The following is a 288358-nucleotide window of genomic DNA, read 5'->3' on the forward strand; positions in this document are numbered from 1 at the left end:
TAGAGGGAGAGTGGCATGGATATTAGCTCAGGTCCAGTCTTCCTGCCAATCTTCCTCAAGCAAAAAAAGAGGAAGATTGGCAACAGATGTTAGCTCAGGGCCAATCTTTCTCAGGAAAAAAAACAAAAATGTGTGAGATGAGATCCTAGGGGCCCTGCATACATGGAAAATAGAATACCATTAAGATGAGAAAAAGTGATGAAATGGGGACCAAGAACTTAAAGATGAACTCCAAATTTTGCCCAGAGTTAGGTTTGTTAGAATCTTGTTCTTGATGCTAGTGTGAACAAAACACACAGTCAAGCTATGAAAAACTAAAAATTAAGATGTCATTTATATGAGTCATAAAAAAATTCCCTTACCACCAGAAGTATGCTAGCACCACATATAAAACTGAGCCATCAGGAATGCCATTCAACTTCTTGTTTAAAACTGGCTTTGAATGGCCCAGCTCTAGAGAATTGGAACCACTTCTTATTATCTGGGGTCCTCTGGAGGGATATCAACTTGTCAGAGTCCTACACAGAGAAAAATATCTGGAGTTAATTAAAATGTGCCAATACTGTCATTTTCCACGTGGGATGGAAAGAACTAATGTGTAGTTAGGATATCAGCAAAAGGCTAGTAAAAATAGAAATCACTGGTAAATTGAATGCACAACTCTTGGGAGGTGATCAAACTACAACCTTTTTTTACATCCTGTTACATGTATATTTGATATTTCTATTTACATGCCCACTTTGTGCAAAAAATGAGGACCTGTTTTCATGTAAAAGGAACTTCCACAGTTAACAACGCTCTAGCTGAGGATAGTGGGATAAACCAAGCCAGTCCTATTCTAAACTGATTTCAGACACAAAAAGAGTCTATTGGACAGGGGAGAAAATAATGAAGCCAAGAGACTTTACCCCTAGCGTTTTGACCATATATCCTCTGTAAAGACCGAAAGAACTGGAAATGAATATTGAATACTGGTTAGTAGTTTTGATTTCACAGTAGCGTGAGTTAGCACTTTGAAACTACTTTCTGTGTATTCCTGGATTAAGTAAATGAAGAAATCTATTAAGAATGATGGAAGCCTGTTTCTCATTGTTGGAGAAGGGAATTACAAATATGGAAAGAGGGAACTTGAAAACAAATCACGTAGTGTTTGCTTAGAATTGAAGGTCAATATGAGCTTGTGTGTCAAAGTATCATTTTTTATATGTCAAAATTGTATTTCATGTATTCACTTTTGTAAATATAAAGTGAGCGTAAGTTTGTTTACCAAATTTTTTAATGACTTATTTACTTAATTAAGAGAGAACCAGCTGGTTGGTAAAGTTGGTTCAAAGAGAATTTGAGAGATGAAACATTACGGGCACAGAATAAAGAATGGTAAAGTAGGATTTCTGGGTTATATAACTGGTTAATGTCATACAGGGCAAGAAAACTGTAACCTTTGGGATTTGGGGCTTTTGTTTTTGATTTGTTGGGTTTTTGTTTTTTAGTTTTTGTTGTTTTATTTTTTTCCCAAAAGAAATTAGTTGCATCTGTACCAGACAAAAATCTACATGTTAATATGTAACCTTATAGAGTCTGGGCCCTATGCAATAATGAATAACAAATCAAACAAAGGTATGTTCCCCTGAAAAAGAAGAAAATTCTTGGGTAAGCCTGTTAGCTGGAGAGTGGACAGAGTGTCCTCTATAGAAAGACGATAGGGGCCGTCCCCTTGGCGTAGCGGTTAAGTGCATGCGCTCCGCTGCTGGCGGCCTAGGTTCAGATCCCAGGTGCACACCGATGCACCACTTGTGAGGCCATGCTGTGGCGGCGTCCCACATAAAGTGGAGGAAGATGGGCACGGATGTTAGCTCAGGGCCAGTCTTCCTCAGCAAAAAGAGGAGGATTGGCATGGGTGTTAGCTCAGGGCTGATCTTCGTCACAAAAAAAAAAAAGAAAGAGGACAGCGATCTGTCCACCATGAGGGCCTAGAAGCATTACTACTTCAGTAGCAATAAGCACCCAGATCTTGGTTTCTAAATACCATTCTCCACTAAAAGGAACGAAGGCTCCCTGAAGAAATGGTTAATTCCAGAGCTGGGGCAGAAAATGTATAACAGGAATCTGGAATATATATTTATGTGCCAGAAAGTAAGAGAGTGCTTAAAGAATGGTGGGGACATGTCAAAAGGACACAAGAGCTCGACTGAAGGGACTCCCACTGGTCACATCTGGGGCAATTTGAGCATTAAGATAAATAATGGTAGTAATAGATTATAATCTATTAAGTAAAATATAAGTGACTGGAGAAGGGAAAGCTCTTCCTAACAGTGGAATGCCAGCCAATAAGGGTAAAAGAAATAATAAAACAAAATTGACAAACCTTTAGCTAGATTCACCAAGAAAAAAAGAGAGAAGGCTCAAATAAGTAAAATCGGAAATGAAAGAGGAGAAATTACAACAGACACCTCAGAAATACAAAAGATTATAAGAGAACACTATGAAAAGCTATATGCCAACCAATTTGACAATCTGGAAGAAATGGATAAATTCTTAGAATCATACAACCTTCCAAAACTGGATCAAGAAGAAATAGAGAATTTGAATAGACCAATCATCAATAAGGAAATCGAAACAGTAATCAAAAACCTCCCCAAAAATAAAAGTCCAGGACCAGATGGCTTCCCTGGTGAATTCTACCAAACATTCAAAGACTTAATACCTATCCTTCTCAAACTCTTCCAAAAAATTGAGGAGGGGGGGAAGCTCCCTAACTCATTCTATGAAGCCGACATTACCCTGATACCAAAACCAGACAAGGACAACACAAAAAAGGAAAATTACAGGCCAATATCACTGATGAACATCAATGCAAATATCCTCAACAAAATACTAGCAAATCGCATACAACAATATCTTAAAAAGATTATACACCATGATCAGGTGGGATTTATTCCAGGGATGTAGGGATGGTTCAACATTTGCAAATGGATCAACATGATACACTACATTAATAAAATGAAGAATAAAAATCACATGATCATCTCAATAGATGCAGAGAAAGCATTTGACAAGATACAGCATCCATTTATGATCAAAACTCTGAATAAAATGGGTATAGAAGGAAAGTACTTCAACATAATAAAGGCCATATATGAGAAACCCACAGCTAATATCATCCTCAATGGTGAAAAACTGAAAGCTATCCCTCTAAGAACAGGAACCAGACAAGGATGCCCACTCTCACCACTCCTATTTAACATAGTATTGGAAGTCCTAGCCAGAGCAATCAGACAAGAAAAAGAAATAAAAGGGATCCATATTGGAAAGGAAGAAGTGAAACTGTCACTATTTGCAGATGACATGATTTTATATATAGAAAACCCTAAAGAATCCACCAAAAAACTTTTAGAAGTAATAAACAAATACGGTAAAGTTGCAGGATACAAAATCAACATACAAAAATCAGTTGCATTTCTATACACTAAAAACGAAGTAGCAGAAAGAGAAATTAAGAATACCATCCCATTTACAATTGCAACAAAAAGAATAAAGTACGTAGGAATAAACTTAACCAAAGAGGTGAAAGATCTGTACACTGAAAACTATAAAAAATTGCTGAAAGAAATTGAAGAAGACACAAAGAAGTGGAAAGATATTCCGTGCTCTTGGATTGGAAGAATTAACATAATTATGATGTCCATACTTCCTACAGCAATCTATAGATTCAATGCAATCCCTGTCAAAGTTCCAACAACACTTTTCACAGAAATAGAACAAAGAATCCTAAAATTTATATGGAACAACAAAAGACCCCGAATAGCTAAAGGAATCCTGAGAAAAAAGAACAAAGCTGGAGGTATCACACTCCCTGATTTCAAAATATACTACAAAGCTGTAATAACCAAAACAGCATGGTACTGGCACAAAAACAGACACACAGATCAGTAGAATAGAATCAAAAGCCCAGAAATAAACCCACACATCTATGGACAACTAATCTTCAAAAGGAGCCAAGAACATACAATGGAGAAAGGAAAGTCTCTTCAACAAATGGTGTTGGGAAAACTGGACAGCCACATGCAAAAAAATGAAAGTAGACCCTTACCTTACACCATACACAAAAATTAACTCACAATGGATTAAAGACTTGAATATAAGACCTGAAACAATGAAACTTCTAGAAGAAAACATAGGCAGTACGCTCTTTGACATCGGTCTTAGCAACATTTTCAAGCACCATATCTGACTGGGCAAGAGAAACGATAGAAAAAATAAACAAATGGGACTACATCAAACTAAAAAGCTTCTGCACAGCAAAGGAAACCATCAACAAAACGAAAAGACAACCTAACAATTGGGAGAGGATATTTGCAAACCGTACATCTGATAAGGGCTTAATCTCCAAAATATATAAAGAACTGATGCATCTCAACAAGAAAAAAACTAACAACCCAATTGAAAAGTGGGCAAAACCCGAACAGACATTTCTCCAAAGAAGATATACAGATGGCCAACAGGCACATGAAAAGATGTTCAGCATCATTGATTATCAGGGAAATGCAAATCAAAACTACAATGAGATATCACCTCACGCCCGTCAGAATGGCTATAATTAACAAGACAGGAAACAACAAGCGTTGGAGAGGATGTGGAGAGAAGGGAACTCTCATACACTGCTGGTGGGAGTGCAAACTGGTGCAGCCACTATGAAAACCAGTATGGAGATTCCTCAAAAAAATAAGGATAGAACTACCATACGACCCAGCTATTCCACTGCTGGGTATTCATCCAAAGAATGTGAAAACACCAATGCATAAAGATACATGCACCCCTCTGTTCATTGCAGCGTTATTCACAATAGCCAAGACGTGGAAGCAACCTAAGTGCCCATAAGGGAAGAATGGATAAAGAAGATATGGTATTTATACGCAATGGAATACTACTCAGCCATAAGAAATGATGAAATCAAGCCATTTGTGACAACATGGATGGACATTGAGGGTATTATGCAAAGTGAAATAAGTCAGAGGGAGAAGTTCAAATACCGTATGATCTCACTCATTAAGTACTAGATAATAACAGCAAAAAAACATATAGAGACAGAGATTGGATTGGCGGTTACCAGAGGGGAAGGGGAAGGGAGGAGGGTGAAAGGGATAATTAGGCACATGTGTGTGGTGATGGATTGTAATTAGTATTTGGGTGGTGAACATGAGAACATGATGTAATCCATGCAGAAAGAGAAGTATAATGATGTACCCCTGAAATTTATACAATGTTATAAACCAATGTTACCACAATAAACAAAAAAAATAACAATAATAAAACGAGAAAAACACTATTTTGTGATACTCATAGTAATGGTTGATTCAGGCAAGAAATATCAATGAATGCTAAAACCAGTGGATGAAAGTTTGATGAGGAACAGGATATTTATACAGTTTCAAAGTATTTCCCAATAAATCACTGATTAATTACAAAAGGGAAAATAGTAACTTTACAAAAGAGAAACTGGTAGATACCACCTCCACTAAGTGATCAAAATTAACATCAGCAGTAATGGGGTAAGTCAATATCAGGTGCCTCCTGATGTAATGTCCTGAGAAGGACACAGCATCATTTCTATATTATTGCCAAAAATGCATAACCTGAATCTGGTCATGAAGAAACATCAGACAAACCCAAATTGAAGGACTTTGTACAAACTTAGTTAGCCTGTATTCTTCAAAAATGTCAAGGTCATGGAAGACAAAATAAGACTGAGGAACTGTTCTAGATTAAAGAAGACTAAAAAGACACAACAACTAAACGCACTTCATGCTCCTGGATTGGATCATTTACCTGGGAAAAATAGTTATAAGAGACATTATTGCAATAATTGATAAAATTTGAATATAAACTATGGATTAGATAATAACAATACATTGATGTTAAATATTCTGACTTTGATACACCCTGAAGGGTAAATGGGCACAATGTCTGCAACTGATTCTCAAATGGTTCAGAAAAAAAATATTATATACACACCATATATGCATATAGAATAATATATGTATATATCATATGCGTGTAAGAGAAATGGAGGAGTTTGGTGCCTGCAAGATGATGAGGTTTGGAAACCACTGCTCAAGACACAAGACAGTGTGGTTTGCTGAGAGAACAGAAAGAATTTGAACTTTCTGGACTCCAATCCCACCACTGCAATGAAATGTCAATGACCAAGTCCAGAGACCACTCCCCAATTATCTTACTTGATCTCTGATCTGTTACTGACTTCTCCTCCTTCAAAACATCTCTTCCGGGGCCGGCCCCGTGGCGTAGCAGTTAAGTGCACACGCTCTGCTGCTGGCGGTTTGGATCCCGGTCGCGCACTGACACACCGCTTGTCAGGCCATGGCATGGCGGCGTCCCGTATAAAGTAGAGGAAGATGGGCACAGATGTTAGCCCAGGGCCAGTCTTCCTCAGCAAAAAGAGGAAGATTAGCATGGATGTTAGCTCAGAGCTGATCTTCCTCACCAAAAAAAAAAAAAATCTCTTCCCTCTGCTCCCATTGCCGTGGCTTCTCTGGTTTTCCTTCTGCCTTTCTCGTTGCTTGCTCTCCCTCTCTTTACCAGCTCCTCTTTCTCTGCCTAGTCCATTAGTGTAAGTGATATTCAAGGTTCTGGTCTTGTCATCCTTCACAATCTCCCACATCAAGTTCATCTACACTCATGGCTTCCATGACCACCTTCATGCTAATGGTTCTCAAATCCTCATCTCCTGCTCGGGTCTCTCCTCTAAGTTCCATATCTGCATTTCCAAGTGTCCACTGGAAATCTGCACCTGGATATCCCAGAAGCCTCTCAAACTCAACACGTCCCAACCTGAACTTACCGTCTTCCTGCTTCCCTCGGCCATACTCCCACCGCAGTCTTCCCTAGCTCAGAAAATAGCCCATTTCTCAAGACAGAGCCCTGAGCATCATGCTGCACTGAGCACATCCAGTCAATCACTGAGTCCTGTCTTTTCTGCCTCCTAAGTCTCTCTCACATCTGTCCATTTTGTCACTAGAGTCACCCTCTTGCCAGTCCACTCACCCCCATCTCTCCTCCTAACCGTCCTCCCTGTCCCTCCAACCCATATACCACACTGAAGTTAAAAGCCTTGGCTGAAGCCCTTTTACTTAGTCCAAGCTCCTTCAGAAAGCTCACGAAGCCCTGGCTCCTGCTCTCCTCTCCGGCCTCCTCTCCCACCGCCTCTCCAATCTTGCATGCTACATACCAGCCACTCTAAACTTCTTTCAGTTTCTCCAACCCAATAGTACTCCCTCAGTTTGGAACTCTCTCCCCTTCCCATCCTTTCTCAATCCACTTGCCTCTCCTACCCATCCTTACATGAGCTGAATTCAGCTCTCAGGCCACAGCTTGGTTATGACTGTCTCAGTGAAACCTTCCAGGACTCCCCAAGTCTGGGTGAGGATTCCCCAGTAACACATTTCCCACCATGGCACTTATCACAGTGAACTGTAATTGCCTGCTTACTTGTCTACATCCTCCATGAGGACAGTACTGGGCCTTGTTAATGGTTGAAGCCTCAGTGCCCAGCATTACACCTGGCACATTACACCTGGCCACAAATAATGGTAGACAGATACATGGATGGACAGATGAATGGATGGATGGATCAATTAATTTATGATAGATAGAAAGATGATAGGTGATAGCTGATTGATAGATGATAAAAGATATAGATAGATGGATGGATGGATAGATAGCTGATAAATAGATGATAGAAGACAAATGATAGAAGATAGATAGATACATGGAAGGATGGATAGATAGATGGTAGACAATAGAAGATAGATAGGTAGGTAGATAGATTAGATAGATAGATAGATGGATAGATAGATAGATAGAAGATATATGGATGATAGAAGAGAGAGGAAGATGACAGAAAATAGATGATAGATGATATAAGAGATAGAGATAGATGAAAGAAGATAGATGGATAGATAGATAGACAGATAGATAGACAGACAGACAGGGATGATGGATAGATAGATTCAGATAGATGATAACTAGGTAAGAACAAGAGAGAGAGTAGATAAATGAACGACTCAGTATCAGACTCCAGAGGACTTTGGAATCCGGAGTCGTGACTGCCTGAGACCCATAGTAATACACTTTGCCAATTTTAGTTGTTTATGCTTAAAAATATCAAAGGCCTTTTGAGGTACAGATTTCCTTTTCCACAGCTAAATTGGGGTTTTTCTTGCTGGGAAATAACAATCCTGCATTTTGCCACGTGGTGGAGCCAACACAACACCAAAGAGGCCTTCAGAGGCGCCATTTCACCCGCACTCTCTGGCTGGGTGTGATGTCAGCCACCATTGTTCACAATGCAGGGCGTTATTTTGGTGTAAAGACTTTATTGCAGGCTTACAGTTATTGTTGGAAATCTTGGTGATCTTTAAAACTCTCGAGATTCAAAGAAAGCATCCAGCTCCAGAAAAGGATAGAGAGAGTTATTTTCTCTCCAGTGAGAGCCTGTCGGCCTGTTGGTACAGACTGTTTCATCGTGGGGCGGGGCGGAGAGAGGCTGCATTCCTGGCCAGAGTTCTGTTCCCAGGAAGGAGCCTTCAGTGTGGCATAACTGCGATGGGGCTCAGGCGCCCTCTCCACCCAGATCCTTACCCCTTCCCTGCCCAGCCGGCCCATAACACTCACATCCTTAATCCTTCAATGACTCTCTCAGTGCCCTTCCAAGGCCCTACAGGATCCAGCCCCTCCCCACCTCAGAGCCTCACCTCTGGCCCCCCTCACCATGTTACCACGACCACCACCCCAGCCCCATCCCCATGCACAAATCCTCAAGAGGCCAAGGGAGTTCCCTGGGTGTCCAGTACTTTGTAGTTGGCTTCGAAATGCCCCCAGGGGTGGAAATGGGGTGCAGAGCCTGGGCTGTGTGTTGATGGCCAGTCTGATCCCAAGCAGACCCCCCTGAAGATTTCTTGGGCTCCCCACTCCCCTCACCTGCACCAGCACCCACACCTGAGGGATGGACCAGCCCAGCCACAGAGAGTGAGGGGAGGAGGGAGACAGCAGGAAATGCTTACAGGGCCTTTGTTCTAGAACATTCACAAGCACCCCACCCTGGGGGAGGGGTCTCCCGGTTCTCCTTGTAAAGAGGGACCGTGTACCCCACCCCACTCTAAACACAGACATCTGAAACAATCCTTGTAGATTTAAATCTGGGCTCCTCAAAACTCTCAATTCAGAGACCCTTCAGCAAGACCTAGGGCACCAAGCAGCATTTCCCCCACGCTATGTCAGTGACACGAACACGGACAATATCAACAGCCTTATCTTGGGTAAGCTTTGTGTCTATGATCCTTCACTGAATAAACCTTTACCAAGGACCCACCAGGGGTCAGGACCTATGCCAGGATCACAAGGTGAATAAGGAAGACAGAGTCCATTTCAGGAACCTACAGGCTAGCAGGGAATCGGACACACAATATTGTAGCATCTGGTGATAAATGCTGTAACAGAAGTCATATAAAAAATGCCAAGGTCATAGCTCTAATTATTCATTATCATGCTTTTCAATTTATATTCAAATCCACATCACAGAATTTACACTAGAGAGCACTTATGTCTTGACATGACTTGCTTTTTTCTTTTTTTTTTTTTTTTGCTGAGGAAGATTAGCCCTGAGCTAACATCTGTGCCAATCCTCCTCTATTTTGCATGTGTGTCACCACCACAGCATGGCTGCCAACGAGTGGTGTAGGTCCACACCTGGGAACTGAACCCCAGCCACCGGAGCACCTCAAACTTAACCACTAGGCCACGGGGCTGGCCCATGACTTGCATTTTTGATCAGTTCCTAGACTGGAAAGAAATTCCTCCAAGACACTCCCTTCTAAGTATGAGCCAGGAAGCCAAAGCCTCCCCAGCATAAGTGTCCCAGGGCTCAGTTGGAGGCAGAGTGACTGAGCCCCAGGACGCTGTCGGCGTCCGAGCAGAGGTTGGGCATAGCCTGAGAAGTAGGCAGCAGGATGAGACCCCCGCTCTGTGAGTCTGAGGCCCCAGCATGGGCTCCAGCCCTCCCTGTGGCTGCTGGATCTCCAGCTGCCCCAACCCTTCTCTGGCCTCAGCTTCTCATCTGCAGCAATGACAGGAGAGGAGATGGTCCAGCCCTCCCTTTCCACCTCCAAGCCTGTTGCTTTTGTGATTCTCATTCTTGCCGTTAAGAGCTGAGGAATCTCCGTGCACTGAGTCAGACGCTGTGTGGCCACATTGTTAAGACGTGACTCAGACTCCTATTCAGCTCTGAGGCCCCGTTTGTAATTTTCCCTTATTTGGCCCTGGGCAGGTCTCTGTGCTCTCTCTCAGGAGCTGCTGCGCAGAGCCTCTCTCTGAGCTAAGGAAGAGCCCCAGCGCCCGACACTCAGACAGTGACAGCTTGGGATGGGCTCTGTAGCTGACTGGCTCCTCCTCAGAAGAGACTGATGCAAAGGAGTGACTTGTCAGGCTTTAAGTCTTACGGAGATTTTTTTTTTTTTTTTTTTTTTGCTGGGACAGATTCACCCTGAGCTAACATCTGTTACCAACCTTCCTCTTTCTTTTTTTTTCCTCCCCAAAGGCCCAGTACATAGTTGTACATTCTAGTTCTTCTATGTGAGCCACCGCCGCAGCATGGCTACAGACAGACAAGTGGTGTGGTTCCTCTCCCAGGAACTGAATCCGGGCCGCTGAAGCAGAGCGCACAGAACTTGACCCACTAGGCCATCAAGGCTGGCTCAAAATCCTATGGAGATTTAAGTCATATGGAGAATGACTTGGGCACAATTAAGCTTCCACTAGCTGTGCACTGGAAGCCCAAACTAATATTCTAAAAAATAAATATTTCCTAGAAAAATCCTATATTATATCTCCTATAAATATCTCATAGAAAAGTTTCCTCTGTATATATATATAAAGAAGAGAAAAAACAAACAAACAAACCACCTCCCAGAGGAGGAAGAAGCCTCAGCCAGTAGAAATTCCTGGTTATTGTACCCCAAGCACTGGCTGAATTTACAAGGAGCCCCATGATTGGAAGTTGGAAGTAAAGGAGATCTTGAACCAGGCACGATTTGAGGCGGAAAAAGCCCGATAAACCTACACAACGGTACAGGCAGAGAAAGAGGAGCTAGTAAAGGAGACTGAGAAAGAACAGCCAGAGAGCTGGGAGGAAAACCAGAAGAGGGAGGTGTCCGCAGAAGCAGAAGGAAGAAAGGTTTTTCCAGAAGGAGGGAAAGGGCATCAGTGCCAGAGGCAGCCGCAGGATACAGAGGTGAGACCTGAGAAGCCCTCCCTGGATTTAGGATTTGGGAAGCCGTCAGTGACTGTGGCCATTGTGGTCTGCAGTGTGCAGATGAATTCGGTCAGAGTGTTCATTTTCTCCTTCATTTGCTCTGCAAACCACATTGCCCCATGTCTAGGGCAGAGGTTACCAAATGCAGCCTTGCATTAGGATTCCAACTCCACTACTCACTAACTGGATGACCCTGGGCAAGTCACTGAAATTCTTGGTACCTCAGTTCCCTAATATGTAAATGTGGAAAAAAGATCTCATCAGGTCATTGTGAAGATTTATCCAAAGAAAACGAAAACACTGACTCGAAAAGATATCTGAACCCGCATGTTCATTGCAGCATTATTTATGATAGCCAAGACACGGAAACAACCTAAGTGTCCATCAATGGATGAATGGATAAAGAAAATGTGGTATGTATATACAATGGACTATTATTCAGCCATAAAAAAGAAAGAAATCCTGCCATTTGCAACAACACGGATCCACCTTGAGGGCATTATGCTAAGTGAAATAAGTCAGACTGAGAAAGATAAATACCGTATGATCTCACTTGTATGTGGAATCTAAAAACAAAAAAGAAAGAAACAAACAAAAAACCAAAGGTCATGGATACAGAGAAAAGAGCCAGAGGTTGGGTGAAATGGGTGAAGGGGGTCAAAAGGTACAAACTTCCAGTTAGGAAATAAATAAGTCATGGAGATATAATGTACAGCATGGTGACTATAGTTAATAACACTATATTGCATATTTGAAAGTTGCTAAGAGAGTAGATCTTAAAAGTTCTTATTACAGGAAAAAAAATTCTATAACTATGGTGACAGATGTTAACTAGATTTATAGTGGTGATCATTTCACAATATAAACAAATATTAAATCATTATATTGTAAAACTGAAAGTAATATAATGTTGTATGTCAATTATACCTCAATAAAAAAAATGAATAAATATGTGCAGAAAATTCAAGATGAGGACATGCTCTCCCCAGGCTGCTCCAGCCAATGACAACACAGGAGAGATACTGGACTGGCCATTTCTGCCCAGTGCAGACCTCCAATGGGTCAGCTTTGCTCAGGAGGCTCCGTTGGGTTGGCTGAGACTTTCTCAGGACAGCATTGCAGGCTAAGGATCCCCATCGTCTTTCCTTCTCTCTCTCTTTTCACAGGTGTCAGGCCTGCACAGTGGTCTGAGGGCTCGCCTACCTCCCGTGCTTCTCCTCTTCATCTTTCACAGGCATTACCCTTAATAAATCCCCTGTACTTCTAACATCGTGTTGGCATTTGCTTCCTGGAGGACCCAAATTGACAGACTGGGTGAAACAGAATTCTTTGCTACAGGACTTGTCAGAACCTTTAACATAATAGTATACATTATGATTCATTAAGAGGGGAACATACTATGAAGTACTTCCCAAATTTATTTGACCACTAAACGCAAACGTCCACCCTCTTACACCCACATACACACCACAGAACATCCATTAACATCTCATGGAACTTATGATCTACTGAACAAAGTTTGGTAAACAGTGAGCTAGAAGACCTCTAAAGTTCCATCCAACCCCGGGATTCTGTCCTGTGGATCTCCAAACGTGAAACACTTCAGCAATTACAGTGCATCCAGGGCCTCGTTGTACAGAAGGAAAGCCCCACGGCCTCCCTTGATTTTTATCAACAACCCACGCTATATTTATAAGGCTCCTCCCATCAGAATTACAGAGCACTTTGCTAACACCCTGATGCCATTATCTCTGTTTTACAGACGGAAAAGCTGAGGCACAGAGAGGTTAAGACACTTGCCTCAGATCCACACTCAAGTTCTTGGTGTTGCCACTGTGTCACAGTCAGCTTGACCTGTTGCATTGATGGAAGACTAAAGGGGGCCAGAGCTGGGGGAAGGGAGACTGGAAGAGTTCCCAGAATCTAGGTCCCCGGGATAAATTGGATCACAGCAAGAACAAGCTGGCACTGGGCTGAGCCTTGTGCCTGTAAGGAGCTGATGAATAAATGAAAAGCAACAGGATATATTGAAATATACGAGGAAGCCATTTGGTTTAAAACTAATTCAGCCTGACCTTGTTTTTCCAGAAAGGCCTGAGTGGCCTGTTGAGCCTGCATTGTATATCTGCTTTAAACATTTACTACGTCCCAAAGCCGAGAATGATGCCCTTAAAGATAGGGATGTTTCCTCCCCTATATCAGCATTTCTTTACGGATAAGCCTCTCTTCCCAGAAACTAAGGATTAATTACTGACCTGGTTTAACTCATCTCGTGACCACTGACCCGCTGACCACCCACTGGCTGTGCTCACCTTATGACCACCGACCTGCTGTGCCAGCTAAGCATCTCATGACTGCAGTAAAAGAGACATTCCTGTCATATGTGATGTATGCTCTTTGTTCCAAGACGGTATGTAATCACTCTACACCCCACTTCTTTGGTGCCCTTCCTTCCTTGGTGGAAAAGTTTTCCCAGGCTATAGTCTTCAAATTGGCTCATAATAAACTCACCCCAATTTTGATTTATAGATTGATTATGGATTATTTGCATTGACAGAGAGAGGAGGTGAAACATAACAAAATAAGAAAATCATGCCTGACCCCAGGTAGAATACAACATTGCGTAGAGGAGAAAAAATATTGAAATGTCCAGATTGCCATAAAATAAATGTAACAGAGTGCAGGGGAAATGTGGAGACCAAAAGTGATCAGGTGACAGACTTGGGTGGCTGTCATATGGAACAGCAGGATGGGCAGTTGGCTGCCCCCAGCCCCCTCCATGCCCCCTCACTGATCTAGCACCCTGACCCCAGCCCCTTCTCTGCAACCCCCAGATCCCCCTGGTCCATGCACTAAAGGATTATGGCCTAACCCAGCAAAGGCTTCTGCCCCAGTGCCAACACCAACTTCCCTTCCAATGGCTGGGTGTCTGGGACCACAGTGGCTATTAAATATTTTCCTTTCCATTCCATTCCCTGGTAACAAGCCTGTTCATTGATTGGCTGAGAAAAAGAATAGAATTGAGTGAAGGAATGAAACAAAGAGCTCAGACAGAGCCATGTTTCTCAAGACACAGTTACCTAAATGGCCATGGAAATGGGCACTGGCAATTCTTAGCGTTTTCAAACCACTGCCAAAGAGCACAGGGGAAACTGGTTTCTGCCTGCCAGCATGTTGGGAAAGTCCCACAGTGACCACCAGGACTGCAGACTCGGGAGGGCGGAGCGGGCAGAGAGCACTTCAGCCTTCTTACCCTGTGAGCTTGAGCATATGTGGGGCAGATCTAGAATGTCTACGTGGGAAGGACTTAGGGATGAAAACGTGGACGGTAGATGGAGTGGGGTGTGCTGGGGCTTGTCTTGATGCCGTTTTTGTTTCCTAAGACCCTGTTCTGGCTCAGACACATATTTGGGGGGCGTGGGGGGACCGCTGATGGAAATCATGGGTGGGTCCACTGCCTTTCCCAGCACCAGGGGGCGCAGGTACTTGAGCTTTCCACTTCCTGTCGAGTGGAGAGGAGCATGCTTCCCTTCATTCATTCCCTCCGGCAGGCAGTGAAAATGGAGGGTTCCTAAAGCACCTTTAGAAAAGGATTCCTAAAGCACCTTTAGAAAAGGGGCCGTCACCGCTGATAATGACAACAGCACCTAAGGAGGTACATTCCCCAGGCAATTTCTCATGCCACATGATGCCATGCTTATTCATGAACAACTCTGTGGACTCTGGAAAATAGATATGATTTCCCCATTTTAAGAGATGAGAGAACTCATGGTTAGTATCTTGAAAATTGCAAAGGACTGCACAAAGACAAGATATAATTCATTACAAACAACATTATTATTGGGGGACTCCCGCTGTGAAAACCCACCCCCGAGGGACAGAATTTAGTGGGGGAGGGGAGCAGCAACTCTGTCTCTGGCCTCTCCTCGAGGGCGGGATGGACCCTGAGCTCCAACTCACTGGAAGAATCGTCAAAGGGCCCAGCAAACCGCACGGGCTTTCTGAAGCTTCTTTCTCGACTTTTCCTCTCTCCTCCTACTCTGCACCTCCCAGCTTTCGCAATACCAGGGAGAGGCCCTGCCCGTCTCCTCTTGAGCCCTGGGAATCCCACAGGGAGCAGCCTCCCCTTGGTGGTATCCAACAGGCCTGTCCAACCCCCCTAAGGAAAGAATAAGCCATGTAACTGCTTCCAAAAGAGAGAAGTCTCCTTTCAAACAAAGCCATCGTTTGTAACACTGTGGAATTCTTGTTCTCTCCTCGCTCCTTTGGATTCAGATCACAGTCCTGACAGGGGGGGGGGAAGGAAGAGCTGGCTTTTCCTCAGCGTCCACCATAGTGAAGACACAGGCCCCTGTCATCCCCTTTGCCCCCTAAGTCGGGAAGAGAGACTGGACAGGCTGTGGTCCAGGCTCGCTCCACCACGTTAGCCATAGCTTTGCCGGGCCTCCGTTTTCTTGTTTATAGAATGAGGAAGTGAGATCTCCCTTGATCGATTGTGAAGATTAAATGTGCAAGTGTGTGTAAAGCATGGAGCTCGGTACCTGGCACACGGACGCGCTCAATTAAAAAGGTGGCTTCGAATGGTGCGGCCGGAACCCGCAGACTGTGCCTCTGACACCGCTTGAACATTCAGGGCCATCGAGTTGGTGTGGCCTTGATGTTTTATTTTCTCTACTTTTCACTTGGAGAAAATCTTAAGAAAAATGCTACAAAAAGAGATTGCCTTGCTGTGGCCCTTGGAGACACACATATTTTCTCTCTCTCACACACACACACACACACACACACACAACTGCTGGCACACAAGGGCTGTGGCCCACACCCAGGCAGTTTTGGGTAATCCCAGCTGCTTTGGACTCACCCACTGCCCTCAGGGCTGGTGACTCACTCCAGGAAGTTCCTCCACGGCTAGGCCAATGGAGAGTGTGTATCTGTCTGCATCTGCGTGTTCCTGTGGAAGGATTGTGTGGTGAGAGAAAGACGAGATTTTGCCGGATCCAGTGAGATAACATTGTGTAAGAGGCTTTGAAACACATAAAGAGCAGTGTTTATTCAGGTTTAAAAACTGGACCTTGTCCAGTGGCGGGGGCAGTAATCATCATGTGTATCTGCAAATTAATTTAAGTAGCTCAGGACAGCTACAGGCCTTTGTGAGCGGAGTCCTGTGTGCACAGAGGCCCCAGAAGGCTGGTGAATCAGCTGCCAGGGCTGCCTGGGAGAGGGTGTTGCCCAGGCAGGGGAGAGGCCTTCCAGGATGAGCCAGGAGGCTCTTCTGCCGCAGGGCTGCATGATGTTTCTTTTTTTTTTTTTTTTTATAATTTTTATTTATTTATTTTCCCCCCAAAGCCCCAGTAGATAGCTGCATGTCATAGCTGCACATCCCTCTAGTTGCTGTATGTGGGACGCGGCCTCAGCATGGCCGGAGAAGCGGCGCGTCAGTCTGCACCCAGGATCCGAACCCAGGCCGCCAGCAGCGGAGCGCGCACCCAACCGCCAAGCCACGGGGCCGGCCCTGCATGAAGTTTCTGATTTGACTGCCATGATAGGTGTGGTCCGCCCAGTCCTTTGTTGCTTAGAGGACTTGGGATCAGCCATCTGCCTGGGAAGAGGCCCTTCCCCCAGGGATGAGCAGTCCTCGATGAGACTCGCAGGAGGAGAAGTCAGCACACCCCGGCTGCTCTGCCACACTGGGCAGATGGACGAGCTTTCTCTCAAGAGCTCAGAGTCCAGAAGAAATTGGAATGGGCCCAAAGGAAATCAGACAGTGAAACAAATTAACAGTTTCCAGGAAGGGCTGTCTCTTTCCTCTGTTCTCAATAGTGATGGTTTCATAAAACCCTTGCACCAGAAACCCTGCAAGCTAGAAATGAACGCCTGTGTTCCCCCATTTCATCTAAGGGTAGAGAAAGCAGAGCCCAGTGGCGGGCAGTGGTACCTCTCCATCAGGCAGCGTGCCCAGACTTGCAAACTGGAGATGGAGGATATCAAATAAAAACACCTCAAGACTTACATAGGGAAGACTTAATTAGAAAAAAAGATTATTGCAATAGAGAGAACAGTCTAATCTCAGAAACTGGTAAGTGTCTCCAAATCAAACAGAAAAGGAGTTTTCTCTTACTGGGTTAAGGGAGGGGCAGGCTGTGATAAGCAGAATTTTGGGAGGGGAAGCTAGACAAACACGGGGAAATGACGAGGGCTCTGACAGGAAAAGGGTCTGGCTGTACTCGGCCGCTTCCCAGGAGAAGCTGGTGGAGGGGGGCACATTCCACTTTTTTTGTGTTTGCTCAGGCTTGGAGGCAAGCCGAGTTCAGAATCCTGTAGGAAAGAGAGAAACCCAACTAAAGTTTGGTCGAGCAAAGCAGAGTGTAATAAATGGGCACTGAACACTTGGTCTAGGGCAAGAATAGATGGGGGAGGGGAGGATAAAACCAAAAAGTCTAGGCTGATTCCATAGACATGGGGCGGCTGGTGACTGTACTCATTGATATGTCAGCCTGTAAAACCATAAACCAGTTTAATTATAACTGATATGAGGGTGCCTGTAAAGGCATTAACTTAACAGACTTTTGTATAGTCTTTTCTTTTAGGTACCTCTCATACCTTAATTTTTCACTAGCTTTTTGCAATGAAACTTTCAATAAGGCTATTTTGGAATTTTGAAGACTTTGTTTTTAAGTACACTTCTTAAATGCTCTTATCTAGTTGGACCATCCCCTCTAATGGCCAATGTAATTCCCCTGAGGTTGGTGGCAGTTTGGTAGGACCCTAGCCACAAATGGGGTATAACCCACATTTCTGTCCTGCCATATTTTGGGGCCCCCAACCTGATGGTTACCAAGTCAGGATCTCAGGACTCAAAACAAGTTTAGTAAGATTTTGCTGTTCTTTGTAAATATTTACACCTTCCAAGACCATAGTTTTTAAGCAGGTGTGCCAGAAGGTGACATGCTTGATTCTTTAGAAATTAAAGATTGCATTCAGTTTGTCTGATCCAAGGTTCTCAAATCTAGTGCAGAAAAAGACAAGTTTTGGAAGCTCAAAGGAGCCCCAAAGTGGCCACTATAATTTTGTGTGTGTGTGTGTGAGGAAAATTAGCCCTGAGCTAACATCTCCTGCCAATCCTCCTCTTTTTGCTCAGGAAGATTGGCCCTGGGCTAACATCTTCCTCTACTTTATATGTAGGACGCCTGCCACAGCATGGCTTGATAAGCAGTGCATAGGTCCGTGCCCGGGATCCAAACCTGCAAATCCCAGGCCGTGGAAGCAGAGCACGAGAACTTACCACTATGCCACTGGGCCGGACCTGGCCACTATAATTTTAAATCACCTTTTCTATTATCAATCTATTGGGACAAAAATTTACAAAAGGAAGGATGTAGTTCTTTTTTTTTTTTTTTTTATAATTTTATTTATTTTTCCCCCAAAGCCCCAGTAGATAGTTGCATGTCATAGTTGCACATCCTTCTAGTTGCTGTATGTGGGACGCAGCCTCAGCATGGCTGGAGAAGTGGTGCATCGGTGCACGCCCAGGATCCGAACCCAGGCCGCCAGTAGTGGAGCACACACACTTAACCACTAAGCCACAGGGCCGGCCCAAGGATGTAGTTCTTAAATATAAACCCAGCTGGAGTTCCTGAGGGAGGAACTTCTCCGGAACTTTTAGAAGATGAAATTCCCACGTTAAAGCATGCTGGACAGAGAGACAAACGGACACCAGTTATAAGTCTCAGGTTGTTACCTGTGCTTCTGACCCACTGGTTAGAGTTGTTTGGACAAAAGACACAAAAGACAGAATCTGAGTACTCACCAGATGGGGAATAAATCCTCGGACAGCAGCGGCCACTGCCGACTCAAACAAAGAAACCCTTCCAGACAGCATTCGCTGTGAGTTGGCTTGGAGACAATTGTCTCCTGGTCAATCTACCCCGGACTGGGCTATTGCCCCAGAATCCCAAAGAAATGCAAAGACTTCAACCAAAAGGGAGGGAGGTCAGATCCTAGGAGGGCTCACAATTGGAGGAGCTGGCGGTCTGTGGAAGCGGTGAGCACACAGGGGGACTCATGTGGATACCAAACCCATTTCCAGGGGACACCAGTCAGGAAAGGTGAGATTTCTTCAGGCCCTGCTTTCTTCTCTTTCTTTCTTTTTTTTCCTCGCCAAGACCCCAGTGCATGGTTGTTTATCCTAGTCGTAGGTCATTCCCGTTCTTCTATGTGAGCCACTGCCACAGCATGGCAACTGACAGACAGGTGGTGTGGGTCTGCGACCTGGAAATGAACCCGGGCAGTAGATGCAGTAAGCACTGAACTTGAACCACTAGGCCCTCAGGGCTGGCTCCAGGTCCTGCTTTCTGACACCATAAGTCAACCTACAATAACAGAAACCAGTTTAAGAGGCAAAGCATTTATTGGGGATCAAAGAATTGCAATTTGGGGAACACAGATGCAGACAGAGACCCAAATAGTGTCCTCATTATGGAGAGGAGCTCAGGGTTTTTATAGAAAAAAGTGAGTAAGATGAGGTGAGTTGTATTAGAAGAGTTCATCGATGCCAGGTGAGGTAAGGTGAAGTTTGTACTTCACAGAGTGGCTTGAGATTCAAACATCGGGCAAAAGGCTAGACTTGTACGTCATTGATTGGTTAGCGATTCGGTCATCAGTAAAGTCCAGTGTCATCAGTCCTTACAAACAGGATATTCTTGTCCTTACTGACTTCTTGGAATGTGGGTGGTTTGGTCCAGTTTGGAAGATGAAGAAAACAAGACATGCAAGGCAATTCCTCTGAAACAGCTGCTCTGGCTCTATTCTAACATGGCTCCACTCATGTCATCTTTCACAGGAACAGGGGGCTCAATTCTTAAACCTGAATAAACACTCATGGCGGCCGAATGCAACTCACATATCCTAAGACTCTTTCCTCCTTTCCAGGAAGTTTAGAAAATGGGGAGCAACAGGCAGTCCCCAAAACATTTTGAAGGGCAGAGAAATAGATCCTTCAGAATGCAGTCTTATAAAACGGGTGTGTGGCCCCTCAAGAATGAAGCCAATGCTGACTTTAAAGCTAAGAAGAACCTGGCCCCTTATGATGCTGGGAAAGTACCTACCGGGCTGGCTTGTATCACCTGTCAGCACACTCTCAGCACTCTTTGGCTAAGAAAGGACCTCAGAGGTCACCAGCCCCCAGCTCTGCAGGCCCCTCCAACTGTAGGGCCCCAATCTGGCTGGCTCTCAAGCCTTAAAGACCAAAGACTTCCTGACCTACTAAATTAGCATCTTGGTTGCAAGGCCTGGAATCTGTATTTTTAACATGCTCTGCAAGTGATTCTGATGCCCAGTCAAGTTGGGGAACCTCTGACCACTTGAAAGCCACCAGTAGTGCTGTACTCTCTGTCTCACAAGGCGGCCCCCTCCTTGTGGCACAGCTCGAGCCATGAGACAATTATTTTTTATGGGTTAATCTCCATAATATATAAAGAACTCACACAACTGAACAACAAAAAAACAAACAATCCAATCAAAAAATGGGCAGAGGATATGAACAGATACTTTCCCAAGGAAGATATACAGAAGACCAATAGGCAAATGAAAAGATGTTCAACATCACTAATCATCAGGGAAATGCAAATCAAAACAACACTAAGATATCACCTAACGCCTGTTAGAATGGATATAATCACCAAGACAAAAAAACAACAAATGTTGGAGAGGATGTGGAGAAAAAGGAACCCTCATACACAGCTGGTGGGAATGCAAACTGGTGCAGCCTCTATGGAAAACGGCATGGAGATTCCTCAAAAAATTAAAAATGGAAATACCATACGATCCCACTATCCCTTCACTGGGTATCTATCCAACGAACCTGAAATCAACAATCCAAAGAGGCTTATGCACCCCTATGTTCATAGCAGCATTATTCACTATAGCCAAGAAGTGGAAGCAACCCAAGTGTCCCTCGAGTGATGATTGGATAAAGAAGATGTGGTATATATATATATATATATATATATGTATATATATATATATATATATATATATACACACACACAATGGGATACTAGTCAGCCGTAAAAAAAGACAAAATCGTCCCATTTGCAACAACATGGATGGACCTAGAAGGTATTATGTTAAGCAAAATAAGCCAGAGAGAGGACAAACAGTGCATGATTTCACTCATATGTGGAATATAAACTAATACACAGACAGAGAGAACTGTTCGGTGGTTACCAGGGGCAAGGGGGCTGGGGGGTGGGCACAAGGGGTGAAGGGACTCATTTATATGGTGACTGACAAACAATAATCTACAACTAAAATTTCACAATGTTATAAACTATTAAGACATCAATAAAAAAAATCTACGCCCCTTTAAATCCATCACTAGTCCCAGCTCTCCCTCTGGAGCAACACAGAATGAATACACTCCCTATTCTCCATGACAATCCTGTAAACACTTGAAGCTAGCACCAAGTGCCCCTCTTATCCTCCTCTTGTACAAGAAAAATGCCTCCATTTTCATCAAATACGTCTCACCCATTTTATTTATTTCTCCATCATCCATTAAGAGTCTATGATGCCCACATGCCATAACAAAGGCTAAGGCACAGGACCTGACCACAAAGTGTGTGTTAAAAGATACTGTCTTCAAAGGGTAAAATAATGACTCTCATACAAATATAAAATGAATATATGTTATGGCCGGCCCCGTGGCCTAGTGGTTAAGTGCACGCGCTCTGCTGCTGCCGGCCCGGGTTCGGATCCCGGGCGCGCACCGACGCACTGCTTCTCCGGCCATGCTGAGGCCGTGTCCCACGTACAGCAACTAGAAGGATGTGCAGCTATGACATACAACTATCTACTGGGGCTTTGGGGGGAAAATAAATAAAGAAATAATTTTTAAAAAATGAATATATGTTAAAGTTTTCAATTAACGGATTAATGAGTAAGAGAACTGGTAGGTGTTTTTTAAAAAAAAAATAATGTCAAAGGAGAATACAAAAGAGCAGCCAATTAGGAATGCAGAATTGAAATTTGTTAATAGATGCAAAACTGTGTGATCGCACTTCCACCACAGAAAATTCAGTTGCATACATGTGGACCAGAATTATTTGCATTATTATCAATTTTCTACAACTTACTCGAGTTGTCGAATAGCTTGAAGACTGTGACAGATAACTACTGATCTGATCCCTTGGAAGGGTACATTAGGTTCCTTCCACCTAGCATTCCACAGGACACCCCCTAATCCTTTTTTGTTTTTTTAATTCCAAAGACTTTTAAGTTTTTCCTGACAGGTCATTGTTTTGCAGAAAAGTCCCGAATATTCAAATCTCAAACTCTCCTTCAAGATCAACTTAAATGCCACTTTCTCCACAGAGTGTTAACCGGTCTTCCTTCCTCTGGCTAAAATATAATTCTCAAATAAAGGTAAAACCATGACTCTCATATAGATATAAAACGAACACATTTTAAAGGCTTCGTTTAACTCGTTAATTAAATGAGGCAACTAAGCAGATGTTGTAGCTGGTTCAAAGGAAAGTCAAAGAAGCACAAATTTCTATGAAGTGAAGAATATTGAAATGAATGTGCAAATTGACTCAGCTGGCTTTTCCACAGTGGGGAGAAAGATCCCTCCACCGGACAGAATTAATTTGCATATCTACACCGCATTGCTACAGTTATCTACAACTCCGAGTTGTAAAATAATTCAAAAGCAATGAAAGGCTAAGAATCAGATAACCTGGAAGGAGGTGCTCTAAACCAGGGTTTCTCAGCCTCAGCATTATTGACATTTTGGACCAGATAAGTCTTTGTGTGGGGAGCTGTCCTGGGCATTGTAAGATGTTTAGCAGCATTCCTGGCGTCTACCCAGTGGAGGCCGGTAGCATCCCATCCCCCAGTCATGACAATAAAAAATGTCTCCAGACATGGCCAAATGTCCCCCAAGGTGGGGTGGGGTAGAGACAGCAAATTCACCCCAGTTAAGAATCACTGCTCTAAACAATGCATAGTTTTCCATTGAAACTCAAATTCTTCCGTATTAGTGAAGGGAACAAGAGGGGAAAAGACCACATTCCTGGGCACACACCCATTTCTCTGTTTATGAGCTAGAATCTCAAGCTCTCTCCCCAACAGAGTGGTCACAGTGGCCCCTAACACAGGCACCATCCTAAATCCTCTACCAATATTCACTCCATCCTCCCAGCTACACGTGAGTTTCACATAAACAACGAATAACTTTTTAGTATAACTATGCCCTCATGCAATATTTGGAACATACTTACACAAAAAATTATTGGTGTTTACCTGAAATTCAAATTTAACTGGGAGGATGTATTTTTATTGGCCAAATCTGGCAACCCTATCTGGGATCAAATAGCTGACCAGTAGCAGTGTAGCATTGTGATTATAACAGGCCTTGGTGACTTAGAATCCCTGTTCTGCCAATGACTAGTTGTGCAACATTGGGTAGTGTTGTTTAACTCTCTGATGCTCAGTTTTCACATCTGCAAAATGGGGACAATAGTGTTACCAAACCAGGTTCCTTTTAGCCACCACACAATTATGCCCATCACGGAGAGGAGGAGTTTGCAGCAGAGAAAGGGGTTAATTCACAGGGCAGTCAAGCCAGAAGAGGAGAGAACAAATCTCAAATCCGCCTCCGGAAAATACGGATTAGGGATATTTATGGGATGAAGGGGCAGGGTAGTCTGAAGGGTGGGGATAGACAACTGGACGTAAGGAGAAGGGAGGTAATTGCTGATCTGGGCAAGGATAGTCAAGCTTCACGGCTCTTCATTGAGAGGCATGTTCACAAAATGGTGGCCTGAGGGTGGAGTTTTCCGCCCCTTGACGTCAAAAGGTTACCTATCCGACGTAGGTGCAGGCCCAGCTGATGAGTCAGTAGTCTTAACCAGCCTGAACTGGACAAGGAGTCAGTTCCTGAAAAACCCAAGCACCCTTCTACCATGGTGACCCAGGCATCAGAGATGTTATCTACAGGGTGGATTTTAGTAATGCATTATCTACTTTTGCAAACAGACAAGTGAGTATAGTTAAAGCAAGTTGGCCCCCTGTTTCAATAGCAGAAGGACAACCTTCTTAGGGAGTTGCTGGGAGGATTAAACGAGAGAACGTACGCAGAGCCGTTAGGATAGCGTTTGGCGCAAAGAAGGGCCCAGTGGATGGCCTGGCAGCTAATTTATTCCCCTCAGCCTCCCTCCCCGATGTCCTGACTCACAGGGTGTTTCCTGGACGGTCACGACCGCCCCAGCCTCGGGTTTCGCCCAGCCCTCCTGCCCAGGAGGAGGGAAGTCGGCTGTCGGGTTTTGGTTCGAGGCCGGCGGCCGGGCCATCCCGGGGCCGTCCGCAGGGGGCAGCAGCGGCCCCGCGGGCCCCGCGTGCGGCCGGCGCTCTGCAGGCCGCGGGCTGCGCGCGTCCCGGGCCGGGCGCCGAGAGGCCGGGAGCGGCGAGGCCACACCCCGGCGGGCGGGCGGGCGGAGGGCGCTTCCCGGGCGGTGAATCATCGCCCGCAGTCCGCTTGCAGCGCGGGGCCCTGGCCGCGCCCTTGGAGACCCGAGCCGCGCTCTCTGGACCGCCGGGCGCCGGGACGCGCACGATGGCGGGCATCGCGGCCAAGCTGGCGAAGGACCGGGAGGCGGCCGAGGGGCTGGGCTCGCACGAGAGGGCCATCAAGTACCTCAACCAGGACTACGAGGCGCTGCGGAACGAGTGCCTGGAGGCCGGGGCGCTCTTCCAGGACCCCTCCTTCCCGGCCGGCCCTTCCTCCCTGGGCTTCAAGGAGTTGGGACCCTACTCCAGCAAGACGCAGGGCATCCAGTGGAAGCGGCCCACGGTAGGAAGCACGCGTGGCAGGGCGGGGTGCGGGCGGCGGCGCCCCAGCCCAGGCCTCCGGGCCAGCGAGGGCCGGGCCGGGCGCGCGGAGAGCCCGATCGCTGCAGCCGGGGAGCCGCGGCCCGCAGCCCAGCGCTCGTGCCCGCCGCCCGGCCTCCAGAGCCCCCTTACCCGGTGCAGGCGCGGGGGGCGGGGGGCTCCCCGGGTAGCCCGCGTCCCCAGAGCAGGCCTGTCCCCTTTCCCACCCACGGCGTCTCCCGGGACGCGTCGGGGCGCACGCTGCCCTCAAATGCCATTAGCAGGCCCACCAGGGGAGCCCCCTACGGACTTGAGAAAAACTCGAATGGCCTAAGAGGGCCTAAGAGGGCCTGGGGGAAACTTTATTGGACTCCAGTGGGGAGACGGTGGGGGGTGGGGAGGAGGATCTGCGGAGAAAGGGTGGGAGGCACTATCGGACTAGGAAAAGTCAATCTTTACCTCGGGTTCCTTCTGCTTCAGGGAGGGGGACCATCCGCAGCCTGGTCGTTGTGACTAAGGCTTGTCGCATGCAGTCGTAGTTAGATTTATGCAGTCAGAGTTTCTTGTTTATTTTTCCAAAATGTTGCTGGAGAGACCTCCCCATAACATTTACAGTGAGAAAGAACAGGGAGATGCAGCAGGGAGCCAGTTCCTACTCGTCATTCGACTGGCCCAGAATTCTCCCTGGAGTACCTCAGGGGCCCCTCCAAGCTCTCTTGTGCCACCCCCCCAGGCTCTCTGTACCCCTTGCCCTGGCAGGCCTTGGGACACCTTGCTGCCTAATCTAATTGTCGGTTTCCCGTGGAGCCCCTGCCGGCCCACCCTCTATGGGCCACTTCGTGGACCGCCCCCCACCCCCCACAACCTAAAGGAGGCTCCTGGGAAATGCAAACGCTAGATTCCTGTTGTGAGAAGATGCATTCCTGCTTTGCTTCCACTCCTCTGAGCCTCCCAGGTCACCTTCTGTCACCCCGGATCCAGCCCCTGGGCAGCAGTGCAGTAGGAAGTGCCCTAGGCCAGGACTCAGCACTTGAGCTCCTTGCCTGCTAACCTGCCGGGTGACCCCACCTGAGCAATTGAACCTCTCTGCCTCCATTTCTTCATCTAAAAGAAGAGGGAATACCTCAATATTTTCCTCTCTTCTGGCTTTCCTTTCTCGAAAGCACCGGGTTCCGTCCTGTCTCAGGCCTTCTCACCTGCCCGGATGCTCTTTCCTGGTTTTCTGGAGTCTGGCTCACTCTCATTCTTTGGGTCTTAGCCAAATGTCCCCTCCTCAAAGAGGTCATTCATGACCATTCTTAGCAGCGTCCCCCCCATCTTTATCACCACCCTGCTAATGTCCTTCAAAGCATTTTCACAATTTATAGATATAATTACATGTATTTGTCCATCCTTCCTACTGGACTGTAGGGACCACGTGTGCATTATTCACCAGTACATCCCCAATGCCCAGCAGGGTTAGTGCCCTTTCACACTATGCATGCATTCATTTAACGCTATTTATTGAATGCCTCTTATATGCCAGGCGCTGTCTTCAATGCTTGGGATACCTCTGGGGACAAAAGACAGTGACTCTTTGTGGAATGAGTGAATGAATGAATGCGGGATTGTAGTGAGCCTCAAATGAAATTATGGTTGCGAAAATGATGAACACGTGAATGTATTGACCTTACATTTGTATAGCACTTTACAGTTTACCACGTGAATTCGCACACTCCTTCACTTATTCTTTCATTCGTTCAATAAGCATTTATTGAACACCTACTGTATGCCAGGCACAGTGCTTATAGTTTCTGCCTCTGAAGACTTTAGGGGCTAGTGAGGGGAGACAGACAGGTCACCCAACAGTTGGAAATGCCTGTAGGAAATAGAAATTTGAAGCCGTTTCAGGGCCCCTGCTTAGGGTGGGGCAGGCTGTGCACTGCACTGCCAAGGAGGATGTGGCTATTATAGTCCCATCCAACAGTTGAGGAAATTGAGACTTTAAAAGGTTAAATATTTGCTCAAACAGGTGTCCGGGGTGGAGCCGGGACTGTGTCCAGCCTGTGGGTGGTTACAGCCCACAGCTCACAGCTGCCCTCTCTGCCTCTGTCCTGCCTTCTCAAACACTGCTGTGGTTGGGGTCAGGCAAAGGAATCAGAAATGTGTCCGCTGGATTTGGACATTAGCGAGTCATGGGTGATGTTAACAGAGCAGTTGCAATGGGATGGAATTTCAGTGGGTGGAAGCCAGGTTGCTGTAGCCTCCAAAGTAAGGAACCGAAAGGAAGAATGTGATCAACTAATTTCAGAAGGGTGCTGTCAAAAGAGAGAGAGGACAGAGGGAAGGGAGAGTGGGACCTGGGGATTGAGAGGCTGTTTCAGATGAAAGCAACTGGAATGTGTTATATGTCGACTCACCAGAGAAGGGACTAAAGATAAAGACGGGGGGAGATAGTGAGACAGGGTCCGAAACCCCAGTTTCCTTAGAGTTCACTGAGGCTTAAAGAGAAGTAACTTGCCAGGGTCCTAGAATCCGTATGAGAAGTGGCAGAGCCAGGATTCAAACCCAGGTGGTCTGAATCCAAAACCCTCAAGCCCCTTCCTCTGTGACATTCTGTATTTAATTCAATGTCCGACATTCTGTATTTAATTCAATGTCCGACATGCTGTGCACGATTCATAATTTTCTGAAGCATCTCTAAGCACCACTCTGAACTTTGCTTTCTTTGGAGAGGCTGCCAAAGGTATGAGAAGTTTCTGAAATATATTGGAAAAATCTTTCTGGGGTAAGTGTCTGGTGCACTGAGGATTATCAATACAATTCTTGGGCTCCCAGCACTGAGCCCCATCTATTCCATCAGCTGGATAAGTGCTTGGCTGGCAGACCTCGGGCAAAGCTGGCTTCGTTTGCCTCAGTAGAAAAGCGTTCTCACTGTCCGTCATCCTCAGAACAGGCCCACTTGAGTAGGGGAGGGACAGTGCAGAGGCATGGAAGGAATGTGCTCTGCTCTGCTGCAGCTTGTGGTTCTGGAAGAGTTTATAGTCTAAGCCAGGATGGAGGGAAGCTAGATCCAGGTGTCACCCAGGAAAAGCTTCTGCTCAACCGAGAGGGGCACACCGAGGGGTGTGGGGTGGAACTCCTGCAAACCAGGGTTGCCCAAGCCAAGAGAAGCCCAGATTTACGCTCTGACTTCCTTTGTGGCTTTGGGGTGGAGTTCTTCAGAATCAGGAAACGCACCCCGAGAGGGCTGTGCAGGGGCCAGACTTATTCAAAGTTGGCTTCCATCAGGCTGCTTGTGGGCCAGTCCTGCGGTTTAACACCCTTCCAGGCTTGTTACTGATCAATTAGAGGCAGCGCAGGAGCGGAAAGAGAAACACTTTAGAGCAGTCGGTTCAAATCCCAGAGCTGTCCGTAACTTATGAGCAGCGTAACTTTGGACACGTTGCTTTATCTCCTTAGCCTGTTTCCTCACCAGTAAACTGGGGACAATACCCATCTTGCGTTCCTGAGAGGGCTCCATGAGATAGAGCCCCAAGCCCGGTATTGATATACAGCAGGTTCACGATATATGGATGCTCCAAGGATCATGGCCCTGTGGACAAATTCAGAAGGCCAGCTACATCCCCCTGCCCTCAAGAAGCGTGTGAGTGTTAGGAAGATGGAGTGATACCCATCAGCTCCACCAGACAGTGCACAACCAAATACTAAATTGCAGAGTACAAATACTCTGGGACTCAGAATTGAAGGGATGAGTGAGGGCTGAACTGTGAAGGAGGGCTTCATGGGGGAGGTGACAATGAGTGTTGAGATATGGGAAGATGTGGAAAAGGAGAGAACAGGGTGGGAAAGGGAGGAATTCCATGCAGGCAAAGCATCTTACATGCAGGCACCGAGGAGAGGGGCTAGCGTGTTGGGTAGGGTGGTTCCAGAGTGTGAATGATCTCAATGTCCTGCAGAGGTGGCTGGACTCCATGCTGCCAGGCCCTAGGCAGGGACATGATGAAGTAGGGTCTAGGCAGTTTGGAGCATTGGGGTCCAATGACTGCCCTTCTTAGCAGGGAGGTCCCCCACCACCTATCGGGACCCCCAGAGCAGGGGTCAGAGAAGAACCCCATGGCAGTCTAACTGTAACTGCAAAACCTTCCCCGGAGGGAAGGAGAAGGGGGAGAAGGGGTCTGATGTCCCCACTGGGAACTGAGGCATCCTAAATGCAAAAGCACGTGCCTGGTGGGTTGACAGCACTCTGTGGGTCTCATTCCCAGGAGATCTGCGATGACCCCCAATTTATTGTTGGAGGAGCCACCCGCACAGATATCTGCCAAGGAGCCCTGGGTAAGTGATGGCACCTAAAGCAGGTGCGGGGTCTTGTCTGCAAGGTTGTGGGTGGAAGGGACGAGGGATGATCTGTGGCTTCTCTCCCTCCCCAAGCAGCTTGGCGATTTCCCTTTCCAGAAGCTTCCTGGAATTTCTTGTCCCCTGAGCGCCCCGTGCTAATGCACGCAAATGCACAAATGTGCACCGAGGCCTCCTGTGTCCCCAGCATTGGGAAAGTTGTTGAGGTTACAAAGATGCTCCCGCTGGAGGATGGAGGAGCTCCCAGATGTCAGCCACCCCTTGGTCTCTGTACCTCCTGGGGCCAGTATTACCAGTGGCCCATGAAACAGTCAGGCTCTGGGCTGAGGGCCAGGTGGGAGGACTTCCCCAGCTCAATTATAGCACTGAGACATCGGTTCTCTGGGGCTTCGGGACAGGGGATGGTGACTCAGTGTGAAGGAAGAGGAAACCCTAATTCTGGTTGCTGAGAGGAAGTTCAAGTACCAGGGCGTTCTCGGTGTTTGCAAGACCGACTCACCATGGTATCACAACAGTGGGAGGCAGTCGTAATGTTCCTCTAAGGAAGATTAACTGGAGTCGCTGAATTGTGAGAGTCTGGAACTTTGCTCTCTGAAGCTGAGCTCTGATTTCTTTCTGGATAGAGTACCTGCTGAGATTGGAACCTGCAGAGTCTCCAGCTTTGGTCTGAAAGCTCCTAAGTTTTCTATGAACACGTCTTAACACTGGGACCTGGGGCCATGACTTAGATTCTCATAGAATCCACCCTCAATTTTTTTTACTCACGATAAATACAGGCCTATGATCACTGGAGCAGATCATTTGCTCTGATAAACCAAAAACTTGTTTCCTCCCATCGGCTTCAGCTTGGTCCCCAAACTAGTCCATGGTAACAAAATTGGTCAACCTGAATTGTGCCTCCTTTCTTGGCCCACCTAGCAGAGGTCTGATACTCAGAATATAACAGGTAATATTTATTGAGTGTATACTCTGTGCCAGACACGAAGCTATGCTTGCAAAATCTCTAAGGTATGGTGATGATTGCCATTTTAGAGATGAGGACACTGAGGTCCTGGGAGTGATTTGTGTAAGGTCAGCTCGCAGCTGAAGTGGGGGCCTGGGATACAAATGCAGACCGTCTGAATCCAGGGCCTGTGTGTTTAACCCTGAGCTAGACTCCCTGGAAGGGGGCCTGGAAAACTTCCCACCCCTGACAGGTGTCAGGGCAGCTGTGTGAGCCATTAGGACGGGCACACTGGGAGGCCACAGGAAGTGCCTCTCAGGGATGACGTGAGCCAGGGCTGGGCGGGCAGAACCCAGCTGGTCTGAGCTCAGCCTCTGTGCACAGATTCCCGAGATGCTGGAGCACATTCTTACCTGCAGAAAACACCCCACCCCCATTTCTTGCATATTCCCCACAAAAGATAGAAGCCCTGGGGTCCTTGGGCACCTAAGGTGGGTGCACTGGGAAAAATCCATTGGTTGGAGAAAATGGACATTAATAGGGCTGGAAGTTGATGGAGACTTTGAACCAACCCTGCGGGCTTTGGAGAATCTGGAGATGAACACAGCGGCTGCCACACCTGAGCTAAATTCCACCTGGGCTACACTCCACACCTGGGCTCAATTCCACGCCTGGATTATACTCCACACCTGCACTCAATTCCACACCTGTACTGCACCCCACATCTGACTACATTCCACACTTGGACTAAATTCCACACCTGGATTAAACATCTATTTCAAAGTTTAATGACATAGTAAGGGACAAATTTCAAGTAACAAATACAAGATGTAAGTCCTGTTTAAATATTAGCAGACCATTTGGGGAGGAGACAGGCATAGCTTACATTCCTGGGGTAAAATTCCCCATGAGATGCACCAAATCAAATAGAAACAAGATGAAGTGGAAGTCCTTTTAACATTTCTCAGTAACCGGTCTATAATTTCTAAGGGTTTTTTTACACCATCTCGGTCATTTTGTTCTCTTGGCCTTTTATTTTGGAGGATCCTCATTCGATTACCATCTGTGAAATGTGGTTGACTGAACTCTCACCCTGATTCTGGCATCTGGGCAAAGAGTGGTGATGGGGTGGGGATGGTCACCAAGTCCCAGCAGACTCAGCAGCATCTGGAACAGGGGCCATGGCAGCGACACCTGGCCACATGACCAGAGATAAGAGCTGAGGCTCAACTCTCAGGATACAGTGGGCAAGTCTTCACTCGGAACCTCAGTCCCTTCTACAAATGGGAGGGAAATAGCGTGAATGAGATGACCTCAAAGATCCCCTAAGATGTGGCATTCAGCTATTCTACAGCCGTTCCTCGGGCCTGACACTGAGTGTAGACCTTGGGCTAGAGGATTTTTTGATGCTGTATCTTTTGTAATCATCCCAAGTCTGAAGTAAATATTTTCACCCCCACTATGCAGAAAAGAAAACTGAGTCAGGGGGGTACATGAACGGCCACTCAGCTAAAAATGGCCAAAGGAAGGAACCCTGATCTGCTTTTAAATCTTTCTGTGCTCTTTTTCATAACCCCATGCTCCCTCTGAGTTGCTGCGATGCTGCGTTGAGGGAATGTGAAATTCTCAAAGCAGATTTCCTTTTCTTCCCTGTGCTTTCTGCCCTGAGACTCCCTCAGTTACCCCGTGAACCTGGGCAGGAGTGTCCTTGGACACTTGTACATCTCCCTGCACCCTGCCGGCCTTCACAGCGCTGCCCAGCAACGGTTAACCCACCATCTCCCACGCTCTCTCCCAGAAGGCTCGACTCGAAGCCTCACCAGCGTCGTTCAAACTGTGTTGGCAGAACTGGTTTGCAATGAGCCACCTGTACAGCGGACCCTGATTGTGCTAAGAATCGAGTCAGCAAAGAAAAATCTGCCCATCTGGAGGGAGGGCCGGAGACCCGGGCTGCTGCAGCTAGTTATGGCTCTGGGATTGCTGGAAGCAACCTGTTCTTACAGGTGATTGCCACTGGGAATGGTCCCTAGGGGCCCAGGAAATTCAAATGCTGAGCTCCTCATATCTTAGGTTTTCACTGTGCCTCTGCGGAGCTTTCTTCACTGTCCCCATAGCCCCCCACAGCCCGCACAGCTCACAGGGAAAGGCAACTCCCCGGCCTGGTGCCCCCACAGGCCCTTGGCTTCCTTGGGGAGGGTTCAAGGCTGCCAACGCTGTCAAAGCTCTTAAAACGGCACAGCCCCATCTCCTTGTAACCTGTTCTCAGGGCCCCAAAGAGGTGGCTCACCCTGCCTCTACCCCCAAGAGTCACATGGGCCCCCGAGCACCTATGGGAGGTGTTTGGCTGCAGGGTGCCCCTCCCCACAGCCCAGCTCAGCAGAGAGTGGATAGCGAAGACCCATGGGAAAAGCACCCTGGAAGAATTTTCCAGTTCCTGCTTCCTCTACCGTTTACGAGCCGGGGTGGCCATGGGCAGGTTACCCAAGCTCTCTGAGCCTCAATTTCCTCTTCTGTAAAATGGGAATAATGATCATGCGCCCTTCCCAGGGCTGTGGTGACAAGTGAGATTAATATAGGCAGACAGCTTTGGCAAACTGTAGGATCCTGAACAAATTCAGGGGGCCGTGATTATTACCGAGTCCAGCTACATGAAAGGTCTCTTCAAATTGTAGAAAAGGAGATAATCTGGGTTGGAAACCGGATCCTTGTCTCTAAAAAGTCAAAATCTAAGAGTGGAAGTACCAAAGAGAGGGAAGGGCAGACATGGTGTCTGCATTTAGGTAACACACAGATTGTAGCGCTCAGAGGAAGGGGAGATGTAAGAGGAGATCATAAACATAAAGGGGGCAGACACACCCCCTTCAATTTTAAAAATTGAATTTTTTTTACATATTTATCTTTTTTTTTCTTAGAACATTTAAGTTCTGCTCTCTTAACAAATTTCAGTTATGCAATACAGTGCTATCATCTACAGTCACCATGTTGTACATTACATCCTCAGACCTTACTCATGTTATAGCTGAAAGTTTGTACCGTTTACCAACCTCTCCCTATTTCCCCCATGTTTAAATGTCATAAATAATTTTTAAAATGATTTTTAAATTATAATTTTTAAAAGTCCATTGTATTTGTGCTTTTTTAAAATTTTAATTTTGAAACTTATTTTTTAGAACAATTTTAGATTTACAGAAAAATTGAGATGATAGTACAGAGGCTTCCATACACCCCACCCACAGTTTCCCCTGTTATTAACATCTGACGTTACTGTGTATCTCACATTAGTGTGATACGTTTGTTACAATTAATGAGCCAATATCGATACACTATTATTAACTCAAGTCCAGACTCTGTTTGGATTTCCTTAGTCTTTACCTAAAGTCCTTTCTCTGTTCCAAGATGCCATCCAGGAGACCACATTACATGCAGTTGTCACGTCTCCTGTTCCTCTGGGCTGTGACGGTTTCTCAGACTCTCCTTGGTTTTGATGACCTTGACAGCTTTGAGGAGTACTGGTCAGGGATTCTATAGGATGCCCCTCTATTGGAATTTACAGGTGCCTTTTTTAAAAATAGTGCATGTAGTTTAAAAATGCAAAAGGACTAGAAAATAGTTGTTGGCTGGTTTGACGGAGAAAGTAAATACATTCTTTTCACTTAAAAACCATTGCTTCACCAGCAACTCCAGCAGCACCCTCGCCGCCCCAGCGGAGGCCTCTCCTAACCCCCTGGAGCAGATGTGCGGTGTCCATGAGTCATCGTTTCCTCTCAGCCTCTCTCTGGGTAGAAATGCTCTTTCACAGCTTTTCTCCCCCGTCGCTGCTGCCCGTGCTCCCCACTCCCTTTCCTGCTGCATCTCAGACAGCCTTGTAAACAGGGCCAGGATGGATCGCTCACCCTACTGTTTTGCCCGGAGGCCCCTGTCCTGTCCTGGCTGCCCCAGCCTTGGCCGTCACACAGCAGGGTCCCTGCCTCATCTGAAGCCTGAAGGGCAAATCTCTCCTTGGCTGTCCCTGACTTCCCCTCTCCAGGCAGTAGATTCAGTGGGAATCTTCCCCAAGAGAATCCCCCCGTTGTCGCCTACACTTTCCTCTGAAGCCGCAGGGTGCCCAAAAGGAATTCACAGGGTCCCGCCTGCTCCCCATGGGCATAAGGATCAGAGTGTGACTTTTCGCTTGTCGGGTGCTCCCTGAGCCGGGAGCCAGGCCACACCCCCCCGTATGGCCTCAGTTGTCTGTCTCTGAGATGAGAGGGTTGGGTCAGATTTTCCTAAGGTCCCACTACTTCTGATATTCTTTGACTCCAAAATATGCTACCTTCTGCCAGCAGTCCCCACGCCCCCCCAAATCCCCTCACACTCATGTTTGTGAGCAGTAACGTCTCCGCTCCAAGGTCTAAGGATCATTGCTCAGATCATCCCCCAACAGTATCAGCCACAGAGAGGCCCCCATCCTGGAGATCTCAGAAATGAGGGACCATGTGTTCTGTGAGGTCTGATGGGGTCCTGGCCAGGAACAGTAGTGGTGATGGAGCCCCAGGATGAGGGAGGGCCACTCTGGCTGGCCCACCATCGAGTGACCTGGCCAGCAGGTGTGCAATGGAGCAGACTCTGGACCAGCACTGCCCAACAGAATTTTAGCGATGATGGAAATGTTCTGTGTCTGCACTGTCCCATTTGGTAGCCACTAGGCAGATGTGGAACACTTGAAGTGTGACTAATGCAACTGAGGAACTGAATTTCTAATTTTAATAAATTTAAATTTAAAGAACACACATGCATTGTGGCTACTGCAGTGGACGGCACAGCCGACCATGGAGCATTGGGATCCAGTCTCCCATCCTTGACTCTCCAGGCTGGGATGGTCCTCACAGGCCTGTGTGTCTCCACATGGAGCCACGCAAGGCACGTACATCAGTAAACAGCTATAAACAGCAGATTCAAGAGTGAGGACTTGGGTGTCCATCAGTTAGAGGTTGGCCTCTTGGTTCTGCCACGTCCTGGCTCTGTCACTTTGGGTGAATCACTATCCCCTTCAAGCCTCAGTTTCCTCATCCATGAAATGGGGATGATAATAGGGCTGTGAGGATGAAATGAAATAATGCATGGAAAGCTCGAGCGCCAGAGGCTGACACATGGTAAGGGTGTAGTAACTACAAATGGCAGGTTATCTTTGGGGAGGGTGTGGCTCGAGGGGAGTATGTCAGATGAGGTTGGGGGTGAGGTGGAGCGCACTGTGCCATGTCTTGAGTACCTGACTGTGTCCCAGCTCTAGAGCCTGGCATTGGCGACCACTGAAGTTGTAGAGAGGGGTGACAGAGGAGATGGTGTTCAGAGAAAAGTTCAAGAAACTCAGGGAAGTCCCCTCTGCCCCACTTCCAGGGTGCGTGCAATGGCCGTTGCTTCCTGATGTTCCCCCCAAGGCCCAGGGACCCTGGAGTGCCGCAGCTCTCAAGGCTCTGTCCTCTCCCTGCACATGGACTTGGCCACCAGCACCCCTGTAACTTTCAGCTGTGAGCTTCCACTTACCCATCTTTGAAATGGGAACAATAGTGACATTTGCATCTTTCCTTTTCCCATGAGGTGGAGAGCTTTAGAACTGTATGACTGGAAGGTGCCATTGGGACCCAGGGCCCCTTGTGGTCTCTGTCTCTCTGGGATCAGGATCGGAGTGAGAGAAGAGCTCCAGCGTTCATTCTTGTTGGGCTGGTCCATCACGTGATCTTTCTCCTGCATCTTGCTGCCCCAGCCTCCATGAGACTTTTTCCCTTTAGTTCAACACTGAATGCCCCCAGGAAGTCAGGAAAGTAGACTGTCCCGCCGGTTCCTCAGAAGGGGAGGGAGGAGAGGTCCCCAGGAGCTGGAATTTAGCACAGGAGTTGGCAGCCAGGGCAAGGCTCCCCTTCTCCTGTGGGGGTCTGTGAGGGCCACAGGGGTTAGGGGAGGAAGGGTGTGGATTTGACTGGGCCTGGCAGAAAGACACCATGTCCACTGGAGTACTGGCAGATAAAAACTCTGATTTAAGGTAGTGACCAGTGGGGCCATGGCCGCAGGGAACTGGGGCAGGACAGGGACTCAGGTGACGGGCGGGGACGCCCTTCTGAGAGTCCAGTAGTCCATGCAGGTTCGGAGTGGGAGAGTGTGAACCTCGGGCCTCAGCATCTCGTCTCCCTCCGTTTTAGGGCCTTCTCCAGCAGGAGCAGCATGGGGGAAAGGAAGGGAGAGGGGACACGTGGTTTGTTTTTTTTTATAATTTTATTTATTTATTTTTTTTTTCCCCCAAAGCCCCAGTAGATAGCTGTATGTCATAGTTGCACATCCTTCTAGTTGCTGTATGTGGGACGCGGCCTCAGCATGGCCAGAGAAGCGGTGCGTCGGTGCGCACCCGGGATCCGAACCCGGGCGGCCAGTAGCCGAGCGCGCGCACTTAACCGCTAAGCCACGGGGCCAGCCCAAGGGACATGTGGTTTGAATCATTTGTTCTTGCTCACAGTTCCCTGTGCGGTTCCCGGAAGGAGGCTGAAGGCTTTCGTGCTAACCAGGGTTGAGATGTGACTAGAGTGAAGCATCTTCCCCCCGCCCCCTCCCAGCCCCTAATATAATGAGACATGACTGTGTTTGCATGGAGAGGGATTCTGGTTTGGGGTTACCCTTTTCTGGGCTGCTGGCGGGCCAAAAAACGAGTCACAGAAGGGACAGCCCCGTGTGACTCATCACTCACCATCTCGCAGGCCTGGGCTGCTGGCAGGGTGTGCACTTCCTCTAGAGAATCCCCCTGCCCGCCAGCTCCTGGAGTGGCCCTAAATTGGCTCCTCAGGGCTTCCGTCCTCCCCTTTCCAAAGCTGAAACTCCAGCAGCCTGACAGCAGGACTCCCCTCCCTCCCTGGGCTGCCTAGGCCATGAGAGATTCATCCTGTCTGGCAGGGTATCGGGTCTGCTGGAGACTGTTAAATACCAGCGTCCCAGGAAAGGTCACTGGCTGCCAGAAGCAGCCTCAATATCTTGGTCCGTTTATCATTTCCTAGCAAAAAAAAAAAAAAAAAAAAAGGCACCAAGGAAATGGGACACAGGATAAGCGAGACCTGAGACAGCAGGGTTTCCTGACTGTTTGGGGCCAGGCGGTTCTCGGTCACGGGGAATATCCTGTGTGCTGTGGGGTGCGCGGCAGCATTCCTGGCCTCTGCCCACTGTGCACACAAGCACCACCCTCCCCAAGTGCAACAATCGAAAATATCTCCAGACGTTGCCAAAAATCCCCAGAGCGGGTGGCAGAAATGCCCCTGCTGGAAAACCGCTGATAGCCAGGGAGAGTGAAGGGGGCACACAGGAACATCAAGTACTATGGGAACCGTGGGGGTGGTCCTGGGCATCGGGGCGCAGAATGGCCCTGCAGGGAGCCTGGTGAAGGCAGCGGCCAGTGAGAAGGATCCTAAATAGGTGGTGAGGGGGCAGCGGTGATTGGTCACTGAGCTGCTGGAGACCAAGGTCGCACACTTCCCGTGTGGCGTCACCTAACCCAGCCACAGTTGGGAGTCAACATTGTCGTAGGAAAGGAGAAAACAGCATCGAGAGTGCAAAGGCAGGGCCGCATGGCTGGGATATTTGACCTTGTGGGAGAGGGGCTCCAACCCTCCCAGCGTCCAGGGGAGATGATTCGGCAAAGCAGGAGATGGAGACCTCCCTGCTTCTCAGAGGATGCTCCCCTCATCAGGACCGTCTGTCTTATCAGCTTCCTGGACCAGGTGAAGGGTGCGTCTCAGGTCCTGGGGTGCCCTGGGGACCGAAGAGTGACTGAGCATCTGGACGTCTTGGCACGGCATCCTGCCACTGGCATATCTCAGGGCTGGCTCCATTCTCTTGCTGGTACCCCCCAGAGAGGCAGACTCTGTGAGTTAGCAGATGCATCTTACTGTCCCTGGCCAGGCACAGGTTTCAGTAGGGTCCCTGTCTCGTTATACCTGTATCTAGTGTGTGACAGCTCACCCGCAAAATCAGTGGCTTACAATAACAGTCATTTCCTTGTTCTCGCTCATGGTTCTGACGGATGACTGGGCTCAGCCAAGTGACTCTCAGGATCTCTCACCATGGTTGCAGTCAGATGGGGACAGGGCCAGGGTTACCTGAAGGCCCCTCACGCACATGTCTGGTGCCCGGGGTGGAGGCTGGACCACCTGGAGGCCCAGGATCTCTGCCTCTTATGTGGTCTCCTCCAAGGAGACTTTAAGGTAGCTGAATTTCTTACACAGTGGCACATGTCCCAAGAAAGATAATGGGGAGCCGTCTCGCTTTTTATGATCTAGCCTTGGAAGTCACGTAGCATCACTTCTGCCGTACCCTCTTCATTAAGACAGACAGAGGGGCCGGCCCGGCAGCGCAGGCGGTTAAGTGCGCGCGCTCTGTTTCGGTGGCCCGGGGTTCGCAGGTTCGGATCCCGAGCGCGCACCAACGCACCACTTGTCAAGCCAGGCTGCGGCAGCGTCCCATGTAAAGTAGAGGAAGATGGGCACAGATGTTAGCCCAGGGCCAATCTTCCTCAGCAAAAAGGGGAGGATCAGCATCGGATGTTAGCTCAGGGCTAATCTCCCTCAAAAAAAAAAAAAAAAAAAAGACAAAAGCCCGCGCAGGTTCAAGAGGAGGGACACAGATTCCACCTCCTGGTGGAGAATGGCAGGGTTCTAGAAGAGCATGTGAAACCGGAAATATTGTGGCCACCATTTTGGGAAGATGCCATGGTTCCTCCCCTTTGAATAATGGCCTTGTCCTTCACCAATGGTGACCCAAGGCTGCTCAGACCCTAGCTCATCATGGTTGGGTGGGTGTGTTCTCTGGGACCTCCCAAAATGCAGGGCAGAGGAGCACTCATCTGGCTGGGCTGACCCTGCCAGTTTCAGGACCCCCTTTACCTGCCAAGCTTTGCTGAGGCACCCTACTGGGCCCAGACTCCTGGACCACCCAGGCTAGCCAATTGCCTCTCTGCTGCCATTCAGCCAGCTTTCTTGGTGCCTGTGATGGAAGCAAGTGGGCTGGGACTTCAGGCAGAAGAAAACCAAAAAAATGCAGTCCTTTCTCTACACAAGACTTTTGTCTCTGCCTGCTCTCCCCACATCCAACCAGCCCTCTCCCTTCTGGGTCCTTAATCCCTCTCCAGGCCTCCTTCTCTCCTATCCCCCCATTACTGCAAGATGGGCCTTAATTCTCACCTGGATTTCTGCTCTGGGTGCCTGCCTGTCTCCAATCCATTCTGGATGTTACTCCCAGAACCCTGTCCCCAGTGGTGGAAACAGTTAAGTGGACAAATTAAATATAAGTTTTGATTATGCTATAATGGGGTCAACTAGGATGCAGTGTCAGGACACAGGAGGGGAACAGCAAGGGGTTAAGAGGGGCCCCCCAAAGGCTGGGACTGAGTCCCCAAGGATGACTAAGGAGCAAGAGGAAGCGGGGAGCAGGGTATGCACGTCCCATACTTATTATTCTGGAAAGTGCAATATTATCGTGCCTGGAGGGTCTGGTGCAGAAAGGGAGAGGGTGAGAAGGAATTAGCTTCAATTCCCCCGGGGGTCAGTTCAGACTCGTAAACTAATCTCTCCAGCCTCAGCCCTCCACGCACCCTGCACCCCATGCCCGACCTCTGCCCTGCTCCCTGCCCCTCCTGGACTGAGCGCTCCCCTACTCCTTTTGAGAGTCTGCACTTGACCTTCCCTCTCTCTGCCGGTGCTCCCCATCGCCCCCACCACCCTGTTATTCAGGACAGACCCAGCTCCCCTCCTCTGAGCCTTGCCACCCCCCCCCCCCACAGCCCCTGTTCAGACTTGAAGCCTCGTGCTCGCCACCATCTTCTGTGACCATCTGTTCCATGTCAGTCCCTGGGTCCTGAGCCTCCGAGAGCGAGGGCGATTCTTTAGCCCTAGCACAGGCCAGGTGTGGAGGGACGAATGAGGAGACAAGGAGCCGGAGACCAGGAGGGAGGAAGAAGAGATGCCCATACAGCAGAGTCAGCTCGAGGACAGGTGCTCAGAGGCTTTCAAGGGTGACACGGGCAGGTCGGGCCACAGGACATGAGAGAAGCGACAGAGAGGGGTGCTGAGGCCAGGGAGGGTTCTGAAATGCCATGGGGCTAGCCTCGGGCTTGTGTTCTGTCTGCTCGTTCTCCAAGACAAAGAACTGCCTCAGTCTGTGTTTTTGAAGTATGTGCACGTGAGTGTATGTGCATGCGTACACGTGTGTTTACACATACACGTGTGTGTGTATTTTGCTTCACAGAGCACATGCTCCACTGTGACGTGGTCCCTGCACTCACAGAACTTGGAGTGTCAACAGGCACCTGTGCTCTAGTGGACAGAGCTAGAGCAGGACAGGTGGGAGGGAAGCCCAGCCTATCCTGGATTGTCTGCTTCTCTTTCCTGTTTGTGGAGGAAAGACGGTGACAGTGGAAAGGAAAGAAGGAGAAAGCAGACAACAAATATTATGTTCCCCTCTTGGGAAAACTAACGGCAGCCGCAAATATTAGTAACCCAACCACATCCTGCTCCCCGCAATGGGCCCCAGGTGACCGCGGCCCGTGTGCGAGGCTGACCTTCGGGACACAGGCACAGAGGCCTGGGGAGCATGGCTCTGGAAATTTACTGACATGGCTCTGCATGAATTTACCTTTTCAGAAAAGGAGCTTAAAGAAGCCATTCATAGGGTCTGCTTGGGAGTGTCGTGTCCTCAGAGGGCGGTCTGGGCGGGCCCCTGAGTGCGTGCCTGGGGAGGGAAGCCTGTGTGTACCTGGTGTGCTCACAGAGGAGCCAGGAGGGGGGTGAGCCCAGCTGGAGACAGTTAAACCTTTTTTTAAAAATTATTTTATTGAAGTCCTAATGGCTTATAACGTTGTATAAATTTCAGGGGTACATTATTATATTTCAGCTTCTGCATAGACTCCATCGTCTTCACCACCAGTTTTCTAGTTTTTATCTGTCATCATACATATGTGCCCCTTTACCCCTTTTGCCCTCCCTCCATCCCCTTCCCCTCTGGTAACCAACAATCTGTTGGAGACAGTTGAACCTTTTATTAAGGCAGGCCTAGGTTGTCTGGGTCCAGAAGGGTGAGGCAGCCGTGCTTGATGATCCAGAAATCCAACTCAAACCTTCTTTTCTCAAGCAAATCAGAAGAGGAGGGGGAGGTTTGGACTTGGAGGGAATTCCTTGGGGGCCCATGAACAAAAGTGGCTTGAGACATCTCAGCAGGTGCCTGAGGCTCGGCCAGAGAGAATGTCACTGAACAGTTGTTGAACAAATGAATAAATTAATAGATGAATACTCTCTGCCATAGGCGCAAAAGTGGTAAAAATTCTGTTTGAAAACCCATAGCCAAGGCATGCAGAGAGAGAAACTGATTCTCAAACTGCTGACACAGGAGGAGGCAGGAGGCCGTTTGGCTGTTAAAGGATCCTCTTGCCTTGTGTTATGTGAGGGAACTCTAGGGGCGGAATAAATATTCCTCTGCTCTTGTAGGTTCTTCTGGCTGGTCTAAGAATTAAATTGACATGAGATAGAATAACAGGAGAAAATCAAACCAAGTTTAATAACATGTATACGTGGGAGAGACCCAGGAAAACTGAGTAACTTGCCAAAACAACCAAAGCCACCACCTTAAATACCAACTTCAGCTAAAGAGAAAGGAGGATGTTGGGGATAGTGGTTTGGGACTTCAAAGGGGAGGAAGGCAATTTGCATGGAGTTAGAAAAGCAAATATTTCATAAACAAATGTTTGCCATGCCTTGCACAGACAATGGGACATGGGGAGGACTTGGATCAAATGGGCCTTACTAGGTTCCCCCTGTCTACCACACCTAGTTCATATGATACTATAGTCATCTATGGTGAGAGCTCCTTCCTGGGGCAGGCCTTCTAAAATTATTCTAGGCAGTCAGGGGGAGGTCAAAGTTTCTTCCTGAGTCTTTTGTTCTTAAAAATAATCAAGCCAGAGAGACACATTTTGGGATAGCAATTCTACTCCCCTATAAGACAAAGCAGAGAAGAGACTACGAAGCCAGCCTCATCCCAGGGAGCTGAGCGTGGCTCTCAGGCCCCCTGATCCGGCACCAAGGGGCATGAAGGGGGACTGTCAATAGTCCCAGCTGAGATTCCACCAGGCCTGGGAGTGGGGGAGCTGCACACGGCGGTGGTCACTCTTGGGTTTGGGTAAATGCGTTTGTATCTATAACCTCATCCGTGCTCATTTATTACCTTTGTTTACTCATTATTTGAATCCCGCCCACTACTTTCAAAGAGTTTGAGGAGACCCAAGACGATGAAACAGGCTCCATATGCACTCAGGGGTCACAGTCCTTCCCCCCCACCACATCCTCCCCATCTGCAGCTCTCCCCTCCTCATTCCCACCCCCACACCACCCCCATCATCAGCCGTCACCCCTTCTGGGACAGGACAGCCAAATATGGCCAATGTGGCACATAACTCAGCCTCAGTCAAAACTTCACCTCTTTTCGGTCTTAGTTTTCTCCTTTATAAAATTAGAAGATAAAAACAGCAAGCACGTGCTAGCTTCCGCAGCACATATGCTAAAATTGGAATGATACAGAGAAGATTAGCATGCGCCTGTGCAAGGATGACACGCAAATTCGTGAAGCGTTCCATAGTTTTGAACACGATGCAGTCTATACAGAAACTGAAATATAATAGTGTACACCTGAAGTTTACAATGTTATAAGCCAATATGACCTCAATAAAATAATTTTTTAAAAAAACAGCAAGTACTTAGAGACAGTGTTCTAAATGCTTTACATGTTTTCTCCCATTTAATTCTCCACTCTATGAGGCAGTTTACTATTATTAAACCCATTTTATATGTGAGGAAACTGAGGCACAGAGAGAGTACTTTGACCCGGGTCAGAGCCAGGATTTGAACTCAGTGTTCTGGCTCCAGTGTTTCTTAACTTTTGGGAGTGGAGGTGGGAGAGAAACCTGACTCCTTCCCCCTAGAAAACCACATATATTCACATACATGCAAAACTGGAACAAAATGTTTGGGTTTCCAGATCTCTGAAGCCCATTCATGGACTCCTAGTTTCCCTTTTCATCTGATACTGACAACCTTCTGAGGATATGTGAGTATTATTCATTCCCCTTCCACAGCTGAGAAAACCTGAGGTCAGAGAAATTAAGAAATGTATCCAGGGGCTGGCCTGGTGGCATAGTGGTTACGTTCACGTGCTCTGCTTGGGTGGCCTGGAGTTCACAGGTTCAGATCCTGGGCATAGATCTATACACTGCTCATTGAGCCAAGCTGTGGCGGCTTCCTATATACAAAATAGAGGAAGATGGGCACAGATGTTAGCTCAGGGACAATGTTCCTCAAGCACAAAGAGGAAGATTGGCAACAGATGTTAGCTCAGGGCCAATCTTCCTCACCAAAAAAAAAAAAAGTTATCCAAGTTCACATAATCATAAGTGGTGGGATCTGGATTCAAATCCAGGTCTTCTAACCACAAATCTAGTGGTCATTCTTACCCCATCTGGTCAGGCCTCATAGGTCTATCCAGAAGGTCTTTCCACTCTGCTCCCTTCTGGTGTCCCAGTGTGGCTGTGCAGTGCCCGTGGAGCCATTTGCTCTGTGCCTAGCAGCTGGGGAACAGCCAGCAAAGGCCCTCCACCCCTGTGAGCCTGCCTCCAGCCTTACTTGGGACCCCTCAGCCCTTAGGCTGACTGGCACCCTGCCTGGAGTGCCCACCTGTTCTGTGCCACTCACCCACTGCCCAAAGGTCTCAGTCCACCAGGCCAGTGCTCCCAGTGGGCAGGGACCCTGCCTGCAGGTTTGGTCACCTCTCACTGGCTCAGTGCCAGGAGAGAGGGTGCTTGGGACAGTGTGGAATGGATGGGCACATGGCACCAGGGAGGAGGCTGTGCAGAATGGGATCCCCAGGGGCTGGGCTGGAGGAATAAATCCAGCCAGAGGAGATGGAGAGGGCAGCCAAGACCCCGGAATCTGGTTGAGGGTGCGGCAGGTGCCTCTTGGTGCCGGGAGGCAAAAAGGTGTGTGGGAAAGTGAGAGAATGGAGTGCAAGCAAGATGTGGAACCAGTGAGGGCAGTTCTTTGAGGGAGTGGGCATGAACGCAGCCTCCAGGGAGACACACCTTTTATGGGAATCCAGAGCCACTGGGGAAGGTAGGGTATCTCAGTGCTGCCCTCAGTAAAAGATAAAGGGGCAAATCTGGCATGAGGCCCTGGGCCACCAACTGCCCCTGGGTGACTGATTTCTTTCCTGTCATGCTGGCTTTCTACCCAACCCCCATCCCAGCTCCGGACTCCCAGAAACCTACCTCTCCCATTTCCACACAAACCTGCTTTCTGTCATTTTCACATGAGAGCATTTAAATTCAACATTCCCTTTCCCACAGGTATTTGCATTCTAGGTCTGATCTCAATGTGGGGTGAGGATTCATCTGTTATGGGAATTGTTGGGGAAGAAAAATTTCTCCTCTACCCTTCTAAGTTCTTCTGGCTGGTCTAAGAATTAAATTGACATGAGATAGATTAACAGGAGGAAAACTAAGAGAAGTTTAGTAACATATATACCTCCTGTGTACATGGGAGAGGCCCAGGAAAACTGAGTAACTCGCCAAAATGGCCGAAGCCATCACCTTAAGTACCATCTTCAGCTAAAGACAAAGGAGGATGTTGGAGATGGGGAGACAATTATGGGAGGTTACCAGGAAAAGCACAGTAAACAAGAATAAGATTGTTATGCAGATTTAAATTGTTGCCTTCTCCATTGGTAACAGTTTCTAGAGATTGAGTCATCCCCCTCTTCCTGGTACAGCTAGGGAGACACCCTTACAAATGGAAATTTCTCTTACACTGTCTTTTACAAAGCATAACTTCTACTTGTTTTCAAAGCTTCTCCCATGTCTGCTGTTTTTCTGAAAAAATAACCAGCCTAGGGGCCAGCCCGGTGGTGTAGTGGTTAAGTTCACGCACTCCGCTTCAGCGGCCTGGGGTTCGCAGGTTCGGATCCCGGGCGCGAACATACTCACCGCTCATCAAGCCATGCTGTGGCAGGCGTCCCACATATAAAGTAGAGGAAGATGGGCACAGATGTTAGCCCAGGGCCAGACTTCCTCAGCAAAAAGAGGAGGATTGGCAACAGATGTTAGCTCAGGGCTGATCTTCCTCACCAAAAAATAATAATAACCAGCCTAAAATCATCCTTATGCCAAAAAGACATGTTTTGGGGTGGCAAATTCTGCTCCCCTGCAGTACCTTTTTTTTTTTTTTTTGTGAGGAAGATCAGCCCTGAGCTAACATCCATGCTAATCCTCCTCTTTTTGCTGAGGAAGACTGGCTCTGAGCTAACATCTATTAGCAATCCTCTTCCTTTTTTTTTTCCCCCAAAGCCCCAGTAGATAGTTGTATGTCATAGTTGCACATCCTTCTAGTTGCTGTATGTGGGACGTGGCCTCAGCATGGCCAGAGAAGCAGTGCATCAATGCGCGCCAGGGATCCCAACCCAGGCCACCAGTAGCGGAGGGCGCGCACTTAATGCTAAGCCACGGGGCCAGGCCCCTCCCCTGCAGTATTAAGCCTGGATGTAGTGTGGGTTTTTGGAGGAAGGGAGCAACGGGCTGCTGTAGGCAGCTCCTGCTGGACTAAGCTTGAGGCTGTTGGGGCATCTAGGTGGGCTTTTAGGACAGGAAGCAGAAAATCCCTCCACCCTGGGAGGGTCCCCAGCTTCTCAGTCCTGTACTGGTTGAGTGTCTTCCAGGACAGAAAGGAGGGACAGAAATTAGCTGGGTGTGAGGGGAGCCCGGACATGGCAATGGCTAGTCTGTCGAGCCTGTGGTCAGGGCCTTCAGCAGGTGGTTCTGGGCAGAGACCTGTCTGTTGCCTTTAATGATAGATGTGGCCAGCAGCCGCCTGCTGAAGGAGATGTCACAGACAGCCACCTGTAGTGACCCAGCTCTGACATTTGTCCCCACTTGTGTCCAGGGCACTGGAGAGACAGAGGCAGGCATCAGGCTCCCAGGATGAGAAAGGCAGAGGAGAGGTTGTGAGTCAGATCTTTAGGGCAACTTAGGCAGAATGTGCTAGTATTTATATGTGCCTCACCTCATTCCTCAGAGAATTAAGGCCTAAGCAAAAAAAAAAAAAAAAAAAAAAAAAAAAAAAAAAAGCATACAATAAAACCATGGGTTGTAAAGAAAAAAATCAGTTCTAAAGAAAAGACAATCCAGAAAGAAGAGGAGAGAGAAAAATAGACATAGATGCCATTAAAAGGACCTCAGCTGCTGGGAGTGGGCCCTACATTTAGTGCTGATGCCCAACAGCCGTAAAAGAATCTCACTGAGCCCCCAGGGAAGGTCTGGTTCTGAGCAGCCCAGCTCCTCTAGAACCTGCCAGGGAACCAGCTGCAAGCATGCCCCTCACTAAGTAAGCTGGCATTTCCAATGGGCACTGCGGGTCACTGGCCATGTGAGATGTCAAGGAAGGGTTCCAGGGTCAAGTCAGTTTGGGAAATATGCGTATTATGTCCCCTCACCCTTGGGACGGTCACCATGTGTAATTATTGAAAAGCTCTGACAAATCTCCACACTGGACCTGGTTAATAGAACCCATTTCTCAGGGAACATCTGTTAACTTCTTGAGGACCTGGTTTCTGCAGAACACACTTTGGGAGACACAGGAATAAGTGAATTGATTGACTGTTGTTATTGAATATAGACCAATTATTATGGAAGACCTCTACCAAAAATAATATTCACTTATGTCGACACAAATAATCCATAATCAATCTATAAATCAAAATTGGGGTGAGTTTATTATGAGCCAAATTTTGAGGACCATATAGCCCGGGGCCTTCCTTCCCCAAGGAAGGAAGGGCAACAAAGAAGTAGGGTGTACAGAGCAGTTATATACCCTCAAAGAGCATGTATCTCATATGATTGCAATGTCCCTTTTACAATAGTCACAAGATCACCCTGCCAGATTGCCCTGTCAGCATAGTGATTGATGGACACAGTGGGTAGCAGGTCTGCTGTCTCCATGGGCGTGGCTGGTGGTGGGTGTGTTGTCTCGAGTTGGGTGGTCACAGGTTGAGCGCAGCAATCAAGTCCTAGCCTGGGGAGAAATGCTTATTCTTAAAGAAATGCCAATGTGGGGGAAGTTGCGTCCATATCTTAAGGGCATTTGTTCTTGTCTTTGGGACATGTTAATTGCTTAAAGCAGATATACAATGAATGTTCAGAGGCCATAGGCCCCTTTTGGAAAAACAAGGTCAGGCTGAATTAGTTTTACACCAATGGCTTCCTCATATGCTCCAATATATCCTATTGCTTGCCATTTATTTATCACTTAGAATAACTATGTTAAGCTAATTTTTTTTTACTGTAAGTACTAACATAACCAATTATCTATTGAGGACAATAAACTAGAGTTTGTGGTAATAAAACCACAATCTAAGCACATAGAAGGACACATATTGATTGTCCTTCTATATAACAGATCATCCGAAAATAACTTCAGATTATGAAGATATAAATTACAAATGGCGGCCATTGTAATGTTTCCCCATTTTTTATTTTTTTCTATTTTTTATTTTTCCCCATTTTTTTCTTTTTGGCATATTATACATACTGTCTGTATGTATAATTGCTTTGTTTTACTTAACACATCTTGTAGATCATTCCATATCGACAGAGAGAGCATCTTCGTTCCTTTTATGGCTGCATATAATTTCATTGTAGAGGGGGACCATAATTGTTTCACCAGCCCTCTATGGAAGGACATTTAGCTTGTTTCCAATCTTTCTGTTACAACCAATGCTGCAGTAAAATAACCTTATACATAACATCATTTTTTCATGGCAGTATGTCTGAGGGCAGATGACTAGATAGGGAATTGCTGGGGCTCATTGATACCGTCACATTGCCTTTGTAGAGACTGCACCAATCTCTGTGCTCACTGACAAGGTATCAGAGTGTTTACAGTGGTCCCCCTGTATCCGTGGGGGACATATTCCAAGACCCCAGTGGATGCCTGAAACTGCAGACAGTACCGAACCCTGTGTATACTATGTTTTTTCCTATACATACATACATATGATAAAGTTTAATTTATGAATTAGGCACAGTAAGAGATTAACAACAATAATAATAAAAGAGAACAATTATAACAATATACTGTAATAAAAGTTACTGTAGATCTTAGCAACCTCAGCATACAATTTTTTTTCTTTCCTCGTTAAGTGGAAAACTTTCACCTTTTCACTTAAAGGAAGCACTTGATGGCTTCTCTTTGGCATATCCGAATTGCCAGCATCCTTCCTCTTGCGGTTTGGGGCCGTTATTAAGGAAAATAAAGGTGACTTGAACACAAGTCACCTTGTGATACCGTGACAGTCGATCTGATAATGACTACTAAGTCGGATGATCACTACTACTATTACTACTAACCCAGATGGCTCGTAAGTAACTAACGGACGAGTGGCATGTTCAACTTGGATACGCTTAACAAAGGGATGAGTCACGTCCTGGATGGGGCAGAGCAGGTTGGCGCAAGATTTTCATCACGCTACGCACAATTTACAACTTATGAATTGTTTATTTCTGGAATTTTCCATTTAATATTTTTGGACCAAAGTTGACTGTAGGTAACTGAAACCGTAGAAAACGAAAGCACAAATAAGGGGGGGACTCCTTTATTCCCCCACAGCCTCTCCAGATGATCATACATTTTGATCTTTGCAATCTGAAAGATGAAAAATGATACCCATTTTTAGGGTTTTTTTGTAGTTTTACTTTATATTTCTTTTATGCTGAGTGAGGGTGAGTACCTTTTAATATGTTTGAGACATTAATTTTTCCTTCTTCCATTAAGTCTGTTTATATATTTGCCCATTTTTCAGTCGAGCTCATTTTTTTCTCTATATACTAGAAAGGTTTATATATAACCTTTGGTCTGGGATCTGAATAACATATTTTTCCCTGTTATTTTTTTAGTTTGACTTTGCATATTGTGATTTTTTTTTTTTAGCATGTAGATTTTTTTTTACTTTAATGTAGTTAAATTTATCATTTTAAAATTTTATGGCTTCCAGGTTATGATTCGATAGCCTATCTCCACTCTGAGAGTATAGCAGAATTCCCCCGTTGTCTCTTCTAGAATGTTTATGGATTTATAGAAATATTATATTAATAAAGTTATCATAGTGTAAATATATTAAAATAGAAATAAATATACATAAATACATAAACAATAAAAATGTAACTAATACAAATGGTTAGATTAATCATATTTATGTATGAGTGTATAAATAATATATTCAAATATACATTTAAGATATAAAATGTTATGTTTATATAAAAATATTATTCCATTTAGAATTTATCCCTGTGACAAGATGAGCTATCACTTGATTTTTTTCTAAATGGCTACTCAGCTTTTCCAATTCCATTGGTCAATAATTTATCTTTTCTAAATTCCTATGTTTGGAACTATTTCTAGACTTTCTGTTCTGTACCATTTATCTGTCTGTATACTCACGCACCAGTTCTGCACTATGTTAATTATTGTAGCTTTGTACGTGTTTTAATATCTGATAGAGCTAGACTCCCTTGCTTCTTACATTTTTTTTCTGTCTAGTCTTCATGTTTAATTTTTCCTTATAAACTTTAGAATCAGCTAAGTTCTAAATTTAAAAAAAAATCCTTATGCTATTTTTATTGGGATTGCATTAAATTTATAGACTAACTTAAAGGGAAGTGACATTTTTATGATGATGAATCTTTCTAGCCAAGAATATGGGCCACTTTTTTTTTTTTCTTCACTGAGGAAGATTTGCCCTGAGCTAACATCCGTTGCCAATCCTCCTCTTTTTTCTTTGCTGGAGGAAGATTAGCCTTGAGCTAACATCTGTGCCAATCTTCCTCTATTTTGTATGTGGGTCGCCGCCACAGCATTGCTGGTGAGTGGATTATGTCCACACCTGGGATCCGAACCTGCGAACCCAGGCCACCAAAGTGGAGCACATGGAACTCCAACCACTTGGCCATGAGGCCGGGCCAGCTGGGTCACTTTTTAAATGGGGTAAATGATTTCCTAAGCCTCTCCAGGCAGGATGGTGCCCTTGGAGTTAGTTTATAGGGATGAACAGCTGATGAAGGACAGACCACACTTGTCAGGGAAGTCTTAAACACCGCTGGAGATTAACGGCTTGTGTCAGAAGCTTTCTGTAATCCAATAAGGAAGCATAACCAAATCCCTCCCAGAAGAGGACCCTGATCTGTGAGTTGGAGGCAGTTGTCAGGATTCTAGAACTGGGAGTGGGTCGTGTACAGATGCCACCTTCAAGGAGCAGTGCCCTGCGGTCAAGGGAGATAGCTCAAGCCGAGCTCACAAAGGAGCCAGGGAAGAAGAAACACCCTTACCTTACTCTCCTTTCTTCCTCTGGTCTCCAGGGCTCCCCACTGGCCAAACCCCACCAGCAGTCAGAAGTCCTGGGAACCCATGTTTTCATCATTGAGGTCAGCTCTGGGGCAGAGAGCAGGGTTAGACTGGACATGGAGAGGCAACCAGAAGGTATCAGGTACTCACCTCCAGCTCACCAAACCCAAGCACTCAGGTTCCCAAGACAGTTTCTGAGATAAATGGAGTAAACAAGGATCAGAAGGTTATCAACAGGTAACCAAGTCTAGACAGACTTGGTACCTGGGCAGGAGAGCTAAAAGCACAGAAAAACTGGAAAACCCACCAGGAGAGGAAGGCAGGAGTTACGTGGTGCACTGTTCAGTGACAGTCCCCTGCGGGTCTGGCGGCCATCCCACCCTCACCTCTGCCAAAATTTCTTCTTGTGTGACTGGAGAGCAGAGCCCCCCAAAAAATGAGCATGAGGAAAAACATATTTGCTAAAATCTAGAATCTCTTATAGACACAGAATTTAAAAATCTATGACTACACACCCAGATCTTTCTTTTTCAAGCCCCATCCATGTGGCAACACTCCAGGAGAGCTCTTGGTCACTGGAAGGCACCCTGTAGGGCTTTCCTGCAGCTAAAAGCAGTTAGAACCATAAGCAGTTTGTAGCATTGGAATTAAACCGGTCATCCGGGCTGTCTTGAATTAGCCAGCCTGGTTTTGTCCAGATCAGGATGAGACTGACCCAAACTGGCTCTGTGGGCGGAGACTCTAGTGGCTTCTCCGACCAGGTCACCTCTGTGGGAGCAAATCACTGCAGGATTATGCAGAGGAGAATGTATGAAAACATAAGTCATTGTAGGGAAGGTGGATTCTGACCTCGATAGGGAGAACCGAGGATCTGAACCCTCAGCAGGGAGGGTGGGAACGAGTGAGGCTACATAACTGATGAGGCTGTATAACAGGTTTCCTTGTGGGGAGAAAACCCTTGTGAGGATCCGGGCCACCCAGGCAGAGCGAGCAGGAAGTTAGTAAAAGAACACTGTGCAGCCCAGACGCTGAAACATAATTGAGTCACCTCCCAAGGACAAAAGTCCCCAAGACAATATCCTGTGAATTAGGTGAATTTGAAATCAACACTTATTTGCAATGAGACCATTTTGGTTATACATTAAAAGCATGTGCTTTGCGCAGGCAGACCTGGCAGCCACTCAGGAGCTGGGACTTTTGGGTGAGCCACCCCACCTTCCTAAACCTCAGTTTCCCCAACTATGACAAGGAATTGAATTGTGACAGTGACAGTGTCACTACTTACCTTGAATTGTTTTGTGACAGTGAAATACAATAACTCGATGAGACGTATAAAGCATTTAGCACAGAGCTTAGCATATATACTAAGTCTCCATGGATGTAAACTATTATAATCATTGTTCAGATCTGGTCACTGAGAAAGTTTACATGAACAGATATTAAACAAATAAAAGAAATGGGCTGTTTCAGGGAACTTCCTGACTTAGTTAAAAATATTTTGCTGCTTGGGGTAAGGGAGAGAGTTAAGGAGTCAGAATTATAAAATAAGATTTCAAATGCTTCCACCGTATTAGAAATCAGGATGTTCTTCTAGTGGTCTCTAAGTCTCCTGCAACTCCAGAATTTGGAGAGCTGATGAGGAACTTTTCACATCTTTGACTGTAAAATGCAACTAACTCTAGTTTCATCTTGATTTTGCTGTGATGTTAGTGCTTTGGTCTTGGCTGTGGGATGGCAGGCCATCCTCCTGTCACTGAGTTACATTGCGTTGAATAGGTGACATGTTTTAATATTTCATGAGCCAATGGGTATTAGGGTATGAAAATGCAATATAGGATTTAAGGAAGCTGACATCTTGTTACCCCTTAGTTTTAAATTTGGCCGGCCTGGTGGCATAGTGGTTAAGTTTGCACGCTCTGCTTCGGCGGCCTGAGGTTTGCGGTTCGGATCCCGGGTGCGGACCTACAGAACTCTTCAAGCCAGGCTGTGGTGGCGTCCCACATACAAAATGGAGGAAGATTGGCACAGATGTTAGCTCAGGGACAGTCTTCCTCACCAAAAAAGAAAAAAAAATTTTAATCGCAATTGGATATTCCTAGTTGGGTCTCTCCTTTGTTAAAGGAATCAGATACTCTTAACCAGAAGAAATCTCTAGCAGGGTATGGTTTTTAAACAAAACCCAGGATTTGGATTCAGAGGATTTGCATGTGAGACCTGCCAATGATCTAGTAGATAGACCTCCTGAGCTTTAATTTCTTCATCCCCAAAAGGTGATGATGACAAGGATAATCACCTCATAAAATTTCTGCGAGGATCAAATAAAATGTGTAACATGTTCTTTCTAAACTGCAAAATATTATACAAAATGCTAGATACTTGTTAGGTTTTTTTAATTCTTGCTGGTGGAAAGAGCATAGACCAGAAGTCGAGTGTCTAGGTTCTGGTCCCTGCTCTGCCCCTTCCAGGACATGTGACCTCAAGCAAGTCACTTAATCTCTTAAAGCCACAGTTTCGTCATCTAGGAAACATTCTAGGATTATGAATCCTTTGAGAGGAAACAAGTTAGATTGGAATAAAGCAATTTTCTCCAAAGGGCAGGGGGAGGTGAGGCGTTGCTCCCCCCATGAGGTGACCAGGAGAAATGCTTCTGAGACATGAAGGAAGAAAACTGGAATCCACGAAGCACAGCCACTGATTTCTGGGATGTGGCAAGAGCACGCAAGCCTGGTGCTGAGCGGTAATCTGAGACAGGTGTGCAGTCAGCACTGCCCTAGATGTCTGACCCACAAAAATATAGTTGGTGCCACTACCTGAAGCCAGTCCTTCCTGCATTCGGTCATTGTCCCATGAATAGCAGCACAGTCAGCCGTGACCTCTGAGACTACAAAAGCAATTGACTGGTCCTGCAGACACACACTTGTGTGAGGCCTACACACATGCATTATGGAAAAGCATCGACTCTTGGTACCAAGGGAAACAGAACACGGAGGACGTTAAGATGGCCACTCCCGAGTCAGACAGACCCGGGCAGCTCTTCTGAGGATGCTCAGGGATTTGATTTCACGACTTCCATCGCTGGAATCCCTACATTTGGGCCCACTTTGTCCATCTGCCTTTCTGCCTCCATGTGTTGGTGGACCCAAATCCAAGCGCTTTGCAAGATTCCTAGAAAATCTCAAATAAGCTCAAGAAAAATAAGAATCACTGGCATCTCCAGGTTGCCAAAGAAGGACTAAAGTCATGAGAAGACCCGAGGTTAGAGGAAGAGGAATGGATTGAAAAGGAGGACTTGTGACCCCAGGAACAGCTGAATTTGTCCTCCAGGATGGACAGGATGATAAGTTCCAGTGGGAGAGTGGCAGATGCTCAGAAAAGGCCTGAAGGTCATTAGTTTAACTGATCGCCTGGTCCACCAGGAGGCATGTGAGATCAGGTGGGGAAAGCCCCTCTAGGTAGATTTCTGTCCCCACCAATCAATGGGTCCTTGGCTCCTTCCCAATAGCCAGAGCTAAAAACTCTCACTGCCAAATTTCTCTGCAAGCTCCTTATTCTCAACATGTCAAAGAGTCTCTAGTTTGGTTTATATAAAGGCCTAGTTGACCCAAAAGGTTGTCTCTGAGATCTGACAGAAACTCCGTACCTTTTAAACTCTTATTTGTACTGTTGGTGGTGCACTTAATCTCCTAAGCCTTGTTATCGTCAGCTCTAACATAGAGATGGTAATAGTACTATCCTCATAGAGCTGTTGTGAGAAATAAACAAGATAATGAAACTGAAGCTCTTAGAACAGTGGCTGGCACAGAGGAAGGGCTCAATAAATAATGGCTGTTGCCCAAGTTCTCCTACTAGTCAAGTAGCAGGACCTTGTAGTCCAGCATAATGGGTAAGGAAACAGGCAAGTTATCAGTTCATGTAACTGAGAAGTCCAAGGCAGGTCTGGCTTCAGGTACAGCTTGATCCAGGGACTCAAGTGATGACACCAAGAGCTGGTTTCTCTCTCTCCATCTCGCAGCCCCTCTTCCTCTGAGTTGGGTCCATTCTCAGACAGGCTGGTCCTCCCACAGAGGCCAGATGGCTTCAGCAGCAGCAGACCATCCATCATTATAGAGTCAATGCAGTAGAAAAGGACACCTGTCCGCTCTCACCAAAGCCCCAGTAAAGGTCTCATGGCACCTCCTCGGCTCTAGCTGGGCCACAGCACGTTCCCCGAGCCAACCACTGAAGCCAGGGGAGTGCTCTGCCTAGATTGCCCAAGGCCCACCTCTGGAACTGGGGGCAGGTCAGCACTACTGAAACCACAGGTTGAGAACGCAGGAAGGCTGGTTTCTCAGAGGGACGTCGGTCTTACCAGGAAGAGAGCAAACGGCTGCTCAGTGGAAAACTACAGGTGAATACACAGCACCACAGCACCCACCCAGTTGAAGGAGCCAAAGGATTTGTTTAACTTCCTTTGGTTACTGCCTAATTAGGGAGGGACATATCTCCACCTCCTACAGAGTTGTCACTAGCATATATAAAGAGCTATACACATCATTTCTAAATGTTACAGGGCAATCTAATTCAAAGACTATCGACCAGAATGCAAAGAACTTCAGTAACATTGTTAATAGACCTGCCAATTGGTAAAAATGAATCCAGCAATTAAACTCATCTGAGGCTATTTCCTATTATTGTCATGGGAAATTGTAGGAAAGTGCACATTCCATAGGAATGCAGTAAACTTCCTCCTCCTCTCCCCAGAGCCCCCTCAGTCGGGACTCTGCATTTGGTGGTAAACGTGACTCCTCCCCGCAGACCATCATGTGCTGTTGCTGGCACAGCTCGCTTCTAACCACGTGGAATGGTCCTGGTGCTTGCCAGGCCGAGCACCTACCACGGGCGCCAAGTGGGTGTGCGTGCTTTACACACGTGCTCACACAGTTATCCACGTGTCACGGAGGAGGAGGCTCGGGGAGGAGCCAGGCTGCCTGACCAGCTGCCCATCTGATGTCCCCATCCTTGTCCCCCTTCCCATGGTGCCCACACACATCCCAGAAGCGACCTGTGTTCATATGTCCCCGCCCATCCTCAGAGGAGACAGCCCAGCCCTATGCACCTCCTCCCCTGACTCCTGCCTCTTGATCTGCACCGCTGGGTCCTTCTGCCGTCGGACTGCCTGCCGGTCTCTTGCCTTGCCTCTGCACCCGTCTCTCCAGGAGAAGATGCACAACATTCCATCACTTCCATCTATCGCTGCATTTTCCTCCTCGCACTCAAACTCGCCTTTAAACTCTCTGTTCTCAGAAGCTTCTGCTGCCGAGGTGGATTCTCCCTCCGCAGATGCTCCCTGCTGCGCCCCCGGGGTACCAGGCATGGGACCAGGCTGTGAGGATGCAGTCCAGCTCTCGCAGAGTTCTGGGTCTTTCAGAGAATGAATTGTCCCATCTCCACACAACCATTCTCACGACAAAAACATTTCTCACTCAGCGTTCCCTGCAAAGCATCACCCCGACCCTCCTCCTGCCCCTCACGTGAGGCCCGTCTGAAGCATCGCTCTGTCTGTGCGCAGCTCCTCGTAGGCGTCAAGCTCCCAGAGGCGGGGACAGATGTTTACTCTCCTCCCGGCTTGAGACCGCTCTGATGGGAGCTCTGGGCCCTGTGTTCACAGGTGACTGCTGGCTGCTGGCAGCCATCGCCTCCCTCACCTTGAATGAGGAGATCCTGGCTCGAGTCGTCCCCCTGGACCAGAGCTTCCAGGAGAACTATGCAGGGATCTTCCGCTTCCAGGTAACTTAGTGGTTGGCTCAAGCTTCTCCTCAGCAGGTCCTGGGGGCTAGGAGTGGGTCCTGGGGGCTAGGAACAGCTCCTGGGGGCTAGGAGCGTGTCCTGGGGGCTAGGAGCGGGTCCTGGGGGCTAGGAACAGCTCCTGGGGGCTGGGAGCGGGTCCTGGGGGCTAGGAACAGCTCCTGGGAGCTAGGAACATGTCCTGGGGACTAGGAGCGGGTCCTGGGAGCTAGAAACAGATCCTGGGGGCTCGGAGCAGGTCCTGGGGACTAGGAGCGGGTACTGGGGGCTAGAAGCAGGTCCTCGAAGCTAGGAACAGGTCCTGGAAGCTAGGAACAGGGCCTGGGGCCTAGGAACGGGCCCCGGGGGCTAGGAGTGGGTCCCGGGGGCTGGGAGTGGGTCCCAGGGGCTGGGAGCGGGTCCTGGGGGCTAGAAATAGGTTATGGGGGCTAGGAGCATGTCCCCAAGTTTGGCCAAGTCATCAGTCCCCCCTGTTTACAGACTCCTATGACCAATGCTGTTCTCCACAGGACACTGAGAGACAGCAGGAAGCTCCCTGGCCTGCCTCTGACAGGGGACCCTTTGAGGACAGCAGAGGGGGCCCTCTTGGGACATGCAAGGAGGGAGGTAGATCACAGTGCTTAGGAAATAATTTCCAAGTTTAAACTTATTTGAGATCTGTGACAAAATGTTAAGGTACTCTTCACCCTCCTCCTTTTATGCTGGTAACTGAGAAATAATATTTTAAAAAGCATAAAGTGCAGAGCAGAATGCTCGAGAAATGGGTGTAGATTTGGAGGGAAGGACAAGCAGTTCTGTCCTCGGTTTCTGAGTGAAAACTTGCCTGCAGGAGGAGAGTTAGAAGGAACATCTCCTCCCAGGATGGGCTCATGAAACCTACACCAAACACTTCGACCCTGGGTGACCCCCCCACCACCACCACCTAATAAATGGTTTTGTAGGGGAAGAAAGGCAGGAGGGAGCCAGATGCGGCTGAGGCTCAGGGATCCCCATGCTGCCGCCGGCTCCTCCTCCAGCCCACCCCACCTCACCCCTTCCCTCCCCTGTCCCCCAGTTCTGGCAGTACGGCGAGTGGGTGGAGGTGGTCGTGGACGACAGGCTGCCCACCAAGGACGGGGAGCTGCTCTTCGTGCATTCGGCAGAGGGGAGCGAGTTCTGGAGCGCGCTGCTGGAGAAGGCATACGCCAAGTAAGTGACCGTGCCCTTCCCTCCGACAGCCTGCCCCCACTGCCCTGGATGCTGGAAAGAAACAGGAACTACTCAAGGACGACGTTGAGCAGAAGTCTTATTCTATGGAAGGACTACTTTGGCCAAAATTGGGCTCTCAATTCAAAGAGATAATGCATGCATCATGTGGTGCCTGGCCACATTATGCGCTGATCAATGACAGCTATTGCCATTTTCAGCCAAAAGCCCAGGAACAAGTTATGGTACTGAGTGTGCTGGCCTCGAGAAGGACCTCTACTTCCTTGGCAGGTCCTTGGCGGGTCATGTTACATTTTTGTCAGCTAAATACAGCAACGAGTTTTTGCCAGTGGGCAAAACTATCCATTGCAGAGGGATGAAAATTATGGAAATTTGCCCAGAGTATATGGTGTCTCTGATTAGAGACGGTTTCCCATACTCCTCCCAGCTGTGTCCCACCCAAGTGGTCCAGAGTGGACCTTGTCCAGCGCCCAGCACTGCCCATTTTCAGAGGGAAGGCCCACGTCAGCCCCCCTCCAGAATGGCCTCATCCTGGCCATGCTGCCTGGGCTCCCTGTGTGAAAGTGACCGGCTCTAAGGCCTCAGAGGATTTCTGTTCCTTACAGCTCCTGCCAGGGAGGTGGCTGAGATTCACATACCCAGCCCTGGGAATCTGGGGCCTGAGAGCCACTTCTAAGTCACATGCTCAAATAGTAGAGAAGCCACAGGATGCCCACATTGGCAGTAATAAGCGCCCCCAACACAGTGCGCACTGTGCAGGGAACTGCTTTCATTATTGAATTGTTGTCTTTTTCAAAGTTGTAAATGCCCAACAGCTAACTAGCAGACCTCCCCTTTCCTGTTAGGATGTAGGGAGAAGCAGTACAAGAGGTTGGATGAGATAATCACCTAGGTCCTTCCAACCTTAAGGTTCTGTGAGATTTTCAACAAACTTCACAAAGTACTCAGGAAATGGTAACCATGGAGGTGGTTCCATGGGCACCGTGAGTTGGAGACAAAGCCAAGGAGAATCTGAGCAGAGGGTCCCTGAAGTGTCCAACAAAGAAAGCATTAAGAGGGGACACTTGGAGAGGCAGCAGCATCAGCACCAGGTGGCTGCAGCATCGGTCTATTCCCTCCTGCAGGATCAATGGGTGTTATGAAGCACTCTCGGGGGGCGCCACCACCGAGGGCTTCGAGGACTTCACCGGAGGCATCGCTGAGTGGTACGAGTTGAGGAAGGCCCCTTCCAACCTGTTCAAGATCATCCAGAAGGCACTGCAGAAAGGCTCTCTCCTTGGCTGCTCCATCGATGTAAGTCCAGGCCTCCCTCCCTAATCCCCCCCAACCCCCGGGTCTGCTGTAGCTGAGATGAGCCTCCAATGGTGCCCAAGGCAGCCCCTTAGCCCATCCCTTGTCCACATATTGTGCATCACCTGGGACCCAGGGGTTGCTAGGCAACAGACAGACTATCTGGGGTACAAGTGATGGGGTTGATGGTGCCTCCAGCCCTTCCCTGTCCAGGCCACTTCCCACCCTCAGCATCTTGTGAATCACAACCCCAGACCACAGGTGCCCTGAGAGCCCCCTGCCCTCTGCTGGTCCAGAGGGAAGGACCACTCCGGACACTTCCCCCAAGGGCAGGGCCTCTGCCTGGAGCCCAACAGCCCTCCCCTTCACTGTTGCAGGGTTAATGGGCCTGTGGGAAGACTTCAGAAGGCGTGGGAAGGAACCATTTCCTCATACTACCCTTCCTGGCAAACCTCACCAGGGGGAGGGAGGTGGGCACGATGTTCTGTCCCCAAGGAGCCTCCAGGCAAAGGCTGTGCCCACTCCTGAGCCCTGTCCTATCCACGACCTTGTACCTGTGGGACGGAGATAAGAAGCCCTGGTCTTGGGGCCAAAATCTCCATCCAACTCCAGGCAGGGATTCTCAGACTTTCTACTCACAGCCCTTCTTCCCATTTGCCAAGATGAAAATAACAGCTTTCATCAGAATAGAGGGGAGAAAGAGTGACTTTGAGGAAGTTCTAATAGAATAGGAGCAAATTCTGAGCTCATGCCGGAAACACAGAACTGTCATAGTGTAAACAGCAGCTGGGCTCGGCCGGGCCAGACCTTGGAGCATGCGGGGACTCGGCGCATCTGGGCCACCCGATGCTGTCCAGGAGGGTCTGTCCTGAGCCCGGCGCCCACCAGCCTTCTCTCCATGGCATGCCCTTTCCTGCCCTCCTCAGCCTGCAGAAATAAGTGTGTACCGTGCACACTTAATGCTGGTGCTCACTCTCCCAGAGCGCTGCATTTCGACTTCTCTCTGGTTGTAAATGGCGGTTCAGCCTCTGAAAGCCACAGTTGGAGGTCCTCGAGGTGCAGAAGCAAAGCTGTGCACCCTCCCCGCCCGGGACAAGGCCCCTGCAGTTGTGTGCCCTGGTCCCGGGTCATGGCTGGGCTCTGGCATCTGTGGCATTTGTTGTAGGACTGGAGTGAGTGAGGGAGGGAGGGAAACAAGATGTAGCAGCTTGGCCTGATTCTTCCCGTATTTCCAGATCACCAGCGCTGCAGACTCGGAGGCCATCACATTCCAGAAGCTGGTGAAGGGGCATGCGTACTCCGTCACCGGAGCCGAGGAGGTAACGCCCAGCAGGGATTTCTCTCAGGCACATTATTGCTTGTGACGGCCCAGGGCGGGGCCCCGTGCTCCCACAGTTGCTTCCAAACAGTCCTGCGTTCCTGAAGTTCAGACGGGATTCATCTGGCTGTCCCTTCCCAAGCGCGCGCTGCCCTCTGGTGGCCGCAGGGGCCCGCGCCAGGCGCTCTGATTTCACTTAGTTCTGCAATTACCTTAGTCTTCTGGACCAGCTAAAAGCAATAAAACAATACTTTGCATCTGTAGAGTGTTTTATGCTCTTTAAAGTGCTTTCACATTTGATCTCACAAAAGCATTAGTGCCCAAATTACTGTTCAAATCTGACTCTGCCTCTGCCAGCTGTGTGGCCTGGGCAAGTTACTTAACCTCTCTGCCCCCTAGTTTCTTCATCTTTAAAGTAGAAATAATAATAATATCCATTGTAAGGTTGTTGTGGTGATTCAAGCAGGTTAATATAGGTAAAGTACTCAGACCATGCCTGACACATTGTATCTAAGTGTGTAGCTATGCTTGCTGTTGTTACTGTTATTATTATTATAAATATTATTAAGCAGCCCAAGTTCACTGTTAATCTCAAAACTCAGACTGGACCCCAGGTCTTCTGATATGTCCAGTGGTTCATCGGGTTGTTTTTTTTTTTTTTACCTTGAATTTTTGTTTTATTCTCCCATACATACATACACATCTTTTTATTTTGAAAAATGTCGTCTACAGAAAAGTTGAAAGAATAGTGTAATAAACACAAATGCTATTGCTCTAGCATTTGTAGATTCAATGATTGTTAACATTTTGCCACATCTATTTTGTTTCTCTGGGTGTGCATACTTTTTTTCTGAGCCATTTGAAAGTCATTTGTAGATGTCATGACATGTCAATTCTTACTACTGTCCAGTACTAGTGTCATGCCCAAGAAAATACACATTAATTCAATAACATCATCTAATATAGAGTCCATATTTACATTTTCTCAATTGCCCCAAAATATCCTTTATAGCGCCCACCCCCCCATCCCAGATTCAATCATGATCATGCTCTGCATTTGCTGGTTATCACCAGTGTTCATTCAACAGGTGGGGAAGCTGCCTGGGACAAAAGTGCCCCCTATTATAGTCAGACTGAGGTTCAGAGTTAATGTGCCAGTGCAGAGTCTAGAATAAGTGCATTTGTGCCTTGGGGTTGAAGAGCCCGGGTCCTCCAAGGGCCGGATCCTGGGAGCTGTCAAGCTGGGCAGCAGCAAGGGGTCTAGGGGTCAAGCCCTCTCCCCTTTGTGACCCCCTTATAACATGGACTCAATCCCCCACGCTCATGGATAAGGGGGCTTTGGGCCCGAGAACCTCCGGGCCTGGCTTGTGCTCAACATCTCCCTCCTCTTCTTCACACAATCCTCCCTCAGGTTGAAAGCAACGGAAGCCTGCAGAAGCTGATCCGCATCCGAAATCCCTGGGGAGAGGTGGAGTGGACCGGGAGGTGGAATGACAAGTGAGGAGGGCACAGGCTGGGGGTCCTGGCGGGGGTGTGCATTCTGCCTGGGAGGCTCTGGGGAAATGAGGAGAGAGGAAGGCTCGGTGGCTGTGCTGAGGAATAAAGCCCCAAGAGCACAGGACACACAGAGTGGGACCCCTGGGGCAGGTGGCCCTCTGAGACTTAACCAGCACAGTCTAGCAGTCTGGGTGCCTGTTCACAAGGCCCAGGGCTCCGGGGATGCTCATTCCTTTCATCACCATGTGGTTCATCCCTTCCCTAGCTCAGAGTCACCTGCTATTGGACCGTCAGGGGGAAAAATACACCCTCCTGCCCCCAAGCAGTGTTCTAGTCCAAGGATGTAAACTGTGCCTAAGACCAGAGAGGCGTCCTTCTGTTGATTTCCGGAGCTTCCTGGTAGGCTAGTCATACCTTTGACTATTTAGGGTAAAATGTCCCGTGAGCCCCTCTGGTGGTCTTCCTCCTGCTCCCCCACAGCCCAGCACCTACAGCTCTTCTGCCTTTTTCCCTGGCCTGCTCCCGGGCAACCTCAGTCCTGACAGAGAGACACCAGCCAGGGCCTCCAGGTCAGCTACTGAGCCCAAGATGAGTGCTCCTCATCAGATTTTCAGTTGCCCCTTAAAATTGCTGCCAGGCCCATCTCATTTGGGCCACTGAGGCTATGTCATCCCCCTCTGATGGGCTGTGTTCATTTTCTGGACCCTTCCTTGCCACCATCTTCCAGGTTAATGCATCCTCTTACTTTGCTCCCCTGCAGCTCTTAGCCACATGTGCATTACTTACTGGGGTCCGGGCCCTTAGGGGTGAGAGAGTCTGTCCCTGGTCCTCAACTTTGGGGAGCCTTGGGGAGAAGTCATCGCCCTACACTCCTTTCTAATGCCTCTCCCATTCCTTGCTTTCCCAGCTGCCCAAACTGGAATACTGTCGACCCAGAGGTGAGGGAAAGGCTGACCAGACGGCATGAAGATGGAGAGTTCTGGTAAGATTACTAGAGGCTTCAGGGAAAGAGGGTCTGCCCCAGTGATCTTTCCTAGGAAACTAGTGAGATTATCACGTGGAGGGCACAGGGGCATGGGATCCTGGCTTTGTCATTGTTTTAAATTCCCTGTAAGACCCTGAACAAAAAAATTCCTAAACCTCTTCAATTTGTCCATCTCAACAATGGGGTTTAAAAGCTGAGTGGCTTCACAGAGAAGGCCAGGAGGAATTCCTGCAATGATGTTCAGATCCCAAGAGAAAACGGGGAAGCTGGAGCCTTTCTCCCACCCAGTTCCTGGAGATTCATCCCGTCGCCTTAAGAAAGGGTCCGTTAGAGAGCAGCGATGGACCCACGCTGTGTGTGTCTGTGCCACTCTGAGACCACCCACATTGGACACTACTTGTAGTTTACCAAATGAGTGCGCGTAGGGTGTCTCATTTGATACTCATGGCTTCCGTTTTTACAGATGAGAGTTCTGAGCTTCAGACAAGTTTAAGTAACTTGTTCAAAGCCACCCAGCTAGAAAGTGGCAGCACCAGGACTCTGACTGTGGGCCTGGTGGCCATTTGGCCCCGAGGTGCTGTCTCCTGGCCGCTCTGCCTGTCCTGACTGGCTGCTAGTCTGGCCAGGGCGGAAGGTCAAGGCTTCTCAGTGGGTCTCTTGTAACCTGGCTGCCTGCGTCCCTGCTTCCTCCAGGATGTCTTTCAGCGACTTCCTGAGGCACTATTCTCGCCTGGAGATCTGCAACCTGACCCCCGACACCCTCACCTGCGATTCCTACAAGAAGTGGAAACTCACCAAGATGGATGGGAACTGGAGGCGGGGCTCCACGGCCGGAGGCTGCAGGAACTACCCGAGTAAGGCTGCTGCCACGCGGGGCCACGAGGGGCCACGGCACCCCCACCCTACCCTGCTGTGCTACACCCAGCCCGGCAGCCCCTGCCCCCCGGGACCCTCTCCTTCCTTCTCCCTGAGTCTCCATCTCAGTACTCATCTCTGTCCTCTCAGCCCCATCACCTTCTGCATCACTTGCCTCCCTACCCAGGCAGAACCCGAGACTGGCCATTTCTGTGATGTCTCCTCCAGGCCTTAGATTCCCAGAACCGTGGCCTTCCACCATATGCGCTGAGGCAGCGCTCCATCCCACTTCAGGCCTGTGGGCTGCTTTACCCACCCTCAGCTGGGGGAGACTCGCCCTGCAGGGGAAGCTCCCCGACTGGGCCTCTGCATACACAGGCCTTGGTTGTTGCCAGGCAACCATCTCCTGCCCCCATTTCACTCAGCAAATGGTGACTGGGCCCTGGTCAGATGAGATAGGGTTTCTCCTCTGGTCCATCCTTCATTGATTCCCCCTAGCTCTTCTGCCTTGATGGCCCAGTCCTCCCCTCCCCTCGCCCCCCCAGAAATTGTCTAATCATAATGACATCCACCAATTATGGAACACACATTGGGCAGAGAGAGAGGGCAAATGGTATATTTTATATATATATATGTATATATATATATATGAAATTCTTTTTCATCTTTGCAACAAATTTCTAAGGCAGTTACTTTATTATCGTCTCCATCTCTAAGATGAGGGGACTGAGGCCTGGAGAGGTTAAGTGACTTGCCCAAAGCTGCACAGCTTTCCAGGATTTGAATCCAGGCAATCTGACTATGGAGTCAGTGTTTAAGTGCTATGGAGGCAGGTCCCCATCATATATCAAGTCTTTGTTACAGATGAGGAGACTGTGGCTCCAAGGGGCATACCTGGGCCACAGAGCAAGTAGTCAGACTGGGACTAGCTGACTGGTCCTCTAGCTCTGGTGCTTTTAATCCTTCACCTCAAGTATGCCACCACCAAGTGGCGGTTCCAGAGGTGCTGGGAAGGCCCTCTGCCCCAGACAAAAATATCTTTCTTACCCACTAGATGAGGGATCAGCAAACTTCAAAAGGGCCAGATAGTAAATACTTTTGGCTTTGTGGGCCATTCCATCTCCATGGCAACTACTCAACTCCACTGCTGTAGCCCAAAGGCAGCCATACTTAAATGAATGGATGTGGCTGTGTCCCAATAAAACTTTATTTACAAAAACAGGCAGCCAGCAGCCCACAGAGCTGTAGTTTGCCAACCCCCGCACTAGATGATGCCTTTATTTCCACAGTTAGAATTTTATCCCATTAGGTAAAGGGAGGCAATCGACCTAATTATCCTTAAACACGAATGAACCTCAGATCTTTCCTGTAAATGGGTTTTAGAAGTGGGGAGGGCAGAGATACCACAGGAGTGGGCAAGGGGACAGGCCCAGGAGGATGAGGGACACAGAACAAGAGGCTGAAATTATGCACAGGCTGTTCCTGGCTTTGGGTTCACTGAGGGGGTGCGGAAGCCAGTCCCACGTCTCCTCAGCCAGGCGCATGTCTGACCTCCTCATTAGAGCCTGGTGAGGGGAAGACTCCACAAGGGGGTGCCACAACTCTAAACACCTGTTCCAGGGTGACAAAAACAATCCCCAGGCAAGCCAGCCTGTGGGCAAGTGAGAGAACTGCAAGGGGAAGCTTCTAATTTAGGTCCCATGAGGTTCAGACAAGTGCAGGCCGTCCTCTCCCCACGGCTCACCATCACCCGTTCCCACCCCACGGGCTGCTAACCCTGGTTCCTCTGCCCCACCATCTCCCTCATCTTCCTCCCTCTCGCAGCAACCTCCCTCCCCCGAGACCAGGGCTCGCCTCTGAGCTCCTCCTCCCCCAGGCACACCTGCTCAGGGCCGGGCTCCTGTGTCCCGGGTGACTGACCCCGGCTCCTCTCTGGCCACAGATACCTTCTGGATGAACCCTCAGTACCTGATCAAGCTGGAGGAGGAGGATGAGGACCAGGAGGACGGGGAGAGCGGCTGCACCTTCCTGGTGGGCCTCATCCAGAAGCACCGGCGGCGCCAGAGGAAGATGGGCGAGGACATGCACACCATTGGCTTTGGCATCTATGAGGTGTGGGGGGGACAGGCGTGGAGGCCCCCGTCCCCTCCTCCTCTGCTCGTCCCAGCCCCTGCGAGGAAGGCCAAGCCCAGAAGCAGAACTGGAGATGGGACCCCAGACAGGGAGCTTGGCCGAGGAAAAGCAAAGCCGCAGGCCCTGCCAGTCGTAGAAGACTCACTGGGAGGTCCCTGTAGCTGGTCTGTGTCACTGGGAAGTTCCCCCCGCATCCAGCTTCCTGGAAGTCCCACTCTTTCAAATGGCCTCCCTGTCCCTCCGCACACCCCCCAGGCCTGGCACTCGGGTTGGCCCGCCAACTCCAAAGATCAGAGGAGACTTAAGCTGAGAACAGAGTGCACTGGCCCCCACCAGAAAATATTGTCAGGGCAGGAAGTGAGCCAGCGGTCCAGCTGGTCAGAGCCCAGCAGAGGTTGGCCTGGAAGGTGGAGAGCTCGGGACAGGGGCACAACTGTCATTATGCTCCCACCAGGGCTGGCTGGAGCCGTGTCCCCACACAGGCCCTCTCACTGCCCACATGTCCTTTCTCTCCATACGAAATGAAAGAAAAGCCCAGCTCAGCCACAGTCAGAGGGCTGCCGCATTATTGCCGCCTCTCCCCTCTCGGGCTGGGGCAGGGGGAACTGAGCCGGCATGCTGGGCCCCTGTACCCTCCCCACTCCTTTCTGTAGCACAGAAAAGAGCTGCTCACGGCCCTGGGTTAGCAGGGGGGAAAAGGGGAGCAAGGAAGACTTCAGGGCAGGTGAAGTGGGGTGTACTTTGGTTTGATGGGTGGAACCCAGTGACGTGCTAGAGCCAGCCCCAAAAGCTGAATGGGCCGTCGCTTCCCGGCCCCACTTTCAGTGAGGTCACATTGGCAGCCTCCCATGCTGGGGAGGATGGAGTATTTGCACCTTAGAAATTAGCAGATACCATAAATCAGGGCTCCCACCCTCCCCTGAGAGCTGGTTTCCCAGCACACCACTGGTAGGGGTCAGAAAGGGTGTCGGGAGAGGGCTCTCTCTGCTCGCTCGTCACTGGCAATGTGGCCATCACCAATGGGACACTGATCTACCTGTTCACTCACCAAGAAATGGAGTTGTGCCAACACCAGCAGTTCTAAAAACGCAGACAACTCCAAGCCCCTCAGTCTTTGAAATAGGAGGTGAGAACTTCAGATCTCAAAATAGCTTCAAGGAAAATGCAGGCTGAATTGTGACACAGCCCACCCCCACCCCACTGCCTCATGGGCTTTCAGAGCTGGCAAGGGCCCCGGTGATCATTTGGGCCCATTTTAGAGATTAGGAAACTGAGGCCTAAGAGGGGAAGTGACTTGCCCAAGGAAATACAGGCTGGATGTGGCCGACAGAAGCCTGGAATTGACGCCTGCTGTCTCCTTGCCCAGGGTGCACCCGCCCTGCTCTCCCTGAGTGGAAGGCCGGGTGTGGGCATTGCCACAGCTGGCTGGGTGACCTTAGACAAGTCACTTCACAGCTCTGAGCCTGGGTTTTATGCTCTATAAATTAGGAACAGTGCTAAGGGCTCATCCACGTTATTGGGTCATAAGAAGATTTTAACCATGGGAATGCTTTGAGTTCCTTGGAAAACAATTGCAATATTGACTTAGTTAGAAAGCTACAGAGAAAGCGGGTAGCAAAGGAGACGGCCACAGTGATGGCATTTCCAGATGCAGCTTTCCCGGAGTCTGAGTTAAGCGTGCTCTCCTTTGTCTTGCAGGTTCCGGAGGAGGTACGTCTGGCCTGCGTCAGCCCCGTCCCCAGGGGCTCAGGTTCACCACCAAGAAAAAGGCATAGACTGCGGGCCCCGAGGTCTTCTGAAGCCTGGCTGGGGGCTGGGGCTGTGAAGGATGAGTCCCCGCTTCCTCTGGGGCCCTGGTGAGGTTGCTCAGGTCCTAGACCCTGCTGGTCTGAGCTCGGAGTGAGGTGTCACAGGCAGTCCCCATGGGGCTGGCTGGCTCCCCATGACCCGGTAGAGCCTGTGCGTGGGTTAGTTCTGGGTGGGCGATCTGAGGTCCTGGGACCGCAGGAGGCTCTTCACGGAGTCCTGCAGCGCTCTTGAAACAGGCCTGAAGGGAGAAGAGGAACCCTGCAGATTGTATTATAAGATGATGTGAAAGCACCCAAAGAGGCCTGGCCCCAATTCCCAGCTCTGTCATTTGCAGGCTGTGTGACCTTAGACAAGTTACACATCCTCTCTGGACTTCAGTTTCTTTTTCAGTAAAACTGGCAACCATCCGCCTTGCCGGACCGTGGTAGGGATGAATTGAATTACTCGAGAGCGCTTAGTAGGCCCACAGTTAGCATTAACTGATATGAGATGCACAGTAGCGGTGCGGGTCTGTAAAGGCCACAGTTATTCCAGGGGACACACGGGGCGCTCTGACTCCCCAGCAACACACCTCTGTCAGGCTGACCACACCTGGGTTTAGAAGCGGGGCCCCCTTCTCGGCCCCGACCCTGTCTTTGCTTTCGTTAGTGTGTCGTCCACCACGTAGAACTAGCCGATTCCTGCCGCGTGCTCTGCAGACATCCCCGAGGGTCGCTTAGAGGAAGGCCGAGCACCTCCACGTGGAGAGAGGGGGTGTCTCTGCAGGCAGAGTCGGGTGATTGTGGCGCCCCCTGCCCCAATCTGCCTGTGCCTCTGACATCCTCAGCGGGCGTTTGTTGCTCTCGGTAGAAAGTTTCCTTTTTCTCTAAAACGATCCAGACTTTGTTGCTGCGATCCTTTTATCTGGATGAGTGGAAGTGACGTGGATTTGGAGCCCCCCTGCCCTCTACTCCCACTTGTCTCTGTTTACTCCTCAGTTAAATGGACAGACCAACGTCCACCTCAGCAAAAACTTCTTCCTGACGCACAGAGCCAGGGAGCGGTCGGACACCTTCATCAACCTGCGAGAGGTGCTCAACCGCTTCAAGCTGCCCCCGGGCGAGTACATCCTCGTGCCATCCACCTTTGAGCCCCACAAGGATGGGGACTTCTGCATCCGGGTCTTTTCTGAAAAGAAAGCTGACTACCAGTAGGTCGCTTTGCCCCTTCTTTCCCCGCCTCCCCTTCTTCCTATCACTGGCCTGTTCCCGGCCCAGGCAGAGCTCTTTACTCCTCTGAACGTCAGTTTCTTCTTCTGTAACACCTGCCTGCTTTGGAGGGTTAGTGTGGGGATTTGACGTATTGAAGGACTTTTAGTCTGATTCTCAGGTAAGCAAAGAAAATAGCCACTCAGGATATTTTTGGTTAGAAAGGGGTGGTATAGAGTGAATTGCAGAATCTGATTTCACAGTGGGGTCTCTGAATGATCGAGTCGTTATTTTCATTATTGACCCAGATTAGACTCTCTGTGAAAACAGTCCCATCAGCTGGAGAAAGCTGGGCAGTGCTGGTCTAACCGTTGCTTTCCCAGGTCGCCAGCCTGGGAGAGCCCAGCGTAAGTGACAGTCTCAATGGTCTGTCTCCACAACCTCTCCCCATTACAGTCATAGGTCTCCAGGTCCCTCCCCTCTTCCTTATTGGATCCCAGCTGTTGGAGAACCCTTTTTGGCTGATGCCACTGTCAGCACAGCCTCAATTCACCATGGCTCCTGTTGCTTTAGCTGCTGCCTCAGCCACGTCTGTTCCATTGGACACTTGATTGCAGGAGACATAATCAGCCTTGGGCAGCTTAAGCGAAAGGAGATTTACTGCAAGGCCACAGAGACTCTAGAACTGATGGGAGGCTGGGGGACCAGATGGGGAAGAGCAGGGACCAAGGATGTGTGGGAGGGCCAGGGTGTGGGGAGCAGGGGACATGGCAACTGCTGTGTCCCCTCTGAACTTGTGCCACGTGCTGAGATCCAGTGACCCAGTAGAGCATCTGGTGGCCTCTGTAAGCCCGCCTATAGCGGGAAGAGGGCAGTGGGAGAAAGAAGCGGGGAATAACCCGTGCTCGAAGACAATACATGGCAGAGAAATAATTTCCCCTGAGATTAGGGTGCTGGTAAGGTGAGGGAACAGTGCCGGGCAGCTGCAAACCGCTAAATGTCACTACAGTGTGGCTGCAGCTTTCTGGCCACTATAGGTTCTCTTTTTTGCTAAAGCTTCCACAGGAAGGGGACTTTGCTCCCAGCTCTTAGGATCCTTGGAGGAATCTGGTGTGTTCAGCTTACAGTCCCCACTGACAAGGAGATGGGGACAGGACCCAGTGGCATTGGAATGACACTGTCCTGTGTCAACCTCAGGACCCGCCCTGCCAATCACAAGCCACTGTCCCAGGGAAGCCTCCACTCCCTCAATTTTCCTGCTTTCCAGGGAAGCTCCCCACCGTGACGGGACACCCCCAGCCCTCAAAGGTGTCTGACTCCCTTGTCCCAGGATATTAATCCTTCTGTTCCAGATTCTAACCATCAGCAACAAGAGTCCCATATCCTTTCCTCTGCAAGGTGTCGGCACTGCAGAAAGGACTCTCGGGGGCCTGGTGTAGGATGCAGGGGGCCCAGGGAAGACCCTCCTAAGCTTAACTACCCTCACATGGAGCAGAAGGACCCAGCCCTGCACGCAGGACTGTGCATGGGATAAATAACCACTGCCTGAGCTTCAGTTGAAATCACACAGAGGCCTCCACACTGCCCGCCTGCTCCAGCCCTATCAGAACACGGAGACAGCGGTGTCCGTTGCCTGATTCTCAGGGTGAAACATTTACAATGGCAAAGAGTTTCCAATGGAACTGAAAAGCGGTTCCTCGAGGCCAGGAACTGAGTGAGTGGTGCAGACTTCCAGCACCCTGCTACCCAGAAAGGCCGTGCTCTCTGATGAAGACCCACACCTAGTAAACAAAAAAATCTCCAACTCTCCAAGTTGTTTTGGCCATGACTCTCCCTTGGATTATTTCTGCCTAAATTTCTACTATGTAGGGGACAGATTTTCACGGAAACCTGGGATGCAGAGAAATCCCCTCTGCCCACCCTATGCTGGATTTAATGTCAACTTCCATTTTAGCAGGATTTCTGCAACATTTCTTTCCGCCCTCGCCTCCCTTCCTACTGTAACACATCATTTCCTTCTGTTTCCAGAGTTGTCGATGATGAAATCGAGGCCAACCTTGAAGAGGTACTTTTAACTCCTTGAATTAGACCCACTCTGTCCTGGGCAACCCAGAGCAGAGGGACAAAAATAATCTCAAGGGTTTAGGAGGCCCCCAGGGCTTCATGAACACAGCTTGAAAGAACACAGCCATGCCCCGGGAGTCCACGAGTGCCTCCTGCACCGGCTCTGGCCACCGCCTTGGGCCTGGGCAGTCCCCTGCCCATTAGGGTGGAGTTAGCCCGTGTGCGCGTGGGGTGTTGTGGAGAGGGACGGGACACCAGTGCTGCACTGATCATGCAAGGTTCTCGTCACACTCCTTTCTGGGCCTCGGTTTTCTCATCTATACAATGAAACTGCTGGATGACAGTATTTCTCAGGTTCCCCAGAGTTCCAAGCATTGTGATTCAGTGGTAAATCCTGAAGGGCTTTGAGGGATACAACTCAAGAATTTCAAACTAGGTCCAACCATAACAAATCCAAAGTCAAGGAAGGACGGCACCACAGAGGAAGAGGAAGGAACTCTTCCCACTGTCCCAGGACCTGAGTGGCTTGGTAATCGTTGGCTCCTCAGTTGCAGAAGCTCTGTGCTTGTCCTGTGTCCTCAGTAAGAGACCCAACAATTTCAAAGAGCCTCATGAGCTGTGCTCATTAGCCACTGTCAAAATCCTTCTAGAACATTCCACCTAGTCTTTTTGCTTCTGAATCCCCATTAGAGTAGATCATAAAAGACCATTTTGGTTGAATGGTAGAGAAGATACCTATGTGAGAAATTTAAGCATAACTCCTTCTCACGTAGTTTCTATTCCCTCTCATGTGTTTTAACTAGAAAAAACATTTCTTGTATTAATTCTTCACACCATCTTTTATCTCAATCCCAGTAACCCTAGAATTCAGGCCCAAGAAGTGGAGAAGGGGAACCGTGATGGGGGAGGGGCAGCTGCCCGGGGAAGGAGGGAGGGAGGGCAGCCAGGCCCCCTGGTGTCATTCTTTGCTCCGTCCATTGTTTCTTACCTCTGTGCCTCACCTTCCAGACTGACGTCAGCGAGGAAGACATTGATGATGGATTCAGGAGGCTGTTTGCCCAGCTGGCGGGGGAGGTAGGTGTTCCCCACATCTCTATGTTATGTACTCTGGTTGATGAAAAGGAATAGACAGTCTCTGTCCTCAAGGAGCCTTGAATTTAAAGGGGGAGAGGAAACAAACAACAAAAGCAAAGAGGAACTGCAAATTAACTCAAACTTCTGCTCAGATTCCTTGCCCACATCCTCCCCAGGACATTGGCACATTGCCAAGGCTTCCATTCTCATCGTCCCTCTGGCTCTGTGTTCCTCCTGCCTTAGGATCCTTGGCCTCACCTTGTGGCTGTTTTCTTTCCTCGGTTCCACTCAACTGAGACATGGAACTCGGCCCCTTATCCTTGACTTCCACAAAAATATTTGGGGAGACAGAAGGGTTTTAAATCTCAAGAATGCAAGCAACTTACAACAGGGTATTAGACTTCCCTGTTCTTAAAAAAAAAATCCCTCAACCATTTAGGCTTTATTCTGCTACAAATTATTCAGCTTTCTTCCTTTCCAACAACTCCAAGAAAAGTCATCCTCCATATAACGGAGGATCTAGCTCTCTCCAGTGTCCACCATGGAGCTCATCTGGGCCTGCTCATCAAAGTGCTCCAGCAGGTGCTGTCTGTACCACCTGCCTGCCTCCAGCCCTTCCTCCTGGTTTCTAAGGGAAGGGGACACCATGGAGACTTATTTCCCCACTGATGGAATCATACACACACACCTTCCCCAAGGAGGCAAGAATGACTGCAGTCAATCTTGGTCTTAAACGAGGGGGCTTGTCCCCAGCTACACAACATTGTGTGAGTGAACAGAGGCACGTGAGCCACCTCTGAGGAACCCTGGCATAATGGACCGTAGAGAAAGCGCTGGGCCAGGTCTTGGAGACAGCCGGTTCTAACCAGCTTTACGGGAAGCCAGATCTGAATTTCAAAGTGTGGGGAAGGCGTGCTGGATGGGAGGGATGGTCTGAGCGAACTAAGTCAAGTAAGACCACAGACATGGGCAGATTGGAGAATTTAGTCTGCGTATTCTCTACGGCAAAGAACTGGTGAATGAACGCTACCCAGAGCACGTGGTACATTACAAGGCTCTATCTAAAACACGGGCTATTGGCAGTGCTACTCGAAGTGCGTTGTGGGGACAGCAGCAGCATCTCCTGGGGGCTTGTTGGAAATGCACATTCATAGACCCCAGCCCAGATCTGCCTAATGCCCCTCACACAGGCTTGGCCGGGGCAGGCATCCATTACACGGGTGCCGCTCCGTGCTTCATGCAGCTCCAAGGGAGCCAGTAACGATGCTCTGGTTCCGTGTCCACAGGATGCAGAGATTTCTGCCTTCGAGTTGCAGACCATCTTGAGACGAGTTCTAGCAAAGCGTAAGTATCCCCTCCTTGCAAATCCCTCATCCTGCTCCTTCTGCTGCGGACTCAAGCGAACATGGGAATCCTTCCCCTTCCATGTCTTGGCTGCTGTGGCTTCACCATCACTCCCTACTCCCATGTAAATACCACTGCCACCGCCACCACCAAAGTAGATGAAGGAGGTTCTATTTGATGTGATAAAAAGAACAAAGGTTTCCGGGGTGTAGAGATCAAAGATTCATCCAGGTTTCCAATACTGACTAGCTCTGTGATCTAAACCAAGGTATATAACCTCTCTGACTCTTGTTTCCTTATCTGCGTAATAGGCCTATTACTACTTACCTCTTAGGAGTGGTTGAAGTCTTAAATGAGATAACATGTAGAAATTGCCAAGCACAAAGCCTGCACTCCATAAATAGTGGCTATTATGATGATTCATTGGTAAGAAAAGGCTGAGTCAGCTCAGATAATCAGAGCCAGAAGGCATTCTCAAGCCTCTGAATTCCCTGGCTGTATATAGCAGGGAACCATTAATAGTGATGACATCTCACTGATTAGCCAGAATGGAAAAATAAATGGACCATCGTATACTCAAACTAAGTGAATGGTGTTCAACTCTCAAATGTGTGTTTAAATGAGCCCAATCTGACCATTCTTTACTGGGAGAAATGTCACTTCATTTGAGGCAGTGGGCTAGGCAGGTGACTTCAAGGCTCCAGAAATGGCTGCTCTCAGCCCAGGCTGTAGGGTTTCCACAAAGAATAAATACAACTGGATAGAGACTTGAGAAGGAGCTAGGGAGCCATGCTTCTCACAAACCTTTTCAGCTTGTAACTATTTCTTAACCAAAAAATATCAAAGCAGGGGCCAGCCCCACAGTGTAGTGGTTAAGTTCAGCATGCTCCACTTTGGCGGCCGAGGTTTGTGGGTTCGATCCTGGGTGCAGAACTACACCACTCATCAGCCATGCTGAGGCAGTTACCCACATACAAAGTAGAGGAAGACTGGCACAGATGTTAGCTCAGGGCTAATCTTCCTCAAGCAAAAAGAGGAAGATTGGCAACAGATGTTAGCTCAGGGCCGATCTCGCTCACCGAAAAAAATATATATATATATCAAAGCAAATATCACTTGCCCACTATTGATCTCCAGGAGGGAGAAACACACACACACACACGTATATTTTTTCCTCCTCAAATGATCACAAGAAAACGTGCTGCCTTTGATAAGATAGCAGTCCACTGAGCAGGGGTTTGTACAATATCAAAAGTTATAAGCCTGTATCAGAAACAAACGCGTATGTTGTCGTGTCCTGAATATCAGCACTGTGGATCATCTCTAGAATCTCATGGCCTTCAAAGATGGCTTCTGGCCTAACCCTATGAGATAAAAGTAAATCCTCCTTTTAGAGCCAAAGAAGAGTCCAGAGCCAGCTGGGTCTTCCATCCGGATGAACATGAACCACGCGCATTTCACAGGGACCAAATATAGCTGGTTCTTGCCCTGTGGCCACCGAACAAATGGCTGTATTAGAGCTTCTGTGATTCCCAGAGCTCCCGACCAGGGGGTGGGAACGGCCAGGCACGGCCAGTCCAGTGCCGGACTTCTCTGAGGCAGGCCTGGCCCTTGCTCTCCCTCCTCCAGTCTGGGGAGAGGACAAGATGATGGTGTTTACCCTTGAGGCCACCAGGCACAAGTGAGGTCATTCAGATGTGTGGCCATCACGAGCCCAAGGAGACGAAAGCCTCATTGTTTCTCCCCAGATGGAGGGTGGGGGTGGGAGTAGGGAGGAATCAGGCCAGGCTCGATTCAGCCGCTCCTTGTTGGGAGAGCAGCATTTGTTTCACTGGTGCCTCTGAGCTCGGTCCCCTCCCCCGGCTGCCTGGTAACTGCTGCCTTCTGCCCAAGTGTCCCACACGCAGCCTCATGCCCACACCCAAGGAGGGGTCGGTGCCCAGGTGGCAGCTTTGAGACAGGTTAGGTTATAACCTTTCACAAGGACATGACAAAACAGGGGGCTCCTTATGAAGTCTGTGGGGAACCAGATTCATGTTTATGACAAGGGTCTTATACCACCTGCCGATCCCCAGTGAGACAGGACTCACCCAGTAGAGCACAGTGGGTCCGGATGGCTTCCGGGACCTCAGGCTTCTCAATGCGCTGGGGACACGGATGCTCCGTCAATGCCTGCAGACAGAGGGTTCAGGTAAACCTCTTCCTGTCACAGGTCCCAGCCTAGCATGAACTCATGTGCCCTGTGCTTTTCATTTCCCTGCCTCACGACCACAGGCAACTTTGCACCCTGTGAGCACTTAGAGACCCAGTCATTTATCATTCTTTTATTTATTTACTTAAAAAGCACTTATTAGAACCCTGTTCGCCCATGGCATCTATAAAGAAGTCAGGCAAATTTTACACATCCTCTGTACTGTCCCAATAGGGTAGCCAGTAGCCAGATATGGCGATTTAAAATAATTTAAGTGACTACTGTTTTGGAGGGTGCAGATATAGAACATTTCCATCATCATGGAAAGTTCTATGAGACAGTGCTGCTCTAGGGGATTTTCCAGTCACACTTAACTTTGTCTTCCAGGCCAAGAAATCAAGTCAGATGGCTTCAGCATCGAGACCTGCAAAATCATGGTTGACATGCTAGATGTATCCTTTCGTGTGCTCTGGAGAACAGAGGCTAGAGAAGTGGGAAACCTCGCTCCAGAAAGATTCAAACACACTGCCCTCCAGAATGGCTGGCTGTACCCGGCTTGCTGACGTGCTATAAGGCTGTTGTCAGTGCTGACCTCCCTTACTCAGGAAATAGGCTCAGAGTGCAGGTCAGCCAGCTTCCCTGGGCAAGTGCTGGAAATTTCGGACAGCACACCTGCCATCCTCTGCCCAAAGCAGCTTGGATGTTTTTCCTGAGTGACAGTGTGTCCACTGCTTCCTCTAGGAAAATAGTCCCTAAACCATGATATTTCTGATGTGAATCTGTTTTCTCTGGTCATGATTTTCTTGATTTGTAGACCTGGGGTCTGCCTTCCATGAGCATTCTCCTTCCCTGTGCTCTGGCTCCTTCCTATGCCACCCGCCTGGCCCTGAGGCAGACTAAACTGGGACTAACATCCATGTCCACCTTGTTCCTGATGCTTACTGAGAAGGGCTGGCCAGAGATGGACTAAGCTTCTAGCAAGTTTTGTCTATTGGCTTATGGCACCCACTGTGTAGGTTCCCCCACAAAAGGCCTCTTAGAAATACTCCAAATAGTACTCCCCAAATCACCAAGGGGCCAGCCATTAGGAGCCCTCTGAAGCCCTCTCTGCATGTCATCCGATAGCTCATTTTTAGCAGGATCTGGCGCCCCCACAGCACCCCCGGGCCAAACAGCAAGCCGAGTCAGGGGGAACCAGCAGGTCTCTATCTGGCCCATCCTCCTGCCCATAGATGCAGGTTTGGCCAACTTGAGAAGCAGGACAAGGGTCTTTCTGCAAGAGCTCCTTGTGAATATGCTGTGGGTACCACAATTAAGAGGACAGACCAGATGACACAAGGCCCACCTGAACCCAGACTCTGGAAGCTTCCCTTAACTGAGGGCAGTCGGATGGGACTGGTAAGCTGGGGCTGAAGGAGTTCTACATTCTTTGGACGAAGATTCAGAAATACCAAGTAAGAGCCCAGGGGGCCGGAGGGCAGGGCGGGGTGGGTCTGTATTGGGAACATGCTGCGCATAGACCTCTGGAGGCAGCAACTCTTTAGGAGGGTGGAGGGACCTTTCCAAGGGGATGGGGATTTTCCCATAATGGAGCTCAGGGTGAGGGAAGACAGGGCCGGGTCAACGCAAATAGAAAGAACAAGGACTTTGCAAGTTAAGTGTCTGCTCCCTGCCTTTGCCTCATTATTGACGGGCTATGGGGTCATCTAAAAGCCACCATCAAGTGTCCTGAAGAGGCTGTGTAGCCTCTTGTTGCCTGGATTTTTGACAGTCCAAGTACAAAAATTACACAGACAGTAACGTGGGCCGTGGTAGTTGGCTAGATGATTTGATGGGCATCTTTACAAACCAGCTCACAGGGAGGCAAAATGCTATTAGCTATTTAAGGCAGAAATATTGATGATTCTTCTAAGGCCAAACTAGAGGCAGGGAGCTGGAAAAACTTCATCCCCACTCGGCACACAGCACAGAGGTGACTTGCCACCTGCTATGCTCCAGGCCATGGTTTTATAACTATTTTGCATGTTCCAGAAAATTTACCGGGAAATCGACGTGGACAGGTCTGGTACCATGAACTCCTATGAGATGCGGAGAGCATTGGAAGAAGCAGGTAACCCTCGTGACTGTATTTTCTTCTTTTGTTTTATCCGTGGAGTGTATGAACACTTATTCTGTACCATACGCTACAAAGTGGTAAGCTATGAAATAAAGCAGGGGCTGGTTCAATACAGACACATTCTTTTCATTCCCCTTTTAAAGACTTACTGGTAAAATAAAATGCAGTCCAGAACGTTCTGGCCATTAAGCCTTCTTGAATCGAAGTTTCCTTCTGAGTGGCCTGGCAGGTCAAGCCCACAAAGCTAGTTCTTAAGCAGACTCCCCCCAGCGCCTCCTTTCTGGTGCAGGGCTGGGCACCAGATTGGTTGGGCAGAAGTGGGAGGGCTCATCTCCACGGTGGGGTAAGTCCCTAGCAGAATGTGATCTCAGTAAAAAGGACAACAGCTGTGGGAGACCAGCAGAGCGGGAGACTGGTATGCTTTGGGGACAGATATGATAACGTGAGGTTGTTCATTGTATTAGTTGGGATATAATACCACAGCAGAGACCCCAAATAACTGGTCTAAACAAGATACATCCTCCTCTCACATGGCAGTCCAAGCTCAGGCCGTCCAAGGCTGGGGCGGTGCCTCCTGCTGTCAGGGACCCAGGCTGCTTCTCATGTTGCGTCACCAGCCTTAGAGTGTTGCCCTTATCCGTGGGATAAGGGTGGCCTGCCACCATAACCACGTTCTGGCAACAGGTTGATGGAAGGAGGGAAAGGTGGACTCCTTGCCTTTGAGAGCACATGTCACTTTACACACACATCCCACAGCCAGAAGTTAGTCACAAAGCCTCAGATGGCTGCACTGGAGGCTGGGAAATGCAGTCTTGATTCTAGGCAGCCACAGCCCATTAAAAATTCTCTTGCTATGGGAAAAGGGAGAATTAGTATTAGTTTACCATGAACAGTTTCTGCCACATACATCCAGGAAGAACCTAGTCTCCCAGATGATTCAGAGCTAAACAAACAAACAGAGAAGGAAGTCTGGTTAACAGCATGAAGCTAGCAGCGTGACCATGAAAGTAGGAACATCAAGAAAATCTTCCATGTCAGTCAGTAAGGAGACAGGCAGGGTGAAGGTGAACAGTTTAGAAACAGAAGCAATGGCAGAAGGCACTGGCTTTGCAAAATAAAATCAGCCTTATAGAAGAGCAGCCAAGGGACGAAAGCAATTATAATTGTGTATAATTGCCTGTCAGTCCCATAACCGTGAAGAGAGACCCGGGGTGCAATCTGATACTCAGCAACCAGTTTGCCTGTTTGTTTAACTTCAGGTTTCAAGCTGCCCTGTCAACTCCACCAAGTCATCGTGGCTCGGTTCGCAGATGACGAGCTCATCATCGATTTTGATAATTTCGTTCGGTGTTTGGTTCGACTGGAGACGCTATTCAGTAAGTGGGTATTTGGGGAAAGACCCATTTCGGTTCCTCGGTATTCAAATGGCTTACCTTTCACCACCGGTGCAATCATCTGAGCCAGAGATGTGTCTGTCCAGTTGAGAATGAAAATCCTTCTTTAATTTGGTGAAGGAGGGAAGAAATAATAGCTTGTGACATTCACTGAAATCAGCTGCCAAATCGGGGAGGCGGATAAGGTGGTCTCTGTTTAGCTCACTCACGTATGACATCCTCTTTCTTCCTCTGCAGAGATATTTAAGCAGCTGGACCCCGAGAATACTGGCACGATAGAGCTCGACCTTATCTCTGTGAGTCAGCTGCTTACACCAACCCCCTCGCTCCTAAGGGGATGGGGGATGGGGTGGGGGGCACCTATGGCTTATTGACTTCCTCTGTAGAACTTTCTTTAAGACTCTTTTGGTCTGTCGGGGCTAGACCTGTAAATGGTTATAAGATCCCACAATGCACTTTTATTTGCTCGTTTCCCAACTACCTATTGGTTCTTGAGTCTAAGAAAACACACCTGGTCCCTCCTCCCATGAGCTTTGCCTTGAGTGTAGCACAAGGTTAAAATAAGAAGAGGGTGGCTGCAGAATCCTTCTTAGGAAATCAACTGCTAATTAGCTTGCATGGGAGAAGGTGCTTATAGAGAAACTCTTTGGATGAAATTCCAGTGGGTTTTGGGAAGATCTGTCATTCTTGAAACAGACCTACTTAAAATACTTTCTGAGCAAATTTCTTTTCTCTCCCTCCTCCCCCTTTAAAATAAAACGAACAGTAATAAATAAGCTTGCCATATATAATTATTGTGCCCACGTGTCTGGAACCCCAGCAATGCCCGCCTCTGAAATGATGTCAATCCAAGTGAAGTTGGTTGACCAGTTCCACAAAGTGCAAAATGTTCTCTTGTCATCCCGATGACAGCAAGTGCTCTCACTTCAAAGAAAGAAGCCAGCGGGGGTCTACTTGCTTCAGCACCTGGCTGCGGTCTGCATTTCCTCCTTCCTCGGGGGAACTGAGCTTGTAGTGGCACAGGCTACAGAGGGCTGGGTCAGGTGGCCGGCGCTGGGTGGGAAGGACAAAGTCCCCATGTACCAGAAAGGAGCCAAGTCATAAGAAGGACAAGTATAAGGGACTTGCGACTCCTTTCCTTGAATTTTGAACTCGGGAGGAAGCCAGCAGCTAAATAGCTCTTACGCTCTGCTACTATGTGTTATAAAGTATCTTTAGTCCACTGAAAATGTATTTTGGCTGGTTACAAATAACACTAACTTGCTTAAAACACTGTGTAGCCTAGGAAATATCCCTACCCTGAGATTACAATCTAAAGTAGAGGCGATACAATAGTGACATAAAATTTGCCATATGGTAAGTTCTGGAAACTCTAGCCTCTTTATCATTCTTGCTGGATATCCTTTTCCTGCCCAGCTCCCACCAGTCTATGCTGGCTGGCCAACTCCATCCACTCCTCCCCACCTCCTCTGAGACGGATCTCACCCATTGGCTTTCCCTGCTATTCTAGGCCTAACTTTCATGGGTCCCTGGAGACCTGCGTCTTTGCTACTAGTCTTTGCTAAGGACGAGCAACGTCAAGAAAATCTCCCCTTTGGTGTGCAGTGATCTCAGCCCTGGCTGCAGGTTACATCACCTGGGGAGCTTTGCCAAGTTCCTGCTGTCCACGCCCATCCCTGACCTGTTCAATCGGAATCTGATTTACAGTTCCCAGATCACTCCAATATAGAACCAAGGTTGAAAACCACTAGTTTAGGCATAGCCACACCCCAAACTAACAGCTGCTGTGACACTCTGGGGCCGAGACGCGAAAATGCGAATCTATATGTTGTCTGAGTTTCACGTGTCATGTTATGTCAGTCAATCCTGTAATCTGATTCATGACCACCTGATTCAAATAACACGCAGACCACTGACCTGTAAAAAGCTAGATTCAGGGAGAAAAAATGTGAGTTAGTGCGCTGATCTCTCTTAACCCTTGATCAGCTTTTCTGGTACAACCATCAGTCTTTCAGAATAACCTACGTACTTAAATAGCCCTTATTTTTAAAAATGGTCACTCAACTGATTTTTTTTCTTCCCCACAGTGGCTCTGTTTCTCGGTCCTTTGAAGTCATAACTAATCTGCCTGAAGACTTCTCATGGAAGAAAATCAGCCAAGGACTCGGCTTCTACAGAGAAACCTTTTATCTGGACTTTGAAATTATGGGAACATTTACTTAGACTGCTGATTATAGCTGAACATCGTGATATTATTTGAGATAGAACTTTCAGATATCAGAGTAAAAGATTTGCTTATCATTATAATAAATGCAAGTGATCGCTTAGCATTTGATAAGCTCAAAGAAAGCTTTAAATCTGTAAATAGAATACACTTTTTACTCTTACACACTTCCCTGTTTATAGCAATATTAAATCAGGAAAAAATGCAGGGAGGTATTTCAGAGCTGAGCAAACATTAGGCCCATCTCAAAGGACACAAGGTCCTTGCCGGGAGTATTTAAAGCAACTTCACGTCTAAAGCCGCAGCTGTGGCTGGCACCAAACAGCCGTTTGGTGTTACCAGACACCAAGGGAATGGGTTACCATTTCCTGTAAGCAATATGGAAAATATGATGCATCTCAAAGTCATCTTGTCGAGGCATCAAAGGGTCCAGGAGAGAAAGCACACCTCTGTCATTTGGGTTAAACAAGAGACAGATTTTATAAAATTCATTGGTTAACAGTAAGTCGTTCTTCTTAGACTCAAGTCCTTGAGCACGTCTGGTCTTACACGCTGTGTTCTCCATCCTGAAGGGGTTCTCCTCTTGGTCAGGTGAAGCAGGACCCCGAAACCGGGAGTCCAGTTTGCAAGCCAATCGTGATGCGAGACAAAACAAGCCGTTTGCTGCCTGCCTCAAAGCTTCTCGAACGCCACCACCTCTGCTGTCTGTGCATGGAGTCGGGGGCCATTGTATGGGAGTACCTGTGGAAACGACCCAGGCTTGTTTTCTGGCTTCACCTTGGGAGAATGCTAGCGACATTATAAAAATATTGCCTTGTTGCCTTATCTCCTTCCAAACGTACTGTTTAAATAAAGAGTCGCCCGGGCAATGGCGCGCCGTGCTGTCCTTCCTGGAGGGGCCCGGCATGCGGTTTCTGAGCACACCTAGGTACAGCCTGTCTCCACTTCCACAAGGGGTGCTACCTCTGTAAAGCCTCGGATTGGGAGGAAAAGGCAGCTTACCTATCATTTCAGTGTGGAACTATAAACTTTTTAAATCCAATTCAGAAGCTCTGATAATTGACCATAAAGTAGGCACGGCTGTAATTTCCACAGCTTCTTGGTCTCTCTTAAGGAGGCACAGGCAAAGTCCCTGCTCGCCTGCCACCTAAATGTCACTTTGGCGGGCTCCTGCTGGTGCAGGGGACAAGAAAGGGAGTTGAGACGACAGGCAGAGGAATCACTGGTCTGCTCTTGGTGATCCTTGAGGAATCATGAAAAAACAGGAACAATGTAGGATGACTTGAGATAGGTAAATGCCAGCCTAAGATTGCACGAAAAGGGAGGAAGATAGATTTCCCAAATTCGACTTGAATGAGTTTCACTTCTTCCTGCTTGTGGAGTACTGTCTGAGGGCCCAGAGGAGGGCGGGAGACAGTGACCTGCGGTAATCCCCTGGGGGATGTCCTTTTTCTCGCTTCAGTGGCGCAGGGTTACGGCTAGAGTGAGGTGTTTGGAGTGACTCGGGATTGACGTGGGCAAGGGTAGTGTGGCCAGGGCCCAGGGAGTGGAGGGTGGTGCCTAGAGCATTTGGAATTGGGAGGAGAGAGGCAGGCCCCTCCCAACCCACGGGCTGCTCCAAAGCTTTACTCCAGTGCTGGGTGCCCGGCCCCTGCTGTTGCACGTTAATCTGTAGAGCTGACCTAGTTCACTGCTTCTTAAAAGTCTATTTTAGTCACAGTATAAGAAACAACGTGGGGCAGCCCCCGTGGTCTAGTGGTTAAGTTCAGCATGCTCTGCTTCAGTGGCCCGGGTTCAGTTCCCAGGCGCAGACCTACACCACTCATCTGTCAGTGGCCATGCTGTGGTGGCAGCTCACGTACAAAAAGAGGAAGATTGCCAATAGATTTTAGTTCAGGGTGAATCTTCCTCAGGAAAAAAAAATTTTTTTTAATGTGAAAAAAAAGGTATATGCTTATCTTAGCAAATTTAGAAAAGACTGAAAAGGGGGAGAGAATTTTCAAGTGCTCTGAGTTTCCCCATATAACGTAAGCTTTGCCAATGCCTATTTTACAGAGAAAAAAAATCGATGATCAACAAAGCACATGCCCTCAACTTTCTGACCCTGTAGGTCACCCAAACCTGACCCCCCCACTGCTTCCTTTCCCCCAGGCTGTGAAGAAAGCCCTCCCCAATCTCTGCTCTGAATTCAAGTCTCAGGCTGATCACCTAGCCCCTCTCCGCCTTCAATTCTTCTTCCCACGGGATTTAAGCACGCCAAAGTGCTCACCACCTTCTGAAGTGCACTTACACCTCCCCCACCCCACCACGAGCACGCCTCCTGAGCAGCTGTCCCTGGTGGATCCTGATTCTGCCTTTCACAGGGACTCCTTCACCTTCTGCAATCTGGCTAACGGCCCTCCCACTCCCCTACAACTGCTGCTTTTTATGATCACCACTTACCTCCTAGTGCCAGACACTATGAGTACGGACCAGTCGTCATCTGCCACCTTGCACAGCATTCCCTCTCTGCTCTTCCCCCAGGTGTCCTGTTATCTCGCTTACTCTCACTCTCCCTGCGTGTGCAGCCTCTGCTCCTCCCCTAGTTAAAATCCCTCAGTGGCTCCACTGCCTTCAGACTCTGAGCACAGCTGAAGTTTACACACGACCCTCTTGCGCAGAGTCCATTCCTCAGCTCTATTTCCCCTTACTTTTCTTTTTTTTTTTTTTAAAGATTTTATTTATTCATTTTTTCCCCCCAAAGCCCCAGTAGATAGTTGTACGTCATAGGTCCGCATCCTTCTAGTTGCTGTACGTGGGACTCGGCCCCGGGTTGGACGGAGAAGTGGTGCCTCGGGGCGCGCCCGGGATCCGAACCCGGGCCGCCAGCATCAGAGCGCGCGCACTTAACCGCTAAGCCACGGAGCCGGCCCTCCCCTTACTTTTCAAAAATCTAAAAATGCTGCTGCCATGAAGATGTGAGTACAGCACAAATTATACTACACAAGAACTGGAAAACAGCCATAAGTTCAACATTAGAGAGACTGGATAATGTTGCATGATGGAATATTGTGCAGCCATTAAAAATCATGTTCATGATGCAGTGTCAGGCATAAAACAGAATACAGAATTGCTTAAACAGTATGCTCCCAACTATGTAAAGAGAAAAAATTAGACAAGACTAGAAGGAAATATGCCCTAACGTTAATAGTGGTTGTCTTTTGTTGTTGTTGTTAGTGCCATGGAGTCCATTCTGACTCTTGGCAACCCCGTGTACAGCAGAGCAGAACCCTGCCCGGTCTCTTTTGCCATCCTCGCCCCTTCCGGCGCTATATCAGACAATGCTCTGCTGCTGTTCATAGGGTTTTCATGGCCAATTTTTTCGGAAGTGGGTGGCCAGATCCTTCTTCCTAGTCTGTCTAGTCTGGAAGCCCCACTGAAACCTGTCCACCACGGGTGACCCTGCTCGTAGAGATACTGGTGGCATAGCTTTCAGCATCCCAGCAACATGCAGCCTGCACAGTAAGACAAGACAGACGGGTGGTGTGGGTCCCTGACTGGGACACGAATCTGGGCCACGGCGGTAAGAGCCCCGAATCTTAGCCACTAGACCACCAGGGCTGGCTGTGGTGGCCTCTAGAATGGTCTTTCTCTCCTGCTTCATAATGCCCTTTCCTGTACTTTTAAATATTTCTATAAGGAGCTTTGATATAAGGATCCTTTGATAATAAAACGAGTAAAAAACCAAAAAGAGAGAATAAAAACAAACGATGTTCTAGGTTTCGGATAAGAAAATAAACCTGAGATGATCACGTTTTCCTGATTTTCACATCTTCTCTTTTCATACATTTGTGCAATTCTTTGTAGTTTACCAAGCACCTTTTTTTTTTTTTTTAAAGATTTTATTTATTTTATTTTTCCCCCCAAAGCCCCAGTGGATAGTTGTATGTCATAGCTGCACATCCTTCCAGTTGCTGTATGCGGGACTCGGCCTCAGGATGAACGGAGAAGTGGTGCCTCGATGCGCACCCGGGATCCGAACCCGGGCCACCAGCATCGCAGCGCGCGCACTTAACCACCAAGCCACAGGGCCGGCCCTAACAAGCACCTTTATGGACGGTACTTAGTACAGTTCCCCTCAGCTACCTGGGGTATGTAGAGGTGATGGCATTAAACTCCATTTCAGATTAGGAACTCGAGGCGCAGCAAGTCCAGTGTCCTGGGTGAGGTCACTTGATACGAGTAATAAGAGCTCCAGCCCAGGACTGGAATCCATGTGGTATTTGCTTCCTATTGCTGCTGTAACACATTAGCGCAAACTTAGCAGCTTAAAACATCTCCCAGGGGCCGGCCCGGTGGCGCAAGCAGTTAAGTGCGCACGCTCCGCGGTGGTGGCCCGGGGTTCGCAGGTTCGGATCCCGGGCACACACCGACGCACCGCTTGTCAAGCCATGCTGTGGTGGCGTCCCATATAAAGTAGAGGAAGATGGGCACGGATGTTAGCCCAGGGCCAATCTTCCTCATCAAAAAAAGAGGATTGGCAGATGTTAGCTCAGGGCCGATCTTCCTCACACACACAAAAAAAACAAAAAACAAAAAAAACCCAACATCTCCCAGTGCTGTAGGTTAGAAGTCCGACACCTATCTCATCGGTCTAGTTCATCCCTTACTGGAGACTTGAGGAGGATCTGTGTCCAGGCCCACTCAGGTTGGCAGAATTCAGTTCCATGTGGCTACAGGACTGAGGTCCCCACTTCCTTGCTGGCTGTCAGCCAGGGGTTCTTCTCAGCTTCCCCATTCCCTGGTTCATGCCCCCCTTCATCTTCAAAGCCAGCAATGGCAGGCTGAGTCCTTCTCTCACTCCCAATCTCGCTGACCTCCCTCTCTGCCTCATCTCTCCTGTTCTGAAGAGCTCACGTGATTGCACTGGGCCCACCTGGATATCCAGGAGAATCTCCCTATTTTAAGGTCAGCTGATTAGTAAATTTAATTAAACCTGAAAAGTCTCTCACAGCAGTACCTACATTAGTGTTTGATTGAATAACCAGCTATCCTACTCTGTTCAGGCTGCTGTAACAAAATACCACAGCCTGGGTGGTTTAAACAACAGACATTTATTTCTCACAGTACTGGAGGCTGGGCAGTGCTAGATCAAGGTGCCAGCAGATGCAGTGTCTGGTAAGAGCCCTCTTCCTGGCCTGCAGGGCAGTCTTCTTGCTGTATCCTCACATGGCACAGAGAAAGGGGGAGCTCTGGTCTCTTTCTCTTATAAGGATACCAATCCCATCATGGGGGCTCTACCCTTATGACGTCATGTAACCCTAATTACCTCCCAAAGGCCCCACCTCCTAATACCATCACATTGAGGGTTAGGGCTTCAACACACAAATTTTAGGGGGACACCAACATTCAGTCCATAGTGCCAGGGGACAAGAATATGGGGGCAAAGGGGTCTTTTAGAATTCTGCCTACCACACATCTTCTGACCTTTCGTTCACGTTGTCACTATGTCCCCATTGCTCTGAAAGGCATGGTATGTTCTGTCTTTCATCCACTTTTCTTGCTAGAATATAGCTACTTACAAAAAAGTATAAGGGAAAGTGACCATTGGTTTTCATTTGTGTCTTCTATTAAATAAAATAGTTCCGGGCCGGCCCCGTGGCTTAGCGGTTAAGTGCTCACTCCACTACTGGCGGCCCCAGGTTCAGATCCTGGGCGCGCACCCACGCACCGCTTCTCCGGCCATGCTGAGGCCGCGTCCCACTTACAGCAACTAGAAGGATGTGCAACTATGACATACAACTATCTACTGGGGCATTGGGGAAAAAAAATGAGGAGGATTGGCAATAGATGTTAGCACAGAGCCCGTCTTCCTCAGCAAAAAGAGGAGGATTAGCATAGATGTTAGCTCAGGGCTGATCTTCCTCAAAAAAAAAAAAAAAAAAAAAAGTTCCACTAAGCAAAACGGGTTCTTAAAGAATTCACAAACTTGGTAACAAATTAATAAAACAATGTGGAGACTGCGTCTATATTAAAGTTTTCATCCCATAAACCAATGTATATAACTCTATGAAGAATTTGAAATAAAATGAGGACACTGGAACAGTCTATTAGAGACTTTAGATAAAAGTACAAGTTTCTGTCACCATGGTCTCTGTCACCATGATCTCTAAGATCTTTTTTAAAAAAACTAATTCTATATCAAAGACCACCACAAAACTCATGAATTGCAAAACACACTTTTCTGTAAGCAAAGAAATACTTCTTAACATTTAATCACATGGCTGGTAAAGAAACATTCTTTTCATCTGGGTAAGACACCACAGTGGCTTGTGAACTTTAAACAAGGCTGTTAAATGACATCAAAAACTAAAACCAGTAAAAAGCTTCAAGTCAAAAAGCTTAATTTTATTACAACTGTTTTTAAAGTCAGCTATGATCTTGACAAATATTATGGGTGAGTCTATGGCAAGTCTAATTTCCAAGATACAAAAGACAATAAATATAGATTCAAATTCAGCCTAAAAACAAGATTCTAAATCTAATTACTTGTAGTGTAGCTTAGTTTCAATATTTCAAATGTATGTATAATTCTTAAGATGCTACAAGAATTCATATAATGAAGTTATTGCTCACTGACAACCAACAGTTCTTCACTGACAATACACAAGTGTGTGGCAGCTTCGAGCCTTCACGTGAGTCCCGAGGGCCTGCTGGTGCTGGGGGACAATCAGAGACGGCGCCACGATGACAATGGTCCTTTCTCGTGGGAGGACAGGCACAGGGGCAGGTGCTGAAAACGCCAACTAAGCTGGACACGAAGCTGATTTCCCAGTAGCCCAATAAATGGTCCTATTTCTTGCGGAAAACAAGATTGTCACTACATCTTTCTGAGCGCTACATGGAACAACACCTTTACCCCAATGTACGGTCGGCTTACTCCTAAGCTCCATTTCATTGGCTGAATGTCCTCCAAGAATAGTGAATTCTTCGATCCTTCATTTTCTTCCAGAGTACATTCTTCATTGCTTTCAAGGTGCATTGTCATTAAAATAAGTCTTGTGAATTTTTTGCCAAAAACAATCATATGTACTTCTTCTGAGTGGTAACAGAGATTAATTCTTCATTAACTCAAATTCTGTAAAGTTTCAGGCCAAGCTCCTTTGTCTTGGTTTAATTCTTGGGTATAGCTGTAAGAGAGTTTAAAAAATATTTACAGTCTGTTACAGACATGTGGGAGTACAACAAAATTTCAAGAAATACTGGGGGGTGGGGGAGTTGATGTCACAGTAAAGAAATTAAACTTGGGAAACGACTTTCTGCTACATGAAGCGCCCAGAGCCGCCTGACTACACAAAGACTCACATTTAACAACTCTTCTAATCAGCTATTCTGCAAAGGACAGTCAAGAGTCACAGGGGTCCCTCAGTGGTGACAATACCATGGTGCAGTGATATAAAAATCCATGACGGCTCTAAGCATTATCACAATTTGCACAGCTTGCTGAACTATAAATCAAGTCTAAAGAGAAAGACAACTTCTAAAGGTGACTTGCAATGTGCTGTATGCTCCAGCGTCTGGGGCTTCCATTCCAAGAGCAAAACTGAGAGATTCAAGTCTGTTTCAACTTTATTCACAACAGACAAAACACGGTGTCACAGGACTTGAGACTGTCAGGGAACGAAATGCCACAGATTAAATAAAAGTCTCCAGATTTAAGGAAACAGTAAGTGGAGGTTTTTGTTTTAGGATTTTGTGGCTTTGTGTTTTCCAAACGAGCTGGAGAGAAGCGTGTTCGTGAAGGTCAAAAGATCGCCAGTCTCGAAGCCAAGAGCGAGTCAAACTAGTAATTCAACTGGCAAACTAAACAAAACCCCTCCTCTGCCTCCTCCTTCCGTAGACAAAGGGAAAGAAAGGTTTACTGAAAGGAAGTAGGCACACTTCAGCCAAAACTGAAAAACTAACTGGTGGATTGATGCTATACAAAGGATTATTCTTCTCTCTGAGAAAAGATATTGAGCCAATACAATTTTCTAGACTCATTATCTGAGCCTCTGACTAAAAATTCAATATTTATACAATTTCCTTTGTTTTAAACCTCAAAAGAAAGCAAAAAAAGTGGTTTAGAAGCCATTTCTACCTAGAAAAGATTTCCAAAGAACTAAATATTTAAGTGTCGGATTAAAATGGAAATCTGCAGTCCAGTCTCCTGATTTCGGAACCTTCTGAGAGCCAAACACACAGGGCAGAACTCAGTCTGTGACCAACTGCTTCCATACTTGGGAAGGAACAAGTCTCTCCATGATTCATTCACCACAGGAGCTCTTTGTCAGAAAGTTAAAAAGAAAGACTCAAATAAGCAACCAGCTCTAAGCGGTAGAGCTTTTCCCAGACAAGGAACCATAAAAAGTGAAAGGGCCTGTTTGCCATTTATGTTTATCAGAGAAGGCAAGTGGCTGATACGGGAGGTGACACTCCTCTGGTGCCAGAGACTTCGTAGAAGCAAACACGGGTGCTGGAGAGAGAACAACCTTCACATTTCTACTGGCATCTGGTCACGTGAAAGCTTTTTTAAAGCCTCCACGGCCTAATGTTTTTTCACTTTCATTATTCTTTATAATTTACGTTATGACCATGTGAATACTGTCTACACCCCAAACGCTTATTTAATAATAAATGTTGCTATGAGGAAGGCAGCAGTCAGGATGCGATGACGTCCTTTATACTGCACATCAGACAAACAACAATGGAGAAGGAGGAGGCAGGAGGAGGAGATGCTGGGCAGGATCCGGACAGCCAGGTCGCAACACTGGTGCCATTTTAACGACCCCCACAGAAAGCAGAGCCCGGCAGTGGAACATTCCCAGCAGAACCCTGGTTCATGGCCTCAGCACCCGAGTAGAATCTCTGTGTGGGCGCAGCTATGTCTGTCCGACTGTTGATGACAATACCAATAAAAATATCTCCCATCTGCGATATATTAGACTCCTGCTTTATCCTCACACCCATCCTAGGAGGCAGCCTTCTCCAGCCCTCCCGACCTTCCTCCCGCGGCCCTGGTCACTCAGGTACCACGTATGCAGGGGGATCTGAAGTGATGTGGAAGCCAGCGCTCCTGACCTGTAGCATATGTTGTATGTTACATTGGCCCTTCCCTCCCTCACTCTCCTTACTTCCCCCCCAACGGCAGATTTTACAAGCACTTGTACCTTTAAACTTTTATCTCAGTCTCTCAATTATCTGCATCACTTCTCTCCCTCTCTTTCACACATCCAGCAGGCCCTCTAGGTACATACAACCATATAAGGGAATAACGGAACCTATACAAGAGCCTAATGCAAAGTCTTGAAAGATGTTATTTCACTTTCTTTCCTCTAGACCATAAGCAGCCTTTTCCCTGAAAATACTCCTGAGAATCTACCTGATGAGAGCAGTCCCCTTGTACTAATATAGATGTGTTATTGGCTTACACATACTTATATGATTTTATTATTTTCAGGGCTTTTATGAAACTTAAAATCAAATAGTAGAGAAAAAACAAAGAATTTTGTGTTTAGTGTCCTATTCAAGCTCTCTACCAGATCTCCAAATCCTGATTTAAACAAATTTAAAATTTATTTCAAATGTCATTAGTTCAATTCCCATCACATTATCCAGTTATCTTTACTCTATAAACGTAGACAGGACCCCAGTCCTCTATTGATCATGACAGGAATCACTGAAAATGTGGCCTTAAGTCTACATCTCAGACTATCAAAAATGTAAAATTCCATGTCTCATTAACAAGGGGCAGTAGGCTGCACTGTATCCGTAACACACAGCAGTTTTCACGAAGCCTCTCTCTGACACACATAAGAACATCCTAATGTTAGAATAACTTACTCCCAGCAAATTGCGCGGCACGTATCCCTCCTTCTCGTTCAGGCGTGCCCACCACCATTCAATTTCATCCTCGTCTTCCCTGCGGATGATTGTCATGCAGTCGCCTTCCTTCATGGGCAGCTCGTCATCGTTCTGAGGTTCATAATCCCAAAGTGCATAAATGACTCCTTTATTCATTATGCCCATTTTCTCCTGAACTCCTAAAATCATGACGGTAAGATACAGCACAGAATATATCACTCAGAGTATATCCCTGTTAAGAACTTTTAGCAGTATATATAAAACCAAATGAGAAGAAATTCATAGTGCTGGAATGTTAAAACTACTACATTAAACATTCAATACATAAATTTCCCAGGGTCGGGGGAGGAGTGGAAGGCCCACAGCATAGAGGCAACATATAAAAGACAAGTTAACATGTGCTATCATCTCTAAACAGCTCTACAAACTAACAAATCCCTCATAAGCAGCTCTCGAAACTAGTCTCACTCAGAATACAAAAACTTTTGCAAGCCCAGGAATTAAAAAAGAACTGTTTGAGTCTAGGATACTAAAAAAGTGAATGAGAAGCCGGCCGAATTTTAGCCGACTCCTAAGTACAATGTCCAAGGAACTCTGGAAACATTTTCATTCTTTACCTAAAACTTAGAGCAGACAGGAAAAAAAGTCACAAGTATTGTGTCTATTAAGTGGTCTCTATTGATTTCCAAATGGGGAAAGATAAAAGAAAAAAATTGTTAGAATGCAGAAATATGGCTAAATATTTTAGACACAACATAAAATCTACATGAAGTCAAATATAAAATAATGAGAATTAGAATTCTAAAAGATATTGAAATCCACAAACTGGGGCAGGAAAAATCCTCGAATGTCCATCTTTCGCCAGAGTTTATTTGGTAAAATATTTGCATATTAACTACTACTTTAAGTGTCACGGTGCTCCATTATGCCTTCCCATCCTAGAGGGCACTGCTAACAAGGAATAGCTGTCATCAATGGGCAGGCAACAGGAGGAAAGTGGAAGAAAATGAAAGGAATTCAGCAATAAGGTCCTGAGCAATTCAGAGTTCGTTATTATGTTCACCTTTACGTTTTTAGAAAAGCCACGGAAATATCTGCCTGCTTTTGAACAGTCAGGTTTTTCAACTTACATGAACACGGAATTATTAATTATGAACTTATTATTCCTACCTCAATTAATGTGACGTAGCATGCAGTACCTCTCTCTCTTTCACTCTGGGCAGAAATGAAAATTATTTTTTTCCAAAAGAAGCCTCTGCCAATCTAAAGGGTCAGATTTTTACTAATGGGGACAAGTAAATTGCCAACTTTCCTGTTTAAATAAGACATGCAAAGCATGACAGCTAGATCACAAGGACAAAAAGACTGGATATAAGCATAATTCCACAAAGCTTTACAGCCAGCCAGTCTCATCTGCTTGGGATGGGAATGGGACAGGGGTAGCTGAGAAATTCTGGATACTTGGGTATACTCAAAATAACAACTCGAGTCGCATTTCCAAGAAATCATTTGGAACGGAAGAAAATTTATTACTTTGCTATTTTCCAAACTAAGAGTTACAAGTTACTGTTACAAAATTTTTTTGAGGACCTAAAAACACGCTCAATGTCACTGGTAATTTGGGTAAAGCCATAAATCGAAACAGGACAGCACAGTGGAGAGAGACTGTAGCTACACGCAACAAAGCAGATGAACCTCAGAAACAATGGTGAATGAAAAAAGCAAGCCACAAAGTCACCAGCATTATTTTTTTATACGAAGGTCTAAAACAGGCAAAACTAAACAATATTAGTTATAGGATTCACACACAGGTGATATAACTATTTTCAAAAAGCAAGGAATGATAAACATGAGAAATACAAAACTCAAGGTGGCAGACACAACAGATGTGAGGGGAATCATCAGGCAGGGCACCCAGGCCATATCAGAGAGACTGTAATGTTCTGTTTCCTAAGCTGGATACACGGATGCTCTTTGTGGTCAATCTATTATCGTTATTATTTAAACTCCACATCTACGCCAGAAACACTCTTGGTATCCATATTTCATAAATTTAAAAAATCTCTGATCAGATGTCCCTAAATGTTTTTAAAAATCATACTCTATACTTAAATATAGCTCAAGATAGCCAATACATTTAACATAACAAAATATATATTAATATATCATATTAATTTTAAAATAATATGTTAATATATCCAAGTTATTCTTTGATCCAGAGTTCAGAACAAAAAAGTAACCATAAATATCAACAATAAAAACTAACAGTAAGAGAGATGAAGAAGAGAACTCGTTTGTGCTTCTCCCTCTGACCCTCTCCCTTCTTGCCTGGAGCCGGAAACAAGCCAAGTGAACAGGGGAATGGTTGAATGGGGAAGACAGAGGCGGATGTCTTTAACCCCAGGGGTCTTTTAATCAACTGGCAAAGGAGCTTCTGAGAGTCGAGTGGTATGGAGTCCTGGGACCTCCTCATTTGTCTCTGTCTTTCCCATTCCCAATTCCTCTCAAGCCAAACTAAAAAGAAAAATGAACCTCAACTTCTAAGTCTTGTAAAGTAAAAAAACTTTTCCTGTAAATAAAAACGTCAACCAACATTATTTCCATCGAAAACTTCAAGTCCATTTTTCTATGGACAGAGCTGACATTATCAGTCAGAACCACAAACTCAAAATCAAGAAAACAAGAGAGTCAAAAATTAGCTCTAAAATACGTGTTGCCTTCATTTTACTTTGTGACCAGTTTGATTTAGCAGGAAAACTTGGATCAATTGGCTTCTTATACCGACACTGCCTTTCTCTTGGATCATCTTGGAAGGAGGGAGTTCTGTTTACTTATTTGCAAACATACACCATCACTTGCTAAGTACAAGTCTCAGTAGAGGATCCTTTGATGTTGAAAAGCCATTGTGACCACGAGGTCAGACACTGCATCACTGTCTTTCGTAGCTGATGTGCCTGACAATAGCTGTTTCTAGGCATACACACAAAAGCTACATTAACGTTTGTGACGGAGGCTGCCCTATTTTCAATGCCTAGAACTATGTCCAACACAAAAATGTTTTTCTAAATAATAAAAATACCTCTGGAATTATTCCCTAGAGATATAGGATAAATTAAGGCAGGAATCAATCCCTTAATTCTGATTGCTACATACCATAAAGAAACTGGGAGCACTGGGTGTAGCCTTCCTCCATCTCCTCACACTTATCCGCAGCTGTCTGCATGTCACTGTAGGTCATGGCGAACACAGCGGCTCCCGACTCCACCAGGAACTTACACACCTGGACGTTGTTACAGGAGGCCGCACAATGCAGCGGGGTCCTGTGGAGGAAGACACAGCAAGGGCTGAAACGTTTTTCCAAATTGAATGACACCTGCTGTGATAAGATATCTGTAAAGAAAGTTCTTGAGCCTATCATCTACCAAGCCCTTTCTTCTGAAAACCTCTTACACAGTTTTGGGGGTTTTTCCCCAATTATTTTATTGAGGTCGTACTGGTTTATAACATTGTGTGATTTCAGGTGTACATTATTATGTATCAGTTTCTGTGTAGACTGCATCGTGCTCACTGCCAATAGTCTAGTTTCGATCCATCACCATACACATGTGCCTCTTTACCCCCTTCCCCTCTGGTAACCACCAATCTGTTCTCTTCATCCACGTTACACAGTTTTTTTAAAATCAGTTAAACAGAGATACTTGAGCCCATTAGAGAATTATAGCCACAGAGGAAAACGCCAGAGTACTGGGCTAGTCGGGGCAAGGGTGGCAGGGAGGGTGAGAGGAACCAAGGAAATGACAGAAAGGACATGAAATTTGTATAAATAACTAAAACAGGATAAAATGTGTTTAGCTGTATGTTCTGGAGCACCCAGCCTCATTATTTCTGCCTGAGTAGAGGACATAACAGTCTCTAAATTATAGACCTTCAGTCAAAACATGTGCCTTTAAATATCGATCACCAATTTTAAACGAATTAAAGTTACACATATGCAACTACCTTTTTCAACACTTTTTAAAAATCCAAATTACATTGAAAAAGAAAATTTGTCAATTCAATTCAGACCAGAAAAGTGAGTATAAAATAATACACATTTTAATCTATTTTAGGCAACTAGTTAGCGGGAACTTATAAATACATTACAGAGAATCTTCTCCAGCGTCTCAAATGTTTTATAATGTATTATAAATGACCCCAGGTTAATAGTAAAGGTGTAGGCCTGCCCCGTGGCTTAGCGGTTAAGTGCACGCGCTCCACTGCTGGTGGCCTGGGTTCGGATCCTGGGCGTGCACCGACACACTGCTTCTCCAGCCATGCTGAGGCTGCGTCCCACATACAGCAACTAGAAGGATGTGCAACTATGACATACAACTATCTACTGGGGCTTTGGGGAAATAAATAAATAAAATAAAATAAAAAAAAATAGTAAAGGTGTAAGTACCACTGCCCACACTCAGAAGATGGCCTTGAGAATGTTAATCAGGCCCTGAGGTCTGTGAGATTTCATTTCTTTACTCTTCTCTTCCCTCCCCTCTTCATTTTATTCCCCTTATAACAAATTAAATTTAAATTAAAAAATTTTACTCCCTATCCCAGAACACTATCATTAATAGTTTGGTGAATATTACTACAAATTTTCTAACTGCATGGTTTTTAACAGTGAAAAATAATATATAATCTAAACTACCGATATTAGGGAAACAAAGATATTATGACATTAAGAATTCGTTTTGCTTATGCTATAAAGTTAAACCAAAAAATCAGGCTGAAAAACACATATATATATAAATAGATAAATATATATATGCTTGAAGGAAATATATTAAAATATTTATTAATGGTGTTTACCTCTAGATTGTGGGGTAATGGGGGACAGATGGCTTGTTTCCTCTTCTTATTCTCTGTTTTGTACATTTTCCACAGTGGGCACACATTACTTTTATAAATATAATTTTTAAAAATCACAACCAAAATGCTTCTCCAAGCATTATTTTATAACAAACGAAATCTGGAAAACCATCTAAATGTCTAACAAGAGGGAGACGGTCACAATAAACGAGTGCACAGACACGTGGCAGACTATGAGGCTACTTTATATGTGTGTACGCAACTTGCATGTGCATACATGTAAATTTGATATTATAGCATAACTGTTTTCCATAGTAAGAGAAAAACAGGCTATAAAATTAAAATACTTCAGTAAATATAGTGTGATTACACCTTTTTGAAAGAAATCCTACATAGAGAAAAGTAAAATTTTTTGTATTCTTCTAAAAAAGGGCATATTATAATTTTAATTATAAGCTTTCTTTTTTCCAAAAAAAAAAAATAACCTACAAAACTCACTACTCATTCTTTTACAGTTATCAGGGGTAACAGTAACTTATTAGGTCCTTTATTATTATTATTTAATAATAATCCATTATCCTCTGAACAATATTATTCATCATTTATAATAATATCTCCTGTGTTCTATGCACACAACAGTTCCACAAAACACTCCATGAAAAATGGATTCCATGGTCAAATACACTAGGGAAAGGTTACAAACTATAACTCCCTCTTGCAGACACACCATGGACATTAGTATATTCAAGACTCTGAGAAGTTTCGAGGGTTGGGGGGACTTTGTTTAAATCAGCAATTCTTTTTTTTGTGTGAGGAAGATCAGCCCTGAGCTAACATCCATGCCAATCCTCCTCTTTTTGCTGAGGAAGACTGGCCCTGGGCTAACATCCGTGCCCATCTCCTCCACTTTATGTGGAACCCTACCACAGCATGGCCTGACAAGTGGTGTGTCAGCGCACGCCCAGGATCCGAACCCAGGCCACCAGCAGCAGAGCGCGGGCACTTAACCGCTAAGCCATGGGGTGGGCCCAGCAATTCTCAAATTTGCTGAAGCATGCTGATTAACTGTGCACACTTTGGAACATTTCTTATTTTTATTATTTATTTATTTATTTATTTATTTTTTTTTTTTTTTTAAAGATTTTATTTATTTATTTTTCCCCCCAAAGCCCCAGCAGGTAGTTGTATGTCATAGCTGCACATCCCTCTAGTTGCTGTATGTGGGACGCGGCCCCAGCATGGCCGGAGAAGCGGTGCGTCGGTGCGCGCCCGGGATCCGAACCCGGGCCGCCAGCAGCGGAGCGCACGCACTTAACCACTAAGCCACGGGGTCGGCCCTATTTTTATTATTTAACTACTAAACTTTTAAAACTCCATCTGCTTCCAGAAGGGGAGAGAGATGACCGTGCCCTGAGGTCATGCTAATCCCTCAAACACGTCCACCATGCTTCTCCTTCTGGATTACCGCAGTGTGAGGACATATATACACTGACACACTTCTTTGCCTTCCGACAGCACCACACTGCTCATTCACTGCCCACACAGCAGAGACAACTGAAGCCTGGGTAGCATTTGAGAGAAGATCTTACCATCCATCACTATCAGCCGCGTTCACGTTGACACCAAACTGCACCAGGAATTTAACGATTTCCGTGTGACCTGCGCACACCGCATTGTGGAGGGCCGTGATGCCTTCATCATTCGGCAGGCTCGGGTCATCGACCTGCAACATCAGCGAGAGGGTGACCGTCACTCTCATTTCTCGTCACCCAAACTGTCACTATTAACTGGCTCTTTAGGATCAAGGGAACAGAAATACTCTTGCAGTATTTTTTTAAAATCATAATTAAAACCTACAGGAGCCAAGAAAACTATACCAAGAACAATTCCAGAAAGAAGACAGATGGAATAACCACATTAAGTAGGCACTCGCTATAAAAAGGTTTTTTAAAAATTGAAGGAGAGAAGGTCCAGCAACTATATCCTTATAGACACTTCTGTTTGTTTATCCTTCAACTTCCCACCACAAATTAGTGTCTAAGTAGAAGTTACATTTGCCACAGAAAGGAAAAAAGGTCAACTAAAAATATTTTAAATAGTAGACTTCTGAAAAGTAGGGACCACGTCTGTAACTGAACACTATCTAGTACAAATCCATACATGAGCAATTTTTTAAAAAGGGTAAAGATCTCCCCAAGAAGGAAAAGTACTCTACAGGACCCTAGTGAAAACTGAACTTCCACATTACCGAAAATTTTAGTCACACCTTGAAAACAGCAAAGCCTGTTTTGGAGGATGCTCGCGAGTTCCTCTCCACAACCCACCTCCCAAAAAAGAAAACAATTTAAAACTATGATTTCTCTACAGTAGCTTTCTGATTAGAGATTTAAAACACAATACAAGGTCATATTTAAGAAACTTACTAATTAGATCATACCTCATAAATAATTCTCTGTACAAGGTCGAATTCTCCCTCCAAAGATGAATCTAGAAGTAAAGCAAGGGGGTTGAATTTCACCCTCATTCCATGTGCAATCCGCTCTGACCCGGTTTTACGCAAGTTTGTCCTCTTGCCCTGCAAAAGAAATGCATGGAAAATTAAGGAGCCTGGTCTAAATCAAAGAGACCACACCAACAAAGGGGAGGATTACCATCTCAGCTGAATTAGTAAGGAACTTTAAATATATATAGTTAGCACATTTTACTGAAGTATAACATTATTGAGAAAAGTATATTAATTACAATATACAGCTCAATGAATACACCCAGGTAACACAGTGGGAAGAACTGAACTTTATAAAACCTGGTGGAATTACATCTGGTAATACATTATAGCATGAACTAAGCTAAGAGTATATATAACCTGCAATGGCCAGTCGGCTGGCTTTCTGTCAAGTACCAAAATTAGCCAAGACTGGCCTTCAGACTGCCTAGCTAACCGTATGACAAACTCCACTCAATTAAACCAGGCGAGAGCACAGCTCAGAATTACCACAGTTAACGTTTACTGCATGATCACTCATTTACCCCTCACAAAAACCCTATGATGCCACTTTACAGATAAGGAAATTAAGGCACACAGCCAGTAAACATCAGAGCTGAATTCAAATCCAAGTAATCTGGCTTCTTCATAGCCCCTCCTTCCTCTTAACCACTTCACAACAATAATGCTCCTCGGGGAGAAAGCGTATAATTACGGTCAATAATAAAGGTTATTAGTCTGTCTAGGATATACCAAGAAGGAATCCTACCAGTCTTAAAATGCTATCATTATTTTATACTAAAAATTTAACTATACTCCAAGATCCACGAATAGATAATCAAGTCTTTCTACATTTTAATAAGTCAGGCTTTAAAAAATAAGGCAAAATTTTAAAGATTAGCTCTAACATCCTATAAAAGAGTTTTCTTAAACACATTCAACAGTATAAAAATATTGAGTCGCTATGTTGTACACCTGAAACTAACATAGTACTGTATGTCGATTATAATTCAATAAAAAAAAAAAACCACACACACATCCAACAAAGTGGAAACGTTTCCTAAGGTGAGATATGCTATACATGCTTCTCTTTATCTCAGATGTGGAAAACTACTGAATTTTTAAAAACATTAAGTGGCAATCAATATATTTCACAAATATGCAACAGTTAAAATGTTGTCCCTTGAGGGCCGGCCCCGTGGCTTGGCGGTTAAGTGCGTGCGCTCTGATGCTGGCGGCCCGGGTTCGGATCCCGGGCACGCCCCAAGGCACCACTTCTCCGTCCAACGCGAGGCCGAGTCCCACGTACAGCAACTAGAAGGATGTGAACCTACGACATACAACTATCTACTGGGGCTTTGGGGGGAAAAACATGAATAAATAAAATCTTAAAAAAAAAATGTTGTCCCTTGAAAAAAGAGAGGGCGTGTAAACACGGCATGACTGTGACAATACAACTCACAGGAGCACAGTGTAAGGAGACCTGCCACACTCACTTTGACACACACCGTAAGACAGTGGCTTCTATTTACTGGAACTAAGAAGGAAAAACTAAATCATTTTCCTAGGAAGAGAATAACAGAACCTTACAAGGAAAGTATGATACTTTTATGAATTCTGGTCTCCTTCTTCCTCTTTGCGAGTATGAATTTTTTTTGAGACAACGACAAAAAGGGAGGGGAAATAAAAGGAGAGGTTAAAGCTGCTTTCCTTTTCGCGTGTTTAAGACTCAAATGAAGAGAACGGAGACTCAGGACGTAGATAGAAGGCAGAGTTCTTTAAATAAAGCGAGTTCTTTAAATAAAGACAGAGTTCTTTAAATGAACCTCTATTTTAAAACTTTTTCTTCCTAGAATCCAGTGTTTACTATGTAAAACTTTTAAGCAACCGTTTACTGCAACCAGTAGTTAAAACAATTCTGGATAATCGTTATCTTTGAATATTATCACATGCAGGGGCCGGCCCCGTGGCGTAGCGGTTAAGTGCGCGCGCTCCGCTGCTGGTGGCCCGGGTTTGTATCCCGGGCGTGCACCGACGCACCGCTTGTCAGGCCATGCTGTGGCGGTGTCCCACATAAAGTGGAGGAACATGGGCACAGATGTTAGCTCAGGGCCAGTCTCCCTCAGCAAAAAGACGGGGAGGACTGGCATGGATGTTAGCTCAGGGCTGATCTTCCTCACACACAAAAAAAATAATAATAAAACAAAAATAAATAAATAAAATAAATTTCACTGCTAGAAAAAGAGAAGTTTGAAAGCGTGGTATCACCAATGACAGAAGTGGACCCATCCCCCTGATTTCACAGAGCTAAGCTAGTGACCAAGTTTCAAATCTGGGTCTCCCCATTCCCAGTCAAGTGTGGCTTCCCTGCTGGATGACATCAGCTAGAGAAGAAACAGCAAAGGTGCTATTTATAGGTATAAGAAAAACACTCTTTTTCCTTCACAAAGAAAAGGGTTCTTTCAAAAGAACAAAAATGTTCTTTACACTGAATATAGTGGAATTTTGATTTATGAGATCCACTCTGTGCCAAGGGAATTGCAAAATAAAAGGCAAACTGTAGAACACATTTGCTGGGACAGGCAATTGAAACACAACCATCTTTTGCAAATGGCCGTTAAGTACCTGCCGGTGTTTCACTAAGACTGTGACAAGGTAGAAGGCTCCTGAAATGATCACGAGAGCACATTACTCACAGGAGGCAGAGACACCTGCCCAGTGATCTCAGGCGGACGCATGCTCACAGAGTCTTCTCCTGGCCCCTCGGGTTCCCCAGACGGGTATGGCGGGGGTGGGTAGGGGGGGTACTCCTCCAGGTACACTTCAAGCAGATGGGGAGCCTCTGCATTCGGTTCTTCCACGCTGTTCTGGAAACTCGGGCTGCTGTCTGGGACTCCTTCGGGCACATAATCAAGGCCCGGAGAAGGAGCTGGCATGTCACTGTCCTCTGTACTGCCACTCCCTACGTCCTCTGGGGACACTGGTTCAGGAACCAGAGCGACCACCTCCTTCTCTGGCTCCTCGTGTAAATAGGGATTCTGGATTTCTACCGGGCTTTCTGAGCCGGAGGTCACTGAAGTTGACTTGGGTGGGTATGACGGGACAGAGATGGTCTCCATGGCAGCTATGGTGGTCCTCTGATACAAGAGTTTCTGAATATTCGGCCCATTAGGACCCTCTGGCTCTGTAATGGAGCTGCGTTTTTTTAGCGGCCGTGGTGCATTAGACAGTTTCTTTCGGAGGGCTTCTAAGTCGGCATCACTCTGGTTGCGGTAAGGATTGGATAAGAAGGGCAGTAACTTGGTGGGGCTGAGCGGCCGAGGAATTCTTTCGTTTTCATGGTTCTCCTGACCTGAAGAAATGGCCTCTGTTTCCGGCTCCGGACTGCCGGGTTTGCCCTGGTTATTGGAATAAACGTTCTCTGGGTGCTGCTGCTGGTTCTGGGCCGTAGCAATCACAGGCTTGCCATATACTAATTGGAAATGGAAAAAAGGCCCTGATTAGTGTTAAACAAAATGGCAAGTAACAGACAGAGCTAACAATAATCAAAGCTTCTTTTAATTTCACAGTTACTACAGAATACCCTTCCAGTACAACTAACTTTTAAAAATAACAAATGACAAAGCATGGCCTCCATCTTGGCGTGATAAACTTCTTACAGAATCAAAATCCTCACTGATGGTAACACGCACCATTATTTTATGCATCAATAAGAAAGAAAACACTGCCAATCATAATTGTAAGAAATCACTGACTATAGCATCCAAATTTAAAATGTCAAAATGTGAGAAGAATTTTAGAATCAATGAACATTGGTAATCTTTTCATGCATCCAGATTAAAACTAAACACACACTATCCTATCTTTTATAATTTTCGAAAGTAAATCAGTGTGAGCAATCATATTTGGCTTACAAAACTATTAAGAACCACTTATATTACCAAAACTATTCCCCTTAACATTCTGATTATATCAAAATTACCTAATTCCCAAATTATCACATTAGCAGTTTTCACCCAAGATCCATGAAGAGAGTAAGATGTGGCATATGTATTAATTCTTTGCTGTCTAATTACGTTCATGACATTTTAGGCCACAATTACATGCTTATTTCATGACGAGAAAGCCAGTTTCTTTCAATTAAAACATGGTGAATTTTATTCTAGTCCTATAAACTAACTAATGACTCTTAGAAAAAATTGACAAATGACCAGATTATGTACATTTAACACAAAGTAATCTTTTTGTTTTTATATTTAACTAGTGGCTGTGTCCTCATTAGATCTTAAAATTTATTAGAAAGTGTTATTTTTTTAAAAACACATTCACAGAAGCAGTTGTCCAATCCTCTAAGCACCAAGAATATCTGGTCAAACCTACAGTGAAGACACTGCATCTGGCACTGTAATTACACCTGTGTGCATTTTTCCCCACTCACGGACGAGCTCCTGAGTTCCCAGTTCTGAAGGAGCTCATCAGACAGTAAGAAACAAATGCACTCGAGTAATTACAATGCAGAGGCTATGTGTTGACTACAGGTTTTACTCATCTACTTTATTCAGCTTATTCAACTATTATTTTCATATTATTTCATTTTATTCATCTACTATCTTCAGTGCCTACTGCAGTAGCTGACATTTTGCAGAAACTCTTTTGAACCCTCAGTTAAGAACAGAAGCCACAATTAAGCAAAACTCTTAGACAAAAGCAGCAGTCAACACAGGCACAGGCCACTCTGCTGTTTACTGCCAGGCGGTAGCTCTGGTGGAGGACTTCAACACACCACATACGCGGGTGTAAAGAAGACCGAGAATCTCACCGCTGGAGAAGGGTGGCCCTCTGGAATGTGTCTTGGTCAACGCACTCTGCACGGCCTGCTGGAAGTTTTTCCCGGGAGCCTGATGCTGTGTGTACATGGAATATATTGAGCTGGCTGCCACGGTCTGGGGTTTTCTGAAGGGTGGAAGCAGGGTGTCTTTGGAAGGCTGGGGAGTAAAGGGCCGGACAGCGGCAGCGGGCGGACTCTCTTGCTTAGAACCTGGAGAAAGGGGCTGGTCTTGGCCAACCGCGGGGACCCCGGGGGACAGCAGGACCCTCGGCTGTGGCCCTGCTGGTTTTGGCTTATTTCCCATGGATGCAACAGCCGTTGACAACTGTTGAGGATTTCCATCTGGCTTAACGTCTGACGGTGACTGACTAGTTTGTCCAAAATAAGGCAAATTAATCTGTTTTGGTTTTGATGGAACAGGAGGTGGTACTTTAGCCACATTTTTATTTGCAGCCTGTAACATACAGAAAGCCAGTTAAAATACTGTGTAACTGGGTACACAGGATGTTCTAGATAACCTAATGTCACAAATGTAAGTATACACTAAAAATACTAGCTCCACATTTTTAAATCATTAAAAAGTTTTAAATCTCTAAATTTAACCACATTTAATAAGGGACTTCAGTAATGCAATACGATTCCTGCCCTGAACCACTCCCTCCTTGTCGCCAATCCCTATGTGGGCAACTTCAAGTGCCCACTTGAAAACTTTTAACTGCAATTTTACATAGTCACAGATGGCAGCAAGCACTAAAAACCACCCTTGTTCATCGCAACGTCATGCAACCTAGGCCACTGTGGTAACACACGCCTAGATTTGGAGCACGCAACCATAACCGGGTTGTCAAAGGCTGGGATTCTAATAGTTACAGAAGATTTGCCATCAAATTGTTTGACTCCAAATTTTGGCTCAGCTCCACATTTTGAAGAAACAAAGTGAGTGAGCAGCACAAACATGATTTCTTCAATGCACTCATGTTTTTTAGAAAATCTTATGAAATATGACCCAAAAGCAAGTATGTCAATCATTCTCCAATATGGTGTGAGACCCCGAATATAGTCAAGCAACAGAATTTAAGATAACAGAATGCTGCTGTATTTTCTAATCTTCCAGATATATTTTGGTTTTTCCTGCTCTCCTTCACATAACACTTTCTCTCTTCTAAAAATTGCATACAGAATTACCATTACATTTTAAATTGGGATACCCTTAAGTACCTGAGCATCCCGCAGGATGTCTTCGCTGCTCTGGTTCTTCCTCAGAGGACCAAAGGAGGGCGGGGCAGCAGACTGGTCCACCGTGTCAAACATGGAAAAGGGACGCACTTTCTTCTCCTTCTCCCTCAGTGGCACCTCCCCATCATCAGCTGATAATGAAGGGAAAAAAAATCACACTGATATTCAAACTGTCTGTAGTAAAATTTCTTATTCACGCTTAGGTTTACCTCTCCTCAGTTTCTCTGAAACTCTGTACCCATTAAATGCTTTCCCATTTTTAAATTAAGTTGATTAAAGGATAAGCCAAACACTACAAGGCTAGTACCTTAACTCCCCGGCTAAATGAAAGCATGCTGGCAATAAATACTGCCTCCAGTTTTAACACACTAGAAAATAAACTACCTAAAAAAGAATACACAGCACCGTTTAGATGGCCAAAACAGAATATTGAGGAGCAGCACAAATAAACCTCACCTTGGTCTGAAGCATTCCCAGAGCTTTTGGGCAGAGAAGCAGAGGCCTGGGGTGGGAAAAGGTCTGCATTCAGAGGACTCCACTCAGGACCCAGCTGATGGATTTTAGAGCCTAGAATGCAGAAAAGCCACTGCAAATAACCCGGCATTCTAAAGAGATTTTTAATGGTTCATTTTGCTAAGAAGTTTAATCTCTTTTTTAAAAAAAACAGCTTTAAATTTCAGACTCACAACAATCCCAGGAAACTTATTTAGAAAACATTAGATTTTATATTTCTAATTTCAGATTTTTCCCCCTTACTCAAACAATTTAAAATAAATCACAGTAAACAGAAAGTCGGCTCGAACCAGCAAGGACATTGCTCCTCACTGGGTAAAAAAAGGTCACCATCACACCCAGAAGATGTCCAGTTCAGCAGACCCAGGGCTCTAAGGTGTATCTTAAAGACACCCCGGGTGATGTACGCACAACAGAAAGGCAAAACTGTGGACTTTTAACCCACGACTTCGACCACCATCTTTCACAAATCAGTGATTTCAGCTTTTTTTCTACATTGATATTTAAGTTTCAAAACTGCAGCTTTTATTATTCCTTATAGAAACCAAAGTAACTCTTCCTACAACAAAACCCAGACTACGTGGCACTACTGCCTCACGGTGATAAATACAGCAAAATACTGAATCATTTTAAAGTTAGCTCATGACGGTGGTCAGAGAACAGAGACAACACTGGCTATTTTTTTTTTCTTCCAGGGGGTCTGAATGATAAGGTCTTTAAAGCATGTTTTCACCCTGCTTTTCCTAAAACTCTCCTTTCATTTCCTCCTCCTATCACAAAACTCTGACTTGCACCTCCCCACGGATCTGAGGACTACACAGGGTGCAAGGATCACGGGAGCTTGTGTTATTTTCACTTCTATCTCCCAATATGCTGGTCTTTATTTTAAAAATTACCAGCAGGAAAATTCTCATGCATAAGTTCACATGAAACACCATTCATCAACAGAATGAGTTCACCACCTCAACTGTAGACGCCGCCACTAAGACTCACATACATGGTGGTTTTACACAAAAGGAAAAGTTCTGAAGTTATTAACATGAGATCAAAAGTTCCTTATTAACAAGAAGGAATTCAAAACAATTTTCAGGTTTACAAAAATACTACATTTTATTTCAGTTCCCGAACAGAACCGTTATTATTTAGGGTTAAAAAACTTATTGCTCTAGCAAAAAATACGCAGAAAGTCTTAGAATTTAATCATGAACAAGGGATAGGAAGACAAATTTTTTTTAAAACTCAAACTTGGGAAAAATAATTGTGAGGATGGGGAAGAAGTGAGCTGTGGAAGGACCTGGAAATGTTTTTACCTTTAGTTTGTGAAGCGGCCCCAGATCTCATATTGGGCAGCGTCTGTACCTTCATGGGCCCCTCTGAAGCCTGCATGGACAAGGGACCATCCGGCAGCGCTGGCTTCACCACAAGCTCAGGCCTCGAGGGAAGCCGTGGCATCGTAGACGACTGGATATAGGGACCGACCGCAGCCACGCGACTCGGTGCAGACACCCCCTGCTGGGGCAGACTTCCATCGGCTGAAACCTTAAGAAAAAGCACAGTCCTTCAGTATTACAAGTCACATGGGATCAAACTAGAAAAGGCCGTGAAATTTTCATAATTTTTAAACATCAGCACTTTCAGGATCTAGCCATAGAACCGGCAAGAAATGTCCCCAAACAAAAACTCTCCACAATGAATTCTCACCCATACTTTATTACAAGTATTAGAGAGAAAAGTAAAGCTACATAAGTAATAACATTAAAAAGTACAAGAACATTATCTTTGGAGGAGCCAGAAGCACTGTCTCTCTTGTCTGAGTGACACTGAGTAATGGCTCTGAGAAGCGGCTGTGATGAATGACCTCACCGGGCCGGTCATCTCTTCCCTCCTCCCCGGCCTGTGACAAAACGGCCCACTTACTGGAAGATTTTCCTTTTGCTGTAGCGCTGCCTTCTTCTTCCACAGCCGGTCCCTCAGCTCATTAACACGCTTATCCATGACCGCTACTTCTGAATTGCGCTTATTCAAACACTCCCTCTGTTGCTGCAGCTTGGCATTCTGCTCTTGATTCAATTTGTTTCTTAACTGAATAAAATGGGGGGGAAGAAAAAGGTAGCCAAGTAGGAAGAAGAATTTCACAAACAGATAATCACACGGCTGACGACTACGTAATTCCTAAAAACGTAGGGTCCCTCCACCCCTCCACACTTCTCAGCTCACGGTTTAAAAGCAAGTGTTAGACCACCGGCTGTGGTCACAAGCGCTGCCTCTGAGCTCCTGTTTGAAGTACTATAAAGTTTATTCTGGACTCTTTGGGGTTTAGGTCTCATCCCCACCCCTTCTCCTTTAGGGAAAAGAAACTGAAATCCAACAGCACTTCCTCCGCTTCTCTGGACAACTCTGTTTCTAGAGAGGAGGTCCCACTGTCTCTCACAGCAGAGGGTTCACCTGCAGCTCCTTGTAGAGCCGATCCAGCTCGGCCACCGCGGACTGGCTGTCATGGTGACCGTCGATCCGGCCATTCTTGAGCATCTCGAGCTGTCTGGTAAGTTCCTCTACCTTTGACACAGCCAGAACCAGCTCCCTCTGCTTTTGCTGGAACAAACTATTCATCTGCTCAATTTCCTCCACTAGAACGAGAAGGAAAAAAGCAACAAGAGTGGAAAGGAAAAATAAGAATGGAACACTGCCCAGGCAACCGGGCTTTACAATAAACTTTCTGACAGAGAAGAGAGCAATTTTTCAGAAATGTCCTGGAACCAACCTATTTCTTTTCTAGGCAACTGAAATCAACACAGATATCTTTAAATGTGCCTCTTTCCGAACATATCTTTAGCAAAGTTCTTTTTGTGACTATAATTAAACCTTAAACTCCAAATTTTAGAAACAATGAGATTTCCTTAAAAATTTTAATCTCAATTTTATAGTGGTAGATGGAGCTGTTCAATCAGTAAAACTTTAATTTAAAGGGTATTGTAGGGCCGGCCCCGTGGCTTTGCGGTTAAGTGCGCGCGCTCCGCTGCTGGCGGCCCGGGTTCAGATCCCGGGCGCGTACCAAGGCACCGCTTCTCCAGCCATGCTGAGGCCGCGTCCCACATACAGCAACTAGAGGGATATGCAGCTATGACATACAACTATCTACTGGGGCTTTGGGGGAAAAAATAAATAAGTAAATAAAATTATAAAGCAATGTAATTTGAAAAAATAAAGGGTACTGTAATAGATGGAACTATTATTATTTTTTTAATTAATTAATTAATTATTTTTCCCCCAAAGCCTCAGTAGATAGCTGTATGTCATAGCTGCACATCCCTGTAGTTGCTGTATGTGGGACGTGGCCTCAGCGTGGCCGGAGAAGCGGTGCATCAGTGCACACCCGGGATCCGAACCCAGGCCGCCAGTAGCAGAGCGCACGCACCCAACGGCTAAGTCACAGGGCCGGCCCTAACTGGAACTATTATATGAACAAAAATCCTTGCCTTCACCTAATTTTCAGTCAAAAAATATTTAGAGAGAAAAAAACAAACTACTAGTACATTTTCCAAAGGTAACTTAGAAACCTTGCCTAAAACATTCAACAGCAGAGTTCAATTCAGGGGAACCAGAAGCATCAAAACCACAGTGAACTATACTCTTCGAAAAAAAATTCTTTTAAAGTTATGTACATAGAGAGTCTCACCCTCTTCTTCTCACTTACTATAAATTTATATCAACTTCCTACACTGATGTGGGGTTTTTTTGGTTTTTTTGGTGAGGAAGATTGGCCCTGAGCTAACGTCTGTGCCAGTCTTCCTCTATTTTGTATGTGGGTCGCCACCACAGCATGGCTGAGAAGTGGTGTAGGTCCGAGCCCAGGATCTGAACTCTTGAACCCAGGCTGCCGAAGTGGAGTGCATGAACTTGACCACCATGCCACAGGGCCAGCCCCCAATGTGTGTTCTTACACCCAAACAGTCTGACACATAGCCTAACGTGTAGATTCACTGAGGTAAACCCACTAGGAGCAACTCACCAAGTTTCCCGTTGCTGAGCCTCTTCTGTTCCACATGGCCTTTAAGTGCTCTCACTTTTTTTAGCTTGGCTTCCTGACTCTCAGCTATTTCTTTTAGCCTCTTAAGTTTCTCCTGCTCAGCAGCTTGCTGCTGTTGACGCTGGTCTTGCTGTTTCAAAAACTTTAAGCGCTGTTCCTGAAGAGAAAAGCCACCACCAGCCATATCATTTTAAGCAGGCAAACCACTAACCCAGAAAGAATCCAACCACAACCCCAAGATGCCGAGACTGAGATGCAGCACCGGTAGCACCGTTCTGGTCTCACCACCTGTCCTGTACAAGGCCGTCGGAACCACTCTGAAGTTTGTTAAAAACAGACGCTCCTGGGCCCAACCCCAGAATCTCTTGGGGGTAAGATCCAGGAATCAGTATTTTGTGTGTGTGTGTGTGAGTGTGTGTGTGTGAGGAAGATCAGCCCTGAGCTAACATCTGTTACCAATCCTCCTCTTTTTGCTGAGGAAGACTGGCCCTGGGCTAACATCCATGCCCATCTTCCTCCACTTTATATGGGACGCCACCACAGCATGGCTTGATGGGTGGTGCGTAGGTCCATGCCCAGGATTCGAACCTGCGAACCCCGGACCACCAAAGCAGAGCGCACGAACTTAACCACTACGCCAGCAGGTGGCCCCCAGGAATCAGTATTTTTTTATCCAAGTGGTTCTTACGCAGCAAGCAGTGATCCTTAAACTAGTTTTTATGAACTGCAGCTATAATTTTAAGAAGGAGCTCATTTAGAGATGGGAAACAGTGTAAGAAAGTTGTTAAACGATAAGCTTTGGAGTCAAACATGGATTCAAACCCAAACTTTGCCACTTACGAAACTTTGGGCAAATTACATAACCTCAACAAGTACACAAGTCTGTTTCCTCATCTATAAAGTTGGGATGATCAATAATAACTACCTCACAGGGCTATAGTGAGGAGTAATGAGATGTGAAATGTAAATCTCTGTGAACCGGCCCTTCCATAGTATACATTCAATAAACACACAATTACACACTAAATAAACTACTTAATGCCTTTAGAAAACTGCAATTATGCAACTTAAAATTTTATTTATATTACACTAAAAATTTTAACTGAGTAATAGAGCCACAATTTATAGACAAAGATAAACTTCTTGGATAAATATGCCTAAAACATATAAATAACTTAGAAATAGTTTCAAAATAAGACCCTGAGGTTAGAGATTTACTCTGTGAACAACCACCTTTCTTATTTGAATTTCTGACCTTGCTACTCAAGGAATAGTACATGGGAGCTTGTTGGAAATGCAGAATCTCAGAGCCCAACCCATACCTACTTGGGCCACAATATGCATTTTTAACCAGATGTCTAGGTGATTCGTATGCGTATTAAAGTCTGAGAAGCAATGATAACACACGATTTTGAAAAAGCTGGTGTCTGGCATTACAAACAGAAACAGAGGCACAGGCACCCTAGGAAGTATCACATGGAAGGAGACAGGACCCAGTGCCTGTTGAGAACTGCCCTAGAGAAGCCCTGGCCACGGCTTCAAAGCCCTGCTGGGTGACTCGCTATGTCAAAGCATCAATTGTCCACACCAGCTTCAGTGAACCTATAATCACTACAAGACCAGTCAGGTGCCGACACTGAGTGTTTAGACCGGGGGTTGGCAAACTACAGCCTGCAGGTGAAATCCAGCCTGCTATCTGTTTTTCTAAGTGCAGTCTTACTAAACACAGCCACACCCCTTCGTTCAGCTACTGTCCACGGCTGCTTTTGTTGCTGCAGCTGCAGAGCTGAGAGAGCACAGCCTGCAAACCTTAAAATACTTACTATATATACACACACAGAGAAATTCTGAGGACACCTGGTTTGGACCAGAGGCCCATGGCTGGCAGGAGAAGCAGCAGGGAGACAGGTTTGATAGTAACAAAGAAACTTCTTATACTTTCCTCATTCAAGGCCAGAACTAGGATTACTTTGTGGGTGGAGAATGTCCCCAAACCAAGGCAAGCAGCCTGTTATGGGTGCCAAGCAGCAGAAGGGGACAGCGTTAGCATGGGTAGACTGTTAGGTTCCTCTTGCTGCAGTAGCGACTCAGGACAAGGAGAGCCCAGAGTTGTGCCCACCAGCAAAGCTGAGGGGTTCTTTATGCCTCTCCTGTTACTGGTCCCAACACAGCAGGGTTAACTTCAGTCAGAGTCAGGAGTCAGGAGGATCTTGAACAACTGGGATGATTTTAGGATTTCTACAAAATGCTGTAGAAAAGAGGAGAAAGCCCCACACGGCAAGCAACTTTTGGGTTGATACTATCAACTCACACCTGTGAGGTAACTGGCTTATAATGAGGGTAGAATGTGAACAGCTTTACACATACGTTAACATTAGTGGCCTGTTAGGTTTTTAAAACAGGACATTACCTTAGTGGCTAGCATTTGTTGCTGGGCCTCAATCTGTTGCTGCTGACGAGACGCCATTTCCTGAAGTTCAGCAAGAGTCAGATCCATCCTAGGACTATTAACCTACAAATAAAAACACAAAGAATCCACTTACTATAAAATGATCACAGAGACTCCTCTCTCAAAGGTCTATTTACAAGCTTCATCCGAACCAATCATGACAAAATTATTTAGCCATTTTTCTTCCACAATATTAAAGAGACCATTAATTTTTATATTAATACCCCCACACTGACTTATTAAGTTATGATGTAAAACATACTAATATACAGATCGACATTTCTATTTTAAAATTAAGTAGTTTCAATAGTCAGTGATATAAATGGAACTATTTAGAATTACTTTGTTCTACAGTTAATTTCTATAAGGAAACAGAGTTTGATCATGTTAAACATGATACTAGGGCACTGGCAACCAATCTAGAATACAGTTATCAGAATACCCTTTAAAAATATGACACCAGCCTTAAAAAAATTCAAGATACACTGGGTCATCAAGAACAAAGCAAGATGTCCATCCACTCTCAAAACATCTATTCAATATGGTCCTGAGGTTCCAGCCAGTGCAACAGAACAAGGAAAAGAAAGAAACTATATCCAGGTTAGAAAGGAAGAAGTTACACTGTCTTTACTCATAGATGACATAATCATCTATGAAGAAAATCCTACGGAATCTACAAAAAAGCTACCAGAATTGATAAGTTATTTAGCAAGATTGCAGGATAAAAGATCAATATGCAAAAATCAGTTGTATTTCTATATATTAGCAACAACCAGAAACTGAAAAAAATTTCTTAAATACCATATACAATAGCATAAAAAACATGAAGAATTTAGGAATAAATTTAACAGAAGATGTGCAAGACCTGTATACTGAACACTTCAAAACACTGCTAAGAGAAAGAAGACCTAAACAAACAGAGATACACCACGGTGTTCATGAATTGAAAAAGCTCACTGTTGTCAAGACGGCAATTCTTCCCAAACCGATCTATAGAATCAACAGAATCCCAACCAAAATCCGGCAGGCTTTTTTGTATAAATTGACAAGCAAATTCTAAAATTCCGTATGGAAGTGCAAAGGATCTAGAATAGCCAAAACAACTCTGAAAAGAATAAAGTCGGAAACCAATATAGCATGGTATGGACGTCAAGACAGATAAATAGATCAATAGAACAGAATAGAGAGCACAAAACCAGACCCACACACATATGGGGCAATTGACTTTAGACAAAGGTGCAAGGGCAACTGAGTAGAGAAAGACAGTCTTCTCAACAAATACCGACTATAACCGGATATCCATATACAAGAACCAAAATAAACTTTAATTCTCACACCAAATGCAAATGTTAACTCAAAATGGATTAGAAACTTAAATGTAAAATCTAAAATTACAAAGCTTCTGAATTGATCGATTATACTTTATTAAAATTAAGAACAAGTCACAAATTGGGAATAATATTTATAAATTATATATCTAATAAAAGACTCGGATCCAAAATATAAGAACTCTCAAACTCAATAATCAGAAAGCAAACAACTCAATAAAGGAAAAAATGGGCAAAAGAGTAGAACAAATAAATACATCACAAAACAAGACATACAAATGGTAAATAAGCTCATGAAAAGATGCCCAACATCATTAGCCATTAGAGAAATACAAATTATAACCACAGTGGAATACCACTAGACACCTGTTAGATAGGCAAAAGTAAAAGGACTGACCATATCAAATATTGGCAAGGATGTGGAAAAACTGGAACTCTCTGATGGTGATATAAAATAAAACAATCACTTTGGAAAACAGTTTGGCAGCTTCTTAGAAAGTTAACATATACCTACCACATGACCAACCATTCCACTCCTAAGTATTTACTCAAGAGAAATAAAAGCATATGTCCATACAAAGACTTGTACCCAAATACTCCTTGCAACTTGATATGGAACAACCAAAAATTGGAAACAACCCAAAGGTCCATCAACAGGTGAATGGATAAATAAACTGTGGTATATCCAGACAATGAAATACCTCCCAGCGATAAAAAGGAAATCAACTATTGATATACATACAACATGGGTGAATCTCAAAATTATGATGAGTAAATTCAGGCAAAAAGAGTACATACTGGATGACTCCATTTATATAAGATTCTAGAAAATACAACTAACTTGTAGAGACAGAAAGTGGACCCGCTAGTGGTTCCTTGAGGATGGGGAGGGAGGCAAGTAGGGAAGGATTACAGAGGGATGTGAGGAAACTTTTGGGGGTGACGGATATTTTCGTTATCGTGACTGCGGTGATGGTTTCCTACGTATATACATATGTCAAAACTTCTCAAATGTGCACTTGAAATATGTGCAGTTTATTATATGTCATTTATACTTCAATAAAGCTTAAAAAAAAACAGCGAGGGGGAACGACACATCGTGTCAAGACGCACTGGAGTCCTATTAATGGCTAAGACCATTTTTGTCGCTGTTATCTCAGCCTTTCACCATGCTAAGATAACTCTAGGAGCAAAGAAGAGACACAGGAAGAATTGAGGGAAAGGTCGAGTAGGAGCAAAGGGTACTTTAGATAACCTGGGTTCTAACATAAATTCACTGTAGATTGGAGAAAGGTAACTTAGCTAATCCCTAACAGTATTAAAAATTCTGAGCTCTGAAAAGAAAATGTCTACAAGGTACCCCAAAGATACTTGCTAAAATTCATATGCAATAGCAAGAGTATTAATATATAATTTTCCACTTTTCTAAAAGCAGTTACAGCAACAAATGAAATCACCAAAAAACAAATACTTCCTCGAACTTGCTCAACATTTGTTTTGTTCCGAAATTTGTGGTATATTCACCACCTAACTTCTTTCAATAGTCAGCCAGCCACACAGAGATCATTACGATTAATCATTTCTACAAAATAAGTTTAAAATAACCTCTTAAAAAAGGGCCATCCTTAACAACCCATGGAACAGTAAAGTAACTATGAACGAGATTTATAGGTTAAAAGAGCAATATCACTATCATATACAGATACAGGTGAAAACTATCACTTACGCCATTCTCCTTTCTTCGATGTTCACCAGGAACTTTTACGCCATTTCTTTTTAAACTTGGATCCTGAGACCTTGGTCCACTCACTAAGCACAAAATTGAAAAACCATGCATTAACTCTAGAGTTGACAGATACTCTAAGTACCAATTCATATCTGAGTTCCGTTATTATTATTTTTGTGTGTGTGTGTGAAGAAGATTAGCCCTGAGCTAACATCTGCCAATGCTCCTCTTTTTGCTGAGGAAGACTGGCCCTGGGCTAACATCCGTGCCCATCTTCCTCCACTTTATATGGGACGCCGCCACAGCATGGCTTGACAAGCGGTGCATGGGTGCACGCCCAGGATCCGAACCAGCGAAACCCGGGCCGCCGTAGCGGAGCGCGCGCACTTAACCACTTGCTCCACCAGGCCAGACCCTGAGTTCTGTTATTATTGCTCTTTGATATTTTAAGTTGAAAGTATCCTTAAAACAAAATATTTTCTAATAGCAATGCAGTTAAGGTCTCATAATTTAGTCTGCTTTGAAGAACCTTACTTGGAACAGTGAATAATTAGCACTTGGAAATATCACATGCTAACCATTCCCTAGGAAGCTGGATGATTCAGATACCAAAGGAAGAAAAATTAACAAAATAAAATATACTTCTGACTCTGGGTAATTCACACCACTTGCTTATAGCTGCTCCCCCAAGTTCTCTATTTAGTACTCACTAATGAAATCAGGAATAGTTTCATTGAGAGAAATAAGTGAAAATTAAATTAACCCATCCTTGCACTCATTAACAGTGTAATTTATATGGGAAGGAAGCAATTGAAAATACAACAAGTGGTATTTTGAATATTTGATTTATTGAGAACGTTTGTGGTAATTCCTAAGTACTATGAAGTACTTCCCCATTTAAGTAAAAAACCTCCATTTTATTAGTTTGGGAAAGTACTAACTAGAAAACCCTGTGTACTCTGCTTTTCTGGCTAAAAAGAATTTTTCAAGTCAAAATATATCAACCTCTCATTATCACTTAATGCATCATAAAGGGAAAATACTTTTAATTTAAATTGATACATTAGGGGCCAGCCCTATGGCTTAGCTTTAAGCACGCGCGCTCCGCTACTGGCTGCCCGGGTTCGGATCCCGGGCGTGCACCGACGCATTGCTTGTCCGGCCATGCTGAGGTGGCCTCCCACACACAGCAACTAGAAGGATGTGCAACTATGTCATACAACTATCTACTGGGGCTTTGGGGAGAAAAAGGGAAAAAAAAGGAGGAGGATTGGCAATAGATGTCAGCTCAGGGCTGGTCTTCCTCAGCAAAAAGAGGAAGATTGGCATGGATGTTAGCTCAGGACTGATCTTCTTCACAAAAAATAAATAAATAAATAAATAAATTGATACATTATACGAAACAAATAGTATCAACAAAGAGAATTTTTTAAATAAATGAAATTAGGCCGGCCCCGTGGCTTGGCGGTTAAGTGCACGTGCTCCGCTACTGGCGGCCCGAGTTCGGATCCCCGGCGCGCACCGACGCACCACTTCTCCGGCCATGCTGAGGCCACGTCCCACACACAGCAACTAGAAGGATGTGCACCTGTGACGTACAGCTATTTACTGGGGCTTTGGGGAAAAAAAAAGGAGGAGGATTGGCAATAGATGTTAGCTCAGAGCCAGTCTTCCTCAGCAAAAAGAAGAGGATTAGCACGGATGTTAGCTCAGGGCTGATCTTCCCCACAAAGAAAAAAAATATATATATATTAACCTCTATACATACATACATACATAAATAAATAAATGAAATTAAGTTTATACCTATACTTCCCAGAAATTAGAAAAACTATTATAATCCAAGAAATTTTAGATTAAAATTTCTTTTGAATCAAATGTCATTTATACCTGCTTTGAAGCTGAGCACAAATTCCCATGCCAATAAATATGTCTATCCCCTGAGCCAGGTGTCACACTACACCTACCTCTAAAGTATTAGCCTTATTTTTAAAATACTGTTCAATTCTCTGACACAATAGCTCAAGTAATCTGTCACAACATTTCTGCAAGAAAAAGAAAAGTCTATCATTTAAGAATAATTGCTTTCTTGCTGCCTCAAAAAGAGAGCACTCCCCTAGTTTCTCCTTAGCGTGTTCAGTTACACAATTAGAGCAAAAAGCAAGAGCTTCAACAATAATTTCATACACATTCGGGGGCACAGGTCCTAGTTAAACTCAAACAGGAATAGGGTGACAGTCTCCTAGTCCATAATCTAGAAGTCCACCCTAAAAAGGTTATAACAGACAGAAAGCAATCCTGTTTTATCCCAATTTAAACACTACGTGGCACTGGTGTTCTGCAACCATGTGAAAACGGCTCCTTCCTCTTCAGATTGTATTTCTCACATGACAGACACACTGAAACTGCATATTGCACTACTGAGGGACTAGTTAATAATTCACCCAGGACTATACAGGACGATATCTGAACTGGCAGATGAACAGGTAAGATTCAACTCATTTATTAAAAAAGAATGTACATAGTAATGTAAATAAAGAACAAAATAAAAACAAGACGCCAATTTAAAACTACAAAAAAGAAAGTTTAGGGGAAAAAAATACGTGCTTCTTTAAAATAAAGTTACAGACAGCAACGATACTGAAAGTCACGTGAGCCAGCCTGGTGGAGGTGATTCAAGTCCCACTCCCGGCTCTGCCCTGGGTGTGTAGCCTCTGACAAGTCACTTAACCCCTAAGGATCAGCATTTCTCATCTGCAGAGCAGAAGACACCAGACTAAGTCAATTCTGGGTCCCCTCCACTCTAACTTTAAAATTTCTCATTGCTGGGTACGATATGGACACTTGCATTAAAGCAATAAAACTGAGATTTTATAACACCCAACAGTTAACATCTGTTGCCTACATTCTCACTCCCAAGAATTATATACTGAAGTCACAAACCCTCAACTTTCCATTTTAAAAGTTTCAAGATTTTTAGAAATACCTAATAATCCTGCTTCAACCAGGGCTTCCCACCGAGAAGAGAGCCTCCCCACAGATCCCAGATTTTAAACTGCGTATTCCCCCACATCCTATGAGGCCTCTGGGGTCACAGGGATAGCTGCGTCCTCAGTGTCTACTGCTGCTTTCAGGCCACTATTTCTCCACTTTCACACATTCCCTTCTACCCTCTCCTCTGTCCTTATCAAGTCTGGTCACATCTACACCCTCGGTCACCACAGCTGTGACCCCCTTTTTCTCTCCAAGTCCTGCCTTCATTCTGGATGATTTTACCATCTCAGCTCTGTGGCGTCCTCGTGTCCGCTCTCATTCAGGCTCATTTCATGGCCCAACCCAGAACCACATCACCTATAAGCACTCTCCCTCTGAAATCTTATATTCAAACATTCTACTTTTTCTTTTTTTTGCCATGAGGAAGATCAGCTCTGAGCTAACATCTGCCAGTCCTCCTTTTTTTGCTGAGGAAGACTGGCCCTGAGCTAACATCCGTGCCCATCTTCCTCTACTTTATATGGGACACCGCCACAGCATGGCCTGACAAGTGGTGCGTCAGTCGCGCCCGGGATCCGAACCCGGGCCGCCAGCAGCAGAGTGCACACACTTAACCGCTAACGCCATGGGGCCCGCCCCTCAAACATTCTACTTTTTGACCACAGTCTCCTCTCACTCCACTGTTCGTTAATCTGAGACTTGTGGTCTCTCCACCCTGGACTCTTTCCCTGCAGCCCCTCCTATCTTCACTTCTTCCCCACCCAGCTTGGATGCTATCTTGCCAATCTCCTCTTCTCCCCTGTCCCACTGGCCTCCCATTGAATTAGTCCAGCAAAACGCCCACCTTGGGTCAATCCAACTATCTTCTCCTCTTACAACCGTCTGGGGTGCAGGGCACTCACTGCTGGAGAAAATCCCCTGTGGTCTCCAGTGTCCAACCCCCGTTGGCCTCCACAGTCCCCAGCCATCTGGCTTCCCTACCAGGCGCTCTCCTATTCTCCACAACAGCTCAAACTGCTGATCACCCCCCCATCACCACTTTCAGGTGCCTCTGCCTCCCACCTCAGAGAAAACCAACGTTCTCAGATGGGAAGTCCCTCAACTTGCTCCCACAAAGCACACACACTCACCTGCAGCCCTAACAGTTTTCCTTCCATCCTGTTGCAACGTAAGAGGGCTCCCTCCGCGCCTCCGAGTCTCTCCACCAGGGCTGAGGGAGCACCTTCTCAGGCACCTGCCATCAAGCGCTCCCCTCTTCTTGTATTTCAACCTCCTCTACTGATTCCTTCCCACTCGCACTGAAAACTACCATCAAACTTCTCCCATCTTCAAACAAAACAAACCCACACCCTTTTTGCCCCCCAACAGCCAGGTCTTGGAAGAGTGTCTCACTGCTTCCACTTCCTCACGTCTCCTCCGCCCCTCAAACGACCCGGCTCCTGATCACATGCCACCTCTCCTCCAGCTACTCCAATACGTGAAATAAAAACTCAGATCTTTGTTATGATTCATAGAGTGCTACCTACCAATGTCCCTGCCAGGGGGGCGTTCATGTCGGAGGAAGAAACGAACTTCGCTCCTCTGACTTCCAAATCGCTGCAGAACATCAAACATTCGCTCGTTATCAGCAACTGGACGTTCTAAAAGAAACGGATAGAAATCACATTATCTGCAGGTAAAAGAAAGACGTATCATTTATTATCTATCCTTCCTGCTAATTATGCATTATGAATGCAGGACATACTCAGCATCCTAGATAATTTTTTTTCATTAAAAGAACCCTTAGAACATGAAGTATCACATATTTTCCACACATATAATCAGTGTGAAGCCTGGACGGAGGACTGGAAAGTGCAATGGATCTGGGCCAGTTGTCAGGAGCTCAAGAGTCTAATTCAGTGGGCTCCTTGCTAGCCACAGGCAGGTCATTTAACCACCATGGGCTTCCAAAGTTTCTGTCACCTACTACATAGGATGGTCTCTGAGGTCCCCTCTAACTCTAATGGTTCTAGGATTTGCTAAATATACAAACAAAAAATTAAAAAACAACTTTCTAAATAGCCTAGTCTTACTATCTATTAGACTATATTTAAGTTATAATTTTACAGACTGTGTTAAAAAAAATCAGACATATCCATTTCCAAACCCAAGACTATTTGGTGCACTGAAAATATATCTACTTGGCCCCTCTTCCAATGAGACTGCCAGGTGTCAAAACTTTTCTGGAGACAAAAAGAAGGCCCAGCTAAAGACCCTAATAACTGGGAACTTCAGGAGAAACAATATCTTAAGCTCAAAAAATCTTCCAACCTCAACGGATCTGGATATAAAAACCAAACATACTGTTTAAGGATGCAACTGCTTAAAATCAAATAAACTCCAGTAATGTCAAAATAATTTTTAATACAAAAATGTGGAAATAGCCTAAGAAAACTCAATGCTGTTGTCAGTAATCAAAGACACTATCTAAGCACCTTAAATAAACAATAAGAGCAGAGAACGGAGCGGCCAAGCATTCAGTAGCCAAATCTAGGGAGTGACCCTGAACTTAATCTGCCTGGTCGCAACAAAGTGCAGTTCTGGCTGTTTATAGTAACACAACGTACTGAGCTGACAGAGATACCCCTCCTTCTATAAACCACAGAAATTCTAAGTTGTAGTTCATTTTCTAAGGGTTCTTTTAATGAAAACAAGAAGCTCATTTATTCAATATTCAGTAAACATTTACTGAGCACCTACTGCATACCAGGCACTCTCCCTAAGCTGGGGCACAGCAATGAACAAGACAAGCAAGGTCTTGCTGCCCCCAGAAAAACACTCCTGAGTAGACACCACCCCAAAAAGAAATTCTGAGTAGACCCTCCACCTCCTCACCAAAAAAAATACATACACACACACACACACACACACACACACACACTTTACTTCCAAAGAAATGAAGTGAAATCCCCAGGATCCAGAGCAAAGAGAGAACTCAAAAGAAGTGAAGTAACTTCCAGTCCATGCTGGGTTGGACCTTCCAAAAAGGGCATGGACCTTCTTATAAGGTCTAATTCTAAGGTCCTGATGGCCTATGATGACAAAAGATCAGTCTTAGGCCTGCACTAGCTGAGATACACTTCAAGCATCTCTACGCTTAGGGAGTTTGCATTCTAGGGCTGTGTTTGGGGCTACAGGGATTAAAGAGGCAAAAAACTAACAGAGACACACAAACCCAGAGCGACATGTCTTATGCAGAGGATTCAATCAGCATGACAGAAGAGAGAACTTCATGGCTGCTCTAGCAGGATGCTCAGGGAAAGCCTCTCCCATGAGGTAACATGACAGCTGAAATCAAGCGACCGGAAGGAACCAGCAATGACAAATCTGGAGGGAGAGCCATGGAGGCTTGGGAACAGCGAGTGCCAATGGCTCTAAGGTGGGAAGAGCTTAGTTCAGTTTATTCAGAGATATGAAAAAACTGCAAGAAGGTGGAAAGGAGGAAAACGGTACCAAGACCAAGAGTTTGGATCCTCTTCTAAGTAGAAGAGAAAGCCACCGAAGAGTTTAAACAGGAAAGTCAAACTCTCAAATCTTCATTTAAAAAGGATCACTTGGGTTTCTTTATGCGAATGGTCCCATCTAGCTCCTATTTGAAGGGAAAAAGTAGTAAGCCATTCAGGGAGAGTACAGAAGACCTTCTAGAACACTCAACTCAAGATGAGTAACAGGTCTTCCTGGTAAAAAGTGAGCACTCAGCTGAAGTCAGATGTCATGAATGGTGTGAACCCAATTAACACGGCGTGCGACTTGCACTGGGACATGGCACGCCCAGAGGAGAAAAAGAAAACCGTGCAAGTTCACCCAGGCTGTGTAGGAACAAGGCAGAAATTATGAAAAATTACCCCCACACCTACAAAGTCCTGTGGGGCACTGCCTTCTGCCACCACAGTAACTCAACACCCAACAGCTTTCCCTAAAAACCTACAAAAACATCGAGAGGGCAAAACAATCCGGATGCCCCAACTTTCTAATTAAGTAAAGCCTAAGTATACAAAAAATACTTCTGAGCACCAGGCATTTGACATCACATCCCAGAAGCTTCCACCTGGTGTAGCAGCTGCCTGTCTTTTGATGTTTGACACCGTGGTGTCTTCACTGTACAGCAGAAAATGAAAACAGCAAAAACACTTGACATGTCACGACGAAGCTGGGTCGAGAACATTATCTCCTGATGGACACACTAGTCACACTTTCTCGTGGATAAACACGAGTGTCACACAGCGCCACGTCTATAAACCAATAATAACACAAGACGGCCCCACTGAGCACAGGGCTGCCCGGGTCTCGTACCGGAGCCACACCACACTTCAGCCAAATGGCAGTCGCTCTCGCCAGGCTCTTTGCACAGATCCACCACATCTCTGCATATTGTTTCTGGAGTAACTGGAACTTCTGTGAAGTGCTGCTCGCTGTTACTGAGGTACACTGTAAGAAACATCTGAAAACAAAGGAGAAACACAACAGTTACCAGGGCTGTCCACACTGCTGGTTTGCACCTCCTAGTCACCTTCAATTCCTTTCCCCAAACGGTCTCAGGCGAAGTGCAAATGTACAACCGAACAGTATGGCTGTCCCCTGGCTGAGGTGCAGGGACGGACCCAGAGCTCTGCCCTGGACTCCCTGCCCCGCTCCTGTGGGGCCTGCAGAGCCCCTGGGGACCCTTGGAGGACAGTCAAACCAGCTCACACAAAAGGGCCAATTAAATCTTTCTCTGACATTTTATTCATCTTACTTGTTTACCAAATACTTACACAGTTCTTAGTAAGTGCCAGACCCATACTACAAACAGACCTTCCTACCAGTCCTGTAAGGGGGAGCAGTGGAGACCATACATGTATACTTATTTATGCACAGCCTCTTTTTGAAAGGATATATAGGAACATAACGTGTTGCTTCTGAAGGCGGGGGATGGGAAATAGGAGAAAGAACTTTGAAGGAAATTTAATATTTATACCATGTACACATATTACCTATTCAAAAACTTATATTTTTAAATCTAAAATGTTTAATCAAATTAAATACTTACATTAATGCATAAGTCTTTATCAACAAAGTGTAAGCAGAAATGATTGGCTGTTATGCTAGAACTTATCTGACTCTGTCTATAAACTTCAGGCCAGCCAAAGATTTAAATCTAAAACTCATTAACAATCGTTCTCTCAGTAAAAATAGATACTATATCTTAAAAATATTGCTACTAAAGAATTCAAATTTTCATATCTATTAAACTACAAAAACAGTTAATTCCCAGTGCTGAAGGAACAGAGTGAAGCAGCAAACAAAGTGTGGATGGCGATGCAAGTCAGTAAACCCCTATGTCTATTCAACTCAATGAGCACCCACCCCGAGGACATCACTATGTATCAGGATAAAAAGAATAATCCCACTGTGAGAATTTATCCCATGAAAATAATTCTAATCAAAGAGGGAATGCCAGGGCTATGGCACATAAACTTCATGGACCAGTATGCAGTCTGCAAAAATAATTAATGAGACACGCTAAACATTGGCAAAAGTTTGGGTTTTACGGCTGTAAAAAAGCAGAATGCAGGACCGGCCCAGTGGCACAGTGGTTAAGTCCACATGCTCCGCTTCAGGGGTCCGGGGTTGATGGGTTCAGATCCCAGGCGCAGACCTACACACTGCTTATCAAGCCACACTGTGGCCGCGACCCACATACAAAACAGAGGAAGATTGGCACAGATGTTAGCTAAGCGTCAATCTTTCTCACAAAAAAAAAAAAAAGCAGAATGCGTAGGATTTGCACCGAGGTCACAATGACACAAGAACATCACACAACAGTCACAGTACCTGCTGAAGGTCACACAATCTCCGCTTCTGGCTTCCATGTCTCTGCCCCTGACCCCAGAACTGAGAAGGCTGCTCTAGGCTCCTCTTTGTAACAAAGGCGGTGCCTGATGAGGGACGATGATGGAAACTGGCTGAGACGTCAGACCTGTGCCTCGAGGATTTGGTCTCGAGGAGAAGATGTGCACAATGGATGGGGTCAGCGGTCCCAGCCCCTGGGGCTGTCTAGCTCCTCCTCCAACTAAAACCATGTTTTCTTAAGGTAATCCAAGTCTCCACTTCTTGCAACCAAACTCTTCACTCACATAAACAGGTATAACATAAAAGGTAACCCATTACACCCGGAAGGTAACTGAGACAAATTGAAACAGTGGATGCTGTTGAAACAATAAATACAACATATGAAAAAAAGCTGTAGGTTCCCAGTATTAGCTCAGAAGCTTTCAAGCTAATTAAATCAGGTTTTCCATATTCTGATAAACTGAACTACATCAAGACACATAGTTCTGGGCGTCAACTTAGCCAACAAGGCAGCACTTGAAAACCGTGATACAAAAATCATAACACCTGGAAAAAACACCAAAGATTAACTAAGCTCACAGAATTCCACCCTGCTGCTGCTCTGGCAAAATATACAGCATATTTAATGACAGAGACAAAGAATTGATACTTGAGTGTTAAATAGCACTTCTCCTCTATACTCCCCACCCACACCAAAAAACTTTCTTTGAAGTTTAACACTTCAAAAAACAGTAGTTGTGTTCATTGTAAATATGAGACCTCGGGTACTTATTAAATTACAGAAATATTTAACATACAGTATATACACTAAACACACACTGTATCAACAAATAAAAGGGTTTTACATAAGATAAGAGAACCCTACTTTGTACACTTCACTCTTCAGAGTGCTCTCACACACAGTATCTCAGGAACGACATCAACTCGCAGATCAGCAGAGCAGGCATTACTTTCTCTTTATAAATGAAGAAAAAGACTCAGAGAAGTGAGGGTCAGGGTACAATTCTGTTCTTCTGATCCCTCCTCTACTCTTTAAGCTGCTCCTTACAGCAGAAAAAGATTAAGAAATGCTCTGTTTAGCCACAGTAACCCAAAGTTTAATTTACTTTCTGGAAAACAAGAGCTTCGTTTATTTAAAAGTATAATTACAAACAAGAATGATGAAAGATGTGTTCTGTTTAAGATTACTTTTCCCCAAAAAAACCACAGGATTAACACTAGCACAAATGCCAAGCGCATGAGTTGACCCCGTTTCCGCCTTCCACGTACGAAGATGAGCCCTGTGGTGATTTTAGTGAGTGTACAGAAGTCCCCGACGCTGGGCCAGCAACGTGACACTGCTGCTGATGCCTGGGCAGGAGATCTGGGAATATCTGTTAATAAATAGTCTAGCTTAGGGAAGTAACATCACCTCTCGGAATCTCAGCCTCCTCCTCGTCAAATAAGAGTCTTTAAGTTTCCCAAGAGCTACCATTTATTTTAGGGGTTGACTGGGTGCCAGAGTAAAAGCCAACATCTTGACGACAGCCTACAAGTTGGGAGTTAGCAATTCGGGCACGAAGTGAGGACCGGAATGAGGGCAGTGGTGAGGACGACAGAGAAAAAAGGATAGACTCACTGGGAGAGACAGGGTCTGGTGACTAAATGAGGGCGGGGGCGCAGGGGCACGTGTGAACTGAGCAAGTCAGTGGATGGCGAGAGGAGATCCAGGAGGAAAAGCAGGGCTGCTCTGTGCTGTGACTGTGGTAGACTCACGTGGGGAGACGGAGTCTTGTTTGGACTGGCTGACTCTGATCTGCCCACACCAACATCTGTCCCCCATGACCTCTCCACCCCTCAACTCCTTCTAACCCCCTCCACTCTCTCTGCGCCACCAGGGTCCTCCCTGCTGTTCCCCACATGCACTGGGCACGATCCCCCGGAGCCTGTGCATCTGTCCCTCTGTTTGCAATGTCCTTCCCTGGGTGCCTGCATGGCTTCCTCCCTCCCTCCCTTCAAGTCTTTACTCAAATGCTGCCTCCTCAGTGAGGCCCTCCCTGGCCATCCTTCCTAAAATTCCACCACCACCCTGACACACACGCACGCACACACACTCTACCCGGCTTTATTCCTCTCCTTGGCACCGTCACTAACGTACCGTAAATTACATTTATTTAACTTGTTTTTATTCTCTGTCTTCCCTACTAGAACGTAAGCACCACACAGTCCAGGGTTTTGTCTGTTCAATACGGTACCCTCAGCACCTTGACCTGTACCTGGCCTGTAACAAGCACGCAAGTAGTACTTGTTTATGAATGAATAAATCCTGCAGCTGTTATTGCATGTTACAGATTTACATCCGACTTATTTTCACAGTAAGTTTTCTCTCAGGTATTGGGAAGTGGTACAGCATATCGCATGTGGCATAGCTACATGCTCTGAGAGAAATCAGAGTGTGTCTCCTCACTTCCTCAGCCTCTGTCACGCCACAGTCACCCTACTTCTGTTTCAACGTCCTTCTCATTCGTCCAGTATTTACAGGCCATCTGCTTTACGGTATAGGTTCTACCGTAGAAACAATCTTCACTAAATAGCTAATACAGCCACAGTACAAAATTGAGAGAGAGAGAGTGCCGTGCAGAGAGGGACACAGCCAGCCCTCAGAGAGGGAGCCCCGGGAATCAACACCCCGACCCGGCTCCTCCCTCCCCTGTCGTCCCCTCACTCCCCACTGGACAAACTGGAAGTCAGCCGGCAAGGGAAGCCACTGATGCAGTTGAGAGAAGTCAACCTCCTGGGCTACAAGGCAGGGTGGAGAAAGGTGGAGAGTGAATCTGGAGGGACAAGCAAACGATGCTCAGGACATCAGGCCTCCTCTCCACACCCAAACTCAACGACTTCAGCATCTCCGTGGTTAGAGAGGGCTCTTAAGCAAGAATCTACACAGAATGAGAGCACTAGGCCAGCAGGGTCTAGGAGAAGCATATGCCAAGCAGAGGGAACAGCAAATGTGAAGGCCTTGAGCAGGGATCAAGTGTGGCACCTTCATGGAAGAGGAAGGTCACTGTAGAGGGAGCAAGGGGAAAGGATTACAGGAGATTAATTCGAAGAGGCCAGATCATGCCTCAGGACTTTAGAGCCACTGGTCCTCCAACTCTGGCGTGGACAAAGGGTTGTTAATCAGACTGTTAGGCCCCACCCTCAGAATTTCTGACTCGGTAGATCTGGGATGGGGACTGAGATTCTGCATTTCTAACATGCTGCCACATGATGCTGATACTCCTGGTCCGGAAACCACAAGCCAAGAACCACTGTTCTCAGGCCAGAGCAAGGAATTTGGATTTTAATCTAAGAGGCCACTGGAGGCAAATCATTAGAGACAGAAAGTAGATCAGTGGTTGCCAGGGGCTGGGGAAGTAACTGCTAATGGAATGGGTACATGGCTTCTTTCTGGGGTGACGAAAATCTGCTAGAATTAGTGGTGATGTTTGCACAACCTGATGGATCTACTAAAAACCACTGAATTGCATATTTCAAAATGGTGGTATGTGAATCATATCTCAATTTTTTTTTTAAAGAAAATAGGTCATTGGAGGATTCTAAACAGGGTAGCAAAGTGATTTATGTCACTTTAAAAAAATCACTCTCGGAGCCATCCCAGTGGCGCAGTGGTTAAGTGCGCTCGCTCCACTTCGCAGTGCAGGGTTCGCAGGATCCCGGGTGTGCGCTGACGCACCGCTTGTCAAGCCATGCTGCAGCGGCATCCCATATAAAGTAGAGGAAGATGGGCACGGATGTTAGCTCAAGGCCAATCTTCCTCAGCAAAAAAAGAGGAGGATTGGCATCGGATGTAGCTCAGGGCTGATCTTCCTCACAAAAAATAAAAATAAAAAAAATTAAAAAATCACTCTGGCTACTACGTGACAGGAACAGTCATGAAAGATCAATTAAGAGGACACGCAGCATATAAAATGAGACATGATGGCAACACAGACTGCAGGTAACAGCAAAAGTGGTGAAAAACGGCTGGATCTGGGTTATATTTTGAAGGTAGAGCCAACAAAACTTGCGCGGGATATGAAAGTAGAAAAAAAATAAGAGTGAAGCTGGATTTGTTGTCTAAGTAACTGGGCAAACAGTGGTGCAACTCACTGAGATGGGGAAGGAGGAACAGATTGGAGAAGGGGCCACAGGACAGAGGCCTCCATGTTAAACTGGAGATGTGAAGAAGCCACTTAATACACAAGTCTGACGGGGAGGATAAACGTAAGAGATGAGCAAATGCAGGCACTAAAAGCCATAAGACTGGATGCCCTAGATCAGCCAGGGACAGCCAGAGACAGAAAAGAAGCCGAGGACCGCGCCTCAAGCGAGTCAAACCACATCAAGAGGTCCCAGAGAGTACAAGGATCCAGCAAAGGACTGAGGAAGATCCATCAATAAAAAAATAGAAAGAAACCCAGATGAGCGTGGTGTCCCAGAAACCAAGTAAAGCAAGTGTTTCTACTAAGTCAAATGAAGCTTAGAGGTCTCGGAAGTGAGGGCTGAGAAGTGATCCCCAGATCTGGCACGACGGGGGTTGTTGGTGACCTCGACAAGCTCTGAGTAACGAGGATGAAGGCCTGGTTGGAACAGACTAGAGAACCTGAGGGATGGACAGAGACAGTACAGAAAACTCTTCCAAGGTGTTTCGCTTTAACACAACGCAGAGGAAATGGAGCCACCGATGGAAGAAGACATAGAGCGAAAGGGGTGTTTTGTTTTTATTTCAACATGGCAGTATTTCACAAGGTTTTAATGGATGAGAATGATCCAGTAGACAGAAAATGGTGTTGATAATACTGACTCTTTCTCTCTCACCACCACCTGTTCCCTAGACCAGTGTTCACTGCCCAGTGGGGATCGCCATCTGGAGAACCCACTAATGCTTCACACTCCGCATGGCCAAACTGTCACAGTCCCACCTTCACTCATTTCTTTGTTGTTGTGATTATTTTACTTCTGAAATTACAAAGATAACTGACTGAGTCTGATGATTTCTTAACTGGACACCACAGCACAGTGGCAACAACATGGCCAGAAGAGGTGGCTTTAGGCTATGACTGTATGACCCTTCACGTCTGACTGAGGGAGGGAGTGTCTGACCTGCCCAAACCACAGAAGGGGGTGGGTGGAGAAGGGCCACCCATCGGTCCCAACTGCTACCATGGGCTACAATATGTGTCACTGTGACTTTTCCCTTCTAGAAAATTATGATTAGAACAAAATAAAGGCATCACACATTTTGAAATAAGCTTTTTAAATTCACTTCATCCACTCTTTAAATTTATAGACATTAAATGTCCCCAAGTTATAAAGGTTAAGTATCACACTTATATATCACTAATAATTTAAAACCTTTTAAATTATAATCTGGCCACAATAATGGGCTTTAGTGTGATAATTTATAACAATCTAAAATTTTACAGAGGAAGTGAAACAGGCATTTTCTCAATAAATATCCCTTCTTACTTTACTTGGAAGAGGAACAAAAAAACCAGGGAAGAGGGTCACAGGAGAGGACTAGCTAAACTAGTTATCACGTTAACCTGAGAAAAAGGAGGCACACCCGTGTTTCATAAATCTACTGTGCTCCAAAATCATCAAAGAATTCTTCAAAAATGTAACCTAATTCGCTGAAAAATAAAACAAAAACAAGATGAAGCTGTTTTTGCTTTATTTCGTTTAGATGAAGCGGTTTGATCAGCGTGTTGAAAAATTTACCTCCGAAAGATATTTTAGCCTGCCTGACCAACTAAGTCCCTGAGAAAACAACAATTCTGGCCTAGAATTCACGAGCTTTAATGATAAAAAATGAAACTGTTACCCCTTAGAAGTTTCTAGCATCTGATACCAAAACATTTTAGGAAGAAAAAGCACACACAAAACTTTCAGAACGCGTCCCTCGTGTATTGTTTTGTTACAAAACAGTATTCACCACAGCCTATTATACAAATGGAAAATATGTCTATACGCACATGTAATACATGCATAGATAAAAGCCTAGAACTATAGTCACCAAATTAACAGTGGCTATGCCTTGGTGGTAAGACTACGAAGTGAATTTCTGGGAGATTATCTATGCTTAAATTTTCTAGAATGATTATGTACCACTTGTATAACAAAATTGATTTTTTAAGGAATCAATGATGAAATTAATAAGATAAAAATAAGGTACCATTTTTATTCACACACATTACCACTTCCCTGGATCCTTGCTGTGAGATATGTAAGGCAAATATCTGTCTGATAGTTTTTTTTTTTTTAATAATTTTATTTATTTATTTTTTCCCCCAAGGCCCCAGTAGATAGTTGTATGTCATAGCTGCACATCCTTCTAGTTGCTGTATGTGGGACACGGCCTCAGCATGGCCGGAGAAGCAGTACGTTGGTGCGCACCCGGGATCTGAACCCGGGCCCCGCCAGCAGCGGAGCGCTAGCACTTAACCGCTAAGCCACGGGGCCAGCCCTGTCTGATAGTGTTTTTCTGGGGTTGCTATGCTGCCTCAACTTTAGTCAGGGGCCATTAAAAACAAGCAATTGAGAAACATATCTTAAAAGTCCACTATATTAGAATGGAATATTATTCAGCCACAAAAAGGAATGAAGTACTGATGCATGCTACAACATGGATGAACCTTGAAAACATTATGCTAAGTGACAGATGACGGACACAAAAGGAACTGTCCAGAATATTCAAATCCACAGAGACAAGAAGTCGATTTAAGAGTTGCTATGGGCTGGGGGAGCACCAGAACTGGGAGTAACTAAAGAGTATGGGGTTTCTTTCTGGGGTGATGAAAATGTTCTGGAACTAGTGGTAATAGTTATATAACCTTGTGAATATACTAAAAGCCATTTAATGTACACTGTACAGGGTGAATTTTATGGTATGTGAATTATATCACAATTTAAAAAGCCTACTACACGCTTACTATGTGAGAGATATAAAAACTTCTTAAGGGAGATAAAATTTACTCATGGAAAAACTAGAGAACAATTTAGTACTAAATTACATAAATGAGACTGTAGGTAAAACAGAAATTCAGAAATAAAAAAACGAATGTGATCCGAGACAGACCGAGATTTCCGCAAAGAGGCATAAATTAATGGAAAGCATGAGAAAAATAATAAAAAAATAATCTATAGTAACCTTACTCCCAAAATGCCATCATTTCCTGACACTCTGTATTTTTTAGAACACCATATTCTCAAGAAAATAGAGATGACTTCATTAGCTCCTTTCCCATATACGGAAGCAAAATGGGCTTCCCTGGACTTAAGTCCCCTGGGAGGCCACTGTGAGAAACTTGATTATTCTCACTGACTCATGTGTTCCTGGGAATTTCTGAGGTAATTATTTTCATCACAGAGAGTGCAGCAATAATCAGATCAAAACAACACAACAGCCTTTATACATGCACCTGTATACCATGAGGACAAGGAACCGTGGGGGCATCTGAAAACGCTCACCAGGTCTAGCAACAGAGCAGATGGCTTTTCCTCCTCTGGTAGAAGATGTCAAAACCTGATCAGCCCTTCTCAGCGGCATAAAGACATTAAAATGTTAACTTCTTTCCAATTTGTAAACCAGGAACTTCAGTTTCTTACAGTATGAGCCACCAAGAGAAGAGATTAGAGTTTTCAACAAATGATAGCATAAACTCTAAAGTGCATTAAAGAGCAGAGGATATAACAGAGAGATCACATACGACAATACAAATGGTAAAACCTGGGGGAAATAAACGTAAACTAAAACACTGAGGTACCACTTACAACTATTACATTCATCTTCAACTGAAAGATAAGATCCAACAGAGATGAGACGGTAGGGGAGTGATTCACTCAAAGACATGAAGGGGGTACTATAACTTGTTAAAAATCCCATCTGGAAAGTGAAATGAGTCATGTTTCAAAAGCAGTAAGATTAAGTATACCTCGTGACCCTACTTCTGGGAATTTATCTCAAAGTAATAACTGAAATGAAGAAAAACTCTAAATGCCTGAAGATTTTCACTACAGTGTTATATCTATAAACAGAAAGATGGAAAACTAAATGTCCACCAACGTGGAAAAGAAAGTTAAAATACATTTGCTGGAAGGACTATGACCCAGCCACCAACTACTATGAGTATAGTATTAGAAAAATGGTAAGATAAAGTTACAACACAGGGACCAGCCCAGTGGCATAGTGGTTAAGTTCTAGCGCTCCGCTTCGGCAGCTTAGGGTTCGAGGGTTCAGATCCCGGGTGCGGACCTACACACTGCTCATCAAGCCATGCTGTGGCGGCATCCCACATACAAAATAGAGGAAGACTGGCACAAATGTTAGCTCAGAGACAATCTTCCTCAAGCAAAAAGAGGAATATTGGCAACAGACGTTAGCTCGGGCCAATCTTCCCCCCCCCCCAAAAAAAAAAGGTACAAAACAGAATATTAAGTTGTAGATTATAACCACTTAAAATATATGTATGTATGAAGTGACTTGTATGGAATACACAAATGAAATTAGTGGTATGAGGAGAGCAGGTATAGACGGCACTTTTAAGTGTTTTCAATCTCAATGTTAAGATTTTTACAATAAGTTACCATTTAAAAGTACACCATATAATATAAACGGTGATAAAAGAATGTGAAAATACTTCCTTAAAAGCGGTAAATGTGATTATTATTTCTTTCTGCTTCTTAAAGTGATCAATGCAACGAGAAAGAAGATTCAGCGAAAGATAAAACTATTTATATTAAGTTGTGCCAGGCAACCTTCCCACACTCTGCACAGTAATTCACGCCCAAGGCATGTCCAAATGAAGACTTGCCCTTCCAAAAACCCAAAGTCACAGACCATTTTCATCTAAAAAGAATGGGTCATAGATTTATTTTTAAGAGTTCCATTTTTACAGGACAGGTATTCACTGTAACCATAATGTTATGCTATTAACATAAGAAAGATTCATTTTCAGGGGAATTATTTCAGATTAAAATTTGGAAGACTTTTCCAAGAGGAAATACAAAAAAACTGGCTAGGGCATTCACAAGAAATTTACTTTGCGTCAGAGGCTCACGTTTATTTCTTTGATAAAAAACCATGTGAAGTTCCACAGAAAGGAAAAAGGAACCAACAAGAGTATAAGATGTTCCTTGTCACAGAAAGGAAATTAAGCTTTGCAATAACACCTTTGGAGTTCTGATTTATAAAAACTCTAATCCCTTAGGTTTACCCAAGAGAAAAAAGGATATGAGGGAAAAAACAAATCTTTTAGAGAAAAACGAACAACCTGTAAATACAAAGAGTGACACATATCCTCCCCAAATCTTACAACTCCCAGGAAACTCACCATGGGGACAGCCAGGTAATAATGCTCGTAGCGAGATCAGAGACAAGTCTGGATGGTTTTGTGTTGCACAATTCCTCTGTGGAGAGAGACGTAAACTACGACCTTACTTTTATATTGTGCTGTACCCCTCATGAAAGAAGGCCCCAGATTACCTTCTGGAAGATGATGCTGCTACCAGGCTTCCTATAACCTAGTCAAGAAAAACACCTCTCTCAATACTATGATATAGAAAGGGAATTTAATTAAGAAATAGTAACATCAACCAAAGCTTCATTCAACCTCTCAAACACACACAGCCATTCAGCCCCCGTAAGCCCATGGCTCCTAACACTGGAAGGGGTTTAGAAATGAGATGCACACCATTCCAGTCTCCTGGAATTTTCCACCTCCTGCTCCTCACAGACCTGGTTGTCCACGCCAGTGGTCACTAAGCTGGCAGGGACTGCAAACCAAGAACACAGGTCAGCATAGCTCCCTGACTCGGACGTGCCCCACCCTAGCTGTGGGCTGGCCCGCCGTCCTTCTGCAGTAACCGTGCTGCTCAGGCCCCCAGCCTGGACCACCCTTGCACATCTCCAGTATCTCAGCGGGCAACCCGCAAGGTTTCACTTTGAGTCCTGTCCCTCAGAAAGACACTCTCCAGCCTCCCCGACGATTGGTCCAACCTTACTACAATTATCGGAGGATCTCTGCCTACAGAGCCCTATTATGACTTTTGAGCTGTTTCTCCTGCCTAGAGTTTACTCTTGAGGCCATTAAAGTGCTTTGTAAAATCCTCATCAATTACCGTGAGTTACGTCTACCAGTGTTCTATTAAGGGTCAACGATACTTAAACCTACTTCTAAACTAAGTGCGCTGCTTTTTGCCATGGCATATTTTAAAATCAGTCCCTTAGTTTCTAGCAGCCAAATCTGAGTTATCTAAAACAAAATCATAAAATCATATGCAATGGATTTTTTTTTTTACATCATAAATTACTCCTTTGGTTACTATAGCAAGTGAGGAGAATTTAGAAATCAACACCACGTGAAGTCTCAATACCAATTTGAACAGTACTGTTAAAAAAGTTCATCCTGCATGGAATATCCTAGCCTTTCATTCAGCATCATCGACAGTACACAATCATTTTCTGAGATAATTGCTATTCTGGAAAAAAATGATATAGCAAACATGAAGTGGTTACTTTAATTAAGGGAAAAATTCATTACATACCGAAAAATAGTGTTTTCTCAGAAAATTGCATGCTGTTCTTAAATGTCTGATTACACAGTCACTTCATATATGTAACCAGGTAACAGTCACCTCCCCTGAGACTCAGAGGAGGGACACCCTACCAACGTCAGTCAGTCTAAAGAAGCTCCTGGTTCTCTCTTCCTCTCAACCCCAACCCCTTATTGACTTCAACATCTTTCATTCATTCATCCATCAGGATTTACTGAGCACCCACAGGGCAAGCACAGTCTAGGCACAGGGAATACAGTGATGGAAAGCTTGCATTCCTTTGGGCAGGGAGAAGAGACTGATAAACAAATGAGCATGATCTATAAAGTGATGTGACAGAGAATGACGGAGGTGATGAGGCGAGGAGGCTAATAATCGCGGTTAGAGAAAGCGTCTCTGGGGAGGGGCACCTGAACTGTGGCTGAAGGAGCCAGCCACCTGAAACACCTGGGGGAAGACATTCCATGCAGAGGCCCTGAGATGGGAATGAGATTGGTCTGCTCCATGACCAGAAAGAAGGCCAGTGTATCAAGAATATACACCTGTGTGAATGAGGGCAGAGAGGCAGACAGGGGCTCACTCAGGCAAGGCCTTGGGGGTCAAGCATAAGGAATGCAGGCTCCAGAAGAAGGGAAAAGTCACCGGAGTGGTTCTCAAAGTGTGGTCCCCAGACCAGCTGCATCGGCATTCTCCGGGAACTTACCAGAGACAGAAAGTCTCACCCCCTCGCACAAACTCCTGAATCACTCCCCTGGGGTGGGGCCCAGAAATCCCACCAGAGTTTGCGAACCACTGCATTAGAGGGTCATAAGCAGGGATATAACGTTAAGCTAGGTTTCCAAGCAATTTGTTGTAAATGGTGCACAGCATTAGCTGTTTCACCAATGGTTAATAGCAGTGCATATTAACCTGTCCATTATATATTAACTATTATAATGCCAATAGTTAACCCAGTAACAATATCAAAACATCAAAGATTCAGATACACTGGTACTTATCTTTACATATGTTGAATTTCAGGGAATTTCCATTCAATTATAAGAAACATTAAGACCCAGGGCCGGCCCCGTGGCTTAGCGGTTAAGTGCGCGCGCTCTGCTGCTGGTGGCCCGGGTTCGGATCCCGGGCGCGCACGGACGCATGGCTTCTCTGGCCATGCTGAGGCCGCGTCCCACATACAGCAACTAGAAGGATGTGCAACTACGACATACAACTATCTACTGGGGCTTTGGGGGAAAAAAATAAATAAATAAAATTATTAAAAAAAAAAAAAAGAAATATTAAGACCCAAAACTTACTTTATCTGCTCCACAGTTAACAGCCTCTAATCACGAAATGAGCAACCTAAAACCCACACTTTTCCTCACTCCCCTCCGTAGAGTAGCTCGCCTATTCCCTACACCCTGTCTCTTAGCGTCAAAGTCATCCCTATCCTTCTAGAATAATTCAAAGACCATAAACCGGCCTCCAATCGCCACACACACACACACACCCCTCTCCGGCCAGAAGCAACGCTTCTCTTTGCTTATCTAACAATCGCTCACACTGCAGTTGTTTGTATCTCTGTCTTATCTTACTGGTCTATAAATTCCTTTATGACAGAGATTTTTGGTCCTTAAATGCTTCCTCCCAGTTTTTCTCCTCCCTAAAAACTGCTATCTCAGCATCTTATATATAGCCACCTGCAACACACATTTATTCAACTAACCTGATCCCGGGTTCAGAGGTTCAAAATTCCACAGAAAGTTAACAGGAGACTAGAACATGACACAGAATGTTCACATCATCAGGCTTCAAGAAAGGTTTATACATGAACACGTGGTGTAACTTCAAAGTGAGCCTTCACAAAGCCAGACAAGGTCTCAGATGGAGACGACAAAGCATTCCGCTTATTTTAGGAGAACGTAGGAAATCTCTTCTCTCCTCTTCCACTATGCCTGCAGCTTGATTTAGATAAGATTTCAAATTTTGAATACATCCTCCAAAGCAACCCACTTGAGGCTACTCTGCTTTCAATATCTGTCATGAACAAGTAAGAGAAGTAAAAAAATATATTTATATAGTTAATCCCCCACCCCCACTCCAGCCATTCTGGACGTTCAACGTGGGTCTGCTTTCCTCTAAACTGAGTACGGCTGCTTTGTCGGCATGTGTCTTATTTTATATAAAGGGGGTGTTACATATTTTGTTCTTTTACTTTTATCCACTAAGCACTCTATCTTTAAGATCCATCCATGATGCCATGAGTACAACCAATCCTTGCTTCCAGGTCTTCCCTTTCTACCTCACACTTCGCTATGGAAGTGGCTCTCCATTTTCAAAGATTTCACCTCTGCGGAAATCTTTAAGGAAGCTCAAAAGCCAACAAGGGACGTAAATTTAAATGAGTGAGAACCACCCTCACCAAAGAAAATCAAAAATAAGAACATTCATTCACCCAAACAACATTAAATCCCTACAGTGTGTTAAACACCATGTTAAGTGCTAGAAACACAAAGATAAAAGGCATGGTCCATCATGCCCTCCGAGAGCACACAGAAAATGCAGGGCACTGGAAACAGCTCCCACACAATGTGAGAACTTCCTCGTGGAGGGACAGAGACTGTCCAGTGAGAACAGGAAAAAACCACTTCCGTTCAAGGAGTACTACTGACCTGAAAACTGAGGGGTAAGACAAGCAGGAAGAGGACCATCCAGGCAGAAAAACATGACACGTAAAGGCACAGGGCGTGAGAAAATCCGGCGTGCTGTCTCACTACAATCCCGGAGCTGCTGACACGTAGGGGTGGGGTAAGGCTGGACAAGAGGAGGGGACAGGGCAGGTCTCGACCCAGGAGCCACAGATGCGCTGCAGAAACTCTCGAGGTATAAAACGTGTTTCACACACACACACACACACACACAGTTATGGAAAGTGAGATGGTGCAGAGCGGGTCGCGGACAGCAATCCACACCAGGGTACAACCTGCTGTGAGCTGCAGGAAAACGTAACCTCAAGGCCCACAGACAGTCCTAATGCAGATTTCCTTGAGCGCTGGTAGGAGGCAGTAAGCAGATCTTCCCAAATTGCAGCACAAGCCCAAAGGAAGGCCAAGCGAGCAGTGGGGCGCATGGATGCTCTTCCGCCCCCGTACAAAGCACTTACCCTTCTTTCCCAGTCAGTGCTGGGTTTTAAATCTGCCTTGCTCAGTTTTGAGTCTTCAGATCACTTCCACTGTGAGGCTAAACACTCTGGAACAGAAGTGTACTGTTGACACAAAAAGGCTGAAATCTACTGGGTAAGGTAATAAAGACACTTCATATCTGGCTAAGGAGTTTATATTGTATGCTGTAAGCAATAGAAGGCAGTCTTGAAGCGTTGTGGAGAGGGAAGAGGCAGATTTCTGTTTCAGAAAAACCACCAAGGAAGCAGTGTGTTGAACGGATCAAAGAGACAGACAACAGTACAGTCATGCGTCGCTTAACAACGGGGACACGTTCTGAGAAATGCATCGTTGGCAATTTCTTCGTTGTGCGAACATCATAGAGTGTACTTACACAAACCGAGATGGTGCAGCTTACTACAAACCTAGGCTATATGGTCCTAACCTTACGGGACCACTGTCATATATGTGGTCCATTGTTGACTGAAACATCATGCAGGGCATGACTGTGAAGGTAAGAAGACAAATAAGGAGAGGATTCCAATAGTCCAGGCAAGAGAAAGGTATACAGAAGGGGAGCTCAAGGACTAGAGAGGAGGGACCACCACACAGTGATGAAACCATTATGGGACAAAATGGAAGAACAGAGGAATGTGGGTAACGCCCAGTTCTCCTGGTACTGAAAGCAACAAGCAAAACCTACCCAAGGAAGATCCTATCTACCTTTAAAATCAAAGTATTATCCAAAATAGCCCCCTTTTCAGGAAATCAACAGATTATTAAAAGATTACCTACATATCACAAACTTGCAGTTATCATCTCGATCTTGTGGTGGTGCAAAAAAACATCGACACAAGGAGACTCTTTCTAGAATTAAAGTCAGCTCTGACTTGAATTTCCTAGATTGCCAGCTACTTTCTATCTCTTGTCAATAAAATGAAGATACCACCAATAAAAAAAAAAAAACTGGTCATGGAACTTTTCAGTGAAAACGTCAGAAGCTTCCAAGGTGGAATGGTCACGCAGTCAAAAGCATGGCTGTCGTAAAGCATTTTATGGTTATGGCTTCCTTAAGAAACCTGTTTGCCCGACTCAGTTTTAAAGAACCACAGCGACAAGAAGGCTTTCTTACAAGCTCTTCAGAGCTCTCTCGGGGTATAAAAAGTCTGGTTTCTCTTGTAGTCCCACAGGAAGGAGCTTGTGGATATGGCAGCAATCTTCCCCCATCCCTGTCTTGGTCTTATTCCCGACCCTGGGTAGGCATTATTGTTTCTTCTCTCATCCCTGGGGCTTCTGAATGTCTAGAGTGAGTGACAGTGTGTGTTGACTGAGTTCACAACCAGTTCGTACAATCAGCTGGGCCCTGGGTGTGATAGGGTAACGCTTTTCTTCATTGTAGGTGGCTTCCTGTGGACCTTCCTAAAGTGGGTGTTCTAAGTCTTTCCTCTTCCCACCCTTCCCAGCTCTTTCACTCCACAATCCATTCTCCACACAGCAAGAGTGATCTGTCCCAATCAGTCAGATGATGTCACTTTTACTGCTTAAAACCCTTCCAACGGCGACCACATCCCTCCCCAGGCCACCTACACACTTGGCCCGACCACGAAAGCCTACAGGCTGCAACTCTCTTGACCTCAGCTCCTGCCACTCCGGCCCCTGGCCCCGAAGCTCCAGCCTCACTGCCTCCACTGCTTCCTGCAGGCCTGGGCACCAGTCCCTAGGATTCTGCCTACTTGAATGCTCCACTAGCAAAGCTGCACAGGACCTGCTCCTCCTGGTCATTCAGGTCTCTGCTGAACTGTCGCTTCCCTGACCATCCAATCTAAAGCAGCGACAGAAGTCACATTACGCTATTTAAATCCTACTTACAGGGCCAGCCCCGTGGCGTAGCGGTTAAGTGCACACGCTCCGCTGCTGGCGGCCCGGGTTCAGATCCTGGGCTCGCACCCACGCACCGCTTGTCAGGCCATGCTGTGGCGGCGTCCCACATAAAGTAGAGGAAGATGGTCATGGATGTTAGCTCAGGGCCAGTCTTCCTCGGCAAAAAGAGGAGGATTGGCATGGATGTTAGCTCAGAGCTGATCTTCTTCACACACAAAAAAAATCCTACTTAACTCTCATGTTTTTCTTTTATATTTTCCATCTCCCCCACCCAAACCCCCTACTAAACTCCATGAAAGGGAAGCTCCCTGAGAACTGTCTTATTCCTTCCCATATCCATGTCACTTAGAACAGTGCCTGGAATATTGTGAGGTTCACCAAATATTTGTTGAACAGACGTCCCCAAAAGGCCATCAAAAAACAATCAACAGGTTAACGAGGAAGAATGAAGAGCAATGATTTAACGTGATTTCATTCAAAATCAGTCCCTAGTTTATTTCCGATAAATTCATCTGATTAAACTGAATCACTATTCCTTACTACACAGCCAACCCTGAAGAAGCAAGAAGAGACGCTGTCACTCTGCCCGCATCTCGACATCCCACCAGCAGCAGGCGTTCCTTCAAGTCACGGCTGCGCCATTCCAGCCACCGGAAACGGCTGAAGGAGGACGATGGCAATCTCACAGCGAACGCTATATGATTCCCTGTCCTCCACGTCTCCCCACAAGCCTATTCCACTTCTGGTCCTTTCCTTCCTACATCCTCGCCGTCAAGCCCTATTTAAAGATACCATCTAAAGAAAGATTATTCAACATCCCTCATATACAAGGTAATCACCACCACTCCTTTCTCTTTCCCTGCAGATGCGGAAGAGCTGAGATCCCGATGGGAAGTATTAGAGGCAGAAGAAAAATAACAGTCACTGAGATGCTTCCTTTGCACAGGGTCAGGTCACCTCCATATCATTCAAAACTTGGTAAGAGAACTATTTACCAATCTTCTCATCCGGTCCGGATTTAAGTATGAGATGTCGTCTCTGTTTTCTTTCTTCTCCCTCACAAATAATTATAGCTACACTCTGAAAAGCAATATTTGAAGTTAGCATTAGCCAAAAGAACATCATGACCACTGTTTGTCCCGTCAGGTATACAAAAATATTCTAATCTAGGCATTGCTGTCTCAAACACAGCACGTTTACAGGCGGACCTGGCTCATTTCTCATTTCTCCTGAGTGACCAGGAGTAAATTACTGAAACCCTTGGAGTTTCAAATCCTGATCTGTGAATGAGAAGGGGAAAACCCACTTCCCAGGGTCATAACAGGACTAGATGGGATGACCAACTTAAATCACTGGCACAGTGTTAGGCACAGAAAGGGTTCTCACCAGAAGCTCCTTTACCTTCTGGCGTGGGAAATCAGAGCACAGGGCTTTCAATTTCACTGGTTTCCAGAAAAATTGTTCATTCCACCGTGGAAGATGAGTAAACTGACTTAACCATTTTTTATTATTATCAGTAGCAGTTTAAACTCGTATTCTATAATAGTTACTCATTACAGATTTCTACTACTCTCTTTAACTTGTGCCTTAGGGACTTTTAGTTGAAATGTTTGAAATTTACATAAAGTAGTACTAAGTTATAAATTTGTTTCTGGAAAAACAACTGAAGTGCGCATTTCAAAAGCAGAAATTGAGTACACTGGCCAAAAGAACATTTTCAATGAAAATCTGGTTCTATTATCATCCAAATAAATCATTGGTTTTCAGATAAATTTTATGTAGAAAAAAGCTAAAAATGACCACTGTTGGTTGCTGAGTCTGTGAAGCTAGTTTTCCAGCACATGATCTAATTATGTTTAGAATTTGCATTTCTTTGATGGATGGTTTTCTTTTGATAAGACAGTATGCAAAGTGTTTTAAGAATCCCTGCCCACTGAATACTCAGTGCTCCTAAAGGGTCTTGTGATGACTAAACTACTCCTTGGCTCTCCCCAATAAGATGCAAAGTCTTAACGTCTCACCCACCACTCCAATGTAAGTACACATTTCATACACAGTCTGTCATCTGTATTTTCTTTTCTCAATTACACCTGATTAAAGAAAAATGTTCCGCACAGTACCTAGCACACCATCAAAAAACAAGTGTTGAAATAATGTTTGACTTGGGTAAGTGGCATGAGCTGAAAAGGGCACTCCGGATTCCTACATTCTTATATGCCACTTTTCTTACTCTTTGCAATACTTGTTGGTAGAGAAGGCTGGTGAGAGGTTTATAACATACGACAGCAAATCACACCAACATGTACCGGTGTGCAGTCACCCCACCTGAGCTGAAGGGAAGCCGGGCAACACAGGAGCTTCAAGAAGGGCTCGGCGTTAAATCAGCGTTAGAATGACTTCTTAAGGCATGCCACACGTTATGGTAGATTACCAAGGGATAAATATCTACAGTATTCCTTGAAAGCCCCAGAAAAGAGCGGTTTTGTTTTATTGTTCTTACTGTCTGCTCTTGGGGAGCAGGGGACACAAAGAGGGAGAGAAAACAGTTCTTCCCAGAAGCAGTGTAGGAATAAATGACCCTCCGTGTCCCTTCCAGAAAAAGAAATTCTCTTTAAGTTAATTTTTAAAATAGAAGCAGGTGTCGGGGCCGGCCCCGTGGCCAAGTGGTTCAGGTTGCATGGACTCTGCTTCGGCAGTCCGGGTTGGGACCCACACCACTCATCAGCCATGCTGTGGCGGCGACCCACATACAAAGTGGAGGAAGACTGGCATAGATATTAGCTCAGGGAGAATCTTCCTCAGCAAAAAAAGAAAAAAATAACAACATATATGTATATATAAGCAGGTGTATGCTTGTGCTAAGTTTCTTTATAAAGTCTAAATCTGTTTCTGAAACAGGTAAAAATACAGAAATTTTTCAATGCTTTCCAGCTTTTAATTAACACAGCATAAGTCACAAGGCAACAGACCTCACTACGGCACATAAAATGTGAGATATTCGGCACATTTTTAAAAATAGACGATTTGATTAACAGTCTGAGAATTCTATAGAGAACCTACCTTAAACTTTATTCTAGAATAAAACCTAAACGAACTTGCTATATCACTACTCCATAACAAAAAAGAATTCTTTCAGCACATAGTCTAATGATATAAATACTATGTTCCAAAGCTATAACATGAAGGATTCTGAATTTCAAAACACGAATTCAACTTGGAAAATATGTACAAATAAAACCAGGCTTTTACATGAAAATAATACAAGTATTTAAGCAGGAGTTAGGCTATTGGTCTGTGAGCTGCAGACGCTGCACACAGTTCCCTTTAGAAGGTAACTTCTAAAGGAGATACTGCAAGAACCCACTTTTTTGTCCTACACTCGCAAAACAAGAAGCTCAAACAATCAGATATTACTTTACAGCATCATGGTATAATTAGAAAATAATTATGATGCCTCCACAGTGCTGAAAGATAAAATGCCATAAATTCACAACTTAAATCATGATTAGTTCAACTTAGCTTTTTAAAATAAGCTATTATTTGCTCGAAAATATTATCTGTATTAGGGCCATGTGATGAAATTCGTTTAAGCAGAAGGCTAAATTAAATAATCGGAAAACCCATTCTCCAAGCCACGGGATAAATTGGCCATTACTATCTCATTTAAAGTATCAATATAACCGCAGAGCTGCAAATACGGGATTCAAATTGAAGTTATTCTTTGTGCTACTTTGTCAAACTGCACCGTCAATACAGGGGCCACCAGGCACATGTGGCTATCTAGATATAATTAAAATTAAGGAAATTTTTTTTTTATTCAGTTTCTTAGTCTCCCATTAGCCACATTCAAGTGCAGCAGCTTCAGGCGGCTGGGGGCTACCATACTGGACAGCACAGATATAGAACATCTCCATCGCAGCTGGACGTAAATGCCATCTATGACTGAGAGACAGACAAATTCAAGTCCGCCTTCCATGTGGCACTCCGGAATACCGTGTGTGGTCTTGTGTGCAGATTTTTTTAATTTACCGTTTCAGTAGCAGGTACAAACAGAAATTTTTATAACAACTACATGTAAAAGAACAGTGAATGCTTTTAGAGTTTGCTAAATTCTTTCATAAAAATAGTTTCGTTTGAGGAGAACACTTCACAAAATGAAAATAATGGAAAAAGATATCTGATATAATTTTAAATAGCTGAGAAATTTTGCTTTGAATAATTCTTTCCCTTTATCTGATAATCAAATACAATGAGAGAGGCTCATTAAAAAGCCATACTCTCAAACTGCAAATGACCCTTTCTTTAATAAAGAAAAATAATGTGTCAAACATGAAACATTAATCAGTTTCTCCTCAACAAGCTGTAGGAATATCATACAACCAGAGCTACTCACTATGGCAGGTATCTGAAACCGAGTATAATTATTACACCCATGTCTGCAGAACCCTACCATTAACTCCACTGCGATCCTCAGCACTTGTCTACTTATTTTTAGTTAGCCTATGAAAATGCATCTTCCCCTTCTGGTTTTGGGTCCAATTATCACTTCATGTTCCACATGAAAGAAAATCACTTGCTTCTCTACCACTTGGTGAGAAAACACACGAACACAATTTATTTGCACATTTTTAACATAATGCAGTCTAAATAGCAAGCTGTTATCGGTAGAACGCCTTTAAAAGCAAATCAAGAAGTGTACTCTTAATGCCACAACTGTAGCATTAACCATTTAAAAATGGTTAAAATGGTCATTTTTATGTTAGGTGCATTTTACCACCACAACAAAAAAGCACATCAAGGCAACTGTCTACATTCTGAGACCGTCCATTTTTTCATATTAAGCATAATGCTTTTCCTGATAAATTGGTTAGAATTTTTCCAAGTAATAAATTCAAAGCCTTACTCAATGCTGGAATAAAAACTTATATTAAAAGCTAAAGATGAGCAATATATTTAAGAAAATAGTCTTATTTTCAAGTACTCAAAATATTACAGAATAAAGACATATAACAAGAGGTTACCAAATAAAATGCTTCATATTTTTATGTATCGCAAGGATACAAATCTCCAGTTTAACCAATATTGCAAATTCAAGAGGAAAAACTCTTACCCAGCCACTATTCTAAGCTGGGCACTGTACTAACTGTTTCATAAACACAAACTCTGATCCTCACAACCATCCTAAGAGCTAGGTCCTATTATCATCCCCATTTCACAGATGATGAAACTGAGGGACAAATCATTTAAAAAGAAAAAAAGCCTATTATCACAAAGGTAGTAGCTAAACAAATACAAAGCTGGTGCACGTGCCACCACGCCACACTGTCTCTCTGTTAAGATTCTACTCTGACATTCAAAAGGCAATCAGAAGAACCACACTGCTAAATTAAATATAGTCTCCAGAGCTACATAACTTTTTGTAAATTCTAACGATTTGGTACGTAGTTGGGAGAAGGAAAACGTTAAGTGTTAAGAAAGCCCAAAGGATACCTTGTCATAAAACTCTCTTTCAGTGAAAAATCATATTGCAACAACCAACACTTGTTGTCTTGTCTCCTATTTTTAGGAAAACTTCCCAGACAACCTGCAAAAGTTATTTCAAGCCAAAGAAATGTAAATCCAAGGAATAAAAACTTTAACAGCAAAATCCTTCACCCTTATCCATTGTTTGTATTTTAATACTGGGCATTCACATCACAAACAAAACTTCATCACCAGGTATTAAACTAAAACGGGATGCATAATGCTATTAACACTTTCTAATTCCTTGAATCCTGGCAGGACAAAACATTGTAAACCATCTAAACTTAGTGATCAATTACAGTAAATTACGTTTGCCCAGTATGTGTAAGTTTAGGAGCCCCCGCACACATACAAGTAGGGGGCCAGGGGACAGGATATTACACTCTGCATCTGTGGCTGCAAAGAAACAAAAATCTGCCGTCACTCCATTCCGCAGTTTGTATAAAAGTAAAAGAAAAGTTGTTTCTTTGTTGGAACACATGAAGCCATAACAAAACATCGGATGACTGCAAAACCATCCCCCTTCTGCGGGAGAGGTGCAAGTACAACTTCTTCGAGGAAACACGCTACTAAGTCTGCAAAAGCCACTGCAACCCTCCGGATTCCGCGAACGTGGAAGGAAAGGGGCAGTTCAAAAACGTCTCCAACCTGCTGTTCACCTGTGGCCTGGTGGCCATGTCAAAAGCCCGCGGAGCCCAGAAAGGACTCACTAATCTTCTCAGAGGTCTTGCTAACCAAGCTCTGGCAAAGAGGGGGAGCCAGGCACGTACGTTTTCCTGCGATCCAAAACTTTGAGGCTGCATTTACTAAACCCCGTTTCCACAAAGAGAGCAGCTTGGCCACTATCGCAGATATCCAGATCGAAATTCAAATAAAAATAAAGCAAGAGTACGCTTTGCAATATGGACAACGAAGAGTTTAAAAAAAAAGAAAGCAAATAACAAGTCCCGGTTCCCCTGCTCCTGACCTTCAAGAACTGTAAAAAGTCAGGACCCAGCCCGGGAGGAACAGAAAAGTTTGAGCGGCTGCCCCACCCGCCGCCCCACGAACTCTGGAGCCGTGGGTGGGACCGCGCCTCCCGGGGAGGGTCTCCCCGCGCCCCCGGGCGCCCCCTCTCCGGGAGCGGGGTGCGGAGCCGGAGGATGGAGCCGCGGCCGCTGCCCCGAGGCTCGCGCCGCGGCCGCAGGTCCCCGGGCCCCGCTCGGGACGGCACGGGGCGCGCCGCAGCCCCCCGCCCGCGCCCCCGCACACTTCCGGGCCCCCGCCCCGGCCCCGGCGCGCCCGCTCACCGGCATCATTTTGGACCCGAAGCGCATCGACGCGGGTGGCCGGCCGCGGCCCGGAGCCGAGCGGAGGCGCCCCGGGGGTCGCGGCGGACCTGTTGCGGGGCGGCGGCGGCGCGCCGGTGCGCAGAGCCCTCCCCGCGGCTGGGGCGCCACCGAGCCCGGGCCCTCCCCGGCCGGGCCCCCGACGCGGCTTTGTCTCCTCGGCGCTCGCGGCGGCCGGGCTCCCTCCTCCGCTCCGAAAGCAGCTAATCCCGGGGCCGGCCCGCCGAGCCCGCGCCGGCTCCGCCCCCCGCGCCGGGCGGCCTGGGGGAGGGGAGGCCGCGGCGGAGCGCGCCTGCGCGGGCCCGCGGGAGGAGGCGGCGGGGCGGCGGGCGCGCGCCCCGGGGAGGCCTCTGTCCGTCTCGGCCTCGGACGAGCTGCCGCGGGGGCGCGCGGCGCGGCCACGCGGGGGCGCGCGTCCTGGAGGAGCCGGCGGGTGCGCGCGCCTCGGGAAGACACAACAATGCAAGTGGCGCAGGAGCCGGGGGCCGCGGCCGTCCCCTCCGCTGCAGTTTCCAGTTGTCGGGAGGGTTGAAGCCTCGGCCTTCGGAACCCTGGGCCGAGACCCGGCGCCCGGACTGGGTCCTCCCCTCGGAGGCTCGGCCGGAGCGGGGCGACCGGACCCTGGTGGGAGGCCCTGGCTGCGCCCCTGGGACGGCCGATCTCCCCGGAGGCCGCGGGGACCGCCCCGTCCCGACAAAATGGAGATCGTGGTGGCGGTTCAGCCCGCAGCACGTCCCTTCCATCTCCTGTGCCATTCCCCAGAATCTGATTTAAAACTCGTGTGTGACTTTGTATAATTTTTTTAAAGTACGCTTAAAAATGACTAAAGTGGTAAATTCCTTGTCTATTTTATCACAATCAAATAAAGTCCCCCCAAAAGTTAAAAATGTGTAAAGCAGCATTCTGAGGGGCTTCTCTTCTGCTACTCGAGAATATCATCGTGGGTTTCACCCCTGAAGGATGCTTGTTACACCCTGGTCTCGGATACGAGAGGGTACTTACGGTCCGCCGTGTGTAGTGACAGAAGCCAAGATCCAGGAAAATTGCGGGGGTTCACTTTGAAAGAGCAGCAGAGCCGGTGCAGGCACCCTCTTCCTCCTTCCTTCCTCCTTTCTCCTTCCAGGGAGACAGACTCCAGGAACCCCAACTCCAGGAGGCTTTAGTTCTGGTGAAGTTGTCTGTGCAAGCTCACTCAGAATCACCTTTCTCTGTGATTCTGAAAAGTTCGGTGGAGTGAAGCACCTGTCTTTATGCAGCCTCCCAGAATGGACAATTCTTTCTTAAGCCAGCATGTGCCCTACCAGAATCTCCATCAAACTGCATGTTGCACCGGCGACATATCTGGAAATATAAACCGTGGTTTACTCAGGTAGAATTCAAAGTTCTCCAAAAATCTAGTTTAAAGTCTAGTTATTTTAACAGGATTGTCCTGAATTAAGGGAAGTCATCCCTTCATTCGTTCAGTAAATTATCATCAAATACCTACCATGTGCTGGGTGTTCTTCTAAGTGCTGGAGATACTTTAATGAACAAAAATTGGATGGACAATAAAACCAATAGCTAAGTATATTAACAAGTAATAATGACAAATTACCAAGTATAGTTGTAAGAAAAAATAAAAGGGTGTGAGAGAATGAGGCATGCAAGTGCAATTTTAAATAGGATGGTCAGCATAGGCCTCACTGAAAAAGTGATGTGTGAGCAGAGACTTGAAGGAGATGGAGGAGAGAAGAACATGAATATGTGAGGGAGGGCTTCCAGGCAGAGGGAACAGCCAGTGCTAAGGCCTTGAGGTGGTAGCCTGGCGTATTGAGGGCTGTCCAGGAGGCTGGAATAGCTGGAGTGGACTAGAGGAGGGGGACAATGGTAGGAAATGAGGCAGAGTGATGTCAGGGGCCAGAGAATGTATGGCCTTGTGGGCCATCGTAAGGACTTTGGCCTTTACACTGAAATGGAGAGCCATGGAAAGGTTTTGAACAGATCCTGCCATGGTCTGACATATTTTAACGGGATCTCTCCAGCTGCTGTGGAAAACAGACTGCAAGTCAGCAGAAATCTGTGGGAAGCTCTTGCCATAATCCAGGCAAAAGATGAAAGTGGCTTGGGCAATAACAGTGGATGTGGTGAAAAGTGGTCACAAGTTGGATGTATTTTGAAGGCCAAACCGACAGAACTTCCTGACAGATTAGATATGGAATATGAGAGACAAAGAAAAGTCAAGGATAAGTCCAAGGTTTTCGTCCAGAAGGTTCAAGTTGCCACCAACCGAGATGAGGAAGACCATGAGTAGAACAAGTTTCAGGGAAGAGGAGAGTATGTTAAATTTGAGAATCTAAATAAAAATAAAAGAAACTCTAATCCTGAAATTTAGCACATTTGTGGAAAGCAAGAATCCTTTTTGGCAACCTGCAGCTCTTAAAGGGCCTGTTTAGCATCAAAAAACCTACTTCGTATTCCACTGGTTTTCATTATTTTCTTGCATACAAAGAAATCTCAGAAACAACCTAAGACATCATGATCTACAGTCATCCAGAAAAAGAATTCTGGATATCGGTCACTAAACCTCTAGTTCTCAACAATGAAAAAACATCTCTCTCAACTACCCAAAAATTGGTTACCACGATAGTAAATTACATGTCGTGCGAGCATTGGCAGCCCCGGCTTATTAAAAAAAATGAAAATAGAAGCAAGGAGAGGAGAATTGGAATAAGACGGTCCAGTTCTGTTTCTTTACTGCCTGTTTTCACAAATGCCCTGCCCAAGAAGAGGGAAGGAAAAAGGGACAGCAGCTGGCACGTTGTCCCAAAACTCACTTCCACCCAGTTGAGAATTCCCTGCTGCCAAATGGAAGGTATGTTTATGTTGAGGGTTTTGGTTTTTTTCTTTCTTTTTTTTTAATCATAGAGCATGAAACCAAAGAAACCTCGTCGGTGCTTTCATTTCATTCCTTCAAATTCTGTACCATTCCCATATGGCTCTCAGGTGGATCATCTTCTCCCTTCCAGGTCTCACCTTCGTCTCACCCCCACCTGCCTATTCTGTCAGGAGCCTCTCCTTGCTTCTCCCCACTCTAATTCTGCGTTTAACTCTCAGAAAGATAAGTCAAATTACCACAAGCTGGGTGGGGAGCTGTCTTCTCTTTTGGACCACACCTCACCTCTGGGCACAGTACAATTAATTATCTGTTTGGTTTAAGTTCAAATGTTTGAGTTCCCGACTTCCTCCCATGTGACTTTCTGTCCCATTTCCCACAGATGTTCCAAACCTTGCATCCCTCTCCCCTCTCAGAAGATGAACTCCCATGTTACCTATCCAAGAAAATAGAGGCTACTGGACTATATCATTCCCTCACCTCCAACCCATCGTGTGTCTTTCTCTGCTCTCTTCCTACTCCTTTTGTTGATTTGTTTTACTAATAATTTTGTGTCTATATTTTGCCAGGCACGGTTCTAGACTCTAGAGATAGCACAGCCCACACAACACAGACTCTGCCTTCATGAAGCTCATATTCTAGAGGGGGAGCTAGACAACAAACAAATGAATGAGGGAATACTAATGCTTTGGGGGTAGGGGGCAACTATATAAACCTCAGAGAATAATGTCTGTTGTAGATAGGGAGGGCAGAGAAGGAGTCTGAGGAATGAAGTGAGGGAGGAATCAGACTCCAGGCAGTGGGAACAGCCAGGGCAAAGGGCCTGAGGCAGGAGTGTACGTGGCATCTTAAAGAAATAGCAAAAAGGCTCATGTGCCTGGAGCTGAGTAAACGAGGGGAATTGTAGGAGAGACGGAGGATGCAGCTGGGGCCTGGGTCATGTCGGACCGTCTAATGTTCCACCGATTATCCTCCATCTTGAAACCTCAGATACTCCATTTTTACAGGTTTCTTAGCCCACATATTTATTCAGTTCTCTCCTGCATTCCCCTCAAGATAGCAGTAATTCAGAAGAGAGAGACAGGGCAGGAGCTTGAGTTTCAAGCCTCCTTGAATCTATTCGTGCCTTCAGTACCTTCCCCTGCTACCCTATATGGTAAGATTCTACTCATCTTTTAAGTGCCTACCTAAATATCATTCTTGGAAGTCATGTTTGACGTTTTTCAACAAAATTAATCAATATTTCATCTATATTTTCTAACCATATATATATATATAATTTATTTATTATGGTACTGAGCATATGATATAGGAAAACACACATCTGTTTCCCCAAGTAGACTCAATGGCAAAAACTATTTGTTATTTATTTGTGTATCTTCAGCCCTAACATCGTGCCTAGGGCATAGTAGGTACTCAATAAATGTAGAATTGATGGCACATAATAAATGTTTACCATGCTCTCTTTTCTCTTTGCTAGGTAGAGTGAGGTTTTGTTCCTGACTCCTGCAATCGCCTCCAGCAGGTCCTCCTAAACCTCCTCTCACTCCCTCCAACTCATTCTCCACCCTAGGGGTTGGCAAATATCAGACCAAATCCGGCTTTCCTCCTATTTTTGTATTGCCTATGAGCAAAAATGATTTTTACATTTTTTTATGGTTGGGGGGAAAAAGTCCAAAGAAGAATATTTTGTGATGCATGAAAATTACATGAAATTCAAATTTCAGTGTCCTTCAGTAAAGTGTTACGGGAACACAGCCACCCCTGCTTGTCTGCATGTTGTCTATGGCTTTCACACCACAGCAGCAGAGTTGAGTAACTGCGATAGAGACTGTACACGGCCTGCAAAGCCTAAAATATTTACTCTCTGGCCCTTGAGAGAGGAAATTTGCCGGCTCCTGCTCTACCAAGCAGCAAGAATGATCTTTTTAGCGGAAATATAGTCATGTCACTCCCATGCTTAAAACTCTTCAATCAAAGTGGAAGGGCATATGGATGGGGCAAGATTGAAGGTCGAGGATGTTGGGGCCACGTGATGAAGAGTACATGAAGGTTTATTATACTTTTCTGTCTTCTTGTCTTTGCTCTAAATTCTAGATAATAATGTGTTTAAAAAAAAGAAAAAAGAGAGGCTGGCCCCGTGGCATAGCGGTTAAGTGCGCACGCTCAGCTGCTGGTGGCCCGGGTTCAGATCCCGGGCGCGCACTGACGCACCGCTAGTCAGGCCATGCTATGGCGGTGTCCCACATAAAGTGGACGAAGATGGGCACGGATGTTAGCTCAGGGCCAGTCTTCCTCAGCAAAAAGAGGAGGATTGGCATGGATGTTAGCTTAGGGCTGATCTTCCTCACAAAAAAAAAATTAAAAAAAAAAGAAAAAAGAAATGCCTTCAATTGCTTTCTATTGCTGTTAGGATAACACACTGTTAACATGGCCTCTGAGCCCCTGCTTGGTCTAGCTCATACCTACTCTCCAAGATAGTTAGGAAGGAGGAACAATAGAGGTGTACCTCCCCATATTCGTGATGAAAGATTCAAAACTGGTGACTTTGGGGGTCGGCCCGGTGGCGCAACGGTTAAGTGCGTGGGCTCCGCTTCGGTGGCCCAGGGTTCGCAGGTTCGGATCCCTGGCGTGCACCGACGCACCGCTTGTCAAGCCATGCTGTGGAAGTGTCCCATATAAAGTAGAGGAAGATGGGCACGGATGTTAGCCCAGAGCTGGTCTTCCTCAGCAAAAAGAGGAGGATTGGCACCGGATGTTAGCTCAGGGCTGGTCTTCCTCACAAAAATAAATAAATAAATAAATAACAAAATTGGTAACTTGTAGGATAAACTCAGTGCATTGAAGGCATCAGTCTCTGCTATTGACTATACCTTGATTTGGTTTAAGTCATTCTCTGATTCATTGATAAGTAATGGAACAAGGAGCTCATGATCTTTTATCTTCTGTTGCCATTTCCCTCTCGATTACTTCACCTCCCCCTTACTCATCCAGTCTGCCTTTCAACCTCATCCTTTCTCTGAAACAGCCCTTGCTGGAGTCACCGGTGACCTCTATTTCTCTGATGCAATAAACATTTTCATTCTTCGTCTTCCTTGATCTTCCGGCAGCGTTTGGCTGTTGCTCATTCCCTCCCTCTCAAAACACTCTTTCCCCTTGATTTTTAGGACAATGCTTTCGTGGTTTTCCTCCAATCTCTGTGATTGCTTCTTCTCTGCGTGCTTCGGAGACTCATTCTTCCTCACCAGCCTTTACATGTTGAAGGTCTTTGAGGCTCACTCCTAGTCATTTCCTCTTTTCAATGACTACTCTCTTCCTAAAAAATCTTATCCACATCTTAAACTTCATCTATACATGAGTTAAATTTTTATTTTTCCAACTTAAACTGTTTCTCTGGGCTCTAGAACTGCACCATCCAATGCAAAAGTCACTAACCACATACAACTATTGAGCACTTGAAATGTGGCTAGTGCAACTGAGAAACTAAAATTTTAGTTTTAATTAATTTAAACTTAAATGGCCACATGTGATAGTGACTAAATATTAGAGTATAGATATAGACTATTTCCATCATCACAGAAAGTTCTATTGAATAGTGCTGGATATCCATATGCAATCATATCCAACTGCCTACTTGACATTTCCTCTTGGCTGTCTCAAAGTATTGCAAACTCAACTTGTCTAAAGCCAGATACATAATCCTTCTTTCCAGTCCTGTCCTCTTCCGGTATTTTCTATCTCAGTGAATGGAGCAAGTGTTCATCCATTTTCTCAAGCCAGAAACCTAGGAATCATGCTTGACTTCATTTCTCCCTCATCTCTAACATCTATTCAGTCACCAGACTCTGTCCAGTCTGTCTCTTAAATCTTTATTCAAACTCCTCGTCTTCCGTCACCACAACCATCCCTTTCAAGCTACCGTTGTCTCTCACAGACCTGATCATAGACAGCCCTGCTTCAAGTCCCTCCTTAACATTGCCTCCACGTCCCTGAAAATCTGTCCCTGCCCATCCTCCAGCCTTGCTAGGTACCACAATCCCCTCCCTCTCTGAGACTCAGCAACACCATCTTTTTTCAGTCCCTTTTGCCCTCCATGCTCCCCCCAGCACCTGCTGCAGCATAGCTCCAAGGACCTCACCTTCACACCACGTGTCACCACTGAGTATTTAGACTGGTTTGTGTTACTAGTGTTATTCAATTAATGACTGTCTCTCCCACAAGACTGTAAACCGTAGAGTAGGGACTTGAGTACTCATCTTTGTTTACCATTGATTCTTCAGTACCCAAATCAGGGCCAGATACATAGTAGTAGAATGAATAATTGAATGAACAAAAGAGTGAATAAATGAATGAGGTGTTCATTTGTCTGTAGCTCACGTGGTTAAAGCCAGTGCATTAGTCAGCTTAGGCTGCCATAACAAAACTTCATAGACTAGGTGGCTTAATCCACAGGAATTTATTTTTCTGGGGGTTGGGAAGTCCAAGATCAAGGTGCCAGCCAACTGGTTCCCAGTGAGGGTTCTCTTCCTAGCTTGCAGACTGCCGTCTTCACATTGTAATCTCACAGGGTAGAGAGAGAAAGACGAAGCAAGCTCTCTGGTGTCTCTTCTTATAAGGGCACTAATCCCATCATGTGGACCCCACCTTCATGACCTCATCTAAACCTAATTATCTCCCAAAGGCCCACCTACCATCCCATTGGGAGGTTAGTGCTTCAACATTGGAATCTGAGGAGGACCCAGTTCAGTCCACAACAGCCAGTGTTTTGTACGCTTTCCCAATCCTATGGCCATAGATTATATTCATCACCCCAAAAAAACATCTCATAAATGCCTCCAAGAGGTTCTGGTTGAACGAGGATGAAAGGATCTATGGAACTCGCACCCATTGCTGGAATACAAACTTAAAGTACTTGCCCTTCTGATGATTGGTCCATGATGTCATCATCCATAAGAACTCTACTATAATTACTGTGCGGCATTTGAAAAGAAAGAAAATCTACTTGATGAGCTTTCAGAAAGTTAAATTGAGGCTTCGCTATTAGCAAGCAAGAGAAGCCTAGCCTAAAATACTGAAAATAGACACTCTCAAGTGCCGAGGTGTCACAAAGCCATTGGCCATCAACAGAGCCTGCTATGGCTTCAGTTCTCCCCAGGGCAAAGGGGTTTTTATTCCACAATGAGGAACGTACATGTATTTCTTCCTGGTCTCTATTAAAATACACTGTTAGATGAGAATGAACTGAGTTCTAGTCATTTTAAAACCATTTAAAACCATTTTTAAATTGGGGGTTTATTCAAATATTTATCAAGAGTACCTATGAAAAACACACTGGGTTTACAGATACATGGCCAAAGTTCCTTTGGGGAAAGGACCAATTCTTGAAGCTCTTGATATTCCCGCTAGCCTAGCACTCAATGTTTCACCATCAATTAAGCATTAAATAGATGCAGTCATGTTGCTACTATAAAAAAATTTTTCCTAATAGCTAAAGATAAACAATTAGAAAAGGAAAAACCAGGGCAGGCCCGGTGGTGCAGCGGTTAGGTGTGTGTGCTCCGCTGTGGCGGCCCCGGGTTTGCAGGTTCAGATCCTGGGCGCGCACTGACACACTGCTTGGCAGGCCATGTTGTGGCGATGTCCTATATAAAGTAGAGGAAGATGGGCACGGATGTTAGCCCAGGGCCAGTCTTCCTCGGCAAAAAAAACAGGAGGATTGGCATCGGATGTTAGCTCAGGGCTGATCTTCCTCACAAAAAAAAAAAAAAGGAAAGAAAAGGAATAACTAATCAGAAGGTTTTCTATACTGCTATTTAAACCCCATTTATGCAGAGTCCAGGAGTCCAAAACTCACTTCTATTAACAGTTATGTGTAACACTTAAGTTAGTTACTAATTGACAACTGAGAACACTCCTTGGCACCTCTTATTGTTGCCCAAGGCACACTAATTGAGGAGGAGTAACATTTCTAGAAGTCTTGGCTGAATTCAGTTTTTACTGCTCTAGTTAAGGCCCAGAGGAAACTTTAAAAAGGACCACAAAGAAGGTAACCTTAGAAGACCATAAAACTTAAAAAGGAAAGTATTATGTGGTCAGAGAGAATTTTCACTTCCAACTAATGAGTCCCCAAGCTGTAACCACTGAAGATTTTTTTCTTCTTCAAGTAATTTGTTCTCTGAAAGTATTTATAAACTGATTTGGGGGAAAAGTATAAATCTATTCTCAAATATACTTCACATTTACCACATCTAATGGAATAAATATGAAATTGAAAAAAAACACAATCAATCAAGGCATGCTTATACATATTATAAAGGACCAACGACAGCAAGTTCTCCCTGTCCTTTTAAATATGCTTTTATTTACCAAAAAATTTCAATTTATACTCAATTTTCAGTTTAATTCAATAAACACTACTGAATGTCTACTATGAGCCGAGTCTGGGGCACATCAGTGAAATGAGGTACCCTTACGGAATTGAAGGCACTGTATTAAGATCTATGCCACTGCCCCTTTACTGCTGTCCTGTCCATCTATACTGAGTGTCGGGAGGCAAGGGGCCAGCCAGGGAGGGTATAAAGACAAGGAAGACTCAAGGCACGTGCAGCCTAGTAGAGGAAAACATACCTATGAGCACAGGAGTGGAATCAGATGACCAAGTGCTCTGGTTGAAGTCCGCACAGGGAATAATCACCTAATCCCCTGACCCTCCCAGCACAGGACATTCTGGAAAATCCTCAAAGGAAGGAGGGCTCATGAGCTGAGCCTAAAAGATGAGGTTACCTGGAGTTGGTGTGTTTTTTATTTCATTTACTTGGGGCCTTGATTTACTAGGAGGAAATTTTATTTCATTTAAACTAAGTTTTATTGAGTGTATACTATATGCATAGCAATCTGAAATATACAACTAAGATGTGCTCTGTGCCCTAGAGGAGCTTATAAAGTCGGGAGGGGGGAATGCAGGTAGAAATAATAACAACTAGGCCCACCATTTATAGCATACTTACTATCTGCCAAGCATCATGCAAGCCATTTACAAACATTTTCTCAGATAATCTTCACTAAACCTATAGGGAGGTACTATTATCTCCATTTTACAGATAGAGAAACTAAGGCTTAGAGATGCTAACTCATTAATTCATTCATTGATTCATTCATTCATTCAATTAGTTACTAAGAAGATACTACGTATGTGCCAGGAACAATTCTAAGTCCTAGGGGTATAGTGGTGAAAAAGAGGGATAAAGTCCTGCTCAACTCTCTGGAAGTTTTTGTTCTAATTGAGGATGACAGATGATAAACAAATAAATAGGACAAATGCTGTGAAGAAATCAAAAGAAGACGATGCAATAATGACTGGAGTCGTCGGGTAGGTATTTTAGAAATGGTGGTCAGGAAAGTTCTATCTGAAGAGATGACGTTTGAACTGAGATCTGAATGACAAGAAGAAACTATCTTCAGAAGATCTGGATGAAGAAGGTGCAGGCAGAGAGAACAGCCAATGCAAAGGCCCTGAGGGAGAAATAAGCTTGGCATGTTCCATGAGCAGCAAGGCCAGAAGGGCTGGAGCAGAGGCCCTTACCCCAGGTCACATAGCTAATTCGTAGCAGAGATGATAGTCAAAGCCGGTCTCCTAAGGCCAAAGCCCTTTCTCTACCACTAAGCAAATTGCCTAAAAGAACAAATAGAATGTTCTGCGTGATGTCATACTGAATGTGTTTTTAAATTAACTTGAGCAAAACCTAAAGAAAAGGGAACATATGGAATCAAAAGCCAAAATAGAGGAAAGTTGCAAGCTGAAAGACCTCCCTGAGACGGGAGCTACAAAGACAAATAAAGCATTGTCTTGCACAAGCTGTATCAAATCCAGCTTCCTCTCACCCTGGTCTTAACCTCAACGCATTATGCATCCTCAATTCTGATCTTAGACTGAAATCCCTTGCAGGCTGATGAAAGGCAGCTCTGATACTTCAGATTAGGAGTTCAGATAAGCTGAATGTCAAAAATTCTTCCAGCTTCTCACAGGTGCCAGCAGAGAACTCCTCAGTCTGGAGAGTCCCTACTTCTGGAGGCTCCAAGGGAAGAGCCATCAGCAGGCAGGAGCCAGCTGGGCGACAGGTTCTGCAGGAGACCATGCAGGGTTGGCTGGTCAGGTGTGATTAAACTGGTGCGTGTTTGAGAGAGGGTGGTAGGTTCAGACAGGAGTTGTTACTGAGATAGTAATCTTAAGGTAAGTGGCAGAGGGCCAAATTGTGGGCAGGGCAGGCTCAAGTCGCCAGACAAGCTGTCATAGACAAGAAGGGCAGAAAACCTTAGCGAAATGTAACATCAAGCATGAATCTAAGAGAGACGTGTTGTTCTAAGACCTAGCTCAATCAAATGAGCCCATTTTAACTCAAGTCAGCCTGAATTTAACCAGACAGCTCTGTCCCAAAGAAATTTCATTTTGTCTTAAACGGCTGGGCTTCTTCTCTGTATCCAGGTACATGGTGTTCTACTCCAGCTCAGCTGGGGGAGGAAATTAGCTCAATTTCCCTGTTAGCAGTTGGCATAAAAGAAGGTGCTTTTCTAGGGTGTGATCTGTATGTTCTGCCTGCGTGATCTGTGGGTGGTGGGCAAAGATGCACATCTACTCTGAGATCTGTAGCGGCAGCTCTTCTGAAAACAAGATGAATCATGAACCCCATTCTTTCACGATTTGATTAGGAAAAATCCCTGAATAGTAGAAATAGGAACTACTTTTGATGTTAAGTTCCATGCCAGACCCTGAAACAGCAGCCTATCATATCATATTACGTCCTCACAACAACCCTATGAAATTGATGCTATTAATAGTCCCAGTTTACAGGTAAAGAAATTTGGACTTAGAGAAGTAACTTGTGTAAGGTCACATACTAGTGAGAAGCAGTGACTGGTTGATCCCCTTACTGCACTAGGTCTGTACTCTTTTATTTTTTAAATCAACTTTACTGAGGTATAATTTACATTCAATGCATTGCATGTATCTTAAGCAAACAGTCATTCGAGTTTTGACAAATGTATCAACTCTTGTAAATACCACCAAATCAAGCTATGTAACATTTAATATTGTTATATAGCTCCCTCCTATCCCTTTGGATCAATCTTTCCTACACTTGGCAACCACTGATCTACTTTCTGATACTAACGGGTAGTTCTGCCTGTTCTACAGTGTCAAAGAAATGAAGTCAGACAGTATGAACTCGTTTGCATCTAACTTCTTTTACTCAGCGTAATATTTTTGAGATTCATTCATGTCGTTGCATATGTCAATCACTCATTCCTATTATTGCTGAGTAGCATTCCATTGTTTGATATTTGGGTTGTTTCCTGATCTGGCTATTAGCAATAAACCTGCTATGAACATTCATGTACAAGTCTTTTTCCGGACATATATTTTCATTTCTCTTTGGTAAATGTCTATTGATAGAATTGCTGAGTCATTTGGTTAGTATGTGTTTACCTTTATAAAAAATTGCCAAACTGTTTTGCAAAGTGGACATGCTATTTTCCACTCCCACCAGCAATGTATGAGAGTTCCAGTCGCTCCACATATTCAAGAACTCTTGGTATTGTCTGATGACTTATGATGAGCATCTTTTCACGTGCTTATTGGCCATTTGTATATTTTCTTTAGTGAAGTATCTGTCCAAGTCTTTAGTTCCCCTTTAATTGGGTTGTTTGTCTTTTTATTATTGAGTTGTAACAATTTTTTGTAGATTCTGGGAAAATGTTCTTTGACAGATGTGTTGATTGAGAATATTTTCTTCCATTATGTGGCTTGTCATTTCATTTTCTTAATGGTGTCTTTCAAAGAGGAGAAATTCTAATTTTGATGAAGTTCAATTTATCATTTTTTCCTTTTATGTTTTGTGCTTTTTGTGCCCTAAGAAATCTCGCTTAACCCAAGGTTTCAAAGATTTTTCTCCCATGTTTTCTTCTAGAAATTTTATAGTTTTACCTTTTACATTTAGGTTCATGATCCATTTTGAGTTACTTTGTGTGTATGTTAGGAAATAAGGTCAAAGTTCTTTTTTTTTTTAATATGGATATCCAGTCTGTTCCAATGAAATAGACTATTCTTTCCCCATTTAATTATCTTGGCCATTTTGTTGAAAATCAAATTATGTGTAGGTTTATGTCTGGGCTCTCCACGCTGTCCCATTGGTTATATGTCTCACAGTATCCATGCACCAACCTCCACACACACACACACACACACACACACACACACACTGCTCCCTCTTCTCCAGTACCCGCCCCCCAGCCCTCAGATTCAAGCCACGTCAAGAGCCCCACACTCTGATCTCTGCTTCTTGAGCTCAGAGGGACCCCGTGCTCTGTTTGGGATCTACCTAGTGATGCCATAGAAATTGTCCCCAGGTACAGTTTGCCCAAAGTCAGGGCAAATGGGGCTCACCCCATGAGCTTCCTTTTCCTCAAGGATCACAGTCCAGTACTGCCTGTTGTTAAGTACCTGAAAACAGTTGCATTATGTATTTTGTCTAGTTTTGGACTAGATCAGTACATATTACCACACCTTGGCCAGAAGTAGAAGTGAAAACTTATGCTTCTAACCATAAGCGAAAACAAACTTGGAGGAACACCTGAGTAGCCGCCGTGGCAGCAGTAACAGCAGCAGCCACAGCTCAGTGGGTTCCTCTCCAGGGCCTGAAGCCTGCCACGTTCATTAGCAGCTTAAAGCTGCAAAAATTAAAGTATATGCTTTTAGGATGGGGTTGATGCATTAAAAACCCTCAGGAAGGGTTTCATCCTCCCCTAGAATTACATGAGGACTGGAAGAAGTTTCTTCTGGTTCTTTATATGGACACAAATGTATGGGTGTCCACTAACTAGCAAATTTCCTCCCCAAATTCAAGTCTACCAAAAGTTCTAGGAGACCATGAGGAGTGTTATAAACCACAACGTCTTGAGGTGGGGCCCAAATACCTCTTGTGGGTCTGGACAGTCCTGGCAGGGACACACGTGCCTCCAACAAGGAATGTCTTCCTGGACTTGGGGTTAACTGACAGAACTTGTTGAACCAGATGACAGCCTGGCTGCTACCAGGTGGCAAAGTTGAGATAGAGCTGGGGCCTCACAGCTACGCTCAGAAGCAGTGGGCAAGTTGACGGTATCATCTCTGGGGACGTCCACTGAGGGTTCAGAGAAGCCAGCCTGTGAGAGCAGGATGCTGGAGAGATGTGCTGAATCTAAACCAGGTGGTAAGTTGGGCCTATGAACCCAACACTGGTTGAACCTAAGGATGGTGAGAGGTGTTTACCGATCTTGGTGGACAGAGATCAGGTAAATGGCTCCTTCCAGATAATGCCAGCAGCCTAAGGCATGAATCTTAAGGCTGTCTGAGAATAAGTTAAAAAAAAAAAAAAGGTAGACAGTGATAATAAATAGAAGGAAATTTCAACAAGCTAGAATAAAGCCTCTAGCAAGGATGTTAGTTCTTGGGTACCAAGAACCACAGGGCAGCAACAGATTGATCCATCAAGAGATCAAAGAGTTGCTGAGTCTGTTAATAAATATTTCTCAGGCACGAGCAGGGGAAAATTAGTCCCTTTAATTAGAGACAGCCTGAGTCCACCTCTCTGATTCCACCCCTGAAATAAAGCCTACTTGGTGTTAAAGAACTTCAGTCCCTGAAAGGAAATATGGCAGAGGGGTTAAAATCATGTATTCAATGTCACATAGACCCATACTGGAAGCCACCTCTGCCGCTTAATAGCTGGGTGGCTTTGGACAATTGATTTAAATCTCTGGAATCCTGAGTGTCTTCATCTGTAAATAAGGAAAACAATACTTTGTTGTCAGGTGACTGTGAGAATAAAGGAGATAATATATGTACAACATGTAGCCAAGAACCGGGCCCATAGGATGCATTCACTAAGGGGTAGCTACAATTATTTTTACCTAGTATCAAAGTCAGACGTTCCCTGCCTGGGACCACTGGCTGTGCGGATTATACAGAGGAAACCCTCAGGGAAAGTCTGAATGTCCCTGTCTGGGGGCCAAGTCTCCCCTGCTCAGAGGCCCAGATGCCCATGGTTTTCTTTAGTCCTTCATTCCCCAAGCAGAGTTGCCATGTAGTCTTACTTCAAACAATCTTTGATTCAAGTCATTCCTTCACAGCTTTATGCTCTCTTGAAGCCCTAATTGACTCTTTCTAAGCCTCAGTTTTGTCTTGAAATGAGGATAATAATGCCTATGTTTCCTACTTCACGGGATTGCCATGGGGATCAGATATTATCATACGTGTGAAGCGAAACCTCACAGAGGAACAGGAGACTTGGGTCAAAATGATTGACAACCGAATGGCCAGCGGCTGGGGAGAGGTGGGAAAGAAGGAAAGGGTGCTTTTCAGGAAAAAGCAAGCGAGTAAGCAAAATTCAGTAAGGAGTCTGGCCACCTGGCACAGCATTGGAAGAGGGAAGAGAACAGAGCCTGGTTCCTAAGGATTGAAATGGCCCAAGACTAAGACAGGATGTGTAGGATGTGGTCAGCTCTGTACCAGGACTCAAGCAGTGACAAGAAGGTTGGGGAATGAGAGCATCCAGCAGCTCATTGACTGTACCTCAGAGCAGAGGTGATTCCCAGAACAGAGGGGTTGCGGAGAGGGCAGGCAGAGTCTCTGGGTGTAGGTGGTGTGGCTGCAGACGACCTGCAAACCAGATGCTTCAAGCAGCAGTAGCAGCTCTCCATACCGAGATAATCTGGGGGCAATGAGGGCACCCCAGAGACCTGGCAGCTAGGAGACAGGTCAGGATGTGTAGGACTTGGCGGTTTGTCAGATGGCCCCAGGGAATAACAGACTTATTATCATAGCACACTCTGAGTGCCTCCAGAGGCTGAAGGGCCTAGGGAAATATCTGCTTCAGATGCGAAAATACTTTGCAAATGGTGTAAGATCCTACAAATAGCTTCAATTAGGTTATAAGAAATTGAATTAACAATTAAGTTATAACTGAACAAAACATTTGCAAAAGTAAACTTTCATTGGGTTAAGAATGACATATTGGTATATAATTGTTTGTGACCCTGTAGAGGAGGTAGATATAAATTTTAACATTATTGTTTTGCAAGTCTGAATAGTTTTTACCACATGCAAAAGTGCACGTGGTTCCCCAGCTTTCCAAGTGAGCCTGTTTCATAAGTATCACACTCACAAAATTTGTCACATATGCAACTTAGAGGTGAAACTATATACCCCTCCTAGGATTGTCTGATGTTTTACAAAAAAAGTCAGAAAGGTCTTTTTATTTGAATTGTCTCAAGAAAAAAAAGGTCATATGCCCAACCAAACTATCACTTTAGGATAAATTCTTGGATAGTTGATGATATCATGAGATTATTATAAATTTAAAAGTGATAATGATATTATTGTGCTTATTTTTTTAAGTCCTTATTTTCTAGTTATACATATCGAAATACATATGGATAGAATGATACGATATCTGGAATCTGCTTCAAAATAATAAAGGATGGAGGAAGTAGATGAGGGTATAAATGAAATGAGATTTGCCTGGAGGTGATAATTGTTAAAAGTAAGCGATGAGTACATGGGGATTCCTTATACTATTCTCTATATTTTTATATAGACTTAACCTTTTCCATAATAAAATGTTAAGGAAAGTCTTCAAATATTTAAGGGATTGCCACTTTTAAGGGCACTTGCGATTTCATTGGGTCCACCCAGATAATCCAGGATAATTTCCCTATTTTAAGGTCAGCTGATTATCAACCTTAATTCCTTTTTTCCATGTAGGTAATATATTCACAGGTTCTGGGGATTAGGACATGAACATCTTTAGGGGACTGTTATTCTGCCAACTACGCTGAGATGTGATTGACACACTAAAAACTGCAATGTTTAAAGTGTGCAATTGGGCCGGCCCGGTGGCGCAAGCGGTTAAGTGTGCATGCTCTGCTGCGGCAGCCCGGGGTTCGCCGGTTCGGATCCCGGGCGCACACTGAAGCACTGCTTGTCAAGCCATGCTGTGGTGGCGTCCCATATAAAGTAGAGGAAGATGGGCATGGATGTTAGCCCAGGGCCAGTCTTCCTCGGCAAAAAGAGGAGGATTGGCATGGATGTTAGCTCAGGGCTGGTCCTCCTTACAAAAAAAAAAAAAAAAAAGTGTGCAATTGATGAATTTTGACATATGTGCAAACCTGTGAAATGTCACCACAATCAAGATAATGAACATATCCATTACCCCCAAAAGTTCCTTTGTGCCCCTTTACCCTACCTCCTTCCTCTCCCTGTCCCCCTCCATCCCACGTGGCTACCAATCTGATTTCCATCAATATAGATTAGCTTGCATTTTCTAGAATTTTACATAAATAGAGTCATACACTGTGTACTTTGGAGGGGGTAGTCTGGCTTTTTTCACTCAGAATAATTATTTTGAGATCTGTCTATGTGTTTATGTATACTAATATTTTATCCCAATTTGGGGGGGGAATAAGAAGTCTTCCATTGTCTGGATATACCACAACTTACTTATCCATTAATCTGTTCATGGATATTTGGGTTGTTTCCAGTTTGTGCTATTACAGATAAAGCTGTTATGAACATTAGTGTACAAGTCTTTGCGTAGACACATGTTTTCATTTCTCTTGGGTAAATGACTAGGATTGGAACGGCTGTGTCATGTAATAAGTGCATATTTAACTTTTTAAAAGCTGCCAATCTGTTTTCCATAGTGTTTGTCCGTCTTACATCCTACCGGTAGTGTATGAGAGTGCCAGCTCCTCCACATCCTCACCAGCATTTGATATGGTCACTCTTCTTCATTTTAGCCATTCTAATTAGGTCACTAGTTAGATAGTGGTATCTCACTGTGGTATTAACTTGTATTTAAAATTAAAATACAAATAACTAATGACTAAAGATGTTGAGGACCTTTTCATGTACTTATTTGCCACCTATATAACTTCTTTAGTGAAGTTCTGGTCAAATCTTTTACCCATTTTTTAAATCAGGTTGTTTGTTTTTGTGTTATTGAGTTTTGAGAATTATTTATATGTTCTGTATATAAATCCTTGCCAGAATCAATTGAACCTGAAAGGTCAAGCCGCTGATCTAACTAGAGATTTACAGGAAATACAGGGGACCAAAGAACTGGCTAGAGGACACCCAGGAGACACGATCCATGAAATCCAGGCTATGGGAAGCTCTTTAGGTCAAACGGTCCCATTTCTTCAAAAATACATTGCAAAGGAAAAAGGGTGATAGAGAATGAGAGAGGAGAACCTATAGATTAATGAGACAAGAGACACATCAGCCTATTGTAATGTACGAACACTGATCTGAATATCAAACTACAGAGAGAGAGTATAAAAAGAGAGAATTGGGAAATTTCAACACTGACTGGCTATTTGATGATACTAAGGAATTATTGTTTGTTTTCACTTGATAATAATGTGGAATTTGCTTCAAAATAATCCATAGACAGTGGAAGTGAGTGGAAGTTGGTAAAGATATATAGATGAAATGATGTTGGCCGTGCATTGGTAGTTGTTGAAGCTGTGATAAATACGTGAAAGATCATGATGCATAAGAATCTCTCTACTTTTGTATATATTTGAAGTTTTGTACTATAAAAAATTAAAAAAACAAAACAAAAAAGTAAATTCTTTTAAATATATAATGACTTAGAAGTTTACTGCCCAAATACTCTCACTGAAAAATTACCAAAGGATGGAAAAGAATAAAGGAAATGTAGAATATGAAAAATAAGAGTGAACAGAGAAATTGGTAATATATAGTAACACATCTAAATCTAAAAAATATTGATCATTAGTAATAATAATAATAGTTTTTGCATGTTTAAAAACAAACCAAAACAAAATACCAATGTCAGGCTAAGTATGGGAAGAGAGTTTGGAAGGAAGTTAAAATGCACTAAATTCTTGCCGCATTCAGGAAAAGGATATAAATACTGACTAACTTCAAGTTTTGTTAGGAAAAAAGGTATGCATGTTAAAAATCTAAGGTAACCACCAAAATATTACACCTAGAATTATAATAAGAAGAATAAAGAAAAATTTATCAACTCAATAGAAGGCAGGAAAGAAGGAAAAAAGTAGTAAATAAAAACATGGAAAAAAAGCAAACACAAAATTAGGTGATAAGTCTACATATATTAGTAATCACAATAAACGTAAATGGTAAAACCCACCGATTAAAAGACTGACTCTTCGATTGGATTTTAAATCCCAACTAAATGCTCTTTATAGGACATACACCTTACTATCTATAAAAAGAAAATTAATATTTCAATAAAAACATTTAGAATTTAAGGAAATAACAATAAACGGAACAAAGAATGATATTTCATACTTAACCTACCAAGAAGACATAAAAAATGTCAGGGAACACACGCAAAAATTATGTTCAAGAACTTTCTTTTCTATAGAACTTCATTTATTTCATGGCTCTGTACACTTTTTTTTTTTTAACATTTTAAGATTTTGTCCTTTATGTGTCTTTCTGTATTTAAATATAGTACAATACCAAAATATATTCTGGCACAAAAGTAATTCAGAGCCTTGGAGGAACCAGTACTAAGAAAGACAAATGGAAGATAAGCAAGGCCAATGGCCTCTTATCCTCTGTGGATAGAGGAGAATAGATCACAGTAACTCCAGTGCATGCACAATGAATTCATTATCACAAAGCGCTGTGAGGCACAGAGGAAGGACATAGCTCTTATTAGAAGGCATCAGAAAAGTCTTTCTGGAAGAGGTGATATGGTGGGCAGAATTCTAAGAATGACTCTCGCCCTTACAGAATCTCGTCCCCTTTGAGTATGGGTGAAACCTGTGTCTATGATAAAATATCACTCCATGGTTAAGTTAGCTTATTTGGCAAAAGGGAGCTTATCCAGGTGAGCCCAATCTAATCACATTCTTCTAGAAGAAGGACACGAGGTGTGAGGGGGATTTGACTCAAAGGAGGCTCTCTGTTGCCAAGATGGAGGGGGCCACGTGGAAGAACCTGAGAGCAACATTTAGGAGCTGAGAGCAACCCCAGCCAACAGCCAGCAAGAAAACATCTTGTCTACAACTGCAAGGAACCGAATTCAGCCAACAACCTGGATGAGCTGGGAAGCTGATTCCACCCCAGAGCCTCCAGACAAAAGCCCACCCACCCAACACCTTGATTCCCTCCTCATGAGACCCTGAGCAGAGACCCCAGCTGACCCTGCTCAGACTCCTGACCTACAGAGCTGTGAGTAATAAATGGTTGTTGGTTTAAGCCACTAAGGTTACGGTAATTTTTTACGCAACAATAGAAAAGTAATACAGGTGACATTTGCACTGTCCCTTGAGGGATAGATGGGATTTCAAAATGTAGAGACAAGGGGGAAGAAGCTCTCCAGGCAGAGGGGAGAGCATGACCAGAGGTAAGAGGTGGGACTGTCTGGGAGCACTCAGGGAGCAGTCGATAACACTGGCTGGCGCCAAGTTTCCTATAGGGTTTAAGAGTTTGAAGTCAGCTCACAAGGATCTGGAATGCCGTCCCAAGGAGTTTATCTTTTCTCCAGGATATCATGAAGAGATATGGAAGAGTTTCAAGCAGAGGACTACCTGATAAGAGCTGTTCTTTAGGAAGATTAAGCTGACATTATATATAGGGTGGATTGGAGGCAGAGATACAAACAGAAAGAATAATTAGGAAGCTATCACAATTGCCCAGCATACCAGACACCATGGTGCCCACATCCCATCCCCTCAGCCCACCTGTGATTTCGGTGACATGCAGTGGTCTTTCAGCTGACTGTCCTAGGCATTCTCTAAGGCTCTGAGAACCCACCAAGCCCTGGGCAGGTACAGTTCAGAAGTACAGGGTCCCCCTAACTAATGGGGGGCAGAAATGTTGAATAAATGTCTGTCTTCTGTCCTTCAGGTGGACTGTTCTGGGAGGCATTCTCTACCCTTCTGAAAAGGTCCCAGTGGAATCATATCTCTGTTTCCCAGAGAAATTTGGACCCTCAATGCCGGACCCTGATATTGGCTTTTCCTCCTTCTCTATCTCACTCTCCCCTCTCCCTAACTCCTGCTCTCTGCAGCCAGGGCCTTAGATGTCTGATTTGGGGAAAATCCGCACTAACACATCCAGGCAAAGAGGGCCCAATGTAGGTTGGTAACGTGGATGAGACAAGAATAGAAACACTTCATATGTAGATTGGACAGTAGACAGCACCTCTGTATGTGAGGGGGACAAAAAGAGAAGAGCCCAAGAGGACACCAAGGTTTCACACCCGAGGGTCATTCACTGGAAAAGGCAAGTGTGGAGCAGAGATGTGTAATTTGTACAGTCCTTGAACCAACATTTACAGTCACATCAACAATATTTGTATATTCTAATCATAGAGCCATATACCATCATCATTAATTTCATATTCTATGTCCTGTATCCCATTGTCCTTTGTCATAAAATACTAAGTCATGGATGCCAATTGTTATTCGTGTAAAGGGGTGGGGGCACAGAAAAAACGTCCCAGATGGTACCAACAGCTCTTAAAATATCACACCCACATGAGCGTCACGGGTGGCTTTGCCTGTTGTGGTCACACCATCTCCCAGGCCTTTGCCCAGGGTCCCCCACTGTCACATGCCCAGCACCCGACTGTTCACAGTCTACTAGAACCAACGTAGAGCTTACTTCCCTGCATAGAAAGATGCAAGATTTTGTCTTATCTTTACCTGCCAACAAACAACAAGAACAAAAAGTGTGTGTTTCCTGATCCTCCAGCCAACCTACGGTATTATAACTTAATTTATTTATGTGGATAAAAAGGAAATCTAGTACCCGAGATTATAATAGCCAGAACCAAAGATGAAAACTTAAGGCTTGTCAAATGTCTTTCTCCCAGCTGACTAAGAAAACAAAATGACATCGTTGGATCCTCCAAATCACGAGGCTTTCATTTACTGAGTGCTTACAATTTATTGAGCACTTTTACAATATTATTTTATTAAATTCTCACAACAACTCCGTGAAGTATTTGTTCGATCTCCCTTTTACAGAGGAAAAAAACAACCACTCAAAAAGGTCCAGTGATCTGAGCTGGGTAAGTGGAGGAGATGCGACTAAACCCCAGATCAGCTTGATTCCAAATCCCACTCTTTTTACTACTTAATCCTGACCTGCTGAGGGCTTGGTAGCTGAAGAGCAATATGTCACAACGGAGAAGACAGCTCAGCACTATTCCCTTGGGTCAACGGCCTTTAATCTCTTACCTCATCCTTGTGATTACATGGGGTTTTCCATGTTTATTTTCCAAAAGAGAGGCAAATGGTTTGCCTAAATCATTTTGGATCAATACTAATAAGTTCCCTCCCTCCCATCTCCACCCACCTATTATGTTTCCTGAGATGACTCATCCGATCTGGTCCTCACCCAGGTATCAACCTGCCAACAACCCTGAAGGCATTCGTTCACTCTGTGCTGTATCCCTTTCCACCCTCTGGGATTTCCACTCGAAAAACCTCCTGCCTCAGTGTCCACTGCAGGCTCACTCTCTGGTGCCTGTGAGGAGTTTGCAGTAGGACTGAAAGGGGATCCCCACCGTGTGATTTTCTAAAGTTTTCTTAGGGGAAACATCCACACTCACACAATCCTGCAACACGGTGGAGAGCTGGAAGTAGCTTCAAATGTTAGGAGCTCATCAGGAGCCCCTGAGCAGGGCCAGAGCAATGTGAACTGAAGATTCACAATGGAAGCCTCGGTCATGAGAAATGGCCTAGCCCACTCTTCGTAGCAAAGCCACCTACTCCTTCTGTGGGTGAAGAAATTGGAAATCAATGGAGCGGATTACAAAGTGTGTTGTGTGTGGGAGTTTGTGTGGACTCTAGAATGTCTCATCTGTCTGGCTTATCCCCTCTTACTGTAAGTGCAGACGGGAGCGTAGTCACGGCTGCTGGGAAAGGGGGTCATGTTAATTTCCCAACACAAATAACAGATTAGTCAACTTGGAAACAATTCAGAGAAGCTGAAATCCTTCCCAAACTCCTGATTTAATAAACACTATCAGCTGAGACACTAATCCACCCCTCAAATTCTGGAAAGTTTGACCTGCATCATTTGCCAGGCCAACAGAAACAGCCCTTGATTTTAGCTTCAATCAGTGATACTAAATCATCTCAAGAAGAAAGCGTCAGAGAGGAGGTGAGTTAGGAAGAAAAGATGGGTTCAGGAAGAGGAAAGAAGCCAATAGCATCCATGTCCAAGACCCTGCACCTGGGGTCACTGGACAAACAGCCCTGTCACTAGAGAAGGGTCCTCTGATGAGAAGGGGTTTTTCATCAGGCTTTACAGGAACATAGATGAAGTGCTCCCCACAGCCGTCATGCTTTCCTTGTCTATATCCTATGCTTAGGAAACAGCCTTCTGATTAACATCACAGTCGCCCGAGAGCCCTTCTACTACAAGTGATAGCAGCTCTCCTCCTAAGGGCATGGAGTGGAGACAGGCATTCTGGTGGCTGGAAAGGGAAAACCCTGTTGCAAATCCTTCTGCTGGAATTCTAATGAACATGTCAGTCTGCTGTCAGCTTAACAGACATCCATATCACAGGATGGATGAAGAAAATCCAGGTGCTGGACCTAAAAATCCAAGGACTGAGCAGAGCCCTGAGCTCAGCGACCCCTCAGAGGTGACCCTTGGGTGCTGTGTCTGACCTGCTAGCTTCCCATCAGTGACAACCCTTCCCCCCAAAAAAACCCTTTACGCATCAGGATGCTTAGAAGTCACAACTGTGTTATGATGATACCATTTGTAAAGGCCTTGCTTGGAAATAATTTTTAAGTATTTGGTTGCCCACAAAAATATCTGATCTTTTCCTTCTACTCACAATGAACTTAGTACAAAACACATACGTATATATACATGTTCTTTCTCTTTTCCTTCTGCTTTACCACTCATTTTTACATATCTCTGCATCAGGAGCCAACATTGGGTACTCAGGATATCAACCACAGTCTCTGCCACACCTCATACACACAGGCATAAGGAAAAAGTTGCAAAGTCTAGACTGTCCAAGTCAGACATGACCTGGGTCTGCCCTACCCTCAACTCTGCAGACCACTGATGTCATGGAGCAGACCCCCTGTTCTATCCTCAGCTCACCTTTCACAGTTGTTGTGCATCTATTATCTTCCTGGGAATGCTTTTCGCTTCCTCTGTGAGGCTGCCTGCCCAGCCCACCAACACATCGTGTTGCCTCCTGGCTCAACCAGAATGTAGCTCAAACTCTTCCTGGCTCAAGCCCCCTTCCCTGCTCCCAGGAAATCTCTCATCTCTTCCTCTTTCTCACCTTGGCCTTGTGGGTGGGAACCTAGACACTGAGAACTACAAAACATGGACTGTGTCCTTCCTCAGAGGGTGATTGTAGTAGTAAGCAGTGGCTACGATAAATATTTGTGGCCACAAGGACCTTCAAAAACCGCCAAAGGCATAAGGACAGGGTTCATTATTACACAATGATCTTCCTGGCACAGAGCAGATGTGCCTTTAAAGGAATCTTATTGCCTCCAGAAAAAATGTCCAAAGTACTTTGCCTGGTGATCAAGGTCCTGCAGGGTCTCACCCCAAACTGTCATCCATACAGTATGTCTCTTGGTTCACCTTCGCACCAGGCTAACCAAACTGAGCTATTCTCTGTTCCCTAAACAGGTCCCAAGTGGCCCTTTCTCAGACCTCTGCTTCTGTGTTCCCTTCCTTTGGAGTAGTCAGGCAGCCTGTTGTGTATGAAGCTGGTCCTTTAAAATGTTGACTGTGCACCCAAAGGCAGCAGAGGATAGCAGTCACAAACGGCCCCAACAATAATATTGCCCTGCTGTCGGTCACCCCTGGGGCCAGTCTCTCAGACACCTTTTGCTGGCACACACCCAACCCTCTCCTGGCTACTACCAACAAGCATCCTCTGTTTCCCCTGATTGAAAGTTTTGATTCTTGCAGAATGCTTTTCCAGTCTCAGCTCGGGCTCATCTTTGTTGTTTTCCCTTCTACTCTGCCCATCTGATCTTCGGTGATGGGCACTCTCAGCACTGAGAGTTATGACAGGCATCCCTTTTCCTCAATTCCACATGTCCAAACCCTCCCTTTCCTTCTGGGGCCTTCTCAGAAGCCACTTCCTCCATCAATTCTTTCCAAGTTCTTCAAGCTGGAAGAAACTACCTCACATCCCAACCCCCAGGCATTTGGTTTATTCCTCTCATTGAGACACTTACCACTTTCACTTTGTTTTACAGCTTCCTGTGTGCTTGGCTTAACTCCTTTCTAGATACAAGAATTCAAGTCTGGTAAACCTAGGTTTTATTTTTAATTTATCTTTATTTCCCTTCCAGCCGAGAAGCAGAGCACATTGGCTACAATAAATTCTAAATATTTTGTTGAGGGGCCAGCCCCGTGGCGCAAGCGGTTAAGTGCGTGCGCTCCACTGCGGCGGCCCGAGGTTTGCCGGTTCAGATCCCGGGCACGCACCAACGCACCGCTTGTCAAGCCATGCTGTGGCAGTGTCCCATATAAAGTGGAGGAAGATGGGCATGGATGTTAGCCCAGGGCCAGTCTTCCTCAGCAAAAAAGAAAAGAGGAGGATTGGCAGATGTTAGCTCAGGGCTGATCTTCCTCACAAAAAATAAATCAATAAAAAGAAAAAAAGAAATTTAAAAAATAAATAAATAAATATTTTGTTGAATGGATGAATAAATGAATAATCCTCTCACTTGGGAGCTAACTTTTGAGTTTTCCTATAGTTTTCATCAGTCAGAGCAGAGTATCTCAGCCTTTCAGGAAATAAGTCCATGGACTTGTTATCCAGTTACTTAACTCCAGTTTTAATCACCAAAAACACAGGGCTGTTTTGTGAGGTGAGCACATCAGAATGCTGTTTTGTAATCTTTCTCATAATTATGCAAGCCCGAATGATAATCTAGAACCCCATTTTTAACAGGTATCAGTTGTTGGTATAAGTAAACATTCTATATGCCAAACGAAATGTAGTGTTCATATAAATGAAATATCTTTTATGCATACTAAATGTCGAGCCCTCTATAATAATGCTTGATCTGATTAATGAGTCGGTGGCCAGGGGCTCATTTCAGTGTCTGCCTCCAGATCTGCAAAAAACACTAAAACTGGTCTCCAAAATAAAGGTTGGTATGCAACAGATCAAGAAACCGTTGATCCAGACTCCACCTTCCCACCAGCACCAAAGTCTCTCTCTAGCCTGTAGTCTGGAGGCCAGTGCTGACTCCTTAATGACTGTGCAAGGGGAACACGAAGATGGGATGATATCCTAAAAATCCCTCTAGCACCCCACAGCTGGGATTTCACCTTGGCTTGATGAGGTGGCTTCCTATAATAACAAGTTGAAAAGTCCTTTTAGTTGAAAATCATCAATCTTTTTTGTTTATGTAACAGGTTGACTGGGATTGCCACTTAGGCCTTCATCAGACTCCCAAAGAGAAAAAGCAAACCCCTGTGGTCTGACGGGGTGGGGTGGGGAAGAGACCCAATATTAAACCCAGGCCTAAATTTCTCAAAACCTGGCCAGGAATGAGGAGGGGAGGCCTACACTACTGTGTGCAGACTCCTCCAGTGGCCATGAACCAATTTAACAGCACGTGAAAAAGTGAGAAAGACCCCAAATTTCTAGACCACAGCACAATGCCAAAATGGTTTTGACCTAGGACTTTGTAAAAAAAAAAAAAAAAAACTTCTGCAGAACATTTAGTTTTGAGTAACATAGTTTTCAGTGAATCTATCAGTATGAGTTAGAAGAAAAATTCACAACTGTTGGCACAACCACCCTGGAAAACTTGGCGATTTCTTCCAAATCTGAAAATATGCATCCCAATGACTGGGCAATTCCACTCCGAGGTATATATCCAATAGAAATGAAAATATATTCTCACAAGACATGTACAAGGATACTTAGCACTCTTTGTAATCAAAAACTGGGAAGAATGCAAATGCCCAGCAACAGCAGAATGAGAGGAAAACACTGTGGAATGCAGGAATGAGCACAACCGACTACTGCCGCGTGCCACAATATAACGTTGAATGAAAGCCTCAGACACAGGACAGTACATACTGCGTGACTCCATTTATATAAAGTCCCAAACAGGCAAAGCTAACCATGGTGACGGAAGCTGGGAGAGTGATTACCTTTTGAGGATGGGGAGTAACTGAGAGGTGCATGAGGGAAGGCTCTGGGGACTGGGAATGCTCTCTTTCTTCATCTGGGTGGTGGCCACATGGGGGTACACTCATGATTTGGATAGTTTTCTTAAGTGTATTACACTTCAATAAAAACTCTACTAAAACACACACACACACCTAAGTAATAACTGACCTGCCATCTGGCTATCACAGCAATTACATTTTTAAAAATAGCTGCAAAAATAATAACGTAAAAGATGGAGTCTTTGATCTGAAATCCTTCTTTCTGACAATAAGTGTATAGCAGAACAAATTGTTTATGAGACCATTTCTGGCTCGTGACAATAAAACCGCACCACTGGCGTGTAGAAAGGTCTTCATGAGGAGGATGGGCAGGTATTTGGAACACCTGAAACCAGTTTCAAGTCATTAATTCCTTTATGATAGTATTAAAATCACCTGCCCGGGGACCCGATTTCCCCAGCCTCTGGATCCAGTCTGTGTTCAGACAGGGGAATCAGGGCTCGACGAACAGCTCAAAGGAGCCCCAAGTCATCCAGCTGTTGGAGCCCCAAGCCTTCACGTCTCCCAGGCCTGGCACTGCCCACTGACCCATTCCCAGGACAGAGCCCTGTCCACCTGCTCCGAGCCGTGGGAATTTGTCTGTTTCCCCATCCCGGATCCCTGCTCTGTTAAGGTCATCACTATTCTGCTTTGGCGAAGGCTGGAAGCCTGCCTTCTTTGTACCCTTTCTGTAGTTATTAGTAATTGTTTCTTAAATTCCCTTTTTTCCTTTGTTACTAGCCTATTAAATTTTGTATTCCTTGCATCAGTTGGATGTAAAATAAAAAATTAAAAGTACTTAAAGAAAAGGGGAAATTCTATATAATCTTAGTGGGAGAAGCTATCCTAAGTATGACACAAAATCCAGATGCCATTTTTTAAAAGATTGATAAATTAAACTGCATTTAGAAAATGATTCCATGCCACACAGAGAAAAAAAATGTATTCAGATACATTACTAACACAATACACCATAGTGGAACATATTCTAAAGACCAAAAGAACTAGAAAGGAATATCAAACTTTACCTGGTAGGTTTATCATCCGTATTTGCATCGATGTTAAAGCTCTGAAACTATTTTGTGTGAATTGTAGGATAGAGTAATGAGTAAATTTATTGGTGCTTTAGGGAACAAGGTTTTCTATGAGAAAAGGGAGATAGGATGGGAAATGGGGGAAGGTGGGGAAGAAACTTGTGATGTCGGATTTGGGTAGAAATATAAACTCATGATGTACATAATTTATATGTACTGTATGTATGTACTTTAATTGCACAAATTTAATTTTACATATTTTTAAATTTTGCAGGAAAATCTAATGAATAAAGACCAAAGACAGGTTAAAAACTGAAGAAATTATGTATAACACATATGACAGCTAATTTCCTTAATATATAAAGGACTCCTATAGATCAATTTTTAAACCCAACAAAGCACAAAGGACAAGAACAGATACTTTTCAGAAAAGAAAAAACAGATGGCTTCTTAACATATTGAAAAATGCTTGACCTTACTTACAATGTTAAAAATCCAAATTAAAAAAATCTATGGGGGAAAAAAGGCAATAGCTATTAAATTTCAAAATCAGATACTCTTTTTTTTTAAAGATTTTATTTATTTATTTATTTATTTTTCCCCCAAAGCCCCAGTAGATAGGTGTATGTCATAGTTGCACATCCTTCTAGTTGCTGTATGTGGGATGCGGCCTCAGCATGGCCGGAGAAGCAGTGTGTCGGTGCACGCCCGGGATCCGAGCCTGGGCCGCCAGCAGTGAAGCGCGCGCACTTAACTGCTAAGCCACAGGGCCGGCCCATCAGATACTCTTTGACCCAGCCATTCCTCTTCTAAACATTGATCTTACAGCCACACTCACAAGTGGATGCAAAAACGTATACACCAGGTTATTCACAGCATTACTGTCTGTAGCAACAGAAGTTTGGAAGTAACCTTAATGCCCACCCAAAGGAGACTTTTTAATAAATTATGGTCTATCCATGCAATGAAATACTACGTAGCTGGTAAAATAACGCGACAGCTCATGCACCTTGATGTGGAAAGATTTCTAAGATATATTGTAAAATTTAAAAATAGGCAAGGTGCTGAGCCAGCCCCGATGGCCTAGCAGTTCAAGTTCTGTACACTCTGCTTCGGGGGTCTGGGTTTGGTTCCTGGGTGTAGACCCACACCACTTGTCTGTCAGTAGCCATGCTGTGGTGGCGGCTCACACAGAAGAACTAGAAGGACTTACAACTAGGATATACAACCATGTACTGGGGCTTTGGACAGGAAAAAAATAAAAAAGAAAGGAAGATTGGCAACAGATGTTAGCTAGCTCAGAGTGAATCTTTCCCAGCAAACATGCCGGCTTTAAAAAAAAAAAAAAGTAGGCAAGGTACTAAAATGCTATGTATGTAGTTATTCTCAGCGTTTAAAAACAAAAGTGCATATATAAATATATATACATTGTTTATACATTGAATATATCTAGGGACTATATTAAAAAACGTTAACAGTGGTTGCTTCTGGAAAAGGAAACTAAGAGACTTGGTAGGGGGTGGACACTTACTTGTCATTTATGGTCTCTTGAACCTCTTGGATTTTATTAACTTGTTGAAAAGTAATTATTTAATTTCAAAATGGGTTATTCACAAGAAAAATGCAACTTAATTTTAATGAAAATTAAAAATGGGGAAAATAAGTGTGAAAAACATAACTAACCAAAGAAATATTTCAAAACAGAGACAGTTGGTGCTCAGATGAGTGCCTTGATGAGTGGTCAGAGCTGTTGAGTAGTTCTCAGACAAGTAAATACAGACAGATACTCACTGCGGGGGAGAGCCCAGCCTTGTTACTAATGAAAGAAATATAGATTCAGGTGACATCAGAAAACATTATACTATCAAAGATGAAAAATAATAGAACTGGAGCGTTTGAAATGGTGATACTCATTCGAATGGTGTCTGAACACTTTTCTCCAGCCAATGGTAATACATGTCTGATGAAATGCGTTAAGTTCCCATCCTACCTACTCTTTCAGAAGGAGCAAGTTTACACGTGAATTGAATAGAGAAAGGGGCAAGTGGCACATGAAGGAGGAGGGCGAGGAAACGTTTTTCAACTTATCAGGATACCAGCAGCAACAACTTATATTTTATTGGGAGTTCGAGGCTTTAGGGAAAATGGCAATTAAAAAAATTTTTATTTTTCCCTAAAAAGCAACCTGGGAATATATAACCAGAATTGTAAAATCTTTCTTTGATCCTTTACTTCTACTTTGGGGTTTAAAACTCCCATGTTCATATCAATGCTATTTATAATAATGGAAACATGAGAACCACTATGTAGACTATACTAATTCTAACATGCGGAATAACATTGAATTAAAAGCAGAACACAAAACAGTAGATAAACACTTGTTACAATTATACAAAGTCTAGGTAAAGACATTATCAAAGGTAGCAAATGAATTTGGAGAAGTGGAAACAGTTTATAAGGAAATGTTCATTAGTTGTGGGTGAATGGTTGCTTAACTTCTCAGAAAAGAGCCTATCCATCTGGTAGGCATTACAACAGAACGAGGAGGAGCAGATGGGCACAGCAGGAAGTCAGGACTGGCAGAGGAAAGAATACCTAGGGTAGGATTACTGCTGTCCCACGTTCGGCATCCAGGGCAGTCCAACTGGCCAATAGACTTGGCCCATGCACACCCAAGAGAATCAAAGGCCACCTCGTGGCTGTATAGAAAATTACAGCTCAGTTGATTCCCGGAGGACAGATGCAGCAAGAAAAACTAAGTAGGACTTGGACTGACCACCATTTATTGGTCAGCTTTACATGCACACAAAAGCATCTTCACTGGCTCCTACTTTATCATCACTATTTCCTAGAAGTCCTGTTACTTCCTCTCCATCTTTGCCAGGGTTCTCAGTCGTGCCTTCTCTCACCCCAATCAATACATTTCTCTTTATGATCTTTCCTCTAAAAATGCCAGGTGCAGGATATATTACTATTGCATGTGAGTGATCAAGATTTGGTACTTAATGACCGGAAAACCATATCTTCGCCCCAGCACATTCTCTCATTCTTCTCTAGAAACATAGCAATGTATTTTACCATTAAACAATAAAAATAACAACGTAGTGCTTGATTCACAAAGATAAATACACATTATGTTTCACTACCCTTTTTTAAATGGCTCATTCATTATAGAACACTATTCCCATCATTCAGTTAACTCCTGACTATCCTTTGGGACAGTTTGGGTAAGTAAAACAGCACCATTTAATTTCAGGTCTATTTTTGTTGGTGTTATTATTAGTACCTTCCAAAGAGAGACCTATCTGTCTGAAAGGACGGTCCCCCAGGTGACAAGTGCTGATATGACATTTAAAAGTCATTAGAAAGGTGAGGAAAGTCTCTCTGGAAAGGAACTTCTGAATGCTGACACCCGACTCCCTTAGCTTTTGTTTGATTACCCTTTCTGCTGACCTCTACTTCCTGATTACTCAGCTGACCGTTCCTCATCTATTTGTCATCAAAGTTCGTGGATCATAGCAGGAGCTCATTAACATCAGTCCCTTCCCATCCATCCATTTGGACCAGTGTACTTTCGTAAAGGCCAGAAGGATGAAATAGGACGGCAAGTGCCAGTCATACAGGATGTGCAGCGGGGGGATGGGAGCAGGTGTTGGGCCCTTGCTTCCAATCTTTAGGTCCACCTACAGCTTTGATAAGTCCCAGGACCAGAGCACACCCTCTGCCACCCCATCCATCTAAACACCTGTCCACTCAAAGGTGGGGCACCTGTCAGTCCTGCAGTCTGTCTTCTCCTCATCAGTCCTTCAGTCCATCTTCTCCCAGCCTGGGCCTGTCCGGGCCTAGTCAGTAAATGTTCTAAATCTTCTTTCCTGAAATCCCTCTTGCCATAGCACAACGATTGTTTGCTTTTTCCAAACGCATTGAAAATTAGAAGGTGTGCACAAAAAGAAACTTGAGAACAGAGACAAAACACTTCAGAAAATGAATGGCATCAGTCTAAGTCCTTCACTTAACCGGCTTCCAACATATTGACTATTCTTTGTTCCTCCAGGTCTTACTCCACTTATCAACGATCAAAACATCAGAGAATAGTTAACCTCACCAATAGTGGGACAAACTGACAGTATGAATTTCTCGATGTAATGCACCAGGAAGGATGAACCACCACTTCCCTGCTGCTCTAAAATGCACAATATGAATCTAATCAAAAGAAAATATGAAACAAACCCAAATTGAGAGATAGTCTACAAAACTACTGGCCTATACTCAAAAAAATGACAAGGTGGGGCCGGCCCAGTGGCACAAGCAGTTAAGTGCGCGCACTCCGCTGTGGCAGCCTGGGGTTCGCGGGTTCAGATCCCGGGCTTGTACCGACGCACCGCTTGGCAAGCCATGCTGTGGCGGCGTCCCATATAAAGTGGAGGAAGATGGGCATGGATGTTAGCCCAGGGCCAGTCTTCCTCAGCAAAATAAGAGGATTGGCAGATGTTAGCACAGGGCTGATCTTTCTCACACACACAAAAAAAATCATTAAAAAATGACAAGGTCATGAAAAATAAGCAAAGACTGAGGAATTGTTCCAGATTCACGGAGACTAAAGAGTCATGTCAAGGACATTATTGAGACAAGTGGCAAAATTTAAACATGGATTATATGTTAGATAATAATCTTATATCAAGGTTAAATTTCCTGAATTTTTATAATTGAACTATTGTTTTACAAGAGAACGTCCTTGTTCTTAGGAGATATCTGCGAAAGTATTTTGAAGTAAAAGGACACAAATAGTTTAGGGAAAAAATAACATGACACGGAGAAAGAAAGGGAGTTTTAAAGCAAATGTGGCAAAATGTTAAAAATTGGGGTAAAGAGAATGTGGGAGTTCTTTGTGCTATTCTTATAACTCTTCTGTAAATTTGAAGTTTTTTCTAAAAAAAGAAAGAGAAAACACAAAAATAGACGAACATCCAAGAATCAGGTCTTCCACTTCTATCTTTTGATAGATTTTTCATGCGAGTAAGAAAGGGAAAGAGTTTCCTGTGGCTCTTATATCAATTGCATTTTTCTTCTTTATTATTTTTTGTGTGTGTGTGAGGAAGATCAGCCCTGAGCTAACATCTGTGCTAATCCTCCTCTTTTTGCTGACGAAGACCGGCTCTGTGCTAACATCTATTGCCAATCCTCCTCCTTTTTTCCCCCAAAGCCCCAGTAGACAGTTGTATGTCATAGCTGCACAACCTTCTAGTTGCTGTATGTGGGACGCGGCCTCAGCATGGCCGGACAAGCGGTGCGTCGGTGCCCGCCCGGGATCCGAACCCGGGCCACCAGCGGCAGAGCGCATGCACTTAACTGCTAAGCCACGGGGCCAGCCCTCAATCGCATTTTTAAGTTGAATAGTAATACTGGTCATTGGGATTAGATTATTTGTCTACGTGAACCTAGCAAGGTTATTCTCTTATCAGAAAGAAGGCATCGATTTGCCTCAAGGGTTCTCCTAATTGATCCTGAATCACTCTGCCCATTCAGTCCAAGAGAGGCTGCTCTGTATTCACAAATGATAAGAATTGATGAGTAGTAAGTGCCTATGTGTGAAGCACTGTGCTAACCTTTTAATAGTATTAAGACATGTAATTCTCATAACAATCCTATGAGATATGTACTATTATTACACCCATTTTTACAAATGAAGAAACTGAGGCGCAGAGAGGGTAAGTAAATTTCACAAGGTCACAAAACTACTCTGTGGAGGAGCCAGAAATTAAAATCAGGTCTTACAGAAGGTTCACCCTTCCTTAAGACACAGTTCTTTTTTCTGAAATTATGTAGAACCCACAAATAATTCACCAAAATAGAAAATTTAAACTCACCACTGCCCCATTTGGTCATCTTTGTTCTCGTACACCTGAGTCATGCTCTGTCCGTGCTCAGGGCTGCATGTATTTTGAGCGTATTCACGTTTCTATCCTTTGGAGGTCTGGGCTCGGCACAGCAGCAGGATGGGCAGATCGGGAGGCCCAGGTCTAGGTCAGATCTGTCAGCTGGAGAGTGGCAGGTGCTTGAAGAATGACCAGCAACAAGTAGCAGCACAGCATCTGGTCTGACTAAGAAAAGACAGTCTCCAGGAAGGGCGGAGCCATGACTCATGTTGTATACAAGGTCACAGGAAGTATCCAGGGACTAACACGATGTCTCAGGGTGCCCTGGGACAGGGCAGGGGAGCCCCCTACCTGTAATACTCAGAAATTCGGAGAATTAGCATCAGGTAACCATCAGCTGGTTGCAGGGCACCAATCACTAGACCATAGCTCTTGTGCAGACTCTGGTCCTTGGGGGTAGGACGGTTCTGGTGAGAAGAAGCAAATACCCAGGTTTGGATGGAGAGGGAACCAGGCAGACATAAGCACATCATAGATCACATCAAACAAGTCATCCGAACAAGCTCACAGGCTCCTGTAGCCTAGAAGAAAGAGTGTGTTGGGAGCAGTCCTTGAATGTTGATCTACAAGGTCAAATGCCCCTCTACAAGGTCAATGGTTGGTCCTAGAGATCGAAGTTTCAGGTCACACGTGACAAAAGCCCCAAACCAGGGAGATGGCTTCAATCTGGGCTCTCCACTGTCAGGAAGAGATTCTTCATTCATGTGGCAAACATCTTCCGAGCACTCAGAATGTGTCAGACACTGAGTCACAATGGAGAATAGTCCCTGCCCTCAAGGAGCCCTGAGGAACAAGACTCATCTGACCGTCAGGAGGAACCATGGACGCAGGATTCTTCACAGTACCTCTGGCGCAATCCTCGCAGGCTGGAGACCAGCCTCCACACAGGACCTGCCGACACACTTTGTTATGCCCTGCACAGCAAAATACATAGGCAGTAAAGTGCACAAGTGTTAAGGGAACATCTTGATGACTTTGTAAACCCGTCAACACACTGTTTTAAAAGGTGAGGCGTCATAACATCCACCCTGAATATAGAGAGGAGGAAAGACGAGTTTGGGAGGCAGAATAATAGTCCCCCAAAGATGTCCACGTCCTGATCCAGAACCTGTGAATAAATATGTAAACCCTACGTGGCAAAAGGGACTTTGTAGTTGTGATTAAGTTAAGGACCTTGAGATGGGGAATGACCTGGATTATCTGGGTGGCCCTGATCCAATCACATAGTCCTTAAAATCAGAGAATCTTTCTCAACCAAGTTCAAAGTCTGAGGGAGAGTGACTACAGGTGAACGGTTAGAGAGATGCGACATTGTTGGCTATAAAGATGGAGGAAGGGGCCAGCCCTGTGGCATAGCAGTTAAGTGCGCGTGCTCCACTGCTGGTGGCCCGAGTTCGGATCCCGAGCGCGCACCGACGCACCGCTTGTCAGGCCATATTGTGGCGGCGTCCCATATAAAGTGGAGGAAGATGGGCAGGGATGTTAGCCCAGGGCCAGTCTTCCTCAGCAAAAAAAGAGGATTGGCAGATGTAACTCAGGGCTGATCTTCCTCACAAAAAAACAAACAAAAAAATAGATGGAGGAAGGAGCCAGCCAAGGAATTCTAGCAGCCTCTAGAAGCTGAAAAAGGCAAGGAAGCAGATTCTGCCTTAGAGCCTCCAGAAAGGACCCAGCCCTGCTGACACCTTGATTTTAGCCCAGTCAGACTTTCCTCAGACTGCTGACCTAACAGAACTGTAAGATAATACATTTTTGTTGTTTTAAGCCACTAAGTTTGTGGTCATTTGTTACAGTAGCAATAGGAATCAAATACAGTGGGAGAGGGTGCCACATATTATGAAGCTAAAAAGATTGGATACTATCTTTCTATTTCTGTTCCTTAATATTTGCTAACTCTTCATCTGTCATACCAGGAAATCAATAGATAATGTCCAAAGTGAATAAATCAAAAAACAACAATTTAGCATATTCTTTATATATGGAGATAAATACCAGAAGAGATACCTAAATGAAGTGAAAAGGGGTACGTACCTCTGGGAAGTGAGACAAGAAGACAGGCAGGGGTCTGCTGTTTTTAGTACCATTAGTGCTATTTTTAAAAATCTAAGCACAATAAAAGTTTGATTTTAAAAAAATGCTAAGGCAGGGGCCGCCCAGTGGGGCAAGCGGTTAAGTGCGTGCACTCTGCGGCGGTGGCCCGGGGTTTGCCAGTTCGGATCCTGGGCGCGCACCAACGCACCGATTGTCAAGCCATGCTGTGGCGGCGTCCCATATAAAGTGGAGGAAGGCGGGCATGGATGTTAGCCCAGGGCCAGTCTTCCTCAGCAAAAAAAGAGGAGGATTGGCAGATGCTACCACGGGGCCGATCCCCTCACACACACAAAAAAAAAATTGCTAAGGCAATGTAATTAGGCAGGTTTTATTCTTGGTACAAGCAGCTTACTACCTAATGTCTAGAGCCGTACTGGTGTAGCCACCAGCTATATGTGGCTTTTACATTTTATTTTATTTTATTTTATTATTTATTTACTTTTTTTGGTGAGGCGGATCAGCCCTGTGATAACATCTGCCAATCCTCCTCTTTTTTTTTTTTTTTTTTGCTGAGGAAGACTGGCCCTGGGCTAACATCCCTGCCCATCTTCCTCCACTTTATATGGGACGCTGCCACAGCATGGCTTACCAAGCCGTGTGTTGGTATGCACCTGGGATCCGAACAGGCGAACCCTGGGTCACCACAGCAGAGCACGCGCACTTAACTGCTTTTGCCGCCGGGCCAGCCCCTACATGTGGCTTTTACATTTTAAATTAAAATTAATTTAAAATCCAATCCCTCAGTTGCACTAGCCACATTTCCTGTGCCAGAGAGTGCGTATTAAACAGCATAGATATAGAACATTTCCATCATCGCAGAAAATTCTATGGTCTAGATCCTTCCTGTACTCTACTCTACACACCCTAGTAGTCATTTAGTTTTGACTCCTGCCTAGAGGCAAGATAGGACCAAAGATGTGAAGTGTGTGGGAGACAACAGGCCAGTTAAAGTTATACCTGCCAACCAGGATTAAAGGGAAGGGAGATTAGGAAAGAAACAGACTGGCTAAATTCCAGTCATCTAGGACTTCATTACAAACCACCTCAGAACCAACATGTCATAAAATAACCGTTGTATTATACTCACTAACTTCGTGGGACAGAAACCCCGACAGGGCACAGGGAGGAGGGCTTGTTTCTACTCTATAATGCGAGGGTCCTCAGCTGAAAAGATTCAATGGCCCAGGCTTGCGTTTTCTGGAGTCATCTTTACTCACACGTGTGGCAGCTGATGCTAGCTCTTGGCTGGGACCTCCAGCTGGAATATCTAACATGGTCTCTCTGTGTGGCCTGAGCTCCCTCACTGCGTGGTGGCCTGGTTCCAAGAGCAAGCAAGCCACCAAGAGACAGGAAGTGAAAGCTGCCAAGTTCTTAAGGCCTGGTGCCAGATCCTGGCACCATTCACTTCCTCTATATTTTATTGGTCAAGCAGTCACAGAGCCCAGATTCAAAGAGAGGGGATGTGAACACTACCTCTCACGGGAAGAGTGTCAAAGATTTGAGGGGCCATGTTTTAAAACTGCCACAGCTCATAACTCCCCTCCCCTCCTTATCAATGCCTACTCTTCAAGGAGAGAATATTTTTCTTTACAAAACGAGTCTTTATAAAACTTGTATCCATTCAATATTCTAAAAATACAATGCACCCTACTCTGTGTCCAACTCTGTGCAGACTACTCTTTTGAGTAATGATGTAAAGGAGAAAACAGAGAAATGCAATATGGGGAAAGCTGCTTCTTCAGATGGGAGAAAATTTGAACATATTTATAGGCTGAGGGGACAAAGAATGTTGCAGATGTAGAAAAAGGATCCAGATCTTGGCAGAGAATGAAGAACTTGGATGACAAGAACCAGGGAAGGAATTACATTGGGCAGCAGGGGGCTACTAGTCATTCATCCCTTCGAGAAATTCCCTTTTAATGGGGCTGTACCTTTCTCCCTCTGAACACTTAAAACACATTTGGGCAGAACAGTGTGTGGCCCTTAGCAGAAACAGCCACTGTGGGCTCCAATTCTAAAGGCACTGGGGCCCCGAGTGCTGTTATTTCTACCACCGCCTCCTCCCGTTTAGAAGAGGTGAACACAGTAAGTGTTAGATGCTGCTCCCTCAAGGGCCTTCCAAGAAGCAAAGAAACTCAGGTAGCTGCAATGAGCTCTCTAAGCAATTCTGATTTGCAAAGATTTGCAAACGTTTTCCTTTACTCGAGTGTTCTGTGAAGTTTTGCTTCCATCTTCAAGACAAGAGCTCTTTACCACTCTCCAACTTTCTCGCCTACAGAGGCCTTGCAAGTCCACAAACACAAACTGGGTATTTATTAAACATCTAACCCACCTGTAGGGTAATTATCAGACAAACATGACAGAAGGTTGCATTATCATCAGCATCATTAGTCTCGGTATTTTTATAAAGCCACTTTATTCTGCAGTTTAAGAGAAATGATTACTAATACAACATTTTTATTGAATTTCGTCAGTGGTTGAGCTTTGAGATGTTTTTAAACGAGCCAAAGTTCTGACTTTCAGATTTCTGAAATGTGTGGGCTTTATAGGTGGGACATCTGATTACTGAGGGGGAACAAAATCTAAAAACTGTGCAAAATCAAATGGACCAGCCTGTGAGCCAGATGACAGCTCATTTGTGCTCCTCTCACGTGTCTGCTTTCATCTGTTGTATTAGAGCTGTCAACAGCTCACAGGGAATAAATTCACGTTATTACAGCTTTCTGACTTAACTCCATTCAAATTTTAACAAATATTTATGAAGCACCTGTTATATAGTTAGCACTGCAGAAGAGGCCAGTCAAATATGAGGAAGAAAGTGGATAAACATCAAACTTGCTAAGAGACTAGATCTTAATTATTCCCACCACAAAAAGAAATGATAATTCTGTGACAGGATAGAGGGGCTAGCTAACGCTACAATGGCAATCGTATAGCAATTTATAAATGTATCAAATCAACATATTGCACATCTTAAACTTACATAATGTTATGTGTTGAATATATTTCAATTAAAAAATGTAGAAGAGAGCCAGCCCCGATGACCTAGTGGTTCAAGTTCAGTGTGCTCTGCTTCGGTGGCCTGGGTTTGCAGGTTTGGATCCTGGGCACGGACCTACACCACTCATCATCCATGCTGTGGTGGTGACCCACATTTAAAGTAGAGAAAGATTGGCACAGATGTTAGCTCAGGGCTAATCTTCCTCAGTGGGGGAAAAAGAAGAAAAGAATCAAAGAGGATATCTCTTCTAAATCCAGTGATATGAGAAAGAGAATAGAAAAATCTTATTAGGACTTGAGAGTCAAAGAGTCTATGTAAACATAAACAGACAACCCTAGGACAAAACAATAAGGAAACCAAGTTAAGACAATGAATTCGAAGCTAAATCTGTTTAAAAGAGGAGCTCTGGGGGCCGACCTGGTGGCGTAGCCGTTAAATGCCCACACTCCACGGCTGGCAGACCGGGTTCAGATCCCGGGCGCGCACAGATACACCACTTATCAGGCCATGCTAAGGCGGCATCCCATATAAAGTGGAGGAAGATGGGCACAGATGTTAGCCCAGGGCCAGTCTTCCTCAGCAAAAAGAGGAGGATTGGCATGGATAGCTCAGGGCTGATCTTCCTCACAAAAAAAATAAAATAAAAAATAAAAGAGGTGCTCTGTGGAGAGCCCATAACAGCTGGGAAACAAAAGATGGATGAAAACAGAAGAGGAGAAGAGGGCGGACCACGTTCCCACCTCCCTGGGCACAGATGAGCTACTCAGGCACAACCTGAGTATCTGCCTGTGTTAGAGATGAGGATGGAGACACTGTTTTCCTGGGCTCCCGTTTTGTGTTATTTGAGGCTTTTCTTTTTCAAACAATCTAATCTAAAGTGTTAGGTCATTGATCCAAGAGACAAATGCGTTGACATTCATGGTGAATTTATGGACTTATGTCCACTAATATTCGTTGGCTGTTACATAACTTTCCCCACAGCTCTTTAGCCTTTCTTCCTCGTGAGCAGTATGGATTTAAATCTTTTCTTTTTTAAAAAGGCAGATTTGTTTTTTAGTTTAGTTGAGTTTTTGCAAGAGTTGTTATAGTCATATCATTTGGCACTTTTACCAAGGGAAGAGAACCCTGAAGGATTTCAAAACCAACCCTGTTTTTCAGTAAGCTCAGATACCAACGATCCTAGGAAAGAGGTTTGGAAAAAATGAGATGTAAAATGAGGTTTGGCACAGGATTTGAATGATGATTAGCAAGGCGGACACCTCATTCCAAATCACCCAATGACACAGAGCATTTGCTAAGCAATTTACCACAACAACAAAGGTGGCTTCTTTGACTGTTTATTGGTAAATGTATACTAAATTTATCTTTGAACAGTGACTAGTAAGTCTGTCTAATAATATTATTATTATTACTTTTATGACAACAATAACCATCATGATTTTTTTGACCTCCAATAATGTGCTGTGCAGAATACAGACTAAGACGCATAGGAGAGAGACATTTCAGTAAATCTATTTTTTAAGCTTTTGACTCATAAAATACAAAATGATATTGGTCAAGTAGAAGACTTTGGTCAAGATATAAAAAGATAACTTGTGGCCATTACTTCAGAAGTCTAAAAGGGAATCTAATCGTCTTCTGGAAGAGACAGATCACCAAAAGTAAACAATGAGTATGTTCTCACTTCCCAGAAACCCCCACATGCTACCTTTCTGGCAGGATATTGAAGGGAAGAAAAAGACGAAAGAGCAGAAGAAAGTTACAACCTGAGCAAACCACTAAACCATCCCAATTGCAGGCAGTTGGGATGTGAAAATTCCATTGTTGTCTGATCATTTTTTTTTTTTTCACAAGGAAGATCAGCCCTGAGCTAACATCCATGCCAATCCTCCTCTTTTTGCTGAGGAAGACTGGCCCTGGGCTAACATCTGTGCCCATCTTCCTCCACTTTATATGGGACGCCGCCACAGCATGGCCTGACAAGCGGTGCGTGGTGCGCACCCGGGATCCGAACCCGGGCCGCCAGCATCAGAGTGCACACATGTAACCGCTACGCCACAGGGCCGGCCCCTATCTGATCATTTTTAAAGTAATTTTCTTTTCTTTTTTTCTTTTTAACTTCATTTTTTCAAAGTCAGTTATTAACTTTTCTCATAACAAAGTCCCTGAAATGTAAAAATATATTTCCAGCAACAGCATACACCAAACCTGCCAGCTGTCCATCTTAGGATCTGATCACATGGAGATGAAAGGCTGAGGGCTCTCCTGGAACTCACCTCCCATGTGCAAACGCCACTGTCTGGACAAGTCTTTCCCCGGAGAGAAAGCATCATCTTTGGGACAAAAGTCAGATTGTCTAATAGTGTTCCAGAGCTTTCTGAACCTCGGTTTCCTTATCTGCACCTGCCATACACGGTTGTACAAATGTCCTAGTGCTGGTTTTAAAAGTGTATGACAAATATTAAGATGAGCTCCAAACGAACATTTGAGTAGAGTTTGAATAGTCCAAGCCATAGCTGCCTCCTTTAAGAATTAGTTTCTCTATGGAATCGTTTAAAATCAAAAGGGCTCTGCAAATTACCATGGGTTTAATCCTTGCTAGAAGCAAGAAACAGCAGGATGAGTTTAGCTGAAATCCAATCCTTAAGTACTTGCCTAAGTGTCTAAAATGGTTATAAGAAGTTCTTCCCCGAGAGTCTTTAAGAAAAGAAATTCAGTTTCCTGAAATAATTCAGGCTTCAAGCAGAGCTGCTACTCAGGAGAGTTAAATTAAATAACCTCTAAAAGTTTTTCCCAACCATGGGTTTTTTTGTTTTTTAAATTTTCTTATGCTTTTCCCCCCTCTCATGTCAAAGATAATCAGGAAGCCTCCTCGGATAAGGTTATTATATTCAAGTCTTGCCAAAAAATGTAAGAAAAGAAACTCCCGTTTGATTTTCAAGAGGAACAATTACGCTTTCTAAAAATAAGATGAGCCTAAGCTAAGAAAATGAAAAGGTTTATAAAGAAGAAGTTCAGTACTTCTTTTCTGGTCTCCTTCCATCACTGCGTTCTTCACTTTAATAGTAGCCTGTCGTTTCAAACTAGATGACTCAGGGGCCTGGTCATGGGTTACAGAGCATTTCATCTATGGTCACCCGTCCTGCCCACGAAGAAATTCATGTTTGGTCACTACAGAGACATGTTACTCACTGAATATTCTTCTCCACTGAAACCTCCTGACCCTTGCTCAGTCAAAAAGATTGGTGCTATTCTGCTTTTACCTACAGAGAAAGAGCAAAGGGAAGATAAAATAGACCTTGATACCGCGGGTTGTGGCTCCTTGCTGAAGGTCAGACACGAAAAGCTGTTTTGAATTTTGCCCCATCCGTTCCTAAAACTTCAGCACAGGAACTGATAATAACTGCCCTGTAGATCTCCTAAGAATAAAATTATTTTCTCCAACAGAAGTTTAAGGGAAAGAATTAATTGGTGCTTTTCAGCAGTGCTCTATAATTGCAGAGTATTCTGGGTATCACCATATAGTTTTTCCTTTCGATGGTCAATTAGGAGGAAGTGTGACATTCCCAAAGCTATTCTCTAATTAGGTCAGCAGAACATGCCAAGAATCTGATCTCCTCTCTGACCAGGTGTAACCACAGCGACAAGTGACTTTCAAGCTTATGCCTACACACTCCTAGATTTCTGATTTGCTCCAGAAGGAGGTTCCCATCACAGCGCTGTGAACGCTGGTCTCTGGGCCTGACTGCCCTGTCTGCCTGGATTTGGGATTTCTTGCCTGCCCCTTACCTTGTGACTTGCCCCCAGGATCCCTGACCCATTCTTGACTTCTGATAACAGCATGCTCCTTACATTTGTTCTACCTGCCTTCTACCCAATTCTTAATTCTGATTATTGGGCTCCTGGACCAGACCAATCCCCACAGTCTGGGGAGGATGGAGATGTTCTTAGACTAAAATGGCCAAGACTAGAGCTCATGATTAATGAGGGCAGACAACTCAAGGACTCAGTGACCATACAAATGTCCACATAGAGGGCATATGACTTGCTGTAAGGCCTTAGATTTCACAATATCATATACTATATATATGAGGTTCATATATTACAGCTAAGTTCAGGACACTCAGGAGAGACAGACTTTTCGAACCTGGGTCACAGAACACCGAGCGCAGTCCTCAAAATGCACCCTGGATCACGTGGCAAAAGATATACTGTCAGGGAATTGCTGGTCTGACCTGTCACTCATGCCCCAAGGCCAGCAAGTTGGGTGTTCATTTAAGACCTGAGCACCGAGTGCTACACGAGGTGTGTACATTCTGGGAAAGTCTTTATCATTCACAAACACAAAGGCATAGTATGTCAAATTACTTCCATTTCATGGGGAAACTATTATTCTAAATGTTCAAATATGTTGGGGTATTTAAAATAACAAGAGTAGTTTGAACAATAACTGGCTGCTGTGGAAAACCAGAAGGAATGCTAGGAGCGGGGTGAGAAGCTTGGTTGGAGAACTTGCTCAGGCACCAATTGACTGGCTCTCAATTCTTCTGTAAAAAGTGAGGAAGGTGATTCTAAATCACATTTATAGCCCTTCCAGGTCTGAATGATTCTTTGACCTTGAGATAGAATCACAAGGCTGGAAAGGATCTTAGAAGTAACTTAATTCAACCACTAACCCTTCAGAGACAGAGAGGACAGCCTCTCCCTGGCCAGCCCATGCCCTTTCCAAATAGCTCTTATCAGGGGAAGGTCTTCTGTGTCTTGAATTCCCACCCTCCAATCTGTATTTTCTAACAAGGAGAGAGAGAGAGAGTATCACCTCCTCCCCCACCCCCCATTCTGAGCTTTCTACTTTTATTAAAGCAGCCCACATATGAATTAGCATTTGAAAGACAGTCATATCGCATCACCGAATTACATTGATCTTATAGTCTTTTTTCACGTGGGCATTAAGCAACACTTCTTATATTCTCTTGTTTAATTGGGATTTTTATTCCACGTGTAGAGCCTTGAAGTTTACCCCCGTTGGATTTCATCTTGTTAGTGTTGACAGATCCTATAAGAAAAGCCCAAGGCAAAAGGGGATCAGTGATGGACCTCAAGGAAAAGGGAATGAGAAATAGACCCGGAGAAGGAGCGTTAACTAGGAAACCTCACTGAGGGGCTTCTAAATTAAGAGGGCAGACTGAACTCTGCATTTTCATTTGCTTCCTCCTAAAACCCCCAATAAATCAATATAACAGGGATTTTTTTTTTTAAGGCACAAACTTGTAAAGATAAAAAGAATGGAGAGGCCATAACAGCAATAAAATTTTGGAATCTGAAAAGCTGATGGACAAGTGGTAACTAACTTAGCAACTCTGAGAAAGCGGTTCCTAAGCCAACAGTAGGGAAAGCCAAGAAACAATTTGATGGGCACCCTCAAAGTCCTGAAAGGCTCAGGAATCGAGGACTTCAGGTTCCACTGGAAGTGAAGGGGAAGGCTAACGCCAGATTGACTGGATGAAGGCTGCTTGAAGAAGCTATCAGATCCCTGATGCCCCTTCCCCAGCCCATTAGTAGGAGGTGTATTATCTGGACCATAAGAGCACTGTGGGGTGTTGGGATTCTGTTTTCAGGGGATTAAAGGGAATATTTTCAGCTCAGCCACTTTCCTACAGGCAAAATGTTAGAGGATCTTTTGGTGCAGAATCCAGACAGTCCAAGAGGAAAGACCCAAGAATTCAGACTTTAAAGGTTCCTCAATGACATGCCTCAATCAGATCATCATAAGGTGAAGCCCCACCCACACACTCAGAGCTTCAAGACACCTGCAAGAGTGCCTCTCTTAAACATAAGTAGATAACTGAGGCTCACCATGCATCTGAGGAAAATCTCCAGCACGAAAAACAGATCACAAAAAACAAATGGGCAAAAAACTTGGAGGAAACAGAGACTGCAGAGATAGTAAGATGTCACAAAACTATAATGAACAACCTCAGAAAGATAAGAAGATATTGCATTCATGAAATAAGAATATTTAGAGACCATTAGTAGAAATGAAAATCTCAGTAAAAGGTTTGGAAGGTAGAGTTGAAGAAATTTCCCCCAAAGTTGAGCAAAATGACAAAAAAAGCAGAAAATAAGAGTGTGGAAATGAGAAAATAAAAGGATAATTCAAGAATGTCTAACATTTGAGTAACAAAAGTTCTATAAAGAAAGAATAGGAAAAAAATGGAGAGAAGGAAATCATTGAAGAAATAATTCAAGAAAATTTCCCAGAACTGAAAGGCATAAATTTGCAGATGGAAGGATCCATCTAATGTGCAGCACAATATCTGAAAATAGAACCACAGAAAAACACTGACATTTCAGAAGACTGGGGGCGAAGAAAAGATCATAAAAGATTTCAGAAAAGAAAACAGCTCATATACATAGAATCAGGAATCAGAATGTCTAAAGACAGAAGAAAATGGAGCATTGCTTTCAAAGTTCTGAGGGAAAATGATTTTCAGCCCAAAATTCTAGCTTATATATGAATTAAGTGTAAAGGTTAAAATGAAGACATTTTCAGTTATAGATAGTCTCAAAAATTTCCCTCCTATGTATAGTTTCTCAGAAAGCTACTGAAGGATGTGTCCTGTCAAAACAAGGAGTCAACAAAGGAAGAGGAAGATACAAGAAACAGAAGTTCCAACTTAAGAGAAAAGCAAAGGGTTTCCCTACAACGATGGTGAAGAGATATCCTGGGAAGACAGCGGTTCACCAGGCACAGAGAGCAGACATGTCAAATTAGAGCAAGTTGGAAAGCTCAGGGAAAGATTTCTTCAAGAAGATGAACGTGATAGAATACACGATAAGGTTGAAAGCATTGAGAAGAGATTTAGACAATTGTGGAGAGTTTGTGGTTGATTGATTATTAGTATAGAGAAAACCAAGGAACAACAACAATTTAAAAAAAAGACAATTATTAACCTCAGGGAAAATAAAAAGTTGTTCAAGAAAGGGTAAATCATCATAATATGCTATCTGGTTCATCTATGACTAGTGTTTGCACAGATATAATAATGAAAACACGGAATCACACTCTAACCAGGATGGGATGGGGTGACAGGAAATGTGCATACATACGGTGTGGTGGAGGGCAGTGTTGAAAGAGAATTAGATCTTTATCTTCCATGGTAGGAAGTCAATAGATAATGTCTAAAACAGAAATACCAAGAAATAACAATATAAGCATGTTATTTAGAGATAGGAAGATAAATACCAAAAGAAGCAGCCTAAAGATCTGAAAGTTGTTCCCTCTGAGAAAAGAAGTAGGATACAGGGGAAAGCCATATTTTTTATAACAAGCCTTGTAGAATTATTTGACTCTTTAAACTATGTGTACAAAAATTGTAATAAAAATAAAAACTAATCTGAAACAAGAATGAATAAATGAATCAATAAATTGATGATGAGTAAAGAGAGAACAGAACTCATCCAACATTTCAAAGCCAGGTGGGAAAGTTACCAAAAGTGAAGTGAAGGAGTAAAGACCACCTCTTGAACAAATAATTGCATTTGTGGGAAAGGAGAAACATAGGTCAACCACCAGGGACTGTCAATTTCACCTTCTGGATGTTTCTTGATTTTACTCACTTCTACTCAGTTCCATTCTGGCTATCTCAGTCAAGGCAACTAGCATCACTCTCCTAGGAGACTGCAACAGCCTCCCTGCCTCCAGCTCTGATCCCTTCCAATCCACTCCCCACGTAGCAGTCAGATGGCCCCTTCTAAAATAGAAGTCTGATCGTATCACCCTCCTAATAAAATGCTTTAATGGCTTTTCATTATTTATAGCATAAGACCAAGTAATTTGACAGGGACTATATATTTTTGAATGGCCTCTCCAGCCTCATGTCTCCACACTACTCAACCATATGAAAATGGGATCTTCTCTCTACTTTACGCTGCTCCCTCTCCACTAAGGCTTCACACTCTTGCCCCTTTTCTCCTGCCTAATTCCTACCTATCCTTCAGGATGTGGCTCTGCAAAAGATTCCATGATCTCCTAAACGAAGGTGGTTTCCCCTACTGGGAGCTCTTATTCCAGTTTCTAGAAGTCTCCCACTAGACAGCAAGCTCTACTAAAGCTGAGACAAAATCTGTCTTAATTCCCCTATCAGTCCTGACTCAACTGGTTACGAATGATGGCTCTCCAACTCAAACCAGCTAACACAAATGGGAATTTATTGGCTCATATGTGTCCAGGAGTGGAGTAGGTCTCAACCCCAGCTGGAGTCCTCAGCTCTCTTTCTCTATCTCTGATCAGCTCAGATTCTCTCTGTGAGTTGGTCTTATTCTCTCCTACCACAGATGGGCTTTCTCCACATGGCAGAGACCACCAGTTCATATCCTTCCAACTTTGGGATTCAAAATAAGGAGGCAGTCTTTCCTACTGGCTCCAGAGAAGGGTCCTAGGAAAGACTCTGAATCTCCTTGCTTGAGGCAAATGCCAACCCCTGAGCAAAGGAGCAGAGTACTCTGGCCAAACCTGAGTTATTTTGGCCAAAAGAGTTGGGCACTCTGATTGGCCAGGTCTGGATCTGTTCCAGAAGATGGAAAGGATAAGGATGTTCTCAGAACAACACCTGCCACACTCACCTTATGTACTCAGTGTCCAGTAGACACATAGTAGATGTTCAATGAATATTCATTGAATAGACACACTTCTGCCCTGAGTGCATGATATTATACCTGTTCTGTTTTCTGGGAATAATTTAGTAAAAGCATGTGATTTCTGTAACCAGTTAGTTGGAAGAAAATGATGACAATAATAGCAAACACTTACATAACTCTTTTTATGCACCAGGCACTGTTCTAAGAGCTTTATGTATATTAACTCATTTAATCTTTAAAAAACCCCAAAAAACAAAACTCTAGAGGCCAGCCCCATGGCCTAGTGGTTAAGTTTGGTGTGCTCTGCTTTGGCAGCCTGGGTTTGTTTCCTGGGCACAAACCTACACCACTTGTTGGTGGCCACACTGTGGCAGCAACCCACATACAAAATAGGGGAAGATTGGCACAGATGTTAGCTCAGGGCAAATCTTGCTCAGCAAAAATACAAAAAACAAAAAACAAAAAAAACCTCTGTGAGGTAGATACGATAGATACTATTATTAATGTTGTTGAAATTGGGATGATATCTACAGCAATCTGGAGGCATCAGCAACAATAACAGACACTACTTGGTAATTTAGAGGTTGTGAAGATCAGAGGAGCAGATAACTGTTGATGCCAAGACTAGGTCCCACCAAAGAACTAGACTGCCCGTGTCCAGAAGATGCTGCAGGCCTCTTGAGTGGCCAGACTCTCCTGGAGAAATTCTAAGGGGACAATAACTACTAAGACCATGGCCGTGTCATAGCAGGGGCTTGCCTCCTAGGAACCACGTCCCTGTCGCACAGACAGGGCCTCCTTGAAGGACCATATTCTTATTGCACGCCTATTCTTCCCTGTCTTGACAAATATTTTCCTCCAGGTTACAGAAGAGCTGCAAATGAGGGTCCCTCATGCTGATCCCCTCTCTATCCTTCTAACCAAGGTCATAGAAAAGGGAGAGACAGACAGACAAGACAGACAGAGAGAGATTGAAAAGGATAGTGAATGGAAATGAAATAATTACATTCAATTTATCATTATGATTAATAGACACCACTTAAAACTATTCATTCATTTAACAAATATTTATTCAGCTTCCACCTTGTGCAGGCACTGTAACAGGCACTGGTGAAATAACAATGCCAAAACAGTCCCTATCCTCAGTAAACCCAATCTGTTGGCAGTCTGCCTACTTCATTGCATACTTCTTCAGAATACGGCCCTTAGAAGTGGGGACAAGGAGATGGGTGCAGGATAAGATGTCAAAATGGCCACAGTATTCTGCTGGGTGACACGGTTCCACTGAACTTTGCCCTAGGCGGCTCACACTGTGTATCCTGTAGTCTCTTGACACATCAGACCTTTTCCACAGAGCAGCTTGATCCATAATCAAATGGCCAGTGATAAAATTTATTAGAGAATAGAAACTCAACAAGCTAGGACTGAGGGTAGCCAAAAAACACAACCTTAAGAGACCCTAGTTTCAAGAATATTTGGGAGAATTCTTGGTCATCTTAAGGGAACATGAAATCATTCCTGAAGAGAAAGAGAAAAAATAAAGGAAAAATAAGAGCCTAAAACCAAAAGTCAGTGGGGAAACATAACAGTTTCAATAATAAAGCTAGAACCAAATCTTTTATTGGTTTATAATGCCACAGCTCTTGGCTTACCCCAAAATAGAACAATGACGTGTTCCTGTGGATTCCTTGAAGAGTTCATCCTTGTACCATAATTAGTTTTTTAAAATTTGTTTGTTCGTGTGTTGTCTGGAAACTCCTTATTCCAAAAAAAGATTTAAGGTAGTATGCAGCTATAATATCTTCAGAGAGAAATTGAACAATCTGTGTGGTTTTCTTTACTTCTTATAAAAAGGGATTTCTACTGACTGGAGAAAAAAATTATCCAAGTGGGAAAGGAGTACAATATGCTGGTGTGTTAAAATAACATTAAGAAATTCTCTGCGTCAAAAGAATGACATCTAAAGAATGCATTTTGGAGCCAACATTTTGCAGAGGAACGAATACTATGCACTATGTAAATACTTAGAGGAAGTGAGATCATTTCTTTAAGCTACAGAGATAAAGGTGATACTGATGGAGATACTTCTGTGGTTTAATGACAGGTCAAGCTTTGTGACAGAAACTATTTCTTACAAGAGTTTAAAATGTGGTCATAAAATAACCCACTAATAGTGAATGCCTGACCAGCAATTGGCTCCAGATAATTTTTCACTGGAAAAGAAAAGGTAATTCCTTTTCTAGCCTGTTAAGTATATTGATGGCTTTTTAGCAGAACTTTATTATTGTGAATCTCTTTCACTTGAAAAGCTTATTTCTGACATTTGTCACCTCAGCTCTTTGGGGAGATCATTATACTAATGGATTCTTAAGCTTGTTTTATAGAGAATGAAAGCCTAGGAGGATTAAGCCATTTTTCCTTGGTCACTGCTATGGGGACAGGCTGGGAACCATGTCCCTGGATGGCAGCATCCCTTTGCTGCAACTTCAAATTTTGACCTTCAATGACATTTCAGAAGGCCTAGAAAGTGTTTAAATGTAAATGAGAAGAAAAACAACTTAAGTTTTGGCATTCCCAAGCCTATAGCAGGTCTTTCTGGATCCTAGAAACCTCAATTTCAATTTTCAATATTTCACTTTTGTTCAAAGAAAATGTTGCAGATATTTCCTCTAACCATGAGTTTGAGTAAGGATTAATGAATAACTAGCAGTCCCTCACCAACTTGTACAGGTGGAAATGGATCTGAAGGTCATTCATCCATTCCATGAATATTTAGAGCAACAACTGAATGCCAGCGTAACAAAGTCCCAGCTCTTAAGGATCCTTCAGGCCAATAGGGAAATAAGATAATCACATATGCAAAATGAAATAACAGTATAGGGCCATTAAATGCTAAATGAATGGAGAAGGCATTACATAGCTACAATTGACCTTAAACAAATAGACAACTGGTTATTTCTCCAGTAAAAATGGCTTTATTCAGGATGAACAAAGAATTCCAACTCGGGATCTGCAACCGTGGTAGGCCATGTGCAAGTTCTTAGCAACAAGGGGAGGAGAAATTCTCTTATAGAGGGGAAGAGGAAGTTGGGAGGGCTATTGTAAACAAAGAGTCCATTGGAGGAGACTGGGAGTTCCAAGTGTAGTGGCTTTTCATTGGCTGAGTTGTGATAGTCTCTCATAGGCTGAACTCTTGCTGGGAAAGAAGAGGAGATCTTTCTTCTCTCTTTTGAGCTCTGCAATGTCATAGGGCATGAGAGCTCCCCCTTCTGGCCTCTTGACTCCATTTTAAATGAGGTTTCTGTTTACTAATTTTCACATTTTCCCCTTTTGATTGAGATCTTTCTCTGAAAGTATTGCTGATCAAGAGTCAGATTTTTCTGGTTTCATTGGCCTTTTGTCCCTCAATGCTAGGAAGGACCTTTCCTGGGTGCCATGTCTCACATCAGAGGGAAAGTGCACATTGGAAACCTATTGAGGTCACATTCGAGTAACAAGGTGAGGTAGGAGAGAGAACTCTCAGGCTCTTTTCTAAAGTCCATGTGTTATCAAGATCAGAGGCATTGGAGATCATCTGAAGGGTTATATCATCATCAAAGGTCTGGCAGACAAACTTCTAACAGGCCTGGTCTGGACACCTTGGGAAAGCTGTCTTATCAGATGTCATTTGCTCCAATTCCAGGAAATCTTTACTTTTGGTCACCAGTTGAGGTGTAGGTCCAGGCAGGGTTGGGTGCTTTCTTTAGGTGTGTCACATGAATCCAAGAGCCTATTCCCTGGAGTTTTGTGGCACAAGGGTTAGTTAATAATACTTGATAGGGGCCTTTCCAGAGACATTGAAGAGCATCCTTCTGGAAGTGTCTTTGCCAATGGATGAAATCTCCAGGTGCAAAGTGTGATGTGTTAAGGCCTCTGTCTCCTGAGAGCATTCTGTGAAAAGACGCTTTACCAAAACATGGTTTGTTTTTTTTATTAATTTTTTTTGTGAGGAGGACTAGCCCTGAGCTAACATCCAATGCCAATCCTCCCCTTTTTTCTTGAGGAAGATTGGCCCTGGGCTAACATCCACGCCCATCCTCCTCTACTTTATATGGGACGCCACCACAGCATGGCTTAGCAAGCAGTGCGTTGGTGCACGTCAGGGATCCGAACTTGCAAACCCCAGGCCGCTGCAGCGGAGCGCGCACACTTAACCACTGCGCCACTGGCTCAGCCCCAAAACATGGTTATTTTTAATAGAAGCAATTAGGCCTTTGCAATATTGGAGTGTATCTCCTTTTATGGGCTGTGGGTTGAAAGAGGCAGGATCCAAGGGCTTTGGGCGCCCTGTGACTGTCTCAAAGGATGAGAGTTTATGAGTTCCAAAGGGAGTGGATCTGAGATTTAGAAGGACTAACGGCAGTGCTTTTGGCCAAGGTATTTGGAGGGTCTCCACCAATTTTGTGAATTGAGTCTTAATAATGCCATTAGTGTGTTTGACTAAACCAGAGGATTGAGGGTGGTAAGCACAGTGAAAGGGTAAAACCAGCCAAACAGCACAGACTCGTTGATGTACCTGACCAGTAAAATGGGTTCCTCGATCACTAAGAAGTTCGAGAAGAGTTCCCCAGGTAGGGGTAATCTTTTCCGAAAGGACTTCAGCCACAGAAGAGGAAGTAGCCTGTCTGCAAATGAAGGCTTCTATGCAGTGAGAACACATACAGACCATGACTAAAACACATTTATATCCATGAGACGGGGGAAGCTGTGTGAAATCCATTTGCCAAACCTCGAGTGGTCCGTTAGGCAGTTTAAAATGTCTGGGAGCGGTACAGACAGGCTTCCCGGGATTGTATTTTGGACAGGTGGGACAAATGAGGTAGGCACTCTTTGTGGTCTTATTAATATTTCCCCACCAATATTGATTCATAATTGCCACTATTTTGTGAGTAGACCAACGGTTTAATGCATGCACAGTGGTTAGGAGTGGGAACTTTCGAGTCTCCAGTAGGATAGAGCTTTCTCTTTTTATCAAACCAACAATTACTGAATTTCCAATCTTGTTTTTCCTTTTCTGAGGTCAATTGTTAAGCTGCTGTAGTTACTTTTTCTAAGTTATCCTTTGAGGAAATATCCCTTTGGACCAGGACAGAGGCTTGGCTGCTGTCGGTTCCTTTAAGGGCAGCATTCCTTGTGGAAATATCAGCAAGGTGATTTCCCCTATCTTCCTGAGAGTCAAGTTTAGAATGCCCTGGGATCTTAATAACAGCTAAAGCAGCAGGTAAAAGTATAGCATCCAGTAATTCCTGAACATAGGGGCCATTTTTTATTCTATTTCCACTGGAAGTAAGGAAACCATCTTACTTCCGCAACATTCCAAAATCATGAGCTACTCCAAAAGTGTATCTACTATCAGTATAAATGTTGTCAGTTTTGCCCCTGGCTAAAGTACAAGCCGGCGTAACAGCATGGAATTCAGCCTGTTGGGCCGAAGTAGCCACAGGTAAAGGTGCTGCCTCAACAGTATCGAAAAGACTTGCAATAGCATATCCAGCACGATACTTGCCATCGTCACCTTTTAAATAAGAACCTTCAGTGAACTATGAGAAGTTGGTGTTACCCAAAAAAGTTTCCTGCAGATCATCACAAGGAGTCAGGAAGTGATCCCTCAGCTTACTGCAGTTGTGAGGGACTTTGTTGGTAACAGAGGGGAGGAGAGTAGCAGGGCTGTGGTTAGTACAATGTGAAAGAGTTACGTGAGGAGCAGTTAAAAGGATTTCATAGGAGGTGAGGCAGCTCGCTGAAATATATTGAATGTGATGAGAATTCAGGAGCACTTCTACTGTACGAGGTACAAAAATGGTTAAAGGGAATCCCACAATGGTTTTCTCGATGCCCTTAATCAAAAGGGCAGTGGCTATAATGGCTCTAAGGCAAAGGGGGGTATCCCCATGCCATGGGGTTCAGTTGCTGGCTATAATACCCTATGGGTTGATGGTGGTCCCATGTTTTCGAGTGAGCACCCCAAAGGCATTCCCTTCCTTTTTATATACAAAAAGAATAAAGAGAATCTGATAATTGGGATGTCCAAGGGTAGGTGGGTTGATCCAACTCTCCCTAAGGCTTTAAAGGCTATGTCATTCAGTTCTTCCCATAAAACTGAGTTGGGGCTGTTGTTCTTTAGCAAAACATACAGAGATTTGGCCATTAGAGAAAAATTGAGGATCCAATTTTGGCAATAACCAACCAGCCCAAGAAAACGTCATAGCTGACATTTAGTTTTGTGTTTGGGGAAACTCAGGACACTATGAAGCCCACCTGAATCTAGGTGTAGCCCTTGTTCTGATATCAGATGCCCTAAATATCGAACCTGAGTTTGGGCAAACTGTGATTTTTCCTTGGTGACCTTACGTCCCTTTAAGGCTAAAAGCTTTAGCAAGTGGATGCTGTTTTCCTGTGAGGAGACTTGGGAGGGAGAGCAAAGAAGCAAATCATCCACATATTGCAAGAAAGTAGAACCCCCAGGGAACTTTATATCATCCAGATCAGCCTTCAGGACTTGTGAGAAATAAGAAGGACTCTCAGTAAAACCCTGAAGCATTAACTGTCCAAGGGAATTGTTTTCCTTCCGAAAGTGAAGGCAAGAAGGTATTGACACTAGCTTCATCCACTGGAATCTTAAAAAGAGCACTGCGTAAATCAATTACTGTAAAGAATTTACTTCCAGTGGGAATGGATGCTAGTCGTGTATGAGAATTAGGAACTACAGGGTGTCGAGGGATAACAACGTGGTTTATCGCATGGGGGTCCTGGACAAACCTCCTCCCTCGGCCCTTGGGTTTTCTCACGGGTGAAATAGGAGCGTTACAGGGACTAGTACAAGGGATAATGAGGCCTTGAGCCTTGTAATCCTCTATTATGGGATTTACACCTTGAAGGGCTTCTTTACGTAAAGGGTATTGATTAATTCTGGGGAGAGGTTTGGAGGGATCTATTTGAATCTTGATGGGAGGTACGCTGTGAATTTTACCTATATCGGTTGAAGATTTTGCCCATAAAGAAGGTGGTAGCTGATTCAATAGGGACAAATGATCAATATTTCCAGAATCAGCTCTAGCACAGTCAGAGATGGAGCAAATAAAAGATGTCAAAGGGTCATCTAATTCATTTGGTTGGCTGATTTGATGACTACTGTAAAATTCTAGAATTACTTCCCCCTTTAAATTCAGCATGGTATTTTTCCAAGAAGTCTCAGCATAATAAATGAATAGGGATGGAGGAACTAAGGAGAAAAATGACATGTGTCTCTCAAATGGCCTAAACAAAAGGGAATAGGCTCAGAGACAGGAACCTATTGAGGTTCATTAGAAATTTCAACTATTTGACCCGTTTAAGTTCTCTGAGGCAGAGGCTGCTTTATAGTAGTGGTGTTGAGCACCAAGAATGTGGCTCTGGTGTCAATTAGGACAAAAAGAGATTTATCGCCAATCCAGAGAAATGCTTCTCCAAGCTGATTAAGAGGAAGGGCTGGGAAGAGCCCCTGTAGTTCCCCGGAGCTCCACCATTGGGAATTTGGAGGACGTTGGAAAGGCTGGTTAGAGGGCTGAAGTCACCTGAAGCACTTAAATTTGTAAGTCTCTTTGCCAATGTCCTGGCTCTTTGCAGTAATAACAGAAACAGGAGAATTTGGGTTTTGTATAAGGCTTTCATCTGCTGGAGTTGAAGATTAAGAATTTTATCAGTCCTGGGGTGGCCCAGTGGCGTAGTGGTTACATTCGTGTACTCCACTTCCACGGCCCGGGGTTAGCGGGTTTGGATCCCACGCATGGACCTGCACACTGCTCACCAAGCCATGCTGTGGCAGCATCCCACATACAAAGTAGAGGAAGATGGGCACAGATGTTAGCTCATGGCCAATCTGCCTCACAAAGCAAAACAACAAAAAAAGAATTTTAGCAGTCTTTCTTTTAGGTGACTCACCTAGGGTGCAAGAGAGCTGCTTTACCAGATTAACCAAATCTGGAGTGGACATAGCTGCGCATTGCATCCTGGTCCTTTTTACTAGAAGGGAAAGGTCTCAGTTCAGCCTATTAATAAACATAGAGTTAAAAGCTACCTGGGTGGAACCAACATCTGAAGGAAGACCCTAATTTTCTTTAAAAACAATCTGAAGTCAATTATAGAAGTTATAAACAGATTCATCAGGGTTTTGTGCGCAAGCCTAAATATCGTTCCAATGAACAGGCTTTGGGAAAAATTGTCTGATGAAGTCGTCTAGCGATTGCTTGAGCCCGATCATGCAACAGGTCAGCAGGTTGGTCTCCTGGTTGTAATTCTAGAGACTTGCAGGATTTTCCCAATTAGCGATTTCCACCCAATGCTGGGCCTGGCCTTCACTAACAAGCATACGAACTAGCTGATAAAGTCAGAGAAACCGGGTTGATAAGTTTGAATGACTATATTAAATTCCTCAGCAAATCTGTGAGGACCTTCAGTTACTTTGGGGAAATCTTTGACTATGGCTTGAAGTTCAGCTTTAGTCCATGGAATTTAAGAAATTAAGGTTTAGCCTTTAGAGCCTCAGAAGGCTTAATTTTGAGAGACAGTTTCTTTTTATTTATTTGTTTATTTATTTATTTATTTATTTATTTATTTATTTATTTATTTATTTATTTATATGTGTGTGTGTGAGGAAGATCAGCCCTGAGCAAACATCCATGCTAATCCTCCTCTTTTTGCTGAGGAAGACCGGCTCTGAGCTAACATCTATTGCCAATCCTCCTCCTTTTTTTTTTTCCCCAAAGCCCCAGTAGATAGTTGTATGTCATAGCTGCACATCCTTCCAGTTGCTGTATGTGGGACGTGGCCTCAGCATGGCCGGAGAAGCGGTGCGTCAGTGCACGCCCGGGATCCGAACCCGGGCCGCCAGTAGCAAAGCGTGCGCACTTAACTGCTAAGCCACGGGGCCAGCCCATAAGAGACAGGTTTTGATACATTCAGAGAAAGAGGGAGTGGGGAGAGGTTCAGGGAAAAGAGGAAGTTTGGCGAGAGAGTTAGTTTGGGGGAACTGAGGGTACAGAGGAGGTGTAGATGGTATAGAATGGAAGGAGGAAGATGGTACCAGAGGTGGGGCTAGAGCACAAGGAATTGGGGGAGAGGAACATGAGGCTTTAAAGTCATTTATCTTAATCTTTTGTTTGCCTCAGTTAATCTTAAAATTATATTTTGCAAAGAGGCAATTTTAGACTCCTGATAAGATTTGGAAGCCTCAAAACACCAATCAAAATAGGCGTTCCATTCAGTTTTGGAAATTACAGAGCTATGATTGTCCAATTTTGTTTTAAGGAAAGTAAGTTTGGGGAGTTCAAAAGTTCCCTGTAATGGCCATTGGTATTCTAAATTACTTTTGGTTAAGTCAGTCCGTTTAATTAGAAATGTGCATGAGGAATGACCTCAGTTTTTAAACATAAAATTGGCTGGGGTCCCAGGGGTGGGAGGGGACATCTTCAAAATATTTAGATAACTGGGATCCCATTTTTTACAGCTTCTTCTCCAGAGCAAAGGAATAATTCTCAAACAGCTTAAGCAGCTTGCAACTGAAATAGCTTGAACAGCTCACACAGCCTGTAGGCTTAATATCAGAATCGTTCTAAGGGAACAGCCTAATTCCGAAGGAGTTAGGCCAAAGGTTAAACAGTACAGTTCTAATAGAACAGCCCGGTTTCAAAGGAATTGGGCTGAAGGCTGACAGCACAGTTCCAATGAAAACAGTCTGATTCCAGAGAGGAATCAGACCACAGGCTGAGTAGCCAGGTCCAAAGGAACCACCTAATTCAGGAGATCAGGCAGAAGTGCCAACTCAGTACTCACAGATTAACAAGGCCTTAACCAGAAAAGGACAAAGCCTTAAAATAGATCTCAAACAGAGCCTGGAGAGCTTCAAAATGCAAAGAGAATGGAAGCTGGGATCAAGAAGAAAGACTTACCCTCAAACCCCAGGGTTGGCGAGAAAAGTGGCAAGCTCAATGGGCTCTTTTGTGGGGACCACACTTGTTTGCTCGCCAGCCTCAGAGTCATTGGGGGTCTCCTCTGGATCCCTGTATGGGCCACCAAAATGTTGACCTTAAACAAATAGACAGCCAGTGATTTCTCCAGCAGAAATGGGTTTATTTAGGATCAACAAAGAAGTGCAATTTGGGATCGGCAAACATGGTGAACCACTCGCAAACTCTGAGCGACGAGGGGAGAAGAAACTCTTCTATAGAGGGGAAGAGGAAAATGGGAGGACTGTTGTACACCAAGAGTCCGTTGGAGGAGACTGGGAGTTGGACGTGCAGTGGCTTTTCATCGGCTGAATTGTGACAGTCTCTTATTGGCTGAGCTGTTGCTGGGCAAGAAAAGAACGTCTCTCTTTTGGGCTCTGCAATCACCATAGGGCGTGAGAGCTCCCCCTTCTGGCTTCCCAACTCCATTTTAAATGAGGTTTCTGTGTATTAACTTTCAGTAGCCACTGAATTTAGTAATTAAGTAGCTACTAACTTTCTGAGAAGAGAGATGATTTGGGAATGGAGAGGCAGCATTACACCGTGGAGCTCAACTGCCTGTGTTCAAATCTTTGCTCCGCCACTTGTCAGCCCTAGGACCTGAAGCAAGTTACTTTACTTCTCTTTGCCTCAGTTTCCTGATCTATAAGGAGCCAAGGTGGAGGTGAGAGATAATGTAGAAGCAAAAACTGATACTTTGAGCCGGCCCCGTGGCTTAGCGGTTAAGTGTGCGCGCTCTGCTGCTGGCGGCCCGGGTTCGGATCCCGGGCGTGCACCGACGCACCGCTTCTCCGGCCATGCTGAGGCCGCGTCCCACATACAGCAACTGGGATGTGCAGCTATGACATACAACTATCTGCCGGGGCTTTGGGGGAAAAAATAAATAAATAAAAATTAAAAAAAAAAATCTTTAAAAAAAAAAACTGATACTTTGCCTTGTGTTCAATATAATTACACACCTTACATTCCATAGTCAGGGGAAAAAATACTTTGAGTCTGAGATAAACCGAAAATAACAGTTGCCTTGACTGATTCTGTTCCCCAAATAAAATCTTGAATATTTCCCATAAACTCTCTGAAAAGACACAATTTTATCTTCTTATTTCTGCTATGCTGTTGTCTGAAGATATGTCACAACTTTTGAGACTATGACAATCAGATGAGAAAGTTGTTGCTCTTCTACCACAAACAGGTATGTAAACTTTGTAACCTTGGTAACTTTGTGGGTTTTCTCTCTTTAAATCCTTGTGTTTGTATTTGCTGAGCCAGACCTTCTGAAGTCTGACTCGCCTGCATTCTTTGCAAGTAAACTTTTCCTCTCCTTTTCTACATGCTTCTGTCTCTGGGTCTTCCTTAGACAGTAACAATGGTACCTACCTCCCAAAGCTATTGTAAGGATTAAATTGGGTTAATATTTATAAAACTCTTAGCACAGTGCTAGGCTTTTGCTAAATGATAAAGTGGAGTGTGAGAAGGCTTCCCAAAGAAGAGCAGACTTGACCTGGTCTGGAAAAATGAATAAGACTTAGATGGAATAGGGAATGGTGTGAGGAACAGAGTGACTGAAGAACACTGAGTAACCTCGTCGGAACGGAATAAAGGATTCACTTTGAGTGTGGAAAGAGAGATAACATTGCTGGGAGTTTCACTGTTGAATTACACACGGAAAAGCATGGTCTTGTTGGTGACGATAATAGAGAGTTAGGGACATGTTTGTGGTCTGGGGCATGACTTGACCACAATTCTGCTCTAAGAAGTCTCTTCTTCCAAAAATGCCTTTAGAAGCCAGAACCCTTGTTAGTCCTGAATCACTGTTTGAAGCTTAACTTTACTTTGCAGGCTGTCTGCCGCCTTTGCTGAAAATGAAGCACCCCATTGCTTCCTGCCTTCCCTCCAACCCCCATAATGTCAGTGGCTGCCATTTGCTGGCAATCTGCTCAGAGGTCACCATTGAAGCTATTTCATACACCAATTAGAGAAGCCACAATTAGCTTCTGTAGTATGTCCTAATAGCATTTTTTTCTGCCCTTCTATTTTGAGGTCAAACCACTCCAGCTCGTCATACAATTTCTGCTAGCATATTGCGGGCTGTGCAAAATTCATTTCAGAACTAGCTCTAGAACTCCTCAGCCACTGATCATGATCAAGGAGATGAATTCATTTGTGGACCAGCCTAGAGAACATTACTAATACTCTGTGAACTATTAGTCTGAAGCTTAATTCCTTTAGGCTTCTGCACTTTTGTTTTCCAGCCTCTGAAATTCTACGTTTCCTTCTTAACTTGATTTTCTAATTTTCAAAAAAATCACTGCATCATGTGCTGGAAACAAAGAGCTTTTACAATTTTCTACCAGTTAAAATCTTTGCCTTCCAAAATCCTTGACCCTACCTGAATCTTCTCATCCTTAGCGTTTTTCTGTCTCTGCAAAGAAGTCCATAAGCTTTGTGGATGTGCTTTAAGGAAGGTAACTATTTATCTATAGCAGTTCCAATTTACTTGTTCGCTAGATTAAATCATTTAGTCAGCATAGTATTGGGAAAAGAGCATTGAGTCCTTGTCCTGAGCTTAACACTAGCTCATTGCGTGGTCTCAAACAAGACACCTATGCTCACCAAGCCTGACTTTTCTTATCTGTAAAACAAGAGTGTTGAACTAGACTAGACAATGCCTAAGGTCCTTTCCAGCATTAAAATTCCATAATCTATGATCTCATGGGCATCTAATCCATCAAGATGTTCTAAGAAAAGTCACCGTACTCTGTGGGCTACACTGACTGTGATCCAAGTCTTCTAACAAGGCTCCCAGTGTTCCCTGCCTCCTGGTGTTCACGCCCTCATGTAATCCTCTCCCTTCCAGTGTGGGCTGAACCTCATGACTTGCTTCTAACCAATAGAAGGCAGCAAAGGTAATGGGATGTCACTTCATGATTAGGTGCAAAAATGCCATCTGACACTAACCACCTGGGGTGAGTGCAGATTCCGCAGATTTAAGTCCCCAACAAGATTGCCTGCACTTCAGATGCCAGCCACAAGTGTGGGGGTCCCCAGCACTGGCGCTTCTGAGCAACTGGCTACAGATCCAGGGAATTCTTACTACCCTCTCAGGTTCATTAATCCACTAGAACAACTCACAGAACTCAGGAAAGTGCTATACTTACAATTAGAGTTTTATTGTAAAGGATACAAATTAGGACCAGCCAGATTAAGAGACACACTGAGCAAAGCTGGGGAGGGTCCCAAATGCAGAGTTTCTGTGTCCTTTCCCTGTGGAATCAGGACACACCAACCTCCTGGCACATCAATGTGTTCACCAGCGAGGAAGGTCACCTGAGCCTCAGTTTCCAAAGTTTTTATTGGAGTTTCGTCACTATGCTTAATTGATGTAATTGTTGGTCATGTGATGTGGTTGAACTCAATCTCCAAACCCTTTCTCTCCCTGAAGGTTGAGCTAAAAGTCCCAACTCTCTAATCACATAGCTGGTCTTTCTGAGTTCCCATCCTGAGGCATCTCATCAGCATAAACTCAGGTGTGGTCAAGGGGTCCACTACAAATAACAAAGACACTCCTATAACTCAGGAAATTCCAAGGATTTAGAGGTTATCTCCCAGGAACCAGGAGCAAAGACCAGACAACTTCATTACTATACAAAACTAGGTTACAAAAGATTGTAACTTTCATCTTGCTAGTAGAATGTCTCTCTTACTGGTTTTGATGCAAATAGCAAGGCACTGAGGGAGGCCCTTGCAGAGCTGAATTCTGCCAACAACCATATGAGTGAGGTTGGAAGCTGATCCTTCCCCGGTTGAGCCTTCAGATAACACCCTTGATTGCTGCCTTGTGAGAAATCCCAAAGCAGAGGACCCAGCTAAGCCCTTCCCAGATTCCTGACTCACAGTATCTATGAAATAATAAATGGATGTTGTTTTAATTTGCTAAATTTGGGGATAACTTTTTACACAGAAATACACATACCTAATACACTGACTATATTGGGAATAAAAGACCGTGATGTCCTGAACACAGAGACTCTAGAAGATTAAATCAAATGGACTTCCTATAGTAATGCTAAGTAAATGAAAAAATGAGATGGATCTGCTCAAGCAGAAAACTACCAGCACAGAGAGATTAAGTGACCTATCTTAGACCAAACAGGACGTGAGTACAGAGTGAAATTTGAACCCCCAGTGACCAGACTCCAGAACTTGTGCATTAAAACACTACATTACACTGCCTCCAATGAAACTCAAACTGCGAAACCACAGGATAATTGCCCACACTCATTATCAAAGAGTTTCTCTCTCCCTCAAGTTGTTTTTGTTTTTGTTTTGTTTTATTTGGTGAGGAAGACTAGACCTTAGCTAGTATCTGTTGCCAATCCTCCTCTTTTTGCTGAGGAAGATTGGCCCTGGGCTAACATCCACGCCCATCTTCCTCTACTTTATATGTGGGATGCCTGCCACAGCATGGCTTGATAAGCAGTGCACAGGTCTCTGCCCCGGATCCAAGCCTGCGAACCTTGGGAACTTAACCACTACACCATCGGGCCGGCGCCCCCCTCAAGTTTTTAACTATTATTTATTTCTATGCCGTCATTTCCAAAGAGGATATAAAGTATCTCAATAATTGTATAATACACTATAATAAAATTAAAATTAAATCAATAGAGGAAATCAGAATGAAGAGAAGGTAAGGGTAGAAAAAATAGAAGGAAGCTAAGAGGGCTTATTCACTGGGTAGAGATGGGAGCCACAAACTCTGAACTCTGAATGCTCAAGATTCTAGGACAGAGGGAAAAAAATATGGTCAATTACATGATGCACAGTGCTCTCAGAAGATGGAAGCAATTAGTTGCACAGGAAAAGAACAATTGTTCTGGTTGAAACCAGAGAAAATTTTTTCCTGCAGGGTCTCACAAAGGAAATACTGTGTAATATAGTCATCAACAGCCACAAAAACATCTATAGGGGACTGAAACAATGTTACCAGCTTCCTGCTGATGGATGGCTCAACACAGGCACAGATTTTAGAGCAACTAGGAAAATGGATGCAATGCTTAGCTTCTCTCTCTCTTTTAAATGTTTTCTTTCTCAACAATTTTTTATTCCTCCTACTTTCTGATATCTGCTCTTTGGTGATTTGAGTATTAGTGAAAACACTCTGAAATCTTGGGCTGAAAAGGAAGACCAAGTACAAAATCACTAATGACAATTACCATTATCATAAAGAGGAGGAGGAGGGGGAGGAAAAGGAGGGTATAGTTCCCTAAATAAATCAACTGCTTCCTTCGCTTTGACAAATTAATCCTTGTCCATAGATGTGTGCCCCACATTCTGCTATCCCACTAGTCAAATTTTATATGTGCTAGTAGGACACATTTGATTCCAACATTTATATTTTCTCCTTTTGCAGTTGCAATATGATACTATTTAATTTCTTTCCGGTGAAATCTAAATTCTACAACACTACCCTCAACAGCCCAGCTGGGGAATGTCCTGCCTCATTTGAAGTCTCTGGCTTACCTATTTGAACGCTCATTATTTCCTGGATCCCAATGACCTTATAAATGAAGCTATTGTATGATTATGGAAGAACTATTAAAAATAATATCAGGAAGCCAAGGGACATAGAACAAAAACATGAGTAATTGCTTTGGTCTGTGATCGTTAAATGCTTAGTATCCATAAAATGCCAAAGACTTATAATGAGGCAGGATGAGGCAAAACACTGTACAACTTCTTCCCAGAATGTCCTTTAGCAGATCAATGCCAATAGTTAGCCATCTAATTTCCATGTGATTATTAGAATAGACAAATGACTGTCAAGGGAAAGGACCATCCCTGCCATGAAGGGACTTCTCTGAATCTGGGGAAGTGAACTATGTAAGTCAAAATCACATTATAATGTTATAATATTACTTTACACTGGGAAAAAGGAAATGAATATTTTCATTGTAAAAACTTCTGAAAGTAATGCTCAACAAGATCTTCTTGGCTGTAGAGAAAACAGAAAAGTAGTGAGTGATTCTCAAAGTCATAAGAAAGTAGGGGACATGGCAGCGTATCTCTCTATGAACATACCCAGCATCTCAGGTTAGGACCAGAGATTTCTATCATTATCAAAGAGGACGTGGACTTAAAAGTTGAGAAACATTGTTCCAGACAGTGGACCATGTCTGATTCATCTTCCTCTCCCCAGTGCTTATGATTCCATTTACACAAAACTCTGGGACAAAAAAATCCAATCTGTGATGCTCAGCGGTTACCTGGAGCAAGGAGTGAGGGGGGTGGGGATTAACTGAGAAGGGGCACCAGGGAACCTTTTGGGGTGATGAAAACGTTCTATTTCTTGATTGGTGGTGGTGGTATGACTACATACATTCAACATAACTCATCAAACTGTACAATTAAAATGTGTACACTTTACCGCATGCAAACTATCTCTCTATAAAACAGATTTTAAAAGGTAACTTAAATATTCAAAACAAAACTCTTGATGCCCCTCACCCCAAACCTGTCCCTCCCAGGCTTCTTCATCTCAGGAAATGTCTACTCCATTCTTTCATTTGTTCAGATCTTACAGTCATCTTTGACTCCTCTCCTTATTTCATCTATCTCTTCTTTATTTTTTTTTTACATTTGAAGGATATCTAAAATCTGATCTCTTCTTACTACCTTTGTCTCCCAATTCAATCTCACACAGCAGCCAGTGACCTTTTCAAATTAGAACATGTTACTTCCTGCTGGAAAGACTACAGTAGCTTCCTGGAGCCCTTTGAATAAAATCTAATCTCCTTCCCATGGCCTAGAAGACCTTAGGCGATGTTTACCCTACCTGTCATTCTCTCTCTCACTATCATCCAGCTACCTGCCTTTCTTTCAGAAACCCCAAGTTCATTCTGGCCCCAGGGCCTTTGCATTTGCAGCTCTCTCTGCCTGGCGTTCTCTTGCTTGAGTCCTTCACTTGGCTAGCCCCTTCTGGTCATTCACGTCAGAGCTCAACCTCACCTCCTCATTATCACCCTCCTAGATTACTCAATCTGAATTAAACTTCACATGCCTCCTGTCACATTCTATGTCACTGCCATCTAAAATTAACTTGTCTCCTTATTTGTATAATCATTTACTGGCTGTCTTACTCCACTGTGAGCTCCATAAGGAACTTTTCTCTTTTGCTCCCATGGCGTGGTGACTAGACCAGTAACTGGCATCTAGGAGGTGCCCACCAAACAGTTATACAAGTAAAGGAAAATACACTTTTAAATATAAAGAAGTGGAAGAGGTGTATTATAGGTTTGCAAGCATTTTAAATATGAAACTAGTTAACTGATTTCTACCAATGAGGAAATATTTTATGTTCCAATATTAGTCACTTGGACCTTAATATATTCAAATTCTTTAATTGACTAATATCATTCCTGAGAAAATATTCTAAAATTTTTTAAAAGATAAAATGTTTTTTTATTAACCAAAATGTCTAATACTTGGTAAATGGATAGGTAAATTATAGACATTTAACATTATAATTACCAATCTTATATAACATCAAGGAAAAATGTTTCTGAAATGTTTTGTAAAAAAAAAAGCAGAATAAAACTTTTTGTATTTTTTGTTTACAAGTAAAGTGTGAGCAAGGTGTACAAGGAATTGCAAAGTTGTGAAACTACTGTATTAGAATGGCAGAAAGAGGGCCGGCCCCATGGCTTACTGGTTAAGTGCGCGCACTCCGCTGCTGGCGGCCCGGGTTCGGATTCCAGATGCACACCGATGCACTGCTTCTCAGGCCATGCTGAGGCCATGTCCCACATATAGCAACTAGAAGGAAGTGCAGCTATGACATACAACTATCTACTGGGGCTTTGGGGGAAAAATAAATAAAATTATATATAAAAAAAAAAGAATGGCAGAAAGAGAGGTAGTTTATGTCTTAATTATTTTTTTAATGCTGATTCAATAAATTTTTATAAGAAAAATTTTATATAAAACAAAATGATGTATACCCTCAGATCCTGTGGGCCCTATTCAGCAACATATATGTCTGAAGACAGAATTTTCCAAACTTGGGGGACCTAAGAATTTCTTACAGTTCTTGTTAATGAAGGTATCCTGGACCCCTTCCAGACCCACTGAATCCAAATCTCCAGGGGAGGTACCCAGGAATCTATTTTTATCAAGCACTGATGATTTGGCAACCACTAATTTAGGGCAGCAAATGACGTCATTGTGACTTGAAAGATTCGATGTACTTTTCAGTCCACCAATCAATTTGCTCCCATAAGTATATGTTTCTCGTTCTTCCACATGCCCTCTTATTAAAGAACCTCAGTGAACTATCTTAATAAGCCTCTCAACCTGCCTCTTCCATGAGCTCATGAGGTAGCGATGTTCTCAAGTAATACATGGAAACAGAAAAGAAACGTGGAGCCTGACTTGGCCTACTCAACGAATTACAAGTAGAGAATAGACCAGGATGTTGTTTATGAGATCTGCAGACAGAGAGAAGGAAGCTTTTTTTTGTGTGTGTGAGGAAGATCAGCCCTGAGCTAACATCCACGCTAATCCTCCTCTTTTTGCTGAGGAAGACCTGCTCTGAGCTAACATCTATTGCCAACCCTTCTCCTTTTTTTTTTCCCCCAAAGCCCCAGTAGATAGTTGTATGTCATAGTTGCACATCCTTCTAGTTGCTGTATGTGGGACGCGGCCTCAGCATGGCCGGAGAAGCGGTGCGTCAGTGCGCGCCCGGGCCGCCAGTAGCGGAGTGAGCACTTAACCGCTAAGCCACGGGGCCGGCCCGGAAGCTATTTTTTTAAGTGGCATTAAAGTGAGGGAGAGGGTAATAGCAGATGAAGTAGATAGAAACACAAAGTAGAGCTTCCTATGGTCAGAGGGAAAGGTGCCCCTGTTTCTTCATGTCCTCCCCACCCTCAGCCCAGGGTAAGGGTGAGGGGCCCAGGTGGTGCAGACCCTCTCCAGGGACCCAGCTCAAGTTCTACTAGGCTAAGTGCTGTGAAGAATTTCCCAAGGAGGAGGTGGTGTTCACATATTCATTCCCAATGTGTGACGACATGGAACGGTGTTTCAAGAGCCTGTCAAATGAGCTGTGAGGATATACAGCAGGGGAGTCAAGAAAAAGAACAGAGGACAAAACAGGTCAAATGGCTCAGTAGCTAGGTCCTTGAGTGGAGCATACTCTCTTTCTTAGGCGACAGCTCAACTTTGATGGTGAGGGCAGCAGAGTTCCTTAATGTCCGCTGTACTGGACAAGAGCCTCCTCTACTGTTCATCGTGCTGACCCAGCCCACAAGATTAGGTCCCTGCCTGCCCTGGTTTCCCATTTAACTCTGCCAGTCCACACTTAGTGTCAGAGTCCAGCCAGAACATTATTTGCTCAGCTAGAGATTCTCACACGTGCCTTCCTCTCAGCAGCCCCACTCCCCTCGCCTCTTGCTCTCTGAGATGATTTCTTAGAACCACAGTTCTGCCAAATATTGCCCCGACTCACTTGTGATAAGAATGTCATGGCCCAGCTTGCCAAGCCCCTTGGTATAATGGACTGCTGGCTCCCATCCTAGAGGGCAGTTTCTCCTGCTCTGGTTCCACCTAGTGTCCTTCATCCCAGCCCTTGACACTATACTCAAGTCAGCATAAGAGATGACCAATACATAAAGGATATCTGAGTGATGCTCAAAGACCTTAGCTACTTGCATGCACCTGACATTCTGTAACAGGGGCCAAGGATAAAGACATCTTCAAAGAGGGGACAATTTCTTATTCCTTCAGGGGCAACAACGCCTCAAGGAGAATCTGAGCTGGAAGACTGGCATCTAGCTCTTTAAAAGCTCTTCTCAGTGGCCTCCACTTTCTGAGATGCATTTGAATCTAGCAGATGGGGTCTGGACCGCAATTGTTAGTTAGATTCAGAAATACGCCAGGCACCCCAAGTCTATAGCTCTTGCCATTTCATTTTCTTCTATCAGTTTTTGACTCTTGGCTCCCATTCCATGCCTCCAATTCTGCAATCCACCCTTTCAGCTCTCGGCATCTTCTGTTCTGACACGAGATAAATTGACTTAGCTCTCTGACTCTGCCCTCACTTCCTAATCTGGCTCTGATGCATTCCTGCTGCACGGCTTCCAATACTGATGCCCTAAAACACGCCCCCTCCGCTGGGTACAGGACAAGGACCAGGGGACCATAAAGACATTAGAAATGCTGTGTGTTGGTATTTCCATTCAAAGTTGGCAGGATTTTCTTCTTTTTAAAGCTGGAGAATCGTTCTGGCTTGTTGTTTATGGCTTAGGACTCCAAACCATGGCGTCACATTTAGATGAAGCCTGGAAAAATATGAAGCAGTTATTGATGGGTCATGTCATCTCCAGGACCATAATTTCTGTTAATGACTCTGTAGGCAGAGTCTCTAGCTAGTCTTGAATCAGAACCACTTTTGATCCTGAAGCCATGTAGATCAGGATTTGACTTGGGGAATAATTTTCTTCAGACTGCCGATGGGCTGTGGCTTACATTGCTGACAACTCCTCTATTTACCACTGCCCAACGCCTATAGATGGCAGGAGGTAATGCTGAACCCTCTATTGTTAAAAAGCTGACCCTCCCTTTCCATTCCAATGACTAATAACTGTAAACACTCCCCACTCTGCATCACTATCATTTAATCTAACTCATTAGATATTTTGTTAGCGTCTACTATGCCAATGCACCATGCCAAGTACTGGAGGCAAACAAAGATAAATGAGACACAGTTTGTCTTGAGAATTGCAAATCCAAATTTAGAAAGAAAAAAAAGCAAATGTATTTATTTCTCAAAAAAAATTTAGATGACCTATTCACAAAGCTTTATGAAAATCACTAAAGTAGAGGCCAGCACCCGAAAGTGTGAAAAAATGGCAAAAAAGAGTTCTTAAATAGTTAACTGACCAGAAAATCTGAGTTCTAACAGTACTATGAACTTGAGTACACAATTATGTAAACTGAAAACAGCAACTTCCTCACAGACTGGGGTGGGGCATAAACACAGAAAAATCAAACCCTGTAGCATGCCTGAGAAATAGGCAAGGAGCTTATTTACAATGAAAATCCTCAGAGTTTCTGATTTGGTAGATCTTGGGTAGGGTCTTGGAAACTTTATTTTTAACAAATGTTCCAGATGCTTCTGATGCAAGTTTCTGACCACAATTTTGAGAAATACTGACCTATTGCAACAAGTGACATGCAACAGGTTGTTCATGCCTAGCTGCCCCCAAACTTAATTGGAATATTGAGATTCAAATATCTAGCTGCTCGCTATCAACCCATCATCCCTCACCATGGTCCATTAGAACGTTCTCTGAAAGTCAGAGAAGGGAACCACAGCAAGTGAAGGATCCCGAAGCTTAAGCTATATTTGCTTTATGGTAAATCTATTTATGTAAAGAAGTGAACCATGGCAACATCTAGGTAAAGGACTTTCCAGGCAGAAAGAATGAACCTGAGGAGGGAGAATGTTGGGTGTGAGGAGGATAAGGGGCTGGTGTGACTGAAGCACAGGAGGGAGATGAGGAGAGCAGTAAATGATGAGGTCAGAGCTGTCATGGAGGCCAGAGTTTGTCAGGACTTGTGGGCCTTTGTAAGAACTTTGGCTTTTACTGAGTGCAATGGAAACAATTAAGCAGAGAGATGTGATCTGACTTATGTTACAATAGGATTGCTCTGGCTGCTGGGTTGAGAATAGACTGAAAGAGGGCCAGGGAAGGTGCAGGGAGACCAGTTAAGAGACTGTCACAATAACCCAGGCAAGAGGTGATGGCAGCTTGGACAATCAGTGGAGGTGGTGAGAAGTGGAACATTCAGAATACATTCTGGAAGTAGAGCCTACTGATTGGATGTGGGCTGTGAAAGAGAAGAGTTGAGAATGATTTCAACTAAGGGGTGCAGGGCTTCTTTTTGGAGTAACGAAAATGTTCTAAAATTAACCATAGTAATAGTTGCACAAGTCTGAATATACTAAAAACCATTGAATTGTATATTTTAAATGAGTGAATTGTATGATATTTGAATTATATCTCAATAAAATTGTTTTTTAAAAAAAGAATGACTTCAAGATTTTGAGTCTGAGCAGAAGGGTGAAGTCACCATTAATTGAGATGAGGTACACTATGGCAAGACCAGGTTTGATGGAGCTCAGTTGGGGATATGGTAATTTGGAGATGTCTGAGATGATTATTTGGGGTTGCTTGACATCCAAATGGAGATGTTCCTCAGGCTCCTGGGGTAGAAGGAGAATCAGGGTGACATATGACCTGATAGTCAAGTGCAGAAAGTGTTTCAAAGAAGGTAGAGCAATCAACTGTGTCAATTGCTCCTGACAAGTCAAGTAAGAAGAGAACTAAAAATTGGCCATTGGATTTTGCAATGTGTAGGTCCTGGAGGCCTCAATAAGAGCAATTTTGAAGGTATGGTCAGGGTAAAAGCCTGACTGGAGTGGGATCAAGAGAGAATACGAGAAAAGAAATTAGAGGTAGCAAGCTTGGCCAACTCTTTTAAGAAGTTTTGCTGTGAAAGGAAGGAGAGAAACGGGCAGGAGTTGGAAAGCTATGTGAGGTCAAGAGATTTTTTTTCAGATGGGAAAATTAATGGCATGTGTGTATGTTAAGAAGGAATAGTAGGTAAAGAGAGAAATTTTAATGGAGAGAAAGGAAAATTGTTAGAGTGATTCCTTGAGTTGAGGAGAGAAGATGGAATCTAGAAGCAAACAGAAAGGTTAGCCTTGGCTGAGAATGAGAAAAGTTCATCCAAAGTAACAAAAGAGAAGGCAGAATATAGGGGTAGGTGCAGGTCGATGGGTAGATGTGGGATGGGAGCTTGTGGAAGTTCTCTTCTGATTGCTTCTATTTTGTCATTGAAGTAAGAAGCCAGGTCAATAACTGAATGTGGGTGGAGAGGTGGCGGAGTATTGAAGTTTTGGGAAGAGAGGAGAAGGTGTGAAATAATCATTTAGAATAATCATTTAGAAGTGAACTTGGGAAATAGACAGTGATTGCAGAGCAGCAGTAAGGCCTACCTAAGGGTCATGATCATGAATTTAAAGTGAGAACAGTCAGCACAGTTGCATATTTTTTGGCAATCATGTTCAGCTCTCTAATGCAGGCAGGAGTAAGTAGAGAGTTGGAGCTAACCACATTTCAACCATATTTTAGCTGGAGGCATGACAAAGCAGGAAAGGGCTTCTACAAGGGAGTAACAAAAATGACTATCAATGGAATTTAAGCAAAGTTAGGTGGGAAGGGATGTTATGAGAAGGATGAGGGTGAGTATAAAGCTAGTGGACCAGTGGATGTAGGTCCCAGTGGGTTCAGAGGATTATCAATGTTGACGTATTAGAAAGAGTGAGCTGGAAAGATGGAAGAGACGGCCAGAGTTTGGGATGTTTGAAACAGATACAAAAAGTTGCAGTTACTGATAATGACAAGGACTACTACAAGACTATGAGAGTGAGCAGCTGAAATAGAATGGAGGAGAAGATCATTGGCAGCAGAGGGGAGGTTACAGAGGATGTATTAATTGTGTTTTTTATTCTCTATATTTTATGATGCTTTCACATCGTGGGATTTAGGGACTCCCCCTCCCGGAGTTAGCATATTCCTAGAGACAGCAAACAACTTGCCTTTGAATACATCTTTGATATGCAAACCAATCAATGCAGAGTCCATCCACCTCCTTTTTATCAGCCTCTGGTGGTCCAGAACACAATCCTCTTGCCTCAAATCACCCAGGGCCAGGTACCAGACAACTGGAGACAACCCCTGTAGCCCAGACCCCGCTGAAATTATTCAAGCTATCCAAACCTGAACGTGCTCAGCTTGCCTACCATGCTTCACCCACTCCTTCCCATAAAAACCACAATAAAGGCTCTGGGCCATACTTTCCCTTCTGTTCCTTCTGCCTCCTGACTGATCATGGTGCTTCCTCACGTGACTTTGCACGGGGTGGCGTGGTGTGCCCCTTCCTCTCGGGAACTGTAAGTAGGTAGTTGTCTCTGTGCCCGTCATATTCCTGTACCCGATTAAAGGAAAATCCCAGGTACCTTTAAAAACAGAATATAAAGAGAGAATTAGGGCACCTGGAACAATCATTGGCACATAGGAAGTATTAAAGAAATTAGAGCTGTTGTTATAATTCTCTGGATGCCTCACAGGCACTTAATCTCAACATGCCCCGAATCAAACTCATTTTCTCTCCTCCCACCCCCAACCTGAGCCTTTCCCTGCAATCCTCATCACCATTAATGGCACACCCACTCATCTCATTGCTGAGTTTATATAACAGTGTCATCTTATCTTCTCCCAATACCTTATTTCCAACATCCAGCTATTGAATACTGTCAATTTTTTTTCAGTCCTGTCAATTTTAACAATTTTTAACTCTCTGTGAATCTTTTTTTTCCATCCTAAAAGTCACTGCTCTAAATCAGGTCCAAAATCATATTTTTCCTTAACTACTACACTATCCTCCTAACTGGTATCCCAACCTACCAGCTCTCTGCCTTCCACTCTAGTCTTCCCATTATCACCAGAATTATTTTCTCAAAACACACAACAGATCAAGTCATTCCTCTACCTCAAAATGGCTCCCAATTGCCCATAGCAATAGATTTCAAGTGTTGGCAGAGTGGTAGGTTTTTGAGAAGCTACCTCAGGGAACAAGAGAAAGATTGAAGGGGGTAAGTCTTGGGCCTTGCACCTGGCTTTAACTAGAAAAGATTTGCTTTTATCTGTTCTATGCATTAGGGTTCTTAAAAGATTTTCATTGTAAAAAAGGGATTTCTCTACTCTATCAGTCTGGGTCCAATCAGGAGAGAGAAACCATACAGTAATTTGAATAGAGAAAGTTTAATATCAACATTTAATAACTATAGCAGTGGATTGGAACAATAAGAGATTGGCTAGTAAGCAGTAAAGAGAACTCTAAAGAATATAGGAGCAGGAAATATAAAGAGCAGCCATATCCTTTGAGCTGACATACAGCATCCAAGGGAGAGGCTCTCCCAGGACTGAGACCCAGACCTTATTGGAGGGCACAGCTGTGACTCACAGGATGGCAGAGAAGTTGCTATGGTGCTGTGTTGGCAGAACTTGCTGGAAATCCTCCCCCTGGAACTTACAAGAAGTCTATTCTCTAGGATGCAAGGGAAAGCTGTTTCTGGGGAGGTGTCTCATGAGGCACTTCACTACAAAACCATCCAAAGGAGAAGAAGATGCCAGAGGAAGCTGCTGGCCACTGGGTGCTGCTGACTACTGTGGGGGATCAGAATTGGCCACCTCAAAATATGTCTCTTTACCTTGATTATTTTCTGAAAGACACTTTGACCTCTCCCTCCTCCCCCACTAACTGCCTAAAAGAATTTAAGACAAGAGGCATGTCCCCAGGATAGACCATCACCGTAGGTAACTCTGGGTATCAATAGACTGGAAGGGTCCTTGCTAAGCCCATTCTTATCAAAGTTCTGTTTATACAAACATTTACATTTGTAAGGGAAATCTCCCTCTCTGTACCAGGAAGAAGGAGGGATGACCTCATCTCTAGAAACTTGTCAGTGCAGCAGGCAAGGACTTAAATCTACATAATAACCTTACTCTTGTTTACTGTACTTTTCTGGTAATCTCCCATAGCTGACTCTCCCTACCCTCAACATCCTCCTGTGTCTTTACCTGAATATGCTAGTTAAGAGGAGAACCTCTGCCATTTTGTCAAGTTACCCAGTCTTTCCTGGGTTTCTCCCATGTATACATGTTATAAAGCTTCGTTTGATTTTCTCCTGCTATTCGGTCTCACATCAATTTAATTTGTAGCCCAGCCAGAAAGGACCCAGAGTGGGTAGAGGATAGTCATTCTCCCCTACACTACCATGCACTGCGGGAGCTGGTGCTGGAGAAGCCACCCACATGCTGCAGGCACCCTGGAACCAGTAAGCAAACCCCTTTCCTTTTGCAGTGCCCCTCAAGAAAGGAAAAAGATTTAAAAGGTCTGTATCTTTTCTCACAAAGCAGGCCAAAAGGGTGAATTTGGAGTTCAAAGACAATCAATTGAAAAGTGGCACAAGCATTTTAAAAGAATTAAAAACAAAAACAACCACCATTAGTCTACAGAGTTAAATCCTGTGCACACACGTACTTCCCTCATCTTCTGGATGTTTTACATAGTTCATGTTATTTGCTCTTACTGTTCCTTTTATTTGAAGTATCCTCACACCCTCCTTCACTTTTTAATTAAGAAAGCCTCTGCAAGCATCCCAACACCATCATCCCTCTAGGTCAAGCTGAAGTGTAACCTCCTTTGTGAAGCTTCCTCTGATCCTTCAAGTCAGAATTAACTACTCCTACTTACGTGTTCCCATCATTTTTGTTTACACACTTTTCTAATGGCAGGAGAGCACAGCTGAATCACTTTGTCTGATGAATAGTCCAGGAAATTCAACTTTCCTTTCTGAATATACAACTTTAGCAAGAGGGTATTTGAGGAAATAAGGAGACACCAGTCCGGCCAGCCAGGTCAATGGAATCAATTCAGTGGATCCATGTGGTGAGCAATATTGCAGCCAGATTCACATCCTCTCGGGTGTGGGAAACACATCTTAGTGTCTTACCAGTGCTTTAACCATTTAGCAACCAATAAACACTTGCTGAATGGCAAGTTTAGTGAGCTCTTTTTCCCTAGAGTCAATGCTTTACATTAAAAAGAATGCATCCAATGATAGAATTTCCGATATTGGCCATGACAGGAACCTTCTCATCTAGTCAAAAGATGGGGCTTAAAAAACAGTTGAAGAACAAAGTTGGAGGTCTCATACATCTTGATTTCAAAATTTATTACAAAGTTACAGTAATTAAAACAGTGTGGTACCACCATGAAGGCAGACATATAGACCAAAGGAATGGACTGGAGAGCCCAAAAATAAACCCTCTCATATATGGTCAAATGATTCTCAACAAGGGTGCAAAGACCATTCAATGGAGAAAGGACAGGCTCTTCAACAAATGTCCTGGGAAAACTGGATATCCACATGCAAAAGAATGAAGTTGGACCCTCCTCTAACACCACATACAAAAATTAATTCAAAATAGATCAAAGACCTAAATGTAAGATCTAAAACTATAACTCTCCTAGAAAAAAAACATAGGAGGAAAGCTTCATGACATTGGATTTGGCAATGATTTCTTGGCTATGACACCAAGAGCACAGGTGACAAAAGAAAAAAATAGATAAACGGGATTACATCAAACTTAAAAACTTCTGTGCATCTAAGGATGCAATCAATAGAGTGAAAAGGCAACCTGCAAAATGGGAGAAACTATTTGCAAATCATATATCTGATAAGGAGTTAATAGCCAGAATATATAAAGAACTACAATTCAATAACAACAAAAAACAAATAACCCAATTACAAATTGGGCAAAGGGCTTAAACAGACATTTCTCCAGAGATGATATGCAAGTGGTCAATAAGCACATGAAAAGATACTTAGCATCACTAATAATTATGGAAATGCAAATCAAAACCACAAGGAGATATCACTTCACATCCATTAGGATAGCTGCTATCCAAAAAACAGATAATTACAAGTGTTGCCAAGACTGTGGAGAAACTGGAACCCTTGTGCACTGTTGGGAATGTAAAACAGCATAGCTATTACAGAAAATGGTATAGTGGTTCCACAAAAAATTAAAACTGGAACTACCATATGATTCAGCAATCCCACCTCAGGCAATATATCCAAAAGAATTGAAAGCAAGACCTTGAAGAAATATTTACATACCCATGTTTATAGCAGCATTATTTGTAATAGCCGAGAGGTGGAAGCAACCCAAATGTCCACTGATGGATGAATGAATAAACAAAATGTGGCATATATGCATACAGTAGAATATTCTACATCCTTAAAAAGGAAGGAAATTCTGACACATGCTACAACATGGATGAACCTTGAGGACATTGTTCTAAGTGAAATAAGCCAGTCACAAAAAGACAAATATGCTGTGATTCCATTTATATGAGGTATCTAGAGTAGTCAAATTCATGGAAACAGAAAGTAGGATGGTGGTTGCCAAGGGCTGGGAGTAGTGGCGAATGGGGAGTTGTTGTTTAGTGGGCACAGAGTTTCAGTTTTGCAAGATGAAAGAGTGCTAGAGATTGGTTGGACAACAATGTGAATATACATAACACTACTGAACCGTACACTTAGAAATAGTTAAGATGGTAAATTTTATGGGTTTTTTTTTACTACAATTTAAAAGAAAAACAACATAGTTAATTACAATCCATAGAAACTCTCAAACCTCTTTTTAGTCTCTGAGCTCATCCTTCTTCCTATATATGTTACAAATCTGCTAACAAACAGGAAAAACAGTGTCTGGTTTTAGTTTCCTCTTTTTCACATATAAAGCCCATCTTCCTGCGGAGGTGCCATTAAACAGGTTAAGGCACCTCCCACCACACCTCACTGCACCCAACCCAACCTATCCCCTGACAACTTAAAAGGCAAATTCACAGGTTATGTTACCCTCAACAAGAGTTTATTCGGGACTAGGCACAAGAATTGCAATTGGGGTTGTGCATGTTATGGCAAACCATAGGCAAATTCAGAAAACAAAGGAGGGAAGCTACCTTTATACAGAAAAAGGGAGAAGAAGGGGCTGTTCTAACAGACAGTCCATTGGGGGCAAGTAACAGTTCAGGGCAGTAACCACTTCTCATTGGCTGAGCTGCGGTGTTTCTTATCGGCTGGGCTGTTGCCAAGTCGGGAGAGAAATCTTCCTTCAGTAGTAAAGGAAGGTAAAGATGCAAGTGTCCCTCTCTTCTTGTTTAGTGTAACTGACGTTCTGTGCTAGGGCATGAGAGTTCCCTCTACAGGCCTTCCCAATTCCAATTTAATTAAGGTTACTTTTGTTAATATCCACACCCCCCAACACACACTCTGACCAGGAAGGCAGATGGATAAGGGGGACCAGGTTAACATACAGTGTCTGCACTACAGTAAAATGACTTGAACATCTGTAATCTGAGGAATTCTAAACCATCCACTTGCTGTCTCAGCTCATCCTCATATTAATTTTGTGAGATAATAGAAGGAAGGTAATATTATTCCCTTGTATAAATATGAAACTAGAAACACATAGATCTTCAGGTGCACATGTCCATCCTGTACTTGAGATCACTGTTTTGCAAAGGTCCTATGCTACTTTGCTGGCATAAAACCACATTTAGAACCCAGAACTACTCCTAAAAGTTCAAATATTTGTTTTAGTTACAAGTATTTGTTTTGATTGGAAAGCATCTCCAAAATGAGCATTGGTTTCAGTAATTGAAACAAAGCAACCATTTGTTTTGAAGTTTTCCCTATTAAAAAAAAAAAAATGTGTAGGGAATAGAGTGGCACAGATCCAATATACATAAACAAAAGACAATTTGAATAGGCTTACCGGCAGGAAGTGGCTTAAATTGTTTCCAAAGTTGTATTCTGTTGTTTAGATCAGCAGTCAGCCTGCTCTAGATGTCTGTTGTTTAGATCAGCAGTCAGCCTGCTCTAGATGTTAACTAGTTGACCACATGTGGAGACATAAGGAAGTAGGAAGGCTTTCATAGGCCATTTCAAGCAAAACAAAACGGCATGTAACCTAATGGATTTACAGAATAGACAAATTAAGTTAGGGAGTGACGATTCCTTTTGTAAAGGATTTTCTATGGCTTTCCTTTATAATGAGCTCCCATAACGTATTTAAAGCATGATTTCATTTACAGAAGTTCTATTTCAATCCAACCTTCCAAAAAAGTATCAAACTTGAATGAAACAAGATAGAAAATGAAATTCATTTCAGATCAAATTGAAATAGGGTCTATGAAAAGATAGCAATACCCTAAATAGAAGAGTGAAATTACAACCTATTAGTGAAGATAAAACTAACATATTATAAATATGCAAATGTGTCAGACACATTTAGGCATAAAGCATCTATTGAATGCTAAACAACCCCGGGGTAGAAGGACTAAAGCAACAACTTCAGAGGATTTTACAATCTGCAACAATGATGGGTAAAATGACCAATGATTTTCATGCCCCTGAATGGGGAAAGGATGCTAGTTCTGACAAGCCAACCACCACCACCACCTCCAATTAATCTCCTTGCTTTAGTTGACACCCTTACCCTTAGCCTTAGTCATGCTTAGTGCTTTTTCTGCAGTTTCCATACTACCGTGCAACAATTGGAGTCCAAACCAAAGTGGCAAAGGAAAGGACATTTTGGAAACTTTAAGATTAAGACCTAGAACTACAGAACAGAAAGTTTCAAAATTTAGTGATGTGTGCGCCTTTCTCTGTCATAGGACATTATGAGGATACAAAAATATGGAAATATTAAGCAAAATTTAAACACTTTTTATTTTGAAATAATTGCAAGATAGTACAAGGGACTCTCATATACCCTTCATCCAGATCCACCAATTGTTAACATTTATCATATTTGCTTTATTAATCTCATTCTTTATCTATCTATTGAATCATTTGAGAGCAAATTGAGACATCATGCCCCTTTACCACTAAATACTTCAATGTGTATTTCCTAAGAACAAGGACATTCTCTTAACAAGACCACAATAAAATTATCCAAATGGGGAAATTTAATATGATTACAGTATTATCTTCTAATATACAGTCCATATTCAAATTTTGCCAATTGTCACATTAAGGTTCTTTATAGCTATTTTTCCTAATCCAGGATCACCTAAGGATTTAGATCTCTTGTCTCTTTAATCGTTTTTTTGGTCTCCTTTTTTGTTTGTTTTTTTTTTTTGTTTCTTTTTCTTTCTTTCTTTCCTAGGCTTTAATTTACTCTTTTAATTGGCACAAATCCTTAGTCTTTGTCTTCTATGATATTAATATTTTTGAAGAGTATAGGGCAGTTATCCAGATTTGTTGACCTCAAATACAGGTTATGCATTTCTCTTTGCAGGAATACTACATCATGTTATGTCTTTTTCAAGATATTTTATCAGGAAGCATCTGATGTTCATTCCTCCCATAACTCATGATGTTAATTTTGATCGTTTGGTTACAGGGATGTGCACCAAATTTCTCTACTGTAAACTTCTTTCTTATCTTTGTAATTAATATGTAATTCTGGGGAGTTATTTTGAGGCTATGCAAATATTATATTCCACACCACACCTTTACTTTCTAGTTTTAGCATCTTTTGATGATTCTTGCCTAAATTAATTTTGTATTGAGATATAATTCATATATTATAAAATTCACTACTGTAAACTGTACAATTCAGTGGTTTTTAGTATATTCACAGGGTTGTGCAGCTATCACCACTATCTAGTTGCAAAACATATCATCACCTCAAAAAGAAATCCCTGCATCCTTTAGCATTATTCCTCTTTCCTGCACTCCCTCCAGCCTCTGGAAACCATTAATCTACTTTCTGTCTCTATGGATCTGGCTCCTTCGGACATCTCATATAAATGGAATCAGGCAATATGTGGTCCTTTGTGTCTGGTTTCTTTCATTTCACATAATGTTTTCAAGGTGCATCCAGAAAGTAGTTTTAGTCAATACTTCATTCTTTTTTATTTGCCTAAATAAATGATTACTATGATTCTTGAAACAGATGATATTCTAACTACATCGTTCCATCTACACTTATTAGGCAACATTATGTTTATCATTTATTTTATCATTTATCCTATTTTGTCAGGAAGCACTTTAAGAAAACGGCACAGGTGAACTTTAAAAGACAAGGGTTCTCTTGCCCTCAAGTCGTTTCCAATCTTAGACGAAAGGGCCTACGGAGATCACCTTTCCAGGGCTTTACATGATCTTCATTCATTTCCACTTGAACAAACAGTAATGTGTCCATCTCTCTCCGCCTGTCATCCCATTGGCTCCGCCCCCTCCTCCAGGTGCCCCCTCCCCGGAGGCTCAAGAGGAGGAAGTGACGGACCGGAAGTGTCCCTGTTCCCCTTGCAGCGGGGGGAAGGAATCAAACCCCCAAGATGGCGGCGGCGTCGGAGGAGCGGATGGCTGAGGAAGGAGGCGGCGGCCACGGCGACGGCGGCTCCTCTTCGGCCATCGGCTCTGCCCAGCGACTGCCTCCACCGCCCCCGCCCCAGCCCCCGCAGCCGGGCTCGCAGGCGCCCCCAGCCCCGGCGCTGGCTCCGGACCAGCTGCCTCAAAACAACACGCTGGTGGCGCTGCCCATCGTAGCCATCGAGAACATCCTCAGCTTTATGTCCTACGACGAAATTAGCCAGCTCCGCCTGGTGAGGCCCCCGCGGGACCCCGCCGCCCTCTCCGCCGGGCCGAGGTCTGGGGAGGGCCGGAGAGGGGGGCGCGTTCCCCGGGGAGGGAGCCCCCCGCGAGCCCCAGCCGGAGCACGGGGCACGTCCCTCCCGCCCCAGTCTCTCGGCGGCCGTCCGCGGGGCTTGTCCCGATCGCGCCCTTCCAGGCGGGGCTGGGGCGACGGCCCGAGGGAACTTCGCCCTGGGGGGGCTCCGTGCCCCCCGCCTGGATGCAGGGCCGTGGGCGGGGAGGTGGCGGGAGTTGGGCTCCCCACCTCCGCCCGGGCTGAGCGGGGACACCCGAGGGGCTGGTCGCCTGCCTTTTGTAGATATCACCTTCCAGCCCCCGGCCGGCTGGGGGAGAAAACTCCCAAGTAGGCGAAATGATCCCAGCCGGCTTTGGGTTGTCTGCCCGATTAACGCATTGTTCCCCAACCACCCAAGTTTCCTTGTTGGAGAGGATAAAGTAGGGTTGGTCCGTTCCCCCCAAACCCGGTAGGGTTCTGAGGATTTGGAACGCGTCTGCGTAGCCTCAACCCCAGCGCCCCAGTTGACCCATAAAGTCGAGCCCTGAGAAATGACCGTTCCGGCCTTGCCTGGCCCATGACACTTCCCACCCCGAGTGGAGCAACTTGCCCCTTGACACGGTGGTTTGCTCTCTTGCAGTTCATTTTCGAACTACTCCAATGGTTTACGCCCACCCGCCAGCTTTAGGAGAGGTTTTAGACCCTAAAATCAGTAGTGGAGTCAACGATTTATTTTTTAATTGCCATTGGGGTTTTACTTCACCCCAGAGGTTTGCCTGAAGGTTTGATGTCTTAGTTCACTCAGTTATTTTTGCTTCCGTTCAGTGAATTTATAAGTGGTAAGGAAATTGAAGGAGGTGGACATTTTGAAATGATTGCAAACCGATTCTGTGTAGAAGCTGAATCTGTGCTCAGAATTGTTTGTAAGCGGACAAAGACATATTTATGAGTGTGCTGTGTATAGCGTTTTCTTATTACTATACCATATTTTAGGTTTGCACCTTCAGTTTAAAATTTATTATAATTGCATTTTTGAAAGGAAATCACACTTATTTTTTAAAGAAAGCTTATTAATATTAATTCAAACTGATAACAGATATTTTATCTAGTCAACATGCAGTTCAACCATGCCAGTCTGCAGGGATGGAAAACGGTTCATTTGAAAAGTAATGTTTCTAAATTGTCCCTGAATTTCCAAAACACGTCATCCTAGAATTTCATGTAGAATCTTACATATTTCCTCAAATTTTTATACAGAATGGTGTTTGATCGAGATTTATGCTATACATTCGTTATGTCTGGCAATTGGGCATAACGTTTGATTGAATTGAGCCTTTCAGCCAGACAATGGCTTTGTAAAGCTTCAGTTGTATGTTTTGAGGAAAACTGTGGTTTTTTGTTCATTTGTTAGTCGTTTTACTTTTTTAAAAATTAAAAACATTTTTAAAAGGGGAGAACCTGCCTATCCTAGGAGACAGAGTTAAAACATCCCACAGTTTAATAAATGACATCTCATTCAAGTGGAATATTCAGCTGCATGCTTAATTTTTAAGCATTTATCTCTTCTAGCCTTTTAAGGATACAAATTTGTAGTTTCAAAGATTTTTCATAAGGAGACCCTTAGCAACCCTCTAAGCAGCCCCCCCCAAAGACTCTGCAGCCAGTTTGCTATCTCAAAGACAGGTTTTTTCTCTGCTTTAGTAACTATTCTCTTAGTCTTTTCTTTACTTAAGGTTAATGGATAATTTTTAGATTAAATGGATAATCTTTTGTGGGGATTTGGAAATATCTTTGGTTTTAGATTCATTGGTTCGGGATCATAAGTTACAATTCCGATAACGTTATAAAGGAAAGATATTCTTTCTTGCCACTAGATGTCAGCATTAATTTAATTATGATCTTTTTATGAACTAGGCAGTCTAGAGGCAGTGCCTGGTAGGTGCTTTATGCCTTTTCTATTTAAGTGGCCATTTATACCTAAAGAATTGTTTGCCAAAAAAATCAAGGAACTTTAGTATGTATGCTGCTATCTGGTGTATAAATTACATAGTTCCTTTTATTGTAAGTATTTTTTTGAGTGGAATTAAGGCTGGATATGCTTGGAAGAGAGTGATACTAATTAAGAACAGAGTTCGTTTCCATAAATCTAAGTGTCAACTATTCGGTGGCCGATGAGCTAGTTTATGTATTGTTCAGATGTTTGGTTTTTTTCTTCCTTCCCAGCTTGCCTTATTAGGACCTAGTCATGACTATTGTTAGCACCTAAATTAGAGGACAGGTACATAATCCATGTACTTATTAAGATTTGCTCCAAGTTGAAATTGCTAAAATACCGGTTTTCAATTATTCGTGCAGTTTAGTTGATGATAGTCTTTGCTTCCTCTTGCCACGAATAATTGAAATTTGACTCTCCAGTCCAGTTATTTCCAAAAGACTGGCCAAATGCCTTTTTTTCTTGCCATTGTCTGTTGCTCCAAAAATGTACCCAGAGCCTGGAAATCCTGGTTGCACAGAAATAGTTCTTTAAATATTTAACTCCGATGTACTTAAAATTATTTAGCTGAACACAGCTTTTGAAATGACAAAACATGTACTTTGAGTTGTTTTTCCAGCAAATCAGACAATTTGTGCTGATGTGGCATTAGACTGTTTACCTAGGCCCCCTTGACAGGTAGGTATTCGGGTTTTTAAACCAAGTGGCAAAGGTTAAGCAGAGAGGTGCTACCCCTAGTTAGGAGCAGATCAAAGCCAGCTTTGATCGTATAACTGTGACTCATGAGTGCAGTGTTCACTCACTGAAGAATGAGTATGGGAGGCTTTTTAAAAGATGTTTTAGAGAGAGCCTATCAATTTTTTTTCCTGTGTGGTTTGAGTGGAGCACCTATAAATTTAATGGAATCCTGTTAGTGGTTCAGGACATAAATTTGACTAAAGGTTAAATTCAGAAGTCTTGCTTATTTGGAATGAAATTTTCTAGTCAGTAACAGAATACATAACATACATGCTTTCATCCCAAGATATTTCTCTAGAGCACTCTAGCTAGTTAAATCTGTTACCCATTTATGGTTCCTTTCACATCTTTTCTTCAAATGTATTAGAAAATTTCAGTTTTAGAGAGGGTTGATTGGTAGGAAATATGAAGGAAAATGAGAAACCATTACTTTTTTCTTTTTTTTTTTTTAATAGGAAAACTGTCTTCCTCATATCCCTTGCTCTATATGAGTGGTTCTCAAATTTTTTTTGTCTCAGGGCATCTTTGCACTCTTAAAAGTTATTGAGGGGCCGGCCCGTGGCTTAGCGGTTAAGTGCGCGCGCTCCGCTGCCGGCGGCCCGGGTTCGGATCCCGGGCACGCACCGACGCACCGCTTCTCCGGCCATGCTGAGGCCGCGTCCCACATACAGCAACTAGAAGGATGTGCAACTATGACATACAACTGTCTACTGGGGCTTTGGGGGGGGGAAATAAAAATAAATAAAATCTTAAAAAAGTTATTGAGGACCCTAAGAGCTTACCTTAGAAAATTCTAGAAAACACAAGAATACACAGTACCTATTCCATCAGCTGTTAGAACAATAATGTCGAGGCCAGCCCAGTGGCACAGTGGTTGAGTTTGGTGCAGGTTCGAATCCCAGGTGCGGACCTACGCCCCACTTATCAAGCCACACTGTGGTGGCATCTCACATAAAATAGAGGAAATTGGGCACAGATGTTAGCTCAGGGCTAATCTTCCTCACACAAAAAAAACAATAATAATATCTTCACATATCATGTTGCCTCTGGAAAACTCCACTGTATGTTATGAGAGAATGAGAGTGAAAATAGCAAATAACATCGTAGTATTATGAAAATAGTTTGGCCTAGCAGACCCTGGAAAGCATCTTGGGAACCTCAGGGGTCTCTAGACTCACTTTGAGAACCACTGCTCTGTATTGCTGTATTATAGAGAATACACTGTATTGCTGATTTTTGTTTTTTTCCCACCATCTCATCAGGTTATTGATTTTATTAACAGGTACTTAAGTACAGGTAAGAAACTAGAATATCTCGACAGTTCATTCTTCCTGCAGATTCTAGTCTCAAAGTGAAGGAGTTCAATCAGTAACCCTGTTCACAATGCCATCATTGAGACAGAATGTACACACCTACCTTGAGCACACTTACAAAGCACCCGGATAACAAACGCAAAGATAGTAAATGCAAGAATGGTGAGGTTAATCAGGAGAGGCTTCCTCAAGATGAGGAGTTTCTATCCAGTTAGTAAAGGTGGAAGAACATTCCCAGCAGAAAAAGATGATGTATAATGTAATGAAGTAATTGGAGAAGGGTGACTCAGTAGAGGGGTTAAGATGAGACTGAATTTGGATGTGTGAAGTTTTAGATGTCCTAGATCAGTGGTCAGACTCCCCCTACTTTCCACCTTTTATTTCACAGACCGGTCAGATTTAAGAAATCATTTTTGAGAACCTCCAGGGTTGACAACTTTTGGTGCGGGGAGCAGGTAAGGATGTTAACAAAACAAAAGTTCTGTCTCATATCATCATCGTTATTTCGTAAAAGAGACCAGATGTACCTGTGTACCCTGGTAAACGGAGTGGTACAGGTTCTTACGAAATTGAAGAAGGTGCTGTCTTAAAAGCATATAAATCCAATTTCATGATTTTTGAGAGTAGGAGCAAAAGATAACCTTGGGTAGGTTTCTGCCAACTACTTAGCATCTTGCACTTAAGATTGATTAAAACAGACATCAAGCTGTTTAGTTTCCCAAACGCCTTAGGCCTCTCCAAGCACTTGCTTTTTCTTCTGCCTACAGCCTCTCCTGTTTCCCTCTGCTAGAAAATATTGGTACCTTCAAGATACAACTCAAGTGTTAGTACCTCAGTAAAGCCTTCTGTGATTCTTTGAACTTTACTCAGGTAGTATTTCTAATTTCCCATTACATCATTATTGCGCTTATATATGCTATTGGAATTATCTTTGGAAGGGCCTGTTCCCCACTAAATTTAACCTCCACATGTCCTTTCATCATGAATCCTGATGGCCTTAGATAATCTATGATACATATAAGTACTCAGTATTTGTTGAATAAATGAAATAATTCTTAAAACATTGCACTGCTCTGAGTAAACAACAGAAAATATGTCATTGTGAAATAAAGGTGTTTTCTATATAAATTATAATAGTGTTGAGAAATCATTTGCCTAATATTTACATTGGACAGGAGATTAGAAAATTTTTAAAAATTTAAAGTTTTTCATTCACTCAGAATGTCTTTAACATTTTACAAGACCATTTTAAGAAACTGAGAGACTTAAAAAAAGTACTTTTTTTAAAATAGTTTTTTATTTGTGTTTTTTTTAATAATCTTTCTTTTTTACTTTTTTTTGTGTGTGTGAAGATTAGCCTTGAGCTAACATCTGTTGTCAATCCTCCTCTTTTTTGCTGAGGAAGATGGCCCTGGGCTAACATCCCTGGCCATCTTCCTCTACTTTATACGGGATGCCACCACAGCATGGCTTAGTGAGTGGTGCGTAGGTGCGCGCCCGGGATCCGAACCTGCGAACCCCAGGCTGCCAAAGTGGAGTGCATGAACTTAACCTCTACGCCACCGGGCCGGCCCCTAAAAAACTACTCTTAATCAGAGAAAAAATTGGTAAGGTAATCTGAAGCTAGTATGTAATTAATAAGAATAGCCATTTACAGTAGTAGTGCATCAAGGCTCCTTCATTATAATCAACACTCAGTTCCTATATTTATGAGAAGACTAAAGGTACAGATAATCAGAAACTGATAGTAATCGGAAAGGCTTTTCTATTTGGCTTTTAGGATACATTATAGAAATCCTTGGAACAGGCTTCCTAATTGTTTTGCTCAGGCTAATAATAAAATTGTATTTTCTTTCCAAGTGAATATCTAGGGGGGATGCCTAGAGAATTTAAAATTTGTTGTCATTCTACATGCAGATAATTAACTCTTTGTTTCTCTCTCTGTATAGCATTGTATCTTAGACAATCCACATCAGGTAAATAGAATTTTTTTATAAAACATTGTTTTTATGAAAGAGGTGGCAAGTTGAATCCTTTTTTTTTTTTTTTTAAAGGAAGATTAGTCTTGAGGTAACATCCGTTGCCAATCCTCCTCTTTTTGCTGAGGAAGACTGGTCCTGGGCTAACATCCGTGCCCATCTTCCTCTACTTTATATGGGACGCTGCCACAGCATGGCTTGACAAGCGGTGTGTCTGTCCGCGCCCGGGATCCGAACCTGGGAACTCCAGGCTGCCAAAGCAGAGCGAGCAAACTTAGCTGCTATGCCACTGGGCCAGCCCCCTGAATCCATATTTTTTTTTTCTTTTTTTTGTGAGGAAGATCGGTCCTGAGCTAGCATCCGCACCAATCCTCCTCTTTTTGCTGAGGAAAACTGGCCCTGGGCTAACATCCGTGCTCATCTTCCTCCACTTTATGTGTGACGCTGCCACAGCATGGCCTGACGAGCAGTGCATCGGTGCGTGCCCAGGATCCCAACCCAGGCCACCAGCAGCAGAGCGAGTGCACTTAACTGATACGCCATGGGGCTAGCCCCCTGAATCCGTATTTTTAGTAGGTGAGGGAAATTAAGACAAGTTCATTGAAAAACCAAATAGGACAAGAGAAGAACGAAAATGGTTGTGGCTCATTTGTTGTTCTTATTTTTTTTTTTTTTTCGTGAGGAAGATCAGCCCTGAGCTAACATCCATGCCAATCCTCCTCTTTTGCTGAGGAAGACTGGCCCTGAACTAACATCTGTGCCCATCTTCCTCCACTTTACATGGGACGTTGCCACAGCATGGCCTGACAAGTGGTGCGTCGGTGCGAGCCAGGGATCCGAACCCGGGCCTCCAGCAGCGGAGCGCGCACACTTAACCGTTACGCCCGGGGGCTGGCCCTGTTGTTCATTTTTTAAATGATTTTATCACCCATCATTAACTTTTTGCCACATTTGCTTTACCTCTTTCACTTGTATGCTCATTCTCTGTCCCTCTAAATGTGTGTGTGTGATTATTTATACACATTATTTATTTTACTAAACCATTTGAAATTAAGGTGCAAATATAATGACATTTTGCCCCAAATACTTCTCTTATATAATCACAATGTTATCCCTTCCAATGGATTTAACATTACATTTTATATTCAGATTTCTCAATTGTCCCCAAAATGTCCTTTATAGTTTTGGGGGAGGGGAGTAAGAGTCTTGAATCTAATAAAACATTAGTCTCTTTAATCTAGAACATTCCCCCCACTTTTTTCATTCTTTCATGCAGTTGACTTTTTGACGAATCCAGGCCAGATGGCTTGTAAGATGTTCTACGGTGCAGCTTGTCTGATTGTTTCCTGGTGATTGACTTCTGGTTTTTGAACTTTGATAGGAACATCTTGGTCTAGCTCTATCTCTGTAAACTTTAACAGCATGGTGAGAACTCCCATTAATGTCCTTAAAATCCCATGTTGCCTCGAGAAGTCCTGCTTTCTAAACTGGTGCCGACAGTTGCTACCCTGTAGCAGCAGAGTATTAATTGAGACCCTAATCCGTTGAGATAATTAAGATAATCACTAAATTTAAGACACTGATTCTAAGACCTGGATTCGTAATTTCACTTTTGCCACTGAATAGCTAGATGACCTTGGACAAATCACGTAATTGAAGGCCTTAGTTTTCTCACTAGGAAAAGAAAGAATAGGTTCTGGTGTCTAAGTTCCTTTCAGTTCAAGAGTCATTAATAAGCAGCCTAATCTTTGGTGATAGCTTCTGGATTAATTGGAGAAAAACATTGAGTGTTCAATTCATTTGAGAACTATAGAGCATAAATGAGCACATAAAAAATATAGTTCCAGGAGCCGGCCTGGTGGCGCAAGCGGTTAAGTGTGCGCCCTCCGCGGGAGTGGCCCGGAGTTTGCCGGTTCGGATCCCGGGCGCGTACCCACGCACCGCTTGGCAGGCCATGCTGTGGCGGCGTCCCATGTAAAGTGGAGGAAGATGGGCACAGATGTTAGCCCAGGGCCAGTCTTCCTCAGCAAAAAGAGGAGGATTGGCAGATGTTAGCACGGGGCTGATCTTCCTCACACACACACAAAAATATATAGTTACATTACAATATTTCCTTGATTCTAAGATATAAATAGTTGCATATTTTAACGTTTTGATATCAGAATGCATCGTGATCAGCTTGTGTGTATATTATTGTGGCAGTGCTTTTTTTTCCAGAAGAGCTTTGATTGAATTGATAACACATCTTAAAGTCTCTACAGCATCTTAAACAAAACCAAAGAAGTCCAGCATACTATATTTCAAGGCATCTAAGACATCTGAGAAAGAAATGCTGCCAATTATAATTGTAAGACATCATATATTCTAAGACCATTCCAACGTCAAATGTTAAAATATGAAAAAAATGTGCATCTTAGAATCAACTAAGATTTGACATTAAAGGTTAGGTTTAAAAGGAAAACTGGGTTTTCCAAATGTGTGGCATATGTATGGCCATTGGGCATCGTTAACAGTGCTTTTGGGCATTGTTAAGGGCCATGGTGGCACAAGAAATCGAAAACTATTTCTGAAGAAACACAAGTGAAGAAAATTTTTTATTACTGACCACTTAAGTTAGAAATGATGAAAAGGATAAACATGGCATTTTAAATCCTTAAGTAATTAACAAAGAAAAACCACATCTATATTCTCATACTAGAAGAGCAAGTAACAGAGAGGCCCAAGCTAAATGTCTTCATTGTAGACTGGTTTATTCCATTAGTTCCCTTCTGTTTTCATAGTGTATATTTTTGCTAATCTCTAAATGCATTGATAATTTTTGACATAGTCATCATCTTTGTTTATTGGACTCCAGAATTTTATTTTACTGTCTTGGGTAAATTGCCAAATTGTTAGGATTTTTGTTTAGTTGTCATGATCAGGGAAATAAAAACATTTTCCCACTAGCCTTGGGAAATTATTAAAATACCCATAAATACAGAACTAGACTTTAAATGAGGTAATTTTGCATTGCAGGTTAGCATACATTGTCAGCAGTTGTCATTAAACTGCTTACTTTTGGGAAAATTAGAATATTTCTGTTTTCTAGAGGTCACCTTGCTTCTTTCTGAATCCTAAACAGAAGATATATGATCTGTTGTGGCTTTGTTTTTGTGCTGTTGGTCAGTCGGTGCTTATTGACAGTCCATGAAAGGAAGAGTACCACATTAAAGACTATTTTCTGGTCTTTTTACCAGCTTTTAATTATAAATGTCAGTTGAGGCTCCGTTTATAAGCTTTATTTTCTTATCTCACACTTCTTCATTTGGGGGTTCATCTACAATGATTTCGCCTATCCCCATGTGAAATTTCCAGAACCGTATCTTTAGTCTTAAAACAGTACCTTACAGAAAAATGATCAGTTAACTTCCCCAGTACGAGATCTTTCAAAAAATGGGTGGTCTTTGTAAAGTTATTTCTCAGTCCTATCTGATTTCCCTGCTCAAAACGTGGGAGGTTTTATTACTCTCAGCTTTGCCTACACATGTGCTCTAACTTCAGAAGTAGTTTGCTTGCTAATGGCTTATTCATTCCGCACTTGCTGCCTTTTCATATGCCACCACCTCTAACCTAGCAGTCCCTGCCCTTCCTGAAAGCCGAATTCAAATCTTGTATCGTGTGAAGTCTTCCTGGGTTGACCTTAATAGTTATTCATCTTCTCATCACCCGGTCAGTACTCATATATTTGGTTGAGTTTCTAGATTATTAAAAGATATCTAAATCCTAGTAGTTAGCTAGATTCAGTGCGGCAAAATTCTTGTATAATAAAAGAATTTAGATAGTACCTTGGAAATTATTACAGAAATAATTAACCTTAGTTTTTTTCTTTGTAAGTTTATTGCTGCTAAAAAATTATTTCCATTGTTTCATCTCAGAAATTATCAGAGAGATTATAGAGTCCACAAAGACAAGAAGCATTTTTCTATAAGATTGTACCTCACATCAAATAGTTTTAACAACAAAAAATAGTTTTTACAACCCCGAATTTTATTCCCCAAAGGTACCACTTTCAAGTCTTTGGGCTGTTTTTCTTTTATTGGTTATTATCTGTTGACTTTCTACTACGAAAGATGAAAATTTAGCCTGCTCTTTTCTCCCTCATCACACGTATACATAGACACACTTTTTTTCTTCCTCCAATGAGTTTCTTTTTTCCTCACATAAAATTCAGTACTGGGGTTTGTGGCAATGTGATTATTCAGGATTGGGGTACTGCTTCTGAAAGTGTGGTCCAGGGATCCCAAAAGGATTCCCAAGACCCTTTCAGGGAGTCTGTAAGATCTGAAATGTTTTCATTACAGTATTAAAATGTTATTTGCATTTTTCATTTTCATTCTTTCACAAGAATACAGTAGAGCTTTCCAGTGGCTATTTGATGTGATGATGTCATCATACTGATAGCTAATGAAATGTGTGCTTGTGTATCGTGTTTTCTAGAATTTTCTAAGGTGAGAATACCTCGGTAGATTGAATGCAGAAGCAGAAAAGAGGATTTGCTTCTGTTCTCTGAAGCAACACATCAAAGAGATTTGTAAAAATGTAACTCACTAAATATTTTGTTTTAGAGAAGAGTTACTTTTTCTTAAAAAGTTATTTATGTTAATATGTATTGGTTTTATTATTGTTATTTTTTCAGTAGACACTGAACAGATGTTGATAACTGATTTAGTTTAGTTAGAAATAGATTCCACCATATTTTAAAATACCACTTATTGGGAATTAGTATTAGTTATTTAAAATATATTGTTTTAATTTCTTTTGAAATTGAAAAGACTTTCATTTGGCATGCTGTGATTTAGGAAGTATCTAGCGTTTAATATTAGAGTATTAAAGCCTTCATAAGCTTCAACCTAGTTTGCGAGAATTTTTGTCCCTCTAGTCTCAGGAGAAAGCAAACTTATGTAAAAAGTTTCATCAGCATTTCATTTCAACAGGTATTTGTCAAGCATTTGTGCATGGGGGCTTGCCAGGAGAGATAGAGGCACAAGACAGCCCCTACCTGATTGACTTGGCCTTGATACAGATTTATCTCAGTTCTTTGCCCTTTCAACATCCACACCTGTACGATGAGAATTAACTGGTTCAGGTTGATGATTCTCAGTCACTGCACAATCTCAGGGATCAAAGAACAAACAGATTTTGTGTACTAGGTTTCGTTAAGATAAGAAAGGTGCGGGGCCGGCCTGGTGGCCTAGTGGTTAAGTTCGTGTGCTCCACTTCGGTGGCCCAGGGTTCATATGTTTGGATCCCGGGCGTGGACCTACTCACCACTCATTAAGCCATGCTGTGGCAGGCGTCCCATATAAAGTAGAGGAGGATGGGCACGGATGTTAGCCCAGGGCCAATCTTCCTCAGCAAAAAGAGGAGGATTGGCAACAGATAGCTCGGGGCTAATCTTCCTCACCAAAAAAAAAGAAAGATGCTGGGGTATCTCAGAAATATAACAACTAAGTATATAGAGCAAAGTTTTCAAATTAGTACTAATTTAAACCAAATTTATTTAACATAATTTTTACCAAGTGATTTAGCGTGTATTGTTTCATTTAAACCTAATGATATTCCTATGAGTTAGATACTATCCACATTTTACAGATGGCTGACTCAGGCTTTCAAATGGTAGCTGACTTGCTCAAGAATGCATAAAGGTTGGACTCAAATGTAGGTGTTCTGACTTTTTTTTTTTTTTTTTTTTTTGTGAGAAAGATCAGCCCTGGGCTAACATCCATGCCAATCCTCCTCTTTTTGCTGAGGAAGACCAGCCCTGAGCTAACATCTATTGCCAATCCTCCTCCATTTTTTTTCCCCTTTTTCTCCCCAAAGCCCCAGTAGATAATTGTATGTTGTAGTTGCACATCCTTCTAGTTGCTGTATGTGGGACGCGGCCTCAGCATGGCTGGACAAGCAGTGCGTCTGTGCGCGCCCAGCATCCAAACCCTGGGCCGCCAGCAGCGGAGTGCGCCTGCTTAACTGCTAAGCCCCAGGGCCGGCCCCTAGGTGTTCTGACTTTTGATCCTGTACTTTCACCGTATAAAAATACTGTGTTCCTTAAGGATTCAAAATAGTTGAGGTTCTGCTACACGTGTTAAGATATTTTGGAGGATGTGACAGTATCTAGTATAGAGTAACTTTCTATAGTTAACCCAAATCACTAGTAGAAATAAATTAGAATTCTCTTTCTGGTTATAGATCATATAAACTTTGTGCGAGGTTGGACTCAAGTTTGAATATACATTTTTGGCTAAAGGAGAATTTTCCTTATTTCATACCATTAAAAACCTTTGAGGGACCAGCCCCATGGCCAAGAGGTTAAAGTTCTGCACGCTCTGCTTCGGTGGCCCAGGTTCGCAGGTTCGGATCCCGGGCGCAGACCTACTCCACTCATTAGCCATGCTGTGGAGGCGTGCCACATACTAAATAGAGGAAAATGGGCACAGATGTTAGCCTAGGGCTGATCTTCCTCAAGCAAAAAGAGGAAGATTGCCAACGAATGTTAGCTCAGAGCAAATCTTCCTCACACACACAAAAAACAAAAACAAAACAAAACAAAACACCTTTGAAAATGTTGTGTTACTGATCTTGAGGACTACAGTTTCTGACCATAATAGTGGGGATACATTGAGAACATTAAATACCTAAAGTAAAGAAGTCAATTATGGGCCGGCTCCGTGGCTTAGCGGTTAAGTGTGCGCGCTCTGATGCTGGCGGCCCGGGTTCGGATCCCGGGAGCGCCCCGAGGCACCACTTCTCCGTCCAACGTGAGGCCGAGTCCCACGTACAGCAACTAGAAGGATGTGAACCTATGACATACAACTATCTGCTGGGGCTTTGGGGGGAAAAAACTGAATAAATAAAAATCTTTAAAAAAAAAGAAGTCAATTATTCTCTGCCCACACCTAATATTAATTTCATAATGCAATATTGCAAGAGTTGCGAAGTATGAGGGATTCACCCATGTATACTGATTCACAGATTCAGATGGCAAACTGAGGAACTGTACTAGCACAGAGAACTTCCAGCCATCAGTTTTGAGTCTGAGTTAACTGTCTTTTATTAATTAGGTTATTACTTTTTAAAAACCTTCTTTCTCTTCCTCTCTCCCCATAGGTTTGTAAAAGAATGGACTTGGTTTGCCAGAGAATGTTGAATCAGGGATTTCTAAAAGTGGAGAGGTACCATAATCTATGTCAGAAACAAGTTAAAGCACAACTCCCAAGGTATGTTATGGCTAGCAATGGCAAGAATTTACAGTTGGGGGTTTTGGTTTTGCTTGTTTGTTTCGTGATTTTTTTTTTTTTTTTAGTCTCAATAAGAGTTTACATGTTAAATGGTTTCCAAGTTTTTGTCGCAAAGGGTACACAGATCACAGTAAGTGATTTTTACTATGGTTTGTCCACACTCACCATTTATGTTTGACATTTTACTGGAGGTTCTAGCCTGGGCAGTTAGACAGGAAATGAAATAAAAAGCATCTGGATTGGAAAGGAAGAAGTAAAACTCTCTCTATTCACAGATGACATGATCTTACATATACATGATCTTGTATATAAGGAATATGCTAATTAATTATTAGAACTAATAAACAAGTTCAGCAGGGATACAGGATACAAGATCAATATACAAAAATCAATTGTATAATTGTATACACTAACAATAAACGATGCAAAAATAAAGACGACAATTTCATTTACAATAGCATCTAAAAGAATGAAATACTTAACAAAATAAGTATGAGACTTGTGCACTGAAAACTACAAAACATTGTTAGAAGAAATTAAAGAAGACTTAAATGGAAAGACATTCCATGTTCACAGATTGGAAGACTTTGTATTCTTAAGATGGCAGTACTCCCCAAATTGATCTATACATTCAGTGCAGTCTGTACCAAAATCTCAGCTGTCTTTTTCGCAGAAATTGACAGGCTGATCCTACAACTTCCTATGGAAATACACAAGACTCAGAATAATCAAAACAATCTTGAAAACGAAGAACAAAGTTGGTAGAGGACTACCACTTCCCAGTTTCAACACTTACTACAAAGCTACAGTAATCACAACAGTGTGGTTGACATAAGGACAGGCACAGAGATCAATGGAGTAGAATTGAGAGTCCAGAAAATGAACTCTGACATTTTTAGTCAATTGATTTTCAAGGATGCCTAGACAATTCAATGGAGAAAGACTAATGTTTTCAACAAATGATGCTGGGACAGCTGGGTATCTACCTGCAAAAGAATGAAGTTGGACCCCTTCCTCACACCATATACAAAAGTTAACTCAAAATAGATCATTGACCTAAGTGTAAAGGTCAGTGCTATACTATAAAACCTTTAGACAAAAGCATACTGCTAACTTGCATGAACTTGGATCAGGCAATGGTTTCTTAGGTAAGACACCAAAAGCACAAATAACAAAAGAAAAAGGTAGGCAAATGGGACTTCCATCAAAATAGAAAACTTCTGTGCCTCAAAAGACAGCATCAAGAAAGTGAAAAGAAAACTCACAGAATGGGAGAAAATATTTGCAGCTCATATATCAATAAGGGACTTGTATCCAGATTATATGAGGAACTCTTTCAACAAAACAATAAAAAGACAACAGGGGGCTGGCTGGGTGGCGTAGTGGTTAAGTTCGCATGCTCTACTTCTGCGGCCCGGGGTTTGCAGGTTCGGATCCCAGGCGTGGACCAACGCACCACTCATCAAGCCATGCTGTGGCAGCATCCCATGTACAGAGTGAAGGAAAATGGGCACAGATGTTAGCTCAGGGCTAATCTTCCTCTGCAAACAGAGGAGGATTGGCAATGGATGTTAGCTCAGAGCCAGTCTTCCTCACACACACACAAAAAAAGACAACCCAATTTAAAAGTAGGCGGAGGATTTTAATAGACATTTCTCCAAAGATAGTATACTAAGGGCCAACAAGCACATGAAAGATGCTCAGCATCGTTAGTCATCAGGGCATTGCAAATCAAAACACTATGAGATACCACTTTACACCCACTAGGATGGCTGAAATAAAAAAGACAAAAAATGTTGGGAAGGATGTGAACAAATTAGAACCTTCATAAATTACTGGTGGGATTATAAAACAGTGCAGCCAATTTAGAAAACAGTTTGTTCCTCAGAAAGTTAGACGTAGAGTCATATGATGATCTAGCAGTTTCGCTTCTAGGTATATACCCAAGAGAAATGAAAATATATCCGCACAAATATTTGTACATGAATGTTCACAGCATTATTCATAATAGCCAAAAAGTGGAAACAACACACAAGTCCATCAGCTAATGAATGGATAATCAAATTGATGGTGTGTCCATATAATAGAATATTGTTGCTCAATAGAAAGGAATGAAGTACTGATACATGGTGCAACATGGATGAACCTGAAGAACTATGCTAAGTGAAAGATGATACAAAATGCCACGTACTGTGTGATTTCAGTTACCTGAATGTCCAGAATAGGAAAGTCCATAGAAACAGAAAGTACATTAGTGGTTGCCAGGGGCTGCAGAATGGGAGTGACCGATAATGGTTACAAGCTTTCTTTTGTGGTAATGAAAATGTTCTGAAATTAGATAGTGGGGATAGATACACAACTCTGGGAATATACTGAAAACCACTAGATTGTATGCTTTAAAAGTGAATTTTATTATAGTGAATTATTTCTCAATAAAACTGTTTGAACAGTTTAAATGAGCTGATCTTATGGGCAGAAATGTATAGTCTCTTGTCTTTATATCCGTGTGTAATTCTTTCATTTATCTAATTTCTCTGATTCAGATAGCCATTAGGCTTGATATAGCCAAAACACAAACAAAAAACTGATTTTTTTAAAAATATTTTTTCAGTGAGTACTAGTCCTTGGCAAGGATTTCTGGACATAGTCATTCATTTATCATTGCAGTTCAATTATGACCCAATTATAGATTTCTAAATTAACGTGTAATTGTTAGACTGTTTTCTTAAGGCATTTTGATTGCTTAACATTTTAGTCTGCAATTCTTTAATGGTTACTTTTTTTTAATCATAGGAGAGAGTCAGAAAGGAGAAACCATTCATTAGCTCGTCATGCAGACATCCTTGCTGCTGTTGAAACAAGGCTATCACTATTAAATATGACTTTCATGAAGTATGTGGATTCCAATCTCTGTTGCTTCATCCCAGGAAAGGTAAAATAGAATTGCTTACCTAGAGCAGCTGGATTGCACCGTGTAAACTTTAAGTTATTATAAAGTTACAAAGTGATTTTTTAAATGTCAGAATTGTTCCTCCTTCTCTGAAATGAGTTTCTTTTTTTTTTTCCCTCCCCAAAGCCCCAGTACATAGTTGTATATTTTAGTTGTGATTCCTACTAGTTCTTCTATGTAAGCCGCCACCACAGCATGGCTACTTGAAATGAGTTTCTATGGGTGGATTTGTTTAGCTTCTGTACAGTAACTGACATAAATATGTATCATTTATGTGATCTTTATATTTAAAATTCTAATTAGGAAATATGCATTGGAAGCCCTACTGTTCTTTAGAGAAGCTTATTAAGAATTCATACTCAAGAAAAAATTTTTAGCTTTTACTTTTTGTTAAGATGCCAGACATACAGCAGTGAACAAGATAGGTATTGTCCCTGCCTTCAGGATTGTTATAATTTGGGGGAGGTGGAGGAGGAGGAACAAGCTGGTTTTTGTTTTGTTTGAGAAATATTTCATGAACTTATAAACTTCCAGATTTGACAGGAAAAATAATTACTCTATAGCAGTATACTCAGAGCTAAGCCACAGTGCTATTTAACACAAAAATAAGTATATCGTGGCATATTGACTATTACTAAATTAATAAAGACCTCATCATTTAACATGCGACTCATACCTTCAGTAGTATCTTGCTGCTTGAATTTGTAAATTCAGATGAAATATGTTTGTATCTTTTTATATAGAAGGGGTGGGGGCCGGCCCCGTGGCTTAGCGGTTGGGTGCGTGCGCTCCGCTGCCGGCGGCCCGGGTTCGGATCCCGGGTGCGCACCGAGGCACCACTCCTCCAGCCATGCTGAGGCCGCGTCCCACATACAGCAACTAGAAGGATGTGCAGCTATGACAGACAACTACGTACTGGGGCTTTGGGGGAAAAATAAATAAATAAAATCTTTAAAAAAAAAAAAAGAAGAAGGGGTGGAAATGGAATTAAACATGATTTTGTTACCTAGTTGATAACTAAAAAAAGGTTCCCTTAACACGGAGCTAATTAATAACTAGTAAAATTTGAACGTCCTTTTTTTGTTACTTCCATAGATAATTAACATTGGCAATATTTTGTATGTACGTTCTCCATTTTCGGTTTTCTTTTATGTTTATTTTGGGGAGGAATCCTGTTTCTTTTTCTTTTTTTTTTTTTTTAAAGATTTTATTTATTTTATTTTTTCCCCCCAAAGCCCCAGTAGATAGTTGTATGTCATAGCTGCACATCCTTCTAGTTGCTGTATGTGGGACTCGGCCTCAGGATGGACGGAGAAGTGGTGCCTCGATGCGCACCCGGGATCCGAACCCGGGCCACCAGCATTGCAGCGCGCGCACTTAACCACCAAGCCACAGGGCCGGCCCAGGAATCCTGTTTCTTATTTGAAATATTCTTTGGTATATCTCACTTTCTTCATATTAGCTACAAATGCTTTTGTAGGGTACTAACTATAAAAGGGTGAGCAGTTAGAAACTTTAGATTCTGATTTCTATGCCAGATTTATCCAGGTCTGATTTATAGGCCTGAATTCTTGTTTTCCTGAGAAGTTCATGGAACTAATAAAGATTGTCCCCTATAGCCTCATTGTTTTTAGTGCCTATCTCGTTGTTAAGAATATGAATATTTAAGAAACATCTTACAGTTTTCATAACCCCAGAGACAGTTCAGTCAGTTGTTACTAACAGGAGTTGAGAAGTTTGCAGCAGAGTCCGTGTGGCCTGCAAAGCCCAAGACGTTTAGTGTCTGGCCTTTACAGAAGTCACCAGCCTTTGTTCTAGTTGATCAGGATCACGTGATTGGAATGATGATCTTTACTGTCTAAACAAATGAGGTCAAATCCATCTGAGTCTTGCTCTTATTTTGGAAACCACTTGTTGACTTTTCACTTTAATTTCTAGTACCAAAATAAAAGAACAAAACCAAGGTGGCAGTAATGGAGAATGTCTTCAGTTTTCAAGATGCAGTAGGTCCCCTAGGGCCTTTGCTCTGGACAGCTCCTTAAGTGGAGCCTTTACCTTGCCTGCAATAGGAGAGCAGTTGGAAAAGAATTTTGTACCTACCCTACCTTTCCTTTATAATACAGATGTCTGCGTATCCCTTCCTCTTGTTATTACTCTCATCTTATATTTATGAAATAACTTTCTAATTCTCAGAGCATTTTCATATACACTATCTCATTTCCTTTCCATCACAGCCTGTGAGGTAGACAGAACAAGTATTATTATTCCTATTTCATTGATAAGAAAACTGAGGCCTAGAGACCTTAAGTGATTTGACAAAAGCTACATTTCTCAAGTCTTCTGATTTCTCAATTTTCTTTATTGTTTTCTTCCATTTTTCCTTAATAGTACCCATTTCTTCACAAGAATTGATCCTAAGTTCTTTTTCTCCTACAAACCTGAACTTGACTGGGAAAACAACCCTGAAAAAACAGAAATAATTTTTGTTTTTATTATCACACTTAATTCAGCTTGTTTATTTTGTTTGTCTTTTTGGTGAGGAAGATTGGCCCTGAGCTAACATCTGTTGCCAATCCTCCTCTTTTTGCTTAAGGAAGATTGTCCCTAAGCTAACATCTGTGCCAGTCTTCCTCTATTTTGTATGTGGGATGCCTCCACAGCATGTGGAGAGCGGTGCGTAGGTTTGCTCCCAGGATCTGAACCCACAAACTCCGGGCCGCCGAAGTGGAGCACGCAAGCCTAACCCACTATGCCACTGGGCCAGCCCCCAACTTGGATTATTTTGTTTCTTAGAAGTGCCATCTTTATAGCTTATATTTTGCCTAAAGCAACACTCTGTATGCTCAGAATGTTACTTTTTATTTTTATGTAGCTGGTACTTTTTAGCTTACTTAGCCTAAAACTAAACTGCTAACTTAACACAGTTTGCAGTATTTGGGTTGTTTTATGATTGCTCACTTTTTGTGCTTCTCATCCTTTAACTTTTCACATTCTACTTTCAGAACATAAGGATGTGGCATTTAATTTCCATGGTTAAGTGAGGACATCCTATAAAATAATTTTCTTTCAATTTAACATATAATCTTGATCTGGTACATGGTTTCTACAGTAGGTTATCTTGTTTTCCCCAAGATCTTGCTCCTGTGTTATACTTAAAATTTTAGGAGCTTTTATACTTTTTTGTGGTTTTGTATAGAATATATCCATTTTGTTAAAATTCAGGTCTACAGTAAGCATTTCATTTCCTAAATTACTTTTCACAAGTTACTTAAGTGAATCTGGTTAATATCAGCATCATAGTTTAAATTAGATTGCCTGGTATATACCAGAATTTTGGGCCTTTAATAGTTGGGGAAAAAAAATTTTTTAAATTATTCTCTGAAAGAGCAATCAAATTTACTCTTAAAATTAAATGGTAGGTTAAAGATGACAAATTGAATACATGTTTACCTCTAATTCCTCCCAAAACTCCACCTATACAGTAAATGTGCTAATTTTAAAAAGGAAAAAAAGATCCATGAGAATGGGATCGGGAGAGGAGACAGCAACAACAAAATTTTGAAAGCTGGAACATAGATGAACGAGTGGTAACTGACTTAGCAGAACTGAGAAAGTTAAATCCTAAACTGGCAGTGGGGAAAGCTGGGAGGCACCCAGTCTATACAACTGAACCTCTAGAAAGCTCTAGAGTTGAAACCTCCAAGCACCTCTGAAAGTGGGGCTAAGACGGGAGGCTTGGTTGAGAGTCTATATTTAAGAATGATTTAAACCTAAAGATCCCCCTCCAACTCCAGACAAGCTACATCATTGCCCTTCTACTAGCAAAAACCTAGGTCTTACTCACTGGAGGGGTTTAAAATGAGGTCTCTTGACGGGGAGACCATACTGATAACGAGGGCAGTAAAAGCAAGTCTGTCTAAAGAATTCGGACTGGTTGGGAGTTTGCACTATTATCTATGGCAGGGATCAGCAAACATTTTCTGTAAAGAGCCAAGTAGTAAATATTTTTGGCTTTGCGGGTGACATGGGCTCTGTCACAACTCCTCAACTCTGAGAAACAGCCATGGACAACATGTGGTAAATGAATGGGTGTGCTTGTGTTCCAATAAAACCTTATTTACGAAAACAGGCACAGGTCAGATGGGGCCATAGTTGCCCACTTTGACCGCTATATTGATACTCCACTCATGTCTCAGAACTAAGAGGTTATAGATTGTTGGCTTGCTCCTGTATACGTTTCTCGAATCTTATGACGTATAGAAGTCAGACTTTTCAGTCAGTTCATGGTCATTATCAGCAATTCACACGTATTGAAGCACACGTGAGCAGAGGCCAACCAGCCATCCTGGGAGAAATAATAATGAAGAAAAGACGTGGATAGTCCCTGCTTCTAATCGTTACCGGTCACCCTGGTCACCCTTTTGTGCTTATTGAAACACAGTGGTCCCCAAAAGTCATGGTTTTCACAGTGTAAATGGTTGTACACAGTCATGAAGCTAGATTTCCATGAACAAACTTAAAATCTATATATTAGGTGGTGTTGGTTTGCTTTTAACATTTTGAGGGGAAAAAACTGGTGGTGTTGCATTTTTTGGGGTGAGGGGGCTTCTTATCTTGATGCAATTTCATATTTACACACAAATTGCAAGAATAGTACAAGGAACGCCCATATGTTTTTTATCCCAGTCCAGCAATTATTTACTTTTGTCCCGTTTCCTTTTATTCTGTATATGTGCATTTTATTTTTTTCTGAAACATTTGAAAATAAGTTGGAGATGTTCTGACCCTTTATTCTTAAATATTTCAGTGTATTCCCTAAGAACTAGGACATTCTCTTAACCACAGTACAGATATCAAAATCAGGAAATTTAACATTGATAACAATGCATTAACTAATCGACAATCCATATGCAAATTTCATCACTTATCCCAATAATATACTCTTCCTAACTAGTCCAGAATCCAATCTGGGATTATCAATGGACTTTTTAATCTTCCTTAATGTGGAATAGTTCCCGATGCTTTCTTTGTATTTGTTGATCTTTACATTTTTGAAGAGCATAGGTCACTTATTTTGAGGAATATCCTTTAATTTTTAAATTAAAAGAGGTGGAAGGGAAAGCGAAGGAAATCTCACGTAGAACAAAAAGACAAAGATGGAAGATGAGAACATGAGGTTCAGTATTCTAACAGGAGCTTTATTTGCTAAACAGTAGGTTAAACAAAATAGAAATTCTCTCTAGAGTGAACTCCATGTGTTAGAAATGTGATGGTGGTTCACATTTGTTTGTACCATACTTTTTTTAAAACTTAAAAATATTTTTCATAACTATTGTTGTATTATCTCAAGCCCGGGTAGGATTCGGCATGTGGCATATTATTTAAAAGTTGTAGAAACAGCCATTAAAATTGACCAGGCTAAGGCCTATGATCTTTCCACTGGACTCAAAACTCATACCGATACATTCTTGCTGCTAAAGTAATTTTCAGAAAGTCATTAAACCTACTCAGAATATGAAATATTTTGAAAATTGAGCAAATACTATGCTTTCTTAATATGTGCCTCTAAAGCCACTGCAGCCAGTGATAACTCTGAATGGTAGAAGCAGTGTGGTTCTAACACCCCATGACCTTTTTCTCCTTCATCTTGTCCTTTGCTTGTAACTTTTGGACAGAGGAAAGAGAATATTTTTAATTTTATTGAAAACATGGATTTTCCCACTTGACTAATCCCTAGATAGTAAGATTTGAAGACATTACTTTCCCCAGTGGAAGACCAGAGCAAATGGAAAGAGATATCTTGCTTTTACACTATGTTTAAAAGACTAAATAACAGTGAAGATAAGAATACTTCACAAATTAGTTTATGGATGTAATTTAGTATCAATTAGTATTCCCTGTGGGGTATTTTGATAGGCAATTCATTCTGAAGAATAAGGGTTATGGAAGAGGATTAATTGCATAATGTATGTTTTTTAAAAACCTAGAATAGGGGCTGGCCCAGTGGCGCAGTGGATAAGTGCACGCGCTCCACCTTGGCAGCCCAGGGTTTGCAGGTTCGGATCCCGGGCGCGCACCGACGCACTGCTTGTCAAGCGTTGCTGTGGTGGCGTCCCATATAAAGTAGAGGAAGATGGGCATGGATGTTAGCCCAGGGTCAGTCTTCCTCAAAAAAAAACAAAACCTAGAATAAATGCGTGGTATGTAATAGCACTACATAAATGTTGATTTCCTATGCTGTCACCTGTCCATCTCCATCATCTATCCACTCCGCTCGACTGTCTCTTTAGCCAGGTGTGCCCTCCTCCTGCTCTAACTTTCCTTACCCATTGAAATTCTACTTATTTCTCATTGCCAAGTCCTTCATTAGGTCTACCTGATTCTCTCAAACAGATCTTGTCTCTCTACTTTCTTTTTTTCACACGGCACTTTGCTTATACATTGAACTTATTACCGTTGAGCTCTGCTTTTCTGTTTGTGGGTCTTGCGCTGAGTTGTCTTGCACTGAATGGGATCTGTGTCTTATTCATGCTTGAATCATGACAACAGTCGTTTCTGGTCTAGCTCAAACAAACTGTAAATAGTCTTCTGTCTACCAGTATTTATGTACATAAACATAATATAAATAGATCCATTAATAAAGCTGTGGATATTACATTAAACATATAAGTACTCTTTCAAGTATTAGGTATTTTTAAAAATCCCTTTCAATAGAAATTCCATTAACTGTGACCTTTATGTTCAAAACAAAATCTACCCTCTAAAAATCATAATCTTGTATTGAATTTAACCCTATGGCTTGCCCCTAAACAGTTTTATTTAGATATGTCAGTATAACATTTGACCATCCTTATATCATATTCATTTAACAAACATTTATTGAGTATCTGCTATGTGCCGGACACTGCTAAGGCTTTGGGGATCTGACAGTGAAACGACTTATGACCTCTTCTCTCAGTGAGCCTACTATATCATGGAGAAGACAGAAATTAACAGAAAGATATACTTGCAACTTGTAGTGTGTATTCTGAAGAGAAAATAAAGGATTCGATGAAGTTATGAACATGATTTAAACTGGAAGGGGGATCAGAAAAGACCACTCTGAGAAAATGAAATGTTACTGAGACCTGAAGTAAGAGTAAGGAATTTGGGGTTGGAGAAGGTAGGGGAGCTATGCAGGGAGAATGTTCCAGAAAAGGGACCATAATGTGCAAAAGCCCTGGGGCTAAAAAGGGAGAGAGGGTTTGATTTAGTTTAAAGAGCTAATAGTTGCTTTGTTCTCAAAGATGCAACATGCTAGCCTTGAGGACAACATAAAATAATACTGGAGCCCTGCAGTGCTTTTCTTATTTATAATATACAGTAAAACTTTGATAAACACAAAACTACCATGGATCAATTAATATCCTAGCACTAGTGCATAGAATCCAGTCAGTATGAAGGACCTTTTAAGAAAAAATACTATATTCCTACTTTGGCTTATATTTTTAATTTTTATTAATCATTTCTTAATTGTGTATAAATATTACATAATTTTTTTCAAAGCTTTGAGCTTCCATAAATATTTCCCACTTGGAGATATAGCTATAGATAGCATATTTCTAGCCCTTGAACTCCTTAAACAAGCCAAGCTGACTCTGAACTTGGAGCCATTGCCATTATTACTGCCTGAAATGCTCTTCTCCCCAGATCTTCAAGTGACTGTTTCCTCCTCATCATTCAGTCTTAGCTTAATTATGTCCAAGAAGCCTTTCCCGACCACCTTGTCTAAAGTTATTCCCTGTCCCTCCAATAGTAACTATCACAGTTTCCTCTTTTTTCTTTTTTTTTTTTTTTGTGAGGAAGATCAGCCCTGAGCTAACATCTGTTGCCAGTCCTCCTCCTTTTTTTCCCTTTTTCTCCCCAAAGCCCCAGTAGATAGTTGTATGTCATAGTTGCACATCCTTCTTAGTTGCTGTATATGGGACGCGGCCTCAGCATGGCCCGACAAGCAGTGGGTCGGTGCGCGCCCGGCATCCGAAGCCGGGCCACCAGTAGCGGAGCGCACGCACTTAACCACTAAGCCGTGGGGCCGGCCCCTCCTCTTTTTTCCTCTTGGCACTATTTTAGATTATTTTATTATTTGTTTACTTTAGCTTCACAAGAATAAGAATCTTGCCAGCCACATTCACTGTTTTTACCCCAGTGCTTTGAAAAGTGACACATACATAGTAAGAACGCAGTAAATGCTTGAATAATGTCTATCTTACAAGTTAGGATATGCTCATATAGTTAAATTATAAGCCCAAGGGAAAGTACTCTTTTTTTAATTTTTTTTTTAATATATATAATTGTTACTAACATGGTAGTTCAGTAAGTTATTATTGAAAAAATGTTATTTTCTTCTAAAATGGGTTCATAATCTAGTAGTAATGGCAAAAATAAATATCACTTAACCATAGTGCCTCAGGATTCCACCTCTGACTGTCTTGTTCTCATCTTCTCGCTGGGCGGTCAGTCCCTCTTACGCCATTGGCTCCTGGGCCTCACCGTCATGCGCAGTTTCTCTCCTGAGCTCCTAGCCTGTGTCTCCAGCTGCCTGCTGGCTGGCATCACCTGCATGCCCCATGTAATTCAACTCATCTCCCATCACACTGGCCCACATGTACAGCACCTCAGCCCGAGCCAATTCCTGTTCATCTCTCCAGGCTCTAACGTGGCCTCTTCATGAAATCCTCTGGGATTCACGATAGGGACACATCCTGACTGTTTAATTTTGCCGACATTCATTAGGCGCCATTCATTAGGCGCCCGTGGTGCTGGCGTGAGAAGGATCGTCTCATTGCTCTGAGAGTTTAGAAAGCGTGAAGGACTGTGGTTTGTCCTGGTACTGTTCTGTAAGATCGTATGTTTGTCTGGTAGTACTCAGCAGCCTGAGTAAAGGGGAAGAGAAGATTGTAAAATTGTTCCAGAGATGGGTATTGGCTAGGTAAATGCAGCAGGAGGAATGAGTGGGATTCAAGGTGATGGAGATATTTTGGGGACGGAATGGTTTGGTTGATTAACCCACAATTCTTGTGAAATGAAGGCCCATTGGAATAGATGTCATCCAGACTGGAGGTCTTCAGAGATGTGAATTATTATCTTTAGGTCTATGCTGAAGCCGTGGGAAGTATTAAGGATAACCTCACAGGGATTAAAGCTGAGGGCAGAAATGCCTACGGAATGTTCAGTTACCATTCCAGCAAGAGAATTAAGAACTCTGTTCCTAATTGTCAGAACTTAGTTTCTTCTCTACGTATGTTATGCGTTTCCCCATTGCAGTTACCATTAAAATGAAAAAGGATCTCTTGCCACCCTTTGGTGATAGCAAGAAAACGGAGTCTGAGGAGACCTCATTTCAATCCATAGCAAGTACAGAGAAAGAGAACTTCAAGAGATAGAGCCCGTGGTGGCGTGTTAAAGAGCAGGACATCAGGCTGAGTCCCTGGGCTGTGGGAGACAGATTCGGGCTAGAGGGAAGTGGGTTTGGGTAATTCCCCTACCCCTACCCCTGCTCGAATTCAGGATTTAATTTCTTACTTTAGTCCTCTAGTTTCTTTATATAGCCCTCTTTGTATCACATATTTATACATCTGTCTCCCCCATTACGCTGTGATCTCCTTCAGGGCAGGAGCTGTATTTTATTTATCCTGATTCCTTAGCCCCAGCATAGTACCTGGTACAGAAAAGATGCTTAATGAGTAGAAGTATGAAATGTGTAAAGTATTATAACAAGCCCCTTAAAGCCGTGCGGTACAGAGGGTAATGTTATCAGTGGCCAGTACATCAGTTAACTCACCCTCTAGGTCTTTACAGGAATTACAAAACAAGCAGCCACTTCTCTCCCTATTCGCTATTTTCTTTAAAAAAAATTAAAAGTGCTAATGAGAGCTCATTATTTTAGGTGATTGATGAGATTTATCGTGTGTTGAGATATGTCAATTCTACCAGAGCCCCTCAGCGAGCTCATGAAGTACTTCAAGAGTTAAGGGATATTTCCTCCATGGCAATGGAATACTTTGATGAAAAGATTGTTCCCATTCTAAAGAGGAAATTACCAGGATCAGATGTCTCTGGAAGACTCATGGGCTCTCCTCCAGGTATCTCGTGTTTGTTAATAATATGTTCATTTTATAACAACATTCATGCATAGTTTTGTAGCTTGCTTTTTTTTCCCACTTAACCATATATCTTGAACTTTTCCGTGTCTGTAAATATGTATCTAGAACATTGTCTTTAATGACAGATTGGATTATAGACCATAACTTAATATAACTTATCCACTCCTGTTAAGCACATTTGTCTCTAGTTTTTCAGTATTTAAACAACACTCTGAAGAACAGACTTGTAGCTAAATCTTTGTACGTATCCACTACTATTGACTTACAGTAAATTTATTAGAGTAGACTTGTTGGGTGAAAAGCTATATATATGTTTTTTGATGTTTATGACTAGTTAATATTCATTATCCTAAAGCAGAATTAAATATACCAGATAAAACCCCAAAAATTCTTCATGGGAAAATCCAGTTAATTATTTCAGCCTCCAGAGTGTCTGGCTGCTACTTTAAAAGACAGGGTGTGTAAGGCTATTGTGAACATTGTCAGTTCTTCTGTGGTAGCTATGTTGTAAAAGTATTGGATCCTAGAGATTTGTGCCCTTATCTACTGAAAGACTAAATTGTTCAATGTCTTCAACCCTTGCAAATATTTTAAATCAGGAAAAGAATTTTAGTAAAATGTTTTGTTTTGTTCCGATTAGTTAGCTGCCTGGAATACTCAGTGGGATCACTGAGTGGCACTCTGTAAGTTAATAATAAAGCCTGCAGCATCTCAGCATTAACGTATCTGTTATTTATTAAGTACCTATTATGCGCCCAGCACTGTGCTATGTCCTGTGGAGACTAAAAAGAAGTGTAATACATGGTGTCTGCTCTGAAGGGTCTTTCTATTTCAAAAGGTGAGACATAGCCAGACTCAAAGTTAGATTATCATAGGCAAGAGAAATATTTGAAAGGAGTGTCCATGTAAATGCCAAAGGAGTAGAGGAGACAGAATCTTAAGGGAGATAAGATCATTGTTGGCTGGTCTGACTGAAACTTCACAGGACAGAATTGTTCTGAGCTTTGATGCATCAGTGGAAGTTGGATAAAGATAAGCAGAGAAAGAAGGAAGAATATATCAATCAAGGGAAAATTCTGGTTATTTAGATGTACAAGGAGAAAATTAGCATGATGGGTTCAGGGTATGAACTGATCCATCCGATCCTTTTAGAAAACCTTCAGGAGATAAGGTTTAAAGGAAAAGGAGGTTATTAGTTTAAAATAGTGATTTTTAGGCCCATGTTACATTCGACTGTTCCTAAAACAGAATAGTTCCAAAGCCTTCCTGTACCACGTCAGAAATTCTTCATGATCGTCACGTGGGATGTGATCCACTTTTTTGATGCCATTCCTATTATTTGGCCAGAGTTGAAGCTTTTGCGTATAACTAAGTGCAGAGAGAACTTAAGAACATGATAGGTCTGTACTTCTAACTCGAATGTTTATGTTTGCTTGTGTGCAATGAGGTAGAAAATAATTTTATTCTAATTTTACTGCTTATATTTTCTTATTAGGTCCTAAAAATGTTTTATAATATTTTAAATCCAAGTTTATGCCATTAAATTCCGTTCTCCATTTGCTGGCAATCCACATACTGCCACATGAACATCAGCTTCAGAATTCAAACTCATTTACAGTTAAAACAAGGTGTCTGATTAATCCATTAGACCAAGTAGATTGCAAAGAAGAAATTATTAGAAGTGATATTATAAGGATATTCCGTTTCAAAATAAATTTAATTAATGAAGTATTACTGGTAGCGAGACATTTTGAGTGATTAATTGACCATTTTTAACTATTTCTCCACAGTTCCAGGACCTTCGGCAGCCCTAACAACAATGCAGCTCTTCTCCAAGCAAAACCCTTCAAGACAAGAGGTTACCAAACTCCAGCAACAGGTTAAGACAAATGGTGCTGGTGTGACTGTTCTCAGGCGGGAGATTTCTGAGCTTCGCACCAAAGTGCAAGAACAGCAGAAACAGCTGCAAGACCAGGACCAGAAACTGCTCGAGCAGACCCAGATCATAGGCGAACAGAACGCACGGTTGGCGGAGCTGGAACGCAAACTGCGAGAAGTCATGGAAAGTGCAGTAGGAACCTCCTCAGGGTCTGGGCAGAATGAAGAGTCTCCTCGGAAGCGAAAAAAGGCGGCAGAAGCCAGAGACTCGCCTAGGAAATCTAAACGCCTCCGGAATAGAAAGTAAATTGGAATGTGGTTCTAGCTCCCGAGGAAGACATGGCTTAGTGGCTTAAGCAGTTATGCATATCAGGATCCTGTGAGCAACACGGCGTCCCTTAGGCTTCTAGGCTCTCAGAACACAGCTTCAACTTGAACTCTCGTGGTCGGGACATTCTCTTCCTGCTTCTCCTGGTTGAACTCATGCACAGAATCTTTTTACTTTGCAATAGATTTGTACTAACCAGACCTGTTCTATCATGTTTCGAGGAGTTCACTTTTTTTCTGTGCAGATAATGTTGAAAGTAAGTTTATTTGTTTCTGCATATATGCACATTACATAAGGATCTTAAATCAGTCTTGACAGACTAGAAGTTAAGTTGAATACAGAAAATGTCCTGTTCACTTGAAAGAAAAGACCTACTTTTTAAATGGACAGTATCTTGTTTTAAGAAAAAAATGTTGACTTTTTGTTATAAGTGACCTTTGTCTGGAATGTCTGAAAAGTAGTAAATGCTCTTTGGTATTGAAGTAATGGGTAACTACAGCGGACTTCCATAGTATTGACTGTAGAAGGGGCCTCTACAGTATTGACTATATATTTTTATAAACTACTGGCAAGGGACGTATCCAGTTGTTATATACACGTTTTCAGTTCTCTTTTGGGGCCATGTCCTACATTGCATGGATGGATGCATGCATTGCCTAGTCAACTCACTTAAAAAGCTCTTGCACTGCATTGATCTTGAACCTCTATACTTTACGTTTTAGAGCAGCGTCTTAGTTTAAGTGCTTAACATCTTCCACCACAACAGCATGCCGGGGCCGGGGGTTGTTAGTCCATTTGTCCTCCAGCTTTACAGGAACGAGAGAATATTAAAGCCCATTGCTTTATCTCTTCTCTGTAGGGTTCAGGTACACTGGCTAAGGCAGAACCCCAAATTCCAAGTCTCTTTATCGATATCGGCCCTCTGGTAACCAGTACTATTCCTTACTCACGACACTGTGTTCACTGATCAAATGTGGTCATTACCAGTGGTGTGAGTAGGGGACCCAACTCGTGGGGTGCAGTTTTACCATTGAAAGAAGGTTTAATGAAGAAAACTGTATTATGAAAAAGCATTTTGATCATTTCGTTTCCGGGGGATGACCCGAGGGAAGCTTTTTAAGATTAATTTCAAGCTTTCCTTATCCTACAACTTAAAGCTTTAATTTCGTTTGCACTCCTGTTTTGAGCTTGTAACTGGAAAAGCATGTCTTGCACTGTTCAGCCTTCAAAGTGGTCACTTTAACAACCTCCAAATTGTGTACAGTGGTTATTTTCCCCAGCTGTATATTTTTGAGACATTGAACTATTACTGTCCTAGTTTTATTTTAATGTACTAAATTATGTAGTTATTATTTGACTGTTAAGTTCTTTTAAACAACTGTTGCCTTGGGCATCAGTTATTTAAAATAAATGTAGGTGTAATACAGAAAACTATCCCTTTCCAGGTGGGAGTCTGACACCTGTATAAACCTAAGGTTTGGGTAAGTACCTTAGCTGAAAAAAAGCACAAGGTTGCCACCTTTTTTATCCGTCCAAAATGACATGGTTATGGATCCTTTTGATTAACCTCACCAAATGAAACTTTTTCTTCTCCATTTTTAATATTGTCCTTACATAATACTATCCTTAGATTTTGATCAATTCTATGTCTAACTTGGAAACTCCATTTACAATGTAGTATGTTTTCAGTGAAAAACCATAAAATAACATCCAAGTGTTTCATGGTTTGTCGGGAAGGTAATTTTAAAATAAACAATTTCCAAAAACCATTTGTCAGTCAAGGTCCTCCATAAAAGTCCCCGTCTGGAACTCATGTTCTCAGCAGGTCTCATTTTTGTGATCATAGGATTTAGCCATATTGTCATCCTCTGGAGGAGGCCTGCTGGAGTGCTCATGGCCTTTCAGAGTCTGCTTTCCTGGGAAGAGGAAGACTTTCTTAGGTAACAAAGGACATGTTTACAGGTTTACAAAGTATGATCCTTATGCATCAAAGGGATATAACCTCAGATGATTTCTTCAGTAGTTGTTAATGAATTATTTAGTTTCCTGGGTTTCTTTTTAAATTACATCTAGATACTCTAAATGTATCTGTAGTCTTCCGTTAGTAAACATGAGTATTTGGCTTTCATAATAAGCATTCACACTATTAGAAGGTAGATTTTCTGTTTCAAAATCCGAGTTAATACATTATACACATGGAATCACCTGTCCATAAGGTTAATGAGTTGCACTTGTTAATGTATGACTGTTCCGTAACAGTAGGAGAATAAAGCACTACAGGTCAGTGGTTTGTTTTCAGTCTTAAATATTACTTACACTGTCTAGGTGAAACATGGTAGAATATTGCCTTGACCAATTTGATAGCTGTTAAATACCTGCTTTTGGATAGTATAATGGTATTTAAGGCTCAACAAATCACGAATTATTTTGATAAAACTGGCGTATGTTACAGGAATATTGTAAACTAGCCTCCTGAGAGAGAGCCATCTGGCCCTGGATTATACGTCAGTAATTTAAGTGCTGTATGGTAATATTGTGTGTCCTAGAACATCAAGTATTCTCGTCATCTTCCTTGACTCTCTTTCAGAGGAGACTTCTCTGTTTTAATGGGTCATTCCCACGTATAAATTGATTATGGTACAACACTACAGACACAGATAAAAATGTGAAAAGGCATATATAAGAAATGAAGAGGACTGCCCCCCTCACCCCAACAGGGTCCTCTGCTTATCTCCCACATGGACTTGGCTTGGCTTTGATAAATATGAATTACTTCAGAACATGAGGTTATAGGACCTATTGTTTTTCAAGCTTCTCTTGATGTACAGAGCCTGGAAATAATGGGGCAAACACAAATGTATTGAGAGTAATCATACTATTTTGAAAACAATTGGGGTGCCATCAGGTCTAAAGCCACTGGTTTTGGAAGCAACTTTGTTTTGTAAAACGTGTTTTTTGGAGTACTGAACTTTACCGGGGCTTGCCTTAATCTCTACTTAGTAGTTTCAAGATGTATGCGCTATTATTCTACTTGTTAAAATGTTAAAATATTCTATGTAGCCCCAAAGGTGGGTAAAACAGAGTATAAGTAATGCCTAAATAAATAAGCTAAAAGGTGTCACTACAGTGGGATTTTTAAGAGGAAATGGACATATGAACATAGGCTATGTGTAATAAAAATAATGGCACCTTAAGATTGCACTATTTTATGCATTATTTTATATGCCATTGCATAGCCTGCACTTTAATCTCCAAAGAAACGATGTATGATGTCCCGGTTCTTCCTTATTATTAATAAACTTTTTCCTAAGACAGGGCACTTAATTCTATTTTGCTATACTGAATTAGTTTCTTGGAGGTGGAGTTCTTTTTTGAGTTCTCTATTTCCTTAGCCATAATATTTTCTAGGATCTAGGAACTCCCTATCTTGTCTATTTCCAACAATATATAATTTTAATTTAATGTAAAGTAAAATGTCATACTTGGTGATCAGCACATTCTTATATCCTGCTCTGGCAATGACTACCCATTTGTTAACAGTTAACAAACCCTCTAAAAATAGCATATGCTGTAAGTTAAGATTTGAAGCCAGGAATAAAAGGCATTTTGAAAAGAAATGTCTTGTATGATGCAGTCTCTTGGACATGGCTGTTTCTAATATAAAATCCAATTTGATACACCAGCCAATTATTTGACTTGGGATCTATCTGGATTCCTTTAGTCCACAAAAGGTTAATAAGTTAAAACTACCTAAAAATAAGAAACTTCTATAACCTGCCATCTGAAGTGAGTTATTTTCAAGAAATGCTGAAGTAATCTACAAAATGAAACTAGCAATTGGTTGACTGCTGCCTACCATGATTTTATTTTTAATAGCAATACATTTAGATGCGTGATAAATATGATAGGCTTAAGTAATGTTGGCCTTTTCCAGCTTCCTAAGAATCTTTGTCAAATTTCTGAAATTCAGAAATTAAATCCAGATTTTTCCTGTTGGGTGTCAAGAGAACCATGGGATTTAGAAGCATATTGGTAATTTGTCAGGTCCATTACCAAAGTCTACTCTTCCATATTCAAAGCTATACCAAAAGTTTAGAAGTGTTGAAAATTCCTTTATGTGGTACCTTGTCTGTTTACTTATGCTCATGAGCAACGATAAATTATTAGTTTACCTTCTGGAATTTTAATTGTTATAACCTAATTCAATCATTGGAAAGTGAAAACCACCTCCCGGTCACACAACAGGGTACGGAAATAAATGTGTTGTTACCAGTGCTACTTGTTTTCTTTGTATTTCATGCACAAAAGATTATGGAGCTCTGCTGCTAACAAATACCATATTAATATTCACCACCTCTTGAAGCACTATACTGTGTGGGGTTTACATATGTTATTTTAGTCCTCCCAGCTGCCTTATATTATAAAGCAAGTTTTACTCTATACAGGGAAGAAGTATAACTCAGATTTAAACTCAGATTAAAAAACACATCCACAGTGTTAGGCAAGTAAACGCCTATTGGGATTTGAACGCAGACCTCCCTGCCTCCAAAGCTTACATACTTCCTACTATAGTGTACTACATTCTGAAACAGCTGGGAGCTATGACACTCTAGATTACATTGGTTCCAAACTTAATAAATGTGTAGATGAACATTCCATACATCCACTAGACAGTGCCCAAATCACTAATGTGAAGAGTAACATATAGAACTGAAAATCAGGAGAAGGCTGGGCTTGGAGGAGGCAACTTTTGTCTTAAAGTTTTTTGGCAGTGGATTCACCCGAGACATACAGGTAAAAGAAAGCAGCCTCTAGAACCTGTGATCTTAAATAGGAGACAGTCCTAGCAGTAGATGTGACCCAAGGCCACTAACAGGCCCATAGTGGCCTTACTATAATATACGCTGCTGATCAATACAGTAGTGACCTCCGATTCTTCTGCTCTGCCAGGGAAGAATACTGGTTCTCTTCAAAATTCCTTCCCATTCCAAAACTAAATATTCAGCATTTCAATGAAATAAAATCCTACAGATGAATTTCACCTCTGTTTTGTAAAGATGTAACCGTGATAGGGAATTACTAAAAACAAAATTCCCTGAGAAAGAGCAAACTCCTTGATGCTACGTACTTTACCCACTTCGTCTACAACTTAGATGTTCGGGAAAGAGATCACAGAGGACCATGCTGGAGGGTGAGGGGATGGCAGTGGTACCAATTGTTCCACACCATCCCTGCATTCTAGTTGTCCAGATGTCACAGAACCATATCTCCCAGTCTTCAGAAGCTAGATCACGGTGGAAATCTATTTCTATATCCTTCAGGTGGCTCAGCTGCTGCATGATAATTTCACATTGCTAGAAGACCAAGGATCTTTACCAATAATATTGCTTTTCTTTAAAAATAAAAGGATGTTTCCTTTATTTATGAACTCCTCGTCTTAATTCCTGAAACAATTCTTACAGCATCCATTAAAGATGATTCTCTTGTCCAGAAAATTGTGTTTCAACTTGCTTGTATACATTCCTCTGGTTTTGGTGAGTCATTGCCTCAAAGCAAAATTATAGGAAATTTTGAGGAGGAGAAAAAAGCTGGAGTGGTGGATGTTTGAGCAACAAGTACAAATGACTAGAAAGGAAATACAAATCAAGGATGAACTTCCCAAAATTCAATAAATTCTGTTCATAGAAGTACAATCAACTACATAGCTTTCAACGTTCTCAACTTTTGTGTTTTCTTTAAATTCTATTTTCCCCCTTCTCTTTGGATTGCACAAAAATTCCTTTCTAATTAGAATCTGAAACAGCAGTGTAAATAGTAAAATTGGTTCTGGGAATGCAAACCTAAGGTGTGCCCTTCTATCTTAAGACAAAGGGAAAACCTCTGCCTTCTCAAAGCTAAGCAAAAGAAGACGATTTGGGTGTGTGGGGAGGGTGGGAAGGGGGAACTAAAATGCTTGCTCCTCCTTTGGAGGGTTGGAGCAACCTTACAATAAGGGCTTTAGCTCTTAGATACCCAGTTTCTAGAACCCTAGGTGCTGCCATAGCAGCTGCCTTCCATCCCCAAAGCAACTGTGAAATGCAGCTTGTGTCATCCTTGTAAGAGGACAATAAAGGGATGAATGTCAAGGAGTTAACACAGTGTCCAGCACATAGTAAGAAGGTAATAAATAAATAGTGGTGCTGTATAGAGATATAGATAAGACACGAAGGAAACAGAGATACAGATTATATGTACATGATGCATTGACTGCATGTGTTTCCTTTAGTCCCTGCTTTAAGCGTAGATAGATAGATAGATAGATAGATAGATAGATAGATAGATGATAGATAGATAGAGATAGAGATAGAGATAGAGATAGATATAGATATAGATATAGATATAGATATAGATATAGATACATACATGTGAAACACTTTGTCTACTCATACAGGCTTTCTAGCTTCCTGGGGAAATTTATTTTTGATCAGTCTTAGTGTTGGCATCTCCTAGAATCCTAGAATAAAAAGAGACCTTGGAGATGATTTAAGGTAATTAACGTCTTTTTCATCGCTGAGGTAACTGCGTGATTTGCACAGGTCACACGCCTTGAGAATGGCAACTCAGTGTCACTTAAGTCTCTCCTAACTTCACAGGACTTTTTGCACTGCCCCACGCTGCCTCCTTGAGAGCCACAGGAGAGAAACCAGTCTTGAACTGCTCATCCCTCTCCACCTTCGGCTGAGAGGACTGACAGAGGAAGGCGGACCTTGGTCTGCACCAGGTAGAACGAAGAGAGGAGCCTCTTGCAGAACCCCCTGCACCTTAAGACACAACCTAGAGTAAAGGTCAAGCATACATGCTATAGAATCAGAATAAATGGGCTCCTAATCCCAGCTCTACCAGTTACCAGCTATGTAATACCAGCTTGGGTACTTAATATCTCTGAGGCCCGGTTCCATCATTTGTAAAATATTTCCTACTTCACAGAGTTGGTGCAAAAAGAAGATTCTGTGAAGATGGCGGTGTAGGAAGCACCAGGAATCTATCTCCTCACCTAGACAACACTGTACTGGGAGAATCTGACAGATGTAACTATTTTGGAACTCTGGGGTCTATCAAAGGCTTGCACTTCCAGGGAAAGACTTGTTAATTTTGGTCAATTTCAGCTCTTAGCACAGTAGCAGCCCCCCATCCCCTACTCACAGCCACTTGGCAGGCAGCTGAGCACATGTTCCTGGAGCAGCCTGTACACAGACTGCAGGAGCCAAGGTGGGCAAAAAGGACCCTGTCCTCCAAATATTTGGGATCTGTGCTGTGATCACTGACTGCTGCTTCTCATCACAGAGGTGCAGACAGAGAGGCAGGAAGCCATTGTTGCACCTCGTCCCATTGTACAAGGCCCCTTCCCCACCAGCTGAAATGCTTTCTAGGGGTGTTAAAGGGCCAGCACCCTTCCCCCACCCACCCCCACTTCATTTTTCCCTTTTTTTCTTTTTGGCAGCCAGACATTAGCCTAGGACATTCAAAAACAACTGTATATATGGGGAAAATTACAAAATGACTGGGCATGCTGAGAGAAAGGCTCAGAAAAGCCCTGAGAGGAGATTTAGTTTACACTTCAAGGGGACCCTCAGCACAGAGACAGCCTACAACGGTAAAAATAAATAAATAAATCAAAACAATAAAAAACCCAGCAAATCCTGGGGATGGGGGAGAACATGATTTCCAGAGTTACCACATTATTAGATTCAAATGTCTAGTCTTCAACAAAAAATCACAAGGCACACAAAGAAACAGGAAAGTATGGCTCATTCAAGGGAAAACAAAATAAATCAAGAGAAACTGTCCTTGACAAAGATCTAATGGCAGATGTACTAGACAAAGACTTTATTTTTTTTTTAATTTTTTTGTGTGTGTGTGAGGAAGATCAGCCCTGAGCTAACATCCATGCTAATCCTCCTCTTTTTGCTGAGGAAGACCGGCTCTGAGCTAACATCTATTGCCAATCCTCCTCCTTTTTTTTCCCCCCAAAGCCCCAGTAGATAGTTGTATGTCATAGTTGCACATCCTTCTAGTTGCTGTATGTGGGACGCGGCCTCAGCATGGCTGGAGAAGCGGTGCGTCGGTGCGCGCCCAGGAGCCGAACCCGGGCTGCCAGTAGTGGAGTGTGGACACTTAACTGCTAAGCCATGGGGCCAGCCCGAGACAAAGACTTTAAAACAAGTGTTTTAAAGATGCTCAAATAACGAAAGGAAAATGTGGAAAAAGTCAAGAAAATGATGTATGAACAAAATGGAAATGTCAACAAAGAGATAGAGAACTTGAAAAGAAATCAAAAAGAAATTCTGGAGCTGAGAAGTAAAATAACTGAAATGAAAAATTCATTAGAGTGACTCAAAGGCAGATTTGAGCAGGCAGAAAAAAGAATCAGCAAACTTAAAGATAGGACAATAGAAATTATTGATTCTGAGGAACAGAAAGAAAAAGATTGAGGAAAAATGAGCAGAGCCTAATGGGCTTATGTGACACCATCAATAGGCCAACAAACACACTGTGGGAGTCCCAGAAGAGAGAAAGGAGCAGAGAGGATATTTGAAGAAATAATGGCTGCAAACTTCCTAAATTTGATGAAAGACATGAACATAAATATCCAAGAAGCTCAACAAACTCCAAGTGAGAGGAACTCAAAGAGATCCACATTATATATATCCACACTATATATGTCCACAGTATATATATTATATATATACATTATATATATATACATTATATATATCCACATATTATATCCAGAGTATATATATCCACATTATAATCAAACTTTCAAAAACCAAACACAAAGAGAGACCGTTGAAATCAGCAAGAGAGAAGCAAATCATCACACACAGGGGATCTTCAATAAGATTATAAGCAAATTTCTCACCAGAAACTTTGGAGGCCAGAAGGCAATGGGTCAATGTATTCAAAGTGCTAAAAGAAAAAAACTGTACCAACCAAAAATCCTATACTGGCAAAACTGTCCTGCAAAAGTGAGGGAGGAATTAAGACACTACCAGACAAATGAAAGCTGATGGATTTCATTTCCACTAAACCTGCCCTGCAAGAAATGCTCAAGAGAGTCCTGCAAGATGCAATGAGAGGACACTGGATAGGGACTCAAACCTACATGGAGAAGTAAAGATCTCAATAGAGTTAAATAGATGAGCAATTATGAAAGCTAGTGTTATTGTAACATTGGTTTGTAACTGTACTATTTTCCACATGAATTAAGAGATTAATACAATTAAGAAAAAAAATTACTAGTCTAAAAGCAAGTATTATTGTAGCTTTGGTTTATAACTCTAAATCTTGTTTTCTACATAATTTAAGAGACTAATGCATTTAAAAGAATTATTAGTTTATGTTCTTGGGCACACAATGTATAAAGACATAATTTTGCAACATCAACAACTGACAGGGGTGGGGACAGAGCTGTAAAAAGTGGAATTTTCATATGTTATTGATGTTAAGTTGGTATAAATTCAAATTAGAGTGCTATAACCTTAGGATGTTAAATGTAATCATGGTAAACAACAACAAAAAAACAACTATAGAATATACACAAAAGGAAATGAAAAAGGAATTTAAACATTTCACTACCAAAAAGTCGACTAAACACAGAAGAATACAGTAATGCAGGAAATGTAAGGATAAAAGGCTATAAGATATATAGAAAACAAATAGAAAAATGACAGAAGTCCCTCCTTATCAGTAATCATTTTATATGTAAATGGATTAAACTTTCCAACCAAAAGACAGAGATTGGCAGAATGGTTAAAAACACATGATCCAACTATATGCTGTCTGTAAGACACTCACTTTAGATCAAAGACACAAATAGACAGAAAGTGAAAGGATGGAAAAGGATATTTCATGTAAATAGTAACCAAAAGAGAGCAGGTGTGGCTATACTAATATCAGACAAAATAGACTTTAAATCTAAAAAGGTTACAATACATAAAGAACATTATATGTTAACAAAAGGTTCAATACAGCAAGAAGATATAACAATTATAAACACATTTACACATCTAATGACAGACCATCAAAATATATGAAGCAAAAATTGATAGAATTAAAGGGAGAAATAGATACTTCTACAAGAAAAGTTGGAAGCAACAATACTCCACTCACAATAATGGATAGAACAACCAGACAGAAGATAAGTAAAGCAATAGAGGCCTTAAACAACACTATAGGCCAGCTAGATCTAACAGGCATGTACAGAACACTCTACCCAACAATAACAGCATACACATTCTTCTCAATTGCACATGGGACATTTTCCAGGATAGACCATATGTTAAGCCACAAATTAAATCTAAAAAGCACTTTTTTTTTTTTTTGGCGCAGAAGATTGTCCCTAAGCTAACATCTGTTCCAATCTCCCTCTATTTTTTGTATATGGGATGCCGCCATAGCATGGCTTAATGAGAGGTGTGTAGGTCTGTGCCTGGGATCTGAACCCATGAACCCTGGGCCACCAAGGCAGAGCATGCGAACTTAACCACTATGCCACCTGGCTAGCCTGTCAACAGATTTTTAAGAGATAGATTATGCAAAGTGTTTTCTCCAACTACAACAGGATGAAGTTAGAAATCATCAACAGAAGGAAACTGGAAAATTCACAAAATTCTGGAAATTAAACAACACACTCTGAAATCACCAATGGCTCAAAGAATAAATCACAAGAGAAATTAGAAAATACTTAGAGACTACAAAAATGCAAACAAAACATATCAAAATTTATGGGAAACAGTGAAAGCAGTGCTAAGGGGAATATTTATAGCTATAAATGCTTACATTAAAAAATAAGAAAGATCTAAAATCAATAACCTAATTTTACAACTTAAGGAACTAGAAAAAGAAGAACAAACTAAACCCAAATCTAACAGAAGGAAGGAAATAAAGATTAGAATAGAGACAAACAATATAGAGAATAGAAATACAATAGAGAAAATCAATGAAACCAAAAGTTGGGGGCCGGCCCTGTGGCTTGGTGGTTAAGTGCGCGCGCTGCGATGCTGGCGGCCCGGGTTCGGATCCCGGGTGCGCATCGAGGCACCACTTCTCTGTCCAGCCTGAGGCCGAGTCCCACATACAGCAACTAGAAGGGTGTGCAGCTATGGCATACAACTATCTACTGGGGCTTTGGGGGCAAAAAATAAAAAAAATAAAAAAAAAAAACAAAAGTTGGTACTATGAAAAGATCAATAAAATTGAAAAACCTTTCATTAGATGGACTAAGAAGAAAAGAGAGAAGACTCAAATTACTAAAATCAGAAAGCAGGGACATTACTATGGATCTACAGAAATAAAGAGGATTATAAGAGAGTGCTGTGAGCAACTGTATGCCAACAAATTGGATAACATAGACGAAGTGGACAAATTCCTAGAAACACAAAACCTAGCAAGACTAAATCACAAACAAATAGATAATCTGGATAGAGTTATAACTAGTAAGGAGATTGAATCAGCAATCAAAAATCTCCCTAGGGGCAGTCCCAGTGGCCTAGTGGTTAAGTTCAGCACACTCTTCTTTGGTGACCTGGGTTGGGTTCCCAGGCACAGACCTATCCACTCATCCATCAGTGGCCACGCTGTGACAGTGGTTCACATACAAAATAGAGGAAGATTGGCAACAGATGTTAGCTCAGGGCAAATCTTCCTCAGGGGGAAAAAAAAATCCCCCAAAAAGGAAGGCCCTAAATATGATGGCTTCACCAGTGAATTCTGCCAACATTTAAAGAAGAACTAATACCAATTCCTGTCAAACTTTTGCAAAAAATTGAATAGGGAACACTCCCTAACTCATTCTCTGAGGCCAGCATTACTCTGATACCAAAGCCAGATAAAGACATAAGAAGAAAAGAAAATTGCAGAGCAATATTCCTTATGAACATTGATGCAAAAGTCCTCAACAAAATACTAACAAGCTGAATTCAGCAACATATTAAAGGATTATACATTATGACCAAGTGGGATTTATTCCTGGAATGCAAGGATGGTTCACCATATGGAAATCAAGCAAGTAATACACTACATTAACAGAATGAAGGGGAAAAAACACACAATCATCTCACCTGATGCAGAAAAAGCATTTGACAAAATTCAACACCCTTTCATGATAAAACACTGAACAAACTAGGAATAGAAGGAAACTACCTCATCATAATCAAAATCATGTCAGAAAAACCCAGAGCGAATGTCATACGCAATAGTGAAAGACTGAAAGCTTTTCATCTAAGATTAGGAACAAGGCAAGGATGCCCACTTTTCACCACTTCTATTCAACATAGTACTGGAAGTCCTAGCCAGAGAACTTAGGCTAGAAAAACAAATAAAAGGCATCCAAATTGGAAAGCAAAAAGTAAAATTATCTCTTCACAGATGATCTGATCTTATGTGTAGAAACCCATAATGATTACACACACACACACAAACCATTAAAACTAATAAACGAATTTAGCAAAGTAGCAGGATTCAAAGTCAACAAAGAAAAATCAGTTGCCTTTCTATACACTAACAATGAACAAAGTGAAAAGGAAATTACAAAAACAATTCCATTTACAATAGCAGCAAAATGAATAAAATACTTAGGAATTAACTTAACCCAGGAGGCAAAAGACTTATATAATGAAAACTACAAGACATTGATGAAAGAAATTAAAGAAGACATAAGTAAATAGAAACTCATCCTGAGTTCATGGATTGGAAGACTTAATAGTGTTAACATGTCAATAATCCTAAAAGTGATTTACAGATTTAATGCAATCCCTATAAAAAGCCCAATGACTTTTTTTTGCTGAAATAGAAAAACCCATCCTAAAATTCATATGGACTTTCAAGGGACCCTAAATAACCAAAACAATCTTGTGAAAGAAGAGCAAAACTGGAGGACTCACACTTCCTAGTTTCAAATCTTACTATAAAGCTACAGTAGTCAAAACAGTGTGGTACTGGCAATAAAGACAGATGTATAGACCAATGGAATAGAATACAGAGCCCAGAAATAAACTGTTGTAAATAGGGTCAAGTGATTTTTGACAAGGGTGCCAAGACCATTCAGTGGGGGAAAACACAGTCTTTTGAACAAATGGTGCTGGGAAAACTAGATATCCACACGCAAAAGAACGAAATTTGACACTTACATCTTACAACATATACGAAAACTCACTCAAAATGGATGCATGACCTAAACCCAAGACCTAAAACTATGAAACTCTTAGTAGAAAACATGAGACAAAAGCTTCATGACTTTGGACCCGGCAATGATTACTTGGATGTGACGCCAAAGGCACAGGTAAGAAAAGAAAAAATAGACAAACTGGACTTCATAAAAATAAAAAAATATTATGGATTAAAAGACACTATCAATAGAGTAAAAAGGCAACTCACAGAATGGGAGTAAATATTTGCAAATCATATAACTGATAAGGGAATAACATCCAAAACATATAGAGAACTCCTAAAACTCAGCAATAAAAAAAAACCAAACAACCCTATTCAAATATGAGCAAAAGACTTGAATAGACATTTCTCCAAAGAAGATATACAAATGGCCAAGAAACACAGGAAAAAAATGCTCAATATCGCTAATCATCAGAGAAGTGTAAATCAAAACTACAATGAGATATCAACTTACACCCATTAGGATGGCTCCTATATATGAAAAAAATTTTTTATTTTAACAGAAAATAACAAGTATTGGCAAGGATGTGGAGAAATTGGAACCGTTGGTGGGAATGTAAAATGGTACAGCACCTCTGGAAAACAGTACATGGTTTAGCAAAAAATTAAAAATAGAATTACCATATGATCCAGCAATTCCACTTCTGGGTATATACCCAAAAGCATTGAAAGCAGGGTCTCGAAGATGTTATTTGTACACCCTGTTTATACCAGCATTTTGTACAATAGCTAAAATGTGGAAGCAACCCAAGTGTCCATTGACAGATGAATGCATAAGCAAAATATGGTATATACATACAATGGAATACATTAGCCTTAAAAAGGAAGCATATTCTGACATATCATACAACATAGATGACCTTTGAGGACACGATGCTAACTGAAATAAGCTAGTCACAAAAAGACAAATACTGTATGATTCCACTTTTATAAGTTACTTAGAATAGTCAAAATCATAGGCACAAAAAGTTGAATGGTGGTTGCCAGGGGCTAGAGGAGCAGGGAATGGGGAGTTATGGTTTAATGGGTATAGAGTTTCAGTTTTACAGGATGTAAAGAATTCTGAAGGAAAGTACCTCAGCATAATAAAGACCATATATGATAAACCCACAGCCATCATACTCAATAGTGAAAAACTGAAAACATCCCTCTGAGAACAGGAACAAGACAAGGGTGCCCACTCTCACCACACCTATTCAACACAGTACTGGAGGTTTGGGGCAAAGCAATTAAGCAAGAAAAAGAAATAAAAGGGATCCAAATTGGAAAGGAAGAAGTGAAACTCCTGCTGTTTGCAGACAACATGATCCTATATATAGAAAACCCTAAAGAATCCATCAGAAAACTATTAGAAATAATCAACAACTACAGCAAAGTTGCAGGGTACAAAATCAACTTACAAAAATCAGTTGCATTTCTATACACTAATAACGAACTAGCAGAGAAGTCAAGAATACAATCTCATTTACAATCACAACAAAAAGAATAAAATATCTAGGAATAAAATTTTTTATGTGTGAGGAAGATTAACCCTGAGCTAACATCTGTTGCCAATCTCCCTCTTTTTGCTGAGGAAGACTGGCCCTGAGCTAACATCCATGCCCATCTTCCTCCACTTTATATGTGAGACACCTGCCACAGCATGGCTTGATAAGTGGTGTGTAGGTCTGCACCCAGGATCCAAACCTGCGGACCCTGGGCCGCTGAAATGGAGCACATGAACTTAACCACTAGGCCACCAGGCCAGCCCCAAGGAATAAATTTAAGCAAGAAGGTGAAAGACCTATATACTGAAAAATATGTCATTATTGAAAGAAATTGAAGATGACATAAGAAAATGGAAAGATATTCCATGCACATGAACAGGAAGAATAAAGACAGTTAAAATATCCATATTACCTAAAGCAACCTACAGATTCAATGCAATCTCAGTCAGAATCCCAATGACATTCTTCACAGAAATAGAAGAATCCTCAAATTTATATGGAACAAGAAAAGACCCTGACTAGTTAAAGCAAGTCTGATAAAAAAGAACAAAGCTGGAGGCATCAAAATCCCTGACTTCAAAATAGACTACAAAGCTATAGTAATCAAAACAGCATGGTACAGGGGCCGGCCCGGTGGCACAGCAGTTAAGTGCGCACACTCTGCTGCGGCGGCCCAGGGTTCACAGTTTCGGATCCCGGGTATGCACTGACACACTGCTTGTCAAGCCATGCTGTGGTGGTGTCCCATACAAAGTGGAGGGAGATGGGCATGGATGTTAGCCCAGAGCCAATCTTCCTCAGCAAAAAGGAGGAGGATTGGCATCGGATGTTAGCTCAGGGCTGATCTTCCCACCAAAAAAAAAACAAAAACAAAAAACAGCATGGTACTGATACAAAAACAGACACACAGAACAATGGAACACAATTGAAAGCTCAGAAATAAAACCACACATCTATGGACAGCTAATATTTGACAAAGGAGCCAAGAACATACAATGGAGAAAGGAAATTCTCTTCAATAAATGGTGTTGGGAAAACTGGACAGCCACATGCAAAAGAATGAAAGTAGACCATTATCTTACACAATACACAAAAATTAACTCAAAATGGATTAAAGACTTGAATGTAAGACCTGAAACCATAAAATTCCTAGACGAAAATATAGGCAGTACACTCTTTCATATCAGTCTTAGCAGCATCTTTTTGAATACCATGTCTACTCAGGCAAGGGAAAGAAAAGAAAAAATAAACAAATGGGTCTACACCAGACTAAAGAGCTTCTGCAAGGCAAAGGAAACAAGGAACAAAACAAAAAGACAACCCACCAACTGGGAGAAAATATTTGCAAATCATATATCCAGCAAGGAGTTAATCTCCATAATATACAAAGAACTCAAATGACTGAACAACAAAAAAACAAACAACCCGATCAAAAAAGGGCAGACAAGATGAACAGACATTTTTCCAAGGAAGATATACAGATGGCCAATAGGCACATGAAAAGAGGTTCAACATCACTAATCATCAGGGAAATGCAAATCAAAACTACTCTAAGATATCACTTCACACCCATTAGAATGGCTATAATCACCAAGACAAAAAAACAACAAATGTTGGAGAGATTGTGGAGAAACAGGAACCCTCATTCACTGCTGGTGGGAATGCAAACTGGTGCAGCCTCTATGGAAAACAGGATGGGGATTTGTCAAAAAATTAAAAATAGCAATACCTTATGATCCAGCTATCCCACTACTGGGAATCTATCCAATGAACCTGAAATCAACAATCCAAAGAGGCTTATGCGCCCCTATGTTCATTGCAGCATTATTCACTATAGCCAAGAAGTGGAAGCAACCCAAGTGTCCCTCGACTGATGATTGGATAAAGATGATGTGGTATATATATACAATGGAATACTACTCAGCCATAAAAAAAGAGAAAATCATCCCATTTGTAACAACATAGATGGACTTTGAGAGTATGATGTCAAGTGAAATAAGCCAAAGATAAACACCACATGATTTCACTCATATGTGGAAGATAAACAAACACAGGAGAAAGAGAACAGATAAGTGGCTACCAGAGGGGAAGGGGATTGAGGGGTGGGCAAAAGGGGCACATAGATATGGTGCCAGATAAAAATTAGATTATTGGTGGTGAGCACAATGCAGTCTATACAGAAAGTGGTATATAATAATGTACACCCAAAATTACACGTTATAAACCATTATGACCTCAATAAAATAATTGGAAAAAAAATTCTGAAAATGGATGGTGGTGATGGCTGCACATTATGAATGTATTTAATACCACTGAATTGTACAGTTAAAAATGTTAAGGTGGTAAATTTCATGTTATGTGTGCTTTACCACAATAAAAATATTGAAAAAAAATTCTTTATATACTAATATGGAAACATTACAAGACTGATTGCTAAGGAAAAAACAATATGCAGAATAGTGTTATAATATACTAACTTTTGTGTAAAAAAAAGAGGAAAATAACATACTGCCAACTTATTGCATGTGTATGCATAAAGAAACTAGAAAAATAGACAAGGAATTAATAACAGTGGTTATATATTGGTGCTGAGCAATGTGGCAACAGGAAACAGGAGTCCAGGTGAGCTTACCACTACATAACTTTTGTATATTTTTCTATTTTTGAACCATGGAAATGTATTACCTATTCAAAAATTAAATTAACAAAAAACTTAAAAATTATGTTTCTTCCTTTGAAAATAGTATACATTTGCTATAACTGAATTTTGGCACATATGATGTCAGTGATGATGGGGAACGAGGTGGAGAGAAAGATAAAGACTTCAAGGAACTGATGATTGTGTTATCCATCATCTTTTTCTTAATCAATTTTATTGAAGAATACATTACATGCAATGAAATGCACCCATGTTAAGTGCACAGTTCTTTAAGTTTTGACAAATGTATATAGCCATGTAACCGCCACCACAATTGAGATATAGAACATTTTCACCACCCCAAAACATTTGCTTTGATCCTTCCCAGTCAATTCCCATTCCAATACCAGCCCCAGACAACCACTGATCTACTTTCTTTCTTTTTTTTTTTTTTTAATTTTTTTTTTTTCCCCCAAAGCCCCAGGAGATAGTTGTATGTCATAGCTGCACATCCTTCTAGCTGCTGTATGTGGGACACGGCCTCAGCATGGCCGGAGAAGTGGTGCGTCAGTGCGCGCCCAGGGTTCCGAACCCGGGCCGCCAGCAGCAGAGAGCACGCACTTAACCGCTAAGCCACGGGGCCGGCCCCCTGATCTACTTTCTATTACTATACATTGGATTTGTCTTTTCTAGAGTTTCATATAAAAGGAATTATATATCATATATTCTTTTGAGTAAGGCTCCTTTCACTCAACATAATGTTTTTGAGATCTGGATATGTTGATGCATGTATCAATAATTTGTTTCTTTTTATCGCTAGGTAGTATCCTATCATATGAATATACCAGACTTGTTTATCCTGTCATCTACTGATGATAGATATGTGGATTGTTTCCAGCTTCCAGCTATTATAAATAAGTGTGCTATGAACAGTCACAGGCATGTGTAAATGTTTTCATTTCTCTAGGGTAGATACCTAGGGAGTGAAATGTCTGAGTCATATGGCAAGTGTATGTTTAACTTTATAAGAAACGCCAAAATGTTTTCCAACATTATCATGCATTTTACATTCCCATCAGGAGTGTATGAGCATTCCAGTTTTTTCACATCCTCATCAACATTTAGTATTATCAGTTAAAAAAATTTTAGCCATTATAGTGGATGTGTGGTGGTATTTCACTGTGGTTTAAATTTGCATATCTCTGATGACTAATGATGTTAAGCATCTTTTCATGTGCTTATTAGACACTTACATATCTTCTTTAGTGAAATGTCCTCAAGTCTTGAAACCAGCAAATGGTTAGCCATTGATGATTAAGCAGCTAGTAACTATGGAGGATCGGAATTGGCCACCTCAAAATATGTCTCTGCCTGAAAGACACCTTTCCCCACCCCCACTAACTAACCAAATGAATTTGGGATGGGAGTCCTGCCCCTAGAACAGGCCATCACCATAGACATCTCCGGGTACCTGAGTGTGTCCATGCTAAGCCCATTCTTAGTTCTGGTTGCCCTTTATGAGAGACATATACATTTGTAAAGAAAATCTCCATTTGTAAAGGTATCTTCTTCCCTGCACCAGGAAGAAGGGAGAGATGGCCTTACCTAGAAACTTATCAGAACAGAAGGCGAGGACTTAAATCTGCATGATAAACTTACCCATTGTTTAACTGTGCTGTTTAGGCAATATGCTATCTGACTCCCACTAGGTTCCTATAGGTAACACCCTCCTGGAACCAGGGTCACCATGGTAAGGGGTGTTTGCTCTATTTTTTTCAGGAACTGAGCCCCTTGTCCACTTCAGGCCAGATTGAGACCACCAACACATCAACTGGGCCCACGCAGACATGTGTCCGATAAGTGACCTTTTGATGGCAGGATGTTGGAACTCCACCCTCAGGGCACGCTAATGCCGCCATTCTGTGAACATGTGTCCTATGAAGGGGCATGAAGCCTGACTATGCTTGCACAGACCATCAATTTCCTCATCTCTCCTCACCTCCAATCATGTCAGACCACCTTGCCCCCTTCGCCATAAATATCTCTGAGTTCCTATTTTCAGGGAAGCAGATTTGAGATTCATTCCCCCCTTTCCACACTTGGTTGCCCTGTGATTAAACCCGCTCTCTCTGCAATCTCGTCATCTCGGTGTTTGGCTTTCTGGGCAGCGGGCAAAAATGGACCTGGCACCGTAACAGTCTTTTGCCCACTTAGGGGGATTGCTTGTCTTGTTAAGATTGAATAAGAGTTCCTTACGGATTCTGCATGCAAGTCCTTCGTTAGATACATGCATCGTGAATAGTTTCTCCCAACCTATGGCTTCCTTTATTTTCTTGACAGTATTTTTAAAGAGCAGAAGTATTTAATTTTGGTGAAGTTAATCTTATCAACTTTTTCTTTTATAGTTTGTACTTTTTGCATCCTAAGAAATTTTTACCTACCCCAGGGTCACCAAGATTTTCTCTTATGTTTTCTGCTGATAATTTTAGAGTTTTACATTGCATTGTTAAGGCCTAAAATCTATTTTGATTTAAGTTTTTTTGTGGATGGCATGAGATAAGGGTGGAATTCTATTGTTTTTGCATATAAATATCCAATTTTTCCAGCAACAAATGTTGGAAAAAAACTGTCCTTTCCCCCAATGAATTACTGTGACCCCTTTGTTAAAAATCAATGGGCCATATACAGACTCTACTCTGTTCAATTTATCTGTGTGTCTATATTTACACCCATACAACACTGTCTTGATTATAGCAGCCTTTTGGGTGTAATTTTGAAATTCAGTAGTGTAAGTCTTCCAATGTTGTTACTGTTTTTCAAAATTGTTCTGATTATTCTAGATCTCTTGTATTTCTTGACAAATTTTAGGATCAATTTGACAGCTGATGGGATTTTGATTGGGACTGCACTGAATCTATGGATCAACTTAGGGGGATTTGATATCTTAACACGCCACCCCAAAACATGGCACCTTAGTACATTGAATATTTTAAGCTGAAGGAGTTTGATAAAACAGCAGAAGCAGGAAGGTTGCCCTGACCTTGCCATACCCTTCTCCCCTGAAACAGTCATGAAACCCTTGTGTGAGAGGTGCCCTCCCTATACTCAGAGGGAGGGAGCATCCTTATCCCTGAAAAGAAAGGGGTGCGGAGAGGAATCCTAACAACTAGCCCTTGCTAAGTTTTCTCCAGTTTACTGCCCTTATTTCACGTTCCTTAACCTATCATATTCCTCTGCAACAGTCCATCCTTCATTAAACCACGCATAAAAATACTCACGTTTATTTCTTTGGGTCTTCAGTTCCTTATGAAGGCTCCCATATCGCTAAAACTTATATTAAATAAATTTATATATCTGGCTCCTGTTAATCTGTCTTTGTCAATTTAATTTTCAGACTCTAAGAGGACTGAGGAAAACTTTTTCCTCCTCCAGAGTTTCTGGTGCTCAAACAGGGACACCTTAGGCTGGGGACCCCTTGCTGGGTCTGGAAGCTGCGCTAAAGAGATCCTGGACCTCAGACAAAAGCCAACAGAGGTTAGAATTCTTACCCATCAGTCTCTCAGATCTCTGCCTGTGGGGACCTGTGGCGTGAAGGTGGTAAGAGTCTTTTCCTTTCCAAATTCAGATTAGCAGGAGAGAAACATCGGTAAAAATTAGTTCTTTGGATTATGACTCTGGTTAAAATTTGGTTTGGGGGCATCCATTGGTTATCAATCCTTTTTCTCCCAGGGGCAGCTATTGCTTCCCTGTCTGTCTCTCATTTTGAGCCCTCATGACTTGGCTTGGCTTTCCCTGTGGGCACATGCAGGTTCTGTGTGGGCAGGTGGCCAATTGTCAGATTGGGGACCCCTAAAATATGGTGGGACAGAAATGTGGGTTGCACCTTTTTGTGGCTAGTGTTCTACTGACTGTTGCCAGCTCTGGGGTAGGGGGTTGTCTAAGTCTTTCTATCATTTGTGTGTCTTTGGGAGTGGTTCTCGCTCTTGGAAGGGCTGTATCTTTTACATTCTCTTCGGGATGCTCTTGTGTCCATAGTTAAGTCATAAAAGGCTTTTTGGTTTTGGTTTCAAGCCACTTGACAGGGATACCTTTGGTTTAAAAAAAATAAAAGAGCTATTTGGAAACTGGGCAAATAAAAAATCTTAAGGGTCTTCTCCACAAATCTTAGTAAAAAGCTTTAGCCATCTGAGCGGGTAACCTTAACTTATTCCATCTGCCAGAAACACAATTTGGATCCAACTGTTCTTCTATGAACTAACGAGTTTTGTAGTACTGTACCTGACACATGGCTAAAATTTTAAAACAAAAGCTATAAGATCTTTGTTTTTGTCTGCCTGTACATTTGTGTATGTTTATGTACATGTGTGTGTGTATGTACGTTATGTATATGTGATATTTTTCTACCTCCAAATGGTATTATCAAATTAATTTATAAAATCCCTTAAAGGAGTTTCTATTCAAATTGGCTTAGAGATAAATGAGTGCTCATATAAATTAAGTATTCCTAAAGCTCTCAGAAGTATAGAAACTAACACAATTTTTTTTTGTAATTCATGTGATCTGGGATAATCCTTGATAAATAAACTTAGTTTTAAAGTGTTGGTAAAATAAAAATAGGTATGTCTTCAGAGTTATCAACATTAAATATAATGCAGATGTATAATTTTTTCTACCTAGGTTTACCAGTCAAACAAGCTTATATTATCTCTACTAGCTGTTTAAGATTATAAAACTATAAATCCAACCTATAAACAAAATGCACAATAAAAATGAATTGCTTGATGGATGTCAAGCACAGTAGTAAAAAGAGAGAGAGAAGAACCATAATTTTAGCTTCTTGGATTCTTTGCTTTTGTGATATTTTTGATACTTGCCTGATTTGTCAACAAGAAAAATAACTTAAGATGATGGCTAGCTTTGTTTAATGTCTCATGAAGTTTTCCTGAGTAAGCTAAGCATAATTATTAAGAACAAGTAAATTAAAAAGAGGTAAGTGGGATAAAAGTTTATAAATGAACTTTTCTACAATAATTATGCTGTCTAATATATCTACTTAAAAATAGTTTCAAAAACCTTTTTGATAACTTGAAACCTTAAAGCTATACTAAGTTAAGTCAAATGATGGATATTTATTGAATATCTAGATCATTTTCAAATAAGATACAATACTGAAATATTATGTTGAACATAAGTTTATCTACTTTTGGTATCTTGTTTTTATACAGTAGGGAGAAGCTACATGTATTTGGGTCTCTTAATAAACATGAGAAACTGTACTATGAAAAAGACATATACCTCTAGAAAACTATAAAATGATATATATTATCATTTTATATATATATATAAATTATATATATATATAAAATGATAATATATATCATTTTATAGTTTTATATATATTATCATATATATATATATTATCATAAATATATATTATCATAAATTCGCTACAGAATGATAATATGTGGCAAACAGTTCACAACTGCCTGGTTCCTAGTTTTCTTAGATTATTGGTCTGCTCTTAACTAGAAATGGTGAAGAAAAAAAAAAAAGGTGGCGGGATCTTTACCTTTTAAGTAATCTACCTGGGAAACCAAGATTTTATGGAGTAATTTCCTGTGCTTCACACTGTCTTTATCAGGTCTTTGATTACTTAAGAAAACCGAGTCTTCTCAATATTCAAAGAGCTAAGTTTTGTTTACAACTGTGCAACCTTCTGTATTTGCCTTTAAAATCTTTTATTATCACTTTGGTTAAATAGATCATTAAGTATTGTCTCATAAGGATCTGTGATTCTATTTAATCAAGTGTTCAAACCTTTCGACATTTTCGACAACTTTCAAAAATCAAATTCTAAATAGTCCTTTTGACCTTGAACTAACTTTGAGATTTCCCAGAGGGCCTCTGCAAAATCACAAAGGATTTCTCTCTCACCTTGTAATAGAGAGATGTTAAACTGATTAGATTTATTTGTATATTAAATTACATGGGAATCACTGTAAAATAATAAGTGATGATAAACCCTCTTAGGTTATATGTGTATGGATATGTTAGTAATTTAAGTATTCCAGAAGTTGTGTGAAGTTCGTAGAAACTTGTTAATGCCCTTGTTGTCTAGTTATTATCGTAAGATATTGTATGCCAAAGAAATAACTAAATTTCCTTATGAAATGAACTCTCATCAGATCTTTAACCATGGCCATTTTTAAGTCTTTGTCATTCACAGACAGTTATTGATTTACTCTGATTCTTCTCTGCAAGTGTTTACAATCAGCTACTGTGAGAATGCTCCAAGAGGGCATCACTTGAATAACTTTGAGACCATGCTACTGGACTGAGTAAGAATTTCCAGAACAAATGAAGAAGACAATGGATTCATAAAACTGCTAACCCAAGATTAAGCAGAACAAGAATTAATTACATGGGACTGGATGAACTGATGAGGATGATTATAAATTCTTTGATGACTTTTTGTTTGAAATATTGCTGGCTCTTTAATGTTTTCTCTTTCATATTTAAGGAAAAGTTTTTCTCTTTTTTTAAAGGTAGTTATAACTTATAGCAATTTGGTAAAGCATACCTTCTTCCCTTTTTCATGGTTTATTTTATAAACTCTGAGCTCCAAGTAAATCAGCCTCTAGCTCTGGATATTGAAAGGGAATTCTCAAAAATAATCAACAGTTAGAAGATATATTAGAGGAAAATATCCCATTTATAAAAACAAAATATAAAAATAAACAGAAGTGGGCCGGCCCCGTGGCTTAGTGGTTAAGTGCGCGCGCTCCCACTACTGGCGGTCCGGGTTTGGATCCCGGGCGCGCACTGACGCACCGCTTCTCTGGCCATGCTGAGGCCGCGTCCCACATACAGCAACTAGAGGGATGTGCAACTATGACACACAACTATCTACTGGGGCTTTGAGGGGAAGAAAAAAAAAAAGGAGGAGGATTGGCAACAGATGTTAGCTCAGAGGCGGTCCTCCTCAGTAAAAAATGAGGAGGATTAGCACGGATGTTAGCTCAGGGCTGACCTTCCTCACAAAAAAAATAATAAATAAAAAATAAAAATAAAAATAAACAGAAGTTTCAGGTGAGCTTTCCATATATGGGGATTAGTATTTATTTCAGACCAGCAGAAAATATAGACCAGAACCCCAACCCCAACCTGCCACCATGCCTTCCTATTTCAAGGAGTCACCACCTTCTGTGTGCTGATCCTCGGCAGGCTGTCTCCCCTGGAAGTGGTACAAGCTGAGTCAAGGTTTTTGGATCAGCCAGCTTCCATTTTATGGTCTCTTTCTGTCTGCTCAAGTCTCTAAAACTCCCTTTAGCTTTCACATTATCAGCTAAAGGTTCTTTTTTTTTTTTTTTGTGAGGAAGATCAGCCCTGAGCTAACATCCATGCTAATCCTCCTCTTTTTGCTGAGGAAGACCGGCTCTGAGCTAACATCTGTTGCCAGTCCTCCTCCTTTTTTTCCCCAAAGCCCCAGTAGATAGTTGTATGTCATAGTTGCACATCCTTCTAGTCAGGTAAAGGTTCTTTACGGGTAGTGTAAAAAGTAAACATTTTCCTACAATTAAAAGAGAAAGAAGGATACACATGCTACTCTGAACTCTTAGCAATTGTCATGAAAATATTCCCATGTAAGGGCAATTCTTTCCACCTGGATTGTAGAGTTAAAATACACAGCAATTTCTACGTAGCAATTTGCCCATTTTTCCCAAGCCAGTCACAGTTCTGACAGACACTTCAGCCCTTGAGTTGGTACTACCAGAACCACCCCACCCCCTCTAGGAAGAAGTTTCATTCTTTTAGACATTCTCATCAACAAATGTGAACAATGTGGTGTTTTCCTCTCAACCTCTTGCCTTCATCCTGTATATCTGCCCAGGAAATTCAGAGCATTCTATAGTACCCTTTCAAAGTTAGTTTTATGTCCTGGAAACCCACTGCTTTAAAATCAGCAGAAACTTCAGAGAGCCTGTCTGCATAGTTTCTCTCACAGATTAAGGCCTTAGCTGCAAGATGATTTGACTCTCTAATTTCAGTCTAGGGATTCTGTAATGAGCCAAAAATGCAGATATTAGCTATACAAAAAAAGTTTTTAATTTGAAAAAGTTTATTTCCTACTAATTTTTCAATTTATTGTGAAGTATAGCATAAATAAAATTAGTTTTCCTTGTACTACTTTACGTTTAATTGTGAAATATAGCATAGAATAGTAGTGTATGATAATGAATATTCACTGTATAAAGAACAACAACAAAAATCACCACGTACAGAAGAAAAAATCAGCCCCTTCCTAATCAACAGAACTGTTACATATTTTAAGAGTTAAAAACACAGCTAACAACAAAAATACTTAACGTTCTTTTGCCTTCCACAATCATCATGACCTCTTTACACTTTCATTCTACTGAGTGAATAGTGTGACTTCCTTTGTTTTCAAGATGGATGTGTTCCCAAATGTACTGGCCTTCTGAAGTATGTTTAGTTGTGAACTCACAGCCCTCCCCACTGAGTGGATCCCAAAGCAATTTCATTGAAACTGTAGATCAATTTGGAGAGTATTGACATCTGACAATATTAAATCTACCTATCCATGAACATGGGATGTCTTCTCATTTATTTAGATGTTCTCAAATTTCTTTCAACAATATTTTATAGTTTTCAGAGTATAAGTTTTACACTTTTTTGTGTGTGTGTGAGGAGATCAGTCCTGTGCTAACATCTGCCAATCCTGCTCTTTTTTTGCTGAGGAAGACTGGCCCTGGGCTAACATCCATGCCCATCTTCCTCCACTTTATATGGGACGCCCCCACTGCACGGCTTGCGAAGCGGTGCATCGGTGCGTGCCCGGGATCCGAACCAGGGAACCCCGGGCGGCCGCAGCAGAGCACATGTGCTTAACCGCTTGTGCCACCGGGCTGGCTCCTACATTTCTTTTATTAAATTTATTTCTAAATATTTTATTCTTTTTGATGCTATTGTGTATGGAATTGGTACTCAATTTAATTTTTAGATGGTTCCCTGCTAAGGCAGAAACACAATTGATTTCTGTATATTGACCTTGCCTCCTGTGACCTTGCTAAACTCATTTATTTGTTCTAATTTTTTTAGTGGGTTCTTTAGGATTTTCTATATACAAGATCATGTCATCTGTGGATGAGATAGTTTTACCTTTTCTTCTCCTAATCTGGATGCCTTTTATTTCATTTGCTTGCCTAATTACCATGGTTAAGCCCTCCTAAAGTTTATACAGATTCTCAAAGGAGCCCAAATAACCAAAAACAATCCTGAAAAAGAAGAACAAAGCTGGAGGACTCACACTTTGTGATTTCAAATCTTACTACAAAGCTACAATAAACAGAACAGTGTGGTATAGGCATAAAGAGAGCCCAGAAACAAACTCTTGCCTATATGGTCAATGATTTTTGACAGAGGGGCCAAAACCATTTAATGTGGAAAACAGCCTTTTCAACAAATGGTGCTGGGAAAGTTGGATATCCACATGCCAAAAAAACAAAATTGGACCCTTACATAATACCGTACACAACAATTAACTCAAAATGGATCCATGACCTTAATGTAAGACATAAAATTATAAAACTCTTAAGAGAAAACATAGGATGAAAGCTTCATGACCTCGGACTTGGCAATGATTTCTTAGATATGACACCAAAGGCACAGGTAACTAAAGAAAATATAGACAAATTGGACTTCATGAAAGTGAAAAAAGTTTGTGGATCATGAGACACTATCAACAGAGCAAAAAGTTAACTCACAGAATAGGATTATATATTTGCAAATCATATATCTGATAAAAGACTAATATTTAGAACACAAGAATTTTCCAAATTTCTTTCTATTTTTGACTTTTAATTTCATCCCATTGTGCTCAGAAAACATACTTTGTATGATTACAATCCTTTTAAACTATTTGTGGCTTGTTTTATGGCCTAAAATATAGTGTATCCTAGAGGATATTCCACGTCTACTTGAGAAGAATGTGTATTCTGCTGTTTATGCATAGAGAATTCTATAGATATTTTTTAGGTCTAGTGGGTTTATAGTGTTTTTCAAGTCTTCAGTTTCCTTGTGGATCATCTGTCTGGTTGTTCTATCCATTACTGGAAGTAGGGTATTGAAGTCTCCAGCTGTTATTGTTAAATTGTCTATTTGTCCCTTCAATTCTGTTAGTTTTGTTTCATGTATTTTGGGCCTCTGTTCTTAGGTGCATATCCTAATGGAATAACCCTTTTATCATTATAAAATGTCCCTTTTTATCATAATCTAGAAACATTCTTATTGTTTTAAAGTCTATTGTGTCTGATATTAGGAAAGCCACTCCAGCTTTCTTATGGTTGCTGTTTGCATGTCATATCTTTTCCCATTCTTTTATTTCAAGCTATTTGTATCTCTGGATCTGAAGTATTTCTCCTGTAGTTACCATGTAGTTGGATCTTATGTTTGTATCTAGTCTGTTGATCACTGCCTTTTGATTGGATTGTTTAATCCATTCACATTTAGTGTTATTATTGATATAGTTGCATTTACATTTGCTATTTTACTTTTTGTTTTCCATATGTCTCATGTCTTTCTTCCCTCTATTCCTCTTTTACTGCTTTCTTTTGCATTAAGTGAATATATTCTTGTGTAAAATTTTAATGCCTTTAATGATTTTTTTCACTATATATTTTTGTTATGTTCATAAGTGGTTGCTCTAAGGCTTTCCATATACATCTTAACTGCTCAGAATATTTCAAATTTATTCTAACTTAATTCCAGTGAGATAGAGAAATGTTACTCCTATATAGATCTATTTCCTTTTCCTCCATTTTGTGATATTATTGTTAAACATATTACTTCTATATATGTTACAAATCTAGAACTACACTGCTATAATTGCTACTTTATATAATTGTATGCCTCATAAAGAAACTGAGAGGAAAGAAAGTATATACAGAGTTTGTTATACTAGCCTTCTTATTTACCATGTCTAGTTCTCTTCATTTGTTCCTGTGGATTTGAGCTACCATCTGGTGTGATTTCCTTACTCCAAGGCAGCTTTGCTCTCATCACATCTTTTGGGCTATCACTATCAAATATTTTACGTTTCTATATGCTACAGGCCCAATAACACAATCACATATTTATTTCTTTATACAGTTGCTTTTTAAATCAGTTAAGAGAAGAAAGTAGAAGAAATAAGCATTTATGCTTTTATAATTACTTAATTACCTTTACTGCAGCCCTTTATTTTTTCCTGTGGACTCAGCTTACATTCTGAGGTCACTTGCTCTCAGCCTGAAGAACTTCCTTTAGTATTTCTTAACAAGTGGCTCTTTGAGCAACAAATTCTCTCAGTTTTTGTTTATCTGGAAATGACTTCACTTTGCCTTGATTTTTGAAAGATAGTTTTGCTGTATATAAGATTCTTGGTTGACAGGGTTTTTTTCCCTCTAGCACTTTGAGTATGTCATCCCTCTGCCTTCTGGCCTTCATTGTTTCTGATGAGGAGTCAGCTGTTAATTCTTTGGGGTCCCTTTGTATGTGGTGAGCTATTTTCTCTTGCTCTTTCAAGATTTTTTCTTTGTCTTCAGCATTTTTACTATGTTATGACTGGGTATGGATCTCTGTTTTGTGTTCGACCTGCTCATAGTCCATTGAGCTTCTTGGACATGTAGAATAAGGTTTTTCATCAAATTTACGTAGTTTTCAACTATTTGTTTTCTTTGAAATGTTTTCCTACTTCTTTCTCTCCTCTCCTTCTGGTATTCCCATTACAAGTATGTTGATGAGCTTAATGGTGTTCCACATTTCTCTGAGGCTCTATTCATTTGTGTGTGTGAGGAACATTTGCCCTGAGCTAACATCTGTCACCAATCCTCCTCTTTTTGCTGAGGCAGACTTGCCCTGAGCTAACATCCGTGCTCATCTTCCTCCCCTTTATATGGGATGCCACTACAGCATGGCTTGGCAAGCGGTGCATCTGTGCACAAGAGGGATCTGAACCCCGGGCCACCGCAGTGGAGCACACGCACTTAACTGCTATGCCACCAGCCGGCCCCCTCATTTTCTTTTATGTGTGGTAAAATATTCATAACAAAACCTACAATTTTAATCATCTTTAAGTGTACAATTCAGTGGCATTAAGTATATTCACAATGTTGTACAACCATCACTTTTCCAGAACATTTTTTATCATCCTAAACAGAAACTCTGTACCCATTAAATAATAGCCCCCCCACTGTCCCCTTCCTCTAGCCTCTGTTAACCTCTGTTATTTTTTTGTCTCTATGTCTGGTCAACTTTTATACTTTAACTACAGCAGCTCACTTTTTACCAGGCTTTCATGGAGGGAAAGAGCAGCAATTCTTTGGCTTAAAAATATAATTTGAAGAAAATAACTGCCTAGGGAAAAAACAGAAATCTATAACCCATTGGCCACAGGTGGGGTGGGAATGGTGATGATTTATCACATTTTCCACCCTGAAACAACCCCAGAGACTCCAGAATGCCCATTGGCTTTCACATATTTATCAGTAGGACAAAGCTCAGCTTAAATAAGAAAAGTAAAATGTATGAGATTAGTTGATGCCCTAATCTGACCACACAACATAGATAGATGGTTGCAAGGACAAGCCTGGAGAAGGGAAAGTTGCCTGAATATATTGTTTGCTGTATTCTTGAAGATTATGGACCTCAAAATTTGGAGTTTTAAGGAACTACTATTTATATCAATGGTTTGCTGTAAGATGGTTAAAACAGTTCTTTGTACAGGATTTAACATATTCTTCAAATAATAGGCTGGTCAGCCACGGAGAGAAGCTATTATAATCAAAAGCATTTCAAAAAATGTCACTGGAAGTGCATTCAAAAATTATTAGAGCACTTGTAACTCCTGAGCCTGACAGTCTTGCTAAATAGCATCCTTTTCAGGACTGAGGGTATATGTCCCTCTGAATGTCCAGTGTGGAGAATCTTTTTTAGTGAGAGTAGCTAAACTGTATCTGCTCCTGTGATACAATAAGAAATGTATATATATTTGATCTTGATCCCTGGTTCCTGACACAGAGCTCCTAAATGCCTTGGAATTTCTTGAGTGATAGGAGTGTCTTCTTTTCCTAATGAAGCAACTCTTGGAAGGCCCCAGGACAGCTTCAGGATGGGGTCTTGTCACCAAAGGCCAAGGCATGATTAGAAGGTAGGAATTTTCAGCCCTACACCCTGACATCTGGGAGGGGGAGAGGGGCTGGATGTTGAGTCAATCAACAATGGCCAATGATTTCATCAACCATGCCTGTGTAATGAAACCTTCATAAAAACCCTTAATGGATGGGATTCAGAGAGCTTCCAAGTTAGTGAACATAGCGAGGTGCTGGGATGACACCCACATTGAGATGGTGGCATGTCCAGAGTGGACATGGAAACTCCATACACCACCCTCCTGCCCTATGTATCTCTTCCATCTGGCTGTTCCTGAGTTGTATCCTCTATAGTAAATGAGTAATCATAAGTAAAGTGCTCTCCTGAGTTCTTTGAGTCAGTAATTTTAGAAAATTACTGAACCAGAGGAGGGAGTCATGGGAACCCGTGATTTATAGCTGGGGTTGGTCAAAAGTACAGGAGGCCTAGGACTTGTGACTGACGCATCTGAAGTGGGAGACAGTCTTGTGGGACCTAACCCTTAAATCCATGGAATCTGAAGCTAATTCCAGGTAAAGAGAGTTGGAGAAGTTGTGTTGGAAAAGACACCACATATTTTGTGTCAGGAGGAAAACACCTCTCATTTGGTGTCAGAAGTGCTGTATAAAAACAGCACAGAAACTCCTTTAAACATTTTCCAGAAAGATAAATAATTTATTTTCTTTTTCAGGCTCTATGCATTCTATGGGCAATAATGTTGAAAATCTTTCCATTTTTTCCTTTCTTTGTATTTTTTTTTTTCCTGAATGGCCGTGTCGCAATTCTACTCCCACTGCAGGCATCAATGGATCAGAAACAGTATTTTTAGGAAGAGATTTAGGAAGACAACTTTGATGGTTTTATTTTTGATATGTATTATAAAAACCTGGAAAACAGCCTCTGTTTTCTAGAAAACCCAAAGCCTGGAAAAGCCCATAGTCCCTTGTAAAATTATTATCAATTCCAGTCATTCACCCTGCAAAACTCAGACCGGAAAAGTGAGAGCTACACACCATTTCCTCCATCATTCATAGGGTTGGCTTCACACAGATGGGTACAACTACTTCACCCTGCAGAAATGCTCTACCACTGGTTCATGGCATTCACTGGGTCTGAGCACCACCCCCCACAGTGTGAGTCCCTCTGGATCGATTCCCTCTTCCATCTGAGAATTGGAGCCAGACAGCCTTGCTTCCTCTGTAGCCTCTGCCACTTTGAAAGCTATGCGATCTAAGATATGTCACTTACCCTCTCAAACCGTTAGCTTCCACATAAAATGGGGAAAATATGGGACATACCTCTAATCATCTTCCTGAAGTTTTGACTTCAGTGCTCACAAGTCCAAGACTTTTCCTCTAGCCTCTGCCCCTTGCCCCTCTTCCAAATGATAGATTTCCTTCTTGATGGGCTGTAGCTGCTAGAGAATAAAAGGGTCTTCAGAGCATAACTGCTTTTGGATGAGCTGGTCTTGGAAGGGTGCGAATAGGAGCAGATTAACTTTTCCTCAACAACTGCCCCTTTAACCCGTTGTGTTGAATTGTTCTACCCTGACCCCAGATTAAATCTCATGCTGATCCCAGAGCCTTTTAACCTTTCTTGGTCACTAAGAAATTAAATACCTTTATCTAGGTGATCCAAATAAACACGTTATTGTCTCCTTTGATAAAAAGCTTCTTCCCTCTACCAGGCAGGCCGCCTTGGGCTTAGATGTCTACTATGGAGCAGGGCCAGGAGGAAGACGTCTTCTGTTTCTTCTCTCTTCCTGGCTCTTCCTCCATCTCCATTTGCACGACTCTCTGGCATCTAACTCGGGGGCGGGGAGAGTGATAGGCAGATTAAAGAGAAAGGACAAAGTCCCACATTACTGGCATGGTTTTCATCTGCCATGCATGTCCCTTGGGTGAGGCAGCCATTACACTTCAGGCTTGTTTTCCCTGAGGCACTTTCTGTCGGTTCTTAACCTCTCTCCCCACACCACCATGAATCTTCCTTTGGAGAGCTACAACTCTTACAGGTGGTCCATGGGCATCCCTCCTTAGTACCAGATGTCTGGTGATCAATGTCATTTTCAAGAAGAGTCATTAGGCTGCATGGCCTGTGTGGCAATAGGCAGAATCCATGAAGGTGCAAATCCAGCCCCTGTCAATGGTCATAATCTGGCCCATTTCACCTGCCTGCCACCTTAGCCTGCCAGCAAATCCACTACCCGCGGAGACCTTCTGTCCACACTCAGCCACCACAGACAGCTCCCCATCACCTCTCACTTTAGGCATTATCAAGCCCGAGTCAGGTACCAGTACCTGTGTATTCCCAAACACAAAAAACAAGCTCTATGAGGGATCCTGGGAAACTCTCTTTACTTGGCTGGGATGAATAAAGCAGCAGCCTTCCTTCCACCAGAGTATGCAGCTGGCGTGTGCAACACGGAAGGAAAGCATAGCCCACCACCAACTCTCGCTAAAGAAATTCTATTACCTTTCTTGATCATTCTCTTTGCTTCTTCTTATGGACACTTCAAGGGAGGTGATAAGCTAACAACAGCAAAACCTATTTTGTCATCTTTGAGTATCTCCTACGTAGAGCATCTAGATCCTTCTGTTCATAGTTTCTGGGGCCTCTGATACAACTCCAAAGCAAAAGGAATAGATGAATTTGTATCCAACTGTAATAAATTTAGGGTTATGTTTTAAATTTGCCACTCGAAAATGTTCTCACAAAATCTATCACAAATTCCACAAGTCTGGATTCCCTCTCTCTGATTTCATGTCTGCAAATAAGCAGATAGATGTAACATTGTTTGCTTCCTGCTTACACTAAAAATGCGCATATAGTATTCTGTGATACCAGACCATCAGGAAGTAAAGGTGTCTGGCTCCTTTAAGAAGTAAGTGAAAGCCCACTAGAGCAGGGGGTAGAGTCAGACCTGAGGGGCTTTCTCATAAGATTGCCTCCTGAGATACTGATTTTTTTTTTTTACTTTAGCTTGTAGTCTGTGTCTCTTCAATACCTCTGGGA

At 43.2% G+C, this 288358-nt stretch overlaps 3 protein-coding genes and 1 non-coding gene across 7 annotated transcripts; 3 read left to right on the forward strand and 1 right to left on the reverse strand.

The window, feature by feature from the left end:
• The first annotated feature begins 24841 nt into the window (after positions 1-24841).
• On the forward strand, positions 24842-82251 carry CAPN2 (calpain 2). Its single transcript, XM_004439539.3, has 21 exons — positions 24842-25175; positions 29437-29506; positions 56556-56674; positions 57747-57880; positions 59023-59191; positions 60424-60507; positions 61918-62003; positions 62911-62985; positions 63682-63842; positions 65786-65955; positions 67675-67686; positions 68763-68974; positions 71001-71037; positions 72045-72110; positions 73397-73454; positions 76033-76097; positions 77031-77099; positions 77677-77755; positions 79021-79137; positions 79393-79451; positions 81243-82251. The coding sequence occupies exons 1-21, from the start codon at positions 24939-24941 to the stop codon at positions 81264-81266; spliced, it is 2103 nt and encodes a 700-aa protein (XP_004439596.1). The 5' UTR covers positions 24842-24938; the 3' UTR covers positions 81267-82251.
• Positions 43008-43113, forward strand: LOC147912360 (U6 spliceosomal RNA). Its single transcript, XR_015550044.1, has one exon. It is a non-coding gene; the product is annotated as a U6 spliceosomal RNA (small nuclear RNA).
• Positions 82252-87745: 5494 nt separating the features above from the next.
• TP53BP2 (tumor protein p53 binding protein 2) lies at positions 87746-180204 on the reverse strand. 4 transcript variants are annotated; one of them, XM_087424393.1, is made up of 19 exons: positions 180052-180204; positions 147016-147354; positions 122025-122172; positions 119219-119332; positions 114699-114781; positions 111606-111707; positions 109178-109352; positions 107614-107795; positions 107086-107250; positions 106479-106707; positions 105112-105222; positions 104638-104786; positions 103411-103873; positions 101288-102063; positions 98547-98684; positions 97699-97832; positions 94415-94581; positions 91241-91440; positions 87746-88548 (listed from the first exon to the last, which is right to left on the reverse strand). In XM_087424393.1, exons 3-19 carry the CDS (start codon positions 122170-122172, stop codon positions 88507-88509), a joined length of 3378 nt encoding a protein of 1125 aa, XP_087280519.1. In that variant the 5' UTR covers positions 147016-147354; positions 180052-180204; the 3' UTR covers positions 87746-88506. The 4 variants fall into 4 exon arrangements, with proteins under 4 accessions (XP_087280519.1, XP_087280520.1, XP_087280517.1 ...); XM_087424394.1 differs by lacking the exons at positions 147016-147354; positions 180052-180204 and adding exons at positions 123546-123919; positions 145975-146177; XM_087424391.1 differs by lacking the exons at positions 147016-147354; positions 180052-180204 and adding exons at positions 140158-140242; positions 145975-146177.
• A 45697-nt stretch (positions 180205-225901) lies between these two features.
• Positions 225902-259095, forward strand: FBXO28 (F-box protein 28). The gene is made up of 5 exons (XM_004439541.3): positions 225902-226182; positions 239393-239502; positions 242317-242455; positions 252399-252594; positions 254406-259095. Exons 1-5 carry the CDS (start codon positions 225916-225918, stop codon positions 254798-254800), a joined length of 1107 nt encoding a protein of 368 aa, XP_004439598.1. The 5' UTR covers positions 225902-225915; the 3' UTR covers positions 254801-259095.
• Positions 259096-288358: the final 29263 nt, after the last annotated feature.

Source organism: Ceratotherium simum, chromosome 36 (assembly GCF_057802395.1).
Source record: "Ceratotherium simum simum isolate JZ-2026a chromosome 36, ASM5780239v1, whole genome shotgun sequence".
Lineage (NCBI taxonomy): Eukaryota > Metazoa > Chordata > Mammalia > Perissodactyla > Rhinocerotidae > Ceratotherium > Ceratotherium simum.

What these genes read in the sequence shown, in the direction of transcription:
- CAPN2 (XM_004439539.3), top strand. Translation starts at nt 24,939, where the DNA reads ATGGCGGGCATCGCGGCCAAGCTGGCGAAGGACCGGGAGGCGGCCGAG. An exon ending in TCGAGGCCAACCTTGAAGAG is followed by an intron (nt 71,038 to 72,044) that starts GTACTTTTAACT and finishes CTCACCTTCCAG; the next exon opens with ACTGACGTCAGCGAGGAAGA. An exon ending in GAGAGCATTGGAAGAAGCAG is followed by an intron (nt 77,756 to 79,020) that starts GTAACCCTCGTG and finishes GTTTAACTTCAG; the next exon opens with GTTTCAAGCTGCCCTGTCAA.
- TP53BP2 (XM_087424390.1), bottom strand. Translation starts at nt 146,001, where the DNA reads ATGCGCTTCGGGTCCAAAATGATGCCG. An exon ending in GGCTCTACAAGGAGCTGCAG is followed by an intron (nt 107,251 to 107,613) that starts GTGAACCCTCTG and finishes CATTTTATTCAG; the next exon opens with TTAAGAAACAAATTGAATCA. An exon ending in AGCAAAAGGAAAATCTTCCA is followed by an intron (nt 106,708 to 107,085) that starts GTAAGTGGGCCG and finishes CTTTTTCTTAAG; the next exon opens with GTTTCAGCCGATGGAAGTCT.
- FBXO28 (XM_004439541.3), top strand. Translation starts at nt 225,916, where the DNA reads ATGGCGGCGGCGTCGGAGGAGCGGATGGCTGAGGAAGGAGGCGGCGGC. An exon ending in AAATTAGCCAGCTCCGCCTG is followed by an intron (nt 226,183 to 239,392) that starts GTGAGGCCCCCG and finishes CTCTCCCCATAG; the next exon opens with GTTTGTAAAAGAATGGACTT. An exon ending in ACTCATGGGCTCTCCTCCAG is followed by an intron (nt 252,595 to 254,405) that starts GTATCTCGTGTT and finishes ATTTCTCCACAG; the next exon opens with TTCCAGGACCTTCGGCAGCC.